The sequence below is a fragment of the Lissotriton vulgaris genome, chromosome 2_1 (genome assembly GCF_964263255.1).
Source record: "Lissotriton vulgaris chromosome 2_1, aLisVul1.2, whole genome shotgun sequence".
NCBI lineage: Eukaryota > Metazoa > Chordata > Amphibia > Caudata > Salamandridae > Lissotriton > Lissotriton vulgaris.
This window is the reverse complement of record NC_141687.1, coordinates 1,553,299,160-1,553,584,621: the sequence shown is the minus strand read 5'-3', so window position 1 is coordinate 1,553,584,621 and position 285,462 is coordinate 1,553,299,160. Positions and strand designations below refer to the sequence as shown.

The 285,462-nt window shown below is 44.7% G+C and overlaps 1 protein-coding gene and 1 pseudogene across 1 annotated transcript; both read right to left on the bottom strand.

The window, feature by feature from the left end:
* Positions 1-78,229: 78,229 nt before the first annotated feature.
* On the bottom strand, positions 78,230-283,458 carry ZNF148 (zinc finger protein 148). Its single transcript, XM_086957436.1, has 7 exons — positions 283,312-283,458; positions 262,391-262,742; positions 218,580-218,708; positions 167,349-167,472; positions 114,690-114,773; positions 112,425-112,543; positions 78,230-82,493 (listed from the first exon to the last, which is right to left on the bottom strand). Exons 2-7 carry the CDS (start codon positions 262,724-262,726, stop codon positions 80,904-80,906), a joined length of 2,382 nt encoding a protein of 793 aa, XP_086813562.1. The 5' UTR covers positions 262,727-262,742; positions 283,312-283,458; the 3' UTR covers positions 78,230-80,903.
* LOC147732893 (uncharacterized) lies at positions 102,082-103,174 on the bottom strand (annotated as a pseudogene).
* Positions 283,459-285,462: the final 2,004 nt, after the last annotated feature.

Below are 285,462 nucleotides of genomic sequence, written 5' to 3'. Positions count from 1 at the left end.
TGAATTGGAATATGCATTTGATTGAAATGACATTGTTTACATCAAAACGCTATTAACATATGAAGAAATATGCTAAGATGAGACTGTTTTGATCACCAATTTGGAGTATACCAATAAACATATCATTGATAACACTTGAAAGAACATTTACCTATTTATGCACTGGCGTGCATCAAGAGTGCCCAGCGATAGTCCTTACCTCTCGTAAGGCTCTCTATGTTTTGACATTATTTTGCACATTTCTTGAACCAAAAGGTGATCTCCCGGAGCACCTACAAAATTGTCAACCTCTGACCCTGTGATCTACAGCTTTACTTTTGGAGTGCAGCGGTTATTATAACATTGATATATCCTTTTTCTCGACATGTTGGGGGTGGGGGAGGGAGGTGGAAGAACTGATATTGGCCACGCGACCGCCCGATAGACTTCCTCCCTGTTCATCCCGGGATGACGGACTATGTTTGAACATTGATTCATTTCTGGTGCCTGTTGCGCCTAGTGGGGTTCTTATCTTTTTGTTTGATTTTTTCCTTTTGCAATTGGGGTTTCTTATCATTTTAGACACTCTTCACCTTCTTTCTTCTCCCCTCGCAAGAGATTTTCCCTGGCTCGCAATGCGCCTGGGCCTTATGGCTCTTTTTAACTGGCTCGAAGTTCTGGCCACGCCAATACTCCTGGGAGACGCTCACACTTCCTCCAGACCTGAATGCCGCCTTCTTCTAATAAGAACGTACTCTCAATGTGAAGGGCCTTAATAACCCGATCAAGAGGAGAGCTCTCCTCTTATCTTGAAAGTACGGGCGGACATTTTCTCCCTAAGGATTGTCACAGGCTCCGGTCCCGCTCCTTCCTGACCCAATTTCACTCCACCGGACCAGCGAAGAAAGCTGGGGTGGCCATATTGGTCTCAAAACATATCTGGGGGCGGGTGGTACAAAAGGAGGCTGAAATACGGGGCAGGCTCCTCATCTACCAATTCACCACAGAGGGACGTACATTTACAGTAGGGTATATTTACGCCCCCAATGACGGCCAGGAACGTTTCCTGAGTGAGGCACTGATAGAAGCGGTGATCTTAACAAGCAGGTTTTATACCGCAACGCCAAACGAGCGATAACACTAAGCGAGTTACGCACCTGATCGAAAAGGCCTCCTGCACCCCCGGAGAATACATGCTCCTGACGGTGGACGCAGAGAAGGCCTTTGACCGCGTACACTGGCCATATCTCGAACAAGTCCTGATACGTGCTGGCATCCGAGACAAGATGCGGACGCACATCCTGAACAGTTATCGCTTTCCCGTCGGTCCGAGAGAATGGCCATACCTCTGCATCATTCCCTATCTGTAGAGGTACAAGGCAGGGTTGCCCTCTATCGCCCCTGCTTTTTGCTCTATACATGGAACCCTTGGCTCAGAGAGTTCGGGATCACCCCCAGATCACCGGTAAAAGCTTCGGAGAGGACACTCACATTATTAGACTTTACGCGGGTGACGTGCTGGCCACGCTCACGAATCCCGCGACCAACTTGGGGCACTTCTTGGAGGAAGGAACTAGAGACCTTTGGGAGAGCCTCCGGGTTTGGGAATGACCTAGCAAAATCTCCGGCACTGAAGCTGTTGTTGCCGCCGAATGTCTCAACAGACTTGTTTCCCTCTTCACTGGTTGGAGGAGGCAGTCCCCTACTTAGGCATACAGCTGGCCCCGAATCAACCGGCAATGAGACAGATTAATTACTCCCTCCTGCAGGCACACGTTTGTGCTGTGTTGCTAAAATGGAAACACTACCCAATATCGTGGCTGGGGCGTATCGCAGTCGTTAAAATGACCATTTTCCCCAAGATCTTGTACCTCTTCCAAACCCTGCCTCTCCTGCCTCCCATCGGATGGCTACAAAGTCCAGTCTGACGTCTCCTCCTTCATTTGGCAGGGACATAGGCTGAGAATGAAGTAGTCGGTGAGCTTTCTTCTACCACATGAGAGGGGCCTTGGGGTTCCAGACCATGCACTCTATTACAATGCCACTCAACTCTGGTACCTGGTCGAATGGAGTAAAGCAGAATCCGAGAAGCACTGGCTTTTCCAGGATCGGGCTGTTGCTGGCACGTCTCTCATGAAGGTCCCCTTCCTGCCCAAACCCCATTGCCCACCAACCTGTACGCTTCTCTTGTGATGCGTTCCATCCTTAAGGTTTGGGATCGGACTAATTTGCGGCATGCCCTCACCACATTCTCCTCCCCGCTCACCCCCATATGGGAGAATCCGGATTTTAGGTATTCCCATTGTGGAGAGAAGTGGGTTTCCGTACTCTATGTCAGTTGTTCCGCAAAGGTGACATCATCCCATTTTCGCAACTTAGTGCCGATCACAGCTTCCCTGAATCGGAACGCATGCACTATCTGCAAGTCTGCCACTGGGCTAGGCATCCTGATATTCGGGTGCAAGGTTCGCGGTACTTCACTAAATATGAATACTGGCTCATTACGCGCTCCTCAGATAAAAAACTAATCTCGGACCTTTACAAACTCCTCCTGTCCAAATTCATTCACACTTATCACGCGGGACGGGCACGATGGGAGAGGGATTTAGGGCAGGACCTTAAGACTTGGGAGTGGGACAGCGTGTGTTACAGGGCACGCCACACAGCAACACAAGCAGGCCTGACTGAAACCTTTTTCTAAACTTGTATACCACTGGTACTACACTCCAGAGAGATTGCACTAGGCTGACACTACACATAGCCCTGATTGCTGGAGGGGCTGGGGACAGAGGGTCTTGTTGGTCCACCTCTTGTGGGACTGTCCACACATCCAGGCGTACTGGACACATGTACTAGATGAGATTGACAAGCACCTAGACACGTAACTTCCCAGATTCCCCGCATACGTGTTACTGGGTGTCCCAAACCTCATCACTTACCCTCTGAAATCCAGGAGGGGGAAACAGATAGCCATTGCCCTTGGCACAGCCACCCAGAGCATACTCATGCACTTGAAGTCCGCCCGGGTTCCCACACACATGGGGTGGTACCAGCGTCTATGGCACGTGCTAGGCATGGAGAAGATCTTTCTCACACTGGCTGGCTAAGGCTTTTCCTTTTGTGAGCTTTGGCAACCCTTTCTGGCACTATTAGCCCCTGAATTCAGAGAACTCTATTGTCATAAATATTTACACCTCCTACATATTACCACACCGGACACACACATGATACATCTGTGCCTTTTTCAGATCAGCCGCTCCATTCAGGGCCATTTAAGGACTTCCAAGGGTGGGAAGAGTGCTCTTCTTCTCCTTTTTTCCTCTCCTTTCTTCATTTGTTTCTTTCCTTTTTATTTAGGTGGGTGGTGGGATAGTGTTTTTTCTTTGGAGCCTACATATCTTAAAGCGTTTCACTTTGAAGCTGCCGAGCCCTGTATTGCACTTTTCATTTGTGTTGCTCCATAACGATAATAATAATGATGATAAAAAGATTTAAACCTAAAATACACTCAGAGGGCATCTTAGAGATGCCCCTGAAAAATGATCGACCTCTAGTGTATTGGCTGACTGGTCCCCGCCAGCCAGCCACCACCAGACAGATTTCTGCCCTCTTGGGGTGAGAACCTTTGAGCTCTCAGAGGTCAGACAAAGCCTGCTTGGGGTGGTGATGCTTCACACCCCCCCTGACAGGAACAGCAACACTTGGTGGTGAGCTTCAAAGTCTCTGCCGTTGTGATGTGCTGATTTGGGCAGCTCCAACTAGTTGAGATGCCCGCCCCTTCCAGTCCAGACCCCTCTTTTGGAAGCAGGACAGATAGGAAAATTAGCAAGCAGAGTAGGAGTGCACACCTTAGCCTGGCACACCTCTAGGGTCGCCAGGAGCTGAGTTGAACCCCTCTCTTAGAAATTCTCTATCTTGAATTGGAGAATTAGACCCAATAGGTACAAGGATGTGCCCTTGTCCCAAGGGTGGGGGTACCCAAAGGGTGTAGTCACCCTAGGGGACAGTCCCCCACCTTAGTAATGCCCTTATTTATAGTATTTAAGGGATCCACTGAACCTTGTTCCTCAGATTCGTCAGGACAAAGAAGAAGACAGAAGAAGACTGCTGCTGGACCTGGAACTGAACTGCTGCAGACAGAACTCTGCAAGAACCCCACCACCTGTAGCCGGTTTGACAACTGGACCTGCTGCACTTCTAGAAACATTGCAAGGCCTTGACGAAACCCTGCAGACTTTCCAGCCATCAACCAATCTCCAAGAACCTCCATTTGGGCTAGAAGCTCTAGTCTCCGGCACCCGCCAGCACACAAACTGTAGTATTTGAGGTTCGACCCTAGTTTTGACATGACTCACTACTGTAAACAAACCACAAGACCACAGCGGAAGAGGACCGACACTTGTGTTGACGCAACTCCATCTCCCTCTAACAGAAGAAAGCACTGCACTCCACGACCCAGACGGATAATTTCAGTTCAACACTCCAAGCTGTTTCTAGCCCCATTATCGAGAGCCTGAACCCTCCTTCAAGTGGCCCTGCCGGCCCCCTCCTGCCCCGCCTGCTCAACCGCTGCCTCTCAGAGACAGCCCAGCATTGGCGGAACTTCTCTATCCCCACAACTGCTACTGCTGGGCTGGTAGTGCCTTCGTTCAATCTACAGTGGCACACTGATGACAAAACTGCAATGGTCTCCTTAATCTCATTCACCTTCACTGCTCTCCGCTGACTGCAAGTGTGACCATCATTGCCAGTCTCCATTGACTCGAGCTCAGCGTACAAGTTACTACATCCACTCTGGATCCCCTTCAGACCCCTGCCCACACCACGTTTTCAACAAAGCAGATGCAACCATCGCAGCCCAACTACAGACCGTCATCAACATCTCCTTCGACTCAGCAACATTCCCGGAAAAGCTGGAATCACGCCGAAATCAACGCCCTCCTCAAAAATCCCAAGGCGGACCCCAAAGACCTCAAGAACTTCCGGCCCATCTTCCTGCTCTCCTTCCCGGGGAAGGTCATCGAGAAAATCGCCAACATGCAGCTGACCCGCCACCTCGAGGACAACAACATCCTAGACCCACCCCAGTCAGGATTCAGATGTACCCACAGCCCCGAGACAGCCCTCATCGCAGCCACAGACGACATCAGGCGCCAATTAGACAACAGCGCCCTCATCCTCCTGGACCTGTCAGCCGCCTTCGACACGGTCTGCCACCACACACTTAGAACACGCTTCCAAGAAGCCGGAATCCAGAAGAAGGCCCTGGACTGGACCACGTACTTCCTCTCCGGCAGAACCCAGAGAGTCAGCCTCCCACCCTTCCGATCCGATGCCACTGAAATAATCTGTGGCGTACCCCAGGGCTCTTTCCTCAGCCCAACCCTTTTCAACTTCTACATGGCCCCCCTCGCACAAGTGGCCTGCCAGCACGACCTGAACATCATCTCTTACGCCAACGACACCCAGCTCATTCTCTCCCTGACCAAAGACCCACATTCCGCCACAACCGACCTCCACGAGGGAATGAAAGCAGTCGCCGACTGGATGACGAACAGCTGCCTGAAGCTAAACTTGGACAAGACGGAAGTCCTCATCCTCGGCCCCAACCCCTCCGCATGGGACGACTCCTGGTGGACGACCACACTGGGAACAGCTCCAACACCCATGCACGCAACCTAGGATTCATCTTTGACTCCTCCCTCTCCATGTCTAAACAGGTCAACGCCGTCTCCTCCTCCTGCTACAACACCCTCCGCATCCTCTGCAGGATATACAAGTGGATCCCGACCGAAACCAGAAGAACAGAGACCCAAGCACTCGTCAGCAGCAGACTGGACTACGGAAACTCCCTCTACGCATGAATCCCGGCCAAACACCAGCAACGATTACAACGCATCCAAAACCCCTCCCCACGACTGATCCTCAATGTCCCCAACCGCAGCCACATCATCCCCCACCTCAGAGATCTGCACTGGCTCCCCGTCAACAAGAGGATCACCTTCAAGCTCCTCACCCACGCACATAAAGCACTTCACAACACTGGTCCAGCCTACCTGAACAGCAGACTCAACTTCTACACCCCCGCCCACCAGCTACGCTCCGCCAGCCTCGCCCCTGTCCCACGCATCCAACGAACATCCCCCGGCGGCAGATCCTTCACCTTCCTTGCCGCCAAGACCTGGAAACCCCTCCCCACCCACCTGCAACTGACCCAAGACCTGCTCACCTTCAGAATGCTCCTCAAGACCTGGCTCTTCGAGCAGTAGCAGCACCCCCCCACAGCACCTTGAGACCCTCACGGGTAAGTATTGCGCTTTACAAATGCAATGATTGATTGATTACCTCCGGTAATGATGTATCTGGTAGAGATGACTCTAGCCGCAGATTCCTTAATGAAGAATTATCCCCAGGCCTGAGACTGGATCAGGATTTTATTTTTGCTACAGCATCTCCACGGGCCAGCACCACGTGCCTCTGCCCTGACGTCCGCGTACGTGATGTCAGCGAGGTAAAATAAGTCCCACCTCGGTGCCAACATCAGTTTTCTTTGGAGAACTTTTCCACGTCACAACGCAGCACCATCACAAACAAAACTGTGAGAGTATGGGAACAGTGTGCGAAAATCAGTGAAACAGAAAGGAAAGAAACAAATGGGGAGGAACAGCACCGTTAGGGGCAGTGCCAAGAACTGTGTCACTTAAAGTCATAGAAGGAAAAGAGCAGAGCACCGCTCCGAGGAGCAACCCAGCAAGCGAAGGCGATATCCTTCCTGGAAGCAGAACAACCATGTGAAAAATGTCATGGCAGACGACAGAAAGTCTGCAACCACAATTTATAACAGAAAAGGATTCACAAGCCCGGAACAGATGAGTAACGACAGGGTACTTCAAGACAACACCCTCAAGGAGTGTCGTACCCCCTATAAAGAGCTAAGAGGCTGAAGCACAGCCAAGAGACCCAAATCCAGAGGACCACAGAGGAGTCAGAAACCCCAAGCAATGAAAAAGATTACGAGTAGGCCCCACACTGGAATAACCAGGGTGTAGGGAAGCAGAAGTACACATGAACCTATCATCCAAGTACCAGAAAGGAAAGAGTGTAACAAATAAACAGAACAAAGCCCCCTGCCAGGAAGGAAGTGAAAGAGGGCACTCGCAGAAGACAAGCCACCCGTAGGGAGGCGAGTGCAGAAGAACAAGCTGAGGGTCCTCGCAGAACGGGGAGGAAGGGCGGGCCGTAAAGGAATCTGCGGCTAGAATTGTCTCTACCAGATACATCGTTACAAGAGGGAAGAAACTTGTACATCTGATAGAAACTACTAGCTGAAGATTCCTTAACGTAGAATAGATACCCTAGCCATACCCAGAGGGGGGTGGAGCTGCAAGAGAACATCACCACTTGGAAGAACACAGGTCCCGAACAGGGAATGTGTCATAGGGACAGGAAGGACGGCCCAGTCCCCACCAAGCAGAGATAAGCAAGAACAAGAAGAAGGGAAGGCCAGGATACCACAGGCCTACCCAAGGGGCAAAGGGCAGCCATCTGAACCTCGGAGGGACCGACGGCACCAAGAGAGTACCAAAGGAAGAAAAGAACCACCCGCAAAATCCAAGGAGCAGAGGTGGAAACGGAGGCAAAGCCCGCCGCAGGAGAACACACACAAAGCGAAAGAGACAGCGGAACTGGCATCAGCCCCGAGGCAGTAGACAAGACAGGAATGGCCCCACAGCCTAGAAGCGCAGACGTGAGGAGGAAGACCCAGTCGGCAAATCTGCAGCAGAGCAAGGAACAAAAGCACATGGGTACACGCCGAGGCCCATAATGACCAGGCGTGCGCAGCCGGCAGCTGGTAAATACCATGAAGTAGTGTGCCCAGAACAAGCCAAGCGCAAGACAAAGGCAGGGGCAAGCCCTGAACAAGCCCAAGATAAGGACCAATCGAGAGGCACTACCCGACCCACGCAAAGAAGTGGGACCGGCCAGCAGAGAAAGAGTAGAATATGTAGAACAGACCTAAAGCCGTCAACCAGAACACAGGAGAACACCAGGACTATCCTAGCCCCCCTGGAACACAAGACAGAGGACCAGGCCGAAACATCAGAAAACAAGGCGGAAACACAAAAGTCGGTCTGGCCATCCACAGGCTGAAGAGGGAAGGCAAAACGCACCAAAGCAGATATCCAGCAGGAACAAAGGCCAAAATGCACGACAGGCAAGTCCTGAAGATGAAGGATAGAAATACCATTGGATACTAAGCAGGACATAACCTGGAGCAGTGCGAGCTGCGCTAAGACGGAAGAAAAAAGACTGCACCAAGCCAGGAAAGGCGAGGAACCCGAGAGGTATTCACACCCACCCAGTTTAGGGAAGAGCTAAACAATAGCTACAAGTACCCCACCTAGGGTATGACACGTCCCAAAACAAAACATGGGAACACCTCTTAAGGAAAAAACCTGCAGCAGAGGCAATAACATAAAGGACCTGTGGTTAGCACCACAGACGGCTTACCAATCAGCCAAAAAATACACCGATGATCCAATCTGAGGACCTATACGGCTTCCCTAACAGCCAAAAAACACACACCCACACCAAAGATAAAGGGCTGTACCAGCAGCCAACAGTACAGAGGGGCCCACCTAAGAACCCTGAAGACATTCCACACAGAACACACAGACGGGCCAACTGAAACACTATGCCCAAAGAGAAAGGTGGGATAAACGCCTCCCAGAAGGCACCTGAGGACCAACAAGCCGAAGCTTATGGAGGAGGAGGACGGAGCCCCGCAAGGAGTCGTTGAATGGCAGAGTCCGCGTGGGTGCTAAATAAAAGAATCCCATCAAAAGGCATGTCAACAAGACGCTCCCTAACATTCTCCGGAAAAAAGCCATCCCGCAACCAAGCATGGTGGCGGAGAGGCACAGAACTCGCCATGGCTCGGCTGGGAGAATCAGAAACAGAGTCTTGTTGGTCCACCTCTTGTGGGACTGTCCACACATCCAGGCGTACTGGACACATGTACTAGATGAGATTGACAAGCACCTAGACACATAACTTCCCAGATTCCCCGCATACGTGTTACTGGGTGTCCCAAACCTCATCACTTACCCTCTGAAATCCAGGAGGGGGAAACAGATAGCCATTGCCCTTGGCACAGCCACCCAGAGCATACTCATGCACTTGAAGTCCGCCCGGGTTCCCACACACATGGGGTGGTACCAGCGTCTGTGGCACGTGCTAGGCATGGAGAAGATCTTTCTCACACTGGCTGGCTAAGGCTTTTCCTTTTGTGAGCTTTGGCAACCCTTTCTGGCACTATTAGCCCCTGAATTCAGAGAACTCTATTGTCATAAATATTTACACCTCCTACATATTACCACACCGGACACACACATGATACATCTGTGCCTTTTTCAGATCAGCCGCTCCATTCAGGGCCATTTAAGGACTTCCAAGGGTGGGAAGAGTGCTCTTCTTCTCCTTTTTTCCTCTCCTTTCTTCATTTGTTTCTTTCCTTTTTATTTAGGTGGGTGGTGGGATAGTGTTTTTTCTTTGGAGCCTACATATCTTAAAGCGTTTCACTTTGAAGCTGCCGAGCCCTGTATTGCACTTTTCATTTGTGTTGCTCCATAACGATAATAATAATGATGATAAAAAGATTTAAACCTAAAATACACTCAGAGGGCATCTTAGAGATGCCCCTGAAAAATGATCGACCTCTAGTGTATTGGCTGACTGGTCCCCGCCAGCCAGCCACCACCAGACAGATTTCTGCCCTCTTGGGGTGAGAACCTTTGAGCTCTCAGAGGTCAGACAAAGCCTGCTTGGGGTGGTGATGCTTCACACACCCCCTGACAGGAACAGCAACACTTGGTGGTGAGCTTCAAAGTCTCTGCCGTTGTGATGTGCTGATTTGGGCAGCTCCAACTAGTTGAGATGCCCGCCCCTTCCAGTCCAGACCCCTCTTTTGGAAGCAGGACAGATAGGAAAATTAGCAAGCAGAGTAGGAGTGCACACCTTAGCCTGGCACACCTCTAGGGTCGCCAGGAGCTGAGTTGAACCCCTCTCTTAGAAATTCTCTATCTTGAATTGGAGAATTAGACCCAATAGGTACAAGGATGTGCCCTTGTCCCAAGGGTGGGGGTACCCAAAGGGTGTAGTCACCCTAGGGGACAGTCCCCCACCTTAGTAATGCCCTTAATTATAGTATTTAAGGGATCCACTGAACCTTGTTCCTCAGATTCGTCAGGACAAAGAAGAAGACAGAAGAAGACTGCTGCTGGACCTGGAACTGAACTGCTGCAGACAGAACTCTGCAAGAACCCCACCACCTGTAGCCGGTTTGACAACTGGACCTGCTGCACTTCTAGAAACATTGCAAGGCCTTGACGAAACCCTGCAGACTTTCCAGCCATCAACCAATCTCCAAGAACCTCCATTTGGGCTAGAAGCTCTAGTCTCCGGCACCCGCCAGCACACAAACTGTAGTATTTGAGGTTCGACCCTAGTTTTGACATGACTCACTACTGTAAACAAACCACAAGACCACAGCGGAAGAGGACCGACACTTGTGTTGACGCAACTCCATCTCCCTCTGACAGAAGAAAGCACTGCACTCCACGACCCAGACGGATAATTTCAGTTCAACACTCCAAGCTGTTTCTAGCCCCATTATCGAGAGCCTGAACCCTCCTTCAAGTGGCCCTGCCGGCCCCCTCCTGCCCCGCCTGCTCAACCGCTGCCTCTCAGAGACAGCCCAGCATTGGCGGAACTTCTCTATCCCCACAACTGCTACTGCTGGGCTGGTAGTGCCTTCGTTCAATCTACAGTGACACACTGATGACAAAACTGCAATGGTCTCCTTAATCTCATTCACCTTCACTGCTCTCCGCTGACTGCAAGTGTGACCATCATTGCCAGTCTCCATTGACTCGAGCTCAGCGTACAAGTTACTACATCCACTCTGGATCCCCTTCAGACCCCTGCCCACACCACGTTTTCAACAAAGCAGATGCAACCATCGCAGCCCAACTACAGACCGTCATCAACATCTCCTTCGACTCAGCAACATTCCCGGAAAAGCTGGAATCACGCCGAAATCAACGCCCTCCTCAAAAATCCCAAGGCGGACCCCAAAGACCTCAAGAACTTCCGGCCCATCTTCCTGCTCTCCTTCCCGGGGAAGGTCATCGAGAAAATCGCCAACATGCAGCTGACCCGCCACCTCGAGGACAACAACATCCTAGACCCACCCCAGTCAGGATTCAGATGTACCCACAGCCCCGAGACAGCCCTCATCGCAGCCACAGACGACATCAGGCGCCAATTAGACAACAGCACCCTCATCCTCCTGGACCTGTCAGCCGCCTTCGACACGGTCTGCCACCACACACTTAGAACACGCTTCCAAGAAGCCGGAATCCAGAAGAAGGCCCTGGACTGGACCACGTACTTCCTCTCCGGCAGAACCCAGAGAGTCAGCCTCCCACCCTTCCGATCCGATGCCACTGAAATAATCTGTGGCGTACCCCAGGGCTCTTTCCTCAGCCCAACCCTTTTCAACTTCTACATGGCCCCCCTCGCACAAGTGGCCTGCCAGCACGACCTGAACATCATCTCTTACGCCAACGACACCCAGCTCATTCTCTCCCTGACCAAAGACCCACATTCCGCCACAACCGACCTCCACGAGGGAATGAAAGCAGTCGCCGACTGGATGACGAACAGCTGCCTGAAGCTAAACTTGGACAAGACGGAAGTCCTCATCCTCGGCCCCAACCCCTCCGCATGGGACGACTCCTGGTGGACGACCACACTGGGAACAGCTCCAACACCCATGCACGCAACCTAGGATTCATCTTTGACTCCTCCCTCTCCATGTCTAAACAGGTCAACGCCGTCTCCTCCTCCTGCTACAACACCCTCCGCATCCTCTGCAGGATATACAAGTGGATCCCGACCGAAACCAGAAGAACAGAGACCCACGCACTCGTCAGCAGCAGACTGGACTACGGAAACTCCCTCTACGCATGAATCCCGGCCAAACACCAGCAACGATTACAACGCATCCAAAACCCCTCCCCACGACTGATCCTCAATGTCCCCAACCGCAGCCACATCATCCCCCACCTCAGAGATCTGCACTGGCTCCCCGTCAACAAGAGGATCACCTTCAAGCTCCTCACCCACGCACATAAAGCACTTCACAACACTGGTCCAGCCTACCTGAACAGCAGACTCAACTTCTACACCCCCGCCCACCAGCTACGCTCCGCCAGCCTCGCCCCTGTCCCACGCATCCAACGAACATCCCCCGGCGGCAGATCCTTCACCTTCCTTGCCGCCAAGACCTGGAAACCCCTCCCCACCCACCTGCAACTGACCCAAGACCTGCTCACCTTCAGAATGCTCCTCAAGACCTGGCTCTTCGAGCAGTAGCAGCACCCCCCCACAGCACCTTGAGACCCTCACGGGTAAGTATTGCGCTTTACAAATGCAATGATTGATTGATTACCTCCGGTAATGATGTATCTGGTAGAGATGACTCTAGCCGCAGATTCCTTAATGAAGAATTATCCCCAGGCCTGAGACTGGATCAGGATTTTATTTTTGCTACAGCATCTCCACGGGCCAGCACCACGTGCCTCTGCCCTGACGTCCGCGTACGTGATGTCAGCGAGGTAAAATAAGTCCCACCTCGGTGCCAACATCAGTTTTCTTTGGAGAACTTTTCCACGTCACAACGCAGCACCATCACAAACAAAACTGTGAGAGTATGGGAACAGTGTGCGAAAATCAGTGAAACAGAAAGGAAAGAAACAAATGGGGAGGAACAGCACCGTTAGGGGCAGTGCCAAGAACTGTGTCACTTAAAGTCATAGAAGGAAAAGAGCAGAGCACCGCTCCGAGGAGCAACCCTGCAAGCGAAGGCGATATCCTTCCTGGAAGCAGAACAACCATGTGAAAAATGTCATGGCAGACGACAGAAAGTCTGCAACCACAATTTATAACAGAAAAGGATTCACAAGCCCGGAACAGATGAGTAACGACAGGGTACTTCAAGACAACACCCTCAAGGAGTGTCGTACCCCCTATAAAGAGCTAAGAGGCTGAAGCACAGCCAAGAGACCCAAATCCAGAGGACCACAGAGGAGTCAGAAACCCCAAGCAATGAAAAAGATTACGAGTAGGCCCCACACTGGAATAACCAGGGTGTAGGGAAGCAAAAGTACACATGAACCTATCATCCAAGTACCAGAAAGGAAAGAGTGTAACAAATAAACAGAACAAGGCCCCCTGCCAGGAAGGAAGTGAAAGAGGGCACTCGCAGAAGACAAGCCACCCGTAGGGAGGCGAGTGCAGAAGAACAAGCTGAGGGTCCTCGCAGAACGGGGAGGAAGGGCGGGCCGTGAAGGAATCTGCGGCTAGAATTGTCTCTACCAGATACATCGTTACGAGAGGGAAGAAACTTGTACATCTGATAGAAACTACTAGCTGAAGATTCCTTAACGTAGAATAGATACCCTAGCCATACCCAGAGGGGGGTGGAGCTGCGAGAGAACATCACCACTTGGAAGAACACAGGTCCCGAACAGGGAATGTGTCATAGGGACAGGAAGGACGGCCCAGTCCCCACCAAGCAGAGATAAGCAAGAACAAGAAGAAGGGAAGGCCAGGATACCACAGGCCTACCCAAGGGGCAAAGGGCAGCCATCTGAACCTCGGAGGGACCGACGGCACCAAGAGAGTACCAAAGGAAGAAAAGAACCACCCGCAAAATCCAAGGAGCAGAGGTGGAAACGGAGGCAAAGCCCGCCGCAGGAGAACACACACAAAGCGAAAGAGACAGCGGAACTGGCATCAGCCCCGAGGCAGTAGACAAGACAGGAATGGCCCCACAGCCTAGAAGCGCAGACGTGAGGAGGAAGACCCAGTCGGCAAATCTGCAGCAGAGCAAGGAACAAAAGCACATGGGTACACGCCGAGGCCCATAATGACCAGGCGTGCGCAGCCGGCAGCTGGTAAATACCATGAAGTAGTGTGCCCAGAACAAGCCAAGCGCAAGACAAAGGCAGGGGCAAGCCCTGAACAAGCCCAAGATAAGGACCAATCGAGAGGCACTACCCGACCCACGCAAAGAAGTGGGACCGGCCAGCAGAGAAAGAGTAGAATATGTAGAACAGACCTAAAGCCGTCAACCAGAACACAGGAGAACACCAGGACTATCCTAGCCCCCCTGGAACACAAGACAGAGGACCAGGCCGAAACATCAGAAAACAAGGCGGAAACACAAAAGTCGGTCTGGCCATCCACAGGCTGAAGAGGGAAGGCAAAACGCACCAAAGCAGATATCCAGCAGGAACAAAGGCCAAAATGCACGACAGGCAAGTCCTGAAGATGAAGGATAGAAATACCATTGGATACTAAGCAGGACATAACCTGGAGCAGTGCGAGCTGCGCTAAGACGGAAGAAAAAAGACTGCACCAAGCCAGGAAAGGCGAGGAACCCGAGAGGTATTCACACCCACCCAGTTTAGGGAAGAGCTAAACAATAGCTACAAGTACCCCACCTAGGGTATGACACGTCCCAAAACAAAACATGGGAACACCTCTTAAGGAAAAAACCTGCAGCAGAGGCAATAACATAAAGGACCTGTGGTTAGCACCACAGATGGCTTACCAATCAGCCAAAAAATACACAGATGATCCAATCTGAGGACCTATACGGCTTCCCTAACAGCCAAAAAACACACACCCACACCAAAGATAAAGGGCTGTACCAGCAGCCAACAGTACAGAGGGGCCCACCTAAGAACCCTGAAGACATTCCACACAGAACACACAGACGGGCCAACTGAAACACTATGCCCAAAGAGAAAGGTGGGATAAACGCCTCCCATAAGGCACCTGAGGACCGACAAGCCGAAGCTTATGGAGGAGGAGGACGGAGCCCCGCAAGGAGTCGTTGAATGGCAGAGTCCGCGTGGGTGCTAAATAAAAGAATCCCATCAAAAGGCATGTCAACAAGACGCTCCCTAACATTCTCCGGAAAAAAGCCATCCCGCAACCAAGCATGGTGGCGGAGAGGCACAGAACTCGCCATGGCTCGGCTGGGAGAATCAGAAACATCAAGGCCGAATGGAGAATAAATGCAGCTAGCTCCCGTCCATCCAGCACATGGTGCCGCAGATCAGCGCAGACACCTCCATGTGAGGGGCGAAACAGAAGGGACTCCGTGGAATCCCATAGGGCGGAGGTAGACCTGGCCAACACACAAAGTGTGTTGTGCACGCGCAAAGCAGCACTTGTGGAAGTGAAGATGTTACGACCCCAGGAGTCCAACCACCGGGCCTCACGTGACGGAGGGAGCAACACTGAAGGCTAGGAAGGAAAAGCAGTCTGTAGGACAAGGCCCGGTCCTGGGCAGAAGGGTGGGAAGAAAGACAGACTGGATCGTGCGGAGCAGGACGATGGCGGTTGAGGAGCGGCTGAGGCACCAGATCTCCCGGACACCCCCAGGTCCCCAGAGGAGAGTAGTGGAGCGAAGCTGCAAATTGAAGAAGGAGTGAACCGGGTGCCCATTTGCAAAATGCCAGCTGCCGTAGAAATGGCCCAGACAAAGGCTACACTCGCCTCTCAAGGGCGCCGCTGGGGAGAGAGCAACTCTTTGGTGGGTGAAGGTTGCAAACTAAGCTGCCGTCCCAGAGCCCAGCTGGAGGAGGAAACGGGCAGGCCCCGTAGGATGAAAGACCCATGGACGAGTGAGGGGCCTGAGGGGTCTCTAGAGAAGGCGGAGAAGCCTGCGATGCAACCAACAGCGAGGTGCGGAAGAGAGGGTCTGGGAGCTGCGGCCTCAGAGACCCCATAGAGCCCGCCCTGGAAGACGCTGGGGAAAAAGCAACGTCATGGCTTCCAATCTACGGTGAAGAGGAGACAAGGAGATGACAAACCTCCGGAGGGGAAGGGACATCCGAGACGAGTCAACGACCCGATGCCGTGGAGTCCGCCATGGGCACCCGTGTGTCCTCGATCGACGCCGAAGTGGCCCCCAGGGGCACCAAGTTGACCTCTGCCACCACGTGCTGCACAGGAGAAAGGGGCGAGGCAGAGCCAGAGCGGCGGGGCTCGACCTCCCACGAGGCAGCCGCCTGCGTTGAAGGCCGAGAGGGACTCGGTGAGGTGCCCCGGGTCCCGGCCGCTACCCATGGAGCTGTCTGCGCCGGGGAGGAAAGCTGTCAGCGCCGGAAAGTAGTCTGCTTGGCCTCCTGTAAGACAGGCACCTGCCCAAAGGACCGAGGCGGACTCGGGCTGAACCGTGAGTCCCGGCGACCTCCTGCGACTCCACAGGGAACCCAGCGGGGTTTTGCGCGAGGCAGGGACACCATGCGTTGAAGAGGGGAACCCCGTAGGGCCGCACCTCGACAACACCACACCCCCAAAACCTGAAGCCGAACTTGTCGGTACCGGGGTCGAATCTGCTGGCGAGTCCGTGGAAGGCCCAGCGCATGGTGAGGGATCCGAAGACGACTCAGGGAGTGGAGGAGAGCCTAAAGAAGCCTGCAGAGCCCTAGCCATGCCTCCATTTGGGCCCTAGTCGCCCCAAAGCCAGGAAACAGTGGATAGGGTGGCAATGGGGGAGGGCGAACTTCCCGGGAGGAACCCGCACCCTCTGCAGAACGAGGACAAGGCCTCGGTGACAGACAGTAGGACTTACCAGCGGGCGAGCGACGTCCATGAGGCCTCGGTGAAGGACGATGCCGCATCCGGAATCGGCGGCTTCTGGACCCTTCCGAGGTAGGGGACAGACGCGGGGACGAGACCGTTCTGGCAAGCGGGCCGAAAGCAATTTCATACGGCGCTCCTGCCGGGACTTCGGCTTGAGATGCTGACAAGCGTCACAGTCTGTAGAATCATGATGCTCGCCCAAACACCACATACAAATAGGGTGAGGGTCCATCGCAGACATCTTGAAACCCGAAGGCATATGAACACTGTTCTCAACGCAAAGGCGTCAAAAGAAGGCCCGAAAACAGGTCAAGGAAACACAATCTTGATCCGCGTTGCACGCGGAAAAGAAGGAAACTGATGTCGGCTCTGGGGTGGGACTTATGTGACCTCACTGACAACATGTACTCGGACGTCAGGGCTGAGACACGTGGTGCCGTCCCCCGGCACGCGGAGATGCTGTGGCAACATTTTTACAGGCTCCAGTCTCATGCCTGGGGATAATTCTACATTAGGAATCTGCGACTAGTAGTCTCTATCAGATAAACCCTGCACCCAGCCGCCTCAGTGAAGCTGGAGTGCAGTACCTACATTAAACTAACCCTTGTCCAGTGCTAGTCTAAACCCCTGAAGACTGGCAAAGTAAGTTGTGTACTTACTTGCTGATGCATAACACTGTTTTTCCTTCCATAGGATTTCATTGCATTCTATTTATTGCATCCGACTGCCCACCTTTTCAAATACCCAGTATTATTGTTTCTGATTGACAAGCACAAAAGTATTTGAGACTATAAATCATTTCTACTAAATGTTGAAAGTATTGCATAAAAGTCTACTTATCTATAACTGAGTTTAACTTGGTTCCTAGAAATAAAAATAACTGAAATAATATTTTTCTACAAACATTGACCTGAAGTCACTCATTAACTGTGTGTTCCCGTATGTATGCCAAATGCATTCACACTACCCTTTAATATGCCTAACTGCTCAGCCCAGCTACCTCCAAATTGAGAGTTAGGTATTATCTACTTTAACCTCGGCATACCTTTGGGGACTCACTGGACTCTGTGCACAGTATACCTCCTTTTGGTGTAGTATATACCGAGACAGCTTCCTACACAAACCACATCAAAAACACTGGCAAATTAGAAATAAAAGAAATACATTATATATGTGTACACTGGTCCTTCTACATACTACTCACAAACTGGCACATGTGTTACTACACATTCCAAAGGCAAGATGCAACTGGAGCAGGATGAGATGTTTCTTGTGTGTAAGTAGGAAGGGCAAAATTAGACCACTGCGAGACAAACTTTAATAAGGACTTCCTCGGAGTGATCTCCAGAAATTGTGCAAAGACAATTCATGTTATATGTGCATTAGAACATAACTTTTGTTCAAAAACATCACAAGTATAAAAGTGAGAACATTTGTATAACCCACTGCTAATTCACAAAGCATGTTCATTTGTAATCTTATAGAGCAAAGTGAGTTAATGCAGCCACTGCAGGGATGTGTCCCTAATTTAACAGTTTCAATGCTGTTGGGTATACTCAGCCCACCATAGTACTCACGTTCATAAAATATATATTTAGCTGAGCTCTAGAGTAACAAGCATTAATAGGATTTTGAGTATTTGTTCTACAGCCGAGTCTTCCAGCAGTAAACAAACCCACCCTTCTGAAAGGCAAAATGCATCACCTAAAAAATTAGCACTGGCCCAGCCAGTAAGTACGGTCTTTTCAAGCTGGTGTGAGTGTTAAAGCAATGTTTTGTTTTAAATATAAGCATGTTCCACAAATAAAACATACCACTGCCTAAAGACGATGGTCATATGCTTGCAATAAAAAGTTAAATTTAACCATTGTATTTCATTTTAATAGAACAGAGCAGACAGGTGTATGTAGCTAGAAAAATAAACAACTATTTCTAATAGTCATGAAAAATCGGACCCAATACTGAAGTTGGATTTTTGATAAATATAAAAGGAACATGTACTTTTTATAAGTTACCATTTCCCTGCCTAAAGCCTCTGAAAGCCCATTTGCTTCTACACTTCTGCCAGCCAGTAATGAGCGTTTAAATAGGTATAAAAACTGTTCCCAAAGGAGAGAACAAAGGCATGGGTGTGGGTGTCGCTGTTCCCTTAACAAGATGACTGGTGGGGTGGGCTTCGGCTGAGGAGCTGGGTTACCTTAAAAGAGGCATTCCCTGTTCTGGGCAAATGCAAGATGACACCTGAGCAGGGCATTTCCTTTGTCCACCAGCCATGCAGGCAGTCTCTAAATATAGTCAGCTGCTATTTGACATTACAGTGTCCAATCCTGCTGGTCTGCCAAATCTTGCTTGACAAATCTGATGGAGTTTTATATGTAACACTTTAGACACACTTAAGAACACAATACCAAATAATTCTTGTGCATCCACTGTCTGGAACAAAACCCTTCTTTGTTCTACCAGACTTCTGTCTGAGTTTACTGTGGGTACATTGCCCCAGAAACTAGATTTTAGTGTTAGATGTGGGAGGACACGAGAATTAACATAGTACTTTGTCCATACATTCGTAGCCCTCAGAAGCCGGTGGCTGAAGGATTCCATCTTTTTGAAGAGCCCAAATGTGGGTTGAGATTGCTGTAGGAACTTTTACCCCATTGGTTAGGGCCTTCCCGTAAACCATTCATACCCACTAGCTTGTGCAAGGCATAAATGTGGCATTTTCAAGCACTCACTTCAGAACACTCCTGGACCCGAGGAAGTTGAAACCAGGACAGAATTTGCTGTCTGATGCCTAAGAATATCCTAGAAGATTGGATGTGCTCTCCTTCTGCTGCCCAGGACAACGATGTAGACTCCAATAGTCAAACGCCCACCTGCTAAAGCTTTAGTGTTAATATTTGTTTACTAATCAATAAAAACCATAAACATTATTAAAACCTTATATGCGTTGGACAAGCGGGAGTCATCTGACGCAAAAGTGCTCACGAGCGCAAGACCTCATGGCACTGGAGATTCCTGTGATTCAGGAATTTCCTTTGCATCAAAACAGCCTCTGGAGCTGGGAGAGTGCTTCCCCAGCTCCCGAGGCTGTTCTGATGTGTTCAGTTAAATGATGATCAGTGCGCACGTCGCGCTGACATCATTTCACTGAAACCGAAACTGAAATGAGCCGATTGGCTCATTTCAGTTTCACTGCCTATGTGCTTGCGGGGCTATCTCAGCCCCTCATGCATGTAGGCAGACGGGAGAGGTATCATTGGAAATGTGAGAATCTTCTCTTTTTAATGGTACCCCCCAGTTGGTCCTTTCTTGGGGAACGCCGCAGGAGGATGATCCCCTAGCAGGTATCCACCATTAGACACCAAATTCAGCTAAACAAATAACATTTTCTATTTATTTTTGTGTGGGAGATCTGTGGGATCACCGGGCCCAAACAAATGTCTTACCACTCAGCTTTCCTCATGTCTGCTAATAAAAATTCTACCTCACTTGCATGGTTGGGCCACGTGCCTGCTACAGGAAAGGACCAAAAACAAATTATGGAGACATCAACATTATCAATCACAAAACGACCTGGTTTTGAAAGGGGGGTCACCTGCGTTTTTGGTCCTGGGCTCACAACCATCTAGGGAAACTTGCCAAACACAGACATTTCTAAAAACTAGATACCCAGGAGGTGTGGCTTACATTGATCCCCAAACATTTTCCTACCCAGAATCCCATGCAAATCTCAAATTTATCTGAGCAAAAATCAAAATGTTCTCACATTTCTGTGTTGTTGGATCACCAGCCTGACACAGGTTTCCTACTACCCAGCATTTCCGCAGGTCCGCTGATAAAATTGGCACCTCACTTGTGTGGGTGGGCCAAGTACCCACAGTAGGGAAGGACCCAAAATGTATTGTGGAGACATCAAAATTATCCATCACAGAGCAACCTGGTTTTGCAAGGGGAGAACCAACCTTTTTGGTCCTGGGTTCAGCGGCCATATCGGGAAACCTACCACACTCACAACATTTCTGAAAATTAGACACATCGGTGAGTCCAGGGAAGTATGGCTTGCATGGATCCCACAATGTTTTCGTACCTACATTCCCACTGCAAACCTCAAATTTAGCTAAACAAAATCACATTTTCCTCACATTTCTGTCTGAAATCACTGTTATTTGGGTGGGCCAAGGGCTTGTGACTGGGAGAACCAAAAACATAGGGATTGAAGGGGGAGCACAGCGAACTCTAAGTGATATATTTTTTTAAATATGTTTTTAGGTGATTCTGCATTGGACACCCACAAAAGTGAGGTATTATTTTTATTGGGAGACCAAGTGGAATGCTGAGTGGTAGGATATTTGTGCCGGCGCGGTGAGCCCACACAGAAATGAAAGGAAAATGTCATTTTTTTATCAAGATTTGAGGTTTGCAGAGGATTCTGGGTATGAAAACCTTGGGGGTCCACACAAGCCACACTTTCCTGGACTCCCCCTGGTGTCTAGCTTTCAGAAATGTGTGAGTTTGGTTGGTTTTACTAGATGGCGGCCGACCCCTGGACCAAAAACACAGGTGCCTCCCTTGCAAAACCAGGTAGTTTTGCGATAGATCATTTTTAGGCCTCCACAATACGTTTTGGGCCCTTGCCTGTTGCAGGTAGTTGGCCCACCAAGATATGATTCTTATGCCTTTATAAGGATACTATTTATTATAACCACATAAGGGCATGAATCGGGAATATCGAATTAGGGTCCTAGATAGAAATACAACACCCACTCCACGTATTAATGTCCATCATTACTAAAAATAAGCAATTTTAAACATACGATGCATGTGTGTTTTCCAACCCATCCCAAAATACATAATTGCATTTGAAATGGTGTATGGTTTATACACGAAAATGAGTATTGGTACTGAACGTTTTTCAAGCAGTGTTATCATTCAGTTAAATGCATATAAATCAGCTGAACGAATTGCGAAAATTACACATGAAATGGCTCTGTATACAGAAGAGAAGGTCGAGACCATATCATCACATATTATTTATACGATAATGTGCATGTGCTAGAGGCTGAGGTAAAAAATTGTCTCTAAAAATAGAAGCTCTGTTCTCTAAGAATAGTTCTACTTTAAGCAAAGTACCATGTGCTGGAAAAAATGGTAAATATTTAGATTTGAAAAGAAAAATTATTTCGCTTTCAAGTGAAAAATAGTTCCAAATGTTTTCAGTTGCTTTGTTTAACAGAACTGAAGGCCAAATTCAGAGTTCAGGGAACGCTGTGTGCTTGTTAGTTTTAAAAGTTATTCCCGTTGTTCAGGGGAGAACATTATATCAGACAGGCTTGCAAAAAATTGGTCTACAACATCAGGTGAAAGTTCGACCAAGTTTGAAAATACTGAAACTGTGCAGTTCTGTGCATGATTGCTATCATCGATGTTAGGATCAGCAATGCTCACAGAAGGTTGTACCTGTTTGGTGCTGCTTTCCTCTCGTACTTCACCGCCACCTACTCGTAGTGGTGAAGTCTCAACGAAGGCAGTCATCAGGATAGGTAGCCGCTGGGGACAACACGTTGCATGAGTCGTTACAGGACAAAGCAAAGTATCGATATCCATTGGTTCTGCTGATGGTAATGTAAGACAGACGTCTAACACGCATTCTTCTCCGCATAGCAGACATCGAAGCACAGGTAAGATGCAATCCTGCCAGATTGGTCTGAATGAAAGAAACCAAGTTGTACTCAGATCTCTTAGCCGTGCCAATCTCAGGACCTTAGTGATACGGTCTCGGTATCGTATTGCTAGGATTGTTTCTTCCATTGTTGCTGGAGTCTTGTCTGTGGATTGGCTTGCCATATCGGAGCAGAAGGAACAAAAATAAAATCCCTGCTATGAGTCCCAAAATTAAAGGTAGGCCGTCAAAGACCGAATGGACAAAATTCGGGAAGATGCCCAGAACTGTTTCAAATGGTGTTAACAGTCCCGAAAAAATTGTCTTAAATACATGCGCGATGCCACTGGTATCATACATGTTTAAAATTTGACTTAACATTTCTGCGAAATGCACAGGTCAATTTGTCGATAAAAGGGAATGTATCTCTGATGTTGTCCTTGCAACTTGCAGATCATACATTTCTTTGGACGAGGTCAGCGGCACAGTTGTCTGTAAAATAGACTTCATTCTGCTTAAAGTATCAATTCGAATAGAAGAGATATTCACATATTGCCGCCTCCATGTCTGGATTGCTGTTTGGATACAATACTTGTATACAGCAAACGACCCTGGAAGTAACAGTTACGAGATAGCATTCTCCTGGCACCATTCCACAACAGCTGTGGTCAGTTATTATAACATAGCTACTGTTGGAGAGTTGTCTAAAGAATAGTTCTATCTGTGTTGCAGGAGTGCCTAGCAGGAGACATGAAAGGTTATTTGAAGACCCTTCGCAGGCTCCATGCAAGTTAATACCTTGACACAGAAGTGTACAGCTTAGTGATTTTTTACAATTATTGCCAGTAAGGAATACCTCCTTTTTCCCTTCACCATAACATTTGTGTGTGTAAGGTAAATCCCAGGTTGATTAGATTTATCCTTTACCCAACCTTTCATACTGGCCTGCTGGTATATATTCTTGGCAATATTTAAACTGGAAAGTTGTTATCGGAATTGTAATTGTTCCGTGTATTATCCATTCAATGACAGGTCTCTCTGACATTGTCAATGGTAATCTTTCTAGTTTTTCAATGCTCAGAATCGTATAATCTGCCCCTTATTGTGCCCAACTGATTTGTTTATCAGTAAGGTTAAAGATAGAAAATAATGACGTTATGTTGATTAGACGCCATGGCACGTAGCCTGAACGTAGGTTTTGCAACGTCCAGCCAAGCTGTACAATAGAACGCAATTGGGACTGACCATGTTGTAACATTAGCAAGTCTTGCTCTATTATATCAAAGGCAGATGATACAATACTGTCCAGTGAATATATTCTGGAAGACAGAGTCGTTAACCCATTGTCCACAACAGAAAGTGATTTTTCCAAATTTATACGATCAATTTCTCGTATTTTTTCTGCTGTTTCAATTTTCATTACTTTCCAAGCTTTGTTGTATGCAGCGTATATACCGGCCGCTATGAAACGTTTTTGACGCTGTTTGCGAGGTCCCATTATGAAATCTCGCAAGTCAGCACCTTCTTTAAGTAAAGTCAAGTGTTGCTTAATTTCAACCAGTGTGGATTTCTGTAGCCATTCAAGGCATACTTTCCCTACACTGTATGTTGTATCTATCCCTCGATGTTGTCTCTGGGAATATCTTGGGTCTGGCCTGGTCATTTTGAACCCCTGTCTTTTGTTCAGGAATCTATCTTGACAGTTGTTTGTGTCTGTGGGCCATATCAACCATTTTTCCAATCAGGATTTGTTCTGTTTTGGTGAAAAATATGGGATGCGTCTCTTCCACATCCTTAGTGCTATTGCTATCAGGTATGGGCTTCGGAATAGACGGTTTATTTAAGTCTTTTATCTTAGCTAAACCAAGACAAGTAGTTTGTTGAATAGTATCATTCAGTAATATTATTTGTTCTGGGATCATGCAGGCTCTAAATAATGATTCTAGACCTTGTACCTGCCAGTCTTTTGTTCCCCAGATGGTTTTTTTTCAATGTTATTTTTCCAAAATTCAAAACCAAATGTTGACATTTTGTCATAACATTTTTCAGAATAAATCAGTTTAGTATTTGTCAACATTATTTTCATTTCTGTCTTATTTAACATTTTGAAATAAAACGTTTCTGGATCACTGTTGTTAAACCCTGAAAAGTATGGAAATTTCTCAAAAAATGTCTTCGAACTTCCTTTTGGTGGAGTTGGACAATGTTCCCATTGATTATAAGTAAAAACATTTCTAGGTTGTGCAGATTTAGGCAAATAGTGATGACCATAGTGATTGTAACAGTATAATTCTTCATAATTTGATGAGTCCTGTAAATAATCATGTTCTGTACATTTAGCTGACATTACTAAATCTGACATCATATTATTAATATTTTCAAAGCCCCAATCATCAGAAAAAGAACTTGGTATCACAAAGTCACTTAAGGAAACCTTAAACTGGTGTAGATGCTTTAAGAGCTCAATCGGGCCATAAATATCATAGTCAGTTCTGTCCCATGCAATACCCCCAGGTATTGGATTGGATGTGATGTTCACTGATGATAGTTCTCTTATCTCGATGTGAGAGGATCTGTGAGACTTTAGGTCCAAGTAGATGTTCTGACTTGCTGTGTCCATTGTACTATATTTTCCATCAATGAATATACCCAAACATAAAACCATGATGAGCCAAAGCAGGAGGAAAAGTACACCTAACACAGTCCAAAATTCAATCCATGGTGAAATCAGATATGTTTCTTTTATTTGGTGAAAAGGCTCGTTCATTTTTTCTTTGAAAGTTTTTGTTGCTGGCTTGTCTCCCTGTTCACATGGATCATCGGAAAAGTCATCGAAGTTGATAAAATAGCCAGATGCAGTTCTGTCAATTGGTGGGATTGCTTCCGGATTTCCATTGATCTTTGCATTTTCTTTTGTTACATTTGTACATTCTGATGCTACATCGTTGTAGATTGGTGTATCATCACGAATTGTTGTAATTTGGGTTTCAAGAGGCACAAGTTCCATGGCTTTGTTGCATAGTCCCTTTTTATTTACTGCAGGTTTATCGAATGTGATTAGTCTTTCAGTTTGAACCTCTTGGATTGTAGCGAAGTTTGGTCTTCTGCTATTGCTTGGTAGTCCACTGGGCCTGCTATTTATTATCGGCCACATGTTTGTGGTTTCACCAGACGATGGAAACAATTCTGTTTTCCTTTTTACCAGCAAGTGGCGGTAGTACTACTGACCTTGTTCCAATGACAGCTAAGACAGGTACTGCTTTTCTGTAAGAAGGCCCAAATTCCTTCTTCACCGCGATCTTTTCTCTGACCAGATCCCCAATCTTTGGAATCCAGACAGGTCTTGCTGGGACAGGTGGTTCTTCAGTGGTTGTTGGCTTACTCCTCATGTTACTTAGACTCTTTCTTGTTTCATTCAAGTCCTGTAAAACAGCCAAACGGTCTTTGATATCAAAAGTTTTTTCTTCTACAACTGAAGTCTGACGATCCAGATCCTGGATAATCATTCTAGTACCAAACAAAAGTTTGTACGGACTAATACCTCGTAGAGAATTTCTTGGCATGTTATTAAGACTACGTTGGACACTTATTAGATGTTTGACCCACCCATCACCCGAACCTAATACCCTCGCCGTTATAGATTGCTTTATGTCACGGTTTTTTCTTTTCACTACTGCATTTCCCTCAGGATGGAAGGGAGAAGAGTAAAGCAATGCAATGCCCATGCTGGTCATGGCCTCTTTGTAAGCTCGAGAGCTAAACGCAGGACCCTTGTCAGAATGTAGCATGCCAATTGCGTATGTGCCGATAAAGACTCGCAAATCTTTTATAACAGTTCTGGCGTCAGCCGAGTGCTGGGGTCTACATTTTTAAGTGAATTCAGTCTTAATAATTATTGCGACGCATTTCTCCGGCTGGATTTCTGCGTATAGATCGCCTGATGCTTTCTAATAAAGGTGTCCTGGCAATAGTCTGGTCCTGTTCACAACTGCGATCTCTGTTGCAGTCTGGACAATCCATTGCAAATTTGTAAATTTGCAAGCTCATCCCCAGCCACCAGTATTCTGATTGTAATTCTATTAGAGATTTCAAGATCTCTTGGTGCCTCGGGCCCAGTCCCATGTGTGCGTCTGCGTCTTCAATCAAGAAAACCCTCCGGTTCGTGTTTGGAATTACTCTATCCCCCACTCTAGGGATTTGAGCAAAAGGAACGGAGTTTGCATCAATTATGTATGTATTACTGAGCGGATAGTTGAGAGGTAATGCTGCATAATCGCCTTTTAACGATGCTTTTACTTCCAGCATGGTTTCTCCATCTATTTGTTTTTCTGAACGCTTTTTAGTGGCTACGGAAGCCGGTTGACCAGCCGCCGCTGTGGCTCTATCAGCCAATGAATTCCCTGCAATGTGAACGCCATCACGTCGATGACTCAGTGCGTGTATCACGTGAGTCTTTTGTAGTTCTTTCTGCAAAAGAACTACTTGCTCCCAAAGTTTTTTATGCTTTATTGTGGCACCTGTGTCATCTTTGTAACCGTTTTTGCTCCATGTCTGCATGTCACTGTTGTATGACTTGACGCAGTAATGCGAATCGCACACTATTAGTGTGGGGAATTCGCGATCGGCATTTTCAAGTGCCATCTTTAAAGATCTTATTTCAGCTCGCTGAGCTGAACAGTTTGAGTGATTCAGTTTTGGTAATCATCGGTTTGAATTTACCAGAGCGCCAGCGACCTTTAACAATCGCGCACGCTGCACTGTACGATTTTTTCTCTACATGGTAATGGTGTGCAAATCTGTCCATATAGATCATACTGGTATACTGTTTGAGAGGCAGAATTTCGATTGGCAGAGGATATTCCTGTTCGTATTCTAGATCATCTAGTTTTTCATTTTCGGGTCAAAATAGTATTTCACGTCTTCTGTAGCAAGAGAATTTTCCCATTGTATCCATTCTGGATCTAATGCCACTGTATTCAGATTGCTTGGACTTGTTAATACCTCAAGGGCTGATTCTGCTTTATAGACAGTTATTCTTTTGCCTTGGGCTAGGGTTCTTTCTTTTGCTACAGCAGTTTGAACCGCTGTCAGAATTTTTTCTGTAGAACTGAATCTCATTTCAGCCTGACTGTACAAATGTGATTTGTAAGCTATAGGTACCATTTCTCCCTCATTAGAGGTCAGGTACGTGAATCCACATCTTCCTGGGATGACTCGGATTACAAGGTTGCGTAACAAGGTTGCGTCCGTTTTCGCGAGTTTGCAGTTTTGTTTTAGCTAACATCTCTGTCTGTAATGATCTCAACATTTCTGTGTTTTTTTAGTCCAATGTATTGGTTTGAAATCAGGTTTTATTAATTCATAGAGAGGTTTAACCCTCTCTGCATAATTTAGAATGTATGTTCTACCGAAATTCAGGAAGCTTAGTATTGATTGTAAATTTTTCAGCGTTTTTGGTGCTTGGAGTACTGCACACTTCTCTAAGAAGTTGTCTGCCAGGCTTTTGCCTTCACTTGATAATTCATATCCTAAAAATAGGACTGTTAGATGGGCAATTCTTGACTTTTTAAAGTTGAATTTGTAACCCTCTGATGCGAACCCAAGAATTATGGTGTTCACTCTTTTTAAGTGATTCTCCAGGTCTTCGTCTGTAAGATATATGTCATCGACATAGGATAATGCCTCATCATCATATATTTGTAGTAACTCTGTTACCCTTGCTGAGAATAATCCTGAGCTATTCTTGAATCCCTGTGGGAGTCGACAAAATTGTTTTGGCGACCCCATTATTGAAAAAGCGGTCAAATACCTGCTTTCAGGTGCAATGTTTTGACAGAAGAATCCATTAGAGCTATCTAATGTTGTTTTATATTTTTTGCGCACAATGTTGTTCATTAGTGCTGCACTGTGTGAATTTTGTACTGCAAATGTTTTGAAGCAGGAGTTTAAATGTCTGTAGTCCAAAACTAGACAATATGAATCGTCTGGCTTGGAGGCAGGAAACAAAGGATTGTTCATTTGTGAGGTGCATCTTTCAATCACCCCTTGATATTCAAGTTGATCTAAGATCTCCCTGACTTGCTTTTTAGCTTCTTGTTTAACTGGGTACTACCTTTGTACAGTTGGTTGATTTTTTTTAACTGGATTTTGTGGTGAGGAGAGTCCTCATCCCATCCTACATGATTTTTGTATAATGCAGGGCTTGGGCCACTGCCCACTTTCTTGCGAATGTGTATTTTTTATGAATCGGAATATGATTCGAGAAGGCAGGCATAGTTATTTCTTCGCCATGAGGGCACTACCTGACAAACTCTGGTGGCCAGTCTTTTTCAGCTAACAGGATGTCATAGCCTTTAGAAAGATTCTCCCAAAAGAGACCTTTTATTTTCCTCGTTTTATCTCCCTCTACACGTAATGTTATTTCATATAGTTTATGGGGCACGCTAACTCGCGTGTCTGCAGTTTCCACCTGAATGTATTCATTTGTGTCCACTGTCTCCAGAAGATTCATCAGGATCTTGCGAGCTATGGTCACTTCTGCTGCGCTGTCTAGCATTGCCTGGGCCCACTCTCCGTTTTTCAGTTGTGTCCTCAGAATCCTCGGCATGTTTAATTTTAATACTTGCTACCTTCTTTCTGGGAAATTGTGTTTTTTTACTTGAGCAGGTTCTTTGTCTTTGGACTTGACGTTCTCTTCCTTGTGTTCTGACCGTCCTCTTCTTTCCGATTTCTGTGAGGAAGTCTGAAAAGATCGAGAGGGACGTGTATCAATATCTTGATATCTATCAGGTTTTCTCAATTTATCCCTATCTCTAACATTATATCTTTTTTCAGAGGGTTCCCTTTGGGGAGACCTGCCTCCTCGGCAACGTGAACGCCATCATGTCGATGACTCAGTGCGTGTATCACATGAGTCTTTTGTAGTTCTTTCTGCAGAAGAACTACTTGTTCCCAAAGTTTTTTATGCTTTATTGTGGCACATGTGTCATCTTTGTAACCGTTTTTGCTCCATGTCTGCATGTCACTCTTGTATGACTTGACGCAGTAATGCGAATCGCACACTATTAGTGTGGGGAATTCGCGATCGGCATTTTCAAGCGCCATCTTTAAAGATCTTATTTCAGCTTGCTGAGCTGAACAGTTTCTGAGTGATTCAGTTTTGGTAATCATCGGTTTGAATTTACCAGAGAACCAGCGACCTTTAACAATCGCGCATGCTGCATTGTAGGATTTTTTCTCTACATCGTATTGGTGAGCAAATCTGTCCATATAGATTACACTGTTATACTGTTTGAGAGGCAGAATTTCGATTGGCAGAGGATATTCCTGTTCGTATTCTAGAACATCTAGTTTTTAATTTTCGGGTCAAAATAGTATTTCACGTCTTCTGTAGCAAGAGAATTTTCCCATTGTATCCATTCTGGATCTAATGCCACTGTATTTAGATTGCGTGGACTTGTATATTTTGGGCTGTTTCCTGTCACGGGCACTAGGCCTACCCACACAAGTGAGGTACCATTTTTATTGAGAGAGGCTTGGGGGAATACCGAGTTGGTGGAAGTTTGTAGCTCCCTTTAGATTGCAGAACTTTCTATCACAGAAATGTATGTAAAATGTATTTTGTTTGAGAAAGTTTGAGGTTTGCAAGGGATTCTGGGTTACAGAACCTGGAGAGAGAACCATCCTGGATTCCCCTGGGTGTCTAGTTTTCAAACATGTACAGGTTTGCTAGGTATCCCTATGTGCTGCTGGCTGAGCTAGGACACAAAATCCACAGCTAGGCACTTTGCTAAAAAAAAGGGTCAGTTTTCAGTGGAAAAATGTGATATGTCCATGTTGCGTTTTGGGCCATTTCCTGTTGCAGGTACTAGGCCTAGTCACAAAAGTGAGGTACCATTTTTATCAGGCGACTTGGGGGAATGCTGTGTATATGGAAGTTTGTGGTTACAGAACTTTCCATCACTCAAACGTGAGGAAAATGTGGTTTTATTTGACAAAGTTTGGAATTTGCAAGGGATTCTGGGTAACAGAACCTAGCGAGAGCCACACTAGTCACCCCATCTTGGATTCCCCTGGATGTCTAGTTTAAAAAAATATATAGGTTTGCTAGGTTCCTAAGGTGCCAGCAGAGCTAGGGTCCAAATTCCACAGCTAGTCGAATTGCGAAAAAAGAGTCAGATTTCACTGGAAAAAATATGTGTCCACATTGTGCTTTGGGCTGTTTTCCTGTTGTGAGTACTAGGCCTACCCACACAAGTGAGGTACCGTTTATATCAGGAGACTTGGGGAAAAACTGGGCGGGTGGATGTTTGTGGCTCGCTGCAGATTCCAGAATTTTCCATCACAGAAATGTGAGGAAAACGTGTTTCTTTGGACAAAGTTTGAGGTTTGCAGGGGATTCTGTGCAACAGAACCTATCTGGTGAGAGGCACAAAAGTCACCCAATCCTGGATCCCCCTGGGTGTTTAGTTTTCAAAACTGTACAGGTTTGCTAGGTTTCCCTGGGTGCTGGCTGAGCTAGGGTCCCAAATCCAAAGCTAGGCTCGTTGCAAAAAAATGAGTTTTCTATGGAAAATATGATGTGTCCATGTTGCGTTTTTGGCCGTTTCCTGTGACATGCACTAGGGCTACCAACAAAAGTGAGTTACCGTTTTTATTGGGAGAGGTTTGGGAATAGTGGGTAGTTGGAAGTTTGTGGTTCCCCGCAGATTCCAGAACTTTCCATTACAGAAATATGAGGAAAATGTACTTGTTTTTACAGTGTTTAGGATTTGCAAGGGATTCTGGGTAACAGAACCTGGTGAGAGCAATACAAGGCACCCCATCATGGATTGCCATGGATGTCTAGTTTTAGAAAATGTATAGGTTTGCTAGGTTTCCCAAAGTGCCAGTAGAGCTAGGATCCACAATTCACAGCTAGGCACATTGCGAAAAAAGGGTCACTTTCACTTGACAAATGTGATGTGCCCATGTTGCGTTTTGGGCCGTTTCCTGTCATGGGTATTGGGCCTACCCACACAAGTGAGGTACCATTTTTATCGGGAAACTTAGGGGAATGTTGAGTGGGTGGAAGAGTATGGCTCCCTCCTGATTCCAGAACTTTCCATCACAGAAATGTGAGGAAAATGTGTTTTTCTTTTACAAATTTTGAGGTTTGCAAGGGATTCTGGGTAGCAGAACCTGGAGAAAGGCACACAGTCACCCCATCCTGGATTCCCCTGGGTGTCTAGTTTTAAAAAATGTACAGGTTCGCCTGATTTCCCAAGATGCCGGCTGAGCTAGGGTCCCAAATCCACAGCTAGGCACATTTTTTTTAAAAAAGGGTCCGTTTTCTGTGGAAAAATGTGATGTGTCCATGTTGCGTTTTGGGCCTAAGTGAGGTACCAGTTTTATTGGGAGCCTTGGGGTAATGCTGGGTGGGTGGAAGTTTGTGGCTCCCCACGGATTCCAGAACTTTCTATCACAGAAATGTGAGGCAAATTTGATTTGTTTGAGGTTTGCAAGGGATTCTGGGCAACACCTAGAGAGGCACACAAGTCACCCCATCCTGGATTCCACTGGGTATCTAAGTTTAAAAAATTTACTGGTTTGCCAGGTTTACCTAGGTGCCGGCTGAGCGAAGGTTCAAAATCGACAGCTAAGCACATTGGGAAAAATTGTCCGATTTCACTGCAAAAATGTGATGTGTCAACGTTGCGTTTTGGGCCGTTTGCTGTCGCAGGCACTAGGCTTACCCACACAAGTGAGGTACCATTTCTATCAGGAGACTTAGGGGAACACAGAATAGTAGGACAAGTGTTATTGTCAATTGACTTTCTTTGCATTTCTGCCTTCCACATGCATGACAATGTGTAAAAAGTAATTTGGAAAAACGTCCTCTAATTCACATGCTTGTATGGGTACCCACAGGTTCGGAGATGTGCAAATACTCAGTGCTTTTAAACTCTATATTTGGTTCCCATTTTGGAAATGTAAAGGACTTTTTATACCTATTTATAACTATTTATATTTTACCAAATGAATTGCTATATGTCCGGTACACAATGAAAATTGCTAGATGCAGCTCAATTATTGGCTCTAGGTTCCTTGGTTTCAGACCTAATGGTATATTGCTTTAGAAAATGTGCAATACGTAGGAGAAGTTACAGGTGAAAACGTAGGCACAAATGGATGTTTTTTTCAACTCAAATCAATATTTTTTATTTTCAACTATTGGTTTCTATAAACAAAACCTTGAAGAATCTACACAAATGACCCCTTGCTGAATTTATAATTGTGTCTACATTTCAGAAATGTATAATTTTCCAGGATTCATTATTGCTTTCCCACCCATTTCTACCACTAACTGGTAGGAGGTTGAAAGAACAAAAATAGGAAAAATAGGCTATGTCCCAGTAAAATGCCAAAAGTGTGTAGAAAAGTTTGGTTTTCTGACAAACCTCTGCCTGTATCTGAAAGCTGGGAATATGGTGGTTTTAGCACCACTCACACTTTCTTGATACCTTTTGCAGGGAAAAAAACATATTCTTTCTTCTGCAGCACTTAAGTACCATTTTTCTGAGAAAATGAAAAAACCCTAGATGTATTTTGGCCAATTTCTTGGTCTCCTCCAGGGGAATTCACAGCCCTGGGTACCTTTAGAATCCTCAAGATGCTGGAAGAAAAGGATGCACATTTGGCATGGATACCTTATGTGGACAAAAAGTTACAGGGGCCTAAGCGCAAACTACTTCAAGTAGCCAAAAAAAAGGCTTAGCGTAGGGCGGAAAAGGCCTAGCAGCGTTGCCATCACAAATAGATGAATAAGATTAGAAGGAGAACAACTAGTCATATAGGATCAATGTGCACAAGTGTAACTTAGCTGGTAAACTGATAATACCAGTGCGTGCAAAATCGCTCAAAAAGTGCAACAGTACAGGTCTTCTCTCTTGTTTAATCAGTAGCCAATATAAAAATGAAAACCAATAAGACCTGGTTCTACCTGGCATCCCATAATGCCAGGCAGAATCAGGCTAGTACCCATGTTGTGTGCAGCACTATGTGTAAAGTGCAGCAGCACTGGTCGGGGGGTTGTTTGGATGAATAGGGGGGCAGATATCCAACCTGATGTATAGGGATTGGACAAGCACAGGTTGCCCAAAGCAGCCCACCATGATGAGTTTGAGTTTCAAGGATTCTTAGCTAGGCCTTTCTTAACCATCCACCTTGACCCCACCAAGGTCTGAGGGTTAACTTGGAAAGGGGATTTTAAAACGGCCAGGAATTGTGACAATCTAATATTAAGCAGTGTGTTCCTTGGATCTAAGGGGCTCAATTCATGCTAATTTACAAGACCTGATGCCTAATGCTTTAATTAATTTTTCAACAAGATTCTTTGCTGGTGGTCTAGGGCAGGGTAAATGCAGGTGAAATGCTGCAGGGTTTCCTCTGCCTGATGACATAATCTGCATTTTTCGTCTGCCCTGTGGCCTTCTTCCCTCCACTTCGGCAAAAGGTCTGGAGTTGGAATGTCACAAGACTCAGTGCCAATAATTTCTGTTTGATCTTCAGGAATACATAGCTTCCACGACGTGAAGCTTTTTTTGGGATATCACAAGATATCAGCACCACCTAACCATGTGACTGCTTAGCCACTTTATCTTTATCGTCCAACTAATTTTGCAGGTTAATGGATTGGTTTACCACTCTTCTGAAAATTTGGCCAGATATATTTAAGTGACAGCTTGTCCAATTCAAGCTTTTCAATGCTTTTTGCAAGGTACTTTTTATATTCACCATTCCTGCTTTGAAGATTGATTTCAGACCAGGCTAGTTTAGCTAATGAGCCCTTGGCGGGGAACCGAAGTTTGTGGCAGCATTTAACAAATGCCGCAGGCCTAGCAAGGGACTGCTTTATCAGTGAAAGCTCCAGCCTAACTTGGACGGGTGATGCAGATCCCAGTAGCCGGAAGATTTGTTTATAGGATCTTATCACGATTTTGTCCAGAAGGTTGGCCTCTGCACTCGTCATTATTTTCTCTCCATATGAGAGTGTACGTATTAATTTCATTACTGCGGTCAAAGGCTGAAGATTGTGCCCCTGGATGGCACAGTTGAGGACTTGTGCCTTTTTTTTTTATCGCCTCCCTTTGTGTTGCCAACGTAGCCCTTGAGTCTATCTTGACACCTAGATTTACTGACATAGGGACACAACAAGCTACAAGACGCTTTTTCCTGCAACTGCCCGGCTGACCAGTGGCAACTGGACCTGGAGTAGACTGAGCTGTCTGGCTTTCACTGAAGGACTGACAGGCTTCAAAAGTGTATTACTGTAGTGTATTCAGACTTAAAAGACTACAGTCAGAAGGTAAAACTTTAACCAGGACGAACCCGGTTGGTTTAGTCACCCACACACGATTATGGTCTGCATCAAATTGCACCTAGGCAACAGTCTGCCACAATTTACTATCATTCATTATGTTTTTTTATTGTATGGTTAATAAAATTCTTTATAGTGTATAAAAAAAAGAAGGAAGAATTTACAGTAAATAATCTAAATAAAAAACATACATTGAAATCCGCCGTTTGTAAGTATCTTGATCCCTACATACAATAGGCCTCTCTTTTGGATGGCACTGGGACCATAATGGCGGATTAACAGGCGGACTTTAAATCGATCAATGCACATCTTGTTCCATTACCAGTTTGACTGGAGGGAATGCATGGCCATATTGAGCAACATGAGACCTGCATTGGTGCCGCCAAGCAGTGTCCGACCTGGAAGACGCCCACCTTGCTACTACTAAGAGGCTTGAAAGGGCTGAACAACTCCTCAAGGTGGTTGCTGCCAAGGCAGTAGATTTGGAGGCGCTGTCACGCGGAATAACATCTGTATTGCAGTAGTGGCGGAAACCACCAGCACAAGCCCCACGAGTACCTATTTGGCAGAGAGGTATTTTCATCGACATTTGTGGTGGAAAAAGTCCTGAGGTCGCTAGCCCCGAGAACGGCACTTGGAATGCCTCTCCGATTGATAACTGCCAAGCTTCTCAGCTACTGTAACCGGGACACAACTTTTAGACTTGCAGGCAAAAGGGGAGCTGTCCAACTCCAGGGCATGACTCTTGCATTCTTTCCAGACTTTACCCCTCTAGTGCAGGAGGCCCGTTGTAAATTCATGCATGTTAAATGCACACTACAGAAAGCAAACGTCGATAATGCTATGCTATACCCAGTGCAGCTTCGCATTCAGATAAATGGCAAATCCAATGTCTTTCATTCACCTGAGGAGGCCACCAATTTTTGGAAGCAACATTGAGTCGGAACTGAATCCCCTACTAGTGGAGGAGTGGCAACCTCCTCTTGCTTAGTCTCAGCAGACCTGTGAAGATTTCTTGGTGCATTATCCCCTTTAGCCAAACCGGCTGTATGTCGCCTCTTCTATTAAATTTCTCCAGGCTGGTCGCATGCTCTCAAAATGCCTTACGCCAGAACTTTAGCAACATACTCCTAGTTTTGCGATTCAACTGGTTGTACATGATTTTGTCAAGACAATGGACTTATTGACCGTTTCAATTGAGTGTTGCCTGCCCCTAAAATGTTCTCCTACTGTTTGAACCAGCAGTTTGTTGTTTGGGTAAAGAAGGGACTCACCGGATACTGGTTGTTTGCTGTCCGCTGTGGGTTTATGGGTTCTTCTCGGTTTTGTATTTTGATGTTATCCATACAAGCCATTGATTATGCTGCCAGCTAGGCATATGTATTTTCTACACCACCCTGCATGTTCAGACATTTATCTGTTGTTTAGATGACACCGCCAGTTAAGGGGTCTGTGGCACTAACGTTGAAATGTATGATGTGGAATATCAGTGGGCTCTCCAATCCACGGAAAGGTCCTATCTCGCCAGACATGCTATGCAAGTGGCATTTTTACAGGAGACCCATTATGCTCCGGACTTTACGACTCGATTCGCATTGCACTGGGGAGGGGGGGGGTGGGGGGGGGGACTATCAATTCTTTGCAAATTACAGTACCCTTTCTAGGTGGTATGCATCCTGATTTACAAAGCGGTCCCGTTTTGTGTGCTGGAGGTGATAGCTGATCCTGAAGGTCACTATATCTTGGTGGCCAGGGTTTTGGGGACTGAAACCCTTCTTCTGATCAATGTGCTTGCCCCAAATGTGGATTTGCCAAAGTTCTTTCCTAACATCTGCCAACTATCAGTGGGCACTATACTAATAGGAGGGGATTTTAACCTTACCCTTGATTCACAATTAGACACTACAGGCACTGGACAGATCACTAAACCCCATTCACCGCAGGCACTTACATCCCTTTTGCAAACTTGTCTCCTCACGGAAGCTTGTGGTGCTCAACATTCTAACAATAAGGGTTATTTTTTCTATTTTGCCCAGCATGGGACCTGGTCACGAATAGATCATTGCTATCTTTCCCCAAGGTTATCCTGGCTGTTACTGCGGTCGCGCATCTCCCTTGTGTGGTATCAGACCATTCACTGGTACTGATGTCCCTTTACATGCCCAATATGGTGCAATTACATGCACCCTGGCATTTCCCAGTAGATGCGCTGCTAGACGATGTGTTCCAAAATGTGGTCAGAGATGCCATGGTGGAGTACTTCCAGGTCAATACCGGTAGAGTGTCGCATCATGCTACACTTTGGGAGGCTTTCAAAGTTTATATCAGAGGGATATGTATTGCCAAACCGGCTGGACTGCTTCGCTCCATATGCTAGAAACTCAAGACTATTGAAAATACACTGAAGGAACTTGATGCACAAGTTCTGACCGAGGACCCCTCCCTTTGATGCACTGGCAAATGACACTCTTCTCAGATATTCAGGAGCTCACAACAAGTGAGGTAAACTATATCGGCAAGTACACATGAGCTCGGGTATATGACGAGGGTGAAAGACCTGGTAGGACACTGGCTAGGCTACTTCGCCCCCAATACCAATTCTCTTTATTCCACATCTTTAGGTGGACGATGGCAGGCACAATTAGGACATTACTGCTCCTTTTCTCCCCTGATATACTCGCTTATATCCCACTCAATGCCCCCTTCCAATGACAAACTTGCCAATTACCTTGTCAAGGTGTTTATGGTCTGGGTTGATGGGGGGATAGCAGCAGTTTCTGGCCTCACACATTACTGCTGATGAAATCTCGCAGTACATTGCTGACCTGTGATACCCGAGCCCGGGCGCAGACGGGTTATCTGGCATATTTTATAATGCTTATAAGACCTTATTGATTGCCTATATATTGGAGGTATACGCAGAATCCTTGGAGGGTGGATCTCTCCCTCCTACGATGCGCAAAGCTGTAATGACACTTTTACTTAAGCCAGACAAGAATACTTCCCGCTATGCCTCCTACAGGACCTTATGCTTGTTGAATCAAGACTATAAAATGTTGGCTAAGGTCCGTGCAACTCACCTTTCCCTACTTGTAGACAAGATAATTTCCCCATTCCAGGCTGGTTTTGTCCTGAATCGATCCTCGTCGGTTAACCTTTGCGCAGTGTTTGCGATCCGTACCCAGATAATCCAGATCTTCCAGCAGCAGCAATATTGTTGGACACTGAAAAAGCATTTGATTTGCTGGAGTGGTAGTTTTTATATGCCGCATTGCGCAAACTGGGAGTTCCAACAAGCTTTTCTGATTTTATTTACCTACTCTATGCAAGTCCATTGGCTCGACTCAGAGTGAATGGTGACATAACCGATCAATTTACACTTTTGAGGGGTACCAGGGCGGTGTGCCCTTTGTCCGCACTGCTGTTCATTATTGCCATGGACCCCCTTGTGCAACATCTCCAGGAGCTCATCTACAGCGCGGACTAAGGTTTCACAGCAGACCTCTGATGGCTTTGTTATAAGCAGATGAAGTGATGTTGTTCGTTAGGGACCCCAACACCAATCTCTCTCCTTTCTTTCGGGGTGTTCTCCGGACTCGGCATAAACTGGACTAAATTGGAAATATTTTCATTGTATGATGCCATTGTCCCCTTCACTTTAGACTTCCCTCTGCTTTGGTGTGTGGACCCCTCTAGCATCTAAGCGTTTTGTTTCACCGGAGCACTGTGGAAGTTATTCCGCTTAATTACGAACCCGTAATTGATAAACTGTCAACACAAATTGATCATTGGATTAAACTCCCTCTGTTGATTGCTGGCAGAATGCTATCATCAAAATGGTTTGTTATATAAATTTCTCAATTTTCCCATTGCCCTCACGGCTAAATTCTTTGACACATTTCGCAGTATGCTCATTAGACTAGTTTGGGCCGATGGGCAGTCACAGATTAACTGGCAAACATTGACTATGCAATATAAGCGCGGGGGCTTTGGCGTCCCGGACTTTCATTCGTACGATTTAGTTGCACAGACACATTTTGCGTACTATTGGTACCATCCCAGCGCTCGGCTGCAATAGTTGAAGCAGGAATGGTTGCAGGACGGTTGGAACGCAAGTTTCCAGTTCAAGATCATTGAGGTTAAAAACTCCAGTAAGTTGCATAGTTTTTTGACTATTAGATGGCAAGCACAAGCTGTTTTATGTTTTTCAACTGGACTTTGCTCCCTTTGCCTCAAGGTGTAAATTTTGGCCAACATCTTGGAAACCAATGTCACTTCTTTCTGGCTTCAGCTGGTATCCTTAGGGAGGCTTGGGGAGGCTGAGATAACTAAGCTACTGCAAAACTTTTCAGCTCACAACCCACTTTTGCTGGAAATAACAAGTAAGGGTTTGGAAAGGGAACTCCGCTCCGGGTCTTTCGATAGGAAATTGTTAGTAGATGAGGATTTTATAAAATATATTAAAAATTGGTCTAAAGAATTTTTTGAAATTAATCGATATAGCGCCTCCCATACGATTGTTTGGGATACGTATAAAGGGTGTTTAAGAGGGGAAATAACAAGCTATGTAGGCAAGCAGCGGAAGCTACGGAGGCATCAGATTACTTCCCTCATGAACCGGCTGGCGCAGCTAAAGACAGAACACACCAATTTGCTATATCAGGGGGTACCAGACAGATTAACTCAGGTTAAGAACCAGATAATCATTGTTAAAACAGAGCTAAATAGTTTTTTTCAGACTCAAGTTGCTCAGGCTTATCAAATACATTGCAGATAGCTATATGAATATGGGGAAACAACGGGTAGACTCTTGTCCCTTAGGATTAGACAAAAGGCTTCTCACAATAAAATAGCGGAAATTAAAAACTCAGAGGAGATTGGAAACTACTTCTGTCAAGATTATGGGGGTTTTTGAAAAGTTTTATAATGGGTTGTACCAATTGGATCCCAGTGATATTCAACCAGTTACTGTAGGGGAGTATCCACAGCATAGCAGACTAGATCCTGTCATTTGCTCGGAGCTAGAAGAAGAGTATATGTTGGAAGAAACTGTGTCGGCTTTAAACTCCCTTTCCTCTGTTTCGAGTGGAGATATACAAAGTACTTCAAGCCGATGTGGCTGTACTACTCCATGATCTTTTTTTAGATGTCCGAATTTCATGGAATCCCTCCCAAATCTTGTTAGGAAACAGACATAATAATATTTCATAAGAAGTGGAAACCATCAACACTGCCTGGCTCATATCTCCCCATTTCATTGATCAATTCGGATGCGAAGGTGTACTCCAAAAGTTTTGCGACTCAGCTTTTAAGGGTCATAGCCAGATTGGTATTGCCATGGCAACATAGCTTCGTACCCGGCAGGAGACCCATGGACCATATACAACGGGCAATTTCTCTGTTGGATATAGCCGGGGCTAGGGGGGGATGGACTGGCTGTGACCCTCTTGGACGCCGAGAAGGTTTTTGATAGGGTACCATGGCAGTATTTGTGGAGAGCCTTAGTGGAGAGAGGGTTTGGCCCTAAAACGATTACAGCTATTCAGGCGATGTACCATAAACCACATGCCAAGTTACAGGTGATGGGGAATACATCAGACCCAATAGTGGTGGCAAGGGGTACTAGTCAGGGATGCCTGTGCTCCCAAATTCTCTTTGCCATATATCTAGAGCCATTGATTAACCAGATAATTCCGAACTCTGCGATTGAACCCTTCAAAACAAATGGCTATGGTTACATTGAATCCAGCAACAGAAATATTAGAAATTGAGAGTATGGCGGAGACATTTGGGAGCAGGTCAGTTTACTGTCTGAACAAGGGAAAGACGCAGATAATCTGTACAAGACAGTGCAATCTACAAGATCTACAGATTATTGGGGGTAAGGATAGGACCTGATTTATAATACTGTGGGCAAACATTCTTGATCCAGTGTTGGAGGAGGTTACCTACGAGCTCCGACGGCTGGATAAGCTGCAGCTAACGATAGTGGGTAGAGTAAATGTTTTAAAAATGAAGATCTTTCCCAGAATAATATACCTATTCCGCTCTATCCCCTTAGAACTGTCTGGTAATACATTCCAGAAAATGAACTCAAATTTTATTTGGAACTATCAAAAAACAAGACGTGCTTTGAGAACACTAACCCTTCCGATGGGAGAGAGGTGGTTGGGCAGCTCCAAACTTACTTTTTTATTATTGGACAGCTTTTCTGCAACAAATGGTCGCCCTGCTGGGAGCAGATAGCTCTGCGCGGGAGGATTGATTACCATCTATATATCATCTAGCTATTGGGGACGAAGCAATAGGACTTTTTCTTAGACAGCTGGAGCCCAACTATTATAAAAAGGTCCGCTTCAAGTGCTTGAAAGCAGCCAGAATGGTATGGATAAAAGTAAGTAAGATTATTAAAATCTCCAAGTGCAATAGATATACCCCTTTATGGGATCCTCGCTTTTTCCAGCTGAGCTATCGGATGGGATGTCTAGAAAAGTGTGCACAGACAGGTATCCATCGGGTCGCGTGCTTACTTAGTGATAAATTAGAAATACTATCCTTTCCAGAATAAGTTCTAAAATTTGGGATGAACAGCAGATCATTTTTTAAATATATTCAAATAAGGGGGTGTTTAAAAAATTCAGCTGGTAGATTTGATAACCTTCAAGCAATACCCCTAATGGAAAATTTATACGGGGGGATGGACGGATCGGGGACTTTTATAATATACTGATGGAAACAATACACAATGATTTATGTAAAACTGAGACAATGTGGGAGTCAAAAATAGTGGAAGGTGATATCAATTTGGATATGTCATTAGAATTGGGGAAGAATATATTTTTGGCGGCAAACCTCAAAGCGCAACACTATAAAACCCTGTTTAACTTATATTATACTCCAGCAAAACTTTTCAGTTGGGGGAACGAGAGACAGATCAATGCCCTAGATGTCAGCATAACCCTGCTGATACTGTACATATGTTTTATGCATGTAAGTCTTTGACACCGCTAAACAAGCATTGGCATAGCCAATAGGTCTCGCCTTTGGGAGCTTATAAGTGTTTAGCTATGCAAAAGTTGATGTTGTTGCACCAAGGATATTGTGCAGGATAACTAAATACATAAGGTCCCAAAGGCGAGACCTATTGGCTATGCCAATGCTTGTTCACACTAGCAGACAGTGCCTCTGGGGGCTGATACCATCACTTGTTGTTTCCGAGACAGATTTCTATCAGATTCCTCCGGTATGCCCGGCCTACCACCTGTACCTGGCGTTTTATATCCATGTTTCTTGAAGTCTTTGACTCTACAATCTGACCCACCTTGTGCCCTAACAGGTTTCTTTGAGTTGCCAGCTTTATGGTAATATTGCAGTTCTTTAATGCGCCGGGAGCCCTCGCCTTAATAGAAGGCCACACCGGAGTCAAGTCATAGGGTTAAACGATTAACCGATTGCCTTTATGGGCTGTGAAAACTGACGATGGATTTTTGTACGAGCAGTTCGGCTAGCTGCACACGTTATGTTGCGTGTTTATTTATTTACCCAAAACAATATTGGTTCTGCAAGAGCTAAACTTTGCAGCACAAATTTAGTTGACTACTCTTGTGCAGCCCGTGTGCACTGTAAAGCAATGCTAAAAAGTGAAACTGCAGAAAATCGAAGTGTCAGACCGGCCTGGGGTTCAACCCAGCTGAAAACTATCTCGCAAGGTTGAATGAAATATTTGACGCTGCAGGTACACAGAGCCGGAAACGAGTTTTGTAGAGATCCAAACCCGGAAGCTTTATGACACTGTGTGAAAAATCAAAACTTGCACACCCCACTCGACACCCATAGGGTTCCATTGGTAAAAACTCCATACAGTAGCCGTGCTTGTGTTACCCCTGCAATCTGTGTGCTCAACTTAATTAACTTCTTCACCTTTTGGGTGTTTGTGTGACCAGCTGCAAAGGCTGAACTTACCACTGTCATGGCGAACATTTCCAAGGCTGATGCAGGGACCAGTGGATGCGACTTCTAGAAACTGTCCTAACGCTTGCGTCAAAATGTTTATTTAAAACAAACACTGGCAAAGCCAGCAGGTCAAGCTTTAATGTTTGAGCACCTTCCAACACAGGCATTCACAATAGTGCTCACACGCATTGCATGTACAAATGCTACTGAGCGCGTTATTAAAGCCTGTCCCATTGACTTTTCCAATGCTGAAAAAACAAGCGTGAGGCAGCAGGGGGAGGGGGCCTGCGCGATTCCCTTGCGGGAGCGTGCAGCAAGGTGCGATGATTGCGATCATATTGCGCAGCGCGTTCCCGCAAGGGAATCGGCAGACACGCACGCGTTACCATTGCAAGCAATGCAGTGCGTGCACGTTTTTGCTCTTAAAGCTGTGCCGATGGCTAAAGGTCTCTCTCCTATGCAGCCATTGGGAAAATAACTTCCACCCAGATGAGAATGGGTTTATTTGCTTGCTTGGACATTTGGTTGGCCTTTCTGTCAGTCAGCTTCCTGCAAAGGGCTGTGGTGCTGCTGAAGACATCTGTACGCGAATGTAAATGTATGTAGAGGCCTTCTAAGGTGCTTGCGTTGCCTTTTAATGTTGTGTTATCCTTTTTGTGTTGTTAACTTTTTGCCTTTTTAAAATGTATTTATTTTGTTTATTGATTTTCACCAGGTGCAAGTACATAACACGTAACAGTGCCCCCCAACATAGTAATTTGTGGTGAGTTTGCCAGTGGCGTAGCACGATCACCCAGTGAGGAAAATTTCTGGTCACCCTGTGCTTGACAAAATGGCAAAAATGTATGTTTAAAACACATAGTTTTGCCATCTTGTCTCCCCTCTCAGTGATGACACCCAGGGCAGCCTGCACCCACCTTCCTCCGCAAATGGAGTTTGCACATTGTCCAGATTCTCATCACATGCAGTACAATATGTAGCGTACCTATGAATCCGGAAGCACATAAAGCATTAATAAGTGACCATCTCGTCTTCCAGTGCCCCCTTCCGCCTATGGTACCGTGTTTGATCATTCAATGCCAAACACACCTCCATCAGCTATAGCCCAGCACAGCTGTACAGGCAAATTTCAATGACTCATCTAAACTGGTCATTAAGTTACCTACCACCTGCCCAACTCAAACACAGCTAACACTGCCAGAAAGGGAAATGCAAGGAAGGGGTGACAGATTACCAAAGTCTGTCTATATCTGACCTAACTTTAATTTATTAATTTTTCAATGTGTTTATTAGGTTTACACCAAAAAAAAGAATATACAGCAAGCAGTGCCTCATATATGTGGTAGCAAAAAATTCAGCCCCAGTCAAGAGACTGTTGTTCTTTTGCTCACCAAGCCACCCCAGTTTAGACCAACCATATGCAAATCAGTCTCGACCCTGCTTCTCAAGGTAACAGTCCAGCCCGAACTACCAAGCCAGGTTTTGCCTGGACCAGAAAGAAGCATCCTGGGGCCGGATTCAGGGTTACCCCTCATCAGCCTGGCTAGCTTTACTCCAGTGGCACAATGCGCCCGGGACTCACGTCTGGGCATACCTGGTGCACTTAGGACAAGCAAATAAGACACACAAATGATGGACAGAAAGAGGAATAAATCAAACATTCAGCCCCAGACAAGAGATCTGTGTTAAATCCATCATTCTTGAGTTGAGACCCAGCCATATTCAAATCCGTCTCAACCCTGCTTCTCATGGGAACAGTCAAGTCCAAACTGCCAAGCCAGGTCCTTCCTGGACCAGAAACAATCATCCTAGGACTGGTGTCTGGGTATCACCCGTCATCAGCCAGGCTAGTGTTAAAATGTAAATGTTATGCATTTGTTTTGCTTGCATATTGCTCTATGTAAACTTAGCATTCGTGGCACCATTTCAGGTTGAGCCGCCATTTTGAGCCATAATGGAAATAACTTCTGTCTCACTTGTATGTCTGTCTCTGCAGCTGCTATATTATTTTTTTCTCCAAGGCTGAGCTTTGCTGTGCTAATGAATAGATTGTTTTTGTCATCACAGACCTTTCTCACTAGATAGGCCTGCTCCCACCCTTAGAGCAGCCAGCGCAAGCAGAGTAACCTTGACGCTGAGATTGCATGTACCCGGTCCCAGGATTGCCATTCATCCTTCTGGATCTCCTTTGTTCACCAGCTACCAACTTGGAATTTCCAGTCTGGGCGTCTCTTTAGTGGTTCTGAAGATGTACATTATGTGTTACCAGGTTGGCAGAAGTCAGTCCCTCTGCAGCAATCTAAGCAGGGTAGTCAGACCGGTCTCCACTCGAGCGTACCATTAATAAATATCTTTAGTTTGTATTCTCTGTCTGACCGACTCTTCATTTATATGGAAGGCTGAGAGGTGGTCGTGAGTGACCCGAGTGACCCTAAACAAAACGGGCCACTTCATTCATTTGGCGCCTGAACAGGAACTCCATCGGGTGACCCATCCTTGCCCGCAGACTGTTGAGGCGGTCGGACGGGTGGACCGGGGATCCCTGCACGAGAAAGTCTAGAACTCACAGCTGCCCAGTCTGTCTGACCGGGCTGTGCCTCACCCAGCGATCATACTGACCGGGGTCGGAATGGTAAAACCCTTGGATCTTACTATGTGGGCTGAAGGGTCCGCAGTGGAGAATACATTTGTTTGACTTGTGTGCACCAGGTGAGTTTGCTTTGGTTCTTTGTGGATATGGCGCCATTTTGATTTGTATTTGACACGGTCCGAGGACCGTCTTTGGACAAGCGCTTGAATTCTTTATGAACATGGTACCATTTTTGATTTGTATTTGATGAGATTTGAGAACGGATTTTGGTAAGGATATTTGCAAATATCTGCTAGACAAATGGTGAAATCGCTTTCTTTTTAAAAATGCTGTGTCTTAGTAAAGTGTTTTGTTTAGGCTGTCATTGTTCTTATGATGCTTGATTGGAAGAAACTCAGCCAGCGCCTCCAGAAGGCACTCCAAATTTCAATATGTACGTAAAACGTGGACTTGGCCCTATTATGTTTAGTATGTTATGGCACAAATATATGAGGCACAATGCTGAGTTACAGTGGCCGCTGATGGGCACTTTTGATGAACAGAAAATTTCTTTTCTACTGGAGAAATTGCTTGTGAAAAGGAGTGGGCAGTCGATGTTTGATTCCTTCAGAACATGGCAAAAAGAGGCTAAACAGAGACGAATGAAAGCAGAAAGAGGCCCGGAAGAGGAGCATGCAGACATTGACTCAGAAAGCTGTAGTGCAGGAAGAAGAGAACATAGAAAAAGGAATAGAGTGTGCTGATAGGCGATTTCGATTACAATGTGAAAAGTTGTATGTTGCTCGAGAAGAAAATGATACATTTGTGGAGGAATTGTTAGATACTACACCTCCACCTCCATACGCCCGCAGAAGATATACTCTGCCATGCCACAGCCTCAGTCATTAGTTTCTTCGGTCTCTGCTGCTTCTGTTTCTTCTGCTATTGATCCAGCTGTTTCGGCCACAGCGCCTCCTGCCCTTTCTTTGACTTTGCCTTCTGCGGCTACAAGGACTGCCAGTCTCCCTAATACACCTATTGTTTTGGCATCTCTCTCACCAGCCCTCACACCTGCATCGCAGCCGGCAGCGACATTGGCGCTTGTCACTTCTGTTGCTACTCTCACCCTGTTCTTCCATCCTCCAACATTATTGAGTAGTGGAACACATGTACGTGGACTAGGGGATGGAGACTGGGCGGTAGCCAGGGAGCGACAGGGGCAGACATTGATACAATCGGATGTGGGAGATGAAGAGAAAAGGTTAGTAGCCAATCAGGCTGCTCAGTGGTCTCGTAACCCTATTTACAGTGTGGAAGATGTGTGGAGTGTGATGAAAGATCATTAGCCATTTGTGCAGCAGAGTGCCTTTAAGCACAAGTCAGCTACTGATTGGACTGTGGAACAGTGTTTCAATGATTTAGCACCCCAGATTATTTATGATATTAGGGATCATGTGTATGCTGCGGATATGGCACCTGGTGAGGTTTTTAGTAATGTTGCAACGCTGGTCGCCTATCAACAAAGGCTGCTTGAGAAGAGCCCAAAGACGGTATCCCAGTTGCCAATCAGGGAAGTCCATCCTATACACCACCCTGAAATACCAGAGCTATTGGATCAGCATAATGTTGTTACTAGACCATGGGTAGAGGCCCGGTTCCAAGAACAGTGGGTTTACACTCCATGGAAAAGTAGTGAAGTTTTATCCCTTAAGACTCAGTTGCCTGATCCTAGGAAAAACCCGACATCATATTATAAAGGATTGACTGAGACTGCATCCTCAACGGTTATGACTCTTGTCGGTTTTAAGATGTTCTTTGGCTTGCTGGCTAAGGTTTTTGGAGACATGTGCACACGCAAGATCGTGTTACAGAATTGGGGGCTACCTGGGATCAAATAAAGGCATGGGATCAGGAGAGGAAGCCTGTTGAGAATCCTAGAGCAGAGATACTTGTCTTGCCAGGCTGTATTATAAATTATATACCTTCTCTCATCCAGCCCAGAAAGGTAGATTGGGACAAGCTCTCAGCCTGTCGTCAGAAGAAAGACGAGAGTGTGTCAGATTTTTTCACTCGGTTTGAAGGTGTATTTCTGGACTGCAGTGGGCAGGATTTATCTGTTGATGGAGGTGTCCGATTGTTTGTTAATAGGTTTGCGTCGAATTTACTTCCAGAGATCACAACTTTGTTGCAGGCTTTTGAAAGTACTTGGTTCACTTCTTCCCCCGCTGTTATTTTGAACATGGCGCAGTGTCATGAGCATAGGGAAAATGAGGACAAGGAGAAGATGGAGAAAAAGCATAAAAACTTGAAGACAAAGGTGTTGTTGTAGAAGGCTTCTAGGGGGGTGGGGGGTGGTAGAGGAGTTGGTGGTTCGGACCGGAATACTACGCCTGTGAGGCCAAATCAGTGTGCATATTGTAAAGAGGAGGGACATTGGCATAGTGTGTGTCCGGTGTTGTGCCAGAAAGTCGCAGCCCCTTGGAGCATGAGGTGCTCGGATCTAGTGGACTGGACTGAGCTCAGCATGGCACAGCCTCACAGGATCGTCCAGATAGTAAAAACTTCAATGACAATAGGGGGAGGACAGTATTACCACAATGACTATGACATGGATGAGGTGACAGGGATGTCTCCCAGCTAGGACAGCCAGGGACAGAGTGAGGGACCAGTTCAGATACCTGTAGATCAGTACGGTCCTTATGTTACTGCTGATTTGCATTGCTCAGCTAAGGAATTTTTGGTGGATACAGGTGCAATGAATAGCTCTATTTCTTGTTCATTGGTCCCCGGAGCATCTCTGTCTGGCCATAATAATGTTTCGGTAAGATATTCTGGTGTACCAGTTGTGAGCCCCATTTCCAAACCTTTTACATTGACTATAGGTCCTTTTACTGTGGATTCACCATTTTTGTTGACATTTAATGGAGGAGAAAATTTGATGGGCTTAGATTTATTAAAGAAGTTACATGCTACAATTTATTGTTCCCCGGAATGTGTTTACATGACAATGGGCCCGAATGTGGTCAGCAATAAGCAGTGTCTGTCCAAAGATGGGCCCCTCCCTGTTGAATTTAAGGACGTGCTGCCCACGTTGAGGTGACACAGATGTAGGACTATTGCAGATACCCACAGTTTCAATAAAAATTAAAGAGAATGCCATTTTGCCTCTATTCCTCAATACAAGATACCGCAAGCAGGTGAGCGAGCCTTGTTGCAAATTATACAGGACTTGATTAAGTCCGGGGTCGTGAAACAGATGACTGCGAATGTGAGTAATAGCCCTATTCTTCCCATTCTTAAGAGGGCACCTTCAGGCTCCTCTGATGATAATCCAGATGTCTATCATTTTGTGATTGACTTGCGCGAAATTAATAAAATAGTAGTTCCTCAGTTCCCGTGGTCCCAGACATTACTGTCCTTCTGACAATGATTCCTTCTACTGCTAAATTCTTCTGTCATTGATGTAAAAAATGCATTCTTTAGTATTCCGATCGATCCAGATAGCAGGTACTTGTTCGGTTTTACACTTGCTGGCAGAAGCTTTGGATTCGGTTGAGATCCTCAGGGCTATACTGAGAGCCCTCGTATATATAGTTGAGCTTTAAAAGCCCAATTGGACTACCTTGCGTTTCCCTCAGGTTATGTTTTGCTCCTATATGTAGATGACCTTCTCATCGCTTCTGACACTGAAAAGGGTTGCAAAGACAGTACGGTTACATTGTTGTTGCATTTGGCACAACACGGACATAAAGTGTCCCTTTCCAAATTTCAATATTGTCGACAGGCGGTCACCTACTGTCGAAGGAGAGTAGAAGATTGACTCCTGAGCCCATCAGTACCATTGTTAAAATGCCTATTGCTTAAACTCAGAGGGATTTATTTATAGGTTTTATATAGTGCCTGAATCACTCCCGAAGGGATATCGTTGCGCTTCGAACAGTGCTGCAAGAAGGCTGATGGAGCAGTTTTTAGAACAGGGTGGTCTTGAGAAGCTTTTTAAATTGGAGATAGTTAGAACATTATCTTAGATGGATTGGGAGCTGGTTCCAATAAAGGGGAGCGAGATGGGAAAAAGCACGCTTTTATTGGCATTATTTCCTATTGTCGCCAATGGATCCCTAACTACATGTTACTAAAAAAAAACAGCTTGCACTAACCACTAAAGATGTGCATGAACCCTTGCCTTGGACGTCTGAATGTCAGCAGTCTTTCGATCAATTAAAAGTTGCGCTTTGCTCTGCGCCTGTGCTTTGTACTCCTGAGTATGCAAAGCTGTTTGTGCTGTACGTACACGAGACGGCTGGCTGTGCGCTTTCTGTCTTAACACAGGCCTTTGGAGGTAAGCAACAGCCGTGTGCTTATTTTTCTGCTCTTCTTGACCCTGTCTCAAGAGCCATCCCAAGCTATCTAAGAGCAGTTGTGACCATCTCCATAAGGCAATCGTCTGGGCTCGTACTTGATACTGACCTCACAGTCATGGTCCCCGTGCTGTGGATACCCCATTCAGCCTCGGCGCATTTCTTTGCAGCGCTCTGTTATTGTGTAGCTGGTTGCTCATTTTTAATCTCCCGTTTTGTCTTTCAGGTTAATTTTGGTTACCACCACCTTTCCCCTGCTTTTAATATTGCCGGCCACACTTACCTGCACGCTGTCATCTTTACTTGCACGATAAATTGGAACAAACACCGCATTTCGCGGGTCCCTCGCCACTGTCCCGTTTGCCGCCATATTGGGTGAGGGGTGAGCCACATCGCGGTCTAGTCCTCATTTAGGAGGCTCGACCGGCATAAATTGCAGGCAAATCTTAGGCGAGCTCCCATTTAGCCTCAGCGCATTTCTTTGCAGCGCTCTGTTATTGTGTAGCTGGTTGCTCATTTTTAATTTTCCGTTTTGTCTTTTGGGTTAATTTTGGTTACCACCACCTTTCCCCTGCTTTTAATATTGCCGGCCACACTTACCTGCACGCTGTCATCTTTACTTGCACGGTAAATTGGAACAAACACCGCATTTCGCGGTCCCTCGCCACTGTCTCGTTGGCGGCCATATTGGGTGAGGGGTGAGCCACATCGCGGTCTAGTCCTCATTTAGGAGGCTCGACCGGCATAAATTGCAGCCATGCCTACGCGCAGCGTCATCGCCCAGCGGGATCGCCGGATTTCCGCCGGAGTTATGCCTGAGTTCAGCCCGTCTGCGCTGAGGATGTGCTGCAGGGCGGGCTGGACTCGGCTGGCACCTCCCTTCCACTCTATGAGGCACCTAGCCAATACTCTATGTCGGAACTCATGGCTTTTAGACCATAAGAGCAGCGATGCTCTCACCGCTTCTCACCTGAAGGAATCTTGCATTCTCATCGATGCATGACATGTAAGGTTTCCTTCCGCTGCCCCGCTCCCAGTCCTATTCGACCCCATTCTCGCTCGGGATGCCTTTCTGTCTTGCAGCCAAAAACTGGTTTCCTAATCAATGCGCGATCACTGATAAAGCATAATGTTGCCTTCCACGAATTTGTTGAAGAAAGACAGCCGGACTGGGTTTTTGTTACGGAGACCTGGGCCTCGGATTCCTCCGGTCATGATTTACTATTGGCCATCCCTGATGGCTATTCTCTCCATAGGCAGGATAGACCGTTGCGTAGAGGTGGAGGAATCGCCGTTCTTTTTAAATCTTCTATTCCTTGCACTGTCAAATCTTTATCAATGCCTGGAGATCGCTTCGAGGCACTTTATTTTTGTATTTTGTGTACGCCATCTATCTCTTTCACTGGGATACTCATATACAGGCCACCTGGCTCTAGGGCTAGTTTCTCTTCAAATCTACTCAGAATCCTAGAACCCTATTTCGGAAAATCCAATCTTTCCGTCTTGGGTGATTTCAATTTCCATCTTGATGAAATCAACTCAAAGGATACCCTGACATTAATGGAGTCACTCCGAGCTTGTGACCTTGTTCAGTTGGTTAGCAGCCCAACACACAAGGCTGGCCATATTCTCGATGGGGTATTCTCTAGTGATTCTAGGCTATCTACTGGCCCGCCTTTGCCGTTGGTCTGGACAGATCATTTTGCAGTACCGCTGGAATTTGCTCTTCCTGCCCTGCCCTTCGCTAATCATGTCGCTACTTCATTTACCCTCAGGAGAAACTTTAGAAATTTTACCGATGACGCTATCGCTTCTCATATCCGGATCCTGGAGTCTCTCTCCCTAAAGGATGCGGATGAGGCAGCTCGAGAACTTATGGACTCTATTACTAGTACAGTGGAAAAACTTGCCCCTGCCTCCCTTCGATATGTAGCCCGGCAGAAACCCACTGCACCCTGGTTCTCTGAACATTTGAGACTTTTAAGACAAGGGTGTAGGAGCAGCGAGAGAAGATGGAGGAAATCCTGGGATCCGAAAGATCGAGAGGCTCATAAGTCCACCTTACGGTACTACAAACAGAGTTATAGTGGAAAAGCAGGAGTATTTTTCCAATCTTACTGGTTCCCTAACTTCATCTAGGGAACTCTTTAAAATTGCTGATTCACTATGCTCTCTCCAACTCCCTGATCCTGTAGTCAGTTCTCAGGATCTATGCAATAACATCTCCGACTTCTTTCACAGCAAAATCTCGGACATTCACATCGCCTTAGAAGCCCAATGCCACTCCTTGGATAAGGATATTCCTGCTGCCATAGCCAGTTTGGACACTCTGGGTGAAGGCCCTTCCAAACTACTCATGCAATTTCCCTTATTGTCTTTGGAAGGACTGAACCTCCTACTCGATAGGACTAAATCTTCCTCCCCTATGGATCCCTTAAAAGTACTCAAGGAGTGTAGAAACAGCTTTCTTCCGCCCATGTTGGAAGTTATGAATAGGGCTATTGTCCAGGGTTCCTTTCCACCAGTGTGGAAGAAGGCTATTGTGAAGCCTCTCCTTAAGAAACCGTCCTTGGATCCTGGCCTTCTTAAAAACTTTAGGCCAATCTCTCTGCTCCCGGCTCCTGCAAAAATACTGGAGGCACACCTCATTTCTCACCTCTCCACTTTTCTTGAGACCAGTGAGTATCTTGATAACACACAGCACGGATTCAGAAAGCACCACAGTACTGAATCCGCACTCACTGTTGTAGTAGACAACATCCGACGCAAAGTGGATAGTGGCCAAACTACAGTACTGGTCCTATTAGATCTCACAGCCGCGTTTGATACCCTGTCTCCCGCCATTTTAACATCTCGGCTCAGGGAGGAGGGGGCACTGGAACGTCTTTGAATCTCCTTAACTCCTTTCTCCTTGGGAGAGAACAGAGAGTAAAGCTTGGAAATTTCCTCTCCCCTGCTAAGTCATTGCAATGTGGGGTGCCACAGGGGTCGGCCCTTAGTCCGACCCTGTTCAACATCTATGTGGCCCCCCTTGCTAGACTAGTAAGATCGCAGGGGATGGAGGTGGTATCCTACGCCGACGACACCCAGATCATGGTGTCACTGGCTCACTCCTCTGTCCATACATCCGCCATTAGCTTTAGGTCATGCATGCAGCATGTGGCAGACTGGATGATCATCAATTCCCTAAAGCTAATTGGCGACAAGACAGAGGTCTTGGTCTTTGGGAGAAGCCAAGATGTTTGGTCGAGCAAGTGGTGGCCTTCGTCTCTTGGCACCTGCCCCACTCCCTCCCAATCAGCCAGAAATCTCGGCGTGGTTTTTGATACCTCACTGTCTATGACGCTCCAAGTAAATAGGACCGTGGCCACATACTGGGGTGTTATCAGGATTTTAAATAGGATCCGTAACTATCTTTCTCTCCAGGCTCGGAAGAAGATTGCAGTCGCTCTTGTTGGCTCCAGGCTTGATTATTGCAACTCCCTCTATGTGGAGTCCAACAAGGGCCTTATCCATCGACTGCAAATCGTGCAGAATGCTGCAGCACGTTTTGTTCTGGCCCTTCCTTTGGCATCTTCAGCCACGTCTGCCAGGAGAGATCTACATTGGCTCCCTGTTCAGCATAGAGTCTTTTTTAAGATTCTATGCCTTACATACAGAGCTCTTGCGGCTGGCACGGACGACGCACTTGGGTCCCTGCTTACCCGTTATATCCCAACCAGATCTCTTCGATCTGCTGGGTTACTTCAACTGGTAGTGCCCCGCACAAGGCTAGCCAGATGGGGAGCGAGAGCTTTTTCTGTCGCCGCTCCTAAGCTCTGGAACTCTCTCCCAATTGAGGTTAAAACCCTACCCTCAATTAATTTGCTTAAAAAGGCCCTTAAGACGTGGTGCTTTACCAAAGCCTACCAATAAGAGAATGCTGGTCTGATCTGCGAGCTGTACCATTTGAATTAGGTGCCTTGACGCCCATTGGGCAAAGTATGCGCATGATAAAACTAATTTCATTCAATAAGACCAAGACGCAGCACCTCACCAGTGCATGTCTGACTGGTTATGAGCTAACTCGTTTCGCACCACATGTCACGGTCAAAAGATGTGCCACTCTGAACACAGCCATGTTACTACCCCTCCCTTCTGAGAGTGAGGAAATTGACATACATGATTGTATCTTCCGGACGGAGGAAGAGACAAAGACAGGTAGACCTGACTGATGTTCCCTTATATGACCCTCAAGGGGAACTATATGTTGATCACTCTTGTTTTAAGTTACCAGATCGCACTAGAACAGCTGCATACGCAATCACAAAACTGTATACAGTAGTTGAGATGTCACGAGTTCCCTATCAGTCGGCCCAAGCTGCAGAGCTTGTTGCCCTTAATCGAGCCTGTGAGTTGAGTGAGGGACAGGCTGCCAATATCTATACTGACAGTCAGTATGAATTTGGAGTCGCCCATAATTTTGGACGGCTCTGGGCAGAGAGGGGGTTTCTCACTTCCCATGGGATGAAGATCCAGCATGGGCCCCTTATACATAGGCTCTTGTCAGCTTTGACACTCTCCAAGAAATTAACAATAGTAAAGTGTAGCGCCCACAAGAAAAGTTCTGAAGATGTGGGTAAGGGGAATGCCTTTGCAGATCAGACAGCTAAGGAGCCAGCCAGAATGTAGCAGGTCCCGCTAGGTGGGTGCCCGAGGTCACCATGTTTGAGGATACGCTGGAGAATGTCAAAGAGATACAGAGTGAGGCAACAATTAAGTAATTAGCAATATGGCAGGAAAGCACAGCACATTTGGATGAGGTGGGGTGTTGGTCTGATAAGTCAGGGAAACAGAGATGGACACTACCCAATGCATATGGTCTTCCCGTAGTCACCATGGCACACGGGCCAGCTCATATCGGTGCTAAAGGCATTTGTAAGTTGTTAGACACTGTATGGCAAAATTATAATATCCCGAAGATTGCTGCTCATTTGGTCAAATATTGTATGGTGTGTATGATGCACAATTCTGGAAAAAGCACCCCTAAGCCACCTGGTAATTTTGCACCTCCCACTTTCCCTTTTGAGATCCGTTGGATAGTTTTTTTAGAGATGGATCGAGTCAACAATTATTTAAAGTATGTGCTAGTGGTGGTTTGTGCATTCAATAAATGGGTTGAGGCCTATCACACGAAAGAAAATACAGCAAGAGCGACTGAAAAAGTACTCCTGGAGGAGTTATTTTCTCGCTTTAGCTTGCTCCGTTTGATAATGAAGTGATAATGGAAGTCACTTTAATGCAAAAGTAATTCAATTAGTTTGTGAGGGACTACATATCAGACAGTAGTTTCATGCTGCAAATCACCCGTCCAGTCCGCTGGTTTGGTTGAGAAGGACAATGGTACTCTCAATCAGAAATTGGCAATGATTCAGGAGACCACAGGGTTGCAGTTGCCAATGCTTTACCGTTCACCTTTTTGTCCACAAGAACTACAGCGCAATCTAGAACAGGACGGTCACCATACGAGGTCGTGTTTGAGCGCCCAGCCAATGTCTGTGGTGTCCAGTGTCCTCATAGATTCTCCAAAATAGAATATCCTCTGTTAGTGGACTATCCGTATGAGTTAACTAAAAGTCTGCGTTCTACTCCCCAACAGATCCAAGACTCTCTTCCCCCAGTACCCAAGGGGCCAGGGGATGATATTGGGCTAGGGGATGATATTGGGCCAGGGGATGATACTCGGCCTGGTGATTTTATACTAATCCGGAATTTCCAGAGAAAGAAGAACTTGAAGCTGAGGTGGAAGGGGTCAGTCTAGGTCCTCCTTGCCACCCGCACTGCAGTGAAGGTCACCAGACAAAAGAACTGGATTCGCAGTGCCTCTAACCTTGCCCTATGATCAGTGGGTCAAGGAGGGAATAGGGGACTTGGAGTGGGATCAAGTCTCACAATTTGTCCCCTTTTCAGATGCCAAGCTCACGTGGACCCAAACAGAGGCCGAGAACAATGAGGGACTAAATGCAGCAGTGCCCCTGGAGATTAAGGTAATTCAAGAGCCCCTTTCCACTGGCCCCTCTGTCTCTGAGCCGCTTTTTACTGACCCTTCTGTGCTTGGAGTAGCCAGATACAATTTGAACCCCCGACGGAGGAACAGTCAGATTAGCAGGGATGGACAGCGCAAGTCAGGCTGTAGAACCAACAGTAGTTTAGGGAAAGGCGAGATTGGTGCATTGTGGGCAGGATAGATCGAACGTGCTCCCCTGGAGGGGGTACATTATTCTGTGCAAGGTGGGATTTCTTCAAGAGCTAGGATCGAACAGCTCCACTGCCGGTGCTCAAGAGCGCCAACGTTGATGAACAATAGGAGTTAACCAGTGAGGTTCTGACACTGGGAACTCTTGTCTTTGCCATCAGTTTTATTGCATTCCTTTTTCCCTGGTTTCACAATGTATCTATTTGGTCAGCTCATTTCTGAAGAGGAACAGCCGTTTGCACACCTCCCCGTCCCGAGCGGAGTTGGTCCACAAAAAGTTAAATAGTGTTTGCATCCATAATTGCAATTGCATTGACATTTGTATTAGGGATATCTTGGTTCTTGGAGGAAAAGTATCCTGTACGTTCTTTGATTGGGACAACACCTGTTCACCTGGAACACGTTTGTTACTTTGGTTCCGCATAAAGGGGAACACTGAAAGACTTACACTGATGTACGAGTTACTTTCCTTCGGTAACAATGTATCTGGTTGCGACGATTCTAGCCACAGATTCCTTATCGTAGCATGAGACTGGATCCGGAAAACTTTTCTGCCACAGCATCCTTGTGCGCTGGGGGGACGGCACCACGTGACTCCGCCCTAACGTCGTCCGGGTTCGTGACATCAGTGAGGATACATAAGTCCCACCCCGGCGCGCCTTAGTCAGTTTTCTTCTGAGAACTTTTCCATGCCACAACGCGGAGCCATCACAGACGAAACTGTGAGAATACTGGAACAGTGTGCAAAAACCCAACTATACAGGAGGGAAAGAAATGAAAGGTGAGGAACAGCACCATCCAGAATAGTGCCAGGCACAAGGCACCAAGTCATGGAATGAAAGAATAGAGCGCAGCTACTGCAAGCAAGCCTGCAACCAACATAACAGCCTCCCTGGAGGCAGAAAGCATGTGAAAAAGGGCACAGCAGAAAAAGAAGTCTGCAACCACCGCCCGGAGCCAAGAAGGGGCCCAAGGCCAGAATGGAAGAGCGATGACAAGTCATCCCCCAACAACACCAGCAGGGGGGATCCCCTAAAATAACCAAGAGTCAACACCCAGCCAGGGGATCTCAACCCCAAGGACTGTAAGAGTCAGAAGTGCAAGCAACACAAGGAAGCAGGGCACAAACAAACTCTACATTGGAGACTTGTACATCTGATAGACTACTAGCCGCAGATTCCTTAACGTAGAATAGATACTCTAGCTATACCCAAAGGGGAGGAGGGTCTGCGAGAAGACCTCTCCAGCTCAAACGAGCACAAGACCCCCAGCAGGGGAGCAGTCACAGGGGCAGGGAAAAATAGCCCCGTCCACCGCAACAGGGGATGAGTCACAGGCCCTAAGCTGAAGAGAACCTCAACATTGTGGAGGAACACCTGCCCCACAGGGGATATATTAGAACGACAAATAAGGGCAACCCAGCCTTCACCAACAGGAGAAGCTAGGGTAATACGAAGTATGCCAAAACACTTCAAGCCCAGTCAACGTACCAGGGACCCTCACCGGAAGCCCCAAGGTACCGACAACACAGAGGAAGAAGAGCCACCTACAGACTGCAAGGAGAAGGGGCAGAAGCACGGCAAAGCCCTCCACCGGGAGCATACCCAGTGACTAGGGCAGCCGAGCCCATCACAGCCTGAAGATAAGACAGAACGGCGCCTCGTCAATAAGGCAGGTGGAAGAATAAGACCGTAATCTCACAATGGCCCCGCAGGACAGAAGCAGGAGCGCCAGGGCCCACGCCAAGGCCTCCGGCCACAGAACAGAAAAGCAGGCGGGGGCAGCCAGCCTCTGAACACACTACGAAACTAAACACCCGGACCACGTCGGGCTCAGAACAAGGACAAGGCCAGTAAACCGCCCGAACGACCCCTAAAGGGGACTGCCCCGGACAGAACCTATCCACGAAGCAGTGTGATCAACTAGAAGAGAAGAGAAGAAACAAGTAGGACGGACCAGGCCAACAACACAGGAAACGGCAGGCAAAGGGCAAAACACCGCCATGCCCCAGTAAGGGCCAAAGACCGCACCATCTTAATACAGCCCCACTGGGAAGGGCGGAGCCACGCAAGAAGACGCTGAATGTCGGAGTCTGCATGAGTATTAAACAGCCGGACCCCGTCAAAAGGGAGGTCGACCAGACGCTCTCTAATATTTTTAGGAAAAACAGCATCGCGTAGCCAAGCATGGCGACGGAGAGCCACAGAAGTGGCCATAGCACAGCCGATAGCATCGGCAACATCCAAAGCCGCACGAAGAATAAACGCGACCAACTCTCTACCATCCAACACATGGCCCGGCAGATCAGCACGGGCACCTCATGAGAAAGAAGGGACTTCACAGAATCCGACAGGCTAGAAGTAGCCCTGGTCAACACACACAAAGTGTTAAGCGCTCTCAAGGCAGCACTGGAAGAAGCGAAGACATTAAGTCCCCATGAATCTAACAACCGGGGCACCCTAGACGGAGGGAACAACACCACAAACAAACACGGAAAGGCATTTCGCAGTATTGCGCCTTGAGCGGAAGGGTCGAAAGAAAGACAGACAAGGTCGTGCGGAGCAGGACGATGGCGGTGTAGTAGTGCCTGAGGCACCGGATCGCCCGTGGCAGGGCGCCCCCAAGCTCCCATAAGAGAATTATGGAGTGACACTTCAAAAGGAAGGAAAAACTCCATCCACCAGAGCCCTGGTGGAGAATCCCCAAGAGGTAGTATGTAGGAAATGGAGTGACAGGTTCACCCATCCTCAGAATACCAGCAGCCGTGGAAATAGCCCGAACAAAGGCAACATTGGCCTCAGTAGGGCGCCACGGAGGTAAAAGCAATTCCTCCGTGGGTGATGGCTGCCGACTGACCCGCCCATGCCCATGTCCAGGGGGAAGCGGCCAGTCCCGGCATAGGGGAGGATCCACAGAGGAATGTGGGACCTGAGGGGCCTCAGGGGAAGGTGGAGAGGCAGGTGGAGAAGCCAGCCTCTAGCCACGGAAAGAAGGGTTTGCGGATTTTGGCCGTGGGGACGGCGAAGAGCGTTCCCTGGAAGATGCCGGTGAAAAGCTACACAGCGCCCTGTCTCCGGGGAGGAACACACCAACAGATGACGGACCTCAGGAGACAAAGAGACCTCAGGAGACGAATCTAGAACCTGGCGCGGCTCCGTGGAGTCCGCCATCGGCGCGTGATCAGTGTCGACCGGAATGGGCCTCCGTGGCGCCGGGTTGACTCCTGCCACCACGTGCTCTTCAGGAGAATAAGCGCTGCCCATGCCGGACCGGCGAAGCGCCGAAAAGGCGCCGGCTCTGCATCGGATGGGGCAGCCACCCACGCCGAGGACCAGGAGGGACTCTGGAAGGCGCTCCAGGCCCCGGCCTCCACTCCACTGAAGCCAGGAGGAAGGCTCCAGGCTCCAGGCGCCGGCTCGACCTCTGGTGAGGCAGCCTGCTCAGAGGACCGAGGGGTGCTCGGGGGCAAGCCCGGAGTCCCGGCGATCACCTGCGACGCCACAGGGAACCTCGTAGGGATTTGCGGCGAGGCATGGACGCCAGGTGCCGAAGAGGGGAGCCCCGCAGGACCACACCAGACACCACTCTCCTACGACCTGGAGCCGAAACCTTTCGGCGCCGGAGCCGTCGGCGACACCGTGGAAGTCCCCGCGCGAAGCAAGGGATCCGGGGACGTCTCAGGAGGTGGAGGAAGGGCCAAAGAAGCCTATAGAGCTGCAGCTTAGGCTGTCATTTGGGCCCTAGTCGCCTCCGCGCCAGGAAACGGCGGGTAGGGAGGCGGCAGGCAGGGGCACACGTCCCAGGGGGATACGGCGCCCGCCACGGTAGGAGGACAGGGCCTCGGAGACAAATTGAAGGACCTACCAGCCGGTGAGCCATGCCCAAGGGGCCATGGCAAAAGACTGTCGCAGATGAAACGGCGACTCCTTGCCTCCGATGCTGTGTGATGACACCGACCTGGACAAGCGCGCCAACAGCAACTTCATCCAACGCTCTCGCCGTGATTTAGGTTTAAGGTGCTGGCAGGCGTCGCAACTCTCCAAGTCGTGGTTCTCACCCAGGCACCACATGCAAATCGGGTGAAGGTTCATCGCTTGGACGTGCACAAGAGGTACACGTCTTGAAGCCCGAAAGCGTTCGCACACTGTTCCACTGAACGCCAAGCCTGAAAGGCATAGAAGGCCTGAAAACAGGCCAGGACACAATCTGGATCTGCGTTGCACGCGGAAAAGAGAAAAAACTGACGTAGGCGCGCCGGGGTGGGACTTAGGTATCCTCGCTGACGTCACGAACGCGGACGTCAGGGCGGAGTCACCTGGTGCCATCCCCCCGGCGCGCAGGGATGCTGTGGCAGAAAAGTTTTCCGGATCCAGTCTCACGCTTGGGGATAATTCTATGTTAAGGAATCTGCGGCTAGTAGTCTCTATCAGACAATGTTTTTTTTATACAAATGTTGCATCAAGCTCATGATGTGTCTAACACAACAAAATGCTGGGTCTGTGGCCTGCCCCCCCCCCCCCCCCCCGACCCCCCAAGTTACTCACAGAAGCGATAACTTGTTGTCCATGCCTTTGTCGTACTTGGGAACTTGTGAGGGATGGTTTCAACTGTTTGTCATGGTTAACTACCATTTTCACCAGTCCACTCAGGTTATGACATCTGCTGATTCTCGCACTGTCGTTGATTATTTACATTTTCATCATGGGTTTACTCCTATAGGCAAGGACGGTCAAAACATCTCTGGTACTTTGTCCCCAGACTCCTGTATGAGCAAATATTATAAGGTGAAGAATAATCCATGTCTTCAAATGGAAATGGCAGATTTTGAGAAGTTTAATACCTCTGAGTATTTATAATCAGTTCACAACTGTAATGTCACTAATGACAAACCAATACAGCTATCCGTGGTCAGCTTTACAGCTGCTTTTTGTGTCCAAGGGAAGGGGGGGACAGAGGTAGGGGAAAGCAGATGCAATTTCACTTACCCACTCAGTACGATCAATAGTCCCCCGCTGGTCTTACCCCAAACGTCTATTTTGTCTGTAGAGCCAAGGCATATGTTTGGCTCCCTAGGGGAAGAGCTGGCAGATGTACCCTCTCTTTTCTTCTTCCTCCGGTGTATGTTGCCCCGCCCAGTTACCATAAAGATCACCAATTGCAGCATCGGAGTGTACACTTGTCTCGAGTTAGAAGGGTTATTAACACTGAAGATATAGATCAGACAGATACCACTTTGCAACAGTTTGAGGATGCCATGAAGGGAATAGTACCTTTTTGGGGCCCCATGTCTAACAGCCTTAACATTGGCTGGTTGACAAGGGTTGTTGAAGGAGTTATTAACACAACAGCTGGTATACTGACAAATATCACTGCTGAGCTCCAGGCCACAAGGCTAGTTACCTTACAAAACCGGATGGTGTTAGACGTAACCTTGCTGATTGAGGTGGGGCAGTAGCTGCTGCTTTTACATTCCATACCACGCCCCCAATGTATATGCCGCTATACAGAAGTTGCACGGGCTTTCATCTGACATACTTCAAGAAAATGGTACTTGGACCCTATCTGGGTGGTTTTGGGATCTGTTTACATCCTGGGGTTGGAGATCCTTGCTTTTCTAGCTGTAGTCGCTAGTATTTTCTTCGCATGTTGCCTCTGTATACAAGGTCTTTCGGCCTGCCTTTTGTGTCACACTCCTCACCCAAAAGCAGTGGACGTCCATCCATACGACTAATGCTGTGATTATGACTCAGAAGGAAATAGATAGCTTTATGCAGATAGACGAGGGTATATTTGAGGACACCCCTTCCCTTGATGCAAAATACATGGATTGCTCTGAATTCTGAAGACTATTTGTTGTATACATGCTATGCTACACTCCCTAATTTCTCAACTTTAAATAGTTAGCTTCTGCTTGAATATAGCTCTATGTAAAGTCAGCATTCGCAGCACCATTTTAAGTTGAGCTGCCATTTTGAGCCATGATTGAAACTAACTTCTGTCTCACTTGCAAGTCTGCCTCAGCAAAAAGCAGCTGCTATATGATTTTTTTCTCCTTGTATTTCTCCAAGGTTGAGCTTTGCTGTGCTAAAGAATAGATTGTTTTTGTAATCACATATCTTTCTCACTAGATAGGCATTTTCCCACCCTTAGAGCAGCGGGCGCAGGCAGAGTAACCTTGATGCTGAGATAGCATGTACCCAGTCCTACGGATTGCAACTCATCCTTCTGTATCTCCTTTGTTCACCAGCTACCAACTGGAAATTTCCAGTCTGGGCGTGTCTTTAGTGGTTCTGAAGATGTACATTATGTGTTCAACAATGTTGGCAGAAGTCAGTCCCTCTGCCACAATCTAAGGAGGCTGGTCAGACCGGACTCCACTCGAGTGTACCATTAATAAAAATCTTTGGTTTGTATGCTCAACAGTCTGACAAACTCTTCATTTGTATGGAAGGCTGAGAGGTGGTCGCGAGTGACCCAGGTGACCCTAAACGGGCCACTTCCTTCACTAGCTTGAATCCAGTTGTGGGACCTGTGATCTCCATGCTACTGGAGTCAAGCTAGCATGGCTGATGAGGGGTGATACCCCAGAACCGGTCCCATGATGCTTGTTTCTGGTGCAGGGAGGACCTGGCCTGGCATTTCCGGCTGGACTGTTCCCATGGGGAGCAGGGTCAAAACTGATTTGCATATGGGTGGGTTTACACTTGAATGGCTTGGGGAGCAAAAGAACTATGGATTTAGGCCCACATTTCTGTACTGAGGTGAATGTTTGACATTGTTCAGCATTCTGTCGCAATTGTTCTTTTTGCATTTGTCACCCCGAGTGGGACGGGTATTACCAGATGTGGGTCTCGTTCTCTCCATGCCACTGAAGTCAAGCTAGCCTGGCTGATGTGGGTTGATATCCTCTTCAAGTATAGCGATTGGTCAGTAAGACGACAGGTTGGTGGGGTTCCTATAAGGTTTGACAATGGAGACCAAGAAGGATTCACAGAGAGACTGAGGTAGTTCTCCAGTTTTCAGAGAGTCATTGAGCGCCACTGCAAGGTGAGGTGCCAGATTGTTGGAAAAGGTTCTATAGTGTTCTACTGGCAGCCTGTCAAGACATCAGGTTTTATTTCTAGCAAGGTCCCAAAGAGTCTGTTCAGAAGTTGAGATCATGGCATCCAAGGAATCTCTGGAAGCGTCAGGAATTCGGGGCAGATAGAAATGCTTCTACCATGTCTGCAGACGTGGAGGGGGGAGCCTCGTATACAGTTGAGTAGAACCTGAGAAATGCCTGGAGGATGTCGCTTTGTGGTTAGAGGATAGCGCCAGAGTGAGAGGTGATTTCTAAAATAGGATTTGTGCAGGAGTCATGTTGGATCAGCTAAACGAGGAGGCGGCACGATTTGCCACTTTCTCTATGCTGCCAAGTTGAAGCGTTGCAGCGCTCCAGGATGGCAGCGTGTTTTGTCTTTGCCTCTAAGAGAGGGGACCCCTTGCGATGTTGTGGTCTGCAGCTGCCTCCAGTCGTGGCAGGTACTTTATGAATGACAGGGGGAACCCATTAAACCAAACGGTACCTGGGTAAAGAAGACTCAATTTATAAGAAATTGGTACCTTGGTTCTACGGTTTATATTCTTAGTTGTAGTAATAGGGAATAAAGACAAAGTATTCCCTATTTAGTATTCATAATACTATGACCACACTTTATCTATTTTTTTTCTTACAATCTCATGTCTCGTCATGAACCGCACCACGCCTTAGAATTTTACTAAATGCTTTTTTATTTTATCAAATGAAGAGATTTTTTTACTTTATATATTTCATTTTCAATTTCAAACACATTTGCATATACATGTATTTTTTATATATATACAAGAGAAGCCCTTCGTTTCAAAACTAGGATGTCTCACTGAAAAAATAAACAAGACATTCCTATAGAGATCTAACAGACTAATGTGAGGGAAAAAAACAGGTATATATTATTCAAACCCAGTATCTTTTAAATCCCCCAACAAATTATTTAAATTAATCAAGTTTTTTTAATCTGGTGTCTCTTTAAAGTCGACGAGTTTCAGCCAATCGATTCTGGCCTCTTCAGGACTAGGGCTATTCGTAATCCATCTGTACAAGTAAGAATTAAAAAAGGGGGCAGTCGTGGCAGGAGCAGCACCATCTCTGTAATTTCTCTTTCTAGCATCCTACATAACCCTACGATCTTCTGCAGGCAAGCCACTTACGTGGTCACCTTAAAGGAACCCCATTCAATTGACCTGGTGGATGCTCTGTTGTGGCTTTCAGCAAAATATTGCTGAATGTGGGATTTCTGTGCTTATAATTGCAAGACTAATTAGAACATGTAAAAGATTATGATAAGAGAATCATTTTACTTGCCGATATCTTCTTTTTCTGCAGTACAGCAATGCCACCATTTCATCTCCGGTCACATGAATAATAAAGATGCATTCCAAAGGGTGTCTACGACATCATTTAGGTGACAAATTACGTTTTTCTCTTACTTGTTTTTTTTATCTATCCTGCTTGAGCCACTATTATGTTGTTGGTTCATATTTGAGCAGTCTAGACTTCAGAGAGTTATGCAGGCTCTCGTCCTTTTTTCGTTAGCAGTTTGAGAAGTCACTAGCGGTGGGGTTTGGGAACCCTGTTGAGAATAGGACAAGCCAGATTACTCACTGGGGTGAAGGTATGCAGACACCTCTCTTCATCTGAGACCCTAGTGCTGGACCCCAGAGATGCTACCGCCCAGAGGGCCTAACGGCGATCCTCTATGATGTGTTCCAGGGCGGGGGAATGTAGCTGCGGGGGTCTTGGGGAAGTCCCTCAACCTGATCGATTCTGGCGCTTCACCTGCATTAGCGGGAGGGTAGGTTGGGGTGAGAGGGGGGCAGGGAGGAGTTCTGAATCCCCTGTAGAGGATGTGTGTTGGTGCTTGTCTGTTTAGTCCCAGGCACCCTTCGAGTTGGCGAAGAGGGATTCACCATCTGAATGATTTTTAGACGGGCAGGAAATAACAAGGAATATTGGACACCCAGCTGAGCCGTTGTTTGAACTCCAGAAAGGAGAAGCACAGTCATTACACTGCTTGGGTGGAATCCAGGTATAACTTGATGGACTTGTCCTCAAGCTTTAAGGGTCCAGAAACTCTGGAAGTCCTCAAGATGGCATCGCGATCCTTGAAATAAATAAGTTTAGCCAACACCGGGCATGTGGGTGTTCCCGGGGGAGGATGACGCACCGGCACCTGGTGGGCTGGTGCTGGAACAAGTGACCTGAACCAGGTTTCCAGATATGTCAGTGGATCTCGTCACTGAACCCCTTTAGCAAACTCAGGATTCATATGTTACTCCTACATGAGCATCCCTAAGCGTCCTCCGCCCTTCCTTTAAGTAGGCGCACTTGGTCTTGAAGATCCTGAATCGCACGTTGGTTATCTGACCTAACTTTAAACTGACAAACTAAAACCTTATAGAAACTATAAGGCTGGCGAATGCCTGAAGATGTCGCTAAGTGAGACCTAAGGGGAAATAAATAAGCCTTGGCAAACCCAACTGGTCTGCCCTTGGCAAGCTAGTAGGATGGTTAATTTTTGCACTGCAAAAAAAAAAAAGTGCCACAAAAAGAAAAAATAAATAAATATGGCAACCTGTATTATAAATGTAAACTTTAAAAAACATTCATTGATGTGGAACTTTTTTCTATAAAGACCTTTTAGTTGAGCCATGCATTTTGGTATTATCTGTGAAGGAGATTAGTAAAAAATCACCCGCTAAGCCATCACTCAAATCGCAGGCAACTAGAATATTACCTAAACATTTTTATAACAAACAGAAAGTAAATCACAATCTAAGTGGGCACCTAAAGTGCAGACAAAATAAGTTATCGTGTTATGTAATATATCAAAAAGAAAGAAAAGCACACTTTAGACCAGGTTCATCAAAGGAACTACTTTTAGGTAGGAGTGAACAATAGGCACAGGCTTTCTGCCCCCACTCAAAGTGAAGGAAGCCAATAGGTCAACTGGGCTGATCCACTGCCCCATGCTTTATATTATGGTCAGTGGAAGCAGATGTGAATGATAAGTTAACATGCCAATGGATGAGGCCTACTGGCAAAAAAAACCCCAGTCTATGTGTAACAGGGAAGCGGTTTCAAATGCCAGATCTAAAATGTTTAGCCAAGGGAGGGATTAAGCTGGAGAACTACTAGCTCTCAGCAGTCAAGGACCTCATTATTTTCTAACATAAGTGCAACCAGGAAGCTGTAATTGGTGTGATTCACTATATCTTACTCCTAGGAAGCGGAATATAAAAGTGACTGCCAAAAATTTCAAAGTAGAACATTTACTGCAAGGTAATACAGAATAGAATGCAGATTTGCAACCAACAGTCTCAACCCTTTCCATTAGAAAATCAACACATTTTTAATTTTACATTTATAACAATATTTTTACTTCACATTCTTTGACACCATTACAGTTGATTTTATTTACACATCTTTTTAAAACCATGACATGTATATTTCAGACTGAATCCAACACTGCACGGTATGTGTTCACAATGTGTTCACATGCTGTTTTCCAACTGCAAGTTACCTAGTGCGCAGTGAAACTAAAGAGAAGCACACCCACGAAATCCAGTATAAATAGATTAGGCAATTACATCCTTTCTGCAAAGTCTACAAAAAGATTTTAAAGGAAAAATGTTGCTGCTAATGTAAAAAGTCGAAATTTTAAAAAAATACCAGCGTACTAAAAGATGAATGAACTAGCAAACCACTCAAAAAACACCTTCTAAATGGCAAGCATTTACACACATTTTCCTTATAAAATATAGGTCATGTCCCACACATGTTCAAATTAAGAGGTGATTGTATATTTCCAAATTCTATGTTTTCCATTAAAAATGTAGGCTACTCTGTACAATAAAACATTTTCGGTGTAAGCTTCCATGCTGCTCGTTTCATGAAAATAATCTCATGTCTTACATTGATGAGGTAAACTCGGGTCTTTAAAATCAAATGCATTGGAAAAAACTGAGCACTGAATGAAAAGTTTTAATAGTCACACTGAATCGATATTTAAAGTATTAAAAGTGATGAAAGGACCAGTAATGTGACCCTATACTTACACCTGGCTTCAGATATATATTTTTTTACTATTAAACACACAAGACTGCATCTTTTCAGAAATGCACCAAGGCAACTCCATACATACAAGAATACAGTACTTGAAAATCCATGAAATCTACGACCATCCATTATGAGCTGAATCGTGCTGAGTAAATAATATATGATCTACAAATAAATAAAGTTTTAAACATACGCAACAAATCAATCCCCAGTTATTTTCTTAGAGCATCCTATCCATATAGCACAACTAAGAATTATTGCTCACAACTGATACATCATACAGCTTTTAAAATCAAGCAGTACTGTTATTGGAGATATTTACAATTTTCATATAACAAGTTCTGTAAACATTACAAATTTACAGGTGGTACATATTTCTACATCGGTATTCTCTTTAAACAAATGGAATGTACATTGAGACACATACAAAAGGAAGACTGACATTGAAGTCATTGATTGTCAAAACACTAACTGTACAAAATTAAAGATTACATCTTAGGTACATTTCTTTGATAAAAGTCATTTATTTACAACACATTCTATTCATAGAAAAATATAATGTTTGTATAGGTTTACTTTTATATCCAGTGAATTAGAGGAAGGAAACCAAACATTGTTTGCCTTACAAGTTAGACTTAAATTTTCTTTTCATATACACATATTTTTACACCAAATAATGAAAAAGTATTTCTAAATGTCATGCTTCAAAAATCCAAGCTTAAAGGGTCTTACAAAACAGATGTCAGTGGCAAAAGTAGTTTTTTTCCTACTATTGGTGTACTTACTACCTAAGTAAATTAGGCAAAGCCATAGTTGTTCTTGGAGAACCCATAGTCTAATGGAGAAGTGCCATTTTGAAAAACCTGATAGTAAGATGGGTAGATTCAAAACAAAATCAAAACTGACCTGTGCCCAATATATGCAGCCCTGAAGACTATTGCAATACAATCATCCTATTACCCCTACTAATATCAAACTGATTGCTACACCTGTTAATGTGTTTACGCAAGGTTTTCATTATTGCAAAAAAGATCATCTGTCAGTTATACAAATAAGCAATTGGGAAGTCATCTAAGTGTTCAATCATCCCGCAAAGTTTTCAAAATAGTGATGGAATGGTGATTCTGTTATAAAAACAATAACAAATTAAGTATTCATCACAGCACTTAACCAAAACGTGGACTCCAATTTCCAGTCACAAATTACTGTAAAATGCTTGACAAACTATGTAGTAACAGGCAATGATATTCACAGTTGCAGTCAAGCAAAAGGGTTAAAAGCCGAGCAAAAGCAGAGGGAGCCCTATTTTAGCTGGGAGTTTAAGTCCTGATTAACCCAAGAAGGGCTGTAAAGGCGTAAAAGACAAGCTAGAGCAAGATGTATTTCGCACCTGCTGTACTCCATAGCAGACAGTTGCTGAAGCAATTACACATTTTTTAGATTAAAATACAAATATTCTGTTTCCACCTTATATTGCTTTTTGTATTCAAGCTAGAATTATGTGTGAGTGAACTATAACCAAAAAAGATGCTTATTTATTGGACTAGGAAAAAGATTAGGGGGTTGCAACTAGATTCTACTCGGAGCATATGAACTTGCTAGTTCTGGTAATATATGTAAGAGTGCCACCAGTACTTCATGGAAAACAATGTTTTTTCAGAGAAGTTACTTCAAAAATAAACTGTCAAATACATTTCTAACTGAGGATATTCACTAATTTGAGAAAACTTATTATAGACAATCTTTAAGCTCAACTAAAAGCAGAGACAAAATGCCTTTTCTTATAATATTTCTCAGGATTAAACAGAAAGAGTATTGCTTTTGAAAGGAAACACTTGATACCAACGAATAACATGTCAAATTACTTTAAAGGTGGGCAACAAATATATCTAAAAGCTTCAGTCTAGAAAATATACACTATAAAAGAACATCGTTCATATATTTAACTTTGAGCGTTTCAAATAATATTACATTTCTGAACTTTATATTTGTCATCAATCAAGATTCACAGATGGTACACTTCCATAGGAAGAGCTATCTAATAGTCACCCTGTCTTAAATCAACATTCTACTCCAGGGGATGCTTTGATGGTGAATTTTATGGTTGTTTCCTCTTGCATTGCAGAGGTGTGCTTGTTGCAAAGAACTACCAGGCTCGTTCTTCTAACTCTATTTTTGATTCGATTCAATTCACAAATACTATCTAGCTATTTTCAGTGTTTGTAAATTCTTAGCTACAGGTCAGCTGGTTGCTTGTGTAATGTGAGGGAGAAACCTTGGGAACATAATTTGCTATTAGTGGCATTAAAAAACCCAGGCACAGGGACAAGGTAAATGTGTCCAATTTAGCACAATCTCTTGCACAACTGCATATTGCCTCACACTCCAAATCACTTAATTCCTCTGAACAGCGATGTACACCGTACTATGCTTAGAACAGGTCTCTGAACTTCACCCAATATTGCCCAGAGAAATCATAAGATTATGTACTTCACGGCCACATCAGGGATATGAAGCACTATCCAAATGTTGCCATGCAATACAATGCATAAATCTTGATAACCTTGGACAATGGATGGTTACAATCCCTCCCACATTTTTAATACAAGCAAAGCAAAGATTGTGTCCTCCGAATGAGTGCTGATATAGAGGCTGCACTCTAAATACCTGCTGTAGCAGAATACATATGTTATTGTGATTGTATAAAGTTTAATGTACCCCAGATGCAGACTCAAAGCACCAAACTCTACAAGAGGAAAAGACAGACCGGGGACGAAATGTAGAGGGATCAGCCTTAAGAAGAACAATCTCCACCCAAAATCCTTGGATCACATGACCTGGTTGGTTTGACCAGATCTTCAGAGCAGCAAAGGTTAAGAGGGGGGGGGGGGGGGGGGGGGGGACTCAAAGTCAAAAAGTAGGAAATGTGAGAAGGTGAGAGATGGAGATGATGGGTGATTTAGAGCTTGTAAAAAGAGCACGCTTATGCCCCAACCTCTTGGATTGCATTTCCTGTGGAGATTTTATTCTTTTAGAAAGTAAATCAGAGGTGATATAATATAAACTATAATTTACATTTTAATCAGAGAGCTTTCCGATGTCCAAATACTAGTCTATGTACCACTCAGATGTTCTGCTTTTCTGTGTTATCGTCCAGGAGTTTATAAAGAGTAATGTTAGTAGGAACAGCTAAATCACCTTAGAATTTAAAAACTCAGAAATAAGTGCAAAAAGGCAAACTAAATGATCTCTGGCTCCAGACCGCAAAACTGCCTTAATCTTTACACTGCCCCTGATAGTAGTAATCACAATCACACCATTTGACATGTGACAACAAACACCAGCACTTACCCAAATTTGGATTCAAGCCAAAATCTATCTTGACCAGAAATTCTTGTGACACTAAGTGGTCATTAACCACAAACACATTTTTATTACTCTGAGTTCCTGCTGAACACTAAGCTCTACGTGGAGATATTTAGTGAGAACTAGCCAGCAAAGCCTCCCCAATACCAAAGAATGTACAGCATTCTCAGGTACAACTACAATGGTCTTATAGGCGGGTGCAATGCTACAATATGAGGAGAAGTTACACATCAAACGTATTCTGCTTTCATATCAAGTAGGAATCGGCGGGCCAAATACATCAGAGAATTCAAAATACATTGGTACATATACACAGGTAACTCTAGTTTGAGAGCAACAATAGAATCATAGCATTGGTTTATGGTGCTATAAAGGTAGGATTTTGTCACTGTAGCAGTTATCAGCTGTCAAGATCTATGTATTCACTACAGCTTCTGACTACCTCAACAATTAGGGGTGGACACATCATATTCAAGGCGTTCACCATTGGCTCAGTGGTCATGTACTTTTCTGCACAATGGGAAGTTACAGGGATTGTTGACAATGTGAGTTACTTACATTACTTGCAAAATGCAATTAAATGGTTTTTGTATGTGGGAATTGAAGGGAAAGAAATTAGGACCTACTTTCAAACTTGTGTTCTGGTGGAGGTCAATAATCCAGTATTTTTTGATCATAAATTAATTCCTGTGTTGAGACTTCATATTATGCATTTCTTAATGGACAAGAGTAATTAATCAGAATTCAAAAGTATTTTTTCCTACTCTCTTATTATTTGTCCATCACTTAAAAGATTCTACAGATGTGCTGTCTCGAAACCCTCGGTCTCAACCCTCTTGTTTCATTGAATATACACTTTAAAAAAATCAGATTTCCAAGGTATTAGTCATTCCTAGTATTATCAAAGTGAGTATCCGATTTAACAGTATAATATGAAATAGTATCAACACTTAAGTGAATAAAGAATTAGAACCTCTCCGGTAAGGTCTTCTGTTGTAAGTGAATGTCATCCAAACTTTTTGTTGAGTGTTTTAACACTTAAGACCTCTTTAGTAATGCAGAAACTTGTTTTGCTCACGTGATACAAGTATAAACAAACTTTCTCAGGGGACTATTATTTGTGTTTTAAAAAGGGCTGTATTTGAATCACGTCCAAGATACTGCAACTGATAAACAGCATGAGCATCTTGTGGATATGTGGAATGGACAATGGAGAATGTAGTGAAATGTGGGAAATAAGGAAGTCAATGAGCCTGAATTAGGGGCAAGTACATACTAAAACATGTCAAGAAGAAGATTCAGGAAGATTAATAATGTGTTAGATAAAATGCTAAATGGGCAACAATATCACATTAGTGGTTATAATCGTGGATATGTGGAATGGACAATGGAGAATGTAGTGAAATGTGGGAAATAAGGAAGTCAATGAGCCTGAATTAGGGGCAAGTACATACTAAAACATGTCAAGAAGAAGATTCAGGAAGATTAATAATGTGTTAGATAAAATGCTAAATGGGCAACAATATCACATTAGTGGTTATGATCGGAACCACACACAACTCAACAGGGTAACATCAAAAAACGACATGTTACTCATATTTTATCTTTGCATATTTTGCACTTGTGCAATAATTACAGGAGATCTAACATGTTTTTATTTACTGTTTCAGCATCAAATTTGAAATATTGACACTGATTTACCCACCAGTAATTTTTTTGTTCATACAACAAAAAACAAAAACAGGACTACGCATACCAGAATGTTAAAAGCAGGACCAGATACATTAGTCATACATGATATGGGACAACTTGAGAGCAGGGAATTCTTGAGAAACACAATGTTTTATAATTTTGTAGAAGGCAAGTCTGTGGCACTGAAACAAGGAGGAGGGATTCTTTCAAAGCCATGGCAAGCGGATAAGATATTCTCTGTGAGCGTAATATCAGTTAAGCAGAGTCACTGGTTAAGAAATATTCATGTCCCACTTATGTACAAGCCTTGGTAATGGACATACAATCACCAGAATTACAAGTCTACCTGAACCTACCAAGGGATAGAAGTGTTCAAAGGTACAGGCATCCTACACAGTTACATCTGGAAGAATGTGGGCTTAGCCAATAACAAGGGACTCCAGTGTATACAAATGAATACCTTCCATGGTTAAGTTCAGATCATCAAACCCATAATAATCATGGGGAAATCTCCGACCTTCTGCTTTCTGTGTAGCATAGGGTAATGCGTTTAGATATTAAAAACACAATTAAGGGTATGAGCCTTTACAACAACAGCTTCTTTCTCACAGTATCACCTAACATGAGGCCTTTTAATCCTGTATTTTTTAAATGCCTCTCATCCAGGTTATAAGGGAAAAGTTTAGTTTGTATTTTATTCCTTTTGCTGGCCTGGAAATTAGATTTGCAGGCCTCTGTAATACTGTCCTCATATGTGACAACCAGGGCATATTTAGGTTATTCACCCCATGGTTTACTTGTCGGGCTTCAGCACAAACCTCAGTTTCAATACCCTTTTCAAGCATCTGAAAATAAGTTCATATTTGACCACAGTTTAGCAACTGCAGCTGTGAACTCTTCATTTATATAGTTTCATTATTTGACATGTTTCTGTTATCATCCGGGACTGAACAGCTACTTACCGTAGATAAGTGATCCTTATTTGATTGGCTGTACGCTACTGCCCTCTTCTCCCAAAGTGAACAGCTTATTTGAAGTTGTAAGCTAGAAAAAATCCTCATCAAGTTTTAGTACATTTATCAGTACGTTCCTGCAATTGGGGGTAACTACTGACACTTTAAAAGTTAATTTGGAGGCTGGTTCCTTATTGGTCCAATCCTCTTCTCTTGGTGTTAATGAAGCGAGTTTGGCATGAAGTGGGGGGAATACACCCTGAACAAATGTTAAGTCATAATTCTACTGAGGACTTCTGTTGTTCTCACATGACCATTGCCCATGTTCCATCTTACATTTATGGGTCAGGATAACATTTACCAGCCTTTCTTAGTGTGTTACAGGAGGTGAAATGAAATAGATTCATAGAGCGCAAACAAATGCCCAAATGCATCAAGGCGCTGATAGCAGTAAGTCCCAAAGAAGGAAAAGATGGAAATAGACATTCCATGATGTCAAGCACCAAAGGATCCATTACAGAATAAAAAGCCTGGTGTTTAAGGCCTTACGGAATGGGGTGTGAGCCTGAAGACTCGAGAACCAGGAAGGGTGTTCCATAGCTTGGATGTGGCCACCAAAAAGGCTCTGCCTTCCCACCTTGCCTTTCGGTAATTAGGAACAATTAAAAGATTTTGAGTTGAAGATCAAAGTTGTCTGGAGGGACTATACCATTAAATTAGGTTGAATTCCTCCAGGCACGATGCTATTCAGTGCCCTGTGAACGATACATCTTTGAAAATAATAATTTAGTTGACAGGTAGCCAATGGAGCTTCAGAATTCAAGCCGAAACGGATTGAGATTTAGAAACATCAAGAATCAATTTTGCCACTGTTGATATCCAGATAGAGGGCATTGCCGTAGTCTACACTAAATGAAATCAGGGCCAAGGCCACTTGCTTAAGCGCTAGGAGAGAAACTTAAGGAAACTCTTTCCTAAGAATCCGGACCATCCAAAAACAGGTCGAAATGGTCAGATTGACCTTAAGGTCAAATGATAGGTTTTTGTCAACCAGTACTCCAAGGTTATTTTTTCAGAATCTGTTTGCATGGAAACAGCAAGTCTTGCTATATACCAACCCTAAGATATTTATATTACTTGACCAAACAAAGATGAACAAATAGATTAATAACTGGAGATTTGAACATGTAGATTGTACATTGCACGCAGATCTACTCAACTGATGAACCCAAACATCCACATGAGGGGGGAGGATGCCTTCAGTTACCAAACAGCCCAATTTAAGGTAAAAGCACAGTTGAGTCTAACTTTACAGGCAGAGAGTCGTGCAATCCACTAAAAAGAAGGGGATTTTTAAACTACGAAATAAAATCTCTGAGGAGTACAAAGCTCACTCCAGGTCCCTCTACCATGTTATCTTATATGAATGCTTGAGGCAGAGTTGTTACAAGATTTTAATTAGTTCACTGGCCCAATGTACACAGAGCTTTTGTTAGAGGAAGTACTGTGTCACCTCCGTTAGATGAAATGGTCTTTTAGAGTGAGGATTGCAACCATGTTCTTTTTATTCACCTTTTTTTGCGCAAAAGGAATTGATCTACCCATTATTTGCATGGGTGGGCATAGACTTGCTCACTGTAGTAGAAAAGGTCTGGTCAGTAGTTCACAAATTAAGGTTTTCTATGTCTTAAAATAAATATTGCTGCATCTACTTTCAAATTTTGTCAGCAGTTTGACTTTCTTCCAGGCCACATATTTAACAATGTAAGTTGAGTCCTTTGGCAATATTTAAGTTTTTGGAATCAGAGATGCATTATTTACGGTTTTAATTTCCCCCTGCTGTGAATGAAAGTATGTTTTAAGATAAGATGTCCTATGGTTAAGTCACTTAATCAAGAGACATTAAGGCTGTAATCTCCATAAACGGACAATCATGAGAATTTGCAGAGCCAAGACATTTTCTTTGCACAAACAGGGCTTTCTGACTTAAAGCAATTCAATGAAGGAGTGAAAAGAGTGAGAGGCAGAATAACAGCCATCTCAGGAAAGGCTTATTGAGGATACCTCTGTTCAGAATTAGAAATTGGACCACCTGACAAGAGTAATATCCTTACTCATGGATTAGCTCGGCAGATCCAACCATTCCCTCTAACAACAGGAACAGTTTCCTACTAGTTTGCAGATGAACAATTCTGCAACAGCTTTTCCTCAAGCTTCCTCTACAGATTTTTGATCTTTACTTTTCAGTTTTCAGCGGGGTGTAACAGTAAACATGCAGTAAAAGAGCTCAGGTTCTTCTAAACAGTCTATACTTGCAAATGATAGAATTCTTAAACCCTTCCAAGTTTTAAAGCATAAATTAAAAACATATAGAACTGCTCTAAGGGCCTACTGGAGATGAGAGAAAAGCTACTAAAGACGGATGAACATAAAGTATTAACATTTAAGCCAAAATGGCAATACATTTCCTCATTTCTATAATAAATGAGAATGCTGTTTCTGGATGTAAGCCTCAACATAGAATTCCTGCGTGAGCTCCGATGCATACCCCACATGTCCTGCTTTAAATATATTGCTAACACCTGCCTGTGTTTGCCTGGTAGTAGATTTGCCTATAGAGGTAGAAGTCCTAGAGGAAAGCGAGCATAGCTTGGTAAGGCCTGCCCTATTCTCATCCTCTTATTTCATCAGAATGGTGTGCACCAAGAGTGCATCTGCGGGCGGATCACCTGCCAAGGAATTTGCGCAGGGCCCATGGAGATGAGATGAGATGAGAGATAGAGAGAGGCAGTGACCCTCCCAGGAGGCCCATGGGTGAGGTGAAAAGTGTGCCCTTGGGAATGAGGAATACTGTAAGCTGGTGCTGCTGCTGAGGCAGTAACACAGCGAGGCATGGGTATGAAGTAAAGTGGAGGCCTGGTGATCTGCAATGGACTCACAGCCTGCCTATGTGAAGTACTGGACTGTCAGTAAATGTGAAAGCTATGAAATCACGTGTGATGCACTACAATTCAATGAATTCAATGAATCAAGATCTGACCTCGATTTGGTCTACGCTGAAGGACGCTGTGTGCACATTAAAGGCAAACAATATGAGACAGGTTGGGAACCGGACAGGCAGAGGGAGCTAGTACTAAACTGTGCAAGTGTGGACAACAGAGTGTGTAAAAAGTGTGCTGGTTCTCCCGTTGTAACCAGAGGCACTGCCAACAGACATCTTTACTCACCTCTTGAACTATTGTGAATGAGATGTGATTCTGCAGTAGGCCAAAATATAGTGGTCAGGTTGTTACCAGATTTTGCAGTAATGGCACCGAAACAACAGTTAATAAAGAGATCTCGAAGGGACAAAGGTCAATATTACATGTTCCCTCTGGAACTCAAATTAGTTAGGAAGAAAAGACATGTCACCTTTCTACACTAAAGGAAGAATAGACTGGGAGGCTGGTGTTTTGTACATTAACATAATACCATTAATAGACCACAGATGTGGAATACATGGTACAGTGATATGGTTGGGACGTGGGCAGAATCTGGAGGAGTCATCCATGAGCACTCACTCTGCAACTGTTCACAAGAGAAAAGGGCAAAGTGAGGGGGTGATGGTGGTGATGATTAACACGCCAACATAATCACTGCAGAAAGTAGTGGATACTGAGAGGATAGAGTTGCATCAGAATATGAAGCGAATGCTGATATGCAGGCAGATCTACAACACCACTACGGGTAATGTAAATGATCCCAGACTCAATATAACCTGTCATGTCAAGAAACAAAACTATTACAATAACTGAATGGATCAGGTAATATGCATACCAATAATAGGTAAACTGTGAAGGGACCACAACACTGAAGTGACTTAGATGGTGTATCCTATACTCAAATGAATAACTTAGCACATTTGAGTTCGACAACATAATTACTCAGATAGAGGGGCGATAGGGAAAAGGACCAGAAACTCATGGGTCCTGTGGGCTTGTCCCCACACGTTTAGCATGATTGAAAAAATACTCAAAGGCTTAGTTTAACCTTGATGTCGGGGGGACAGGCGCAATGTGCATTGGGGCGTGTGCATTTTTTAGGACCAGGGTGGGATTATGTGGGGTGGCGAATAAGCAGACAAGTTTCAATTCTTTATTTGAACAAAGAACAAATGTCCTATGATTGCATTTGCAAAGCTCAGCCATCCACATGTTACACAGCCAAATAGTAGTATGTTTCAGTTATTCTGAAATATACATCATCATATGATACTGCATATTATTAAAGTAGGTCTTGTGAAATATTAGTCTCGGGACAATCATGACAGCCTATTTCCAAGGAAAAATACAAAAACTCAGCACTAATGTTTGTCATTTAATTGGGAACTCTTGAGGGGATATATGTGGAGAGTGTCTTGTGGAGAATAGCTTGCAGTTATTCAGTGACAGTTAACAAGGAGGAGCCCCTAGGGTTTTTGTTTTATTTCAAAAGAGCTGCTAGGCCTGAGGTCTCCATGGGTCAATGGGTCCAATGCTTTGAATGGGTATGAACATGTATAACAAATCTAATTTTCACAGATTCTTACACTGAATAAGATGGATCTTGGAGTCAGTTGAACTTCTGAAGAGAAATGCGAATGTGCCTCAATTCAAGTGTCCTTTTTGAAGGCAGAGGAATAGAGAAGGCAAGAGCAGGTTGAAATGTTTATTTGGTATGACTACTATCACAAGACCAAAGTGATTATTGTCAGTATCTATTTACTTTTTAAATCAAGGGTCTAGAAGGAAAAACCAGAAATGTTTGTCTCTAACAGTTATGCTTCACAGTAACTTCCATACAGCCAATGAATGGTTAATAGCAGATATTATGTCTATACTATATGTAAGTATATGAGCCAGGCAAAGGGCTTTGTAAAACTTTGAAATTCCAAAGAAAAGATTCACTTAGAGGCAGCTGTGGACAAATGGAGCAATATAAATTACCCTTTTTAAAAAAGAATGTATCCGCATGCCCCAAGTGAGTATTAAGGCACAAAATGGACATGTTTTCGATGTACACGAGAAGTGCAGCTAAATCCTTTACATGTCTTGAAGGTTATCCCAGAACTTCTAAAATTACTCCAAACACTATATACATAATTTTGTTTTACAAAAATACATTTCTCTCTTTAAACAAAGAAATAGTATACATCCATAGTTTTAAATAAGTCCATCAGATTTGTTTGGATATATTCTTCCTCGCTGCTTTTTTTCAGGGCACTGGCGAATGCACATCTGAATCTTATTTATTTTTTCTGGCCTACTACAAAACATTCGAAATTAACAAAAACTGGGATTTAAAAACACAATTCATCAGATAAGTCATCTATTTAGACACATGCAACGTGTGGTCCAGAAAGTTACCTATTTCTTCAATGCTTATTTCTGCATGACTACCAATAAATACATTTTGGTTAGGCAGTGACAAGTCCCAAAAGACAGTTTACTGGATAATTATAAAACTAATACACAATGCACAGTTTTTGTTCAAATATGCATTAATATATTAATTTAAAAATGTATATAGGTCTTAACTTGGATTCATTATATTAAGACCAAAAACAACCACAATAAAAGGACAGATAATATTGAAGTTTTTGATAATGTAACAATTAGTTGTTTATGTTGAAAACTGCAAGCAGTTGCTACGTTAAACAGGAATTTCCTCTCAGTCTGACTTTTTACTATTTATCAGTATATTTTCAGGAATCAAGTACTACCCTATTCTGAAGCGCTGTGGATAAAATGGCTTCACCCATTGATAATGAAGGTTCTGTTGCTCAGCTGTCTCGAGCAGGCCAGCAGTGAACTTACTAACCTTAGGAGGGAAGCAACAATTTACCTACTGTTGAATTTCATACAAGAGAAACAAGCAGAGATTGACTTTAGCAGTTATAAAAATTAATTTGCATTAAAAAAAATATAGGTAACAAAAGGACACCTTAACCTTTAAAACACAGTTTGTAAGACATTTTTCCCAACTATTTAAAAAGATGCAAACTTTGAAATTATCACCCAGCTAAATGGATTTACACTTCATCTGATTGTTTTTGGAGTGTTTGGGATGACTTGCACACAAACAGCTTAGTAACTATCCAATTTCAAAGTAATCTAAACTTATTAGTGGATTATTTAAATCAAAGTATTGATCATTATCATCTGGACAAATGGTGAGCTGATTGAGACGATTCAAATGTTGCCTTAGTGCATTTGCCAGTATATATTTGAAAGGCAAAGTAAATATAGCCCAGAATTAACCTGAAACTTTAAAAAGATGTGTTATGCAGCTTACATTTTCAACTGTGCTTTCAATCTTTTTATACTGCAGACTTAAGTCAACAAACTTTCTAGGATTACTATAAGAGCATTTTCGTGGTCCCATTTTGAGTGATTCAAGAATGCTTTCCATGGGTTTGTTGCATCGAAGTAGTTTTACATCGCACAGATACATAGACTTCCATTATAGCAGAAAAACGCTAACCCTTGCAAAAACATATTTGATATTTCGTACAATTATTAGGCAAAATGTACATTAATTAGAGAAAGACACCCCCAGCATTGCAATATCAGATGAAAATCATTTAAGACTTCAATTTGTAAAAAAAATTGCTGCTGTACTTTAACGACTTGTCAGAGTGGAAACATTCATTTATAATTTAAAATAAAGAAGCAGTAAAAGAAATATTTTCATACTATTCGAAACAGTGGTGTCTGATTTGTCTGGTTCAGGGGAGCCTTTTCTACTTCCACCTTTTAATATGGTGTATAGTAGAGCAGATCCAGCTTGCGCTGAAAAATACAGACAGTACTGTTACAGGTCAGCATTTACACTACCTTATTACCAATGTGTTAATCTCAGTGAAGGGTAATCACTACATTCATAAATGCTCAATTAGGAATTTGAATGTTTTGAATAATCACAAACCAAAAGTTCTATTTAAACAGCCATGTTGTTTTATGTGCATAAAATAAACTCACAATTCAGCTCACCTGATGATATAACGACATCTATAGAAAATGTCCACCGATACAGAAGTAAGGATAACAACCATTTAATTCTGTATTAGCTGTCGTATGCATGTATGATACAAACATAACCGACCGTCTTAAAAAAGAAAGCACATTCAATAAAACATTCGGGAGGAGGGGTACCAACTGATTATTAAAGTAACCTTTACCAACATGTCTGCAAATAAATCTATATAATAAAATGTGTTTTAAGTGCTGTAATATATAGAAATTGATGCTTTTGAATACTTCAGAATAGAAGTAAACCTACTAAAAGTAATGCTTTCGGTTACAAATTACCATTGGCAATAAATCTTTTTAAATCAGTCTATATAAGGGAACACTATTTTTTTTAAACTTTGTATTAAAGAGGCAAAGGCTCAGAATAAATACAAAGGACACATACATTTATTTCTTTTAGAAAGAGTGAATAAATAGTATTTGTATCAAATACATAAATATTTTATAGCCAAACTTAGCTTATTCTGTCCAATATTTAACCACCTTTGCTGAAATACGGGGGCAAAACTGCCATTCTTTAAAAGACTGGCAGATTCGACACAATTACCTATTTACCAAGGAGATATAACTTTGCCATTAGAACACACAATTATTCCTTAAAGTTATTACACACTTTTTTATGTATTATTAAATTTGCAAGTTCCTGGTCTTTGCCAAAAGGATAATACATTGTCCACTAAGTGCCTGATAAAATAAAATACAGAGCAATGATTATCAACTTCAAAACAAGATCTCAGAATTTTCCCACTATCTTTTTAGCTTACTTTTGCAAGGACATGATGCGCTTAAAACTGTACAACCCTCCACTCTATACATAAGAACGTCTCTTGAGATCCTTATGCTTTAAAGTGCCTTATAATATTCACAAGTGGGTTAGCCAAATGTCTGGCTTGTTGTTGCGTCAGGGGAAGAAGTAATTTGACCTCTATTCTCATTTACATTCATTAAGGGAAAATCTGGGAAGTCAGCACTTGTCCCCGGTCCTCGCAGATTCATCTGTCCATTTGTAGTACTAAAGTGGGAAGATAGTCCAGCTCTAGCTCCATACTGAGGTCGGAAGGGCTGATCAAAAGTGCTTATCTGAAACGTTTGGTGTACAGGTTGTGTCTCAGCTTTCTTTTGATTAGTCACCTGATCCAAAAAGTCCTGTGCTGCTGAGGAAGAGGAATGACTTCCCTCATCACCTGAAAAAGAAAAAGAGTGCTGGGAATCACTAACTAGGAGTCCAAAATGTGACTTATCTGTATTTGTTCTCAAGGGAGAATTCATTCCTGAACGGAAGCTACTGAGAGCAATTGTTGAGTAGACCTGTTTGTCCAAAGGAGGAAAGGATGATTGGGTTGTGAGAGCCTGGTTATCTGTCACAAAATTAAGGCTTGAATTGTAAGCATCATTTTGACTAGTTCTGTCCAACGCTTGCTGCAGAAACTTAGAATATTCTTGGAACAAATTGGCTTTATCTGATGTCGAAGCCTGGGAACTTGTTCCAATGTTGTCATTCTGGGGAACCTCAGTGACCTCTGCAGAACTGATAGATATGCTGGAAGTTACTTCAGTATCTGCCACACTAAAAGACATTTCATGTTGTCCATTGGCTTTGTGCGAGTAGTGGTCTAATATAGTCTGCAATACCTCATCTGGAATGACATTTTTATCATGATTATTCTTAATATCCACATTCAGAGCCTGTGATTCTAATATGGATCCATTGCCTTCATCAATAACACTAGCCACAGCTGCCTGTGTTGCAGAAGGTTGAGATGCAAGATTACCAACACTCAAAGCATATTCACGATTACCAGACGATTGCAAATATCGTTTTTTCTTCAAGAACTGCATGGCATCATCATAATTAGTGCTGCTGTGTACAGGCTTACTGGGGCCATCTTGTAAGCTGTCAACTTGGTCAAGATCCGCATTACCTTCTGGGTCCATCAAATTTTGTTTATCCACAAGTTCATAGGCATATTTTGCAACTTTACTTTCTTCAAAGACAGATAATGGTGATACAGTCTGGTTTTGCTCTTGTGGCTGTTTTAGACTTCGTTTACTGTTGACCTTTTTGAGTACCAACTTAGGCGGATGTATCTCACCTGAAACTGCTTGATGCAAATGAATACCGCTGACAGATGTATGTGGCATTTCAACAGCATATTCGGCAACCATGTACTCATCTTTCACTTTAGCATTAGCAGGGAACAGAGACAAAAAGTCATTCTTAGCTTTTTGGTCAGGTTTCTCTAAAGAACTCTCTTTTTCTACCAGCCCCATGGATTTAGCCTTCTCTGGAGTCTTTTGTTTTTTCTTCTTTAACAAAGGGCTCTCTTTTGAGGTAAAAATAAAGCCAGGGTCTTCCTCGGATGCCACAAGACCAATTTTTGTAGCACATCTGCTGGGCTTCTTATCCCGGTTTTCATGGCACATACGTTTATGCTTCAATACACGGTCAGTCCGAGAGAAAAACTGTAGTTTTGTACAGAAAACAAAACGTTACTGCAGTGAAAATGTATGTCTCACAATGTTACAGTGCATTAATATTTAAATACTACAGTTTGTCAAACCATCATAAACTAGAGTCACCTAGGTTCACTTTTGTCAACATTGATAAAATGTGTGTGTGTGTTTACCTTTGGAATGGATGTCCATAGTGTGTGTATGTTTACCTTTGGAATGTATGTCCATAGCTCTTGATGTTCCTCTTCAGATGAAACAAAAATAAAATGCTGAGACCTAGCACTGGGTATGCTTTCTTTTTTTCACATTTGTTTTGCTCGCTTGCCCTCTGTGCCTCTGCTTTTGTATTAATTAGTGGTTTGCAGACTTGGGAGTATAGGAAAAGCAGTAGAGTGAAATGTTGAATGATAACGAGCAGACACAGAAAGAGAACCACACTTTCAAATTATAAGAATTTATGCTCCGATTCCTTCAAAATAATAGCAATTGTGCCCATTAATTTAAGTGACTTTTGGTACTAATAAAAAGAGGTTTCAAAGCTCTGTGCAAAACAATGTATGTCAAAGTCAAAACACTGGTGATCATAATGTGGAACTGTTTAAATGACCATGATATGAAGCTGCAACAAGTTCTGACCAATGTTAAAGGACCACTACCTAAATATCAACATTCCCTTTGTTGTGGTCAGTGACTGGCCAGAATGCCTACAAGCATGGTAAGTTGGTGATCTGTTGACAAATCTATTATAATAATAAGAAAACAAGCTACTTATCTGTAGCAATAGCTTTGCAGTTTGAAACCATACTAGAATCATATGCTTTGCTGTATTTGTGTGGTTTAAATGGGCTGGATTGTTCCCATGTGGAGCAGGGTCAAGCCTGATTTGCATATGGCTGGATCTAAACAGAAATGGTGTGGCATGCAAAAAAACTATGGATTTAACACAGATCTGTGACTGGGGGTGAATGTCTGATTGGTTCAGCATTCGGTCCATCATCTGTTCTTTTTGCATTTGTCGCCCCAAGTGGGAAGGGTATGCCTAGATGTGAGTTCTGTGCTCGCTACGCCACCAGATTCAAGCTAGCCTGGCGATTGGGGTGGAATCCCAAAACCGGCCCCAAGATTCTTGTTTCTGGCCCAGGGAGGACCAGGCTTGGTTGTTTGGGCTGGACTGTCCCCATGTGGAGCAGGTTCAAGACTGATTTGATTATGGCTGGGTCTAAACTGGAATGGAGTTGCGTGCAAAAAAAACAATGGATTTAATCCTGATCTGTGACTGGGGATGAATGTTCGATTGGTTCAGCATTCCATCCATCATCTGTTCATTTTGCATTTACATTTTGGACATTGACCATAATGGCAAGTCATTGTGATCCATGATGAGCCTGACCTTAAACCCACTACATCACTGTGAATGACTTCCATCTCAAGATTCTATTCTCCCTCGATGATGAGGGAGCATGGTATATTAATTATATTTAATACACAACTATTTACGTCATAATTTGTTTATTTACATTATTCCTCTTTCCAGTGAGTCATGTGCATCTAGAATAGTCTCAGGTTACAAAATTACTATTACAGCTAAATAACTTTTTCTTTTGCCAAGTGAATCTTTTCTAAATCTAGGTGTTGGGCATCAATTTTTAGCAATAGCCGAAGACCGTACATCTACAAATTAATGTTTGACAAATGTGTACATTATTCAATTAAGAAAAAGTTACCAACCAAAGACAAAGAAGCTCCCTTTCTTCTCAGAGGAATGTGCTCTCAACATTGCCTGCAATGTATTTCATTCTGGAGACTAATACAAAAGAACAGTTTGCACTATCCATTCTACAATACGTCCATGTAATACATTATTGCTCCTCTGAGATTTAGCTGATAAATTGCTCTGATACACATGTATGACTATGAAAAAAAAACTAGCAGTTGGATAGTTCCATATTTATAAACCTGGGGTGTGTATGCATAACCATATTGGAATGATGGACATATGGTGTTTAGCAGTAAAGTGGCTATATAACTATAGCTCAGTGTAATGATTGGCAATGGAGACATTTTAAAGTAACTGTGAACCCTAGATGGTATAGTGTTTGTACTACTCTGTTCTTACTGTTCTGGCATGTTGAAACAAATTCCGCCCTACTTGCCAAGCATCCAGTTATGGATAAACATCTATGGCCTATTGTCTTAGATGTACTGCTGCCAGAGATACACACTATGTGAACATTTTTGCTGCTGACCTTACCCTAAATATGGTGGAGTATCCCTGGTTTATTATTCGCATGACCCACTTACTTAAGGTGATTTGAGTCCACTGTTATGGGAGACCACTCCCAGGGAGGTATAGTCAGGGCAGTGAAAATATTTCACTTTGTAGAGGAGACCAGCCCTCCCCTCTTAGGCTTTGGTGCCATCCCTTGCCTCTTTCTGGGAAAGACTTCTTGTGTAGTTGTGGCTACTGTTGCCACGAAAGGCTTATTGGCGGCCATAGTGTTGTTGCTGCATACATCGTTTCTGGGTAAGCTGCTGCATCCCATGTATAATAGTGTAGTGATGCTTCCTCGCAGAAAGAGCACCCTGTATGCAAATCACCCACTGTCTTGAATATTTGATTAACTAGGGCACCCAAAAGGTGCTCCACATTTAATTGAATGTTACTCATATGTTCCTGGACCATGTATTTTAGGTGAGATCCTGGTTTTGTCTCTCAGGATCGTTTGCATGATTACTATGCTTGTTGTTAAGCTCCGCTTTTAAAATTATTGAAACACTTTTTAAAACTTGAATACTGTTTCTCTGGCGCATGATTGCTATGTTGCCTTAGCTTTGCTGCTACGTTTGTATTTTAAAACTGACCCTCACTGTGTTTCTTTGCACATTTCCCCGCAGCCCTTACCGTACTCACACCGCTTCTGCCAGCGCCCCGGTTCACCACGAGTTTTCCCGTTTGTTGTGGAGGGCGCCGGCAAACATTTGGGGTCCCGCACTGATTGGCTCAAGAAGGTCACGCGGAGCTCGACACGCAGGCTCCACCCTATTTAGTACGGATGGCTTTCTCCGCGCACAGCGGACGCGTGCCGAAGTCGCGCCAAAGTTAAGCCCGTCTGCGCCCGTCCGCACCACGGGCCAGGCCTTGTTACTCTCCCCAGCTGATAGTGAGCTGTATACTCTTTCTACCTTGCTCTCTTTGAAGCCTCCTTTTAAATTGTGCCATCATACCTTATCCCCCGATGACTTCCATAGCACGCATTGTTGTAGTCGTGATTTAAGACATATCAGGATTCGACACCCCAGGAAAGACCGGGTTCACCCTGGGGCATCTAAGCCTACTGCAAATCCTATAAAGGATGTGGGATTTCTCATTAATGCAAGATCTCTAGTTAAAAATAATGTGGCATTTAGTGATTTTGTCTCGCTGAGGAAACCCCCTTGGGTTTTCATTACTGAAACCTGGGGATCGGACACCTCAGGCCCCGATCTGGTTGATGCTATCCCTAAGGGCTATGTCCTGACCAGGATGGATAGAACAGGTCGCAGAGGCGGTGGGCTAGGAATTCTGTTTAGAGATTCCTTTACTTGCCGCACTGACCCCCTCTCTTCTCCTTTGGATAACTTTGAGGCAATGTACTTTTCTATAAACTTTACCCCCACAGCCTCTTTTTCTGGTATTTTATGTTATAGGCCTCCAGGCCCCAGAGCTACGTTTTCCCAAGATCTGTTGAAACTTTTAGAGCCCTTCATCAACAGGCCTAATCTTACCCTTCTTGGTGATTTTAATTTTTATCTAGAAAACGCATACTCTAGAGACACGTCGTCCTTAGTAGAAGGCCTAGCCGCATGTGGCCTGATCCAACTTGTAGAAGGTGCTACTCATCTAGCTGGCCACACGCTCGATGGCGTCTTTTCAAACGACACCAGATTAACGATCGGAATGTCTATTCCTTTAGCCTGGTCAGACCATCTGGCGGTGTCCTTTGAGCTCAAAACTACTTTTACTGCCCCCTACCATTCTAAATGTAAGAAATGGGAACTGAGAAGTATTTATAGGGAGATTAATACTGAAACCCTTGCTCCGTTTATGGATGAATTTAGCTCCCTCTCCTGGAAAACAGCAGTTGTTAAACCACTGCTTAAGAAGGCCTCTTTGGATCCAGGAGTCCTTAAAAAAACTTTCGCCCCATCTCCCTTTTACCAGCCCCGGCCAAGATTCTCGAGGCTCATCATAACCGCTATCTATCCACCTTTTTGGAGGGCTCAAATCTGTTAGATATTTCTCAACATGGTTTTCGTAATGCCCACAGTACAGAGTCTGCCCTTACTGTTGTTATTAACAACATCCGTTCCAAGGTCAACAGGGACCATACCACTCTTCTGGTCCTACTCGACCTTACGGCAGCCTTAGACACCCTGTCCCCCTCAGTCCTGGTCTCTAGGCTTGAGGAGATTGGGGTTGGAGGCTCTGCACTCAGCTTATTGGCTTCCTTCCTCCATCAAAGGGAACAGAGAGTTAAGATGGGCAATTTTCTGTCTCCCTCCCAGTCAGTGCAATGTGGGGTCCCGCAGAGCTCATTGTTAAGTCCCCTACTATTTAACATCTAAGTGACCCCACTTGCCAAAGTGGTGAGATCCTTTGGATTTGAGGTGCTGTCGTACGCCGACGACACTCAGATCATGGTCTCTATCACACAGTCGGTCAATGACTCAGCCCTCATGTTCAGATCCTGTATGGAGGCAGTATCCCAGTGGATGATTCGGAACTTTTTAAAATTAAATGGGGAAAAGACGGCGGTCCTGGTTTTTGGAGGAAACCAGGAGATCTGGTCTGATGACTGGTGGCCGGCCTCCCTTGGGGACTGCCCCCACCCGGTCCACTCTGCCTGGAACCTTGGAGTCTTGATAGATTCTGCACTTTCCTTTGACCTTCAGGTCAATAGGACTGTATCCACCTGTTGTGGCATCATCAGGACCCTGAGAAAGATTGCTTCCTACCTGTCTCCTGCTGCCCGGAAACAATCTATAGTTGCCCTGCTTTCCTCAAGGCTCGATTACTGTAATGCCCTGTACAGTGGCATAAATAAGAGCTCTGTCCATCGTCTTCAGATGGTACAAGATGCTGCAGCCAGGATGGTTTTGAACCTCCCGAGGCTTGCCTCAGTAACCCAGGCTAGGAAGAGTCTCCACTGGCTTCCGGTTCATTCCAGGATCTCCTTCAAACTTCTTTGTTTTGCCCACAGGGCTGTCTATGGCTCTGGCTCGGAAGGCATTAGGTCTCTTGTCTGTGCATACACTCCCAGCAGAACACTTCGCTCTGCCTCTAAAAATCTTCTTTCTGTCCCCAGATTTTCTAGAACTAAGTGGGGAGGTAGAGCCTTTTCCACCTTGGTCCCCAAGTAATGGAATTCCCTCCCTCCAGAAATGATCAGTCAACCTTCACTGTTGATCTTCCGCAGACATCCTAAAACTTGGCTTTTCACCAAGGCGTATCAGTAATTCCTGTTTTCGATGTCCTGAGACTATGTGTCTGTCCGTTGTCTGCGCCTTGATGCCCTTGGGCTAAGTCGCGCGATACAAATCCCCATTCATTCGAGTCATGTTTTCTCATCACTACGCCAGTCCTAATCTGATGATTAAGCATAATGACTATATTCAAACAAGATTTTAAACAAGCAGTAGAGATTGTTTTAACTTCCAGTACAATAAAATGTTGTGTATTTGCTCTTAACGTTTTGTTTATCAGTCTTGTCCTTGTTGGTAGTAGGTGACAATGGGGGTTGAAGGGGAGCTTCCATAAATTCCAAATCTCACCTCCTCCTATTTTTATACATTGTCATAATGTGAATACTTAAAGCAAAAGTTACTACTTGTGTAAAAATATATCTGTAAGAGACATTAGTTAGTGATAGGTTCCTTACCTTAGAATATTCCCAGGCGTCAGACTGGATCCGGAATTTTTTTTTCGGCAGCAGTACCCCTGCGCACTGGTAGGTGGCGTCGTGTGGCTCCGAGATGACATCACAGAGACTACTTAGGCGCCACCCATGCGCGCTGACGTCAGTTCTGTACACTACTTTCTGCACCAGGAACTCAGAGCCATGCAAGAAACTGACCACTGGAGCCATGAATGAAACTAGGGCCCTGAAAGGGATGACCTTAGCCCTAGAAATCAGTTCGCAGAAAAGGGGAGATGGGTGGGGCGGTAAGGAATCTATTACTAACTAATGTCTCTTACAGATATATCGTTACACAAGTAGTAAGAAATGCGTTACTTACCTGTAACTGCAGTTATCCAGTATTGGTGTCTTTCATAGATTCACATGCCTGAATCATTCCCCGTCGTCGAGACGGGAGTCTCCGGTACATAGAAAAGTAATGTCCTATAGACATACATAGAGAATAGTAGGCCTAGAGACCTCACCTTAGTAACATATCAATGTCCTTTTGTAAAAAGGACCAAACTATAGAGAAGAGCCAATCAGCTGCCACCTCCCTCTAGAACCTTCCTGTCAGGAGCCTCAGTCCCTCAGATTTTTGTACGCACTAAGCTAAGTAGGCGTGGTACTGAGACAATCAGGTGAGTCCTTCCAGGGAAGGCAGGAGGGTTGCATATGAATCTATGAAAGACACCAATACTGGATAACTGCACTTACAGGTAAGTAACGCATTTCTTATCCAGTATTATGGGTGTCTTTCATAGATTCACATGCCTGAATCAGAGTAGCAAGCAATGCAGAGTGCACATTTCTGATGGAACAGCATATACAAGTCCTTAGATAATACACATCATATGAGCATGAACCATCATTAGACATCCACAATAAGTATTAGTAAAGAAATGTGCATATCAGAGTAGGATGGAGGGACGGAGGAAGGCTCACCTTACTGAAATAGATGGTGTAATACTGTTTGTCCCACTGCTGCATCATGCATCAGCTCTGTATCCAGGCAGTAGTGCCTAGTCAAGGTATGCAGCGACTTCCATGTTGCCGCCCTACAAATGTCAATGACTAGCGCCCCTGCAAAGAGAGCCATAGAAGTGGACATAGCTCTCGTGGAGTGCGCTCTCACTTTGGAATGCAATGGCTGTCCAGCTTGGTCATGACAGAAAGCAATGGCTGCAGAAATCCATCTGGAGATGCTCTGCTTGCTGGTTAGATTTCCTGAATGTTTTCGTTTTGTCAATGTAAAACTTCAAGCATCGTTCGAGATCCAAAGAATGCAGCGATCTCTCAGCTGCCGTGCTTGGGTTTGGAAAGAAGGAACGCTGAACCACAGGTTCATTTAGGTGGAAGTCCGACTGGACTTTTGGGATAAACCTAGGATTGGCTCTCAGGATTACTCTGTCGTTTTTAAAACTGTAGAAAAGGATCCTGGATTGAAAACGCCTGTAGCTCACTGACCCTCCTTGCAGATGTGAGCGCCAGGAGGAGTGCTGTTTTCCACGAGACATACTTTGGGTTAGCTCTGTGTACTGGTTCGAACGGATGCTTCATGAGCTGGTTAAGAACCACATTGAGATGCCAGGTAGGTGGCAACATCCTTACTGGCGGGAAAGATCTGCATAATCCTTTTAGAAATTGCTTAATAAACCTGTTTGACCAGAGAGATTGACTCGTTGTAGTTCTTTTATAACGAGATATTGCTGATAAGAGTACTTTAATGGAGGAGTGGGCTAGGCCCGACTGTGCCAGATGTAATAGATAAGGTAAGATTTGCTCCGGTGAGGAGGAGAAAGGCCGAACGCCTTGGTCTGTGCACCAAACACAAAAGCCCTTCCATTTCAGGAAATACGTTTTGGTCGTGCTATCCGCCCTTGCTCTGGCAAGAATGTGTGTACACAGTCTTGTGGAATATTTAGATTGTGGAACTCTCGGAACTCAGGAGCCCGGCAGCTAACCTGAGAGACTTCAGATCCGGATGCTGAACTTGATTGTTGTTCATTGTGAGCAGGGATGGATACTGCCGCAGGTGGATCGGCGGCTCCAGGGATAGACGGTGGAGCTTTGTGAACCAATGTTGCCCCGGCCAAGTTGGGGCTATTAAAATTAGAGTACAAGGCTCCACCTAAATTTTCCTGAAGACTCTTGGAAGCATCGGGAATGGCGGAAAGGCGTACGCAAAGACGTTGCGCCATGCAATGGAAAATGCATTCCCTAGAGACCCTACCTGGGGATGCCAACTTGCGAAGTGTGGGCATTTGGCGTTCATTCTCGCCACAAATAGATGGATTTGCGGCGTGCCCCATCTGGAGAAGATCTGCTCGATAATTTGTTGATCTAGCTCCCACTCGTGTGACAATGTTTTCTGCCTGCCCAACGCGTCGGCGAGCACATTGTCCGTGTCTGGGACATATTCCGCCTTTAGGGTTACATTGTGAAGTATGAATCAATTCCAGATTTTTTGCGACTCGCGAGAGAGCGCCAGCGAGTGTGTCCCTCCCTGTTTGTTGAGGTAGTGCATAGTCGTGGTGTTGTCTGTCAGGACGAGCACCAGGAAATGTTTGATTCTTGGCAGGAAAGCTTGAAGGGCCAGGAAAACTGCCCGCAGTTCGAGCAGATTGATGTGTAGTGTCTTCTCCATAGGAGACAACTTCCCGCTTAACTGTAGCTCTTGCAGAAAAACTCCCCAGCCTTCCAATGAGGCGCCTGTTGTGACAACATGAGGAGCAGCCGGAAGCAGGAATGACAAGCTTTGAGACAGGTTTTGAGATAACATCCACATTGCAGGGCTCCGACCATCTGAGGATTCACTTTTATGTGGTCGTCGAATGACCCTGTGCATTAGACCCACTGCTTCGAGAGCACCTCCTGTAGAAGTCTCATTCGTAGTCAACAGTGAGGAATCAGGAGGATACCCAATGACATCATCCCAAGGAGGGATTTGAAGAGGCGGACTGTCAAGACTTTCTTCGAAGCTACTATAGCAGCTAGTGCAAGGAGCTTGTTCATCCTCTCTCTGGATGGTAAAGCTTTTGCTGACCGTGTGTCCAGGGTTGCACCTAGGAAACTGATGCACTGAGAAGCTTGTATGACCGATTTTTCCTGATTGAGGGTGAGACCCAAGCAATCGAAAAGCTTTAAACAGGCATTGGAAGACCTGGACGAGTCTTCTAAGGATGGAGCCTTGATCAGCCAGTCATTCAGATACGGAAAGACTTGTGATGGCACTGTCTGAGATATGCCGCCACCGGGGTACGACATTTCATGAATATGCACGGTGCAGACTTGAGCCCGAAGGGCAGAACGCGAAATTGCAAGTGTCTGCCCGCTATTGCAAATCGCAAGTACGTTTTTTGTGATTCCTGTGAATTGGGATATGGAAGTAAGCGTCCTGTAGGTCTAGGGACGCCCTAAAATCTTGCTCTTACAGTAGTTGCAAGACCTCCTGGATCGTTACCATGCAAAACGACTGCTTCTTAGGAATTTGTTGAAGGCCCTGAGGTCCAAGATTGGTTTCCACTACTTGTCTTTTATTTTTTGGATCAAAAAGAAGCGGGGATAAAACCCTTTTCCCTTCTGAGATGGAGGTACTCTCTCTATTGCTCCTTTTTGCAGCATAATCGAGATCTCTCGTAGAAAGGACGACTTCCCAAAAAAGGATTGCTTGTTTTGCTGTTGGTATTGCGGTCTACTCTGGCCTGAAGAGCAGGAAGACTTGTTTTGATAATTTCTTCTGTAGGAAGACTGTCCTCTTCCTCTATTTCTACTAAAGGACTGGTTCTTATACTGAAGAGTGTCCAAAGCTCTCGCAGTGTCTGCTTCGTCAATTTTCTGTGCCAAATAGTAACTGGCTATCATATGGCCTGTCCAAAATCTTTGTCTGCACCTCAGGACGGAAAGGTGTTACCTTTAGCTATCCTTGGAGCCGCAAGACTGCTGCTCCAGCCAACTGGCGGAACCCTGTCATAGCGATATCCATCGCGCAGTCTATAGTTTCTGACGCCGATGCTTCACTATCTAGCAGAATCTTCTTTACTTCCTCTTTGGATGAATCTGGCAATTCCGGCAGGTAAGGGGCTATGGGTGCCCACAATTGTCTATTATAGCGTCCCAAGAACGCTAGGGCATTTGCGGCCTCTACATTGAGGAAAACCTGTTCCCAATGTTGTCTACTCTTGTTCCCTTCTTATCAGGAGGAAGCGACAAAGGGGACGAAGGATTCCTGGAGGTCTTCTGGGCCGCCTTTGTCACCACGGAATCCGGCTTAGGATTCCTGTTAAACACGCCGGTGCTGTATCTGGCGCCCTATACTTCTTATCCAACTGAGGGATCACTGGTGATACAAAGGAGGGGTTCTGCATGACCTTTACCCCTTCTGAATATAGGTAATCGATAATCGGTATTGACCTTACTGCCTTCTTGGGAGGTTCTTTGAACTCATACAAGAAGCAGACCTGTTCTTGAGAGATCATTGAGATCTTAAAACATTGAGCAGATCTCTCTACCACATTATAAGAGATTCCAGAATTGTCGGAATTTCCCTCGTCGATCACCGTCATAGACTAAGCCGTCGTAGACGAGCAGTCATACATGAGGCCGTCGTAGGCGACGCCATAGACGATCCGTCGTAGACTAGTCCGTCGTTGACAACGCCATCATAGAGGAGCCATCATAGAGGAGCCATCGTAGATGAGGCCATCGTAGACGAGGCCATCATAGCTGAGGCCATGGTAGATGAGACCATGGTAGACGAGGCCATTGTAGAAGAGATCATCGTAGACGAGGCCATTGTAGACGTGGTAGACAGGCCGTCGTAGACGAGCAGTCATAGATGAGGCCATCGTAGACTAGGCCATAAAAGACGAGGCCATCGTAGACGAGGCCATCGTCGACACCGTAGACAGGCCGTCGTAGACGAGCAGTCAGACGAGGCCGTCGTTGACGACGCAGTCGTAGACGAGGCCATCGTCGACGCCTTACACAGGCCGTCGTAGACGAGCAGTGGTAGACCACGCCGTCGTAGACGAGCCGTCGTAGTCAAGGCAATCGTAGACGAGGCCATCGTAGACGAGGCCATCATAGACTAGGCCATCGTAGACAAGGCCATCGTCGACGCCTTACACAGGCCGTCGTAGACTAGCAGCCATAGACGAGGCCTTCGTCGTTGACGACGCTGTCGTCGATGAGCAGTCGTAGACAAGCCGTCGTAGACGAGCCATTGTAGATGAGCCATTGTAGACGAGCCATCGTAGACAAACCATCGTAGATGATCCATCGTAGACGAGGCCATTGTAGACGAGGCCATCGTAGACGAGGCCATCGTAGACTAGGCCATCGTCTACGCTGTAAACAGGCCGTCGTAGACGAGCAGCCATAGACGAGGCCGTCGTCGACGAACCGTCGGCGTCGAGCCATCATAGACGAGCCGTCGTAGATGAGCCGTCGTAGACGAGCAATCGTAACGAGGCCATCGTAGAGGAGGCCATCGTAGATGAGGCCATCGTAGATGAGGCCATCGTAGACGAAGAGGCTATAATAGGCAATGATGATGGTTTCTTCGTCGACGATCCTGTTGACGATGTTGGCTTTTTAGTCTTTACCTCAGGAGTTATAGAAAACGCCTTCCTGAAGGGTCCTATGACCAGAGGAGGTGACTTTGACGGCTCAGAAGTCATCTTTTTTACATGATTTTTCTCCAAAAGCAAGTCCTTTACTCTCCTTTTCCACAGAGTGAGGAGATTTTGAAGAACTGCGCCCAGAAGACCCATGAGTGGTCTTTTTGAGGGCCTTCTCAGGACGTTCGCCTGAGGAATGACTTTGAGGAGATTTTCTTCTCTTTTGAGATCTCCTAGATGTTGAGGTCAATGCCTCATCACTTTCACTGGAGAAAATAAAAAACCTCCTTTCTGGTCTTAGTGTTTGACACCATATTAAAAGTCGCCCTTCACGACCTCTCAAAAAACTTACTTGAGAAAGAGCGACATACCTTGCAGTCTTTCCTTACCAGACCTTCATTAAAGAATGTATTTGAAGATTATCCATAGTAGAAAAGAATCTTTGACAACAAAGTTATTTATTAAAGTGCAAAAACACAGAATCTGAGCAGAGCTCAGAGGAGACTTCCTTAGCACAACGTGCGGTAGAAAATCTGAGGGACTGAGGCTCCTGACAGGAAGGTTCTAGAGGGAGGTGGCAGCTGATTGGCTCTTCTCTATAGTTTGGTCCTTTTTACAAAAGGACATGGATATGTTACTAAGGTGAGGCCTCTAGGCCTACTATTCTCTATGTAGGTCTATAGGACATTACTTTTCTATGTACCGGAGACTCCCGTCTCGACGACGGGGAATGATTCAGGCATGTGAATCTCTGAAAGACACCCATAATACTGGATAACTTGTGCATCTGAAAGAGACATGTTAGTGATAGATTCCTTACCTTAGAATAGATACCACAGCAATACCAACCCCGGAGGTGGGTCTGCGAACAAGATTACACCAGAAAGTCACAGAGAACAGAACAGCCAAAGAAGCCGTCTCTCAGGACTTGACTGTCAAGGCAGTAATGCTTGGTAAACGTGCATGCAGCCCAATAGGAGGCTCCTTCTTAGCCAATGAGTAACACACTTTAATGCACAGAACAACCCACCGAGAGATGGTCCGCTTGTGCACGGCCCGACCTTTGTTGGTACCCACGTAGCCAACAAAGAGTTGGTCACCCACCCAGAACTGTTGTGTGCGCTTCAGATAGAATGAGTGCGCACGTGTGGGGTCCAGACAGTGGAGCCTCTCTTCCTCTTTTGAAGGATGCAGAGGCGGAAAGAAGGTGGGCAAAGTGATGGTCTGCCGGTTGTGGAAGGGCGTGACAACCTTGGCAAGAAAGAAGGACGGGCCCTGAAAACCACCTTGTCCAGACGAACAGAAAGGAAGGAGGTTTGGAAGAAAGAGCCCGGAGCTCACTCACTCTCCTGGCAGGGGTGATAGCTACCAGGAAAGCCGTCTTGAGAGTGAGAAGACACAACTGACAGTTATGAAGGGGCTCGAAGAGAGTGCACATCAGATACGTCAAGACAAGATTTAAGTCCCATTGAGGCATTATGAACGGCACCGGAGGAAATGTGAGTGTAATGCCTTAAGGAACCGGTTAACAACTGGGGACTTAAAAAGAGCAGGCTGATCTGGAAGCCGTAGAAAGGCAGAGATGGCCGAAAGATAACCTTTAATAGTGCCCAGAACAGAGCCCTGCGGGGCCAAGGCAAGAGGGAACAGAAGGCCCTCAGAATGAGGGGCAAAAAGGGGATCCACAGCCTTCGCTGTGCACCATGTCACAAATTTGTTCCACCTGCAGGCGTATACCGTCTTAGTGGAGGGATGCCTGGCTGCCAGACTGACAGCACAGACTTCGGGAGTCAGATCGAAAGCTGTCAACTGTCGCCGCTCAATCACCAGTAAGGGAGGTGCCGCCCACTGGCGAGTGGAGGGCCTGATACTGTGGACTCAAACAGCAGACTAGGAAGGCATTGAGGCAGCGGTGGTAAGGGTGGCGGTGGACTGATCTGCCCGCAAGCCCTGGGACACACCCACTGTCATACAAATTGCTCTGCTTATGGAGGATGCGGGGTCAAGACCACAAGGGATGGTGAATCCCACCGCATCTTTGCTCTCTGCAAGTGCTTGGGAGAGCACCTTCAAAGCCTACGCTAGACACTGTGGGAGCACTGCGCCACTGTGTACCACACAGAGTTGGATTAGAAGGCCAAAAGGCCCATGGAGAAGCAGAGCCCAGGACCACTAGACACCGTGGCGGAAGGTGCTGTGCGATGAAACTGGGGTTGCCTCGTATGCACATATCACAGAGTGAACACACCACCACCTTAGCTACAGAGGAGGGGGACAGTATCAGGGCATGGAGATAAGCCCAGTGTGCCGGGATCTCTATATGGTCAATCTAGTTTAGACCATCCTCACAGCGAGCAGGTCCTCAGATCGCTCCTAGTACCCTGTTCCAGTCAGGAACAGGAATTGGAGGCAGGACAAGGCAGGCTCTATATAATCTGGCCCTGGAGGAAACGACGCAACGGCGTCGGCGATGCGGATCCGAAGGCGACGCTGAAGCCGGAGCTGATGCCGCGCCGAGCCCAACGGCAGTACCACGGCCAGAGCCAACGGCTGCGCCGATGCCGGAACCTTCACCGAGGCCAGAGCCAACTGCAGCGCCGCGGCCGGAGCCAACGGCCGCCCCGAGGACGGGGCCAACGGCAGCGCCGAGACCGGAGCCAACGGAAGCCGAGACCGGAGCCAACGGCAGCGCCGAGGCCGGAGTCAACGGCAGCGCCGAGGCCGGAGCCAATAGAAGCGCCGAGGCTGGAGCCAACGGAAGCTCCGAGGTCAGAGCCAACCGTAGCGCCGAGGCCGGGGCCAACGGCGGTGGCAATGTGGCCGAAGCCAACAACGCCACTGGGTATCTTGCCAGCATAACCGGGGCCAAAGGCAGCGGCACGGGGGCAGAACAACCCAAGGGGTCCGCAGGGCCCAAAGGTGCTCCGGAGGGACCCGATGAGACAAAGAAACGGCCCATGGCCAATAGAAGTACCTGTACTTTTTCAGGAGAGACGTACGGTCCCCAAAAACGCGGGTAGATGCAGGCCACAACGGAGCCGCGGGGAGAGACTACTGCCCCTGAACTCCCACTTGTGCTATTGCATCACGGAGACCTGCTCAATTACTTCAGGGCGGGACAGATGAACAGCTGGCTGAGGTGGGAATCATAACAGAGAGTGACTGATACCAGCTGAACGCTCTTATACCACTGCCAGAACTTATGGAGCAGACGACGTTGCTGGCGGGCCAATTCCTCAGCTGTGAGGGACTTATGCCAGCATTCTGAGACTTCGAGTAAAGAATGGAACCTAGATACCACACACAAATGCTGAACAAATCTGTGACTGCCATCTGCTTCTTGCATTTGTGGCACAGCTGAAAGCCAGTACTTTTGGGGGGTTAAGTAGGAGACATGTCTCTGAGACACTTACATATTTAATTTTTGGACATTTTGGGGTCAGTAAAAACCAAAATAAGTAGGGAGACGAGTTCCCATCAGAGCCCAATGGCATGTAAATAAAAGAACTAATATAAGCATGGAGGCACAGCACCTATAAGCGTCTCTGTGCTGTCACTTTAAGAGGCGGGGTGAGCTGCAGCAGACTCTGATAGCGTCATCTACTTGCATGTGGGAGCAATCGCTTAAAAATCCAGTCTAGTGCCTGGGGATAGTCAAAAGGTAAGAAATCTGCTGTAAGAAGTATCAATTAAAATATTTCTTACGACAACACCTGAAAAGTGAGGTGTCAACTTCATACCAGAGTCAATCATGGCCATCAAGTCTACAATCACAAACATGATAGATAATCTGAAAGCCTGCTTATCTGAGCTGACAATGGACTGCAAGAAGGTTCTCACCAACAAGAATTAGGAGCAGGCATAAGCAAAGAAATATTAAAGCTGAAAGTTAATACACATGACAAGAGCAGGAGCCTAAAGACAGCAGAAGGCCAAATTCTAATTCACTCAAGAATAAGAACAGCTAATTACCATGTCGATGGCACACCTGGAAACCAAGTAATAGAACTGTGAGAGAAATCTAAGGACCCAGAAAACGGAGCACAGAGACCATTTCTGCATAAGAAATCCTAAAGACACAGATGTAGAAGCCATCCATATTGGCTTAAAACTCTTCAGCTGTATTTTTAAGGCTGGCTGGAACAACAGATCAGAAGTGAAAAAAACAATGAGTTACTAGCGAAATGCCCAAATAAATCACAGCCGGCATGATAGGTTAGTGAAAATTAGGTTGCTGTTATCTCTGTGCACTCCCAATTTTAAACACAAATTTCAGAAGATACGTGAGGCGCGATCCTTGTCGCACTGTGCCTGGCAGTGCCTTAAGTCATTCAGAGAGTGTGTGATTTGGAAATCACTAAAGACGCGCATATTTAACATGAAACCATGAGGTTTCTTCACTCATTCAGCGTTGCTTGGTTGTCTTTATCAAATAGAACCAGTCATGTCATTCTTGACATCATCATATGTTTTTATTCATTGTTAGATAACTTTTCTTGTCGATAGTGTTTGTAGAAGTTCATTCCAAACATAAACAATTAATTGCATTACTTCATGACCAATGCATTTCGGGTTAAACAGGGTAACCCTTCGTCAGGGGCCTGGAAAATGAAAACATACAGGACCTTAGCGATCAGCAAACGAACCATAAACAGCTGAAATAACATTACACTTTCGTTAAATAAATTAAATTAGATGCATTGAATTGCTTACATGTATTAAATCCTAACGAGTTATCCATAATCAAAAAGGAATTCATACATAACGACATTACTTGATTGATCAAACTGAGTTTACACGAACAAGTATTACAAAATATCATCAACGTTCTAGACTGTGGGGAATGTAGCATAGAAACAGCGTGAAGCAAGGTAGTGGTGAAATATCATGCTGGGAAAAGTATATCGGATAAAATAAGGAAAATCGAAGGACAAACTTACTCGAAAAAGTAACGCGCTGAGCTCTCGGCGTTTCAAAGACGGAAACGGTCAGTATGGCAAAGAACCAATCAGAAGAGGTATTGTAGCCCTGTGGTGTAGCCACATGATCTAGGGAGCTCGTGGAAGTATATTGAAAAACCTGTCCGGAGTAAAAACGGTATTTGCACACTACAGTGGTTAAATAACCTGTTGCGTTCAGCGAATGGAGTAATATCATGGCATAATATAAAGATATAAGGAGCGGTTCGAAAACCATGTGAAATAAAAGACCCGCGTGGTGATAGGCTAGTGATGTGAATCACTTGATTGTCAACCAGGAAGTAAACAAACAGTAATTTGTTTACTTCTTACAAACGATGCATCTATCCTTATCTAAACCTATTGAGAGTAAATGTTAGTCTTGGCTGTCTCTAGTTGGCAGAGGTATACACTTCTGACAAATAGGGACTCACCTCCTCTAGTCAGGGCAAGGGGATCACACACTTAGATAACCCCAGCTCACCCCCTTGGTAGCTTGGCAAAGCAGACAGGCTTATCTCAGAGGCAGTACGTTAAGCATTTATGACCACATACAGTAATAAAGTGAATACACTACAAATGGACACAACACAGTAGTATTATAAAAATAAGGATTTTTATATAAGGCTTAGCACAAGACCCAATAACGACAAACATATACCACAATCTTAATAAATACTCTTGGAAGGAAAAATAATAGTTCAAAAGTAGTTTCTTCTTAGCACAAAAGTCTTTAGTAACAAAAGCAACTCTTCTTTAAATCACAGTTCTTGGCAACAATGTAACCCACACTGGAGTCACACGACGTTGAGGCAAAGTTAATCCAAAGGTTCGGCGTCGACCGCGAGGAGCGCTACGTCGAGCCCGGAGTCGCACAGACCCCCACAACACAGTACCTTGGAAAAGCGAAGCACACGATGATCATTGGCGTCGAGATGTCCGGCGCCGCGTCTTCGGCGTCGATCGGGCCTCGGAGTCGGGACGACCTGCAGTGGCGTCGACAGATGTCAGGCAGGAGCAGCGCTCACGAGGCGAGGCAGGATACGGCGTCGTCGTCGTCGATGATGTGGTTGCAAGAGTGAGCAGCGCTCACGGCGTCGAGAGGGCTCGAAGTCTATGCGAGCAGCACCGGTGCAGACACGGGGTCACTTGGAGCTGGAGCCGAACTCGCTACTCACTGTCGTTGCTGCTGGCGTCGATCGGGCCCGGCGGCCGGCATCGAGGAAGCGGGACACTGGAGCCGTTACTCACGATGTCGAGCTGGATTCGGCGGCGTCCATCGGCGTCGAGATTGCTGATTTCTTTCAGAGGTGCTGGACTCTCAGGTCCCAGCAACAAGCACTTTTAGCAGATGAAGTCCTTTAGCCCTGTGACTTCAACAGGAGGCTGGCACTCTTCCAGCCCTTGGAGATTTTCTTTAGCAAAGTTTGAGAGTACACACACAGTTCCTCTCTCCTGGTTCCTTGGCAAAAATAAAGAAGCACTGCAGGATTCCCCCCAGTAAACAGCACACTGGCAGAAGGGGTAGGCAAGTCCTTGGATCAGCAGGCTTCTTGTCCTTGGTTCAGGGTTCCTTGTCAGAAGTGATCTAAAGTCTTGGTTCAAGGGTCCTTCTCTTATACCCCTTTTTGGCTTTGATCCCTTTGTCCATGCAGGGGAATTTCCCCACATCCTGGGTTTGTTGTGGGTGCAGCCAGGCAGAGGCACCTGGCCTATTCACTGTGCAGGGCTGGGTCCTCAGACGCCCAGCAGGAGGTGGAGCCAGCATTGTCACTGGCAGGAGCAGAGCTATCAGCCTCCTGGTAGGAGGTGGGGCCAGGATCGTCCCTGGCAGGCACAGAGCCATCAGTCGCCTGGCAGGAGGTGAAGCCAGCATTGTTTCAGGCAGGGCAGGCTATCAGGAACTACTCTCCCCCTTCTTTCAATGCAAATGTCCCATTCATCCCACACTGACTCATTCAGACCTCTGGAGCCACCCAGCTCCTGTCACACACACACCAAACCAGCAGAAATCAGAAATAGTTAGACAAGAAAATAGCCACTTTCTAAAAGTGCTATTTTCAAACCCAGAGTCCAAAAACCATCCACACAAACGGATGCGTTATTAAACCCCGAGTTCAGGGATACCAAACTCGACATTGCACCATGCTCCCCGAGCCAGCTAGGATTATAGCATTAATAATCCTGGCAGCCCATTCTAACTAATGGAGAGCAGGTTACCTTACAATAGTGAGAAACGAATATGGCTGTAATTCACTATTAGGACATGCCAACTTGGTCAGGCTTGTCCTACCTTATGCTTACAATGCACCCTCCCCTCGGGCCCACCATAGGGGTGACTAACATGAAGTTAAGGGAAGGTTTAGGGACTGGCAAGTAGGTGTACTTGCGCGGTCAGCGTGACAGTACCAGATTGCACATAGGTCTAGCAATGGCAGACCTTCAGACATACTTTTACTAGGCCGCTCTTGTGGGTGGCACAACATGTGCTGCAAGCCCACGAGCAGCATTTGCATTTACAAGCCCTGGCACTCCTGGTGCACTAGACTAGGGACTGACAGTAAACCAAATAAGCCAAACATAGAATTCAATCAATACAGTAATTTTACATAGGGAGCACTTGCACTGTGCACTGATCAGCAGTGGCACAGTGCCCAAAGCGATATATACCAGCAAAAACATCGTAAACAGAGGAGTCAAACAGCAAAAAAAATGGAGGAGAGACTCAAGCCAATGATGTCAGGTCTAACAGTAAACAATAAGCGTTCCTGAATGTAGAGCTTGGTATCTCAATGAAAAAGAAGGAAATGTGACTGAAAGAAACGAACTGTGTGAACATGTCTATTATGAAAGGGTTACATGTGTAACATAAGTATTCATATAATACAGGCTGCTATGTCAAAATTACGAACAAAATAACATTGAATAAAATACAATGAAATTCTTAGGCCTGCTTCATCACTATGTACTGGAGTGGTAAATAATCATCACAGTGGGTAAACAGATGACATTCAATTAAGAGTCTCAAGTGGATGTGGTGAGGGAGCGAAGGGACATCGGGGTTCCAAGTTGTGCTAAAATATCATAGAAAACATGAAAATTCAATTCTGTCATTTATCCCTGCTGGTTGGAGGGAATTGAGTTTTTTAATCCAGAAGAATTCTGCCTGTAACCGCTGTTTCACTGGATCCATATCGTAGCGTTGTGGGAGTATCTCCAGCATGGTGAATTTGAGTTGTGCTATTTGGTGGTTGCTTTCTAGCCAGTGAGTTACCACAGCTGATTTCATATTCTTAGTGCGAATGTTACTTTTGTGTTCTGACGTTCTTATTTTTATCTTCCTTTCTGTTTCGCCGACATATATTTTGCCGCATGGGCATTTGATGGCATATATTACATTCTTGAAATCGCAGGTGCCAGTGTATTGTAAATTTATTTTGTGGCCTTTCGTAGGGTGCATAAATGTGTTTCCGGTTATTACGTTATTGCAATGTATGCAATTTAAGCATTTGGACATACCTTTATGTTGAATTTTAATGACTTTTTTGGTAGTGGGAACCTCCTTCAGGTTTCTTGATCTTTTGAATGCGAAAGTTAATTGGTCACTATACAAATTTTGCAAATCTGGTTCATCTTTGATCAGCGCCCAATGATGGTTGAGGATTCTCTTGATTTTTTTGTCAGCTGTCGAAAATTTTAGGACACATACTGTTTTTTGTTCCTTGGTTTGTACTGCGGGTGTCAATAGGCCCTCTCTTGAGTATTTAGCCACTTTTTTGAGTGTTTGCTCAAGGATCTCTTTAGGATACCCACAAGAGAGATATTGATGTTGTTGCTCTTCAATGGTTTGTTCCAGAATGCGTATGTCAGAGGTGATTCTTTTTAGTCTAATGAATTGGGATGTCGGAAGATGTTTCTTAAGAGTTTCAGGATGGAAACTTTGAAAAAGTAAAACAGGAGTTGCGGTCTGTGGTCTTTTTGTATACTTGAGTTTGTAGCTGTTGGTTGGTGACGGTGATTTGTACATCTAGAAACGAAATTGTTTCTTTGTCCATGGTGTGGGTGAATTTGAAACTTGGGTTCAATTGATTAAGTTCAGTGATGTTGGTAAGTAGCTTTTCCTTTTCTCCTCTCCAGATCAAGAATAGATCGTCAATGTATCTCTTGAATATCATTAGATGGTCAGTCCAATTACTGTTGTTTAAGATGTTGTCGTATTCAAATTTTGACATAAATAAATTAGCATATGAGGGGGCCCCCCCAAATCCCATTGAAGTGCCATTGCATTGGTTGTAATATTTGTTGTTCCATTCGAAATAACTGTGATATAGCGCGAAGTGCATCAATTCAATAAGGAAAACTTTATTGGCTTCGCATTCTTCGCCTCGTTCTCAACATGCTCAAAACTATTCAACTAGATGAAAACACTGAATATTGGTTGTGTACAGTTGACGTTGTGTCACTATGCACATCAATTCCTCACAACGAAGGCCTTGAAGCATTTGAATGGAACTTACTTCGAGACGAAGAATGCGAAGTCAATAAAGTTTTCCTTATCGAATTGATGCACTTCGCGCTATATCACAGTTATTTCGAATGGAACAACAAATATTGCAACCAATGCAAATGCACTTCAATGGGCTTTGGGCGGGGGGGGGGGGGGGGGGGGGGTTGGGGGGGCCCCTCATATGCTAATTTGTTTATGTCAAAATTTGAATACGACAACATCTTAAACAACAGTAATTGGACAGATCATCTAGTGATATTCAAGAGATACATTGATAATCTATACTTGATCTGGAGAGGAGAAAAGGAAAAGCTACTTACCAATATCACTGAACTTAATCAATTGAACCCAAGAATCAAATTCACCCACACCATGGACAAAGAAACAATTTTGTTTCTAGATGTACAAATCACCATCACCAACCAACAGCTACAAACTCAAGTATACAAAAAGACCACAGACCGCAACTCCTGTTTACTTTTTCAAAGTAAAGTGCGGCTCAATGGTTAGAGCGGCAGACCCTGATGCAGAGGTCTAGCCCGGGACCAGGGTTCAATTCCCCGCCTCGGCGAGTCTTGGGCTCAAAAATTCCACGGACCTGATAATTCTCGCCTCGGTGCCTATTCCAATCATGGAGTCCCACTCTGCAACTCTGGGCAATAGCTTGCTTAATCTCCACAACGGCCCCCACAATGCTAAGGATGCCTGGACTCCACCTTGGGGGTGCCCAGGAGTGGATGCTCACAGGGAAAGCCAGGATGGGTTCCACAGCGGTATTCGTACAAGCGCCTGGAGACCCTTGCGGGTGAGTAGTGCGCTATACAAGTATCAATTTACAATTTACATCCTGAAACTCTTAAGAAACATCTTCCGACATCCCAATTCATTAGACTAAAAAGACCACCTCTGACATACGCATTCTGGAACAAACCTTTGAAGAGCAACAACATCAATATCTCTCTCGTGGATATCCTAAAGAGATCCTTGAGCAATCACTCAAAAAAGTGGCTAAATACTCAAGAGAGGGCCTATTGACACCCGCAGTACAAACCAAGGAACAAAAAACAGTATGTGTCCTAAAATTTTCGACAGCTGCCAAAAAAATCAAGAGAATCATCAACCACCATTGGGCGCTGATCAAAGATGAACCAGATTTGCAAAATTTGTATAGTGACCAATTAACTTTCGCATTCAAAAGATCAAGAAACCTGAAGGAGGTTCTCACTACCAAAAAAGTCATTAAAACTCAACATAAAGGTATGTCCAAATGCTTAAATTGCATACATTGCAATAACGTAATAACCGGAAACACATTTATGCACCCTACGAAAGGCCACAAAATAAATTTACAATACACTGGCACCTGCGATTCCAAGAATGTAATATATGCCATCAAATGCCCATGCGGCAAAATATAGGTCGGCCAAACAGAAAGAAAGATAAAAATAAGAATGTCAGAACACAAAAGTAACATTCGCACTAAGAATATGAAATCAGCTGTGGCAACTCATTGGCTAGAAAGCAACCACCAAATAGCACAACTCAAATTCACCATACTGGAGATACTCCCACAACGCTGCGACATGGATCAAGTGAAACAGCGGTTACAGGCAGAATTCTTCTGGATTAAAAAACTCAATTCCCTCCAACCAGCAGGGATAAATGACAGAATTGAATTTTCATGTTTTCTCTGATATTTTAGCACAACTTGGAACCCCGAGGTCCCTTCGCTCCCTCACCACATCCACTTGAGACTCTTAATTGAATGTCATCTGTTTACCCACTGTGATGATTATTTACCACTCCGTAATTTTGACATAGCAGACTATTATATGAATACTTATGACTGAATATGTTACACATGTAACCCTTTCATAATAGACATGTTCACACAGTACGTTTCTTTCAGTCACATTTCCTTCTTTTTCATTGAGATACCAAGCTCTACATTCAGGAACGCTTATTGTTTTCTCTCAATAGGTTTAGATAAGGATAGATGCATCGTTTGTAAGAAGTAAACAAATTACTGTTTGTTTACTTCCTGGTTGACAATCACGTGATTAACATCACTAGCCTATCACCACGCGGGTCTTTTATTTCACACGTTTTTCGAACCGCTCCTTATATCTTTATATTATGCCACGATATTACTTCATTCGCTGAAAGCAACAGGTTATTTAACCACTGTAGTGTGCAAATACCGTTTTTACTCCGGACAGGTTTTTTAATATACTTCCACAAGCTCCCTAGATCACGTGGCTACACCACAGGGCTACAATACCTCTTCTGATTGGTTCTTTGCCATACTGACCGTTTCCGTGTTTGAAACGCCGAGAGCTCCGCGCGTTACTTTTTCGAGTAAGTTTGTCCTTCGATTTTCCTTATTTTATCCGATATACTTTTCCCAGCTTGATATTTCACCACTACCTTGCTTCACGCTGTTTCTATGCTACATTCCCCACAGTCTAGAACGTTGATGATATTTTGTAATACTTGTTCGTGTAAACTCAGTTTGATCAATCAAGTAATGTCGTTATGTATGAATTCCTTTTTGATGATGGATAACTCGTTAGGATTTAATACATGTAAGCAATACAATGCATCTAATTTAATTTATTTAACGAAAGTGTAATGTTATTTCAGCTGTTTATGGTTCGTTTGCTGATCGCTAAGGTCCTGTATGTTTTCATTTTCCAGGCCCCTGTTGAAGGGTTACCCTGTTTAACCCGAAATGCATTGGGCATGAAGTAATGCAATTAATTGTTTATGTTTGGAATGAACTTCTACAAACACTATCGACAAGAAAAGTTATCTAACAATGAATAAAAACATATGATGATGTCAAGAATGACATGACTGGTTCTATTTGATAAAGACAACCAAGCAACGCTGAATGAGTGAAGAAACCTCATGGTTTCATGTTAAATACGCGCGTCCTTAGTGATTTCCAATTCACACACTCTCTGAAGGTTGGTGAAAATTGCCAGTTTTTGGCTGAATTAAACAGAGGATTATGAAACAAAGAAAGGTAATTGAAATCATCACGTTTTGTGACAGTCAAGGAGCTCTCTAACAGCAGCTCTCACCTGTCATCTGCCAGTCTTCAGAAAAGAAGGGAATTTTGTCTGGTGGTGCAGGAACTCAATAAAGACTTATCAGACGCCACTGGGTATTTATTTCCAAGTGGACTGCAATTCAAATGGAAACACAAGGACCGAATTGTGAACCTACCTAAAGATGGAAAGCAAATGTTGAACTCTGAGGAAGAGGACATTCTAAAGGAATCAGCACAGCAAGTGACAATCCATTTTTGAAAAGGGCACTGAACCCCTCCCCCCACCCCCAAAAAATGCCAAGGAAGAGGACAGCAGGTAAAAAAAGATGAACTGAAGGCTCATCACTAATGTATGCTGAAGAAGATTATGAGTAGAAAAACATGGAAAGGGGGTAGCGGGTGGAGGGGTGAGCGGTGAAGAATGGCAAACCTATTTAGGGACGGGGTTTTCCACAGGCAGCACCGCGCTCCTCCAATGTCTCCTAATAGTTATCTCAACAGGAATAAGTAAAGAAAGGTGGGCCTAGGCTTCTACTATAGCAGAGTTGGTTAATTATTGCAGATTATGATGTCATGCCATGACTTGCACTTCAATGGAGATGCGGCAGGATTGATCACACTAATAACAGACATAAATATTTTCCCACATCTATGTTAATGGGGGTGGGGGCGCGATTGGCCCAAGTAATGGTATTTAATATGGATGTAAAGTTGTAGAGGAGGGGGTGACTCTTTATATCCATGCTCAGGAGCTATAAAACACATGTATAAGTACTACTGTGAGTTAGGTTAGTCATTCTCAAAGTGAAGAACCTGAATATCCTTGAACAAAAGCCATAAAATACAGTCATATTTCCTAAAGTTACAAACAACACATTTCCTGGTGGAAACCCAGCTCTTGATGAAAGACCAGTTCAGAATAAAACTCAAAGTTTCTCCAACATGTTTTGCAGAATCCAAGACTGCAGTGGTCTTCAACCTTTTTAATGCTTTGCTCCCCCCTTGTGTAAAAAAAAGAAACAAAAATCATTGGGTCCTCCAGTATGAGAATGACAAATTCACAATTATACTATAAAATTGGCAGCTCAAAACCTATTTGACAATTCAAACACGTTTGATCAATATATTCCAATTCCTATTGCGACCTATCACACTGGCAGAACTCTTGGTTATGCAGCAACTCCTGTTTAACTGTCTGGGTTGGAGGAAGAGCTAGAGTAAGTAAATGAATATTTATGTCGGCAAGAGACTTTGTGAAGTGTACCTGGCACCACACATGTGGATGTTAACTAATGGACATCTAAGGAATTTGTAAAGAGATGGCTTGTGCTGATTCAAACACTATAAGGAAAGATCTGCCTTGGTCATCAAAGAACTGATGCCCCCACACACTTATACAAAGGTATTCCTACAAAAAGCTGGATCTAGTGGCTCAGCACACCAATGCATCTACTCCAGGAATCCATGCTTGAACTTATTGTCAATTGTTCAAATGCCAACAGGCCCACTCATGCTTTCGTGCGTTCGAGGTCAATAAAAGATGTAGCCTTGAGTTGGTTAACAATACATATCTGTTAACTGCATCATATTGCCCTAGGCGCTCATTGGGAGCCTTAAAAATAAATGTTAGGTGTGGGACCAGGTGGCAATTAAGAGGGGGTCTCATTACTTAACTGGCTCCCAACATATCCATTTGCTACAATATACAATTTCACATGTGATGGCAGAGACGGGTTTTGAAACGGGGGAAATGGGGACTGCAGGCTTCTCACAAACATGTTTGTAAAAGGGCACATCAAGTCATTTGATGTCTGTACAACAGATTTCACTGCAACAGAGACTGAAAGACCACATTGCCTGCAGATACAACAGAGTGTCCTCTAACCCACAAAGTAACAGACATAAAACTGCTTACGATATACAAGAAATTAGACAAGGGGTTTGAATCGTTCACAGCATGTTTCACTTCTATAATGTCTAGCTGAGGAAAAAAGGGTATATAATGGATGTACAAAGAAAATGGTCCAACTTACAGAACAGAAAAAAAACCAGAGGGGGAATTCAGCAGACATCCCAAAACAAAGGAACATAACACAGAATCAACATATGTGTTGATAGTATATGATTCCCTAGTGTCTTTGTCAAATGTCTCCAACTGTCACTGAAACTTGCTGGAGATACAATGAGGGTTTGGGGACGATACTGCACATGTGCGGTTGTGCGAAGGTGAAACATCTTTGGAAGAATATTCTTGGTAATGTAAAAAAGGTAGTGGGTTTTTCCACAGCACACAATATGGGAGACCTATTATTAGGACTAAAGATACAAGATCTGAAGTCCTGAGTAAAGAGACCAAGCAATACCACATCTACCAAAGACAGCAAGAGTGCTTAGAGCTTTACAAAGGAATAATGGGGATAATTCAATGGATTCATAAACTATGGTACATATAAGGGATCATCTTAACAAAACTGTAACCTGTTGCATCTGTTAGGCCTAGAAAATTTGAGATACTACCCCCATAGCAATTTAAGACAAGCATTGGCATAGCCAATAGGTCTCGCCTTTGGGACCCTATAGGTTTTTAGCCAGGCAACAGTTGATGTTTTTGCACCAAGGATATTGTGCGCATAACTAAATACTTGGTCCCAAAAGCGAGACCTATTTGCTAAAGTTGAAGAAATGTGACTATTACAAATCGACTTGATGTAAAAGCCATTATAATATACATGTAATATTTATTTGAAAAAGAAAGCAAATGAAATCGACTACATGAGTTTTGTAATTAGATGGAATGACAGATTTGTCTTTTAAGGTCCATCACGACATGTTACTGGTGATTAGACTTACTGAGGTCGCTCTCCATCTCTTGTCCTTTGACCTCCATAACAGGTCTACCGTGGTGTCCTTCGGGAATTCACTGTGACATTAATGGGGTCTAACTTGTGGTAAATCCAAGTGGAAAGTAGCAGTTGAAGTTCGTTGTAACAAGCGCGTTGTAATAGTTGATTCCCGGTCTCGCATTTGCGAGAGTTAAAGCTCTTGGCATTGTAAATGACAATGCCTTTTATTTATGTTTTAAAAACCAAACATAAAATAAAGGCATTGTCATATACAAAGCCAATAGCTCAAACTTGCGTAAATGTGAGATCTAATGCATTGCAAATGCTTGTTGTGATGATTGTGCTTTATCTTTATTTTTGCCACCTATATGCCTGAATGTTTTGTATTGTAGTCTCGATTTTCAATGTAATTTTACAAATTACGGTGAATCTGTAAAAATTCGATTTTGTGCAATTTGGAGATCTTGGGTTTTCTGCTGGTTCAGGAACGATAATTTACCTTCCCATCAATGGAGATCAATGGAAGGGCAAAATGAAACGACACACTGGAGCACATCCTGCTGTTTCACTTAATCGCCATAAATTGGCGGGCTCCAACTTCTCATTTTCACCATGTAATCTTTGACAGCTAAAACAGGATTGAAGCGTAAAAAAGAAAAACTGTTTTAAAAAAAACGAATCCGGATACAAGAGCAACTTTACTTCAACATATTTTTAATAGTTATTGTTTTCTGGGGCAAATAAAATGTTACCACTGAAAAAATCTATTAAAGGCAGAGGGCTTACATATTCTAGAAACAGGTTCTTGTTAGGAGGAACCGGAATGTAAAGCTACGGGGGTGGAAGGGGGGGCTGTAATGTATCAGGCTGCTCTGACTAGAGTAGACAGATGAATAAAGCCTAACAGTTGCAGCTGTTTTAAAAATAATGACACGGCAACGCCGAATAGGTAATGACTGCGAGGGGCCTTCAAAGGTTTGCTTATTCATTGATTTATTTAAGGTGAACAAAAATACGTAATTTGTGATTTTGCTACAAGCCAGGCATACATCCTTCATTGCCTGCAAACAGATCATAACATAACGACTCCCATAAAACGCTGACTTCTGGCAGCCTCCATGACCATGGCACAAGCGCGGAGAGATCACAAGCGCTATGTATGCCCTCGCTGGTCAGTAAATCTTTGTGATAGAAGGAAAGGAAGATTAAGGGAGTGGAGGGGCATGGTAGAGGGAGGACAGGGGAGGGTTTGGATGCGAGGGGTAGAAAAGGCACACGGAAAGACGACAGATAAGAAATTTTAGTTCATATGTATTGCTGATTAATTTTAATCGCAATATACATGAGTTCATGGTAAAAACAGATTACAAAAAATAAAAAAAATTGAAAAACGATAGTTCAGAGTGATTTAAAGTACTTATAACCTCATATCACTCAGAGCAAAAACGAAGGGATTTAAAATATGACTAAACCAGTCAGGAAACAAATCAATTAGCCCTAAATCAATCAGCCTATTTCCAATTACCATAGTCAGAAAACGGAGTGAAAGCGGGCGTCAGGTGAGCCGAAGGGAGTTTGGTGCAGGGCAGAGATGGGTGAAATTATCAAGACTGAGCATGGTGCTGCTATTATAAGCATGCCTCGGGCCAGCTATGCTGCAGTACCTGCCATCGGGTGGCTTTTAGGCTTCAACTTAAGTCGCGGAGTTCCCTGTGTAGCTGCTCCCTCTGCTCGGTGCCATCTGGTAGCGGAACAAGCGCAGGAGAATTCACAGACAAAAGTGGAAAGAGTCTGCAAAGCTGAAGCAGCAAAAGAACAGGGATTTGTTTATACGCTCACAGCTTTAAAGTTAAAAAAGAAATGAAAGAAGGCACAAGCAAAAGTGGGCGGAGTCTATGGGTGAGCATGTGTCCTGCTCAACTTTAAAGTTAAGAAGAAACAAGACGGAAATGTATGTTTAAGTACGAAACAATTGTTAAATTATCAGACTAGGATAGGATCAATGTCCAATTTAAAATAAGCCTTGTAGAGTCTGCCATGAAGCTGACGAGGAGGGAGGGGGAGAAGGGAGGGGATAGTGAGAGCAGACAGAAAGGGGGTGGAGGAGCATGATTCACGTGCTGGAAGACTTAATGAGCCATGACAGAAAGGCAGATGGCGGCTGCGCACGTGCGAGCAATTGCAAGCTTGAAGCCAGCAAAAGCGTGTGGTAGCATTTTGAAAACCCACTTACTAAATGTCTTGCAGCGCATGCGCTGGCTCAGTCGAGATCTAAAAAAGGGGGAGCAGGAAATCGAAATAAAATGAAGGTCCAAAAGGGGATCGCAGCAAGACCCCTTCACGAAACTCAGCATTAGATGCTATGAGTGTGTGTACTGGGAAGGCAGGGAGGGGCCTGGAGTTGTGGTTCACCTTTATGTTAATGGTTATTTAAGTTAAACCGTACCAATACTCATGTACCTACTGGATGACAGGAGCCCCACACCAAGAAGGCATTGTGGAGTGCAAAATGTGTGGATTAATGTTATTAATGTATTCAGCTAATTAAAGTTTAAAAAAATACATCTTATAAAAAAGGTGTTCCTGGATATATCACACAGGCAAAAACATTCAGAATTCAGAATGGCCCTCAAAACTTGGTTGTTTGAATAAGCCTCTGGGACTTGCAAGCACCTGAATACCCCATCGAGTGATTAGCAGTGGTTTATAAATCCTGATTGATTCTGGATTTATGAATATCAATGAAGATACCATGACAGAGAAAATCAGGGTACTTCCTGCATTACAAGAGTGCTGGGACCCGTTGTACAACTTGACATCTCACTTAAAAAAAAATATCTGAAGCTGAACAATGTTAAATGAATAGAACTGTAAAAATTACATGCATAAAGAAATAAGCTTCACATAAAAACTTAACACCCTGTCTATTCCAGACAACCCATGATCAAGCACACTTAGACTATTCTATCGCTATAACCAAATCACAGTCTTTGCTCTTGTCCCAGCATCTGTGCAATTACCTGCAAACAGTATTCACACTGATAAGGTTTTTCTCCACTATGCGTTCTCTTATGTCTTTCCATATGGTACTTCTGTATGAACCGCATACCACACTCATCACAGCGAAATGGCTTTTCACCTGAATGTAAAGGCAGAAAGACATTAGACAACAGTTCGATTAAACAAAGTTGGATGCTTTCAAGAAGTCAGAAAATGGGATTCTAGGTGTACATAAGATGTTCTGTACAGCGTGCACGTGCAAATGCAGAATTAAAGCGACCGCTTAACATAACATCCCTTTTATATAACAGGCAGCAGCTGAAGTATAAGACTTTATTTGTCTCACAAAATTCTTTCACTTTCCATTCCCTCAAACAAACCTAGCTCAGCCCAATCTCATTCATTAGCTGATTAATAAGCTACTGAAAACGAATAGGTGCAACATTTCAAAGACATTAGGATGCTTTAAAGAGCAACAAATGGCAAAGACCAATTTCATAGAAACTGAATCAACTTTCTTTCAGTAATAAATAACACTTGAATTAAAAAATGTCTATGATACTTTCAACTGCCGCTTTAATACTATTGTTAGTTTTCTCGATCTTGGTATTCATAGAACTGATCTATGTGGAGAGGTGAGAGTATTGCTGTTAGTTACTTGCCGTGCTGCAACAGTGATAAAAGAAATCTTTGACAGTGAATTCTATGGTATTTGTCCTAAAAAACTGCTAACTCACCATTAACATTCACAGCCAGGTTATATACACAAGAAATAAGTTTGCCTTCTACTTCAATGCGATTTCAGATATATGCAGCGAATATGCGAACTCCACTGATTTTAAGCAGAAGAGGCAGAAAATGTGGCATCTAATACAAGAATAGTATTTCTACATGCCTATGAATGATACCAAATATATAATGCACCAAAATGACAAAAATCCAATGTGCATCGTAGTAGATTAGAAATGAAAATGTCTACCCACAAATGACCAAGGGGATGGAATGCTGCACAGTATGTTGATGTGATCTCCATATTGTTGATGGGTTGACTCTAACCATCTCCCCAAAAGCTCAAACGTTAAACATTTAGTGTACTAGAGCTGCTAACTGAACTGTGATACTGGGTGGCTGCTTCCCCTTATTCAGTCTCACGATGTACACACAGACTTGAAGGGTGAAAACTTTCCATCACTGAATTATCTTTTTTTTAATGAAGACTTCACATGTTTAGTTCACCTGCACCCATTTCTCCAAAAAGACTGTATTCTAGTATCAAGTGTTAACTTCGAATTCCGTTGTTCACATCAAATCTTTTCAAGAAGTAAAAGAAAAACAATGAACAAGATTCTCTTAAAGTTCTACAAACAAAATCTACCTGACTAATCTCAAATTCTTTTATTGTAACTTGAAACACTTTATGGTAAAAGCCTAAATAGAATAAAGTCCTTCAAGTGCTCATTGATTTAGTCAGAGGTACCAGGTATGTACCTCTAAAGCCTGCTGCAACCACACCCCCCTTTCTGCCATCTCTCCCTATACCGGTTGACATTTGTCCAAATGGAGAAAGATGCTAAGTAATTTCAAAGGCAGACATGGCCAGGCAAGCAAGTGTGTGTGTATGTGTGGGAGGGGAGGGGGGGGGGGAGGTCATTGAGTAGGAATAAATGAAGAGCAGAGTTTGGGGCAGAAAGAGGAAGAAGAAAACACTCTTCAGCTTGTGACACTAACTGGACCTACCTTCGTGTGACCTGAAACCTGAGAGGATACAGGAAGAGATGATGACCAGATCCTACACAGCCTCCCTAGAACATCTTGATACAGTATGGGAAGTGAAATAAACCTTTGAATACTAATTTTCACAGAGCATGGATACATGCCAGTAGCCAGGGCAACAACAATACACCAGTTTAACCTAAAACAAAGGTGCCAGTAGGCTCATGGGCAAAAATATTTTCCAGGGTTATCCAAGGTTTCTTTCCCCCCCCCCCCCCCTTCGAACCGAAAGCAAAATTCATAAGGTTCACTCAGACAACGATCCGTCAAATACTGTATTTACCAAGTCGAATACTCGCACTCGTTCAGCTTCATAATAGCTAGAAGAGAAAAAATGAAGCCGGCCTAACTGAATAGGATTCTAAGCTTCTTGCACCACCCACTAGCATCATCAAAAACTGGAGGCAATAAAGGATTTAGCTTCACACACTTGAAAACAACTTCTAACGCATAGGAAGCACACTCAAAGCAGATCAGGAAACCAATAAAGATAATTAAGGTACTGTACTCACCAGTATGAATTTTCTCATGTCTTTGTAGCAGGTACTTCTGTATGAAACGCATTTCGCATTGACAGCACTGAAAGGGTTTTTCACCTTGAACAATAAAATTCCACATCCATAAGTTAATAACCAAACAAATGTGAAGGACTCAACTTCTACACCCCATCCCCTCTTTGTTATATTAGGCAGTGATAGCTTATCATATTACTCAGTGATTGCATAAAACGTTAATATTAATGATTTTATTTTTCACTGTTAGCAACATGGATGCCAATAGTAAAATACCTATATCCCATGCAGATACAGTGGCAATAGTAACACACGCTCTGCCACAAAACACTGTGCTGGCAGTTACTTCTGCTAGACAAAATGGCTTAAAATTACAATGATTTTAAAAGGTAAGAAAGCATAACAGAACACATAATAGTAGAGAGACTGACATGTTATATTCCCCCAAATAAAGACCCTTTCCAAGATGCTTTGTGCATTTCGATGTACAACTTTGTGTCGTATTTAAAAAACAACATGAACCCGAACTTAAAAGTAAGAAAAATGTATAATTTAAATCACGGTTTCTTAAAAAGTCAAACGTTTCATTTGTGAAATAAAAATAATCGCCCCTTACCAACTTTCTGATCTCGGTAGATTTTGGAATTTTGGATAAAATTCTAGTAACCTTTTTCTTTCCCTGATGTTTCTTACAGCCGATCACTTTCTACTATCATTCATCTACTTCCTGGTTTTCTTTTGACAGAATGCTTAAAACAAATGTCCTTTTATGTATTATTTACACTTGACAGTACCATGCCACAATTAGACAAAAGAAGTTTCTCACTTACTTTCCCTGTCAAGGACAGGGAGATTGTCGGCAAACACATGTAATATGCAAAGCACAGAACTGTAACGTATAGAGAAACGATGGAGCACTACACAGTGTCATAGTGCCATTATCCCTACATATTATTCCCAGTCATTACTTGTGAGATGATCTCACTTCTGACAAGAGAAAGAACGGAAAGAAAGCTAAGAAAAAATCCTTGTCCTCCATGTAGGTTTATACCCACCATGGGCGCTGCCTGTTTTTTTCTCATCTCTCATACCTAACAGAAGGATAAGAGCTATGAAATTCAGGCCGTGCTTGAGCTCCTGACATTGCGATTCAGATGCCGAGGTCCTGGTTTACTGTGCCGGGCACAGTACTTGTATGATGCCAGGTGTCCAGCATTACTGTGAAGGTCGAGGGTGGACGGTGCCAATGTTTCAAGCATTAACCAGCCTGTTATTGGAACGCAGACTGACTACTACGGTGTCGACATCGCAACAGGTAAAACATGTTTGCTGGATTTCAGGTAGGTTAAGTGAACATACTAACAATGTTCAAAGCTTTCTGCTTGATTTGAGGCGATTAAAATCTTCATGAGTAGAGTTAAATGAGACCATCAAAAAAGGTGAGTTTTGGTGGTCCAACACTGTTTTCATCTGCATTGGGGTCTTCTCTACGAATGCGTGTTGTTAATTTCAGGGGCTTACTCAGTCATATCCCTTTTCAGGGAGCCACAGGGCAAGCAGGACCTACTGAGCCCAACCGTGGTAGTTAAGGTCTTTTACTCCTGATGTCCCGGGGCCAGACTTACTATGGGTCCTGAGCAAGTGGGCCAAGTACTCATTCAACGGGAAACAACCTTTACAACGCAACTTTTACAACGCACTACCATTACAACAAAACTTTTACAACGCAACATCCATTACAACGCATGCATTTACAACGCAACCATTACAACGCATGACACTACAACGCACACCACTACAACGCATGTCATTACAACGCAGTCATTACAACGCATACCATGTCATTACAACGCAGTCATGACAACGTATACTATTACAACGCATAGCATTACAACGCATAGCATTACAACGCATAGTACCCCTACACTATCCAACACTTACCCTACTGTTGCACCCCCTGGAGTTAGAATAGTATTTTTTACCCCTACACTATCCAACACTTACCCTACTGTTGCAACCCCTGGAGTTCGAATAGTCATTTTTACCCCTACACTATCCAACACTTACCCTACTGTTGCACCGCCCTGGAGTTAAAATAGTAATTTTTACCCCTACACTATCCAATACTTACCTTATATGCAATGTAATGTTATGCGTTGTTATGGTATGCGTTGTAAAAGTAGTATGCAATGTAATGGAATGCGTTGTAAAGGTGGTTTTTGAAAATTTGTTGTAAATGCATGCGTTGTAATGGAATGCGTTGTAATGAATGTTGCGTTGTAAAAAATATGTTGTAACGGTAGGCGTTGTAAAAGTATGCGTTGTAACATCATACATCCCTCATTCAACACTTGACTCTTAGTGGTAATGCAGATGAGCAGTTCGCACCTTCTTGGCGGAGGAGGTGGACACAGAGGGGTGTACACAGGCTCACACTTCAAAATAAAGTTAATAGCAGAAATAAATGAGTGTGCAGTCAAGTACACTTTTATGAATAAAAGTAATATTTATTTACAATCCCAAAGTGGAATACGGCACATAAACAATACACAGTTTCCAGAGGTCAGGGTTCTAGAGTTTCATAGGCAGTCCCCCGAGTCCCACTTTCATCTCACTAGTGGTAATTTGCCATTCACTACAGGCGACATTGAGATTAGGCCTCACTAGCAGTCCGCATCTCAGAGCCTCACTCTGACTCTGATCGAATAGTCAAAAACTGTTTCTGTGCAGAGCGCAATCTGGCAGTCAAGGTCCCTAATGGACTTCTGGCCCTTCACTCTGTCTTAACTGCACCAGCAGGGATTATTTAACTGGAGGCTCCGAAAGCGCCTCTCTCATGGGAGTGGTGGTAGCAGCAGCTGCCTCTGGTGACTTTCACACATGCAGCTCTGCAGGGGCCGCGGATGGGTGTCCTGGGCACTCTTCGGATAAGACCGTAAGTTTCCTTTGGTCTTACCCACAGATGGGTAAATGGGGGTGCTTGGGGTCTTCTGGCTCGGATCCTCAATGAGACTCTGCCCACACGGGTCAACATGGCAGACAGACTTTGCAACAAGGGCGTCAATCAGGCTACGATCCTTGTCTTGTTCTAGTGACCCCTTCAACCTGCGTCTCAATCGTTCAACGGACAGATTGCCTCATCGGCAGGTTCCTCTTCACACCCCCCCTGCGTCATATGGGGTCATCAGCTTGCACACAGGTGACAGCCCGATTAACATGGCAAACTTTGCAAAGGCACCCTCCGGCATATAGGGTCACCAACTTAAATCTGCACACAGGCAATGACCCCATCGGTGCAGCAGCAGTCTTTTCACACCTTGCTAAAGGGATCCACTCGCCAGGATCCCCCACAGGACTGAACTCCCTTCAGCAAGTTCCTCTTCCTCACAGGTCACACTGGTCTTGGCAAGCAGGCAGGTACTGGTGCACCAGGGGCCCAGGGGCAGGTAGTCTTGGATGTCCCTAGGTGAAATCCCCTTCCCCAGCTAAGAGACTTGAAGGCCTTAGCCTCCAGACCTGGCCACAGGCAAAAGTCTTGCAAAGCTTCTTCACGAACACGTTGCCCTGCTCTTCCTCCAGAAAGCTGTCTGTCACAGCAGAAGCGACTTCAAATTTGATAGTCCCACAACACAGGCCATGGGAGTGTCAGCCACATAATATGTGCATCAGAATGTTACTCCAGGGCCTTGGCCCTTCTCTTTACGATTCCCTCGTCAGCCCATCTCAATCCTGAGATGTGTCCAGGCCCTCTTTCAGTGACATCTCTCGGAATCAAAGAGCACCCTTCGAAGTGTCTGGCTCTCCTTCTAGTCTGTGTCCCACTCAGTTCACAGGAATGCAGCAATCCACAAATCTTTTTGGGGTGATGCCTCTACCTCCTCATGCTTCTCCTGTTAGCCTTGGGTCTCCCAAAATGAAACTCAGAATCTTCCATGTATTGTATCATTCAGAGGCACACAAACACCCAGCAAATGCATGCATCACACACACACTACACAGCACTATGTTCTAACTTGACGGAGGCCAAGGGTGAGTTAAGCATATAGCAGCAGAACTTTACAAGAGTGAGCATGTAGGCCTCACTCCAGTGACACAGGTACAAAGGGGCTGGTTCACCTCTACTGAGGACTACACGTTATGCTGCCACTGCTGCGCCCAGGCTGCTTAACTTCTGGCAAAGGTCCAACAAGATAGATATCCGTGAGACAGGCCTATGTCATGGCACACACGATTAGGTTTTGCCCATGACAACAAAAATCAGCACCAAGGACTCCAGACATTTTTGCAGCTTGGTCACTCATGGCAGCGGTACACGTAAGTCACCATGCAAGAGACTTCTCAGTCCTAACACACCATAATTATTATTTAAACTGAGCTGTGTTTGTATCGGCTGTTACTTTGTTGCTGATACATACGCACTAGGCTACCTTGTGAGACTGTTTGGCTATCATTACGGAAAAATACTTCAAAAAGAGGCATTTTGTAGAAATGCATTCCTCTTCTGGTTCTTGCTCTCGCCCTAAAATATTCTGTGTAAAGGGAAAGAGGATACTTTTGAGGAGAGGATAAGAAAATAACTTTTGCATACCATGGCAAATTTCCATGTTCCTTTAAAATCTCAAAATCAACAGGATTCTTCCTCTTCTGATTGCAACACCGAAGAAGAAGCAGAAAAACATGTAATATAGCAACAGGGGATATATGCGCATAAAGAGGTTCTGAAGGAGATTCTTGATATAATAGGGCATAACCTGCAGGTTCTCAGAAGAGGACGTGCTTTCTATGTCTTCAGACACAGTCTTGCGACAATTCCTAAAGACCCCTTTTTCTGGGATTCCCGTTCATCAACATATGGTCGGGTTGAGAGAATGGAAGGATCCAGACTAAAATCCCTGTACCTAGATTCATGCCTAGTATGAGCATGCTGGAAGACATGGAGAAGAAGATTCTTGCAACGGTCATGGTGGATTCAATGGTGGCTAGCTTGGTGCAGCACACTATCTATTGCTGAAGAAAGTATCCTCAAAGATCAGATCAACAGGAAGATTGAGACAGACTTAAAAGGTGTTATGCTTTTGGTCAAACAATTGCTTCCAAATTTCATTAAGAAATGTAGTTACCAACCTTTTTTTCCTAAAGTTAGGTCCAAGGAGGAAGAACTTTAGCATCTCCTGGACGTCAAACGTGCAGTGTTGGTATATATAGAAAACACTAAAGATTTTATAAAAATGAATCTCGTTTGTAACTTTTGGTGCTAATGGTTAGGGTCACAAGCCATCTAACATATTTATTAGCAGATGGTTTTTCACACATTACTTTGGTGGCCTATTCCTTGGCTCCTTAAGGTGTTAAAAGAAGATCCACTAGTGGAGTTTCTGCTTTCTAGGTGGAAACTCAGGGAGTTGCTTTGAGTGAAATGTGCCAAGCAGCAATATGGGCTTCGAGTTAGCCTTCTGTTAAACATTACAGAATTGACGGTGTGGGTTTCGTAGAAAGTTAATTTTCATACAAAATGTTGGCTGAGGTGAAGAACTGAATTTACAATAAAGAGGTTTTGTTTTGTTTGGCAGTAAACAAGAGTAATCTTAATTCTCTTTCTCCAGAAAGCCAGTTGGAGGCTTTGGTATACCTCGCAGGTAATCACTGGGACAAGGATGTAGGGATAAAGTTCCGGTTACTTAACAGTAATCTTTTTTTTGTTGATAATCAAGTTCATTGAGTTTAGAACAAACCACAAATTTATATTGGCACCAAAATCAAGCATAATATCTGAATAGTGTACATCTGTATGGGAGACGACAGACGTGAGAATCAGTCTTTAGGGTAAAATCATATATGAGGTTATCACGAATCATAAAAGGAAATTCACACCCACCCCTCAGGACAACAGGTTGAACCATTTACACCATATCTTTTCGAAGAGTTCAGGACAGCCCGGGCTTCAAACAGGGGCTCCTCTTGAGTTCTGCACCAGGCCACCTCCGTCTCCACCTCCCCATAGTTGGGGGTCTGGCCTGGGACAATAGTGCCGCTATATCTCGCTTCGCCACCGCCAGTGCTGTCCCAAGGAAGCGCTTGTTGCCCCGAGAGCCGCCCAGGCCATCAAATACGCCTAGAATCAGACGCAATGGGTCAGGGGGAACCGTCCACCCCAGGGTCTGTGTGAGTTCTAGTTCCACAACTGTCCAGAATGGTACAAGGACGGGGCATTGCCAGATCATATGATAAAAATCCGCTAGGTCGTGGTTGCAGCGTGTGCAGGTCGGGGAGGGCTGCTGGCGGGCCTTGTATAGGCGTGCAGGAGTGAGGTATGCCACGTCAGGGTAATAGAGCTGGACTAGATGCAATTTGGATGAGGTCGTCAGGGTCTTAGGGGCCATGAGAGCATCCCTCCAATCTGCATCCTCCAGGGGGCCCAACCAACCTTCCTAGCGAGCCCGCAGCGAATCTAGTGTTGCAGGGCCATTGTTCACGAGGGAGCGATAAATCAGAGACAACCCCCTCCACCCAGGTTCCCCATCATCACTTGGGCCTCGAGGGGACTAAACTCAGGGAAGGAGGTGGGAGACGGAATGTGCACCCCGAGGGCATGCCTAAGTTGTAGATATTTGTCAATTGGGAGGAGTGGAGGGAATAGCACTGCTGCAGGTCTGCAAAGGTTCTGACATGGTCCCCCACCCAAATGCCCCAAAAAGCGAGATCCCGATGTGGTCCCATCAACGGAAGTCCCGGAGAGACGAGGCCTCTCGCAGCCAAGTGCCACACCACAGGGGCTTCTGCCTGGTAAGATTCTGATCCCATCTTGTGTGGGGCAGAGCAGTGCGCTAAGCCAAGCAGACCGACCTAGTGATGGGGGGGAGGGGCGGGGGGGGAGGGAGGAGTTGGGGGGGAGGGAGTGGTGGGGGGGTCCTGGGGTATGGGAGCTCCATGCAAGTAGACCTGAAGCAAGTCCATAGTTCGGAGTTCAACCTGATACGCCGGGTCAGACCAGCCGCCTGCAAACCAGTCATGGACCACGATGAGTCTCGTGGGTAGATAGTAGTACAGGTGGAGCTTAGTTACACCCATGCCCCTGTCATATGGAGGAATGCGGCAGTGTGCCAAGGACACTAGCGCCCCCCCCCCCATAAAAAGTGGGCGAGGAAACCATCAAATTCACGAAACCAGCTTCCTGGGAGGTGAAAGGAAATATTTTGCAGAATATATACGAATAGGGGGAGAACCATCATTTTAAAAAGGGCGCTTCTGCCAAGGGGGTTAAGAGGAAGGGATTGCCTTCTCCTAAGGTCCGCCTTGGCCTTGGTGACCAGGGGAGTAATATTCAGGGCCTATTCGAGTTCTGGAAGCAGGGCAACCCAAACCCACAGATACTTGATAGAGAGCCTCCGCAGGGGTATGGTCGTTTGCCAATCGAAGCAGGCACGAGACGGGTGGAGGGGAACCAGAGTGCACTTCGCCGAGTTGAGCCAAAGGCCCGAAACCCGTTCAAAGGCGGAGAGGACGTCCAAGCATCATGGGCCCGAGTTCTTGGGGTCCGTCAGGAAGAGGAGAACGTCGGCGGCGCAAAGTGCGACCTTATCGACCTGGAAGGGATCCCAAGTCCAACCTCGGATGCAGGTATCTTGACGTATAAGAGAGGCCCAGGGCTTCATCGCTAGCGCAAATAAAAGCAGCAAGGGCGGGCAGCCTTGGCGAGTGCCTCTGTGAATGGCGAATACCTCCGACAGCACACCGTTGACTAAGACCCTCACTATGGGGCAGGAATATAGAACATGGATGAGGCGCCGAAACGGAAGGCTGACCCCATCACCTCTAACACGTCCTTCAGATAGCTCCAGTCCACTGTATCAAAGGCTTTTTCAAAGTCAATGAAAAACAGGGCCAAACACGGAGTGAGACGGTGGCGATGTGCGAGGTAGAATCGGCGTATGCAGTGCTGTGTACCCTGGGCAGGCATAAAATCGCATTGGTTGGTTTGGATGGACCAAATCATGCAAGAGGAGGCGGAGATGTTGGGCCAAAGCAGTGGCAAAGATTTTCACCTAGGTGTTAATGAGGGAAATAGGGCGATAGTCCGCACAGGCAAGAGAAGGTGGCTGTGTCTTTGGGAGGACCACAACAGTGGCCAAGTCTGTCTCCGGGGGAAAGGACTCCGAGTCCACCACATGATGAAAGAATTCCACCAAGTGTGGGACCAGCAAGGCGCAGTAGGTCGCATAATACTCTTGAGGATAGCCATCCGGTCCTGGTGTCTTGCCGGAATTCAAGTGAGAAATGGCCTCATGAATTTCCTCCTGAGTGAGGGGGAGATCCAGAGTCTCCGAGACCTCTTGGGGAAGACGGGGGAGTTAGGCTCCTGTCTCCGACAACAATGCAGCTAGGGAGGCTGCGGGAGGTTGGCCCGCATAAAGATCAGCATAGTAATCCTCAAAAGCTTGGGAGATAGCCCAAGAGGTGAGGTGGTGGGTAACGGCCCCATTTCGGGGATGATGCGAGCAGCTTTGGGGTAAGAGACTAGGTTATGAAGTAATTTGCCATTTTTATCACCCCAGCCATAGACACGCGCCACTGAGGAGTGCCAGTGCATACTAGCGGAGTCCAGGGAGATCTGGCAGATCTCCTCATGGAGCAGTGCGAGCTGTCAGGCGAAATCAGCACCGTCAGTAGACACCTGGGCTGACTACAATCGAGCAGCGCGGCCGCCAGCTGTACAAGGCGGACGTCCTGAGCTGAGCGCTTTGCGTGTACTAAGCCTCTAGCCACTCCCCCTATGGTGGACTTGCGGGCCTCCCACAATGTACCCGGCGAGAGGGCCGACTCTGTATTGATCACAAAATACTGCTTCAGTTCCCACTCAAGAGATTCAACGAATTCCGCATCTTGCAAAAACCAAGCGTTCATTTGCCAAGTCGTGCGAACGCCATCAGGAGAATTCCAGAGATGGAGGGAGACAGAGGAATGGTCAGAGATACCTCTGGTCAGAATAGTTGCCCCGGACACCAACTGACAATCGGGGGCTGGAACTAGGAGCAGGTCAATACGGGAGTGAGTGAGATAGGCCGCTGAAGTGTGAGTGTACTGCTCCAGGCGTGGATTCCACACCCTCCAAGCGTCGCAGAGACTCAGGGCGGAGGACCATCAGAAAGGCACTTATCAGAGGCACGTCGGGACGTAGAGAGAGCACCTGTTGCGTCGTGAGGGGGATGCATGACAGTGTTAAAGTGCCTCTGATGACCATCTGGCCCGGAGGAAAGGTGGAGATTACGAGCATGAGTCGCAGGAGGGCTTTGAAGCAGGGGGAATATAGATAGACAAGAGGTTGAGAGGATACTCTCGATCTTGCCGGTCATGGCCACATAGCGGCTTTGTGTGTGAGCCTCAGCCTGTATCAAAGTGAAGGGAAGACCCCTACGGAGCAGTATGGCCAGCCCCCCGGTTTCCCGCGTGAAACCAGAGTGCCAGACCCCGTCAAACTGATAACGGGCAAAGAAAGTGCACTGAGTTCCTAAAAGGTGCGTTTCCTGTATAAAGAGGATGTCTGGTGCATGACGTTGGGCGCTGCAGAGAAATGTGGTTCGTTTTATGCGGTCTAGCAGGCCATTGACGATCCATGACACAATGTGGAGGGGTCTATTTAAGGTGGACATCATCATGGCGGGTATTGTGAGTGGGGGACAGTGCAAAAAGACCTGGATTCCAGAGGAGATAACATCTCTTAGACTGGGCACTGGGGTGAGGTTTGTGTGTCCTGAGAAGTCTCATGCCTTCATCGGTGACGCGAGTGCATTGACGGCTGCGAAGTAAAACAAAGAACGGCGGCCCGTAGGCGGCCAAAAACAATAAACAATCAGGAGACAAAAGTCTGCCCACCCTCCCTCACCCCCCAACACCCCCCACCCTACACTTCTGAACTTGAAGCATTTATCGCATTGAAAAGTAAAACAACAAAACAGTAACACAAATAAATCTGAGTGCTAAGCTAAAACGGTTAGCAGGACATGAACATGGCAGAGATGGACCCCTCCATGTAGACAGATCAGATAATCGTTAGCAGCTATAGAAACAAATAAGACCAATAAGAACTTGGAGGACTAAAAATAAGTCTGGGTGCTCAGGTTATACAGGTAGTAGAGCTTGGTGCGGCGGTGATGGGCCCCTCCGTGTGTATGGATGTGGAGAAGGGCACCGCTGCATGAACAGCAGAGAGAGCAGAGTGTGGATGTCATGCAGTTTGGCCCCCTAGTTCAGATCCTCCTTCCTCCCCGGTTCCTCGAAGTGCGGGCTCCTTGACAAGTCAGAGTCAGATATGGCCCGGCACAGTGACCCGGAGGGGTCCGGGATGCGGCTCAGATCAATCAGGGAACCAGTTGAGTTGGGAGTTGCAGATCTCCTTGGTGATGCGTGGGTAAGGAACAGTTGAGACACAACACCCGGTGAGCGGGAGGCTTCTCAGCGACGGGTCACCCTTCTTGCAGGACCTAGTATGGCGCCTCTGGGGCTTGGGTAGGGTTGCGTGAGGCTGCGTAGGCTCCCTTCGGGCAGGGGAGGAGACCAATCGGGTCTGGAGAGGGTGCTCCTCTGTAAGCCAGGTCCAAAGCCGCTTGGGGGTTACCAAATAAGACCGCCTTGTTCTGAAAGATAACTCGAAGCCGGGCAGGGAAGAGGAGGCCATAGCGAAGTCCGAGGTTATGGAGCTTCTGCTTAACCTCGTCGCAAGTTCGACATTGGGCTTGCACCTCCCTGGTGTAGTCTGGGAAGATCATAATCTTGTTGTTTTGGAAAGTCAGGGGACCCTGCGTTTGTGCCGCCCTAAGGATGGCATCTCTGTCCCTGAAAGTGAGGATCCGCACGATAATGGTCCTGGCAGGAGCTCCTGGTGGAGGTCGGCGAGCCAGGGAGCGGTGGGCACGCTCGATGGCAAACCAGGGGGAGAGGGATTCTTTGGGCATCCAGGAGTGCACCAAAGTCTCTACGAACGTGTCTGTGTGGCCCAGCTCCGCCCCTTCGGGAAATCCTATGAGGCGCAGGTTGTTCCTCCTTGACCTGTTTTAGGCGTCTTCGGCCTGACAGTGGAGTTCCGAGGTCTGAATCTGGAGACGGGCCACTTGAGTCATGAGTTGGCCAATATCATCCTCAGCCGTGGAGGTACGCGATTCCGCTTCAGAAATCCAGGCCGTGGCGTTACGCAGGTCCTGCCGAATAAGGGCCATGTCTAACCGCACCTCGCCAATCTTATTTTCCACCAAGGCATGCGATGCGCCAATTGCTTGGAGGATAGCGGATAGGTCACCCCCAATGGGGGCAGGAGTATTGGACGCTCCCCTCCGGGATCCCGGTCGGTCGAGGTATATTGGTCCATTTTGTTTGGGTTTGAGAGGCAGGGGTCTGCAGGGTGCGGTTTCTACCCATCGCCACTGAGGGGGAGGACCAGTCGCTGCATGGGCAGGGGAGGTGACCAGCAAAATCCATGATACTCTGGCCCAGGCGTCTCGGCCAGCCCCCTGAGGTCTTCGCTACTTCCCTCTGTCCCGGTCCATGAAGGGTAGCGCCACCCCACAGACCCAGGAGCAGCGTCAATTAGCCGTTAACGAGGGGGGGGCCCTGGGAGGCAAACAGTCAATCCGACCCACAGCGGGAGAGAGGCAGTCTAATGCAGGTGTCCAGCTCCAGTCGATGGTGGGGCCGGTGATGAACAAGAGACTCCCCTGGGGTGCAGACAGGTCCAGGCGAACAAGCAGCGTCAGAGGGAGCCAGCAGCACACCCCCACCGCCAGACAACGATGGCAGAAGACGATCCCGCAGCAGTTAGGGATCCTCATCCAGTGGATGGGGCCGTGGGGAGGAGAGGAGGGGTCCGACCCCACAGGGGTACGCCACCTGCGGGGGGACGATTCCAGGCAAGGATGGTCAAGCGTCTCTCCCCCCACACCTGGGCCAGCACTCCCTTGAGGGCATCTTCAGATATTATGCCGGACCAATGTCCCCTATGCCGCTACCCGACATTGGTAGCCGTAGCCAGCAAGTCCTGTTTTCGCACGTACATGGGGTGGGGGGGCCTCTCGGGCAGAGACCCTCTAGCAATCGCAGTGAGGCACAGAGGTGCTAAGTAAAGCAGTGAGGGGGGCCGCAGCAGTTACATCGCCGCCCGCACCACCCCGCAGCCCTCCAGCCGGCCACCGGCTCACACCCCACTCACCGGAGGCCCGCCATTGGAGAGCGGACAGGGATTCACTTCCTCCCCGAGGATTGGCAGCCCCGAGGGCCAATACAAGGACGCAGCACTGCCGTGGTTCAGGGCAGGCAGGAAGGTTCAGGCCTGGCCAACACAGGAGGCTGTGCAGCAATAGGTGATGAAATGGGTCCTTCAGGGACGCGGAGCCTCAGGTGGTCCATGGTGGCCCCGAGTAGAGGGTGCCGGAGCGCAATCCTCAGCAGGCCCGGTCAAACCCCCTGCTCAGAGGGGACGGGAAAGGCCGGGGCCACAAGGGGAAAGAAAGCCCAGACTTGTCTCGCCGCTGCCCGACAACGGCAGCCGATCCCGGTGGGTCAGGTCAGGCAGGAGAGGTCAGATCAGGCAGGAGAGGTCAGGTCACGCTGAAGCAGGTGGATGCACAGCGGTGATAGAAGACCCTCAGGGGTGCGGAGCCCTCTATGGTCCTCGTCGGGCCCCAGCAGGTCAGAGCGCAGTCTTCAGCTTGCCCAGGTGAACCCCAACTTCTATCGCTCACAAGGGTGGAGAAGGTCGGTACCGTAGGGTGAGGAAGTAGGCTCCGGTTCTTCAAGCCACACCACCGCCCGACAACAGCAGCTGAGCCTGGCGGCACCCCCGGCCACCGCAGATGCAATACCAGGGATGATCGGGCCCACCTCAGAAAACAGCAGGCAGAAGTAGGCAGCTGGGCGGAAACTCCTGCGCGGCCAGGCCGCGCCCGCTCCCAGGCCTCCGCCGCTCCTTGTGAGAAGTTGGCCTGATATATGATGTTTCCAATTCTGGAACCACCTTGTATCAGTCCAAACAACCCTTATGGTGTCTGGTTGTAAATCAACCTTATTAGACAAGCTATCTTAATGGTAGCATAGACTAAGCAGCCTTAAAGGCTAAACTCAAGAGGTCGTGTTAAGCGAGCTGTTTTACCAATCACAGTCCTGTAATATCAAATGAAAGGACACCACAGAAGTATATATTATAAAAATATATGTATTTATTTCTAAAATAATCCCCAGTACTCTTTATGAGCAAAGGGGCACAAGCGATAAATCAAAAGCACAGTATAACATACAAAGTTGCACAATTATGGATGAGGGCGGGTGGCCACTCAAACCATATATTAAAAAAGTGGTATAAGAGATACCAAAAGAACAGTGGTTAGGCCTAGGGCCTAGGGAATCGCTGGGAGCAGTCGGGACAAGCAATGCTGAAGTCGGGAAAAGCCCGCGGGATTCGGGTGCAGCGCTTAAAGCACACGCATGCACCAATGTTAAGTCAATGGTGCGTAAAAGTTACACAGATAGAGTGTTAGGAAACTTCCGCTGAACCTAGATGGACAAAACTTTAGACACAGACTCTAGAGGTGTGTACCAGTGTGGGAACACCGGCGTTGCAATGTTACCTCACCCACAGGAAGCGGGTGCATAGGGTCAAAGTGGCGTCGGGTTTCGTCACGCAGGTTCTTGGTGCTTGAAGCTGAAGATGCTGCAGGCGATGTGAAGGAGAAGTGTCCGGTGTGATCCAAGGGTGGATCAGAGTAGAAAAGTACCTGAAAGCAGAGGGGACAGAGTCTGGGTCACTCAGCAGTGACCAGGGTGGAACCAGGACGGAACCAGGCAATGTCCGGTGCAATCAGGTTGTTGTCGAGGAGCTTCTCTCCGCTGCCACGTGGGCTCTGGGGCATCTGCGACGTCCAGGAGCGGGTTACGAGCTGTCCCACGCAGGCTCTCACCGTCGGCGCTGTCGGCTTCAAGATCGGAGCAAACAACACTTGGCAAGGGCAATCCACGCAGGACTGGAAGATTGCTTCTCACTCGGACCAGGAGGGTCAGAGCGGGTGCTCCTTTTCAGAGGAGCTGGTGCAAGTCTGGAGCAACCAGAATTACAAGTCGTATTTAGGTTTTCGCCGGCACAGGGGCCACAAGCCAGCTGGCAAGTGACTGGGCCAACGCGTCGAGCCAAAGAAAGCAGAAGGGCTCCACGCAGCACTTGTCGAGTGTAGAGGGGTGAGCTTCGGTGCAAGAGTGGCTCAGGGTTGGGGCTTCTCAAACCCCGGTGTACAGCTTCGAGGGTCACTCGTGGGCTGCACGGTCAGCGTCTCGTGGTCTTTTCAAGATGGTGTGCCCCACGCTTCCGGTCGCCTCCACGGGTCTCAGCTCTGCAGGGACTGTCGATCGGGCTGTAAGAAGGCAGGCAAGCTTGAGCTCGTCGATCTCTGTCGCTCGAGTTCCGGCGGGAGCTGAAACAAAGCAAACGTCGAGGTGCTGGATGGTGCCTGTTTGCACAGGGTGGTCACTCCTTGACCACAAGGGAGATCCTGCAGTCTTCTACGTTGAGTAGGATGTCGAAGGGTCCAGAGTTTTGTTTCAAATGTTTCATCAGGATAATCTGAGTGCGTTGGCACTGCTCCCATTCTTATACCAATCTAGGGGGCTGGATTACGTGCTAGGTCCCCTCCTATGGGTGGGACCCAGGAAGAGGGTGGATACATCCCCTTTCCTTTGATCCAGGCCGTGCTGGGACAGGGGCTGGTGTGCCCCAGAACCGGTTTGGCCGGATTATGCAAGGGGAAGCCATGTGCTCCCCAGGCAGTGTCTGGTTTCTTTCAAACCTCCCTGCTACAATCCACTATCTCCTGTCTGGGGTGGTGTGACACCTCCCTGTGACCGGAAAGCCTTTGTCCAGGCCTCCTCTGCAGAGTTTCGGTCAGCAGCAGGAGGTCAGACTTGTGTCTGTGGCAGAAGCATCCATTTTGTTGATCTGATGCTCTTTTAAAAATCAACCGCGTTTCAGTAAAGTAACATGTCTTCTCCCTCTAGAGGGGTGGAATGCTATCCCCGTCGACAGAACTGTCGAGGGGATAGTATTCCAATGCGTATGACACCTTACACGACATGTTTTGATAAAGCCAAACCAAAGTTGCTATATAACCGCAAGGATTATAATGCACTTAATAGTATATGGTTTGGCATTATCCCGGAACAGCTTAGGGAGTTGTTCCCGACAGCTGCAGACAGGCTCAGCTCATGCCAGAGCTCCATCTCACATTAAACCACGCACTCTGCCGCCAGGATTGATGAGGCCTTCCATAGGAGTGGCTCACAGGTTTATATGTGTCCAGATATAGGTTTAGATATAGATATACTATATCTAAGCAAGGGGTGATTACACCAACATGCCCCAGCTGAGTGATCAGCCAGTTGTGTCAATTTAAGAACCAGCCAGGGGTGGCAAAAGCTATGCTTCAGCCCCTGGTAGGCCTTGGTGGCACCTATGCCCTGAGCGCCTAAGGTGCATGGTACAGGGGCTGACAAGGAGTCCATTTCCAATTGTGGTATGTACCTATAGCACATGTATTACGGATTTAGAGAGAGAACAGCAGGCTGGGGGTCTGATTAGCAGGCCCAGAGCCTCAGTAAGTCGAAAACCAGTGAAGCAAAAAGCAAAAATTGGGGTGACCATAGGATAGCAGACCCTACTCTCCTACACTCCTCCCCACATGGAAGACGGGCCTCACATCGCAGCCCCGGGTGCCACCACACTCTCGCCTCGCGTGGACCCGCAGCCAGGCACTGGGCAGCACGGAGAGCAGGTGGGTACAGCCACCACCCCGGAGCGGCAAGGGGGGCCCAGAGACGGATCGTCAGGGCCCAGGTTGCTCAGCTCAGAGTTGGGCCGCCGCAGAGGCTGCCATTCTGCAGATCACGGCCTCAGAGAGAAGGGGGCAAAAACAAGGCGGCAGGAGCTCCAATCCACCAGGAACGGGACTGGAGCACAGCTAGAGGGACAGGGGACCTCAGCAGACGGCTGGAAGGGTCCGATGGCAGCTACTAACGGGCGGATGCAAGGCGGATGACGGAGGGGGTCCGGGCACTAGAGTGCAACCGCTATTTTGACGCCTCAGGCCACGCCCCCACCAGTAATCTTTATTATCCTTAATCTGTTGAGTCCTCATCACAGTCATTATCATTAATTACTGTACTGTAAGCCCTACAGCCACAGAATGGCAGGTATAACATGGTTCCAGTGACATAGTGTGCATGGGACTCACATCTGGGCATACCAGTCCCCATTACGGTGACACACTGAAGTTTACAAAAAGAGATGGATGGAATACTTGAATTAATCTCAGCCACTGGTAAATTATCCAGGGGCATATCCCAGTCCATCGTTATTTTGCACACCCTGTCACCTTAGTTTGCACATGGCCATATTCAAATCAGTCTTAACCCTGCACCAATTTAATATTTTGGTGGTCTGACCCTATGACAGAGCGAGTAGGTCAGCCTTACTTAAATGAAACACCTTTATATTTTTACTTTACATAAATAAAATTTAAAAATCACTGTCCGCCGCTGGTATTGACAACGGACAGTAAGGGGAGCTACGCCGCCTGGACACTGCTAGACGGGAGCGGGATCTACAGCTTATCTATCGAATTGTTGTTAAAACGTTTTTCAAATAGCCTGGAGTCGTCCAATGTTAGTTATCTGGAATTATTAAATACATTACAATTCTGCTGGTCTAGGAAATATAGTACTTGACCAAACATAAGGGTCAACCATTAACCTTTTATTCATCGTCCTGAAGATGGTCTAACGAACTTTTAAGCCATTGAGACCGAAACGTCGACTAGTTCATCTATTTCCACAATTATTTGGTCTTCTTGGAATTGTTTTCTGTTACTTCAGATTCGTTTTCTATTATAAACACTCTGGAATAGATGTTTACATACTGGACCCTGAGGTCACAGCTTCTGTACAATATTGATTTACCTAGGTCTTTGTATGCGGTTACACTTTTTTGTACCCGGTCCGTTTATTTGTATTAAATATTTTTGATCTGTTAAAATACACACAGCCGTATCTAAATTATTTTCTGGACGATTCATCCAAATATAAATATTTAATTTTGATTGTTCACTAGTCAGTCACCATTGTTGGGCTTGACAGTAGATCTATTCATGCAATTGGTGTTCATTTAATTTCTTTACAAATAAATCCCTTGCTGGCTTCTTTAATTATTATTAGCTCTATTTTACAGCATTATCAATCACAATACTGGGGTATATATTCTGAGATTTAGACTACCACAATCGATTTGAGGTGGGACATTTGTAGGCCTAGAGTAGCATTAGCCACACAGTGTGTGCACACAAATGAAGGTGGGTTAGAAGTTCCTGGCTTTGAGTTATACTATCTAGTAGCCCAACTAAAGCGGGTCACAAGGTGGCGAGATGAGTAAAAGACTACTATCACAAGGTGAACTTCTGAAATCCTCACATTAATATAACTACAAGATATATTGCTTAAAGGAGGAAGAGGGGAAACACCAATATCGGTATGGGTTAGATATTGCTTGGCACGAAGTTGGCAAAGGACACACACAGGTACCATATTTATTTATTTAAAATGTTTTCTATAGCACGAACATGAACACCAAGGGTATCAGAACGCTTTACTGTTTATACATCAAGAAGGATACAAGAGGTAAAAACGGAAAAAACAAACGAAAAACAAAGTTAAGTCTTGTAGAGCTGGGCACCCTGGGGAGCCTTGGAAGCTAGGAATCGAAGGCAGAAGTTTCTTCATCCGTATCGTTGGCTTCCTTGAAAAGGATGTGGAGGGATACAGACTATGTCGAGAACAAGGCCGTAGGAGTGTCATGGCACAGAACAGTATAACATTTGCAAACAGAAGAAACAGAGGTCACAAATGACATCAGATCAACAAAACAGAGTTCACAAGACTCAAACCAGCTAGGGTGTCCTCTAGCTCCTTAGAAGCTCCCTTTCTATGGCAAAAATGTCTTCATCAGTAACAATTTAACTTCATTTTTTAAAAGGAAAGTGGAGGGTTTCAACCCGACTTCAGGGAGCAAGGAGTTCCATATCCTTGGGGCGATACCAGAGAAGGCTCGATTTAAAAAAATGTTTAATTCAATTTTTGTGGTTTGGGCAGTAAAGCGCTGGCAATCCACAAGCGAGCTCCAGTGTTTGAGCGGGGGTACATTGGGGTGTTGAAATGAATGGCTTTATGTGCCACAAATGCGATTTTTAGTTGTATCCTACCTTCATATGAGAGCCAGTTCAGGGATATCAGATCTGGCATGATATGATTGCATCTTTTAGCGCCTGTTAAGAGCATTGCAGCAGAGTTGAGGGTAGCCCTGAGAGGAGCTATCTTCGATCTTGGAAGGCCTCAAAGGGTTGCGCTATCATAATCCAGCTTCGAGATGTTATGTTATGTTAAGATAGTTTATAAAGCGCACAGCTGCCCCAGCAACGTGGCGTCCCGGCGCTGATCAATAATAACAAATACTGCAAGAAAATCCCAGCAAAGTTAAAAGAGACAAGGGGCAGGAACGCAAGAAAAACATAGAAACGGAAAGCTTACTGTGAGAACAGATGGGTTTTTATCGCTTTCCGGAAGATCAAATATTTATCCATGCTCCGGACATGAAAACGAAGGTCATTTCAGAGCTTGGAAGCCAGTACACGAAATGAGCGACCACCAGCACCGGCCCTCTGCACACGTGGTATTGAAACCAAGTTTTTACCAGCAGAGCACAGATATCGCTGAGGAATATAGAACGAAAGCCGGCCCGACACTATGCCAGAGGAGGGAGTTTTCAAGATCTTAAACGCGAAACAAAGAGATTTAAACTCCATCCTTCTCTCCACTGGTAGCCAATGTAGCCGCCGAATAGTACTAGAGGTGGAGCAACGACTGGGCATGGCAAGAAGCGTTCTTACGGCGACATGCTGGAGCCTCTGAAGTCTTGAAATCTCTGTCTTATTGACCCCAAGGTAGAGCACATTGGCATAATCCAATCTGGAAAGGACAGATGCTTGCGCAATGGTCTGCCGAATAGAGGGATAAAAAAAAAAAACAGCATGGGTCTAAAGAAACGTAAAATGCCAAGACAGGTGGCCGCCACCCTCTTAGTTTGGGTTTGAAAACCCAATGCTGAGTCAACCTAAACACCCAGGTTTTTCACCACCTTTTTTGGAATAGGAGGGGGTCCCAGAGAGGAGGGCCACCAGTGCCCGCTCCATAGCTAAGGCTTGCACCGCAACCTTTAAGTCATGTGAAAGCATATGCCCCTTAACTTCTGTTATCTGGCCAGCAGATCCTACAGTATGTGTGAGTCTGGAGAGGAGTGTTAACATGGATGGGTAAAGGGACAAAAATGATTGAGGACCTATTTGAGGGATGGACCTTCAAAGATTTCAATTAATTATTAAGAGACTATCCGATGCCTGATGGACATTTCTTATTACAAGGTGAAGTCGGTGCTCCAATAAGAAAGACACAGAAGGAGGGACAAAATTAATCTCTTGTATATAGTACACTCAAAATGATATAGTAACCAATGGGAGATGTAAAGCAGAAACAATTATGTATTGCACACTCGCTGACTAGACCAAATGTTTATTTAAGAGTCTGAAAGACAGATGGGCAATGGGCACAATTATGCATATTAATAATGATGAATGGGGATGTGTATTGAGTAACTCCTAGAGTGTTTATTGAAAAACCACACTTTGATTAATAAACTACAATTATATCCAGGGTTTCTATCACAATCAAGAGTATTAATAGATATTACCAACGCACCCAGCAAAATATCCTAGATGGGGAGAGAATACTGTAGACCCTATCACATGGCCTGGAGCTGTCCTGAACTAACTTTACTCTGGGAGAGTGTCATAAGATTTATCAATGACAATACCAATAGAAAATCACAATATACACCTGAAACTTGAATAGTGGCCCTCTATAAGTGTCTGAAAGAGGAAAAACGTCAGCGACAGATTTGTACACCTGACACATAATTGGCAAAATGGAAAACTGCATTGCATTGGAAAGCGAAGGAAGGACCTTGTCTTGTTAAGCTAGAAGTATAAAAATGGTATGAATAGGAGAGCACACTTTTACACATGAAGGTCAAAAGAAAAAGTAGAATACCTGAATATGACAAACCAAAAATGTCTACAGTTAGTGGTAATGAAACAGAGTGAGGCCTGTCCACCCCTAAACACTACAATCCGGCATTAATATACAACACTACAACTCTAGTGATGAGGCATGTACAACCGGTCAATGGGAAAAATATTGACGGATGGCCCCCTGCAGCAAGCCTACTATGATGTAAACAAGAGAAATGAATAGAACCTTAAGATTACTTTACAGGCAACTCTCCAGAGATCCAGAATGTATAGAATGCTGACTTATCACCAACTCAAAATTATTTGTATACCCAAAAATGAATAGGTATCAGATGTACGGTCCACTTTGATATCATAACACAAAATACTAAAATATATTTATATAAAAACCACCTGCAGCCAGGGAGTCTATTTTCCACAAGGTGTGTGAATACATAGCCAAAAAGCTGTTGGAATTTGTTGATCTAATGGCAAAATGCCACAAGCAAAACCTTTCTTCCAATGGCATCCAGCCACCACAATTCCCTGCTGGGGCTTATGGTTGGGACAGTATTACCCTTTGGCTGCACAAAGAATTCCTAGGACTTGCATTCTCTCAAAAGAGAGTTCCTTTGAGAGGATAGCATGCTCTAAATAAACAGGTCTACATTTTCTGGACACTGTCCATACAACCGCTGCAATGGAAGGTTTCTCCAAAGCTCCTTCAGTGTGCATAATAAAGCATCATTAAACTGTAAAGTACCTTCAGATGTTTTGCTTAGCTGAGAGGACCTCTGTAAAGAAATTGGACTGAGGCTTCTCAGTATGAAGAGGGATTTTCAACGTCTCAGCAGCTATGTTCACGATTGAGATATTGGACTTATCAGCAGACAATGGTTGCAAAAGACAAAGGACATTTTTAGGCAAAGTGTGTAACCGCTGCCATTCTGAAGGTCAATTAGAATGAAAGATTGTGTTAAGCAGAGGCAGGGAGTTACCAACATTGATATCATCAACCGCATCACCAGGTGGTAGGCTCTCAAAATATGTGGAGCCCATCAAAGGCGTCTACTTTAGCCATTTTTACCAATTGACACATCTTAGTCTCGTATAATTATTAATACACAAGGAGATGACGGATGGAGCGCTGAAACTTTGCAGACAACTCGCCCCCAGTCACAGATCTGGTTTGAATCCATCATCATTCTTTAGCTTACTGCGCCACCCCAGTTCAGACCCAGCCATATGCAAATCAACCATGACCTTGTTCCTCACGGGAACAGTCCAGCCCGAACTGCCAAACCAAGTCTTCCATGGACTGGAAACAAGCATCCAAGCCAGGTCTCCCCTGGACCGGAAACAAGCCTCCTGGGACCGGTTTAGGGGAAACACCCCTCATCGGCCAGGCTAGCTTGAATCCAGTGGCAATGAGAGCAAGGGACCCACATCTGGACATACCCTGCCAACTTAGGGCAAAGAAACCAAACACAAGGAGATGATGAACGGAGCGCTGAAACTTTTCAGACACTAACCCCCAGTCACAGATCTGGGTTGAATCCATCATCGTTCTTTAGCTCCCTTCGCCACCCCAGTTCAGACCCCAGCCTTACGCAAATCAGTCTTGACCCTGTTCCTCATGGCAATAGTCCAGCCTGAACTGCCAAACTAGGTCTTCCCTGGACCGGAAACAAGCATCCTGGGTCTAGTTTCCGGGTAACACCTCTTATTAACCAGGCTAGCTTGAATCCAATTGCAAAGTTAGCAAACTTCTCCTTGTGTTTGCTTTGTTCGCCCCAAATTGACAGGGTATGGCGAGAAGTGGGTCCCTTGTGCACATTTAGGTTTTTTTCTTCTGATGGATACATATTTCTGCAGATTCCCCACCTTATGAATTAGAGCCAAAGCAATATCTTTCTTGGTGGAGGGATTCTCCAGTGCTGATTAATGAAAGTAATGTAACAGAGCCCTGTTGAAATACCCATCACTTTGTGCTTGGACTGTGATGCAAGATTGCTTGGCAAAAGTATGCAGGGATGACCATCTGACCCTCTGGCAGATGCCAGCCACCTGAAAGCCTCTGGAGATAGCCATGGAAGCTGCAATGGCCATAGTGGATTGGGCATGAATTCCCTTGGGAGGATCTTTTTCGCTAACGCATTAAAAAGCTTAATAGAAAGGATGACCCAAACATGAAATGATGTTTTGGCCACCACCTTGCTCTTTTCAGCATTGGGCAGCCCAGAAAAATCTGATCATCCACTCTGTCCTGTAGAGTGTGATCAATGTAATAGAACACAGAATGTTTGGGTCTAATCAATTCACCTGCTCCTCCCCTTTGGTGGGCCGATTAGGGAAGAATGTTGGAATGGTTATGGACTAGGTCATTCAAAAGGACATACCACCATGGTGGAGGCAGAACGGGCAAATCATATGAGCAGAAACCTTTGAAAGGTGAATGATCTGACAAGGCCTGGATTTCTACAACCCTACAGGCTGCAGTTATTGCCACTAATAGTACAGTTTTCAGAGTAAGAAGTCAAACAAGAAACTGCATTGGCTTGAATAGGGATGCCATGACGAAAGTAAACACAAGATTCAAATTGCATCAAGGAACAATGAATAGAGTGGGAGGAAGCAAGTTAAGTAATCTCTTTAGAAAAAGTGCCACTACTGGTAATCTAAACAAGGTCAGCTAATTAGGGAGGCACATAAAGGTGGACAGTGCAACCAAGCAGCCCTTAACTGTAGATACTGCCAGATTCTACTGGGTAACAGAGTGAATAGGAGGGCATCCGAAAGACAGGATTGAAAAGAATCCAGGCATTCTGCAACTTCAGCAGGAAGGAAAAAGGACACTATCTGGCACATCTCAATTGCCACACTTGTAGATGCAATATTTAGTAATTGGGTTTGCGGACCTGTCCAACCTGTGTGAAAAGGAAGAGGAGGACAAATAAGGACTGCGAACGGAATAGCAAACCATACTGACTTTGTCTAATCAGGGGTAATCAGGATCAGCTAGGTTTCATTCTTTCGCAATTTCCGCAGGACGTTTGACAGAATTGTGATCGGTGGAAACATGTACAGACAACCCAGAGACAAGCTGAACCTGAAGGCATCCTCCCGAAAATCATTCAGTAAGAAGTGTGAGATACGAAACAGAGAACAAATCCTGTTCAGGGACTTGGTTGAGAGATTCAGCTATAGACACCTAAATCTGGAGATCATCAGATTGGGATTTACTTCCCACTAGTGGTTTTCCAGCGAAAGATGAATGAAACTACTGAGCGCATCAGCTCTCACACTGAGGGCACCAGTCAGGTGCGCTGCTACTGAGAAAATTCCCAGTCAATGCACCCAGTGCCACAGACGACTCTCCTTTCAACACAGGGTCAACGACTAAAGGCTGTGCTGTCTGTTGATATAATGGACAGTGGTAATTTTGTCTGGAAGAATGTGAAAGGTGCTCCTTGGGATGTAAGTGAGAAATACCTTCATGTCAAGATAGACCAAATGCAGCCCCTCCACACTGAAGTACAGACACTGCTCTGATTCAGACTACAGGTCTCCACCGTCATGTCTTCCAGAGGGGTACATCAATCGAGGAGGTGTCCTTGACCACCATAGCCAATGCCTGCACAGAATTTTTTGGATGCCCCTTCAGAAGGTAGAAGGGTTCCATCCACCAGCACTGATCTGGACAAACAGACATGAAGATCTGCAAAAAATCCAAAAGACACCCCTGATGATGGAGTCACTGTTTTCTCAGTCACTAATGAAAAGGCACACATCCACTATCTGGCATGTGGCACCAACAACATGCACAAACTCATGAGACCAAGAAAAGTAACACATTCAGATACGGGATACTTGCGAGTCAGAAACATCAGAATGATCTCGTGAATATTTGCAATCCTCTGAGGAAGAAAAGACTTGATGCTGTTTGTGCCAGCACCAATCCTATGAAGGAGTTAAGAGTGAGGGGGGCTGTGGGTACCGATAGAAAAGCCCAAGACCAGCTAGCCATTCAAGCATGGGAATAAATGGAAGCTTGACTGTGGCAGAGAAGCAGCCACAACTTCCAGCATTTTACAAAGATGAACACTGCAGCCATCCATCCAGCATGACTCTAAACAGATAGTACTGGGACCCTACAATGAATCTCAGTGAAAGCTTGAGGACAGGGAGGACTGAGAGATTAAAGTAGCTGTCCCGGGATGTCAATCAATTACTCACATTAAGGTCCTGCAGAACTTTGCTCAGAGATAGTACCTTAGACCCATCCGTCCTTCATGGGAACCAGGAACTAAAATGAGTAAAATCTGGTGCCCTTTTCTTCCCATTTATTCAGTAAAACAATGTAATCTGCCTCTAAAGTTGAGATGTGCCTGAACGCACATCCTGGTGTGAGGAGGACTTTCCCAAGGGGAGGTAAAAAAAAGGGTAGGCCAAAGCCTTTGAGGTTTAGCAGAATGGCCCAACAATCTGGCACAATCATCTCTCAACTGGTGGAAAAGTGGAACACCTTTGGATACACTGGAGTACAGTGGATACACTGGAGAATGATTGGGTAAGGGGGAGTCAGAGAGGTTCTGAGGCAGTGGAACTAGGAGAGGATTGCATGGACTAGATCTACTACAGAAGCAGATATTTGCGTCCCTGCCTGGAAAGGAGCAGTACATCTGTTTGGGTACTTGGATTGGCTGCAAAGATTAGCACTGCCACAAGGGTTGTGCCCTAGAGCTGCCTTGAAAATGTTGGTGAAATTACCTCGTTGAGGAGAGCAAGCTGTGCAAACGAGCCATAGCTTAGCTCTTTTCTGAAGCATGCATGAAAGGAGTTGGCTTTCTTTTCAAACAGCACACTATAGAAGGGCACATCCATAATAGTTGCCTAGATATCTCCAGGCAACTAAGAAGTCAGTGAAAGCATGCAAGTGTGGAGGAGCAGTGCAGCAGCTGTGTCCTTTAACCAAGCAACTACCTTCAGAATTAAAGTTCCACTTTAGGAACTGGGTGGTGACCCCCAAAGAGTTGATGATCGGAAAGGATTAGGTTACTTACACTGTAGGGATCTGTTCTAGTCATATAGCGCTGTAAATTCACATGCTTTGCATACTCCTACTATCTAGTGTTGGGCCTGGAAGTGTGCATTTTGTTTTTCCACGCAGAAGTCTTTTGAGTCACAAGGTAGAGTGTTGGTGATAATGGGCATGGCCATTGACTCCATTATTTTCATAGCCGGTGGGTGAGAATGGAGTGTAATGCAAGTGTAAGTACAGAGATGTCCATGTGTATGAAAAAAGTAAAGGCGCTACAACGGCCACAGGTGTCCAGAGAGGAGGGCCGTGCATACGAATCTACAACACTCCGTGCCAAGAACAGATGCTTAGAGGGTAAGTAACATAATACGTTCAAGGCATGTATGGCTGTAGATACACATGCTTGGCATCGACTTGTATAGCAGTGCCCTCCAAAGCAGTGTTTTAAAGAGTGTACGTAGCACTGCCTGACCTACATTAGTTTGTTGGCGTGCTAGACATCCATACGATAAGGTTTAGTGAAAGTGTGTGGTGCAGACCAAGTAGATGCTATGCATATGTTAGCTAGTGGGAAGTTGTCCAGGAAAGCCATAGAAGCCCATATTTTACGTCTAGTGTGTGCTTTAGGGGGTGTAGGTAAAGTCCTTTAGGCTTTAAGATAACATGTCTGAATCCATTTAACTATCCACCTGGCAATGCCTAATTTGCATACGGACTTTCCATTATGAGGGGGTGAACAAAGAGCTGTTTAGTTTTGAGAAAGTCTTTAGCTCTTTCTATTTAGTACACAGGAGCTCTCTTAACTTCTAAACTTAAGAGAGCCCTCTTCGCAACTGAGTCTGGTTGAGGACGAACACAGGTTACTCAATTGATTAAGGTGAAAATGAGAGATCACCTTTGGAAGGAATTTAGGGAGCTACCCTATCTCTGCGGAGCTGGAAGAAAGGCTCTTCTAAGGTTAGTTCCTGGAGCTAACTAACGCCTCGGAGTGAAGTAATGGCAATTAAAAAAGCTATCTTACAAGATAAAGATTGAAGGAAGCAGTTACGCAGTGGTTCAAATGGTGGACCCATACGTCTTGTGAGAACAATGTTAAGATTCCAGGTAGGTGCATGAGGAACCCGGGGTGCAATCACTCTTTTAAGACCTGCCATAAAGGCTTTGATGACTGGTACCTTGAATAAAGACCGGTGTTGTCTATTTTCTAAATAGGCAGCCACTGTAGCCAGATGTGCCCGTATGGATGGGATTGCAAGGCCAGGAAGCTGTAAATGCAACAAGTAATCAATGTTTTGTATTGTAGCGTTAAATGGATTGATACTTTTATTAGAAGAGTATCAGACAAATCTTTTCCATTTAGCTGAATAGCATGCTCCATTAGTATGTCGCGAGTTGCTTTGAGAATGGTCATACATTCAGAGGGCAGATTGAGATAACCGAATTCTATGACCTCATGAGCCAAATTGCTAGGTTGATTTCCTTGGGATTTGGGTGCCCGATTTCTCCATGGTCCTGAGTGAGAAGGTCTGGATTCAGGGAAAACTTCTCATGGGGAACTACTGATAGTTCTAGTAGCGTTGCAAAACCAGGGCTGCCGGACCAATGTGGAAGCCACTAGTATGAGTGTGAGAGATGTTTGCCTGAGCTTCCAAACCAGAAACTGAAGAAGAGGGAGAGGCGGAAAAGCGTGAGCAAACATTCATGACTAGTTCATACACAAAGCACAAACTTTAGATAGTGGGTCTGGGAACCTGGAGGCGAAGTTTAGGAAATTTGTGTTGTCCGCAGTTACAAACAGATCTATTTGTGGAAATCATCACTTGAGGAAGACTTGGGGTTGAGTTCACAATTGTGGACTTGTTTCTGCATCCTGCAGAGGAGGTTGTAAATATTGTGTCTGTTCCCGGGAGGTGTTCTGCTAACAGATGAATGCTGTGATGTAGAGCCCAACGCCAAATGGTCTGAGATCGGAGTGGTTACTGTGGAGAATGCCCCTCCCCCCCCCCATTTTTGCACATAGTACATGGTTGTCATATTGTCTGTCCGCACTAAGACAAGCATGCTGATGAGGTGAGGTGTGAACAATTTCCACACTAGGTGTACAGCTTGAAGCTCTAGGTAGTTGATGTGAAGACCCTGGTGTATGGTGTCCGAGAGACCCTGGAATCTGATATTGTGTAGGTGAACACCCCAGCCAATCAGTGGTGCGTCCATTGTCAGGATAAATTTCGGAACAGTGGCGAGGAAAGGCTGCTCTTTTAATAGGTAGTTTGTGTTCCACCACTGAAGAAAACGATGAGCGAAGCGATCTATCAACACTCGATCCTCTAATTGACCGTGTGACTGAGACCACTGTTGTGCTAGACACTCCTGATGCGGCTGCATGTGTAGCAGTGTATGTGGTACTATGGTGATGCATGAGGCCATCATACCCAGTACGCGGATGATAGTTCTGACTGCCAACTGTGGTTTGGAAGTGTGGTATTAGCATTTGGAAATTTTGCATTGGGATAGGCTAATCCCACCTGTGTGTTTTGGATAGTCCCCAGATATGGTTGAATCTGTAGAAGTTGAAGATGAGCTTTTTGGACATTGATGGTGAAGTCTAATTGATGGAACAGGTCTATAGTATTTTGAGTTACTATTGTTGGCAGAGAGGAAGAGTGCCGACTTTGATAAGTCAGTCGTTGAGATACGGAAAGAGATGTATGTTTTGTCTGTATAAATGTGCTGCTACCCCTGCTAGGCATTTGGTTAATACTCGAGGTGCAGTGGTCACCCCGAATGGGTGAACTTTGAATTGGTAATGTTTGCCTGCTATCACATATCTGAGGTATTTGCAATGTGCTGGATGTATGGGAATGAGGAAGTAGGCGTCCTTTAAGTCTAGGGCTGACAGAAAGTAGCCTTGCTGGAGAATAGGATCACGTTGGATCACGTCTTGGAGAGTGCCCATATGGAAATGCTCTGACAGGATGTAATGATTTAAGGGCCATAAATCTATGATTGGCCGTAAAGATCCGTCCTTTTTGGGGAATAGGAAGTACAGGGATTATACTCCTAACCCTGGATGTTGTAGAGAGATGGGTTATTTAGCTCCTTTGTGCAAGAGAGCTTTAACTTCCTGTTTGAGTAGTATTTGGTGCTTCAGCGAGAGCCTTGGTGTGCTAGGTGGAATGTTTGGAAGTATGGTAATGAGCTCCAGACAGTAACCATATTGGATAAGGTCCAACATCCACTATTGATTGCCATGTGGGCAGAAAATCTTGTAATCGTCCCTAGACCGGTGGTAATGTTCGGGGGAAGGGGAAGGAGAACAAATTAACTTTTTGGTTTTGGGTGCGACACCACGTAGGGACACACCTTTTCCTCTACCATTGGCATTGTTGCCCCTGTAGAAGCTTCTATTTGCCAGCCCCTTAGGAATACAGGACCTGTCTCTCCTCTGCCATATCCCAGGCATTAGCTGGTTTGAGACGGATGTACCCGCCCGTCTCGGAGTGCACAGTAACTCACTATCGCTGATTCTTCAACCCAGACCCCAGACGCCGGGTCGGAAATATCACCGGCTATACGGACCGTTACCCCATTTGTGCTTACAGCCCTGAAGAGTCACGTGCTCCTTGCCCACTTGACGAAACACGTGTCGGCTAGTCATTTGCTTTTGAAGTTACCTTTCAACAAAGGAAGGTTAAATACAATCCTTTGAAGAACAAAAAGACTTTCGATCGTGTCCATTTTGTTCCATTTACTATCTATTGTGTTCTTTTGATTAAGCATGATACATGTATACACCTCGCTTAACGTATGCACAGGATTCTAGTCATAGAAGCTTCTATTGTGACCTCGGGGAGTAGAGTAGTGACCTTGGCCACATTGGTATGAGGTAGAGGCATCTGAGGAGGGTCGAAAGTAGCCATGAGGACTAGGTGTTTGAAGTGCACCCATAGACATGGCAGTCTCAGTATCCTTTTTCATTCTTTCTAGAGCCAGGTCAATCTGGGGACTGAAAAGGTGTTCTTTGTTGAAAGAGACATTTAGTAGACTTTGTTGTACTTCCAGCTTAAAGCCAGATATGCGGAGTCAGGCATGGCGCTGCAGCAAGATACTGGCACTAATTCCTCTTACAGAGGCATCTGCTGAATCGAAGGCAAAGTGGATAGATGTGTTGAGGGATGAGCTTTCCTTTAAATACAAGCTCCTGTCCCCTTTTCTTGTGCTCCTCTGGAAGATATTGGAGGAGTTCTCCATTTCATCCCAGTGAGCACGGTCATACCTTGCAAGCAAGCCCATCAAATTGGCAATACGCAAATGGTTGGCAGATTAAGCTGTGACCTTTTTACCTGAGGCGTCACGGAGTTTACTTTCCTTGTCAGGAGGTGGTGTATCATTGGCAGCTTGGGAATTAGCTTTCCTACGAGCATTGGTAACAACAAGAGAGTCAGGATTAATCCGTCCCCTGATGTAAATCAGGTCGGAATGGGAGAGGCTTTATATTTTTTAATCAACTCTGGGTGTGATGATTCTGGTTCTATCAGGGGCTTTAAATGTGTTATCTGCATGATGCAACTTACCATTTAGCATAGGGAGTTATTGAGTGGCCCTATGTGTGGCAGAGAGAATTTCAAAAAGCAAGTCCTCTTCCAGAGGTTCCTTGTGTAGCTCAACCTCATGAGCTCCTGGTATGACGTGGAATCATCAGGAGGAAATAGAAGAGTGGAGGGTCTATATCATATGCTTTCCAGGTGTAGGTTTGGGGGTTGGTGAATCAAACATACCATGTCCACCTGTGTAAGAGTGTGGAGTCCCTTGAATGTTATACCTAAGGGATCTCAATCGGGAGTGTGTTGGAGATAGCGAATGTGGTGGGGGGTGGAGGTGGTGGTGGAGATGGTGGTGTAAGTGGCAAAGGACTGGTAGCTTTGTGCACTGCCTTCTTCTGTTTGGCCAGGACGGTGTAACAAAAGCCACTTCTAAAGTGAGTTGTCTCTTCGACTGGGGCAGAGTCGGAACCAAAAGGTTGGCAAGAGCACACCCTGTATGAGACTGGCTGTGTATTTGCTTATGACAAGCATCCAATTTTTCTTGCAACTTGTGGAGAATCGGTTCCACAGGCTTGCCAGGATCAGATTCCGGGCCAGTTTCGGGGGTTTCGGAGCAGAGGTGTGTTTCAGTTTCAGCACTGAAGGTCCGGTTGGAGCTGAAGATGGGGCTGGTTGGCCCGGTACCAAAGGTCGACTCGGCACCGAGGTGGACGATGTCGATGGCCTTGGCTGGTGTTTAGGTGCCGGGTCCAGGGGCAGGCATCCGAATCAGTCTTTCGGTACCAACGATGGCCCAAAGGCAGTGGTGGTCCGAGGGCCTTTTGTTCGGTAGGGATTGAATGTCTCTACGGTTGTTCAAGATGGGGCTGAGGAACAGGAACTATAGTACTCATAGATTGTTGCACCGGCAAAATGTCCTGCATTTTTATTTCGAGCTGGAGGAAGGAGCTGGAACTGCCCTCAATGGAGTACGCCTCTTCCTCTGCCACAGATAGTCCAGGGAGTTCTTCGACATCTTGATGTCTGAAGATATCAGTTAGTGTCTTTGATCCTGCTCCACTGCACCTTGGGTCGACGTGCCAGAAGGTCTCGAAGAGTCTTTTTGGAGTGGAAAGATTGCCAGGCCTCGCAACCCTCCTCCCCGTGTTACGGGGATAAACGCAGGGTACAGACCCCATGGATGTCGTTCCGGGGGTATTTTGTGCAACAGTTCGGGCAGAAACGGAAAGGCCTACATTCCATCACTAAGAGGGCATACTCTGGTGAACCTGGAATGGATCCAAAATAGAGGCGAGGGCCAAAGAGGAAGCGCGTCAATTTGACAAGCGATAACGTTTTCTGTAGTTCAATATACAAGATGGAATACGCGATCGAAAACAATACCGGTGAGGGTGAGCACGAACCAAACAGAGCACTGTAACAGTCTCGACCCCTGAGTGCAGATAAACACGTCCCAACCAGACGGCAGAAGGAAAACAATCTAAAAATGGAGTTGATGCCTATACACATTATCACCACAGGAGACGTTTCTCTACCTCGTGACTCGGAAGACTTATTCGAAGAAATGAGCGACCACCAGCACCGGCCCTCTGCACACGTGGTATTGAAACCAAGTTTTTACCAGCAGAGCACAGATATCGCTGAGGAATATAGAACGAAAGCCGGCCCGACACTATGCCAGAGGAGGGAGTTTTCAAGATCTTAAACGCGAAACAAAGAGTTTTAAACTCCATCCTTCTCTCCACTGGTAGCCAATGTAGCCGCCGAATAGTACTAGAGGTGGAGCAACGACTGGGCATGGCAAGAAGCGTTCTTACGGCGACATGCTGGAGCCTCTGAAGTCTTGAAATCTCTGTCTTATTGACCCCAAGGTAGAGCACATTGGCATAATCCAATCTGGAAAGGACAGATGCTTGCGCAATGGTCTGCCGAATAGAGGGATAAAAAAAAAAAAACAGCATGGGTCTAAAGAAACGTAAAATGCCAAGACAGGTGGCCGCCACCCTCTTAGTTTGGGTTTGAAAACCCAATGCTGAGTCAACCTAAACACCCAGGTTTTTCACCACCTTTTTTGGAATAGGAGGGGGTCCCAGAGAGGAGGGCCACCAGTGCCCGCTCCATAGCTAAGGCTTGCACCGCAACCTTTAAGTCATGTGAAAGCATATGCCCCTTAACTTCTGTTATCTGGCCAGCAGATCCTACAGTATGTGTGAGTCTGGAGAGGAGTGTTAACATGGATGGGTAAAGGGACAAAAATGATTGAGGACCTATTTGAGGGATGGACCTTCAAAGATTTCAATTAATTATTAAGAGACTATCCGATGCCTGATGGACATTTCTTATTACAAGGTGAAGTCGGTGCTCCAATAAGAAAGACACAGAAGGAGGGACAAAATTAATCTCTTGTATATAGTACACTCAAAATGATATAGTAACCAATGGGAGATGTAAAGCAGAAACAATTATGTATTGCACACTCGCTGACTAGACCAAATGTTTATTTAAGAGTCTGAAAGACAGATGGGCAATGGGCACAATTATGCATATTAATAATGATGAATGGGGATGTGTATTGAGTAACTCCTAGAGTGTTTATTGAAAAACCACACTTTGATTAATAAACTACAATTATATCCAGGGTTTCTATCACAATCAAGAGTATTAATAGATATTACCAACGCACCCAGCAAAATATCCTAGATGGGGAGAGAATACTGTAGACCCTATCACATGGCCTGGAGCTGTCCTGAACTAACTTTACTCTGGGAGAGTGTCATAAGATTTATCAATGACAATACCAATAGAAAATCACAATATACACCTGAAACTTGAATAGTGGCCCTCTATAAGTGTCTGAAAGAGGAAAAACGTCAGCGACAGATTTGTACACCTGACACATAATTGGCAAAATGGAAAACTGCATTGCATTGGAAAGCGAAGGAAGGACCTTGTCTTGTTAAGCTAGAAGTATAAAAATGGTATGAATAGGAGAGCACACTTTTACACATGAAGGTCAAAAGAAAAAGTAGAATACCTGAATATGACAAACCAAAAATGTCTACAGTTAGTGGTAATGAAACAGAGTGAGGCCTGTCCACCCCTAAACATTACAATCCGGCATTAATATACAACACTACAACTCTAGTGATGAGGCATGTACAACCGGTCAATGGGAAAAATATTGACGGATGGCCCCCTGCAGCAAGCCTACTATGATGTAAACAAGAGAAATGAATAGAACCTTAAGATTACTTTACAGGCAACTCTCCAGAGATCCAGAATGTATAGAATGCTGACTTATCACCAACTCAAAATTATTTGTATACCCAAAAATGAATAGGTATCAGATGTACGGTCCACTTTGATATCATAACACAAAATACTAAAATATATTTATATAAAAACCACCTGCAGCCAGGGAGTCTATTTTCCACAAGGTGTGTGAATACATAGCCAAAAAGCTGTTGGAATTTGTTGATCTAATGGCAAAATGCCACAAGCAAAACCTTTCTTCCAATGGCATCCAGCCACCACAATTCCCTGCTGGGGCTTATGGTTGGGACAGTATTACCCTTTGGCTGCACAAAGAATTCCTAGGACTTGCATTCTCTCAAAAGAGAGTTCCTTTGAGAGGATAGCATGCTCTAAATAAACAGGTCTACATTTTCTGGACACTGTCCATACAACCGCTGCAATGGAAGGTTTCTCCAAAGCTCCTTCAGTGTGCATAATAAAGCATCATTAAACTGTAAAGTACCTTCAGATGTTTTGCTTAGCTGAGAGGACCTCTGTAAAGAAATTGGACTGAGGCTTCTCAGTATGAAGAGGGATTTTCAACGTCTCAGCAGCTATGTTCACGATTGAGATATTGGACTTATCAGCAGACAATGGTTGCAAAAGACAAAGGACATTTTTAGGCAAAGTGTGTAACCGCTGCCATTCTGAAGGTCAATTAGAATGAAAGATTGTGTTAAGCAGAGGCAGGGAGTTACCAACATTGATATCATCAACCGCATCACCAGGTGGTAGGCTCTCAAAATATGTGGAGCCCATCAAAGGCGTCTACTTTAGCCATTTTTACCAATTGACACATCTTAGTCTCGTATAATTATTAATACACAAGGAGATGACGGATGGAGCGCTGAAACTTTGCAGACAACTCGCCCCCAGTCACAGATCTGGTTTGAATCCATCATCATTCTTTAGCTCACTGCGCCACCCCAGTTCAGACCCAGCCATATGCAAATCAACCATGACCTTGTTCCTCACGGGAACAGTCCAGCCCGAACTGCCAAACCAAGTCTTCCATGGACTGGAAACAAGCATCCAAGCCAGGTCTCCCCTGGACCGGAAACAAGCCTCCTGGGACCGGTTTAGGGGAAACACCCCTCATCGGCCAGGCTAGCTTGAATCCAGTGGCAATGAGAGCAAGGGACCCACATCTGGACATACCCTGCCAACTTAGGGCAAAGAAACCAAACACAAGGAGATGATGAACGGAGCGCTGAAACTTTTCAGACACTAACCCCCAGTCACAGATCTGGGTTGAATCCATCATCGTTCTTTAGCTCCCTTCGCCACCCCAGTTCAGACCCCAGCCTTACGCAAATCAGTCTTGACCCTGTTCCTCATGGCAATAGTCCAGCCTGAACTGCCAAACTAGGTCTTCCCTGGACCGGAAACAAGCATCCTGGGTCTAGTTTCCGGGTAACACCTCTTATTAACCAGGCTAGCTTGAATCCAATTGCAAAGTTAGCAAACTTCTCCTTGTGTTTGCTTTGTTCGCCCCAAATTGACAGGGTATGGCGAGAAGTGGGTCCCTTGTGCACATTTAGGTTTTTTTCTTCTGATGGATACATATTTCTGCAGATTCCCCACCTTATGAATTAGAGCCAAAGCAATATCTTTCTTGGTGGAGGGATTCTCCAGTGCTGATTAATGAAAGTAATGTAACAGAGCCCTGTTGAAATACCCATCACTTTGTGCTTGGACTGTGATGCAAGATTGCTTGGCAAAAGTATGCAGGGATGACCATCTGACCCTCTGGCAGATGCCAGCCACCTGAAAGCCTCTGGAGATAGCCATGGAAGCTGCAATGGCCATAGTGGATTGGGCATGAATTCCCTTGGGAGGATCTTTTTCGCTAACGCATTAAAAAGCTTAATAGAAAGGATGACCCAAACATGAAATGATGTTTTGGCCACCACCTTGCTCTTTTCAGCATTGGGCAGCCCAGAAAAATCTGATCATCCACTCTGTCCTGTAGAGTGTGATCAATGTAATAGAACACAGAATGTTTGGGTCTAATCAATTCACCTGCTCCTCCCCTTTGGTGGGCCGATTAGGGAAGAATGTTGGAATGGTTATGGACTAATTCTAATTTCTAATTTAAAACATTTGTAGAGCGCGGCGTGCACCTGACGGTTTCTTGGCGCTGGTGGAGGGTATTGGCTACAGAGACAAAAGTGAGACCGGTAATAGAGCCGGGAAGGGAGGGTTACACAGGGAAAGCCTGTTTAAAAAGAAACGTTTTCAATTCCTTGCGGAAGGATACGTAATGGGTGGAAGCACGAAGGTGGTCAGGAAGGGAGTTCCAGAAAGTGGGGGCCAAGGTGGAAAAGTTGGACCCACCCCACTTTTTGCGTCTGAAGCGTGGGATTTGAAGAAGGGACTTGGTGGAGGATCGAAGTTCTCTTGGGGGAACGTATTCTTTTATAAGTGAAGAAATGAAGGCAGGGGCGGTGCCTTGACGGGCCTGGAAAACCATACAGGCGGTTTTGAACAGAGAACGTTCCTTGACAGGTAGCCAATGAAGCTCCCTGAGGAGGGGTGTGGAATGGTGAAAGCGTGGGAGACCAAAAACCAGCCGAGCAGCTTGGTTTTGAACCAGCTGTAGCCTTCTTAGGCTGTATGCTGGTATGCCATTATAGACGGCGTTGGCATGGTCCAGCCGTGATATCACGAGAGCGGCCATGATCATTTTGAGTGCCTGGGGGGTGAAGAAACGGGCGACAGTGCGGATAGTTCGAAGGGTAAGGAAGCAGGAAGAAACTACAGAGCTGATTTGAGAGTGAAGGGTGAGCTGATTATTCATTTTAACCCCCAGTGTTTTCACCGTGGTTGAGGGGGTGGGGGCGGGGCCAAGGGTTTGGGGCCAGAAGAGGGAGTTCCAGGGACTGGAAGAACCACCGGTAAGAACCAACTCGGTCTTGTCCGGGTTCAACTTGAGATGGTTGTGGTTCATCCAGTCCCTGATGAATGTCATGGTGTGCTGAAAACTGGAGACAGAGAGGGGGGAAGAGGATAGATCGAAGATGAGCTGGAGGTCATCCGCGTAGTTAAACACGGTGACCTCCAGCTGCTGAAGAGCGAAGATGAGGGGAAAGATATAAAGATTAAATAGTAGGGGAGACACGGAAGAACCCTGGGGGACACCGCACGTGACGGGGAGTGGGGTGGTTGTGAATTCACCTAGCCGGACCGCCTGGGTGCGGTCCCTCAGGAAGGAGGAAAGCCACACCAGGGCGGAACCCTCAATTCCAGCCGCCTTGACACGGGACAATAGGATGGTATGGTCTACCGTGTCAAATGCGGCGGAGAGATCGAGGAGTACCAGCGCCTGGTGTTTGTTGTGATCCATACCCTTCCTGAGGTTGTCCAGGACTGATACCACAACTGATTCTGTCGAGTGCCTCGGTCGAAAGCCTGCCTGGCGGGAAGCCAGTCCCCCATTTGCCTCTACGTGGGTGCTGAGAACTGCGGTAACGTGGCGCTCCAGCACCTTGCCCAGGTAGGGCAGCAAGGAAATGGGGCGGTAGTTGGCTGAGATAGATGGGTCAGCGCCAGGCTTCTTTAGGATGGGCACTATGGTGGCTGATTTGAGCGTAGGGGTCACTACTCCCTGCGCTAGGGAGCTGTTAAGGAAGGCAATAGGAGGTTCAGGACAAGAGGAGTAAATTTGTTGGAGGATACGCGCCGGACAGATATCTGCCGGAGAACCTGATTTCACTCTGGGGAGTATCTCCAGAAATGCCTCTTTAGTGAGGAGAGGGATGGCGGTGAGAAGGTTTTGAATAGCAGGAGGGGAAGGGTCAACAAAGGCAGACGAGGGGGGTGGGATGTTGGCCTTGATGGTAGTGATCTTGTCAAGAAAGTAGGTATTTAGTTGGTTGCAAAGAGGCTGAGATGGGGGGATCTGAGGTGAGGCCCTGTCGGAGTAGGCCAAGTCCTGCACTATGCCGAAGATCTCCCTGGGTTTATTTTCAGCAGACATTATTTTTGTTGAGAAGTAAGAGGATTTGGCGGCGAGGATTGCGGTCTTGTAGTCGGCGAGTGATGACAGATAGAGAGTTTTTAGTGAGGGACAGTAATTTTTCCTCCAGTGCCTTTCTGCCTGTCGGGTGGCCAATTTTAGTTCTTTTAGGTGGTCATTAAACCACCTATTAGATTCCTTGGGTCGCCGAACGGAGATGCGACGCAGGGGAGCCACTGAGTCGCAACCTCTAGCCAGCCAGGTGTTAATAATGTTGGCTTGATAGTCGGACGGAAGACCGGAAAGGGACGGGGAGGAGTTCCGCAGGTAAGATGACTAGGTCATTCAAAAGGACATACCACCATGGTGGAGGCAGAACGGGCAAATCATATGAGCAGAAACCTTTGAAAGGTGAATGATCTGACAAGGCCTGGATTTCTACAACCCTACAGGCTGCAGTTATTGCCACTAATAGTACAGTTTTCAGAGTAAGAAGTCAAACAAGAAACTGCATTGGCTTGAATAGGGATGCCATGACGAAAGTAAACACAAGATTCAAATTGCATCAAGGAACAATGAATAGAGTGGGAGGAAGCAAGTTAAGTAATCTCTTTAGAAAAAGTGCCACTACTGGTAATCTAAACAAGGTCAGCTAATTAGGGAGGCACATAAAGGTGGACAGTGCAACCAAGCAGCCCTTAACTGTAGATACTGCCAGATTCTACTGGGTAACAGAGTGAATAGCAGGGCATCCGAAAGACAGGATTGAAAAGAATCCAGGCATTCTGCAACTTCAGCAGGAAGGAAAAAGGACACTATCTGGCACATCTCAATTGCCACACTTGTAGATGCAATATTTAGTAATTGGGTTTGCGGACCTGTCCAACCTGTGTGAAAAGGAAGAGGAGGACAAATAAGGACTGCGAACGGAATAGCAAACCATACTGACTTTGTCTAATCAGGGGTAATCAGGATCAGCTAGGTTTCATTCTTTCGCAATTTCCGCAGGACGTTTGACAGAATTGTGATCGGTGGAAACATGTACAGACAACCCAGAGACAAGCTGAACCTGAAGGCATCCTCCCGAAAATCATTCAGTAAGAAGTGTGAGATACGAAACAGAGAACAAATCCTGTTCAGGGACTTGGTTGAGAGATTCAGCTATAGACACCTAAATCTGGAGATCATCAGATTGGGATTTACTTCCCACTAGTGGTTTTCCAGCGAAAGATGAATGAAACTACTGAGCGCATCAGCTCTCACACTGAGGGCACCAGTCAGGTGCGCTGCTACTGAGAAAATTCCCAGTCAATGCAACCAGTGCCACAGACGACTCTCCTTTCAACACAGGGTCAACGACTAAAGGCTGTGCTGTCTGTTGATATAATGGACAGTGGTAATTTTGTCTGGAAGAATGTGAAAGGTGCTCCTTGGGATGTAAGTGAGAAATACCTTCATGTCAAGATAGACCAAATGCAGCCCCTCCACACTGAAGTACAGACACTGCTCTGATGCAGACTAAAGGTCTCCACCGTCATGTCTTCCAGAGGGGTACATCAATCGAGGAGGTGTCCTTGACCACCATAGCCAATGCCTGCACAGAATTTTTTGGATGCCCCTTCAGAAGGTAGAAGGGTTCCATCCACCAGCACTGATCTGGACAAACAGACATGAAGATCTGCAAAAAATCCAAAAGACACCCCTGATGATGGAGTCACTGTTTTCTCAGTCACTAATGAAAAGGCACACATCCACTATCTGGCATGTGGCACCAACAACATGCACAAACTCATGAGACCAAGAAAAGTAACACATTCAGATACGGGATACTTGCGAGTCAGAAACATCAGAATGAACTCGTGAATATTTGCAATCCTCTGAGGAAGAAAAGACTTGATGCTGTTTGTGCCAGCACCAATCCTATGAAGGAGTTAAGAGTGAGGGGGGCTGTGGGTACCGATAGAAAAGCCCAAGACCAGCTAGCCATTCAAGCATGGGAATAAATGGAAGCTTGACTGTGGCAGAGAAGCAGCCACAACTTCCAGCATTTTACAAAGATGAACACTGCAGCCATCCATCCAGCATGACTCTAAACAGATAGTACTGGGACCCTACAATGAATCTCAGTGAAAGCTTGAGGACAGGGAGGACTGAGAGATTAAAGTAGCTGTCCCGGGATGTCAATCAATTACTCACATTAAGGTCCTGCAGAACTTTGCTCAGAGATAGTACCTTAGACCCATCCGTCCTTCATGGGAACCAGGAACTAAAATGAGTAAAATCTGGTGCCCTTTTCTTCCCATTTATTCAGTAAAACAATGTAATCTGCCTCTAAAGTTGAGATGTGCCTGAACGCACATCCTGGTGTAAGGAGGACTTTCCCAAGGGGAGGTAAAAAAAAGGGTAGGCCAAAGCCTTTGAGGTTTAGCAGAATGGCCCAACAATCTGGCACAATCATCTCTCAACTGGTGGAAAAGTGGAACACCTTTGGATACACTGGAGTACAGTGGATACACTGGAGAATGATTGGGTAAGGGGGAGTCAGAGAGGTTCTGAGGCAGTGGAACTAGGAGAGGATTGCATGGACTAGATCTACTACAGAAGCAGATATTTGCGTCCCTGCCTGGAAAGGAGCAGTACATCTGTTTGGGTACTTGGATTGGCTGCAAAGATTAGCACTGCCACAAGGGTTGTGCCCTAGAGCTGCCTTGAAAATGTTGGTGAAATTACCTCGTTGAGGAGAGCAAGCTGTGCAAACGAGCCATAGCTTAGCTCTTTTCTGAAGCATGCATGAAAGGAGTTGGCTTTCTTTTCAAACAGCACACTATAGAAGGGCACATCCATAATAGTTGCCTAGATATCTCCAGGCAACTAAGAAGTCAGTGAAAGCATGCAAGTGTGGAGGAGCAGTGCAGCAGCTGTGTCCTTCAACCAAGCAACTACCTTCAGAATTAAAGTTCCACTTTAGGAACTGGGTGGTGACCCCCAAAGAGTTGATGATCGGAAAGGATTAGGTTACTTACACTGTAGGGATCTGTTCTAGTCATATAGCGCTGTAAATTCACATGTTTTGCATACTCCTACTATCTAGTGTTGGGCCTGGAAGTGTGCATTTTGTTTTTCCACGCAGAAGTCTTTTGAGTCACAAGGTAGAGTGTTGGTGATAATGGGCATGGCCATTGACTCCATTATTTTCATAGCCGGTGGGTGAGAATGGAGTGTAATGCAAGTGTAAGTACAGAGATGTCCATGTGTATGAAAAAAGTAAAGGCGCTACAACGGCCACAGGTGTCCAGAGAGGAGGGCCGTGCATACGAATCTACAACACTCCGTGCCAAGAACAGATGCTTAGAGGGTAAGTAACATAATACGTTCAAGGCATGTATGGCTGTAGATACACATGCTTGGCATCGACTTGTATAGCAGTGCCCTCCAAAGCAGTGTTTTAAAGAGTGTACGTAGCACTGCCTGACCTACATTAGTTTGTTGGCGTGCTAGACATCCATACGATAAGGTTTAGTGAAAGTGTGTGGTGCAGACCAAGTAGATGCTATGCATATGTTAGCTAGTGGGAAGTTGTCCAGGAAAGCCATAGAAGCCCATATTTTACGTCTAGTGTGTGCTTTAGGGGGTGTAGGTAAAGTCCTTTAGGCTTTAAGATAACATGTCTGAATCCATTTAACTATCCACCTGGCAATGCCTAATTTGCATACGGACTTTCCATTATGAGGGGGTGAACAAAGAGCTGTTTAGTTTTGAGAAAGTCTTTAGCTCTTTCTATTTAGTACACAGGAGCTCTCTTAACTTCTAAACTTAAGAGAGCCCTCTTCGCAACTGAGTCTGGTTGAGGACGAACACAGGTTACTCAATTGATTAAGGTGGAAATGAGAGATCACCTTTGGAAGGAATTTAGGGAGCTACCCTATCTCTGCGGAGCTGGAAGAAAGGCTCTTCTAAGGTTAGTTCCTGGAGCTAACTAACGCCTCGGAGTGAAGTAATGGCAATTAAAAAAGCTATCTTACAAGATAAAGATTGAAGGAAGCAGTTACGCAGTGGTTCAAATGGTGGACCCATACGTCTTGTGAGAACAATGTTAAGATTCCAGGTAGGTGCATGAGGAACCCGGGGTGCAATCACTCTTTTAAGACCTGCCATAAAGGCTTTGATGACTGGTACCTTGAATAAAGACCGGTGTTGTCTATTTTCTAAATAGGCAGCCACTGTAGCCAGATGTGCCCGTATGGATGGGATTGCAAGGCCAGGAAGCTGTAAATGCAACAAGTAATCAATGTTTTGTATTGTAGCGTTAAATGGATTGATACTTTTATTAGAAGAGTATCAGACAAATCTTTTCCATTTAGCTGAATAGCATGCTCCATTAGTATGTCTGCGAGTTGCTTTGAGAATGGTCATACATTCAGAGGGCAGATTGAGATAACCGAATTCTATGACCTCATGAGCCAAATTGCTAGGTTGATTTCCTTGGGATTTGGGTGCCCGATTTCTCCATGGTCCTGAGTGAGAAGGTCTGGATTCAGGGAAAACTTCTCATGGGGAACTACTGATAGTTCTAGTAGCGTTGCAAAACCAGGGCTGCCGGACCAATGTGGAAGCCACTAGTATGAGTGTGAGAGATGTTTGCCTGAGCTTCCAAACCAGAAACTGAAGAAGAGGGAGAGGCGGAAAAGCGTGAGCAAACATTCATGACTAGTTCATACACAAAGCACAAACTTTAGATAGTGGGTCTGGGAACCTGGAGGCGAAGTTTAGGAAATTTGTGTTGTCCGCAGTTACAAACAGATCTATTTGTGGAAATCATCACTTGAGGAAGACTTGGGGTTGAGTTCACAATTGTGGACTTGTTTCTGCATCCTGCAGAGGAGGTTGTAAATATTGTGTCTGTTCCCGGGAGGTGTTCTGCTAACAGATGAATGCTGTGATGTAGAGCCCAACGCCAAATGGTCTGAGATCGGAGTGGTTACTGTGGAGAATGCCCCTCCCCGCCCCCATTTTTGCACATAGTACATGGTTGTCATATTGTCTGTCCGCACTAAGACAAGCATGCTGATGAGGTGAGGTGTGAACAATTTCCACACTAGGTGTACAGCTTGAAGCTCTAGGTAGTTGATGTGAAGACCCTGGTGTATGGTGTCCGAGAGACCCTGGAATCTGATATTGTGTCGGTGAACACCCCAGCCAATCAGTGGTGCGTCCATTGTCAGGATAAATTTCGGAACAGTGGCGAGGAAAGGCTGCTCTTTTAATAGGTAGTTTGTGTTCCACCACTGAAGAAAACGATGAGCGAAGCGATCTATCAACACTCGATCCTCTAATTGACCGTGTGACTGAGACCACTGTTGTGCTAGACACTCCTGATGCGGCTGCATGTGTAGCAGTGTATGTGGTACTATGGTGATGCATGAGGCCATCATACCCAGTACGCGGATGATAGTTCTGACTGCCAACTGTGGTTTGGAAGTGTGGTATTAGCATTTGGAAATTTTGCATTGGGATAGGCTAATCCCACCTGTGTGTTTTGGATAGTCCCCAGATATGGTTGAATCTGTAGAAGTTGAAGATGAGCTTTTTGGACATTGATGGTGAAGTCTAATTGATGGAACAGGTCTATAGTATTTTGAGTTACTATTGTTGGCAGAGAGGAAGAGTGCCGACTTTGATAAGTCAGTCGTTGAGATACGGAAAGAGATGTATGTTTTGTCTGTATAAATGTGCTGCTACCCCTGCTAGGCATTTGGTTAATACTCGAGGTGCAGTGGTCACCCCGAATGGGTGAACTTTGAATTGGTAATGTTTGCCTGCTATCACATATCTGAGGTATTTGCAATGTGCTGGATGTATGGGAATGAGGAAGTAGGCGTCCTTTAAGTCTAGGGCTGACAGAAAGTAGCCTTGCTGGAGAATAGGATCACGTTGGATCACGTCTTGGAGAGTGCCCATATGGAAATGCTCTGACAGGATGTAATGATTTAAGGGCCATAAATCTATGATTGGCCGTAAAGATCCGTCCTTTTTGGGGAATAGGAAGTACAGGGATTATACTCCTAACCCTGGATGTTGTAGAGAGATGGGTTATTTAGCTCCTTTGTGCAAGAGAGCTTTAACTTCCTGTTTGAGTAGTATTTGGTGCTTCAGCGAGAGCCTTGGTGTGCTAGGTGGAATGTTTGGAAGTGTGGTAATGAGCTCCAGACAGTAACCATATTGGATAAGGTCCAACATCCACTATTGATTGCCATGTGGGCAGAAAATCTTGTAATCGTCCCTAGACCGGTGGTAATGTTCGGGGGAAGGGGAAGGAGAACAAATTAACTTTTTGGTTTTGGGTGCGACACCACGTAGGGACACACCTTTTCCTCTACCATTGGCATTGTTGCCCCTGTAGAAGCTTCTATTTGCCAGCCCCTTAGGAATACAGGACCTGTCTCTCCGCTGCCATATCCCAGGCATTAGCTGGTTTGAGACGGATGTACCCGCCCGTCTCGGAGTGCACAGTAACTCACTATCGCTGATTCTTCAACCCAGACCCCAGACGCCGGGTCGGAAATATCACCGGCTATACGGACCGTTACCCCATTTGTGCTTACAGCCCTGAAGAGTCACGTGCTCCTTGCCCACTTGACGAAACACGTGTCGGCTAGTCATTTGCTTTTGAAGTTACCTTTCAACAAAGGAAGGTTAAATACAACCCTTTGAAGAACAAAAAGACTTTCGATCGTGTCCATTTTGTTCCATTTACTATCTATTGTGTTCTTTTGATTAAGCATGATACATGTATACACCTCGCTTAACGTATGCACAGGATTCTTGTCATAGAAGCTTCTATTGTGACCTCGGGGAGTAGAGTAGTGACCTTGGCCACATTGGTATGAGGTAGAGGCATCTGAGGAGGGTCGAAAGTAGCCATGAGGACTAGGTGTTTGAAGTGCACCCATAGACATGGCAGTCTCAGTATCCTTTTTCATTCTTTCTAGAGCCAGGTCAATCTGGGGACTGAAAAGGTGTTCTTTGTTGAAAGAGACATTTAGTAGACTTTGTTGTACTTCCAGCTTAAAGCCAGATATGCGGAGTCAGGCATGGCGCTGCAGCAAGATACTGGCACTAATTCCTCTTACAGAGGCATCTGCTGAATCGAAGGCAAAGTGGATAGATGTGTTGAGGGATGAGCTTTCCTTTAAATACAAGCTCCTGTCCCCTTTTCTTGTGCTCCTCTGGAAGATATTGGAGGAGTTCTCCATTTCATCCCAGTGAGCACGGTCATACCTTGCAAGCAAGCCCATCAAATTGGCAATACGCAAATGGTTGGCAGATTAAGCTGTGACCTTTTTACCTGAGGCGTCACGGAGTTTACTTTCCTTGTCAGGAGGTGGTGTATCATTGGCAGCTTGGGAATTAGCTTTCCTACGAGCATTGGTAACAACAAGAGAGTCAGGATTAATCCGTCCCCTGATGTAAATCAGGTCGGAATGGGAGAGGCTTTATATTTTTTAATCAACTCTGGGTGTGATGATTCTGGTTCTATCAGGGGCTTTAAATGTGTTATCTGCATGATGCAACTTACCATTTAGCATAGGGAGTTATTGAGTGGCCCTATGTGTGGCAGAGAGAATTTCAAAAAGCAAGTCCTCTTCCAGAGGTTCCTTGTGTAGCTCAACCTCATGAGCTCCTGGTATGACGTGGAATCATCAGGAGGAAATAGAAGAGTGGAGGGTCTATATCATATGCTTTCCAGGTGTAGGTTTGGGGGGTTGGTGAATCAAACATACCATGTCCACCTGTGTAAGAGTGTGGAGTCCCTTGAATGTTATACCTAAGGGATCTCAATCGGGAGTGTGTTGGAGATAGCGAATGTGGTGGGGGGTGGAGGTGGTGGTGGAGATGGTGGTGTAAGTGGCAAAGGACTGGTAGCTTTGTGCACTGCCTTCTTCTGTTTGGCCAGGACGGTGTAACAAAAGCCACTTCTAAAGTGAGTTGTCTCTTCGACTGGGGCAGAGTCGGAACCAAAAGGTTGGCAAGAGCACACCCTGTATGAGACTGGCTGTGTATTTGCTTATGACAAGCATCCAATTTTTCTTGCAACTTGTGGAGAATCGGTTCCACAGGCTTGCCAGGATCAGATTCCGGGCCAGTTTCGGAGGTTTCGGAGCAGAGGTGTGTTTCAGTTTCAGCACTGAAGGTCCGGTTGGAGCTGAAGATGGGGCTGGTTGGCCCGGTACCAAAGGTCGACTCGGCACCGAGGTGGACGATGTCGATGGCCTTGGCTGGTGTTTAGGTGCCGGGTCCAGGGGCAGGCATCCGAATCAGTCTTTCGGTACCAACGATGGCCCAAAGGCAGTGGTGGTCCGAGGGCCTTTTGTTCGATAGGGATTGAATGTCTCTACGGTTGTTCAAGATGGGGCTGAGGAACAGGAACTATAGTACTCATAGATTGTTGCACCGGCAAAATGTCCTGCATTTTTATTTCGAGCTGGAGGAAGGAGCTGGAACTGCCCTCAATGGAGTACGCCTCTTCCTCTGCCACAGATAGTCCAGGGAGTTCTTCGACATCTTGATGTCTGAAGATATCAGTTAGTGTCTTTGATCCTGCTCCACTGCACCTTGGGTCGACGTGCCAGAAGGTCTCGAAGAGTCTTTTTGGAGTGGAAAGATTGCCAGGCCTCGCAACCCTCCTCCCCGTGTTACGGGGATAAACGCAGGGTACAGACCCCATGGATGTCGTTCCGGGGGTATTTTGTGCAACAGTTCGGGCAGAAACGGAAAGGCCTACATTCCATCACTAAGAGGGCATACTCTGGTGAACCTGGAATGGATCCAAAATAGAGGCGAGGGCCAAAGAGGAAGCGCGTCAATTTGACAAGCGATAACGTTTTCTGTAGTTCAATATACAAGATGGAATACGCGATCGAAAACAATACCGGTGAGGGTGAGCACGAACCAAACAGAGCACTGTAACAGTCTCGACCCCTGAGTGCAGATAAACACGTCCCAACCAGACGGCAGAAGGAAAACAATCTAAAAATGGAGTTGATGCCTATACACATTATCACCACAGGAGACGTTTCTCTACCTCGTGACTCGGAAGACTTATTCGAAGAAAAACAGATTGAACACGTCCGGACCCAACACTAGATGCAAAGAATGTGTATGCACAGTCACACATGTCTCGAACAGAACTTTCTTCATGTGATCTAGTAGGCTGATGTCTAAGTTTTGCTAGTTCCACCTGTATTTTGTAAAACAAAATGTAAAGCAATATCAGTTGTGGTTATAAGTCTTTAAGCCATCATCTCATCTTCTGGGCATCCATAATCCTTATCAGGCAAGGACCTCCGAGGTTGCCCCAATTAGTTCTTCATCCAGACAAATCTTTGGACCCTAGGAAAATGTTCTGCCAAAGGCATACCATCAAGACGTGCCATTTTTCTGCCATTTTTCAGCACTCCAATGATTTCAGCAAACTTAGAAACAGTAGTGTTATCTGCTTGGGAGGGCAGTGTCTGTGGCAAGGGTGGCCCAAACCAAACTGGTAACACATTTTGGCAGGTTTCAACTTCTTAGGCACCAGAAGCCATAAAGGCGCTGAGTTAGGAGGAGGTGTTGGGGTGGGAGAAGAAGTCACCAAATCCCAAGTTCATGCCAACTCTTGGGGAGTGGCTTAGAGGATAGAAGAGCTATCTTGACTAAACCAGCACTGGTAGTTGGAAGGCCTCGACCTGTACTTAATCAGCTGATGAAGCTGTAAATTTCAGCTTCAACTTGATCAACGTTAGGAGTTTCTCTGGCAAGAACATCTCCAGATTGGGGACCAGCACCAAGACTACACACACACTCCAAAAGGTTCAGGTACGTAAACGTTTCCTCGAGGAAGAAGAGGATTTCAATATATAAGGTGCATTTCGCCCATCTCGGCAGGATACCCGTCACTTAATAATGATGTGGTTGGGGAACATCCCCTTGTGTGCAAGCTTCTCCGAGGCATTAGACTTTCCTTACCTCCAGAACCTCAGTATTCCGCCTTATGGGATGTGAACCAGGTTCTTAACTTGTTTTTGTCGTGGGAGATTAACAGTTTTTTGTCACAAAAGGAATTGTTGGCTAAGCTGGCTATGCTACTCTGCCTAATTTCTTGTAGGCGCGTGCCGGATGTTAGAGCTCTGGATATCACCTCCAGGATGTTTACTCCGTCTGGAGTGACTTTCACTTTGCATAGAAGGACTAAGTGTCACACAAGAGTAATCTCATATCTGGAGTTCCCGGATTCCCCTAAGCTATTTGTAGTCCATTGCTTGAAAGCCTATGAGGAGATTACGGACGAGTTGCGACTGTCAGGAAGCACCAACTTCTTATTGCCCTTCGCAAACCTTTTAGAGCTGTGTCTTCCCCCACCATAGCCAGATGGGTTAGGTGGGTTATGCAAGAGACAGGCATAAGCCTCGAGCTATAGCCTCAAAGGCATGGCTTGGGTGCCCATTTAGAGGATACCATCAACGCGGCAGATTGGTCTTCGGACTCTACCTTTAACAGGTTCTAATTCAAGCCAGTGTTGGACATGGCTCACCTCGTGGTGAGCAAGCTTTGAAATAGCATAATCCTAGCCTCCAGGGGTGACAAAGAATACTAAATGTCCTAGCTGTCATAACAGAAAGTTTCAATTTTACTAAGGACTCAGAGGCGAGGATTATCCACCCTCACCCCCTGCCCCTGGGCGGAAAACTATTTCCAGGATTTTTGTGGGGTGGCCTGCATCTGCCCATTACTTAACTGGGATAGTGGCATGGTAGAACCACTTGGAATTGCATGGATTGACGTTTTTATTTCTAGAATAGTTTACTCTACTGTAGATATAGCTACTAGTGTTGGACTATGCTTTACATTCAACACTATGTTTGGTTGGTCAGCCTGAAATTGTCTAAGGCGAGCCACTCCCAGAGGAAAATTATAAAAAGGAAGGCAGCACAATCACAGAAGGAATGATAAGGAAAGCAAAGCTTTGTCGTTTTGCTTTTGAGAGTCTGGACCACAGTGAAACCGCCTTTGGTTAGATGATCCTGCGACGTGAACATAAACTGGTATTTTGCAGAATGGCACTTGGTACTTGCTGAAGTGACAATACCCCTGCGATAATAGCTGGGCAAACTGACCTCCTGGCTTGAATACTGGTCATGCATACTGTGAATCTGGTGAAGCTTACAGAAGAACTGAAGAAAAAAGGGCAAAGCAAGCTAAAGATCGAGTGCACTATTAATGACAAGGGAGCCAGTCACTATTGCGAAACTTAGAGAACCCAAAGTCATAGAAGCACAAAAGCAGGGCACCACAGCCATATAAGGAGTATTGCTTTGATTCGGACAGCTGCTGGGTAGTGAAAACCATTAAAGTACATGCCATATACAACAAATAAAAATGCAGTCTAAAGTTATTTAGCGTTGTTCAAGGCAAAGATATTTCAGTCCAAGCTCCACAGAAACAAGGTTGTAGAGGCATGTAGCATAGGCTCTTTGAAAGGATGCTCCCTCATAAAAGGTGACATGCTAAGTTGTTTAGCTGATTTTAAAAAGGACTTTGATCACTCTAATCCAGAGCTGCTCCTTACTCCACTGAAATCTCACTAGCAACATCAACCTTTTTAAAAGATATGCAGGATGGTAGCCAAATCCATTGCCTCACCGGAATCCCAAGGAAAGGCCATCTCTGATGAAGGCAAAGACTTAGAAAATTAACCTGGAAGGGATAATATTAGGATTAGAATCTTGAGAGAAAGGTATAAGATACACGAGAATACATTCAATGGCTCTTCAAAAAAGTCTTAGGAATCCTTCAGTGTTAGCATGCAGAGGGTGCAGGGTGTAGATGTCAAACACAAAAAGTGACTGCCCAGAAGAAACAGTGGCAAAGCTTTGCTATTAATCATTGAAGTTGCAACTACTAAAAGTAGGTAGATTAGAACCTCACATACTGTACAGTGGCTGCCAGATGGCGCAGTTGGAGGATCAAGCAGATGCAGCATTTGATAAGAGGTGGCAATATCAGCTGGTTGTAAAGGACCTCAAAGCAAGACAGATACAATACGGATGGTCTTTCACAGCAGGCCTCAAATTTAGCTGACTGGATAAAGTAATACTAGTAGATTCTGTGGCTGAAGCTATAAAACTACTGGCCATTGCAGGTTATTGAGAAAAATATCAAGAGCCAGACTTCAGAAAAGCACCAAAGAGACCAACAACATGGGGCGAAGGGACAATCTGGGTCTCAACGATTCAAAGAAGCTCATGCAAAGTAGTGTCATCAAGCGAGGGATTTATGCAAAGAGATGTTGCAGATGATCAGATCTTAGAGGTGCATGATGGTCAAAGCCTTTTCCAGAGGGGAGTAAAGATTTGATTTCAGGTAATGATAAGGGGTCTACCTTTGTCATGTTACAATATTAATAACGGTAATGAGATTAAGTTGAAAAGGTAGTCTCAGAGTCAGACCCCGACTCTCAGCTTGTATCCTTAGTTTTCAGTTTTCTCCAGTGCTCTTTTATACACTTCTCCCCCTAAATGGCATTAGAAGTGTGCCAAGGCAGTTGTGCCTCCAGGGGAATAAGTGAACCCATTACCACCTGAAAGAGAGAGGGAGGACACAGTCTGAAGGGCAAGGATTTTACTTGCTTTATATACATTGTGTTGCACTGTGTTAGAAATGTACTGGTTCTAGGCTGTATTTTAGAGTGTTGGGGGAGAGAGGGGCATAGGCATCTCACACGCTCAGTGGGACATTTTTAGATTCAGCTTGGCTTCTCTGGGGTCCAAATATCTATTGAGAAACTTGTGAGCTAATCTGCTTGATCATATGGGACACCACTCGCCTAATTAGTGCAAAGGCTATAGCACTACTTGAGAGGAAACTTAGACCAGACGTTTGCCAGAAGCCGAGCTTAGGATGGAGGCGAGTTGGTAACACACTAAAGAAGAGATTCTACCCTATACACATTTTCAACTCACACTCCACTAGTACAATAGAAATTGACATTTTACTTAAACAGACCCCTCTACTGAAGCCTATACTACAAAAAAGGGACACCCCCAGGGCTCTGCTACTAGAGCGGCAAATAAGAAATGAAATCACTAATTAAGGACCTCTGGCAAACAATGCCTGGAGACATTTTAATGACTGAGGGGAACTATTCTTAGTTCTATTTGGTGCGCAGAACGTATACATGAATCAATCATCTCTTTGTAAGAGAACAGATGCTAGATGAGGTACAATAGATTGTAGGCATATCTCTGTCAGTCAACGTCCACATATTGCTGAAATGGAAGGAATCTTAACCTGAAAGGAAGTCCTATAAGTGGTTCTTGAAGGAGCACTTAAGCAACCAACATAAAGACAGGAAGTAGCATGCCAAATACAGGGATTTTCAGAGTTGTATAAAAATAGTGACACCTTCCTGGCCATAAATTGGGAGGGTCTGAAGGTCACAATCAAAGGAACCTGCATTTTTGTAGGGGGGTCTAGGGGTACAGAGTAACAGCTGTAAGCCTGACAGTGCACCAGAGCAAATTATACATTTAAGCAAAACGTTTCGTGGTGTACCCAGTGCATTGCAGACTAGATAAAGCCCCTTTCTCAGGGGACAAAATGCCAAAATTCATATGTAGATAACAAGGTCTGAAAGATGGAGCAGGCAGTAGGGCTCCAGGCTGACAGTTCTCAGTATCTGCTCCATCCTTAAGGCTCGGACGAATGATTATAAATTATATTTTGGAGGCATGCTGTTGTTTTGACAAGTTTTTTTTAAATGAAGGGGAACGAAAACAGCTGAAAAATATGGATATACACCATCAAGTGCTTAAAACACCGTACACATGGACACACACACACACACACCAGAGAATGGAAAGCGCAATGGGCAATTTAGGATAAGAGGGCTCAGAGATCAGCTACGTGCACTGAAAGTTGCATGTTAAACATTAAAAACAAGGTCAAGAAAAGTTCAATACTACAGAAACACATAGGTGCACATTCAAAAGCTGTTCTTCACCAACATGCAATAAGCACTAAAAAACGTAAACTGGATTTGCCTTCCCATTGAGCACACCAAAAGCCATACCATGTAGCCCAATGTGCACACCAAAAAGACAAACTTTTTATCTGTTATTGAAAAATTTGAACAAGGAAGTGGTGGGCTATCAATACTTTGGTTACCTCATTATGCCCACATTTGTCTGGCTAAAACACTAAGGGGCACATTACGATCGCGGACGGACGCAATGCGAGCCCTGAGTAGGAGGGCACGTCCGCATGGGCTGCGGCGTTCCCTCCTGTGCAATTAGGATGTGATCGCCACCCTAGCGGTCACATCCTCTATGTTTAACATTGAGGCGGGTGCGGCTTCAAGCTGCACCCACTGCAATGTTAAAAATGCATACATTGCATTTGTATGCAGAAAGCGGCAGGCACCGCGCGCTGCCAGCCGATTTCTGCATACAAATGCAGGGGGGTACCATAGGTACCCCCCATGTGCATCCCCCAACCCCCTTCACCCAGGGAGCCCGCTACGGGCCCCCGAGGTGAAGATCTGTAAGCTTTTCCACGGCTGAGAACCCGCCACGGAAAAGCAATTTTTGACAGCCATCCTAATATGTCTGGCGGTGTCTGAGAGACACCGCCAACATATTAGGCGGCGGACTGAAACCAAGACCCACCAGCCATCCTAATGTGGCGGTGGGTCCGCAGAGTATTTTCCGCATCCTCCGGGCCGGCGGTGGCTTCCGCCGGCCTGGAGGATGCGGAAAATCCTTCCTCCATCATACTCGGCCCCTTAGCTTGTGCCCAGTTCACAACAAAAGTCACAGGGTAAGCTGGATGCCTTTTGAGGCAGAGATCTTATTCTATAAATTGGAGAGAGAAGGAGGTGGGTTAAAAAAATAGAGTAACTTAAGAAATGGGGTTGAAGTAGAGAGGAATATGAAAGGACCAACATATACCACCTTTTATTTTTTACTAAGCAGTAAATTTGTATTTTAAGCTAAAAGCTCAATTGTTAGATTCTTAGTCCATCACTTTGCAAACACACAAATAGATACTTAAATGCATCTGCCAAGGTCGGACCATGAATTTCTTCAAACCTTGGAGTAGAGTATTACCTCACCCTTTCCGTAGCCGTTATCAAGTGAAACTAACCTGGAATTTACTTACTTTTTAGATCATTAATAGGGCAAATTACATTCACAATCCCATTGAGTAATGTTTAATTTCTACATCTCCACAGGAGTTACTTGATTAACATTTCACTTACAAAAACACGGATATTGTCTATTTATAGCCAGCTGGTTTAAAGAGATCCTTTTCAAATTAATCCTTAGCTTAAGAGGAATATAACCTAGAAGCATGTGTTCGCTCAAACGCCACCCAACCAGGTTTTAAAGTGCTGGACAATACATATTGATTTGAACAGAGGACAAGCCTAGCTAATAATTAAAGAATGCGGACATGAAAACATATACATTTGCGTGCTGTAGCTGGCTTTGTTTGTGTTCTTTGACAGTTTGGTGCAAATTTTTATTAAGCTTAGATGCCAAGTTGCCTACCGTCTTAGCAATGTAATACACACACATTATAACAAGTTATTCAATAAATAACGTGCCTTACAGAGCAATGCACAGTTGTACACGTCAGCAGTACCTGTGTGAATGAAGACATGTCTCTGCAAATGGTAGTTGGTTCTAAAGGCAGCGTTGCAGTGCTCACAGATATGACACTTGGGGATTTTCATACCAAGTGACCCATCCTCGTTTATAGTTAAGATCTATCAAAGAGAAACCACATAGTTATATTTTGCAGCATTTTAATTTTGCACAACCAGACGAATATGATACTGCACAAAATTATACACACCAGTTAGAAAGCGAGAGACAGAGAGGAGAAAGTACAGTGTGAGAGTATGTGAAAATGTGGCAAAGTGAAGTGGGAGAGTAACAGTGGGTCTGTTTTCTCAGCTCGTGTCCTGCATTTCATGTTTAGAGATGCGTTTTTATCCGGATACGTACTTCAGGTTGGAACACAACATTAATTAGTACAGTTAGCTCACAGCAGAGACTCTTGTAGACTTAGTCTTACAACCATCATATACCATGTGGTTAGAATGGCTACTCGTACCTAAAGAGTAGCTACACTTATGCACAGGATTAACTTTACCAGAGCCAGGAAAGGTGCATGCTTTCCCAGACTTCATTTGTTTTTCTCTGCACCTATGATGAGGTAATAGAAAGGGCAAGAATGTGCGGGTCCCTAGTGACACGAGGAGGGCAGAACTAGTACTAGAGACAGTATGCCCAGTAACTTGCACTTACTCCAAAATCCAGACTCCACTCCTTTCAAAGTGACATTAAGATTTAAACTTGCAGGAGGCAGAAAAGAAGGTGCTATATGGGTCAAGCAGAAAATATTTCTCATCATGCCTTGACCAAACCAAGGGTCTGATTTGCAGCCAATATCCAGCCCACAAACAATGCAATTAGTTTCCCCTTTGGGGCCTACTGGCTTTGCCAATGATGTACAATGATATTGTAGAGCATCCTCGATGAGGTGCAGCATGGTTGAAGAATCTTTTTTATTCTTTTTTTTTTTAAACCCATGATGCAAATTTGTTTTAAAGTGGGTAGGGGGGAGAAACACAAAGGGCATGAGTGTGTGTGTGTGTGTGTGTGGGGGGGGGGGGGGGGTGGTTGGGGGGGGGGTAAAGGGGGTGGAGAAAAGCAAAGTGGAGCATGGGGAGGAAGCTAACTGATGACCCAAAGAGAGAGTAACATGGACCTGGGTGAAGCACACGGAATAGAAAGCACTACAGAGGGGAGAAGCACACAAGGGTGAATGCATCATATCATCGAAAGGGATGGGAGAGAAGCACACAGGCGAGAGACAGCAATACGGAGTGGGGAGTGGGAAGAAGCACGCAAGAGAGACAGCTGGAAAACAATCCACTCTTGTGGAGTGCTTCGGACACAAAGTGAGCTGTCGAAAAAATACAAGTAAATTGGTATGGCTTCACAGGATGGACAGACATGATGGACAAGACAAGCCATCAAATAAGAAGTAGGGCAGATGAGTGACAGTAAAGCCAACCAGTAATAAGCCATGGTGGGCTACAAGCTCCTCTGTATTGCTGGTAATCACACAATATCTCTTTCTTAACCAGACAGCTGCGTTGCCGGTTAGGTTTGGTCAAAATTGCACAAGCATGAATACAAACAGGCCTTAGGAAATTTCTGAAAGAGTGACAATTTAGAAAAAAAATTAAGAAGGAAGAGATGAAAGCTCAGGAGACATGATTGCCAGGCTAGGCCCATCATCTGTAACAAAGATAATACCAGAGAATTAACTTAAAGAGAATATTGCTCCCCATCTTATGTTCAAAATGCACGATGTGAGACATCCACCAGCAACTACCACTCAAGTCAAATCTATTGAGCAGCTTTCCCCATTTTGTATCAATCACGGCATCTCCAATTATGCCTGCCAAATGCTATAACCCCCCACTCCCTGACCACCATATTGAGTTCTCCTCTGCTCAAACCTAACCAAAAGCTCTTGTATGTCTTCGGTATTGAGTATTATGTGCATCATGTTCTAGTACTCAAGGAAAAAGAAAAAAGTTGAGAATCTGGACAATTGTTCGGAGTTACCTAAAAACCTCCAGCCTTTGCTTCAAATCCCACTGCCTATTCTCCTTCACCCTGCGTAGATCCAAGGACAAGAAGTAGCCATAGCCGCTGACCTAGACTATTTTCAATTTAAGTAACTGTTAGTATCTTCTGTATAACAGAGTAAATAAAGAAGTCAACAACAACCAGATCTCCCTAGGTCTTTGTTGCTGGGGATTGAGACTGAAAGAATCACTATCTGAGTAATATATTTCAACATCAAGAGGAATTAAAGTATATATTTTAAGTGACATTTCTTTAAGGAGATTAATAAAACACCTCTACATCCTGGTCTACCTAAGACTATTCTTTTATTTTCAGAAACATTATTCCTCCCTGGTATGTTTTCTAAACTTACTAAGCTTCTTTGGCTTTTGAATCTGTGAAATTGCCCTAAGGTTACGTTCCAAGTAAACCTGTGCTGCCAGGTGGCTGAATTCCTGTCCTTTTATCCAAACAGAAAGTTCTTCCATCTTTTTTGGACGATACATCATAGGACTGTTGAATTTTTCTCTGCTTCACTTCCTGGAAGTCAAATAATTGCAACATCTCTAGCCTGAGTGACATATAGGCACTAAGTAAGCCCAGTCTACTCTTTTATAGAAGTTCTTCTATGGCCAATTAAACTGAGATTTTTTTCTTGTGCCTTTGCTTTCTATCAGGTTCAGATGTGGTTGTGTACTCACTACCTATGGGAGGGTCTCAACCGAACTAAGCTCTCGCTGATAGCATTAGTAGCATCATCTTATTCTTGTTGGTTAATCACACTAATTCACGGAAATAGTAAGGGTACTGGGAAATATTTACAGTGGTACTGGGATAGATTCGATTAAGGCAGACGAGGTTAGTCTGTAATTGGAGCTGCAGCGGATGTAGTGTACAAAGGATAGGAATATGCAGGCTCCCTCACGCTTACTCCTCTCATAATTAAGCAGAAGCTTTGCCCAAAGAAGTAATCCCAACTTTGCTTTCTTTCAGATCAGCTTCAGTTATGGGCGCAGGTGGTACTGTTTTACTAAATAAAAAAAGAATAATAACGTTTTGAGGTGGGAGATTGTCAGTGGCCAGGCTGAAAAGGATTAGCTATCAAGTGCATGGCTTTTTAATTGAAAGATACAATACATTTACCATCCACAATCCAGCTTACTTTTTTAATACTTGTTGACTTTATGCTTGTATGTTACCAAGTACAGTGCTACGCTGCCTTTTGGCTGGGTTTGAGGTGTAGAAAAAAAATACATACAAACATAAATACATACATAATTTCATTCCTTGGGGGCCCGTGGCACTGAGTAACAGGTGTTTATTGTTAACCAACTTCAAGACGATGACATGCATAGTGGACCCGACCCACCGAGATTTTGAACATGTGACCATGAGATCATTCTGGAGTGAATGCAATAGTCAATTGGGCAACAAGATTCGGGAAGGTTGATGCTTTCCAAAGGCCCTATTCTGGACTATTTTTCCTTCTTAAATGAGGTTGTGAACACTGCATATTGATGTTTAGTATGATCTCTAGTTAGCACAGACGACCATGAGTCTTTGAATGACTCTGTACGAAATATCAACCATTCCCTCTTTTTCTAATGAGTTATCTGTTGTCTTTAGACAATAAAGGGGCTGCTATTGAGTATTACAAATGTATTTGATCCAATGTGCCCCCCTCTTACTTTTGAGCATTTATGAAATAAATCCCTTTCTCTACAGATGGACTGTCCTGTGCTTGGTGTGAGATTGCACAAGGGCAGAGTGCTGTAAGCCTCACTATCACAAGTAGCATGGGCCAGGGACAAACACAGAGCTAAGTGAACAATGGGTAAACCACACAATGGTGCCTAACAGTCTACAACAAAGAAAGGACCACACCTGCTTGGAATCTTACTTTTCAGCCCCTTGCTCCTGAAAATACAAGAGTGGGAGTTTGTGACCAAAGTAATTATTTCGCGGTTTGGTCTATAAGGAAGAAGGTGTGTTACCCTCATTGGGAAGAATGCGTTATAATAGTGCAGATTGAAATATCACCAAGTTTGAAGGGATCTCTGCTACCAAAGTAGCACTGCAGAAGATGGAAGTGGACGTGGATAATGTGGAAACAGCAGCCGGCCACTAACAAAAGGTGAATTTCAACAATGAGCTGGAAAACCTAAAGATGACTCACATCAGAATCTGGTTGGCATGTTTTAGAGGAACATGGAGACTTGAAAGATGAATGGGTAGTGTACTGTGCTCCGTGGGGAAGATGCATGCTTAACAGCAGCAAGAAGTCGTTATTATCTGCCGTAACTGAAAAAAGTAATTTGTTCAATTGGGGGATCAAACCAATGTTCTATTCCCGGCAAAACTGCAGGTGACTGCTGGGGGAGGAAAATCTCATTTTACTCAGGAGCAAGGCTGGCAAAACCTTTCCTGATAAATCTTCCAAACAAAAGCTGAAAATAGTGAAAAGCCTGTTGTGTTGATACGTTATCACAGATTCTTTTTAACAGTATGATCAGGACAGACCTCATTTGCTTTTCTGGGATATTACTTCTCATTTTCCTGAAGGAAGGTAGCATTGTTTGAGACGTTTCGAATATCAGCATTAAATGTGGTATGATTATGCATTCAGGTTTGTGGGCTAAGGAGTTTCTCCCAGAGGATTCTTTTCATTTTCTACCTATAACACTCCTTGTGGCAATTTGTGGATGCATGTTTTCTAATACTAACAAAAAGTTTAGCTTTTTTTATTACAAAAAAACCCACTATAAATACCGGCAACAGGGACAAGCACAAATACAGTATGTCAAGGGTGAAGAAAAAAGCAAACCTGTACATCTTTAGGCAACGCCACTATCTGTACTGCTCGAGGGGCTCATCGGAATCCTTTCTTAAATGATGCATGGCGCTCTAATGCGGAGACTGTACCTTATTTAATGCTGCCAGCACTCCATACATCATAATCTTTTCAATCAACCTCCGGGTCCGTGTACTGTGCTTTTTACTGGGAAACAATCAGGTCACGCTGAGCAGCAACATTGTAGCCACACAGTCTATTTGTGGGAGTACGGGGGAAGGGTTTGGTTGAATCCAAAAAGCAGCTTAGGAGAGATGGAAACCCAGGACTCAAAGTACGAGGAGAGGGAGTACAAGGAAAAGGGATCAACTATTTGGAGTCCCCATAGGTGGCAAAGCTCCATTCACCTTGTAAGGAAGGCCAACCGAAACACACTGTGCAATTATTACAAATGGGTAATAAACTCAAACATTTCATTGAATCTTTACAGTTTACTTAATTCTTCATGGACCAAACGTGTACTTATTACAAGAGGAATGTCTACGCGCCAAGAAGATTGAGAAAGACTGTTAGAAATAGGATTTCTGGCTAGCTGAGACTTGCGCTAAAGCGAGGCAGAAACCACCACTCTAGTCAGGATAAGGGACTTACACTTCTAAAATAACCCCTACTCACCCCCTTGGTAGCTTGGCACGAGCACCCAGGCTTATCTTAGATCAAATAGAAATTACCTGGCCTCCAATTCTCATCACTGCTTATTTATTCAGCAGATTTCAAATACAATACATACAGTTATTGTACCTCACTTTAACATTTGTGTATATTACAATTTCCTTTCTGCAACAGTTATCCATTTTAAGTGCATTCAGGGATACTCATCTCATTCTTCAGAACAATTTGTGCAAACAATAATGAAAAAACCATTAAAAAATGGTTAATGGTTTTTTCATTATTGTTTGCACAAATTGTTCTGAAGAATGAGAGGAGTATCCCTGAATGCACTTAAAATGTATAACTGTTGCCGAAAGGAAATTGTAATATACACAAATGTTAAAGTGAGGTACAATAACTATGTATTGTATTTGAAATCTGCTGAATAAATAAGCAGTAATGAGAATTGGAGGCCAGGTAATTTCTATTTGATACAAGTTTAGTACGTCCTACCAGGCCCCCGAAACGGACGTGGCCCCTAAGGCTTATCTTAGAGGCAGTGTGTAAACATTTGCACATAACCAACAGTAATACAGTGTATGCACTACAGAAAGACACCACACCAGTTTGGAAAAATATCCAATTTTTATATACTGAAGACAAGACCACATATGATAAAAATCCACAACACTATACTCCAAAACCTTCACTTATCAAAATATGCTTTTAAAAATAGTTCCTTGATGTCGATAGCTCCGTCCGGGGATATCACGGCGTTGTGAACAACAAATCCAAAAACTGATCTGGCTGACCGCGGGGTCGCAGACCAACTACGGTTTCGGGAACACCCGCAAACAGTACCTTTCAGAGATGTAGGGCGATGGGGCCCTTGAAGTGCAGGTCGAGCTCCTTTCTGATGGGATCCGGAGCGGTGCTCTGGTGTGATGCGCAGCGGTGCGGCATGCGATGCCCCTAGGTCGCGGTGGTCACAGCGTTTCGGTGGCGGCATCAGATGGCCTCGTCGGTGAGACCAGGGTCGCAGTGCAAGATGGAGGCGGGGCTCGTCATGGTAGTAGCAGGTCACAGTGCAAGCAGCTGCATTTTTGTTGCTGAAGTGCTGTCGTCGGCTGACGAACTGGAGTCGATGGTGCCGGCGTCGTTCGGACAAGGCTGCGGTGCGGGATGAGGGTGGTGCGTCGGGTAACTTATGAGCGGTGCCCTCGAACCATGGTGCAAGCAGCAGTGTTGATTCCGGCGGGAAGTGGTGGCGTCAAGCTAGCCAAGGCATCCTCGTGAAGCAAGGCGGTGCGGAGTGCGGTGCCCACAGGTCGCGGTGCAGCAGCGGCTCGGTGGCGGCGTCAACAGGCATCGCCGGTGAAACCAGGGTTGCGGTGCGGCGGTGCCCTCTGCGGTGCCTTCAGGACATGGAGTCGGTAGAGCTGTAGTAGATTCTGAGTGCAGGCATACTAAATTCTATTTTCCTACCGAATTCTCAGGGCCAGTTATGCTTATAAGATGTTATAAACAAACATCCAATTCTATCCTATGTAGAACTGGTAGCTTTGTAATAGTAAAAACAAACTTGGCTGTAATACACTATTAGGACATGCCACACACATAAGGGCATGTCCTACCTTTCACATACACTGCACCCTGCCCACCTGGGCCTACCTGAGGGGTGTCTAACATGTAAGAAAAGGGAAGGTCAGGAACTGGCCAGTGTGTGCACTGGCCACGTCGACATGGCAGTTACCAACTGCGCGCAAAATCTGCAATGGCAGGTCTGAGTTACCGTTTTCAGGGCTACTCACGGGGGTGGCACCACCAGTGCTGCATGCCCCCAAGTAGCATTCGATTCACTGGCCCTGGCACACGCAGTGCACTTTACTAGGGGATAACAGGTAAATCAAATGGAAAATGCTACTTACCAGTATGCATCTGTTCTTGGCATGTAGAGATGCAGAGTTGTACACTATGCATTAAATTGCCACATGGTGTTGGGCTCGGATGATTGCAGGTTGTTGTCTTCTTGGAGCGTGTGTATCTAAGTAAGATGAGAACTGGAATGGATACAAGTCCGGGAAGGCGTTTACGACTCTGCAGCTCTACATGCCAAGAACAGATGCATACTGGTAAGTAGCATTTTCCGTTCAAGGCATATGAGGCATATGAGCTGCAGATCGTACACTTTGCATCGATTGTGCAGCAGTGTCTCCCCTAGCGGTGGTCGCTTGCATCCATTGCAGAAGTCTGAAATAGTGTTCTAAGGACAGCCTGGCCTACTGCAGCTTGCTGCTTGGCTTGCACATCAACACAATAGTGTTTAGTGAAGGTGTGTGGTGTAGACCATTATGCTGCCTTGCATACGTCCTCTAATGGTATATTTCCTAAGAAAGCCATAGAGGCTCCTAGTTTGCGAGTGAAGTGTGCTTTAGGAGGAACTGTTAGTGTACGTTTAGCTTTTTGATAGCATAGTTGTATACACTTTACAATCCACCTGGCAATCCCACCTTTGGAGATAGGGGTTCCTTTGTGTGGAGGAGAGAAAGATACAAACAATTGTTTTGTCCTTCTAAAGGATTTAGTTCTATCTATGTAGTATAGCAGAACTCTTTTAACATCTAATGTGTGTAAGGCCCTTTCTGCTACAGAGTCTGGGTTTTGGAAGAACACAGGTAACTCTACAGATTAGTTTAGGTGAAAAGGTGTGATAACCTTTGGAAGAAATTTTGGATTAGACCTAAGAACTACTTTATTAGGATGTATTTGAAAAAATGGTTCTTGTATAGTGAACACTTGTATTTCACTTACTCGTCTGAGAGAGATGATGGCAACAAGGAAAGACGTTTTCCATGTTAGAAATTGCAGTTCACATTTCTGTAGAGGCTCAAAAGGGGTCCCATGAGTCTCGTAAGGACAAGATTCAGGTTCCATACTGGAGAAGGTGGCAACCTGGGAGGGATTATTCTTTTTAATCCGTCCATAAATGCTTTGATTACAGGTACCCTAAAAAGAGACAGGTTTTGACGGTTTTGTAAATAGGCTGCAATTGCTGCAAGATGTAGGCATATGGAATAGAATGCCAAATTAGACCTTTGTAGATGTAAAAGGTAACAAGTGATATTTTGGATGGAAGCATCCAGTGGATCAATGTGATTATTTTTGCAATATATTGCAAATCTTTTCCATATGGCGGCATAACACGCTCTAGTAGTGGGTTTCCTAGCCTCTTTAATGATATGCATACAGTCTGGTGGTAGGTTAAGATAACCAAACTCAAAGACTTCAGGAGCCAGATCGCCAAATTCAGTTGGTTTGTGTCTGGGTGTCTGATTTCTCCATGGTTCTGTGTTAACAGCGAGGGTGTGAGCTGTAACTTTTGATGTGGAACCAGAGAGAGATCTAGTAGTGTGGTGAACCTCAGTTGGCGTGCCCATGTGGGAGTGACTAGTATGAGCTTAAGAGACTGTTGTTTGAGCTTGCGCACTACTAGTGGAATGAGGGGAGAGGCGGAAAAGCGTACGCAAATCTGCCTGACCAGTTCATCCATATTGCATTGCCCTCGGACCGTGGGTGGGGGAACCTGGCGGCGAAGGTTGGGCATTTTGCATTTTCGTGAGTGGCAAACAGGTCTATGTGTGGATGCCCCTACCGTTGGAAGAATAGCTGAAGAACTTGTGGATGTAGTTCCCATTCGTGAATCTGTTGTGACCTCCGACTTAACAGATCCGCTATATGATTGTGAACTCCTGGAAGGTGTTCCGCTAACAGATATATGTTTTGAGGAATGGCCCATCTTCAAATGTTCTGTGCGAGCTGGGACAGTTGCAGAGAGTGTCCCCCTCCCCCTGTTTTTGTATATAGTACATTGCTGTCATATTGTCCGTCCGGATTAAGCAGCTTTGTTCTGTACTTGAAGTTGAAAAGTCTTGAGTGCTAAGGATATCGTTAGCAGCTCTAGATGGTTGATATGGAACAGTTTTTGTTGGTTGTTCCATTGACCTTGAGTAGTATGGTGTAAGAGATGGGCTCCCCATCCTGTGAGGGTTGTGTCTGTTGTGAGTCCTATTTGTGGAACAGGCTCGAGGAACGGCCGACCTCTTGTCAAGTTTTTGGTGTTCCACCATTGCAGAGAGCGATGCGTACGGCTGTCTACCAACACCAGGTCTGTGAGCTGACCTTGAGCCCGATTCCACTGTTGTGCCAGACATTCAAGTAATGGACGCATTTGCAGTCTTGCATGTGGTACTATGAAGATGCAAGATGACATCCTGCCTATTAATCTCATGAACACTCTTGCTTGGAGAGACTGTTGGTGTTGAAAAGTGGAGACTAAGGCTTGAATGCTCTGTATTCTGGCTGGACTAGGATACGCTAGAGCTGTAGATTTGTTCATGGTAGCTCCTAGATACTGATGCACGTGCGAAGGCTCTAGGTGCGACTTTGTGTAGTTGATCGTGAACCCTAAGTTGTGCAACAGCTGAATTGTCTGCTGTGTGTTTTGTACACATTGGTGGAATGATTTGGCTTTTATTAGCCAATCGTCCAGATAAGGGAAGACATGTATCTGTTGTCTTCTGAGATGTGCTGCTACTACTGCTAAGCACTTTGTGAACACCCGTGGTGCTGTTGTGACACCAAACGGAAGGACTTTGAACTGATAGTGTTGTCCTTGTATTACAAACCTTAGGTACTTCCTGTGAGCAGGATGTATTGGAATGTGAAAATAGGCGTCCTTCAGGTCTAGCGTTGAAAGGAAATTGCCTTGTTGCAGTAGTGGGAGCATTTGTTGCAGAGTGATCATATGAAAATGATCTGATTGTATGTAATGGTTGAGGGGCCTGAGGTCGAGAATTGGTTTTAGTGTCCCGTCCATTTTGGGAATTAGAAAAAACAGCGAGTAACCCCCTGTTCCTTGTTCTTCTAATGGGACTAGTTGAATAGCATCTTTTTGTAATATTGCTAGGACTTCTTGTTGAAGCAAAGTTAGGTGATCTGTAGACATAGGGCGCTGGCTGGGTGGTATGTTTGGGGGGGGTTGCTGTAAGTTCTAGGCAGTAGCCATGTTGGATAATCTGTCTCATCCATCTGTCTGTTGTGATGGAGTTCCAGACAGTCAAGAACTGTGTTAATCTGCCGCCCACAGGAGTGGAATGCTGTTGGGGGAGCAGAGGGAAGTCACTGTTTAGTTGTGGAAGAGGAGCAATTGTTGTCGTTAACGCGACCTCTTCCCTTGTTATTATTGCTTTTGTATCCTCCTCTAAAATACCCTTTGTTAGAGGATGTTTGTGTTTGCGTGTTGAAAGATGTTGTTGTATCTGCTCCAGTTTGTTAGGAGCCTCTTCTATAAAAGGAGCGACAAAAAGAACCTCTAGTCTGTGTGGACTGTAGAGCTCCCATAGACTTTGCGGTGTCTGTGTCTTTTTTCATTTTCTCCACTATAGTGTCTACTTCTGGGCCAAATAATTGGTTTTGATTAAAAGGCTGGTTTAAAATTGTGGTTTGCATCTCTTGTTTGAGCCCTGAAATGTGCAACCACGCATGTCTTCTGAGTAGGACACTAGTATTTACGGCTCTAGCTGCTGTGTCTACGACATCTAGTGCACATTTTATTGAGGCATTTGAAATTAATTTGCCTTCTTGTATGAGCTCTGTTGCCTGATCTTTAGATTGATCTGGGAGGTGTTGTAGTAGTGTCTCTTAATTGGTCGTAATGAGCTCTGTCATAACGTGAGAGAAGGGCTTGTGTATTTGCTATGCGCCATATATTTGTAGCTTGTGCAGCTATTCTTTTACCTGACGCATCAATAACTTTGGATTCTTTTTCAGGTGGGGGCGTTTCACCAGAAGTCTGTAATTCGCACTTTTTCTTGCATTGGACATTACTAAAGAGTCTAGTGGAGGATGTCCTTTAATATAGGTTGGATCAAAGGGTGCAGGCCTATATTTCTTTTCTATTCTTGGATTTAATACCCTAGTGCGTACAGGATCTTTGAATATCTCTGGAGCATGCTTAATGACTCCTTTAATCATGGAAAGAATTTGAGTAGATCTGTGTGATGGCTCAAATGTATCTAACAGAAAATCTTCCTCAATGTCCTCAGAATGCATTGTGACTTTGTGGTAGAGAGCAGCTCTGTTTAAGAGGTGATTAAAACCAATGCGGTCTTATGGAGGAGAAGGTTTTGACGGGTATAACTGTGGGTCAGGGACATCAGGCACATTGTGTGGTGGAAAAATATAGATATCCTCAGGTATAGGATATGTATTTGGGTCTGCATGTGGATCCTCTCCACCACCTAAGACATACTCCTCATCAGTTTGTGGTGAATGTGATGATGCAGGAGAAGGGGAAGGAGAGTTTTGAAGTGATATGTAAGGAGGGACAGGCGAGGAAGAAGATACAGGAGATGGAGGGTGCATAGGAGAAGTTGCACAGTCCATTTTGGAAGGAACCACAGGTGAAGGTGGTGTTTCTGCTGGTCTCTTTTTATGAGGTAAAACACCTACATGTCCAGTCCTTGGGTTTATGTAGATCTTCCTTTGTTTAGGATCTGGTTTAAACAGTTCTTCTTCCTCTACAACCTTCTTCGGCGTCGATTTTTACGGTTCCGACAGAGGTTGTTCTGAGAGTTTTGCCTTGGGAGGTGTTACAGCGTCCTGTGGCAAAGTTCTTGGTGCCGAAGGTGTTGTTTGAGGCTTGGCAGGCGTGTCCGAGGACTTAGGAACCTCGGAATCAGGCTTTGTGGGTTTTGGCACTGAAGCGGGAGTCTTCGGAGTGGAAGCTGGCCTTGTCGGCTTTGTGGCACCGGACGCTGGCTTTCCCTCTCTAGTTTTGGAAGTCGACGGCTTCGGAGCCGGAGCTTCTTTTGGTGCCTGTACCTCTTTAGGCTTCGGTGTCGAAGGATCTTTCGCTTTCGGTGCAGAACGATCTTTCGCTTTCGGTGCCGAAGGATCTTTTGGCCTCGGTGTCGAAGGATCTTTGGGCTTCGGTGCGGATGGAGGTGGTGGAATCGGCACGTGTGGTTTGCTCGGTGCTGAAGCACCTGAAGGCGTAGTTGTTTTCCTCGGAGCCGAGCTCGAAGGCTGGGCTTTAGGAGGAAGTACTTGGTCTCGACTGAGCCCCTTGGGCTGAGTGCTGACATTTGCCTTTGGCTTGGGCAGTGTATGTGGTGCAGGGGCAGGAGTACTCGCCATCCAAGACTATATCGAGAAACAGGACACGGCAATCAGCTCCCTGGTTCACGGAAGAGCTAAGAACACAAAAGCAAGTCTGCCGGAAACACGAACGATACTGGCGTAAATCCGACAACTTGGATAGTAAATCGTGATTTAGGGATACACTGGTCAGTTATAAAAAGATGATCCTCGAGGCAAAAAAGAAGTTCTTTAGTGAACAAATTAACAACGCTAAGAACTCCAGTAAACAACTGTACGAGGTGGTGAAACTACTGGCTGGGAAATCGCCAGATTTAGCCCCCGTATCCTCTCAGGCCCTCTGTGACTAGTTAGCCAATTTCTTTTTTGATAAAGTGCAAGACATTTATTCAGATTTCTCCGCCAAGAAAAAGTCTGCTACCCCCACAACCAATTTCACACCCCCAGACAGTTCATTTATCCAATTTACAGAAATGAAGGAGGAACAGATAACGGACATTATGAATCTCATTAAAACAGGGTCGCAGCTCGCCCCTGTCCGCCTAAAGTTTTTCCTCCGGTAATGGACCTCATAAGTGAAGTCATTACACAAATCTGTAATGTGATGTTTAAAACAGGAATCTATCCGGACATGTTGAAGAACACCCTTTTGAAACCACTCCTCAAAAAACCATGTCTGGATAAAGACCTGTTGAAGAACTATCGACCAATAGCAAGCCTGCTGTTCCTAGCGAAGGTGGTGGAGAGGGCTATGAATTGTCAACTTTCTGAATACATCGAACAGAATAATCTGTTGGATGATTCACAGTTTGGGTTTCGCAAGTTACATGGTACAGAGACTGCCCTTATTAAAGCCGCCGATGATATAAGAACCATCAGGGACCAGGGGGGGGACAGCAGTGTTAATACTGCTGGACTTATCTGCGGCTTTCGACAGGGTCAATCATTCTACTCTGATTGACCGTGTCGGAAATTTGGGCATCCATTCCAAAGCGAAGGACCTGCTTGCTTCCTTTCTATCAGATAGGACACAGGCGGTAACGCTAGGGCCATTCAAATCGGCCGATTTGGCGCTACCCTGTGGAGTCCCCCAAGGCTCATCCCTACGTCCGACACTTTTTAACATCTATGTGTCGGACTTAGCAAGAGTAATTAAAACCTACCGGATGAGCCTTACCTCATACGCTGACGACACCCAACTGGTGTTGGCTGTAAATAATGATGGAACAGAGGTAGCTGCTCGCTTTCAAGAAGGTATGTCAGCAATTAAAGACTGGATGAGTAATAACTGCCTCAGGCTCAATACTGAGAAGACGGAGGTGGTCATCTTCGGAAAAATCTCTCCATTATGGTCGTCAGTTTGGTGGCCTCCGTCACTGGGAGCTCTACCAATTCCCGTCAGAAAGGTTAGGAACTTGGGAGTCAATTTTGACGAAAAGTTCAATTTTGTCACCCATGCAAATCAAACTGTATCCTCTGCATTCCACAAACTTAGGTTCATAAGGAAAATAGTCCCGTTTCTCCCTGAGAGTGCAAAAAAATCTGTGGTGAGTTCATTGGTGCTCTCCTCATTGGACTATTGTAACAGCCTTTTTGCCAATGCTCAAGCCCGGGTAGTTGCCAAACTACAAACAATTCAGAATGCGGCGGCAAGATTGCTCTCTGGCACCCCCAAATTTAACCCGATCAGCCAAACCTTCAGGAATTACCATTGGTTGACAATCAGAAATCGGATTAAATTTATAACTGTCTAACTTTTAAAGCATTTCATAAACAAGGGCCAGAATTCCTCAGAGAGCAGCTCATTGCCTACCATCCAACTAGACAGCTAAGATCTTTGACACTGCTTCAACTCGTGGTACCGCGTACTAGGACTGTTACGTGGGGAGACAGAAGTTTTACAGTTACGGCAGCAAGACTTTGGAACTCGCTTCCATTATCGATTAGATCATGTCAATCGTTGTTCCAATTCAGGAAACTGCTGAAGACATGGTTGTTTGACCAGTAACCTGTTCTATCCCTGTTACTCCCGATAGTTGCTCCATCTTTCCCTGCTGAGACTTAAACTGAAATCACAGCGCCAAGACGCCCACAGGCATTCGTTTGCGCTTTATAAATTGTAAAAATAAATAAATAAATACTCACGGGTTGACGTGATGGAATCGAGTCATCTGAGTCTTCTGCCTCTGATATGATCTGGAGAACAGGCAAATCCTTCTGGAACGAGCGGAACCTCGTCATCGAAGATATTCTCTGGTGCTGATCTCCTCATCTCGTGTCGACGGGCCCTCCGATCCCAGATGGTCTTTTTCGATCGGAAGAATGCACAAGCTGTGCAGGTCGACTCGTCGTGTTCTGGCGATAGACAGAGGTTGCAGACCTCGTGATGATCGCTATGTGGAAATTTTGTTCGACATACCAGGCATTTTTTGAACGGAGTTCTTTCCATGTGGTGTAGGCCGCACGGCGTAGATTCGCCCAACGGCCCGCTCGATGAACCGGAATAGAGTTGATGGCGTCGAAAGTTGTATATTCGATGTCGATATTAGTTGTAGGAAGTTTTTGCACTTCGAAGTTGCTGAAAAAGTTTTTCTAGCCGGAGCGGAGAAACTTTCATCCGAATCCAGTGGCGGAAAAAAAACAATCTAAGGATGGAGCCGATGCCCATGCACAGTATTGTCCAAGGGAGGAGTCACCTATATCGTGACTACAAAGACTTCTCCAAGAAGACAACAACCTACAATCATCCGAGCCCAACACCAGGTGGCGATCTAATGCATCGTGTAAGATCTGCAGCCCATATGCCTCGAACATCCAATCATGGAAACACCAATCCATAACATAATTTACACAAGAGCATATGCACTTTAGCACTGATTAGCAGTGGTAAAGTGCCCAGAGTCCTAAAACCAACACACACAGGTCAGGGAAAAATATGAGGAAAAAGCAAAATGTTTGGGGATAACCCTGCAAAAAGGGACCATTTTCAACACAACCCCCTTCCAGCCTAAAGCCAGAGGAGACCAATCCATATCTCGATGGGCTTCCCTGCTTGGGGCAATAGAATACGGAACCTGGCCCGCAACAGCAGGGTTTCCTTCTCTTTCTACGCCTTCCTGAACCTAGTTAGATCCCTCTATCCATACTCTCAGGGCATACTAAGCTGACCCATGGGGAATCCTTCTCCTCACCTGTGTACCCCATCTGTGCAGCACCTAAACTTACTTATTTATTTATTATTGCTATTTATTAAGCGCGAACGAATACCTGTGGGCGTCTCAGCGCTAAAACTATCTGCAGTCTTTGAAGAGTGACACTGTAGATTTATTGGTCAAAGAGCCAAGTCTTTAACCGCTTCCGAAAAAGCAGAAGTGAGGGGCTTGTCCTGATAGATTGTGGAAGAGTGTTCCACAGCTTGGGGGCTGAAACAACAAATCGACGATCACCCCAAGTAACAGTTTTTGTCCGTGGCACCACTAGTTGGTTCAAGGTGGTGGAACGAAGATGTCTAGAGGGAGTATATGGAATTAGCTGGTCCCTGAGAACCTGCGGGCCTTGGTTATGTAGTGCTTTATATACTAGACATAAAGTCTTGAACTTGATTCGGTTACGAATCGGCAGCCAGTGGTAGTTTCTTATCGTATCTGAAACAGATTTAAATCTGGGTGTTCCAGAGAGAAGTCTGGCCGCCGCGTTCTGAATAGTTTGCATTTTATTGGTCACCCGAATCTGGACATTTGCAAATAGGCCGTTACAGTAATCCAGGGAAGATAAAACTAGGACAACCACCAAGGTTTTTCCAGCTGTGTCAGGTAGAAAAGGAATAATTTTCCTTATCAATTTTAGTTTATGACAAGCTGTAGCTGCTGTTTTCTTGGCGTGGGCCATAAAATTAAGGCCATCATCGAATGTCACTCCCAAATTCCTCACCTTGGAAACTGGCTTAGGCGGAACTCCAAAAGATGCAGGCCACCAAGCCGGGGACCATCCTGGCGAGAGAGGTCCAAAGATGACCACCTCCGTTTTCTCGGAGTTTAGCTTTAAACAATTGGAGGCCATACACTCTCCAATTGCTAGCATACCTCCTTGAAAACGTTTTGCCATCTTGTCTCCGTCACTGTTTATAGCCAGCACCAGCTGCGTGTCATCTGCGTATGAGGTTAGGCTCATCCCATGGGCTTTAATGAGTTTAGCCAGGTCCGACACATAGATGTTAAACAGTGTCGGACTTAGGGATGAGCCTTGAGGAACCCCACACAGCAGAGCCTTGAGGAACCCCACACAGCAGAGACAGTTGAGCTGATTGAAAAGATCCCAGAGTAACCATCTGGGTCCTCCCAGCCAGAAATGAAGCCAACAATCTTTAGCCATCAGTTGGATGCCCATTTTTCTGACACGGTCGATCAAGATCTTATGATTGACTGTGTCGAAGGCTGCAGATAGATCAAGCAGCACCAGGACAGCTGTTCCTCCTTGGTCCCGGATGACTCTAATGTCATCGGCTGCCTTAATTAGTGCAGTTTCCGTCCCATGGTATTTACGGAAGCCAAATTGGGTACTATCCAGCTGGTGATGTTCCTCAATAAAGTATGAAAGCTGTTGGTTCATAGCTTTTTCAGCTACCTTTACTACAAAAGGGAGGCTAGCTATGGGTCGGTAATTTTTCAGCTCTTCCCTATCCAAATTTGATTTTTTTAACAAAGGTTTTAAAAGGGTCTTTTTCAGTATGTCAGGGTAAATCCCTGATCTGAACATGGAATTACATACTTGTGTGACCACTGTAACAAGAGAATCCATTACCGAAGGCAGGACTTTGAAGGGGCATGGGTCAAGAGCTGAACCCGTTTTAATGGATGAGATGATGTCCTTTGTCTGATCGTCTGTAAGATCAGTAAATTGCAGTAGGGGGGAATGAGGCACCGTACTGCAAATAGAATTAAGGGGGATATCCATTTTAGAGCGGAAAGCCAAATATATATCATTTACTTTCGTAAAAAGAGAAGTGTGCAAGCGCATCACAAAATGATTGAGAGGGCGTTGGAGCTAGGTCAGGAGCGCTTCCCGCAAGCTGCTTTGTAATCTCATAAAGTTGCCTGCTAGAGTTTTTAGCCTTGTCTATTTGTTTGGTGAAGAACTTCTTCTTTGCCGCGGCAATCATAGATTTATAGAGAGAGAGCATTTCCTTATAACTAATTTTGCTCTCTGGGCTGTAGGATTTCCGCCAATGCCTTTCTCTGTTCCTACAGAGTTGTTTTTGTTTCCTTAAATCATCAGTAAACCATGGTGCTGTTAGGGTGGCTCTGTTTCTGGACACGGTTTTTATAGGTACTAGTGAATGGGTGGCATGCCCTAACCATTCGTGGTATTGAAGAGCAGCAATATTAGGATCCATGGATAGAGTGGGGCGAGTGCTGTCCAGTAGGTCTTTTAGGGCTGTTTTATTTAAATCTTTCCAGACCTTAAATGATGCAGGTTTAATGATAGTGGCCCTTTGAGTTATGCTCTCCATAACAGCTAGTTTGCCTAAAATGGCGTGATGGTCCGACCATGGCAAAGGGAGGATGCCAGTTATACACAAACCTTTCAAATTAGAAAAAATGCCATCCAGTATATGGCCCGCCTCATGAGTGGGGGAGGTAACTAATTGCTCACAGAGGTGTCCCAACAGGCAGACAATACCCACAAGGCCAACACAAGGGTGTGGCCCAGTCCACCCCCGGGGGGGGTGACTCCTTTTCCGCTCCCAGGGGCAACTCTGTCCCTCAGGACAGCCAGCCACAGTGGTCACTGACAACTGTCAGTGATGAGAGCCAGGCCTTATGCCTTTGGGGCAACTTCGACTGCTGTGGCGTCAGAGTGGGATATGGTAGCCCCAGGTACCTGGCACCATTTCTCTACTCTCCCCTGCCAAGTCAGGTATGGCATCCTGACACTGGCCCACCAGCCCAGGGTCTGTACCCTGCGGCTGGACAGGAGGCGGGGGTGGGCTCCCCCACACCCTCTACTTCTCACTGGGGCTCTGTACCCTCCCACCTGGAGCGGTACCCCTTTCCAGGATTGCCAGGGCACCTGTGGCAGGTGGCCTGCACAATTCACCAACCAGTTCATGGGGGCTATCCTGCAACTGGCACCTTAGTCCAGGGTCTGTACCCTGAGGCTGAACAAGGGACTGGGGTGGGCTCTCCCACACCCGGTCCTCCTCCATGGGGCTCTGTACCCTCCCGCCTGGAGCGGCACCCCCAGAAGAAATATTGGTAGGGGCACTTTTAGCAGCCGCCACTTCCCTCAGGTCAGGGGGGGCACTCTGAATCTGGTCCTCCAACCTAGGGTCTGTACCCTCAGGCTGACCAGAGGTCTTGGGCGAGGCTCTCCCTCCCCTTACCTCCCCCTCCTGGGTTCTGCCCTCTCCTACCAGGAGAAGCACCCTAAAAAAAAAACTGTCAGGACGCTGGAATCGTCCCTCCCCAACAATTCTTCCACCAGCTCAGGGCCTTGATCCTGCAACTGATCCACCACCCAAGGATCTAAACCCTCAGGTTGAACCGGGGTCAGAGGCGAGGACTCCCTCCCTCTGCACCCCCTTGCAGAGTTCTGCACCCTCCCATCTGGAGTGGTACCCCTAGAAGACAAACCAGTCAGGACACTGCTTACAGTCGTCCTTCCCTCCAGGTCAGGCTGGACCTGAACCTGGCCTCCCAACCCAGGGACTAAACCCTGCGGTTGAGCATCTGCCTGGTGCACCAGGACTTCCTTGGGAGCACGCATGCCCCCCTGAGGGTAACACATGACTCAGGTGGTGTGTGACAGCCTGCCTGGCGCAGATCTCTCGACCTCTGTCCCTTTGACAGTGCGCGAAGATCTCCCAGGTCAGAAGTGGTGTCACCATGGTCACTCCTAGGAGGCTCAGCCCTTCTGGCAGCCCCTGACCCATTGGTTCTCCCACTGCGGCACGCATTCCCCTCTCACCCCTCCGTCCGGACTTCTGCAACCTCCACTTAGGAATGGCACCGCCAGACACCAGGACCGCTGGAGCTCCATTTACAGACACTCCACGTCCTCCTGCCACTAGGAGATCCCCTCGACAGACGGCCTACCAGTACATCCTAGGCTCCCCACCTGATGTTCCCTCCTGGAACCACCCAGGCTCTGGGACCGGGTTTCGGGCACCTTGGGCCGCAGCCCATTCCCACTCCCACTCCCACTCCTTCTCCTTCTCCACAGAGATAGGACGTGGGTCCCTACACCCTTCCCAAGACCCCGGGACCTATCTGGGCTACCACCAACCTTTCTATCCACCCTTGGTTGGGAAATACCTAAGCCACTTCCTTCCGGGTCACCCCAGACGCTTCTCCAGACCCTCTGGAATCCATCAAAAGGTCCACCTCCAGTGCAAGATCCCTGGGGTCAGAGAATCCACTGGGTGTAGGCATAGCTCTAGAAAACAAGTACTTAAAATATGTTCTCCAAACAATTGAATCACACGGCCCCACACAGGTGTTAACCAAACTACCCTTCACACAACCCTCCAGTGCCTCAGAACAGTACCCCACATCATTTTCACAAGACCCACTTACTAGGGCTTCTATCATGGGAACCCCTCTCCATGCACCTCTCATCTTGAGTCAGTAGAGTGTCCCTCCCACTACCAGGAAAAGAATTCCCTGTGCCTGTTCCCCAATCCACCTCAGGGACACTGCGCACCACTGGAGTAATCTCATAATCCTGAACCCCCAGGTGTATGATAACCAACTCCTTGAAGCAGGGCCCCAATGGGTGTGTGTGTACCTCATCCTCCGTACTGGACCTAACACTTTCGCTGCCACCATCTGAGCTGGGCCTAGCCTTACTGGCTTCCCAGTCCAGCTCTCTCATTCTAAACTCATAGTTTATCATCATCCTCCTTTCCTCTATGGCTATTGTTTTGTCTTCCCTCTCACTTTCCATCCTGAGTTTCTCCAATTCGAACTTCCTCGCTTCCCGCCTTTCCTCCAGCTCTGCTGGGGACAAACGGCTGCGGCCTAGTTTAGAGGGTGCCCCGCTCCCAAAAGCACATCCACCCTTGGAATAGGCTCCTCTGCCTCCATGCCAAGATCCCCAGACAGCTCACTAGCATGTCTGGCTGCTACCCAGGCACTCAGCGCCTTTTGTAGCTCCTCTTTTCTGGTGAGGCCCCTGATTTGGATTTTGAGGTTCTTGCAGATCGCCTTCAATTCCTTCACATTGTAGGTTTTAACCTCTCTTCCTCAAAAGCCACTTCCAAGGATGCAAAAGATAATGCAATTGATTCAAGCATGATGATGTAGCAAGTAGAAAAACTGGCAAGTTAAAAAAAAAATAGGCCAAAAAGAAAAAGAAACCGTATGTGGCACGTAATGGTCTGCGATGTGGTAGTAGTGCACACCAATCACTGTAAGTCAAGTGCAAACGCAAGTCCTATCCTCACCACTGACAACCAATGTTAGGAATGGGATTTCAGGCTAGCTGAGACTTGCGCCAAAGCGAGGCAGAAACCGACACTCTAGTCAGGATAAGGGAGTTACACTTCTAAAATAACCCCTGCTCACCCCCTTGGTAGCTTGGCACGAGCAGCCAGGCTTATCTTACAGGCAGTGTGTAAAGCATTTGCATATAACTAACAGTAAAACAGTGTACGCACTACAGAAGGACACCACACGAGTTTATAAAAATATCCATTTTTTATATACTTAAGACAAGACCACATACAATAAAAGTCCACAATACTATACTCCAAAATCTTCACTTAGCAAAATATGCTTTTAAAAATAGTTCCTTGATGTCGATAGCGAAGTCCGAGGCTATCACAGCGTCGTGAACAACAAATCCAAAAACACTTCTGGCTGAACGTGGGGTCGCAGGCCAACTACGGTGTCGGGAAGACCTGCAAACAGTACCTTTCAGAGATGCAGGGCGAGGGGGCCCTTGAAGTCACTCGTGTTGCAGGACAAGCTCCTTTCTGATGGGATCCGGAGCCCTGGCGCCAACAGGCGTAGGGTGCTGTGGTGTGAAGCGCAGCGATGCAGTATGCAGTGCCCCCAGGTCGCGGTGTGAGCAGCAGCTCGGTTGAGTCTTCGGTGAGACCAAGGTTGCGGTGCGAGATGGAGGCGGGGTGTGTCACAGGGCTAGCCGGTCACATGCAAGCAGCGGCATTTTCGTTGCTGTAGCACTGTCGTCGGCTGACGAACTGGAGTCGATGGTGCTGGCGTCGGTAGGCCAAGGCTGCGGTGCGGGGTGAGGGCGGTGCGTCGTGTAACTTATGAGCAGTGCCCTCGAACCACGGTGCTAGCAGCGGCGTTGATTTCAGTTGGAAGTGGCGGTGTCAGGCCAGCCAAGGCATCCTCGTGAAGCAAGGCGGTGCGGAGTGTTGTGCACACAGATCGCAGTGCAAGCAGGGGCTCAATGGCGGCGTCAACAGGCGGCGGCGGTGAGACCAGGGTTGTGGTGCGGCGGTGCCCTCTGCGGTGCCAAAGCTTCGGTGTGAAGCAAGGCAATGCGGAGCCCACAAGTCGTGGTGCAAGCAGCGGCTTGGTGGCGGCATCAACGGGCGTCGTCAGCGAGACCAGGGTTGCAGTGCGGCATTGCGGCTGTGCCCTCTGCGATGCCTTCAGTACACGGAGTCGGCAGTGGAGTCGCAGACGTCGTTGAGTTGGTATTCCTCGGTTTGCAGCATGAAACACAGTCCCCAGAGCTGCGGATAGAAGAACTTGAAGTCTTTGCTGTTCTCGAGACTTCGTGAATAGGGGGCAAGCCCTTGGAGAGACTCACAAATTAGGTTGCAGAAAGTCCAATCAAGGCCTTTCACTGCCCAAGACAGAAGCAGCCACTGCAGGTTAGCCCAGCAAAGCACCCAGCAAAGCAGTTATTCCTTTTCACAGTTTCTCCGGCTCTCCTTTTTGGCTGCCTTCATGATCCAGATGAGTTCTAAAATTCAGGGGTCTGGGACCCAGCATTTGTATCTAAAAATTCTTTGATCTTCCAGACAGAGGGTGTCTGTGCCCGGCCAGAACCAGTTCTGCCTTCTCTGGTGAAATTTCCTGGCAGGAGGTGGAGAAGGCATTGTCAGAGGCAGACCAGGCCCTTTGAGATGCAAGGAAATCTCTCCCACCTTACCCCCATCGCAGCCCAGGTCTAATCAGCCCTTTCCTGACCTACCTAGGCCATCTGGAGCCCCTCCAGCCCCCCAGCCTTCTGTCATCCAAAACCCAGACAGGCAATCCACATTCCAGCAGAGGCATACGGGATGACTGAGCAAGAAAATACCCACTAACTAAAAGTGGTATTTTCAAACACAGAATGTAAAAATCACCTTCACTGAAAGATGCATCTTTAGATTCTGAGTTCAGGCATACTAAATTCTATTTTCTTACCGAATTCCCGGGGCCAGTTATGTTTATAAGATGTTATAAACAAACCTCCCTTTTTATCCTATGGGGAACTGGTAGCCTTGCAATAGTGAAAACGAAATTGGCTGTAATTCACTATTAGGACATGCCACACACACCAGGGCACGTCCTACCTTTCACATACACTGCCCCCTGCCCACAGGGGTACCTTGGGCCTACCTGTTGGGTGTCTAACATGTAAGAAAAGGGAAGGTCAGGGACTGGCCAGTGTGTGCACTGGCCACGTCGACATGGCCGTTAACTGCACATAAACTCTGTAATGGCAGGTCTGAGTTACCGTTTTCAGGGCTACTCATGGGGGTGGCACAACCAGTGCTGCAGGCTCCCGAGTAGCATTCGATTCACCGGCCCTGGCACACGCAGTGCACTTTAGTAGGGGCTAACAGGTAAATCAAATATCCAATCATGGAAACACCAATCCATAACACAATTTACAGAGAGCATGTGCACGTTAGCACTGATTAGCAGTGGTAAAGTGCCCAGAGTCCCAAAACCAACACACACAGGTCAGGGAAAAATAGAAGGGAAAAGCAAAAACTTTGGGGATAACCCTGCAAAAAGGGCCATTTCCAACAAAGACTTAAATACCCATTAGGTGGTAAAAGGGGCAGTCTTTCATTTTCAGGAGAAAATAATCGCGGCAGTAGCTACTGCGGCCATAGGGAGCACAGGGACAACACTATCAACAGTCTGCTCGAATATCTTGCGAAGACGATTAGCTGCTAGACTGTTAGTGGGGGAGCCAATTTCGATTCTAGAAGTGCATTACGACCCAATTACTTAAGACACTAAACCACTAGAAACAATGGAAAGTGCTTTAGTGGACTCTAATCGACCAATCACATTGATGATGGACTTTAATGGAGCATGAAACCCAGATAGGGCCTACAAATAGGCATACAATAAGAAACATAACCCTAAATTGGCAATAAGAGGCATTTTGTTCAATTTTAAATTAACAGTTATTCAGAGGTGGAAGAATAAGAAAGTCTCCTAGCTTTATTGTGGTAAATATGGCCAGCATTTCCACACAGACTTTAGTGTGGTGGGTTCATTATTAAAGGAGCAAACTGATTGATCTCACAGATATGAGACTTGAGCTGCTGAAAGGTCAACTCAGTAGTGCTTGGAACTGGTCAATAAATCGGAAAAATAAATGAGAAGAAGCAGTTTTAGAGCTTAAGGCCAAATCAGGTGAATTTGGGGAGGAAATTAATTTGGAATCCGCTCCTCCCTCCCAAACTGTCTTGGACATATTTAAGCCCTACACAAAAGAAATGCAGAAAAACTGGAACTTGTCTCCCTCTAAAGAAAAAGAATGCACAATTGACTCAACTAAAATTAGAACTCTGGATCTTGGAGCCCTTATTACTAGCAACTGCCTCATATCCACTCACAAAGAGAAGAGTGGGGAAGCAGTTAAAATACTACAAGGAAAATGGGATGCTAAATTAAAAGAGTTGGTCACCAAGAGGTGGGAAGCCGCCGCTGTGCTGAAAGAATTTGACAAGGCAAGAAAAAAAAGCAGGAAAATATTGCCATGGAAAATAAGTTAAACTAAGAGTCACATTGAAAAGATAATCTGTCTAGATAGTTGTACCCACCCAAATAATACAACATAGATTAAATAGACTTTCTACCAGTTTGAAGTCCGAGTGAGACATAAGCGTCGATATTACTCCTCAGTACATCAAAAGTATATCCAAAGTAGCTCAAAAAAGTATTTTTATTTGCACAATTAATTAAAATTGTTGCAATTCATACAAAACACGGTTAAAAACACTGTCCATATTATGTTTATTTTTTAAAGGTATTTATGAGAGCAAGATGGTTCATAGCTGGTAGGGCAAAGGTTCTTAGTAAAAAAAAATAGTAAAAAAAAAAAAATGGTAATGTAGTTTCTTATATAGCGCACGTATCACCACAAAGGGTATCTCGGCGCTTGCTTTGGGAACCCGTCCTGGTTTTTCCCTGTGGGATAGCCCAGCTGGGTACCCCCAAGGTGAAAGCCAGGCATCCCGCCGCGGGGGCCGTAGTGGAGATTGAGCAAGCTATTGCCCAGAGTTGCAGAGCGTGAACCCCTGATTCAAGTAGGCACTGAAGCGAGAATTATCAGGTCTGTGGACATTTGGGCTCCAAACCCTGCCGCGTCGGAAATTGAACCCTGGTCCCGGGCCGACCTCTGCTTCTGGGTCTGCCTCCTCTAACCGGTGAGCCACACTTCTCCACTTAGTGATTGTCTTCTATTAACAGGAAATTAATCTCAGTCATGAATTCTACAAAGCGGGCGGTCATCTTAGCTGAGTCGCCCCTCATACACTCCTCTAGAGCTTCTAGGCATGTCCGGACATTCAGGGTCCGCCAAATTGGACGCAACAAAAAAGTTCGTAAAGGGAGTAAGGTTCTGCAGATGCACAGGACGTGGATTAAGTTTTCTTCCCCACTCTTACAGAAACGGCACTGTGTGGATACATCTTTCTTGAATCTCCGGCCATACTTATAAGCCCTCAGCGGAATTAGGCCAAAACGTATTCTCATTAGATGATGTTTCACTTGTGGTTTCATGGATGACGACAAATAGTGTGGTGGAGTTTTAGGGCCATATAGTTTTGAGGCCCAGATGCCATGGGAGAGATTCTTCACGGTTAGGGCATCATGTTTGAGTGAAAAGATCTTTGCTTGTTTGGTCAAGATTGTTGTGATTGGCCCTATGGGCAACAAACTTGTCCATATGTCTTAGGCCTCTAGTGCATCCAGGCAGAATGTTAAAAATTGGTTCCATGGAGTGCTAGGTTTATTTAACAGAGACCATATGCAGCTCTTTAGTGTAAGCCTTTTTGGTTTTTAAACAATAGGCAATGAATCTTGCTTTTATTACCCAATGTTGGGATGACAAAGAGACCTCCATGCGGATCTGGGCATGAGAGGTCGAGTTGGGTAGATGGAACACTCTGCGAAAGCACATTGACTGGGCTCTGTCAAGCCACGTGAACATTTTGTCTTTAAAGGTTATGGCACCAAAGGCTATTGTCGGCAAACATTTGGCGCCTATCACCCTAATTAGCGGTGAAAAGTCTGGAGAATGAAGGGCTTTCTTGGTTCTTACAAAAGCCCCCTCCAAGCTGCGGGCCACTCCCTGCATTGCAGTGATATGCTGCACTGGTCTCCCTTTGTGATCTATTCAAATTCCCAGATACGTGTATGCAGTCACTATCTCTATTGGCTTCCCTTCAATGTACCAGAAGTGCTTTCCGGGTTGTGAGTGCAAAACTATCATTGCCTTAGTTTTGGTGATGTTGATCTCCTAAAGCGTTTGTTTTGCAATACTGGGCCCGAGAATCAAAAAGCCTTTGAAGTCCCACCTGGGTTTGATTGAGGATGATCATGTCTTCAGCATATTGCATCGATTGAATTTTAGTAGATTCAATTTGTGGTGGAAATGCTCTGGAGAGGGCAAGACACTCGGGCAGGTTCGCTAAATATAGATTGAAAAGTGAAGGAGCCAATATGCATCCCTGCTTTAAGCCTCTATTAGTCATGATTTTATTGGTGGTTGACCATCTCGATGAAACTCTTATTTTTACCCAGGTGTCGGTATACAGGGCTAAGGGAGCTTTCAGAAGGGGCTGCGGGATGCCCCATTTTGTTAACTTTTCCCAAAGGTTGGGGCGAACTACACTGTCAAAGGCTTTTTGGAAATCAATGAAACCCAGATATAACGATTTTCATTTGGTAGCGAGTGTGCTTTCAATCATGTGAACTAGACAGATCAAATTATCTTCAATGTGGCAGCCCTTTTGGAATCCGGTTTGTGTGAAAAGTATTAATTTACGATCTTCCACCCAGGTTGTCAGTTCTTGCAGTAGGACACTTGCATATGCCTTCCCTTCCACGTCAAAAAGGACTATCATCCGATAATTTTTGGGGTCAGCCCACGAGCCTTTTTTGTGGATGGGGACGAGAAGCGATCCTCGCCAAGAATCCGGAATGAACCCACCCATTCTGGTTGCCTCAAATAAATTGGCCAGCAGAGTGGCCCACTTATGTGTGGATACTTTGTATATCTGTGTTGGTATGCCATTTGGGCCTGGTGCTCCTCCTGGGCGCATTACTTTATTATAAGTGCAACTTGGTTTGAGGTGATCTTAATAGTGGGTTCCACTTCAAGATTGGAGTTAGTGTGATTGAAACTAAGGAGGTTTGGCCGTTTGGGACTTGCTGGTTCTACATAGAGTGCCTATCACTGATACTCCCCCTATGAAACAGGCCTATAAGACTCAGGAGCCTTTTAGAGTATGGAAAGATATAGACAATGTAGCCTTTGCTGAGCTGCTGAATAAGTCCCGCCCTATTATATCTATGGACCCCAACCTAGCTGCCAAACAATTCACTGAGTGGATAGGGAATGCTACTAATCTACTAGTTCCATTTAAGACCATATCCAGCAATAGAAAGACACCATCCTCTCCTTGGTTTACAGAAGAACACAAGAATGTCGAAGGCATGAAAGGCTCTGGCGAAGGTCTTATGATCAAAACAGTAAACTACGATATAAAGATACCCAACTTATCTACAAATAACTGATCATTGAAACTAAGAAGAAGTTTTTCGAGGATCAAATTGATTCCTCTAAAAACTCCAGCAAACAGCTATTTGAAGTAGTGAAGCAACTAGCTGGGAAGCTTACAGATACAGCCCCTTTTCCTTCACAGGCCCTTTGTGACTCCTTGGCCAACTTCTTTTTCACCAAAGTTAACGACATCTATTCTGAGTTCTCAATTAAAGACACTCACGTTCCTCCAGCTACTCAAATCAACCCTCCCACTTGCTTATTGGCCCAATTTGAAGGATTAGAGGAGGATCAAATCAGGGACATTATGATGTCCATAAAAACAGGTTCGGCTCTAGACCCATGTCCTCCTAAAGTCTACCAACCTGTGATTGATGTTATCAGTACCACCATCCCACAAGTCTGTAATATGATCCTCAGATCAGGGATATACCCGAACATGCTAAGGAATACTCTGCTAAAACCGCTCCTAAAAAAACCATCTTTAGATAAGGAGTTTTTGAAAAACTATACACCTATCGCCAGCCTCCCATTTCTTGCCAAAGTGCTCGAAAAGGTAATGAACACTCAGCTGGCTGATTATCTCGAGCAAAACAAACTGCTGGATGATACGCAGTTCGGGTTTCGAAAGCTCCATGGCACTGAGACGGCTCTCATTAAAGCCGCAGACGACATTAGAACAATCAGAGATCATGGAGGGACAGCAGTTCTTATTATGCTGGATTTATCGGCCGCCTTCGACACGGTCAATCACTCCATCTTGATTGATCGTGTCGGAAATTTGGGCATCCGATCCAGCGCTAAAGAACTGCTCACCTCGTTTCTTTCCAGCAGAACTCAAGCAGTCACGCTAGGACCTTTCAAATCACCAGAGCTTGCCTTACCTTGTGGAGTTCCTCAGGGCTCATCGCTAAGTCCAACACTGTTTAATATCTATGTGTTGGATTTGGCGAGAGTGATTAAAACCTACCATATGAGCCTTACCTCCTATGCTGATGACACCCAGCTGGTGCTCGCTATCAATAATGACGGGGAGCAGGTAGCGGCACCGTTTCAAGAGGGTATGCTGGCTATTAAAGACTGGATGCAGGCCAACTGCTTAAGGTTGAACTCCGAAAAGATGGAGGTAGTTATCTTTGGTAACATCGTCCCACAATGGTCTCCTGAGTGGTGGCCTCCGTCTTTGGGAACTCTACCAACACCGTCAGTTAAGGTCAGAAACTTGGGTATAGTTTTTGATGAGAAACTTAATTTTGCAGCACATGCCAACCAGACAGTAGCAAATGCTCATCACAAACTTAAACTGATAAGGAAAATTCTCCCATTTCTCTCTGACAGCGCGGGTAAAACAGTGGTGAGCACACTTGTGCTCTCCTCCTTGGACTACTGTAATGGCTTATTTGCCAATGCACAATCCCGGGTAATCTCCAAACTTCAAATGATCCAAAATGCGGCAGCCAGATTATTATCCAGAACTCCAAAATTCAAATCAGTCAGTCACATAATTAAGAGTTACCACTGGCTAACAATTAAAAACCGCATTAAATTCAAATCACTTTGTCTAACTTTCAAAGCTACTCAAAACCAAGGCCAAAGGTTTCTGCAAGAGCAGCTTTCCATCTACTGCCCATCAAGACAACTGAGATCGATGCAGTTACATCAGTTAGCAGTACCCCGTACCAGAACGGTTACTTGGGGAGACAGGCGCTTTACAGTGTCTGCAGCCAGACTCTGGAATTCGCTTCCGCTGACTATCAGATCGGCACAGTCTCTCCTCCAGTTTAGGAAACTGGTGAAGACTTGGTTATTCAACCAGTAATGAATCTTCTGCCTAAACGCTGCCATTACTCAGAGATCCTTTTTAGTAATCTTAGCGCCAAGACGCCCAAGGGCAAACGTATGCACTCTACAAATAAATAAATAAATAAATAAATAAATAAATGTGGGCCTCCCATTCAGCAGAAGAGATATTAGTCACTGTTGGGGGTTGGGCAGAACTAACACCTTTGTTTACCCAACTCCAGAACCGTCTTTGATCCTTTGATTTTATAATTTCATGGGCAGTTGCCCAGTGATTTTCTTCTTTCATTCTCTGAGAAATGAACCTTGCTTTCCTATATTCCTTTCGAGTGATCGATATTTTATCTCGCAAGGATTTGTAATCTGTGTCATTATAGGCACGCCTGCGCAGCAAGTTGTTTAATTTGCGCTTAAAGCTTGTTGTAAATTGCTTATGTTCAGAAAGACAAGATGAGACTGGGGTGCAATTATTTGGTCTTTCGATTATCTTCGTGGATAGGTTTTCTCTGAGGTCCAACACTGCTGTTTCCCACGACAACGCGGTCAGTTGATCACTGTGCTCCTGTTTCAATTTGACCAAAAATTCATCCACCTTCTCTTCCATTGTTTCCTGGTTATCCACAGTCCACCGTAGCTTTCTTACGATCTCGAGATTAGATTCTTTCCCGAGCAGATTATGTGTTGGGCAATGACCGTGCCGGGATGAAAATGTGCACGTTAAAACAGTGTGATCACTTTCCGTTGAAGGAATTACCTCAAATTCCTGGACAAGATGGAAGTGGGTAACTGAAATCCATATGTAATCCACAGTGGCCATTCTAGCAAAAGATACATTGTATTGTATTGAATTGCATTTATATAGCGCTTACTACCCCATACGAGGCGTCGAAGCGCTTTTTCGGCGGGTAGCACGCTACTCCGGGACCCACAAAGGATTAATGTTGAATTAGTATAGTGAAACATGCAAGAACATTTTAAGTGGTGGATAGGTTAGTCAGTTATTTGGATATGGAATGATAGCAGAAGGATAGAGGAGGACAAATGTTTGTATTTATTTATCACTTGTTGACGCACGCTATTCAGGAAGCCTATAAAGGATTAGTGGTGAATTAATATGGTGAAATATGAGGTAATGTCAGTGGTGGATATTAGTCTGTTACTTGGAGTGAAAAGGATAGCGGAGGGATAAAAAGGGAAGAAAGATTAGCATTCCAATAGCACTCGTTACCCCGGATGGGTGTTGAAGCGCTTTTCTGGCGAGTAGCACGCCACTCCGGAACCCATAAAGGATTAGTGTTGGAAATTAGTATAGTATAAATATGAAGTAATTTGAGTAGTAGATATGTTATTCAGTTATTTGGGCAGTATATTAGTATAGTTGAATATGGAATTTGAGAAGTGAAAATGTTTATCTGTTAATTTTGATTGAAAAGGATAGTGGAAGGATAAAAGAGTGAAGGATTTATTTATTTATATTTTTTAGGTCTTAGCAGTAGAAAGAGGCTTTTGGATGAGTAAAACAGAGTATTTGGAGGGAAGGAGTCAGAGGGGAGAGTTTAGAAAGGTTTTTTTAGGGGATCGGTTTACTAAAAAGAGGTGTCAGATGATGCAAGGAGGGGTAGAGCAGGAAAGAGTCTAGAAAGGGTTATTTTGGCGATCATAGTAGTGGTATGGCGTTTGGGAAAAATGGAGAGAGTGGATGTAGAGGATATATTGATAGATGTATAAGATGAGAGATAGGGTAGTGCATTGGAAGGAGTAGTAGAAAGAAGTTTGAGGAGTCAGAAGGTTGGGCTAAAAGATATATTGAGCGAAGTATAGGCTGAGAAATAGGCTAGTGCATTGGAAATGCTAAATTGGAAGAAACAGAGAAAAATGGCAGCATTTCTGGCCCTAGTCCCGACCAGTCTCGAACAGGCTCAAACAGGCAACTACCCTTGTCCTCTCCGCCCATAACAGGCTCAAACAGGCAACTACCCTTGTCCTCTCTGCCCATAACAGGCTCAAACAGGCAACTACCCTTGTCCTCTCCGCCCATAACAGCCTCAAACAGGCAACTACCCTTGTCCTATCCGCCCTTAGCCTCGACGCCCGGGCTGAGACGCCCAAAGTCTGGGCTTTTTTATAGCCCTAGTAATCAGGTGACCCCTTCAGCCAATGGGAACCCTAGCCTTAACACTATCCAATCACAACACTAGCCCTAAAATCTATAACCAATAGGAGACAAGGACCTTACTGCCAATCTTAGCCCTAGTCCAAGCACCCAATCATTTCAAAAACCCTGATCTCTACGTCCAATAAAGGCCTTCGCCCTACCAGTAGTCCCAATCCAAGTCCAAGCAGCCAATGGTACAGGTAGCCCTAGTCTCTACTTCCAATAGAAAGCCTAACCCTACTCTTAGTCCCACAACTAGTCCAACAACCAATCACACCATAAGCCCTAAATAGCTACTTCCAATAAAAGGTCTAACCCTAGTCCCACCCTACTCCCAACAACCAATAACATAGGATGCCCTAGTGCCTACTTCCAATAGAAATCCTAACCCTAGCCCCAACCCTACAATGATTGAATCACAGACCCAGAAACCAATCAGATCCCTCAAATACCCAACCAATGAGGACATTAACCCTAACCCAATAAGAACGCCAGATATAACCACCAATCAGAGTACACATGTGCCAACCACTAGCAGACCATATAAAGTCCCAGCGACCTCAGACAAGGTTTGCTGGCCAGAGAGTTGGAAGCTGCTTCTCCTGTTCAGAATCTCATAGGAGACAGACAGGCTCAATCCACACTTTGGACTTCTGCAGGTAAAGGCTTCACTAACTCGAAATCTAAAAATAATGTTTGGATAAAACTTTACTCCCCCTGCTGGCCAAAAACGAAGTGCACAGGCCCCAGTAAATACAGTTTAAACAGCTCACAGAAGCACCCTCTGATGTACAATATCCCTGTTGCTGGAGGAGGGAGGCAGGGGGTCTGGCCTCACTGGCTTGTGAACAGAAAATGGTGGCTGTGGGTGCACTGTTTTAACACACAGGTCTTAGCACAGAGCAAAGGAGAAATTTGGAGGGAAAACAGATTCGTCACCAAAGAATGAGAGGGACAAACTACAGAGGTTGGACTGCAAATCCCACAATTCAACACGTTAAATGCAAGCAATCATGGGCAGGGAAAACCACAAGTTTAAAACACAAAACAGGTGATAAAATATGCAATCACAGGTAGGTCAAAACTGCAATTTTAAACTGTAACAATCACATGCAAAGACAGTAATCACAGAAAGGGAAAATCGTTTTTTAAACAACTTTTGTTTTGGGAAGAGACAGCACTAGTCTGTCTCCTTACCACTTCCTGGACTCTGCTCACTGCAATGTGGGGCACAGGTAGGCTGCAATTCACAAGATGGAGGAGAATGATTTGGGTTGCACCCAGCAAGACCTTAAGGGGCCTGGGTAGGTGTGAGAGAAGGGCTCAGACTTGCCTGGTAGCTGATTAGCCAAGGGTCTGCTGGCCTAAGGGTGGGGGCTGGGGAGCTGCTTCTCCTGTTCAGATTCTCCTAGGAGACAGACAGGCTCAATCCACATGTTGGACTTCTGCAGGTAAAGGCTTCACTAACTCGAATTATAACAATACTGTTTGAGTTAAACTTTACTCCCCCTGCTGGCCAAAAAACGAAGTGCACAAGCCCCAGTAAGGAATATGCTACTTACCAGTATGCATCTATTCTTGGCATAGAGGGCTGCAGAGTGGTACATTATGAATGGATCACCATCTGGTGTTGGGCTCGGATGATTGCACTTGTTTTTCTCTTGGAGAGTCTTTTGTATCTTGGTGACTCCTCCTTTGGTTGCTAGTGCGCATGGGCATCGGCTCCATCCTTAGATTGTTTTGCCATAGTAGGGTTAGATGGAGTAGTATGATAGAATACAGATAGAAATGCCCATGTAAGTGTATCTAAATAAGATATTGTTGGAACAGACACAGGTTTCCGGGGAGGCTGGGAGGGCATGTACCACTCTGCAGCCCTCTATGCCAAGAACAGATGCATACTGGTAAGTAGCATATTCCGTTCGAGGCATATGGGCTGCAGATGGTACATTATGAATGGACTATACAGCAGTTCTCTCCCTAGCGGTGGTCGCCCGTGTCTGTTGCAACAGTCTAAAATAAAGTCCTTAGTACAGCTTGTCCCACTCTAGCTTGTTGTTTTGTGTGCACATCTACACAATAGTGTTTTGTTAAGGTATGCGGTGTAACCCAGGTAGCTGCTTTGCATATGTCATCTAGTGGAATGTTTCCCAAGAATGCCATAGATGCTCCTAGTTTACGTGTAGAGTGAGCTCTAGGAGGAACAGTTAATGTCCTCTTTGCCTTTAAGTAGCATATTTGTATACATTTTACAATCCATCTGGCAATGCCTGCTTTAGAGATGGGAGTGCCCTTATGTGTAGGAGAAAAAGCTACAAATAGCTGTTTCGTCTTTCTGAAAGTTTGTGTTCTTTCTATATAATATAATATTGCCCTTCTGACATCTAATGTATGTAGGGCCATTTCCTCTACCGTCTGTGGTTTTGGAAAGAAGACCGGTAGCTCCACTGACTGATTGATGTGGAATGCTGAAATTACTTTAGGCAAGAATTTTGGGTTTGTTCCAAGAACCACCTTGTTTTGGTGTAACTGCATGAATGGTTCTTGAATTGTAAACGCTTGTAACTCACTTACTCTTCTGAGTGAAGTGATAGCTATGAGGAAGGCCACCTTCCATGTGAGGAATTGTATTTCACACCTATGCATAGGTTCAAAGGGTGGTCCCATTAGTCTGGTAAGTACTATGTTGAGATTCCAGACTGGGGAAGGTGGCAGTCTTGGTGGAACGACTCTTTTGAGTCCTTCCATGAAAGCTTTATTTGCTGGTACTTTAAACAGGGAAAGATGTTGCCTGTTTTGCAGGTACGCTGTTATAGCTGCGAGATGAACTCTGATAGAGGTATATGCTAAGTTACATTGCTGCAAGTGTAGTAAATAGCAAATAATCTGCTTAGTAGATGATTCCAGAGGGTTGATGTGATTACTGTTACAGTGTACAGCAAACCTTTTCCATTTTGCTGCATAGCATGCTCTGGTGGTAGGACGTCTTGCTTGTTTGGATCTGGGTGCATTATTTCTCCATGGTTCTGTGTAAGGTGCATGGGTAATAGTCTTAGCTTTTGATGTGGCACCTGTGAGAGTTGTAGTAGCGTGGTGAACTATGGCTGTCTTGCCCACGTGGGTGCTACTAGTATCATTGTCATTGAGTGCTGTTGCAGTTTCCGAACCACTAATGGAATTAGTGGGAGAGGGGGAAAAGCGTAAGCAAATTTGTTGGACCAATTTATCCATAGTGCATTGCCCTGGGACCGGTGGTGTGGGTACCTGGATGCGAAGTTTTGGCATTTTGCGTTCTGATGATTGGCAAACAGATCTATCTCTGGTTGTCCCCATCTTTGGAAGAATGGTTGCAGTATCTGGTTGTGCAGTTCCCATTTGTGTACTTGTTCTGACTCTCTGCTTAGGATGTCTGCTATCTGATTTTGAACTCCTGGTAGGTGTTCTGCTAACAGATAGATCTTTTGAGGAAAGGCCCATCTCCAAATGTCCTGTGCTAGTCTGGATAGTTGGAGAGAGTGTGTCCCCCCTGTTTTTGAATATAATACATTGCAGTCATGTTGTCTGTTCTGATCAGGACTGCCTTGTTGGTTATTTGCATTTGGAAAGCTTTTAGTGCTAAAAATACTGCCAGTAGTTCCAAGTAGTTGATGTGCAGTTTCTTTTGCTGCACACTCCATTTCCCCTGCACTGTGTATTTGTCCATGTGCGCTCCCCATCCGGAGAGCGATGCGTCCGCTGTCAGTATCGCTTGTGGAATCGGTTCTAGGAACGACCGTCCCTTGGAAATGTTTGTTGTGTTCCACCACTTCAGAGAGCGATGCGTACGGTCGTCTACCAACACCTGATCTGTAATCTGACCTTGAGCCTGATTCCACTGTGTCGCTAGACACTCCTGTAGTGGGCGCATTTGTAGTCTGGCATGTGGTATTAGTAGTATGCAGGAGGACATCATGCCTAACAGCTGCATAAACACTTGTGCTGGTAGTGAGTGTTGAGGTTGAATTCTTTGTATTAACTTGACCATTATCTGTATCCTGATTGGATTGGGGTATGCTCTGGCTCTTTCTGTGTCTACAGTAGCCCCCAGGTATTATTGAATTTTGTTTGGTTGTAGGTGGGATTTTTTGTAGTTCACCGTAAACCCTAGGTGGTGTAGCAATTGAATGGTCTTCTGTGTGTTGTGAAGGCATTCTTCTTGTGACTTGGCCTTTATTAACCAATCGTCCAAGTAAGGGAAGACATGTATTTGTTGTCTTCTTAGGTGTGCTGCCACCACAGCTAGGCATTTTGTGAACACTCTCGGTGCTGTTGTGACCCCGAACGGAAGGACTTTGAATTGATAATGTTGTCCTTCCACTACAAACCTTAGGTATTTTCTGTGGGCTTTGTGAATTGGGATGTGAAAGTAAGCGTCTTTTAGATCCAGTGTAGAAAGAAAGTCCCCTTTCTTCAGTAAAGGAAGTACTTGTTGGAGCGTGACCATGTGGAAATGTTCTGAATTTATGTATGCATTGAGAGGTCTGAGGTCCAAGATTGGTCTTAGAGACCCGTCTTTTTTGGGGATTAGGAAGTATAGAGAGTATACTCCTGTCCCTTGTTGATGTTTTGGAACCTTCTCTATGGCATGCTTTTGTAGCAGTGATAGTACTTCTTCTTTTAACAATGTCAGATGGTCTTGACTCATTGGACGCTGTTTGGGGGGGATGTTTGGTGGGGTAGCAGTGAGTTCTAGGCAATAACCATGTTGGATAATTTGTCTCACCCACTTGTCTGATGTGACGTTTTCCCAGACAGGTAGGAACTGTGCTAGACGTCCCCCGACCGGTGTTATGTGGTCTGGGGGAAAGTTGTATTAAGTCACTGTTTTGGGGTTGGGGAGTTGCGGTTGCTATTATTTCCGCGACCTCTACCCTTGTTGTTGTTGCCTCTGTAACTGCCTCTTGAATTACCCCTTTGTGTTGGCTATTGTAATGCTCCCATTGACTTCGCCGTTTCTGTGTCCTTTTTCATCTTTTCTAAAGTCTCATCTGTGCTTGCGCCGAAAAGTGTCTTCTGATCAAAGGGTTGGTTCAATAAAGATGTTTGTACCTCTTGTTTGAACCCTGAGACTCTAAGCCATGCATGTCTCCTTAACATGATACTGGTGTTGATGGATCTTGCTGCAGTGTCTGCCGCGTCTAGGGCGCACTTAATGGAAGTGTTAGTTATTATCTTTCCTTCCTGTATTAGCTGATCTGCTCTCTTCTGATGTTCTTTAGGGAGATGTGTGATGAGTTTTTCTAACTCATCATAATGTGCCCTGTCATATCGTGCAAGAAGCGCTTGTGTATTGGCTATGCGCCAGCTATTTGCCGCTTGTGATGCTACTCTTTTGCCTGATGCATCTATTAATTGTGACTCCTTATCAGGTGGAGGGGCTTCTCCTGTAGATAATGAGTTCGCTCTTTTGCGAGCGTTTGAAACTACAAGAGAGTCCAGAGGTACCTGCCCCTTGATAAATATTGGGTCCTTTGGAGCTGCCTTATATTTTTTATCAACTCTTGGGTTTAACACCCTAGCCCTCACTGGGTCTTTGAATATGTCTGCTGTGTGACTGAGAAGACCCTTTAGCATAGGTAGAGTACCTGATGTTCTTTGTGCAGTAGGTTGTGTCTCTAATAGGAAATCCTCTACTTGAGGTTCTGTATGTAGATCTACCTTATGATATTTTGCTGCCCTATTAATGAGCTATACATACCCTGTATTATCATCAGGTGGTGAAGGCTTTGAGGGATATAACTCTGGGTCGTTATCATCTGACCCTGCGTCATAATGTTCCCATGGGTCATCCTCATCTGGGATAGTGTCATCATCCCCATGAGGTTCTCCCTCCCCTGTATCACTGTGTACATCTGACTGAGGTGTAGATGGTCTTGGTGTAGAAGGTGGAGGAATAGTTGGCATAGTGTGAGGAATAGGAGAAGAGGGTGTGACTCTAGGTCGAGGAGAAGTAGGAGGAGTTGTATTTGTTCCCATTGTTCTCTTTTTAGAAGGAAGAGGTTTGTCTTCTAGCTGTTCATTCTTCCTCTTCTTCATCACTACTTTGCCAGTTTGTGGATCGATAAACAAAATCTTTTGTTTCGGATCTGTTTGCTGCTCCTGTGTCGGTACCGAAGCTTTTGGTTCCGAAAGGTGCCTTTGCTTCCGATCGTCAATGTTCGGTGTTTTCGGCACCGAGGATTTGCTCGATTCCGATTTTTTCGTTGTCGAGTGAGTCTTCGACGTCGAAGCAAGTTTCGGTTTCGACATGGAATGTTTCGATGCCGAGCTTTCCCTTGCATGAAGCTTCGGTGTCGAAGTCGCTGTCGACCGCTTCTCGGATCCGACATGGTGGGAGACCGAGAGTTTCGGTTTCAGTTTAGTTTCGTTGCCGGGCCCGAAGTTTTTCTTCAATGTTGGAGTCGAAACGCGACGGAATGGAAATGAAATCGCGTTCGATAACAATACCGTTGAATTGGAAAGGGAATACGCGCCGAAACGTTACTTCTTTCCGAAGTCGATCTGGAGCGCTTCAATCCTCATCCGAACCCGATGGCGGAAAAAAACAATCTAAGGATGGAGCCGATGCCCATGCGCACAAGCAACCAAAGGAGGAGTCACCAAGATACAAAAGACTCTCCAAGAGAAAAACAAGTGCAATCATCCGAGCCCAACACCAGATGGCGATCTATTCATAATGTACCATCTGCAGCCCATATGCCTCGAACATACAGTTTAAACAGCTCACAAAGCACCCTGTGATGTAGAATATCCCTGTTTCAAGGGGGCTGGCCTCACTGGATTTTACGACCCGCTTGTTCTGCACGGCGATCAACACTACTCCCGAGGCATTTGAGATGCTGTTGCGTGGGATTCAAACACGGTGAAGTCCTCCCAGGCAATTTCCTCCAAGGACCATGCTTCTTGCAAGGCAATGATATCTTGATTCTTCATGAAATTAGTGGTTGGGCGTTCTACTTTTTCCTTTGTTAGCCTGCGGATGTTCCAGGAACATATTCTAATGTGGTGCATGACATCCATGTTGGGGTTCTGTTCGACCGAGATGCTCTGTGTGTTACCCTAAGGCCTGGGATAGCCAAGACCAGTCTTTGGAGTTCTGCAGTTTGAGAGCATATTGACGAGGACCTCCCACTCTGGATGTCGTTATTTGTAACAGGTTCTCTTTCTAGGATGCTGTTAAGGTTCCTGCTAGGGAGCCACACAAAAGTGAAATAGGTTGCTGAGTAATTATGTTGTTGTTAGACACATTTTTATTATTATGAGTCGTTGGTGATGAAACTAATCTGGATGCCCCAATCGTTCAATCGATTTTTGCTGTTCATTAGTACAGAAGCCATGCCTTTATTTTTTTTAAGGTCACTACCGTTCGTCTGACCCTGTTCTGGGGCGACAAAACCCACACTTTCGATATCTGTAGTTTTAGGTTTCGCCTCGGGCACGGAGCGTTAGCTCCGCCCCCAGGAGAAATCTCTAGACTTCAGTATGGGGTGCCTTAAATACGCCCTCTGTTCTATTGGCTAGCTCCATAAATGGAGGCTAGCCATTGGAACAGAGATCTGTCCGTCAATCACGGACCAGATTCGTGGGCGTTCCTGACATTTTTTCCCTCTCCGCCTCTTTCACGTCGTCATTGCGGCGGTGGGCGGTTCCTATTTTATTTTTTTTGGTCGCCTTGTTTTGGTCAGTTTCGAAGTGTTCCCGACCCCCCTCCCACTGTCCGTTCCCGCCCTCCCCCTCCCCCCTGTCCGTGTGCTTCATGATTACCGCGGCCGTGGGCGGGGTTGCCGAAATGCCGCTGCTGGTTTTTGGACTGAGCACGGCGTGTGGTACCCTCTATCCGGATGTCGAGCGGGGCAATTTTCTGATCTGGGGACAGTATCTTTCCCTGCCCGGGTGATTATTTCGCTGGATGCTTCCGAAGTATGGGGGTTGGGGTTCCGACATTCCCACCGTCACGGGCATCAGCATCTTTCTGGGCTGGGTGTAGGAGAGGAGTTTTAAGGCGGGCGTTTTCTTTTGAGGTGTCGCCCCCCCCTCCCGTTGTTCCCGCCGGGCAGCAGGGACCACGTGGAGGCCGGAGCTGGTGTTTTGCTATTACAGGCGGTTTTACGGTGGTTCGCTTATAGCTGCTGGCAATTCTGTGAGAGGACGGTCTTACCGGTGTGCTTTTCAAGCGCTACAAGTACCTTGGGGAGTTTGCACTGTAATATTTGTGAATTGCTAATTATAGGACCAGAAAACTGCTCCGTGCGAAGGAGTTAGACTTTTGACCCATTAGTTCCCGGTTCTATCCTGGGATGGGGCAGAAGCCGTTGGGGGACTAAATATTTCCTTAACACGCTCAGAAGGCGTGTATCGTGTATAATAAACAACTTGCCCTTTTCCCCGGTGCCTGAATGTGTAGGCAACCGGTGCTCTTGTAAGCGCTCCAAGGACTTCCGGTCTAGTTCGAGCCTTCCATCTGGCAATTTCTCTATCGACCCCCCTCCCGCTGTCCGTTCCCGCCCCCCTCCCGCCAACAGAGGAAGCCTTCCCGACCCCCCTCCCGCTGCCTGTTCCCGCCCTCCCCCTTCCCCCCTGTCCGTGTGCTTTTAATGTATTTTTTCGGTTTCCCGACCCCCCTCCCGCTGTCCGTGTGCTTCATGATTACCGCAGCCGTGGGCGGGGTTGCCGAAATGCCAGCTGGGCCTCCGTTGTTCCCCAGGTGAGTGCTTGTTCATAATGGAGACAATTCCAGAGTCTAATAGGGACCCGGCTCAGCACCTGCTTTTAGGAAGTGTCCATGCTGAGCACGGGCGGACCCGGCCCACTTAAACACATACACCTGCTACTGCCGCCCTCTTGTCTCCCTAAGGAGACTTCTTCTCCTTGACCCATAACAATATCTGGTTTCTTCTTCCCACCCCAATCTCTCCCCTACTCTCAACCTACGCACCTTGGGCAAGGTCCGAATGGAAAGAGGGCCACCCGGTGCCAGCATGCCCCGACCCTCTTGCCTAACTGTGGGCTTCTCCAACCCTCCCGAATACCCATGGGGCAAGGTCATTTATTCCATCCCCTCTCCCTGGCGGCACATTGACTCTAAATACCATCCACAAGCCCTGACCTTGGGTTTAAAGCTTTGATTTTGCGCACATTTGTTTTTAGAAAAACGAACTATACCCGCAGGCTTCACATGAGCACTGGTTACATTACACAAGGTCACATTTTTGGATTGGGGAAGGTAGAGTGATTTTCCCAAAATCACAGGCTGCCTGGTTAGGAAGTCGGCACCAAACCCCCTCCCAGTAGCCGATATGGATGGGGTGTCCTAGGGATTTATTTTGTGCTGCGGGGATTTATGTTTTAATCCCGGCGTCATCATTAATAAATCGTGTAATCTGTCTGTTACGAATGGTGAATGAATGTGATATGAAATATATCAATGCTGTCTAGTGCTGTTCCCTGCCCATTGCTCGTCATATCCTGGTCTCGACAATACTGTACATAAAATTAGAATAGACAAGGTCTCCGAGGAAGAAGGAGGTGGATATATGCTGTCAGACTCGCCTAGAGGCGAGCTGACGCCTGGGGATGCCAGCCGGTCCCATGAGACCACTGACTCATGCCCACATGCAGCGTTGCTTCAGATAAGCCGGGGGCGCAGGGTGGCATGCCCGGGCTTGTGTATATGACACCCCTCCCTCCTCAATGGGCCAGAGCAAACTAAAACAAGCCTTTGCCGATTTCACTCACGCGCTTTGCTTAGCTAATAGAACCATATTTCTCCTTTCCTAAAAGTGCAGACTTGCCAACACTCATCTGGGAAGGCTGCTCTGTAGGTTAATGCACTTACTGCAAAGACTTGTGTGTGTAACGCTGGGATGCAGTTTGAGGAAGAGAGCCGTTGAGAGAGAGAAATAATACTAGCTATCAAGCATCTAGAGAAAATTCAGGATGCTGTGTTCGCCACATATGCATTAAGAAGCAGGTGAATTATCTTTATTTCCTGTGTTTAGGCATGTAATTTATGTTGACGTTGCATCCTATATTCCGCCAAGAGAATTTTTACCGTATGACCTAGGTCACTTTGTTTTCTACAGGAGTCATCAGCTATGCCTTCAGGTAACAAATGAGTGCATTCTGGAAGTTGTAGTCTTCCCTCAGTGGAATTCGATTAATTGGACCAGCACGCCTGAAAAAATAATCTGTAAAAGGAAAAGCCCAGGACTGGAAAGGGTTGTCATTGTGAAATGAAGTCCTCTGTTCACCCTTATTTCTGGCAACTAGTTTTCCTATGTGTGGGTTTGATTGTTTTAGGGATGTGTATTGCATTAATCGTTTCCCCATGATGTGTAGTTGATATCCTACAAGTGTTATTCATTTCCCATGTGTGAATTCATTGATTTCCCATGTGCTTGATTACCTGTTCGATTTTATCGGTGTATGATGATTAGTTTGCTTGGTGTCTGGTTGACTGATCAGTTTCCCTTGGGTGGCTTTGATTGGTTTTCCAGGCGTGTGTATTGGATTGATTGGTTTCTTTGGTATGCCATTGGTTCTCTAGGATTACTGTTTATTGAGCTGTGTGGTCTGTGTGGTCTGTGTGGTCTGTGAGAGCTGTTGGCAATGTAAATAACAATGTCATTTATTTATAAGTAAAAAAAAAAAAAAAGAAATGTCATGAGCAATGCCAATAGCTTTAACTTTTCCAAAGGCGAAACCATTGCATTGTAAATGCTTGTTATATTTTCTAATCCCGGAAGATGCTGACACAGCTTTAGAATATTTCCTCTATTGAGGATGTCCCATTTCCCTTGAGATACGCACACTGGGTACAGTAATAATTTGGTGCTTTCTTGAGTCAACTTAGTTACTCCAGTGTTGAAGGAGATTTTATTCTGCTGTTGGTTAAGATTTACCAATAAGGTTTTGTAGGGCATCTTTTACTTGGCTGGTTGGTTTAAGCCTTCTGATCTATTTACTTTAGAGATGTGTGGGCGGGCATTAAAAGAGAGGTCTTCCCCTCTTGCACTGTCTTGATCGGGCTGCAGCCTATGTACGGCTAGCTCGAGAGCGGTCAACGCCTTCCCTTTTTGTTTTTTTTCCAACTCGTCCCTCAAGTTAATTTGTGTTGGTCTCTCCTCTGCGTATGTTTTTGGTTTGATACCTTCCTCCTTGGATTCGAGTGGTTGTGCTAGGTCATGGTTACGTATGACTTTGTTCGTAGAACCCTAGCACATGGGCTTTTCTATGCCTTGTTTGAGCAAGGGGCAATTGCTGGGAGGTTTTATTGATTTATCCGGGGTGTTAAAAGATTTTCCACTGCATTTTTTGGTTTCTTTTTTTCCCCATTCGGTTTCTCAAGGATCTCCTCCTGGTCTTGCACTGTGCATCGGTCGGTGTCAACCTGAATTTGGCCCATGCCTTGTGTTTCAATGGTATTTTCCAGAGAGTAAATGGTTAAAGTTCCTTTTCCATGGGTGTTGTCGATAGGAACCTCAGTTAAGTTAGCTGTTTCACGATCTTCTGTTCAAAGCCAACGTAGAAATGCGCTGTCCTTTCTCCTGGCTTTATTTAGTTTCTTTAATTTCTTCTTATTTTTCCTGGACAGGAGTTGTCCTTCTGTGGAAGGTAGGCTGGTCATATTTGCTGGCACTGTGGAGTTCAACACGTGGCCTGTCTCTTTTACGAGGTTAGGTTAGATGGTGTTATCTGGGTCTCTTATTATTTGTGTTTTGTTAAAAGTACATACGTGGTCATGGTTACCAGCGCCTTTCGGAATTCTGGCTAGATGCTCTTGTGTGATGGTGGGCTGCTTATGAGCATCAAAGGGTTCACAATATTGCATCTGGTGGCTAGACCTGTTATCAGTCATGTTATCTCTTATGTGATTTTGAAGTGATGGAAGAGGGATGATTTTCTGTGTCCATCTTTGTGCCTCGTTCTTCAGGTCTTTAATTAAAGAGGACATTACTTCCCGGAGTGTTTCGAATTTTTTTTAATATCGGGTTACAGGTACACCCACTATAGCATTGGTTTTGACTTTGATTTCTGTTTATTTCTACGTTGTTTGGGGCTCTGATTATCAAGGAGTTTAGTTGGTCAAGTTTTGTGTGAATTCTGGTTATTGAATCTGCTACCAAGTGTAAAAAGTTTATCTGAACATCTAATTTATCTGTGTGCATGAAGGCAGCACTGGCCACTGAGTTCAAGGCTTGATTGGTAGCTTAAAGCAGTACCTCAAACTTGTGCGTGGTTGAAGTGTCGAGTGACCCCTAGGCCAGAGTTCTATTTTTGAGAGGTTGTTGTCCTGAATTTGAGTATGTAGTAGAGGTGATATTACATCTGAATAGTTACTAATTGACAAGGGTTGTTTCTTTAGAAGACTTTTGTTTAGATCTTTTTGTGTGTTAGGGGCTTTATTGCCGGCACGGCTGTTGTTGGTGTCCATCAAAGAGGCATTAACTTTTGTCTCAAGCTGGTGTAGGACCCTAGGAGCAAGTGTGGCAAGAGTGCATATGAGGGGCGAGAAATGGAGTAGAGGCAAGCGAAGGAAAGTCAAATCTCAGTGTTTGAGTATGAGGCTCCAATGCTCCTTTTGATTGATTTACTTCTGTTTCAACTGACAGCGGGCTTTGCAGGTGCAAAAGTTGCAATGCTGGGCACGCTGAACTAGCGGACGAGATCCATATTGTTGATTCTGGCAAATTATGGCCTGAGTGCTCGGGTGAAACAGAGTCTTTGCCTTCCTCAAGATCCTTAGCTTCCAACCACTGTGATGACTCTTGGTGGGCCTCGCTGGGTTTCGCGCTACTGAAGTGACTGATTATGGCCGGGTTAGGATTTTTATTCTGTAAAACATCCCGGCTACTGTTTGGTAGTAATTCTTAGGAGGGAAGTAGGGCTAATTGTGGAGAAGGTGGTTCTGAAGTGACCGGATCCCTTCCAAGGCTGATTATCTCAGGGTAAAGAGGTGCCAGTTGGATTTTCCTCGAATGGGTTGTGAGAGCTCGAGCTCTCGTACCTCATGGGGTGGGCTACTTCCTTGAGCTTTTCAGTCAGCCGATTGAGATAATCTCGGATGTCGCAACATTTCCATTTGGCTGACGACAGAGCATAATTTGATTGGGCTTCCTCCTGAACTTCTTGCCTACTTTTGACCGGGGATGTCCGGCAACTACTTTGGCTGTCCAGTTTAATCACAATCAAACAACAAGAGAGTAAGGGTATAAGTATTCACTCTCTTACCCATAGTCTTAATATTGATAAACAACAGGAGAGTGAAACAACTGAAAAGTAGGAAACCTCGCAAGAATCATGTGAGGGACAGACAAGAAACAACCAAAGAAGAAGTGGTGAAGCAAACACACAGAATGATAGTTAGAAAGAACCCTCACTCACCAACCTAGTGGTGACATGCTTCATCATTGGGTTCCCACTGGATTCCACTCATCACTTGTCTTTAACCGGTGCTCTTTGGACTATTAATAAAATAGTTGACGGTCACAACCAAGCATTTTGTATTCTTTCCCCCCCCCCTTTTTTGCATCTCACCGAGCACAATTGGGTTATTCTTATCACCTCAACACACACAAGAACCAGCTCCGCTGTACACAGGCGTTGTAGCACACTGGGAGGACGCTAGGTCCTTCCAGTGGGAACCCAATGATGAAGCATGTCACCACTAGGTTGGTGAGTGAGGGTTCTTTCTAACTATCATTCTGTGTGTTTGCTTCACCACTTCTTCTTTGGTTGTTTGTCTGTCCCTCACATGATTTTTGCGAGGTTTCCTACTTTTCAGTTGTTTTACTCTCCTGTTGTTTATCAATGTCCAGTTTAATCCCCTTATGCACATCCAGGGTTCCTTCAGGTCGAGTTCCCTTGATTCGGGGAGATATCCGACTCCCCCGCCTTCCCGGTAGAGGGTACAACATCTTAGCCTTCTGTCGTTTAGCGGTCTTGTGAGGGCGATGGGAGCTTTGCAGCTGCGTAGAGTTCAATGTTCGTATTTTGCTCTCTTAGTTGTGAATAAGGACAATTTTCTTTCTCTTTCACTGCGGGTGCTTTGTTTATTTACTTAATAATTTTTTTTCTTGCTCCACTTTATTCCACCTTGTTCCTCTTTCACCCAAATAGGGTGGTGGCTGAGCTCTGTTTAGGATATTTTAGGTAGGTGCGCGAGGAGTGATAAAACTCATATTTTCAACAAATATGGCATTCAGCAGGTACACCGGCATGTGGATCGAACATCCTCGAAGCCTCACTGAGAGTAAAGTAAATATGCGGAAATATGGTGCGGGCTGACTGGATATGCAGGGAACAGTAATTAGATCCTGGCAAGTGCCATGACTCTGTTGGCATAAAAGGCTTGTGGACTTGATTTTTTCCAATTAGACCCAGCTCCTGGAGGAAGGTTATACAATCTTTTGTAGATCTCAGCACATCCGGTCAGGAATTTGCCTTGATTAGCCAGTAGTCCAAATAAGTAAAGATTTGGTGTTTGTCTTCTTAAGATTGCTCTACTGGTTTTTGACACTTTGTGAAAATTCTGGGGGCTGATTTTAGACCAAAGGGTAAGACACGAAATTGGTAGTGGCTGCCGGCTACCAAGAACCGGAGGAATTTCCTGTGGGAAGGATGGATTGGGATATGAAAAAACGCATCTTGGAGATCGAGGGTTGACATTAAATCTCGGTGTTGAGATGTAGGAGAATATCCTGTAAAGTAATTGTGAAAAATGATTGCTTTTTAGATAGATGCTTAGATCTCGGAGGTCGAGGACATTTCTTGCGAATTCGGAAGAAACGGAAATAAAATTCTGTTACTTGTTGCGATAGAGGGACTTTCTTTATTGCCCCTTTTAGCAACATGTTTCTGACTTCTAATTTCAGTTGCTGTATATGCCTGGGCACGGAGGGTTAATGAGAAGGAATCTGGACGAATTCTAGGGTGTGGCCGAATTGTACAAGGTCTAGGACCCAGTGATCGGATGTTATGCCCCTTTAACGAAATAGGAATTTGGATATCGTGCCCCCTAGTCTGCGAGAGGACAGGATCCGGGCAGCTGGAGCCTGGGACCAGTTATTGGTAGCAATTAGCTTCTCTTCCTTGGCCGGCAGCTCTTCTTCTGGGAAGAGGTGCTATACGCCACTTGAGGGTGGTTGCCTTTGGGTGAACTGCAGACGATATTTGTGGTAGGCCGAGGAGTAGGAGGATCCCTTTGTTGTTCATTTCCTCCACTATATGCAGGCATACCCCCACCTCTGTGTCCACTAAAGGAAGTTTTCAAGAATGACAGTGTTCCGAATGACTTTTCAGTGTCTGTATAATTTTTTATGGTTTGCAGGGTCTCATCCAAATCTTTGCCAAATGAATCTTGCCCATCATTGGGGAGGTCTAAGATCTTATTCTGTACTTCAGGACGAAAGGAAGCACCCTTAAGCCAGCCTGGTCTTCGGAGTATTGCTGAACCTGCAAGTTGGCGAAATGTAGTGGTGGTAATATCCATGGTGCAATCAATTTCTGCTGACCCCCTTTGTCCCTCCGTAAAAAAACCTTTTTTTGCTTTTAGTTTGGCCTCTTCAGGAAGCTGGTCTTTGTATGGTGCGATGTCCGCCCATAACATTCTATCATATCTGCCCAATACAGCCAGGGAATTAGCCGCTCTCACTGTTAAGCCTGACATGGATGGAAACCTTTTCAAGATGTTGTCTAAACATCTCCCCTCCTTGTCAGGATGAGCAGAAATCAGCTGTGGAGAGGTTTTTGATTGCCTTTGAGCTGCCTGTGTGATCACTGAATCTGGCTTGGGATGTCCAGTCAGACAGGCGGGTGCATCCTCCAGGACCTTGTATTTTTTTACCACGATGCACAAGATCTGCTGTGCCTGTAGCCGGGTTTCTCATCACTTGTAGACGTTCTTCCCAGACGTAGTCCACCATAGGCATAGAGTGTACACTCTTTTGGAAAAGGTTCCTTGAAGTCATATAAAAACATTCTTTTTGTTTGGATGGCATGGAAAGCTAAAATCTTTTGGCTGATCTATCAAGTAAATTGTGAAAGCTTCCAATATCTTCTGGAAGTGACTGCCACCAAAAGAGAAGGCGATGATGGGGTTGGGATTATATAGTCATCCCATTCTGAATTGGGCTCTTCAAGTTCACCATCCTCTTGTTCTTGCATAGGAGGTATCTGGGCAGTGAGGTAGGGTAGTAGCTGGTGTACTGGATCCTGGAAGAGGCAAAGATGTAAGTCTTTGTAAAGGCGAAGATTGTTTTGGTTAAGGTGACCTGGTAGGTGCAGATGGATGGATAGCTGTTAATGTAGGAGGTTGAAACCTTTTCCTGCAATCCGATAGCATAGATTGCAAGTCGGAAATCAAAGAACTGGGCATACAGACTATGTCCTTGTGAAATGGTTGTCCCTGAGTGGCATAATACTGTCAAACATAGTCCAGATCATATTATTCATCTTCCCTCCTTCTGACACTTGACCTGTACCTGGGAGGGACTGCTTGCCACGCCAAAGGGACCATCATCACCAGAATCCCCTTCCTGTTCCAAAAGTTGAGTAGGTAAAAGAAGTGTCACTTCTCTAGGAGAGGTGTGCTGTGGGGTTACCAGTGGTGAATTTCTATTTTCCTGTCTTTTTACCTTAGTTGATGAGGTCTTCAACAAGGCTGTCAACGGCATCAAAGATTTAGCAATTGGCGGAGCCGCCTTCGGTGGAGGCGTGGGCAGAGGAGCCATCATAGGCGGAGCCTTTGTCGGTGGAGCCATCGTCAGCCCCGAGATGATTGTCGACGGAGGCGACCTCGTTGGCGCTGTCAACGAAGAGGTGATGCTCAACGATGATGGTCTACTGGCGGAGGCTATTGACAACAATGCCATGGTTGAGATGGAGGATAATGTAGACAGTGTAGAGACCGATTCGTTACCTTGGCAGTCGACAATCTGCCGGAGTGAGAAGTTGAGGGGGGCTTCTTAAACTCACAAGAGACTAGGAGGTGGTGTAGGCAGCTCTGAAGATGCATTTTTAGCCTTTTTAGAGGGGCTATGAGCTTCTTTTTGTCTTTAGAAAGAGACTTGGATCTCTGAATGATTTGGTGGGTCTGCAGCCTTTATATGTCCCGTGGGTGGACTTCCTTAGGCTGCTCCGAGAAGGATCGAGAAGATGGAGCTCTCGCTCTTTTGTGGGACCCCCCAAAAGGAGAATAGGTGGTTCTCACTGACTGAATCTGAGATGAGCTCATTTCTTGTTTTGAGCTTCTGGAGCCATATCTGCAGCCTGCCCTCTCTGTCCTTTAAAGTTTTCGAAGAAAAGGTACAACATACCTTATAGTATTTTGTGGGGTGATCTAGATACAAACAGTAAATATAATACTGGTGAGGGTCATCAGAATGTAATCTTTATGTGACACAAGAATTACAGGATCTAAAGAGACTTTTCTTCTCTTTGTCAGACATGGGGTTTTATCTGAGAAAAATAAAGATGAAAACCTTTGCAGTAATCAAGAAATAAAGATTGAGGCCTAGTATCTGAAAAGAAAACTGAGCAGATTAGAGAAGACTGCCTAGCATGAAGTGCAGTAGAAAATATGAGGTACTGGAGCTTATCTCAGTAGTGTTCTAAAGGGTGTTGGAGCCTGATTGGCTGGAAGAGAAGTTTGGCTGGAAGAGAAGTTTGAACTCTTTTTAAAGTGACGATAATGGACTAAAAAGTAAAAGGGCTACAGCCTTCTTGCTTTATAGTTATTATTCTACTACTATTATATGGTATTGGGGACTCCCAGCTCTACTACGGGGAATGATTCAAGCATTAGAATCTATGAAAGTTCAATACTGGACTAACTGAGATCTCCAAATTTTCTGCAAAACAAGAAGCAGCAGAAGCAAAATACTCTTTTACACAGAGACAGAGGTTTCTCACAACAAACAAGCTTTGCATGAATATTCTATGGAAACTTTCCCCTTACGTCTGGTACTCTGAATACTTACAATACCAGCAACATAGCTTCTACATTTTACACATTTTTCAAATATATGCAAACCCATACTCAGACACCTTTCAAGTATTTCACATGCCCAGCAATCTAACTGCTGCTGTTTCATGAACAAATTAATTGTTCCCATCTTTTAGCTGTGTAAAAACTGAGCTTGTAAAGCTCTCAGATACCCACTTGTGTGCAGTGCACACATAAAAAAACCAATAAAAAAGACTTATTGAATTGTAATTATGATACAGATCGATCCCATTGAAGTAGTAACTAGATCAGTAAAATATATAATTTTAGAATGTGTGGTATACTGGCAAAGCAAAAATATGCAGTGTGTGAACACGGATTACCATTATGATCAGACAAGGTCAACAGACTGAGGAGAACTGCAGTGCGAGTTGCTGAGTTGGTCTCGCCGCCATCATTTTCAAAACAGCTAAAATCAGGCCCCTGTCCATGAAGAAGTCCAGTTTCTTTTGTCACCCTTTTATCAGGGACATATTCCCCATATGCATACCTTTGGGGTGCTTGGTACAGAACCACGTGTTATACTAAACAATGTGTGTGCGCAACTATTGACTAGTAATCAGGCACTAATACACATCTCAAGGAAAACTTCAGTCCTACTAGGGAATCTTGAGTCTGACAATTGTTACGAATCTTCTATAACCTTGTTGAAAAGTAAAGTATTTGTAAATGTTTAATTGCGCTGGATTCATATAAGCCTCATGGTATTGGGAGCTTTCTTGGAGTAGACCAGGCTAGAAAAGAAAACAATGATCAGTGATCCACTCCCTATATTTAAAGGGGAATGGACTTTTGCTCATTACAAAGGAAGTCAAGAAAACAGAGGACGGAATATGTGAATCACTAAAGATTTTCTGTCACCGTAGCTTGGTTTGGAGATATTGGTTTAGCCACTATTGGGGTACTGATTAGGTTTCACCAAATAAGGTTAAAATCAGGATAACGTTACTATTTTGATGTGTAAAGAATGATGTTAATGTGAATTTCCACTTTTAATCAAGCTGATCAATAGCCCTTCTCAAAAGTCTAACATGGGGGAATTTGAGAGAAGACATCAGAACCTTTTTAAATTGTTGGTCCTTGAATCCATGCATGATGGCTTGGATTCAAGGCATAAACAGTAAGGGGGGGGAAGGAAAAAGACAAAACTTCATGTTCTGCAGTAGGAATATAGTACATTCAACTAGCAGTACATAATCCAAGGCCCGTTTTCCAGTGGCTGCTTTCAACAAATATATCTTGCTTTTCCTTCAACAATCTGTGCAACTGAATTTAGTAGAGAAGCATGTGTGGCCTCCAATCGTTTTTTGTGACAAATGGTCTGATGTGAGGACATTTCTTTTTACTTGAGCTATTCATAAGAAACACAAACATCTTGTGACTAGTATGTAAGGTCTTAGAAAGAATCATTCATGGTAAACTTCAAATGATTTTCAATAGCATAAATAGGTACTTAATAACTACCACATGTGTAAATCTGGGAAACATAAGAAGAAAACCGATGAAAACTCTTCTATTAAAATATAACTAAATATAGTATAGTCTATCAAAAGACAAGAAAGCACACAGAAGCCAAAGTTTTCTTAAGTAAAGACAAGATTCCATTTAAAAACTATTTTTGTATGCCTGCCACAATTACCTTAGCAGGTGAACGTTGTTTCCGTTTCTTCTTTTTCTGCAAATCAACTGGTTCAAGCAGCATTTGATTTCTCTCGGCTTCCTGTTGTTCAGCATCTTCCGAGAACTTAAACTCTTGTTTAACGCGTATCTAGGGCGACAAATGACAATTTAAAAAATGTTCAAACCATTTTTTTTGTGCAATTTCATAATTACTAAAATACAGTCAGTAAGTAAGTAAATTTATTATGTTTGATTAATTAAAACCTTGCATATAGCACATAACAATAAAATCAAGGTTACAATAAATGAGGAGTTTACAAGACTAAAATAACTATATTAAAAAAAATCAATTGTGCAATTAATACTCAGTCACTGAAAAGTCAGTTTGATAAAATATATCACTTTGAACTGATGAGAAGCATCTGTGCGGCATGAGACAGCTGTCTGATGGCCATGCTTGCAATTTGCAGTACCAATTTAGGAAGCCATGAGATACCTTTACTAGGCAAGATCTTGAAGAGCCAGGGCTGTTGAGCGGATCTAGTCAATGACAACTGAGGATGCATTTTTCAGCCTTTTTTCTGTTAGTTCGAAGAATTTTACACGACGGCAATTGAGCTGTACTAAAGTTGGATTAAAGCACAGCATCACCGCCTGCCTGCAAGACCTGACGCTGTGCAGATTAAAGAATGGTTTCAACAAGGAGATCTGTATGTCCTTTAAGTTCTTGCAAATACATATAATATGGATAAGATTCTCTGTGCCGCAGGTGCACAGACGACAAGACTGTTCGCCTCCCTTTCTTTCCCAAGGCGGTAGAAATGGGTTAATCAGGCCAACTCCCAGCCGAAGTCTTAAGAACATTTACTTGGTGGCATTCTTTGTATGTGCCATAAGGTAGGGTTGGGTTTGAGGACTTCATAGTTATTAAGCACAGCCCAACTGTGAGCACTTTTGGCAATGTTTTCTTGTCCTCTATTGATGATATTAACCTTGTTGTCTTTGTTACTAATTTAATAAAATACAGTCAGTAAGGTGAAAGATCTAATGTATTACGCCAGTTGCAGCCCTATGATCTGGCATGCTAAACCACAATTGATGCAAATGGTGAAGAAATGGTTATTCAGCATTTAGATTTTCCACAAATCACACCAGAATCAAAACAGAACTAGCTAAAAACTGACCTGCTTTATTTTGATCTGTATGACTACTTTACAACAACCTTCTTGCTCCTGCTTCCTCTGATATTTTGTGTAGTGTTTCACATTTTCACAATCCACCTATTACTTAACTTAAATTATAGTGGTGATGGGAAAGTTGCACAGCCTCGAAAGTACGTGTTCTTCCTTGTACGAGTTTGAGTGCAGAATGTTTATGTATGTTTGGGGGCTCCGACAGGTGACAGAGCCGTCCTACTCTGTTGACTCGTAAACTGAAAAGTTGTGTGCACGGTCACAGTAAGCGCATCCCTGCTTTTGGGCACACCATCGGTTCTAACAGATAGACTCCGTTAATAGTTGATGTTTGATGTTTCTTTATTTCATTTATATTTGATAGATATTCATTTCATATCCATTCTATCCTTGTTTAAATATATTCTTCCATGTTTATGTTCACAAATTCTTTTTAAACGCTCCAATGCATTTCGGGCCGACTAGCCCTTTATCCGGGAGCACTACAAACAGAAATAAACAAAATATCCCATGTAACATGTCACTTAAAGGTATACAGTCTAACATTTATACATAGCGGTTAGTTTATCAACTGTACATGCATTGTGTGCAACGTGTGATGTGTGGGTAGCATGCTTTAACCCCTTCAGCGCGGCGTGAATTTTCGCGCTGTGCTAAAGGTTCTAATGAGCCTATCGGCTCATGACGGAACGGTTCCGTCATGAGCACAGCTCAACCGACGCTCGTGACGGAACCGTTCCGTCATGAGCATGGAAGGGGTTAAAAAAAGTGTATCGCGTAAAAAGTGAGGCCGGCGTGATAGCGATAAAGTACACATAGACTTACTCAAGCTCAAACGTGATGGGTTGATGAGTCCTGAGTGGAAATAATAATGAACTGGTATAAATACAGGTGTACCCTCAATGCGGGGTTACACTCAGAGTTGTAATAGTCAACATGATATGACTTACTTGGCAAAAATGCTTCGTGTTTCGACAGCGTATCAAAAAATCAGTCTCCAGCGGGAATCGCGGTACGGGTGTTGGTGATGCCGGAAGTGTAAGTATAACTCATGTGATGCGGTCACGTGATCAGCGGTTCGAATCTCAAAAATAGAAATAATAGACGGACTATGGTTCCCAGGTGTCATATTGGGTGTGGGTGTGTATACTATGAACCTGCTATGCAAAACAACTCAACCTAACATACCTAAAACGTATAGTGTAGAATAAATAATGCTAATATAAACAGTTATAGACTGCAATAAAGCAGTAGGCAGCAAAGACATAATTAGTCAGAATACCATACATGTGGTTAAATAAAATACATGTGGTTAAATAAAACAACTAAACTCTGTCCGGTCATTTAGCCCGAAGGGCTTTATTGATTGTAAACAGTATATCCAAGCTATTTCACGTTGGAGTAAAGTTCTGTTATTGTCTCTTCCCTCACATTTTTCAATGATTTCAAGAACCAGGAATTTCAACTGTGCGATGTTGTGGTGTTGTTCTAGAAAATGTGCCGCAATGTTAGATTTCATATTTTTTGTGCGTATATTTGATTTATGTTCATTCAGACACGTTTTTATTTTTCTTTCTGTTTTTCCGATGTAAATTTTCGCACAAGGACATTTTAGAAGGTATATTAGATTGTCTGAATCGCATGTGGCATTTACATGAAGTTTGATGGTTTGGCCTCTCATCCGGTGTGTAATAGAATTACCTTTAATAACATTATTGCAGCTGTTGCAATTCAAACATGGAAGAGTTCCTCTTGTTTTTTCTTTGGTGGGATTTTTTTTATAGTATTTCTATGTTGTTGCTTCTTGTGTATGCAAAGATGGGTGGTTGACTGAAGATGTTGTTGAACTCTGTTTCAGAAGAAAGGATTGTCCAATGTCGCATGATGATTTTTCTGTATGTAGAGCTTGCTGTGGAGAATTTTGATACCAGGACAATTCTGTCATCTTTGGTTTTTGTGGTTCTTTAACTTAAATTATCACAGACGAAAACAAAAACTGCTACATTTCATTTTGGTAGTTTTCCTATTGAAGCTTTCATCTCATCAAGATGCAGACAGTTCAATAGAAAAACTCAGTGTTGCACAAAACAGACATTTTCAAATATGCTTTTCATTCAAATCTTTAATGGAGGTGAAAGAGAAAATCACATATTTTCTTCGGTATCAGCAGCCTGCTTTTAAAAAGTAAATTGCACTGGATATTCAGCCATTTTCAAAGTTGGTAGAACATTTCAACTGTCAAGGAAGCAATGCCCCAACTGTAGCCGAACTCTAGCATACCTTTTTTTCATGGATTCTCCATACCATTCATAGAGGAAGCCTGGTTGCCCAGTTGTGCACACAGAAGGCATGTGAAACTTACCCATTCAAGTGCCGAACCCTTTTAGCAGTTTTAATGTATTGATTCAGTCATTATGGCTCTACGTTCTCACAAATCAGCAAGAGTTCATGAGGTTTACTTTCCACATTTAATGTACATTTCTGCCCAAATTAATCTGCATTTTTTCTGCACCATCAAAGCAGGGATCTTTGAACTTACTTCGTATTCTTCATTTTACAAGGTCTTATTGAAAAGATCGCAGTATGGCTTTTTTATCTATGTAGAATTAGAAGCATTTATAAAGCAAGTGTAAATCTCCTTTTATATTGGCAATCAAATGAACCCATATTCCTTCTTTCACATGCTAGTTACAGTTTTTCTCTAATAAAACATCTGATGGAATAATCCATATTTTTTTTCTCTTTCAACAACCAAGTCAAACGTGTTACCTCTTGTGTGTTAAGCATGTGCTTGTCAAGTCCTTAGCACCGCTTTTCAGGTGCTAACCACGAGTTTAGCACGTCCTAGCACTCCACCTTAGGGAAAGCACTGGTGCTCCACTCTCAGTGCCCCACCCCCTCATGGGAATGACATCAGAAGGGTTTCAGCTGCCACCCCCTCCCTTGGCAAGGTCTTGATGTCAGTGCGAGTACAGAGCACCGACTTCACAAAACTGGTCGGAGAAGAGCTGGAAGCAATTTCGAATCTCCAAGTAGGATTTAAATCTAGTAAAATTTGCTAGGTCGTGAGACCACAAGAGAAGAGACACACTGGGGGGAAAGTAGACGCTTCTCATTCCCCAGTGTCTCTTTTGAGCATTCCTGCTATGGGATCATAGGTGGGACCACGATTCCTCAGTAGGAATGTCCCATTGGACCACAACTCTATTTTTGTTTGTGGCGGAAGTAGCCCTTTAGTTAAGGTTGCACTCCCCAAGGGGCATACATTTGTTTTGGTATCTAATCTAGAGGCAGATCATTGGTTTTTTTAGGCTGATCTACCCCCACGTAACCCCACTAGAACAATAGGGATATCTGTGTTTGTGGGGAGAGTGGCCCCCTGGCAAGGGAAATATGTTTCTTTTGGTTTCTCACCCCCACCTCCCCAGGAAAAGACAAGCCATTTCTTTCAGGTAGTTCAGCCCCTTTTGGAGTCAGAAGTAGGAGGGGGCAGAATGCCTACTAGACTATCAGGTCGTTTTTAGTGGCCAGGAGGAGCAGCATGTGTTTCCAACTCATGCGTATAATATCTAGGGGCATGGCTTTCAGGGCGGAATGCAGCTCTAGGTCTCAAGTGAGGGGCGGATATTATTATTAACTCACTAGGGATTGTGATGGGCAGTGTGTTTTCACAGCCTGATTCTTTGTGCTTGATTTGTTTATGATCTACTTGCTTTTCAAATGTAGTCGTTTTGACTGTTAATACACTGACACCATTCCCAGAATGGAAATTGAGCAGTGTAGAGTAGGTGGAGCACCTTTGAACAAAGGCAAAGGCTTGAGGCAGGTCATGTGTAACCCATGCTTAGCCAATCGGAGCTGCACTGCTGTTTTTTTCTCCAAAAAGTGGGAGGAAGGGTTGTGTATCTCAGCAGCTTCCAGGTTCATTTTCAACTTTCTTTCTGATGTGCGAGGTACTTCTTGCATAGCTGCCGAGTTTTCCAGCTCCATTTGTGATGTGCTGCTGAAGTCCTGGTTCACTATTTTTTGAGTATAGAATGTGTGAAGATCCTAAACGTTAAAGGTAAACTGGAGATGTTCCATCATGCAATACTCACAGAATGTGACAGGGCTAACTGCTCCACCCTCTAAAAATAGAACATATCAATCTTTTGATATTTTAAATGATACTTGAACTCGAATGTAAAAAACATTCTTTAAACTTAAAACACATTACCATTCCCCTTCCTTAACTGCTGAAGACAATATCATAACATCGCAATGATTGCTAAATTTACAGTGTGTAACTACAAGGACCATCCAACATAGACCACTATTGGGACAGAGAATGACCACATAATAGTAGGTTGGGCCAAACTAATGAGATATAAGTGACAATGATTCACAAGACATTAGCAACACTGAGTGCATTTTCATGAACCACTAATACAAGCATGTATGAGTTCTTTACAATGCACAATGTATTTGTAGATTGGAGAACAAAAGATCCGTCTGGTCTGCCTTTTTTAGGATGACTGAGACAGATTGCAATAATGATAACAAGTATTGTCAAGAGTGTTTGACAATGCACACTGAATGTGCTTTTGCAATGAATCAGAGTGATCACAGTGAAGCAACTACATGGAAATTCATATGCATTTATCATAATGTTGCATTTGTTTTCTATATCACAGTGACTGACATGGGAATTTTAGTGTGTTTTCTATATTTGCATGAATGTTTGTATGCATGAAAAAAGGAATCAATGAATAAGAAATAACCACAAATAGATGTTTTCACAACCATAGGCATCGGCTTGATCCGGAAGAATGCTGTATGACCCATACAGGTAGAAATGATGGGCCACAACTTGTAAACCTAAAGATGCAGGAGCACGAAGAGACTCAAGGAGTCCTATTATGGTTTAACATTGTAGATGGACCTAAACCCCTTCAGCGCTGCGCGAATTTTCGCGCTGTGCTGAAGGTTCTAATGAGCCTATCGGCTCATGACGGAACGGTTCCGTCATGAGCACAGCTCAACCGACGCTCATGACGGAACCGTTCCGTCATGAGCATGGAAGGGGTTAAAATTAAAAAGAAACAAGTGATAGGGCATTCCTAGAGTCAATTTTAACCTTTTTTTTATGTACAATCCCTGGGTAAAAAAACATGTCAAGAGCTCCCTGAGCAAAGGGTGTGCCCATCCGGATGTATTTACATTCTGGACCAGGACTCCATGATGAAGCATTCCACAATGATGATTTGGGTTAGAGTCCTTTTCCAAAAGATGACCCACTCTCTCGTGGGATATGGGCCCACGAAGTGGCGACAAAATCTAAAAACAGTGATAACCACTGGTTGTGACAAAATATCAGATTATTTTTCCCCCGCAGTAGGCTTCCGCTCTTATAACACAACATAAGTCTTTAAGGATCCCTAGTGAAACAAATGCAGAGTCAACTTCTTGAACCAGAAATAGGGCATTTGTGCTGCAGTATAAGGCTTGATTTGTGTAGAAGGCAGCACATCAGCGGAGCAAGATGGCGCCCGAGTGACACACCCCGTCTCCTGGCACTCCCCTTTCGCCTCTCTAGCCCGTTCTGATTGGGGTTTCGTCAGAGTATGTTCGGTAGAGCCAGCATTGGATGTAGGACGATGACAAAGGAAACGCGCTCAAAGACACAGTAGCCGGAGTGTGCTGAACGATTCTGTGCTCACTGCGGTGATCAAAGTGGTGCAGAGCTTTGCCCGGCTTGCTAGGCTTTTCTTGCCAACACTGGTGATATGCTGGTCATGTAAGATGCCAGGCCAGGGATTTAAAAGATCTGCGACTGCAAACCTGACTACCGCCCTACTCCGATTTCTACACGTCGCTAACCTGGTAAGGAGCAGGAGGGTGAGGGGACAAGACAATCATTAAGGCTAAAGCTGAGTTCAGGAGGCAAGCTCCAAAGAAAACATTACAACGGCCAGTCAGGGGCTCACTACACTGTGATCCAGGGCTTTCCAAGCCTCTGATCACAAATTCGTTTTCCACTACCAGTACAAGAGGGTCAAAGACTGAGGGTGCGGCAGTGAGCTCGGCTAGAATGGAGCCTGCAATAATGGGAGGACGGAGAGAAACAGACCATATCAGAGGTAAAGAGCTGGTGCTGTTCCTAGTTGTAGCGATTGGGGAAGGAATGGAGGCAGTTCTGAGTGAGAATATTAACGCTCCAGAAAACTATATGCTCGCAGGAGGGGCACAGACTGGTACCTTTAACAAAACACAGTATGTGGCTTCGGCAGTGGAATCAGCAGAGGAAGCGACCCCTTCCCTCATAGGGAATAAGGAACTAAAGAGTAATAGAAGTAACTAGGTTTCAAACGATCTGGGTTGTCCGATGGCTATAGTCCGGGCCAAAAGGGGGAGTAATGGGACAAATGACTTAGTTGCATCCCCTGAGGTAGAAGATAATTTTTTTCATTGACGGACGATTCGGATATATCTAACCTCTGCTGCACTTCACCATCATCTTTAGATGATCTAGCCTCTGACCCTTGTATTAGTAGTGTGCCGGACGAGGTAGCTGACTTTAGCCCAAAGCAGATTGTCAGTAAAAATAAGAAAAGAAAGAAGAACTCTAGCGAGGGCATGGACGGGAGCAGTGATGGAACTTCATGGAGAAACTGAGATGGGGTTACGCTACTACCCAGCAGGTATATACAGAGGAAAAAACGGAAAAGGAGCAAAATGTGGGTGATAAAGCCTCGGAGTCTGCAACCAGGCAGTTTGGCACAGTAAAGGAGACACTAGCAGTCATTTTTCATTCCATTAAGCAACTGCAGGAAGAATCCTGGAGTGAAAGCTGGCATACTTGTCTGGCTACAAAAAAACTGCAGGGAGAAGTAAGAAAGGAAAACAAAACCTGCTCAGACATCGCAGAAAGGATCACAATGGTGTAGGGACTGACAGATTCTGGAGACTGAGATTAATGCATTAAAAACTCGTAAGTCATCACAAGAAGCAATGATGTTGGATGTGTTATGGAAGATAGAACATCAAGAAAATAGACAACTCAGGCACAATTTAAGATTCTTGGGGATTCAGGAAAGGGTGGATGGGAAGGATACGAGAGCTTTTATGGTGACTCTCTTGAAAAGAGCATTTCCAGAACAGAGAAATTGGAATTGGGAGGTGGAGATGCAACATGCTCATCAATTTCCTCTAATGATGCAGAAACACCAGTCTAATGTACAAGGCAGGCTCCGTGCTATTCTTGTATATTTTGGGAACTTTTTGTTATGATAAGTAATCTCTGATTTGGCCTGTCCCAATGCAAAAAGAGAGCATGAGAGAGTAACCTTTTTTGCTAGGCCGCATTTTGCACATTGGTGCTGAAGTATATTTGCAAAGTCCTGCAAGGTTAAAAATTGTATTTAATGGGCGTACTTGAAGTTTTACTTCTTGCTTACAAGCCCAGGAATATTTAAAAGAGCTTGTGGGAGGGCCCGGCACTACCTCTGGTTAATAGAGTTGTAGGGTACACAAGGCTTTAGTCATACCCTTGTTCTCCTTCTCTCCTTGGGGTTGGCTGAATAACAAGGTTGTTTTAATAGGAGGTGGTGGGGTTTAGATGTCTGTGTATTGGGCAAAAGTTGTATTAATGTTTGTTTTCTCTTGTATAAAGAGGTTTGCATTTGGTGATTGGAGCTGGAGGGGGCCGGAGGCAGGGGTGTCTCTTTGGTGTCATCAATCGGGCATGGGGCCTGGCTGCTCATTTTATTGGGGGGGGAGGGGGGGGGGGGGGAGAGTTGCTTCACATAAAGGTGGACAAAAGCAGATGAGATTTGATCTAAAGGGGACAAGGCGGTCATTTGTAGGGCCTCCCTGTCATGTGTCTGTGAGATTCATGAAGAAAGAGTGTACCCTGTTGGGTTTGTTTAAAGTTGGTTATGTGTAAGCTAAGAATCGCAATGATTAATATTTGTGGTTTTATTGATGGTGGAAAAAGACAGAGTTGCATTGGTGCTTCACATTTTGCATGCTGGTATAACATGCCTTCAAGTGACTCACATTGAAGGGTCACGACGACAGTTGCTTTATTCCCGGAGGTTTAAGGTTATTGGGGAGGCAATTTTAGCTCGCCACTCATGTACTCAATTTAAACAAGTACAGGTAGACAATAATGGTAGGTAGGTTATTGCAGAATTCTAATCTGCTATGAAAAGGTTTACTATATGCTCTATTTATGGGCATATTGCAGACAAACCTAGGTTATTCGACTGGCTCTCTAAGTAGTTGGCACTGTGGCCTTTACTGATTATTCTGTGAGGGGGTCTGAACATTAACCTGCCTGGGAATTGGTCTTGGGAGGGCCATTACGTATATACTGGGAGGAAACCTAAAGTGCTTCAGCCTTTGAGGGGGGGATTGTCAAAATCACTGCCTCATGGATGTGTGGCAGGCAAGGGTAGGCGAAGCTCGCGGAGTTGCACTGTGCAAAATTCCGTGGAGTTGCATAAAAGCAGTGGAATTCCATGGAATTTCGCAAACTGGCAGAGTTTCTCCACTCTACGACACCCACTACTAAACATGCTTGAAATCTTACCCAGCGCATGACTTTCAAGCAGATAACTCAATCTTTAGAAGAGGAACACTATTGATTATTGAAAAGGAATGGAGAATATTACACCATGGTTCCAATCGCCACGTTTTTTTAACCAAAAGGTTGAAATCTTACTCCGCAGACAGCCTATAAAGTCTCCTTCAGTGTGTTCATGCATCAGCTCTCGGCCCCATGTTAGCGGAACAGTGCCTGGGGGTGGAGATGGGACAATGTTTCACTAATGAAGGATTTCCTATTGGTGCTTCGTCTTATCTGCTGCTGCTGCGTCTGTCAGCAAGCGTAGCCAGTTGGCGCCACTGGGGTGGTTAACTCTGCCCACTCACGTTCGGAGCACTCTAAGAGGAAGTGATTACGCAGCGTGTCAAGCCTCAATCTAGACAAGCATCGCCATGGTGATAGTTGTCTAGATCGAGGCTTGACACGCAGCGTTCAATTAGCGCTGCCATCTTCCGCCACAGCTGGAGGCCCCTGCCCTTCACTCATCCAACCTAACCACCCCTGCACACAGCAGGCCCCATCCACCCTCCCAACGTCGTGACACGACTTCGGCCTGGGAGTATCTGAAGTCTGAACCCGGCCCCAGGGGTGACAACACAGCCAGGTGCATTGGCTCGCAAAATTGTCCTGGGTTCAGGAGACTAGGTCACTTTGTTCAGTTACAAGTTTTTCTATCATCTAAAGGATTGGATTACAACTCTTCTTTTAAGATTCACAGACCTCTTTACATGCGGCCATAGCATACAGTGAAACGCTGTATTTCTTGACAGAAGATCGAACCCGGAAAAAAACAACAATTAACAAGCTGATTTTGTTTTCCTGTAGATGATCTATTCAGAAGTTCAGCAAAACCCAAGTCAATTTTATGATTTTTTTCCTGACTACTCTTTGCAGACAGTAATGGTGGGTGAAGGTAAACTCTGCTACGCTGCGTAGACAGAGTTTTTATCAAACGCCGCCCTCAAAGCGGAGTCCAAAGTGACAAAAACTCTGAACTCCGCGAGTGGAGTTTACCGCCCAGATTTAGTGGCAGGTCAGGAGACCTACTGAACACAGGTTTACTTATTATTCAGTTCCTCATTAATATCATGCCTGGTTGGACATTTCCACAGGTAATGTCTGAGTGGAGGATTAGACAGAAAAAGAGCCGAGTGGAGATTTGAAAGTGCTTTCTTAGTTAATGAAGAGTATCGTGTGCATATGAATAAGTGGATACCAACCTTTTTAAAAGAAAATGTAGGGGGCAACACATTAGGGGCAGTTTGGTACTCACGGGAGGCAGGGATACGTGGGGAGACTGCAATCTATGCTGAATGGAGGGAAGAAAGAGAAGCAAAGATGAGCGATCTGTAGGCAGTTTTAGCTTTGGAGGGAGAGAAATTAGTTATGGTTACTTGGCAGGGAGTTGAGGTAGAGGAAGTACAATTAGGGGTAGCCATTGCAAAAGCTGCAATCGTTGATAGCTGTAAAAAAGTTAGGGATATACTTATTGTTTGGAAGGAAAAAGCATATGAATGCAGCTAACAAGAACAAGAATAAAAACCGTAAAAAGAGAGGTACAGGAGATAAGAGAGCCAATGCTAGGGATGGTCGGATCCCGCTAGTATTAGGGCAGCATTTCAAAGGTACAATCAAGATCTTTATATGGATAGTGCCAAGAAAGATGAATCTGATATACTTTGATATTTGAATACAATTCCCCATGACAAATCAGGTGAAGTAGAGCAGGGAACTCTAGAGGGGCCCCGAATGTGGTAGGAAATTTTGTTGGCTTTTGCTTGTCTTCCATCGGGGAAAAAGTCTGGTACCAAAGATCTACTAAAAAATCTTGGAAACTGGTCTGTCTCAAGTAATAGTGAAGGTGGTTTCAGAAAGACAACACAGGTTTTTTTACCGGGAGGGGGACAACAGACCTCACCCGGTGGGTAATAACTCTTTTTGATGCTGCCCATGTGGCAGGGGACCCTATGGTTTTGATTCTGCTAGACGCAGAGAAAGCCTTCAATAAGGTCTCCTGGCAAGATTTGAGGGTAGCAATGCAGAGAGTAGGCATCAGACCAGGATATTGTATGGCCGCTAAGGCGTTGTATAATAATCCAGTGGCAGGAGATCTATCAGTCTTTCGGGATTTAGAGGGGGACAATGCAATTCTTCTGATGCAGTTTCAGGAATGGAATATAAAGGCCATGGAATACTCTGACAATATAGCAATAGTGACCCCTGACCCAATAGTGGCGCTTAAAATGGTAGAGGAGGAGGAGGATGCCAGATTTGGGAACATGTCAGGATATTTATTAAATCATGATAAGATAATAATTGTGAGTAATGATAATATCTCCATGTCGGATGTTTGGGTTGTAAAATGCATAGTATATTTATGATTTAGTATCTTGTCTGATATTGATGAAATAGTGAAGGATAATTTCGACCCCCTTGTTGGGAAGGTCAAAAAGGATCTGAGCAGGTTAAATAATCTGCATTTATCCATCGTGTTGAGATGCAATATTATGAAAATTACTATGTTCCTGAAGATTCTTTATCTTTTCAGAGCTACACCGTTAGAAATCAAGAGTCAGCGGCTTAAGAAATTAGAGGATATTATCTCTTGTTTCTTTAGGTCTATGTGAAACTTAGAAGAGCCCTGAAATTTCTTATGTGGCCACGGTAGAGAGGTGGGTGGGCTCGTCCTAATTTTAACCTGTATTATTGGCTACCACTCTGTAACATAGTTGTATTTTGCTACAGGAGATGAGGGTGGGGGATGTTGGGGACGCATTTCCACCTCCTTCAAATTGTAAAATCGGTGCTGAAGCCTAGGGGAAACTGTGGCGGCAGTTTGAGTTTAGCTATTTTAAAAGAGTGCATTTTAAGACTCTACAATGTTCTTTCAAGGTTGGTCAGCTGCTCGCCAGATGATGGCGATTGGTCGATTTAATTTTTATATGGCCATTTAGAAGAATAGGAATTTGCCAGATTTTTTTGGGGATCAATATATCTCTCATTGAAATACCATTGGGCTTAGCAGGTTGGGGCATTTTTCTTTCTTTTGTTGGGATTGTTTCTTTTGAAGAAGTTACAAAGTCGGTTTTAAGGTTGGCCAAAGAGACTTTAACTATCTTCAAGCTTGGGACTTTTGAGGCAGAAGGGTTAGGTCCAACGGGTTTTACAGAGTGGACTTGTTGGATTTACTTATTGGTAAACAAGATTGTGTAATTGTGGTAATTTATCGTTTTCCGATTCCTTTTATGAAAGACGACTTTGATAGACAAGCCCGGAGGTGGCAGGAGAAAATGACAGTACGAGAGAAGCCCTTTTTGAAATCTATCTCACTTGCACAAATTTTTAGCCTTGCCAACTTTTACTGACGGCAAGGCTACAAGTGCAACATTATAAAACCTGTTTTAATCTTTACTAACCCCCTAGCAGGATTGCTAAATGAGGTGATGATAAAGGGACAGGATGTCCTCAGTGTCAGTTGTTTGGTGCTGATGTAGTACATATGTTTGCCACATGTGACCCCTTGTCGATTGTGAAAGAGGATATATGGAGATTTTTTTTCTTATAATTTGAAGTTAAAGGTCACCCTAAGCCCGGCGTGGATTTTAATAGGGGTATAACAAGGGTGTGCTTATCTCAATGACTATTTTTCGACTATGTATCGTCTCTGCCAGCTTAGATTCAAATCCACCAGTAATTCATCAATGGCTGGCTGGGCTGTTGGCAGTACACAACTTGGAAAAGGCAGTATATTCAAGGAGAGGAGAGGTGGGCCCCTTTGACTAAAGGGCTTGAGGCAAGATGAGGGACTGGTTAGCGAGCAGGACTTTGCACCTTGTACTTTAGACTAAATGGGTGCACTTTTTGTCTTCAATGAAATGTAATAGTTTCAATTTAAATTACCCAGTTTTATTATTGTCCCCTTTGACGATCCGCTTGAGGCAATGTTGACTGCAATCTGATGAAAGTATTTGTGAGTGCCACCTTATGTGTAGGGAGGGTGGGAGTTGGTATGGTGGGGCTTGTTTTAATTTTTCTTTTTGAAAATTTTGCAATAAAAATAAAACAAAAAAGTATATCCATTGTGAAAAGTTGCGAGCGTCTGGACAGCTAGTCTGTATTTATATTTCAAAGCAAGTAGTTCATTGCACTGCTCTGCCCCTATGACATTTCTTACAACCATGCTCTTTTGGGTAACATTACGTTTAGAGTAAATTGTGTCACACGCTACAGTGACGACCGTGGACAATTCTTAAAACTACTGCACTCCTGTGCAGAAATCACTAGCGTACAATCGATGATCTTTGTGAAAAAGTGTTCCCGCAGGTTCCCACTACATATTTTCACTGATTTTAAAAGTGCAAGGGCAACCAGGGTGGGACAACCAATAACCTGATAACCACTGGCAGTGATAAAATATCAGTAACTTTTTTCCCCTCCATTGGCTACCTCCTTCATGATCACTTCTGCACTGTGCTAATCGCTTATCTATTAGCACAGTGCAGAAGTGGATTTAGCTCACAATCTTCGACATCCCTTGCCTGACGTAAAGTAGTTTTCAAATAGATTACTCCAGATACCAAGATTATGATTGCACAGTTTCAGCAGTCTGTGATAAACAGTCTTGGTGCTGTGGCGCAAGCTACTGTTCCAGTAAACGGAGTAGTTGAGAATGTGGCTAAAAGGAAAGATGGCCACTTTTCCTGAATACATCCTCCAAAACCCCCAAAATGATTTTCCTTGTGGGAGGTGCAGAGTCTGTGTCCAAAGAGAAATATGAAAAGAATATTGAATGTACTGCCCAGTGTCTCTTATTAATTATGGCCTATATGTGCACACACGTTTTAAACTATACCAAACTCAACTGAAATGTTGGGGGCAACCCGGAGAGTAAAAGGCACCTGAAGAATATGGTCTGTATTGCCATATATTTTATATTTTTACATGTTTTAGTAACAGTTCATGTGCATGCAAAAATAGTTGATTATTCTCATCTACCCAAAGATGGGTTATGAATTGGTAAAAACCTGACATTTTAATGTGCAGTCTGTAGTTGAAAGTTTAATATAATTTTTTTTTTAAAAACAGCAAGTTTTGTGTGTCTAATGTGTTAATTTTTTAAGTGTTTTAAAAATGAAAGTGGCCTGGATCTTAATTTTTTCTTTTTTTTGTAAGACGTTTATTAATGCTCGAAGGTACAGTACACATAGCAAAGCCTACAACCCTGCGGGCCGGCTGCAAATGAACGGTAAATCGTGGGGGTGTGGGCCAACATAAAAAGGGCATGTCACTGCGTCCCTTGTGTCCCCGGTGTGCTAGGACATGGAGAAAATAATCACATTTTCTTAAGCCAAGAAAGGAAATGTCCATAAATGACGCCTTATTTTTTATTTTTTTCTAGAACTGAGCCATGAAATCGGCAAACTAAACAAAACAGTTCGTATCGGTGTGTCCCAATGTTCCTATCGCGGCTTCCCCACTCGAAGTCTGTCCCACAGGCACGGTGTTAGTAGGTACCACCTCTGTACGGTGCGTTGTTTGCCTATGCTGTTACAGTGCAACTGGAGGTCAGAGGTGTGCGCGCGCAAGTGTGCCTGGACTTGGAGTGGGACTGCCCCTGCGGGCCATGGTGTGTCTGCGGTCGCCGGCCTTGTTAGTGGATCATGTGGCATTCAGGTGGAGGAGCCTTGCTGTCGGTGTGGCCATCAGCGTCCACGCCTGCAGTCGCCATCTGTAGTGCCGTCAGCGGCTTCTGCCCACTTCAACACGAGGGGGCAGAGAGGCCACCGTCCGTGAGCAGGGGTCCGATACTACAAACATGTATACATATATGTGATAGTGGGTGTGGGGGGGGGGGGTGGAGTGTGCTTGCGGGGGCGTTGTCAGCAGCTTTGTGCTTGGGGCGCGCTGCTGGGCAATGGCCGCTGATGGGCGCCTGCGCGGGTGTTAGGTCGTATCCGAGGTTTACGCGCTGGCTGTTTCTTGTCTGCGTCAGGGGGGGGGGGGGGGGCGCCGCTTGCGATGATTCCTGCAATACAGCATTAGCCCCTGGTGGCCTGGATCTTAATGGTGATGTCTGGCTGGCGGTGTGATTGTGTGGCAGTTTGCGGACAGTGTGTATATGGCAGTTTACTGGCAGTGTGTGTGGCTGATGGCCAGTAGTATGTGTGTAGTGATTTGCTTGAAGCCATAAATAAATGTTTATATGTAAGTTGGCCGAAGACTGTGTGAGTGGTAGTGTGATTGATGTATCTATCTTGTCTTGTAAGAGTATGAAAATGACGCACAGTTTATTGATGCGCTGGGCCTGCAGCTGGCGTTGTGAATTGGCTTTGTGTGCGTGGACCAGGAAAGACGTGTAAATGGACTATAAAGTGGTTAGTGCCTTGATGTGGCTTTACTTCTCATGAGCTGCGAGTCACAGTTTGAGTATTCTAATATTCAAATTATCTTATAAACAGTGATTTCTACATTTTGATTTATTTTAGATCATTTGTTAATAGCATATGCAATTTCAAAGTTTCAATTGCTCTTGTGCCACATCCAACCAGTGCGTGTCTGTTCTGGAGTAATAAATGGGTGTGCAATAGTAGTTTTGTTGTTTTCTGACCTTCCCTCCCAGCGTGAAATGTATCTTTAGCACTGTAAAAACAAGTATTGGCAAACCCAATAGGTCTGGCTTTGGCCGCCAGCCTTTTGGTAATTCCAGTTTTTGTCATGTTTTTTGCAAAACATTATTATTAGGGAAGCTGATGGGCCCTCAACAATCTAAACACAACCAATGGCTAAAAGCAGAAAATTTGTTATGGTCTCAAAAGTGCACAAATTGCCAAAGTACTCTCTTGAACTTAAGGGTGCTACATACACATAATTCTAGAAAAATCATAAGGTCTTGGCTTACACAGGCTTAAAAAAAGCCAACTGGTCTGCCATTGGCTGACAGTCTCTGGGAAAGAAGGTGAGAAAGAATGAATGAAAGAGGAAGGTGAGAACAAAAGAGGAAGGCAACACAAAAAAGCAAAAATAAATAGAAAAAGTCAAGAAAGAAAGAAGAGAAGCAAGAAGGAAAGGAGGGAGGAAAGAAAGAAAAAGAAAATGAGGAAAGAAAGGAAAGAAAGAAAGATGATGGTAAGAACAACAAGCATTGGCATAGCCAATATGTCTCGCCTTTGGGACCTAATTAATGTTTAGCCAGAGTTATTGATTTTGCCAATGTCTTTCAGCTACGTTGTAAGGCAGTGAGGCTGCTGTACAGCATGTTGAAAAGTTATAATAAAAAAGTGTTAAGCATTTTTATTATCTTATATATAACCAGGAAGACATTATGTACAACTGGACGACCCTATTAAACAAGCATTGGAAATGGAATAGGTTTCCCATTTGCTTGAGTTGCAGGTGTTGGCATTGTAAATGACATTGTTTTTTACCGGTGTATTATGGAGTGTATGTATGGGGTGTGCAGTGTTACTATGTGGGTTGTACTAGTTAGTTGTAACATTAAATGGTGTGGAGTGCATTTGTGTAGTGGAAATATGTGGCATGGTGTGCAGTGAAAATATGTGAATATAACTATGTGGTATTGAGTGTACTGGAATTAAGTGGAGTGGGATTGTGTGTTATGTAGTGTAATTATATGTAATGGTATTTTGTCTTCTGGAGTGGTATGTAGTGGAGTTTAATTATGTGGTGTGCTGTTGAATTTTGTGGTGTGGATTGAATGTATGTCGAGTGTTGTGCAATTGTGTTGTTGAGTTGAATATTGTGGTATGGTGTTGAATCATGTGGTTTGGATTGGAAATGTGTGGAGTTGAATTGTGTTGGGAGGAACTGTGGGGATAATCAACACTAACGTGTGTATGGTCAATGGTGTTTAATAAAAAGATTTATAAAAAAATTACTTGAAAAGCAGCACACCACAGCAGCAACCAGCTTTTAACATAGTGCAAGACCTAGTAACAAATCTTACTCACCCTGCTGCCCCAAACTATTATTTAAATTAACAGCAAGGGAATTCATGAGCCAAATCACTTGACAAGTACTGCACCTAGTGGTTTAACCATTTTACTACAGATTTGAAGGCATGGTACCATAATTGTCAAGTCAATACATGTCACACACCACATCTTCAATGTGCTAGGGCTCAACCAACCAAAATTTACCATGTTATGGTTTGTATACTGTATACATCACTATTAAAAGCAATACTACAAGTCCAGAGCTACCTGAGCGTGTTGCATATAGCATGAACTCTTGTCAGTTCAAAATGGATGTCTTTGGTTGGACAAGAAGCAATATGTTGGCATGTACATGTAATGTCTTGCCTGCCAGGGACCTATGAGTATGGGAGTAGCAGCTCCGATGCATGCCATGGCTTAAGCACAGTTCAGAGATGCATGAAAGCTGATGGTTCGGAGGTGAAGGGGACTCATTAAGGAGGTAAGTGAACTCACTCACCAATTGCAGTATCCACATGACTGTATAATGCTCGGTTTGAATCAGAAGCACCAGTTATCTGCTGGAATCAGTGTCGGCTTGTGGTACCTGTGGCATAAAGAGCACACTTGGAAGCAGCTAAGCAGCCATCCAACTCACAGGGAATCGCTGCTGTGTATACAAATACATAAATTGCCAGAGCCACATGCTCGCGTTGTTTAAAGGCGGGACATTAATTGGAAGTTAATTGCGAGAGGTTAGGAAACGCAAACAAAAATAAAGTACATTTCAGCACTTTTAGTAGCAGGCCACTAGAGGATGTGTAACCAGAAGGGGGCTACAATGCTACAATCTGAACAATGGTGTTTATTTTTCACCCAAAAATGTTCCTTTGATTGCGTGCTGATGAGCGCTCTGGCTGATGATTATTGCACACCCTATTGGTCTAGAATACAGTTAATAGATCTAGGGTAGAGGAGGTCGCACATGCCTTCTTTCTGGTTATTTAAAGCATAAATGTCACTTCTACATGGCGTTGCATTTCTACGGTTTTAGTTGATGCCAACTGTTCTCAGTTATTGGGAAACGGACGAAGAGGTATAACAAACCCACATCACTTCCTGAAAATGATACATTGATGAGGATGTGATTGCAATTACATTTATATAGCGCTTCGAGGAGTTGTTGGCACTAAAGTTGGGAGAGGTCACGAGGCCAAGAGGTGCAAAGGAAGGTTCTATACACATAGAAATTTACATGGGTCCAGGCAGCCCCCGGAGACTTGTGCTGGGTGTTTGTAAGAGAGCATTTTCTTGGAAGGTCCCTTTATACAGCAATACAATGGCCACAGAATACAGAAAGTTGCTATGGGAACTTGGGTGGTGCAGTACTGATGTAAGGATGCACTGCCCAAGACTCAAGATGAATACTTTGAATTTGCATGTAGCCTGTATGGAAACACAATAAAATCGCACCGAAGCGACATTAACATTAGACCAACTAGATGCTCAAGGAGGGGGTCGCACACCACCGGCTCAAGGGGTGCACCTTTGTAAGGCCGAAGCTGTCAAACCCTCAAAGCACGGGAGCCAACATTGCAGAGGGCGCTGCGCATAAATCTACCCCAGTGACACAGAGATGCTGCCCCCGTCCAGGTAACTCCCAGTTACCTGACACACAGCGGCTCAGACGTCCCGGTAACCGCTACCTCCCGCTACCACCAGCACCTGCTCCGCACTGTAGGTCCGTTCGAGGTGGCGGTCACACAGGAACACCCGACCGTCTCCAGAACCCCATCGTTCTCCTGCAGCCATGTTTATTAATAGTGGCGCCTGCAACGCAGGTGGGAGAACCGGCGCTACCTCCATACAGACAGATGGTGGATGGGCGGCACAAGCTGGGTGAGGAGAAGACAGGGCACTAGGTGTCAGACCCAGGGCTATCACAAGCCTGCGATGTCACGCCTTCTGCGCCCACTCACCACAGCCCCTGTCAAGTGACCCAGCGAAAGCGAACGTGCACGTTACCTAGACTCCCATGACTCACTGCACGCTACCTTGTGCTGAAGAGACCAGGGAAAGGATTCAAACGTGAAGTTGTCACGTCACTGGAACTGTTTACAATGCAAGTCAACGCAGGAATTTGGACAAGTAGCTTCTTAGGGCACAAGTCCTAAAACGAGGCTTCAGTGGGACACAAATTCCACGACTGGGCTGCAAAGCCCAGACTGGGAGGAAGGACCAGCACGCTGTGCTTCACAAGAAGAAAAACAAGCAAAAGCGAAAGTACGGCGTGATGCGTGTAACCTGACCCGCCAGGAATGCAGCTGCAACCTGCACGCCACTGCTCGCTCCCGAGATCCAAAGGCCATGGGAGTGAACGTTTACAGAAAAGGCGAGACATGCACCCGTCCTTGGCCATATGCGTGATTTCATTATTGAAAGCCACACGCAAAGGCCAATAGAATCCGTGGGAATTGCCAGACCCACACTGAGAAGTATCGGGGAAGTTTGGAGTGCTCACAAGAAGCCTCCAATAGAGCAGCATATGCGCGCTGCGCTAGGCTCAACCTAAAAAAGGACAGAAAAATTGAGAAAGAAGGAGGGAAATAAGAAAGATAGAGGAGGGAAAGAAATAAAGGACAGAAAGTAGGAATGGCAGAGAGACAGAGTTGCAAAGATAGAGAGCCCCTTCATGTGATTGTATTTAGAATTCATGTGAGCTGGTGGTATCGAGTGAAAAAGCAGAAGTCAGATAAACAAAGGCCACATGAAAAGGAATTCACAAATGCATTGGTAGGAGACAGGAAGAGATAAAGCTGAAAAGCGCCCTGTGCTCTCATGTGGTAGAAAGTGTCCTGCTATCATATCAGACTCTACAAAGGCTACCCTAAAGCAATAACAAAGTAACAACAAAAACACTGGCACAGAAAGAAACTATCTTGTGAGCGGATATGCTTCTGGTGAAAGGGCTAAATGCAATCACTCAAGGTGAAATTAGTTGGTGGCTGAAGTAAGCTGACCCACTGCCTCATGATGTATGCTGTAGAGGGCAGAAACAAAATGGGAATGACACAAGAACTGACAAATGGATGGAGAGGATGAAAGCTGCTTTGTGTAAGAGAATTTTACATGCATTTAGAAAAATCTAAAGGTCTCAGCTAACACCAAACCTAATCAACAAAGAGAAATGCATTCAACAGACCATCCTAAAACAGATAGATGGCAGTTCAGCTTGCGAACACTGTGCTATAGGTTGGTTCGCAACTGGGCTGAAAACAACCCCACGGTAAAGAAAATTCGGCATTTGCCAGAATACGTGCCAACGCTGCGGCCAGGCTGGTCACCGGAATAAAAATAAATAACTACATCACCCGGCCTTGAAGGCTCTGAACTGTCTACCCTAAGAGGCGAGAATACAACTAAATTAGCCTGCATGACACATAAAGCCCTACATAGCAACACCCCCAGCTATTTAGCACAAAAGCTGGAGCGGTCAGGAGGTTGCAGACATTTGCGAAGCTCAACTCACTACTACTAAAATCACAATCCTTCCACAAAAAGAGAAATGGGTGCAGAGCTTTCTCAGGTATCGCACCGAAGATTTGGAACACCCTTCCCCCTGATGTACGCAGAATCTCCTCCTCTACCGCCTTCAAAAAAGGAAGCGGAAATGTTTCTAATGAACAAATTAACATCTTAAAACTTTAACTCTCTGATGGCTTTTTGCCACCGATTATATCCAAACACCAATTTCTAACTCTTTTGTATTGTATGTGATTTCCGATTGTATGTATAATTGTGTGATAACAAGTGCTCTGATATCCAAGTTGGTCATGTTCGCCCTATATAAAACTTTATAAATAAAATAAATAAAATCTGCACTAAATTGCTTTCTGTGATAGCTACATTTTTTCATTTGTTTCTGCATTCTCCAAACAACACCTAGCCTTTCTGAAAACTAAACATTCAGTGAAGTACTGGGTGGTGTTACTTGTGTGAATTCTTTTTCTTACACACAGTGCTTGCAAACATCAAACTTTGGCTAAAACCATGCACTTTTCTCACATTTCTTGGAGAGAAAGCTCTGCAAGCTGCGGGAATCCACAATATTCCTACCATTTACAAGAAAGGCTCCAAAGTTCAACAATTGGACATCAAATTTAGTCTGTCAAAATCTACTATCCTGTGGAGGGCTGTTACCACAAGATTGTGCTCAACTTGGGCCAGCCTGACAAACTTCTTTGTGGAGGCAGATACATCTTTCTACACTGCGGACGCACTCTTGAGTGTTGCGGGGGAGCCGCTGTTGCGGTCAGCCGTAGCGGACCACAAGTCCCACATTACCTGCTGGAGCCCGCACCTGCATCCATTCCCAGCAATTCAAGCGCTTGAAAAGTGTTGCTGTCCCGCGTGGTTTGGGGCTGTTACCACAACATTGTGCTTAATGTGGGCCAGCCTGATGTAGTTCTTTGTGGGGACAGATTCCTTTTTCTACACTGTGGATGCACTCCAAGTGTTGCAGGAGAGCCAAAGCTGCTGACAGCCGCAGGGGACCACAAGTCCCACAATCCCCGCTGGAGCCGGCACCCACCTCCATTCACCGGCAATTCCAAATCTTGCGTCCCATAATTCATAAAAAAATTCAAAAAACGACTGATTATGAATAATTCTCTCTTGTAAAAAATAATGGTTTAAGAAAGGATTTCCTTGGGATCAGATAAAATTTACAAAAAAGTGCTATGTGCTGAGTGGACTGTATTGTTCTGTTATCACAAGGAAATTTTCTGGCAATTGTGCCCCAGGTCCCATTTTTGGGGAAGGCAGTAAAATAATGGAAAATGAGAAGATGGAAGCAAGTTAAAACATACCTCTGCTGTGAATTGTTAACTATTGTATGGTACAGTTTACATCCTAACACCTCATTCCATACTCAGTATCGCCCTACTGTGACCTTGGGAAGATCTACTTTTTTCCTCTTCCAACTGCAGGCTACCAGCATATGCTCTAAAGATTTCTTTTTTTAATACCTTAAGATATCCTCTGGATAGAACCACAGATTCCTCCCAGGCTGGTCCAGGCCGAACAGGGCCTTTCAAAGGTATTTTCTGTTATCTGTAGGATACTCTTCCGCCCTATGGCACAGATATACACTGCGGTTGAAATTGTTTTTGAGTTATAAAAGGTGAGCATCTGGGCAATAGATGTTATGCCTAACTTAGAGGCAAACCTCATCAATCCTTCTTTATTCCTGATCATGTTGGAGACACAAATCTCCCTTTGGTGCTGTCAGTCCAGTTTAGAGGAAAACTGTATCCCCAAATAGCTAAACGTGTTGGTTTTTTGTAGTTTACTCCCTTTAATAAACAAGCATTTGCAATGCAATAGGTATCCCATTCGGAAAGTGTGAGCTATTGGTATTGTAAATGACACATTTTTTTAGTATGTGTTGGCTTTGAAAAAATATAAATTAAAAGCAATGTTATTCACAAAGCCAATAGCTTACACTTTCCTAATGCGAGTCCTATTGGCTATGGCAATGTTTGTTGGTAGAAAGCAAGGACAGTGCTGTTGTGGTGCTGAGTGATGATGTGGTTGGGCTGAGTGATGTGGTTGGGCTGAGTGATGTGGTGGTGCCACCGAGTGATGTGGTGGTGCCCCCGAGTGAACATGGTGGTGCCCCCGAGTGAACATGGTGGTGCCCCCGAGTGATGTGGTGGTGTCCACCAAGTTTTGTGGTGTCCCCGAGTGATGTGGTGGTGTCCCCGAGTGGTGCCCTCGAGTGGTGCCCCCGAGTGATGTGGTGGTGTCCCTGAGTGATGTGGTGGTGTCCCCGAGTGGTGCCCCCGAGTGATGTGGTGGTGCCCCCGAGTGATGTGGTGGTGCCCCCGAGTGATGTGGTGGTGCCCCCGAGTGTTGTGGTGGTGTCCACCAAGTTTTGTGGTGGTGTCCCCGAGTGATGTGGTGGTGTCCCCGAGTGATGTGGTGGTGTCCCCGAGGGATGTGGTGGTGTCCCCGAGGGATGTGGTGGTGTCCCCGAGGGATGTGGTGGTGTCCCCGAGGGATGTGGTGGTGTCCCCGTGGTGGTGTCCCCGAGTGATGGTGGTGTCCCCGAGTGATGTGGTGGTGTCCCCCAAGTGATGTGGTGGTGTCCCCGAGTGATGTGGTGGTGTCCCCCGAGTGATGTGGTGGTGTCCCCCGAGTGATGTGGTGGTGTCCCCCGAGTGATGTGGTGGTGTCCCCCGAGTGATGTGGTGGTGTCCCCGAGTGATGTGGTGGTGCCCCCGAGTGATGTGGTGGTGTCCCTGAGTGATGTGGTGGTGTCCCCGAGTGAGGTCCCCGAGTGGTGTCCCCGAGTGGTGCTCTTGAGTGGTGCCCCTGAGTGATGTGGTGGTGCCCCTGAGTGATGTGGTGGTGTCCCTGAGTGATGTGGTGGTGTCCCTGAGTGATGTGGTGGTGTCCCTGAGTGATGTGGTGGTGTCCCTGAGTGATGTGGTGGTGTCCCTGAGTGATGTAGTGATGTCCCTGAGTGATGTGGTGGTGTCCCGGAGTGATGTGGTGGTGTCCCGGAGTGATGTGGTGGTGTCCCGGAGTGATGTGGTGGTGTCCCGGAGTGATGTGGTGGTGTCCCGGAGTGATGTGGTGGTGTCCCGGAGTGATGTGGTGGTGTCCCCGAGTGATGTGGTGGTGTCCCCGAGTGATGTGGTGTGTGAGGGTGAGGGTGTGTGAGGGTGAGGGTGTGTGAGGGTGAGGGTGTGTGGGGGTTTGAGGGGGTGAGTGAGAGTGAGAGGGTTGTGAGGGTGGGTGAGGGTGTGAGGGTGAGTGAGGGTGTGCCAGGGTGAGTGAGGGGGTGGGAGGGTGAGGGTGACGGGTGTGAGGGGGTGTGAGGGTGTGTGAGGGTGTGAGGGTGACGGGGTGAGGGTGTGTGAGGGTGAGGGGGTGTGAGGGTGAGGGGGTGTGAGGGTGAGGGTCTGAAGTAAATGGTGGCAGGGCAGACATCATAAAACAGAGAAGAGACTGCATGGTGACTGCGTTGGTCCCTTTCAGAATCAGGAGGGCCAGAGTCAGCACAGTCTGCGAGGGATCAACGTGTCTAGAGGCAAAGCATAGTGGATGTAGCAATGCAGCTAGCAAGTCGAGTGCTTTCAAGCTGAGTGTACCTAGAGAGATGACAACACAGCAACAGCATTTGAGGAGGAAGGCTACTGTAAACAAGCACGGTAGGCATTCACTTTCGTCCAGAAACAAGCTCTTGGAATTACTGTGGGGTGGCGGGGGAGCGGCACCCTTAGAAGTCTGATGCCAAGGCACAGACAAATGGTGGTGCGCGATGTGCACGCAGGGGCGGGGAGCGGCAGCCTTTGAAATCGGATGCCGAGGCACAGACAAATGGTGGTGTGTTATGTGGCTGGCTCTGTGCAACCGCATAGATCACATGAACTGTATGCGATCCGCAGCCGTTTTGGTAGACTTTTCTTTTCCACTTACTATAATCTCGCCGGAGCAATGCCCAAGCGCATTGGCTCAGTCGAGACCTAAAAAGGTATGTTGTTTTCCTCCTGCACGACCACAACTCATTGTGAAAGTTTTGGCAATGTTTTTCATACTCCTCTCTCCCATAAACCCTGTAAAATATATATATATTTTTTTAAGTTGAAGGCTTTTTGGAGTACATGGTAAAAAAGTTGTATCGTCGGGAAAAAGAAGTATTGGCACCTGCCGCTTACCAATCCTAGGGTATCTGCACCCAACGCTTGAAGCGTTTCTTCCACATCATTAATGTATAATGAAAAAAGGAGGGGCCCCAATACACCACCTGTCGAACCCCTCTCCATGTACAGAAATCTTCTGTTAGTTCGCCTTGTGTTCCAAATCTAACTTTTGCCTATAGATTTTTGTACAAATGGGCTAAGAATGAAATAATGTCCTTGGGGGCATCCTTTTTATCCAAACATTACCAGAGCTTCCTGTGATCAACTAAACCGAAGGCACAACTAAGATCAAGTAAACAAATATAGGGTGATCCGTCCATGGCTTGGGTATACTTCCCCATTAATATAGTCAAGTTGAGCAACTGCTCAAGAGACCCCAGGCCTTTCCTAAACCGATACTAGGCACTAGAGAGAATCTCGTTTTCTTCAGCCTGTACTTCCAATTTCTCTAGTAAGGCTCTTTCCAACAGTTTGCCGGAAGAGTCCAGCATTGAGATGGGCCAATAACATTTTGGATCGTTTCTAGGAACCATTCTTACAAGTTGGCATGATTAGGGAGGTTGGCCAGATAGGAGGTACATACCCGGCTCCTGCTGCATTGAGAATCTTGGTTAGAAAAGGGGCCTGTAAACTAGAATTAGATCTATACACATCCATTGGGACCCCATCTGATCCTACCGGCTACCCAATACAGGGGTCACCCACATCTGCGCCAGACTTAGAAAATATTGAACCAAAATGCTCTGCCCAATGGGCAGGAATAAACGCAGATTCTAGGTCAGGGTCTGTTCACATGGTAAACATGGGGGCATTAACGGTTCTCCAAAACAGAACCCAGTCTTCAGTTTCGGTGGCCTCCCCCTGTAGGTTTTTACTTCCTGGATTTATAACATTAGTATATAATTTATTCAAGGTGCGCGGACTGCCTCGATGTCCCTTGGGTATTGGTTTAGAATATATAGATCATCCTGTTCCAAGCCTTTCTGCATTCCCCATCAACCACCCATTCCTTTATTTCCCATAAGATTTAACAATCGTTGTCAGTGATTGGTTAATGAGGTTGGATATTATTATGTGGGCATCCTGTGGTTATTTTCAGGAGCCAGACCAATTAGCAATTGGTCCAGGTTGTTTGCCAACTGATTCTTTATTAAATCAGCTGCGTTAACACCTGCCCATTTAGTCCTAGCACTGTTCCTGCCTACAGGGGCAATGTTACAGATTTTCCCTGAATCCGGTATCTTTGTAAGGTTGGAGGTTGAGATTCAAGTTTAGAATCACTTAGTTGGCAATATTCCCAGAGAAGTTTGGCCTTTGTTTTCTAGTTTGTTACAGATGACACTGTATTCAAAGCAGTATGTCAGTGTATATTCGAAAAGCTCCAATTAGGGTCAAAATTACGAGATTACGAGTCAATGTGATTATTGAATAGATATATCACTATGATGCATGCAGTAAGTAAATAACTTGTGCTTTGTGAAATGAAATGAAATTAAATTAAATGAAAACCATTTTTATTAAGCGCTAACAGCTGCCCTGAGGCGTCCAGGCGCTAAAAACTACCATCAGTACTCTAAGAGGAAAAAGAAGTGCAGGGGGACCCTATTGATTGAAATGTAATGAAGTTTAAAAAAAAAATTCTTAAATAACCGAGTAAAGAGAAATATCTAATTAAAAGAACTCTGGAAAAACGCCTTGAAATCAGTCCGAAGAGTAAAGCAACAAGGCCAATACATCAGGCAGGCAATACGAAGTAAAATTAGTAACATGGACCTCGAGTCCTCCTTAACCGTATGGCTAGTTCCATAATTAAAGAAAAGTCAAAGAGGAATATATAGCAAACAGTTAACTGTCTGCAAACAACCACTGCTAAAGGAATATCAACTAAAAAACAATCATACATAAAATTTTGCATTGTAATATGGCTCCAATTATTATACATTCTTTAGGGTCGAGCAGCAAGTGCATGCGCTAGACGTGCGTCTCGCTAGTTTTCGAATGTGCACAGACCAGACGTGTTAAGGAGGGCTTGACCCATACCACATTTTATTAATGATGACAATATAAAAGAGCTCCATTTAGATGCAATTCAATGCATGTATAATTCTTTTAAAATGTATCGGAAAAATCTGGCAAAGACTTAGCCTGTTTGGACCCACATGCATCAATATTCAACTAATTGTCCCAACTCAGTGGTTAATCCAACAAAAACTGACCGAAAGGAGAATGTTTGCTTGCAGAGTTATTTTCTCTTTCTATATTTGACCTACCTAGTTTCTACTGTAAAGGGTAAGATTACATCCCCCTCTCAATATCTGGGGTTTCGCAGGTGGCCTGCCTGTTTTATGCAGGCGACATTGTAATCCTTGATCTAACCCCTAAAGTCTTAAATAGTCATCTTACTGTGTTACAGCAGTACGTGGATCACACTTTTTTAACTTAATTCTTTTAACTATTCTTGGCACCCTGGAATGAAAAAAATAGAAATAGTTCCATTTTATACATTCCTGGAGAAAATCATGTGTAGTACATTAAATGATTCAGAACACATATCTAATAGCATCAAGGGGCTGGGTGCATCTTACTATGTTGTGTGACGAAGGCACTTTCTCCATCTTCTGTCTGTGTATCAGGCCAAAATCACAACCACAATTACGTCAAGACCTTATCTTTAAAAGACGGCATAGAATTGGTGCTCTAGTTTTAGATTAACTTAGATTTTTCAAAACATCTCTAACTTCATAATCAATTTTATTAAATCTAAAGCGCTCTTGCTGCACCCTCTTGCGGTACAGACAAGGATTCTGCAATTTCTTATTCCCATTTCTTGGCGAGAAGATAAAGTAAAATATCTAAGAAGTTACATATGATGCACCATCACCGAAGTAATAATGCTAGACTCCTCTTTGCTGATGAACTAAATAAAATGAGACTTTCAGAAATAGTACAGAGCAATTTCTTTTGCTGTGAAGAATTGTTATGATAAAACTGAGAACCTTATCTCAGATTTTCTACTTGTTTTAAACTATTCCACTACAAACACCTCCAACCATACTCAAACAATTTCAGACTTTAATCAACTCCTACATTTGTCCAAATAAGACTGTATAGAGATAGTCCAAACCTATTTAACCAGTCACGCGAGTATGACTGCCAGTCCCTCATATTATATCATACTTCCAAGAAACAATTGCGATTTCTTGTGGAACGGGAGCAGTACGAAACGAAAAACAGTGGTGCTTTGTAGGCCACCTAATAGCAGACACCATTCAGGCAGGTCCTATTGTGGTTTTAATCGCAAAGAAGTTGGAATATATACTCCTCTTCTGTCGCTAGATTAACATTATCCATATGGGATTCGGTTGTCTGCAGGCCAGGCTTTACCTTATTTGCTTCACCTTCTACCACCATAATATATAATTGAGACTTTTCACCAGGCTCAGACCATTCGCAATCCAAAATCTGGCAAGAGCCAAAGTGCATAATGATAGGCTCTCTTTTTACAAATCAGCAAATAATCCCCTTTGAAGAACTGGAACGACAAATTGATTCCCAGAATCTGAACAATTAGTATATACTGAGCTCAGAAATTAGGTGCTGCACCCATCAATAAAAGGCGGCTAAAAGATAGCTCACACAATAAGGCTCTGATCTCCATCCTTTAATGATTCCTTATAGATTTCCATCAAGATGATAAATACCAGGCTAGGAAAAACAGGGGAAAAGAGATAGGCCATGGGATGATGCAAAAAGAAAGGGAGGAAATCTACGACATAGCACGCAAGTTCACCTCAGATGTTTGGGAAAGAGATACACAAAATAAAATTGGATCTGCTGATATAGAACTCCAAACAGTTGCTGGAGAGGACATGGGTCGATGGCCACCCTGATGCAGCACCAAGCTGGGCAGATAGTGGGACGAAGTCCTTATAGAGACTGACGAGGCATTTACAATTAAGATCCAGAGGGACCCCACAATCATATTACTAGGTCACCCATGCTTCCCACAGATCCCCAAAATCACTTAGAGGACAATAATTAAACGTGTTATTAATCCCGGAGATCCAGTACATGCTCATATTATGGGGGAAGGACAACCGATCTACGTTCTCTGCTTGGATAAGACCGCATATGGGGGACAGTGCCTATGGGAAAGAAAGCCTTACCACAAAATGACAAACTCTTAAGAGGTAAACTAAGATCACTTTATTCAAATTCTGGCACATAACTTTCGGAAGCTCACATGCCCTTGTTATCTGTAAGCAAATAGGCCTATCCCGTAAGTGGTGTTCAAACTCCTTCCCACACAGAGACCTTATGCATTCTTTACACTCTGGCTGCTACTTTTACTACTTAACTTAAGACCCAGAAATAGGGGTAAGACAAAGTATCATTGAAATTGATACCTATGAAAGAATGACAGTTTGGAGGGGGGTGGTGGGATATTAGAAGCTGGGTTTTTAAAATGGTATTGGTCTAGAGATTGCAAATTCTTTAGGTTGGTCCTCGCCTACTGGATAGTTGTAGGTGACTGTATGTTTATTGACCACAAAATAAAATCACAGCTTAGCCTAAAATCAGAACAGACACCAAATGACATAGTAAAGAACAGAGATGGGATAACTAAATGGTGCAAAGTAAATGGTAATGAAAATAATGACAGCTCTGACACTGATCGCCAGCTTGTGTGCATCAATTCATGAAGATGGCATCTCTTACTTCTCAGCTACCATATTCCACAAGGGGAGCCCAGGTTCCAAAGCCATCAGAGAAGATCTTGTATCACAATGCCAACATACAAGTATCCTTGACATTGTACAACCAAGCCACAGGAAGCAAAGGCCCTCTGAAGTTGATCATTAGAAAAGAATAAAAGCAATGCTTAATTTAAAAAAAAAAAAATGGCTGTCCTCTGCAAGACATCATTTGTAGATGGGTTCCACACCTTATCTGTATACTCTAATCCATTGATCTCATCATTTAATCTCACAACGCGTGCTCGATGGTATCGTGCCCAGCCCCAGTGGCACGTAATACATAACATCGCAACTATGGGACATAGGGTAGTGCCCCAAAACCATGGCACATTAACTGCTGCTTATGCAGTAATTATCATTCATAGTTCATCATTTTAAACCATTTCACTCTATATTCTCACATTTTCTGTTGATCAACAGTTTTTAGTCTGCATGCAAGGACATGCCATTTTCCTATGTTTCTCATATTTCATATGGGGACACTTTGGAGCCTTGCATCGTTTGTGGAGGAGGAGCTGGCCTTTGGACCCCCTTATTGCCGTTACCTTCCTTGGGTGCGTTGACTGCTCGCCGGACCCGCTTCGCGGGTCCCGCATCGCAGCCTGAGGAGGGTGTTGCTTGATCCCGGTGTGGAACGCAAGGGGCAAGAACTGCAGCAGGGCTGCGGGCAGCGTAGCAGGGACCCCGTATCCCAGGAGTCCCTGCATTGACCATTAGCACACCTGGTCCGCTCTCCCTGCTGCCACGCCCCCCGCCCTCTCCAAACTCCTTATAACAGGTTCAGCATACCGCTGCGCGGGAGAAGCCTGGGAGAAGCCGGGGACAAGGGCGGGCCGTCTGTGGCCCTCAGGGGCTGCAGGAGGCTGGGCTGGGCCCACTCTCTGTCATCTCTTATTTAGCGTCATTTACTGGACAAGTCCTTGCTAGCTGGAGCGAAATGTTACATCCTGTAGCCTTGTTGATGGACATTATTATTAAGTTATCTCCTGTATTTAGAGTGGTCTAATTGCGGTTTACAGTGTTCCAACCTATCCCTTGTGCCGCAAGGACCGCTAGCATGTCTCCAACCCCAACTACTCCCCCTTTGAATCACCTCCCGTCCTCGGTTGGGGTTGCAATCTTGGGCCCTCTAGACTAGTAATTCACTAGGGCCGCTCGCGACATTGATAGAGAGATTGCCCTAGCTGAGAGACGTGCTGAACGCAGGCAGTCTATCGAACTCCTTAAACACCCCCTAGAGAAACGGGCACCCCTTGGTTCTCTGGCATTGGTCCCTCCATCACTGTAAATAACAAGGACCCCCTGTTCAGAAACTTAATTCACGGTACAGGGAAATAAACAGTGTAAACAAATTGGCAGATTATAAACATAAATCAAGGTCGCGTGGATCTGGTTACGCGGGGATAGTCAATATCACCGTATAGTCGCGCAGACCAAGAAAATAGCAGATACAACATGTAAAGCATAACGCCGTGAGAAGGCAAGATGTTGTCTAGTCTAAACAGATGTATAACGAATAAATTAATATCGCTTTTATAGGCAACATTGATCCAGATACATACAAGGATGGAAAAACTTTCCATTTGATGTAACTGGGTGACTATGATAATCTATCAAAAATTAATTGTACGCAGACATAACATTTTATGTCCAAAGATCTCTGGGTGAACAATTTCCTACTTATTAAGGCACAGTAATAACTTATGCTGCTCAAAAAATACATTTGTACTTTGTTCCTTGTACAGTAATATTCTGCTGTATAAGTAGGGAGTTATAGTGAACTAGACACCGTAATTAATTTAGATATTTCTGTTTGTGTATGGACAAAACATGTATATTTTGATGTAAATTAAAAATAATCTGATCCTTTTTTTCCCATGCATTAATATGTTTTTCAGATAATATTGTGGTTCCTGAAGAAGGCGTTCTAAACAACGCAGAAACGCGCGTCGAACAATACCATCTGTTTGCCACAAATATATGTTATGTTATAGGAATTTTTTATGGGATATATTGTGTTCTGTATTATTTGGTTGTTTTCTTAACAGATTCATTGTGTATAATTTATGTATTTTATTAATTGTTTTTAAATATGAATATTTGTTTATTAATTAAATGAGACTTGATAATTTTTTAATTACTTAGTTTGGTGTCTTCCTTACTTTTCTCCCTTGATTTATGTTTATAATCTGCCAATTTGTTTACACTATTGGTCCCTCCATCTCCACCCTTAACCGTGCCAGACCCAGGGGAAAAGCCCCAGGATTCATCATGGCCGCCCAGTTTGGTCAGGGTGGTAGGTACGTTGGGTTTTGACTCCCAGACCGGGACCGAGCCACTGGTCGTAGTCTCATCCAACCTACCTCCCCCCATGCCTACAGCTTCAATTATCCCATCTACTGACGAGGAACATCCTGCCTTACAAGGCGTATCAACCCATGCAGCATCCAAAAATCACCATACTAAAAGAAAAAGGAATACCAGTCCCCGAAAAGGTTACCACCCTAAACACCCCAGGAAAGTTAGGAAACTTGGTTTAGTGACGGGAGCTTTCTATAAACCTAAAGGGGCTGGTCTAGGTGGTGCTCAAGCTGTTAAGGTTGGGGTGTCCACTGGCGATCCACCAAGTAACCCAAGTGACACTCTGGCGATGTCACCTGCTGATATTACACCCCCAGACTCACCCTTACTCGCACAGATAGAGAAACTGATGAAAGCCCTACTGACCCCCATTGTTGAACGAGTCAAAAGGTTAGCGGACAGTCTGGACAGTTTCGAACAAGCTACCTTGGACAACTTCTTTTCAACTAAATCCTTAATTAAAACACACTCTAGGACTGGGATCAGTAACATAGGCGGGGCCCATGCGACCACAACTACCTCTATCACTCTACAAGATTCTTCCAATACAAGGGGGTTGTCTAGTGGGGTACCTGCCCCAGAGCCCCTTCTTCTGCTGCTGTTACTGTTACTGCCGAAGGGGGGCCTGGATATTCAGGTCAATCCCAAAAGACTAACCCCGACCCCCCCCAGACCATTCCCGGGCAAACACATCCCAACCCAAGGAGCGCTTAGTTAGCGAGGCTATGGTCACCACTGTTAGATCTACACCTGGGAACCCTGGACCTAATAACCGTAACTCCTTAGCCCAATCCACACTGACTTGTCCTGTCGCTCTCCCCTCTAGCCAGTCCGACCCAGTTCCTCCCAAAGTACCCCGTAGAATTCCTCCTATGAATCTGCCTCCAGACTGTCATCCCTTTGTTGCCATCCTTACCAACGTACCACCATTGTTGGTTGGGCAGCAAGAATCCTTTCATATGCTAAAAAATAAAACCATGCACTGGTTAAGGAATACTAGACCACTGCCCAGGGAAGTCGATGGGTTGATTCTTGGTGTCAGAAGGGTAGGCTGGGTAAGCAGTAGTCACAAGTGCTTTGAGGGGGACTGCGTGGTTGTTAACTTTGAGGATCCCCGGGTAGCTCAGATGATTTTGAACCAGAATTTAGGCACTAGTAGTGCTGGCATTGGAGTAGTCGATCTGACCTTCTTCCCGAGAACAGTGGGCATTCATTTCTATACGACCCCAGAAGTAAGTTGTTATCACAATCTTCTCTTTCCTGGTTTCGACCCCTTTGCTGTGCCTTACCACCATACCCCATGGCCGGGGACTTATGGAAGAACTGCAGGTTACTGAAACGACATTCGCCCCGGGCCAGTTTTCTTATCCTTGGGTACGAGCCCACGGTTGGATTCCTGCCCCCTGGAGACTATCACCAACAGTGGGATTTCCACCTCCACTGAGAGTGGTACCCAGCCTCAGGGTGACAGTCCTGGTAGTGGGTCTGAGGGGGAAAGCAGACTAATTTGCTCACCCCCTGACGGAGGGCAGGGTACTAACCTCGTTATATACGCCGAGCCAACCACGGCTGATCCGGTCATAAAGATTCTTAGCTGGAATGTTGCTGGGATTGCGAGGAAGTTGGCTGTTCCGGAATGGAACACCTTAGTGGAAGGTTTCTCCATCTGTATCTTCCAAGAACCTTGGAGTACGGAACCATGCCACAAGGTAGGATACTCATCCTTTTATCTGCCAGCAGTCCCTTCCCCTTCCCCTTCTGGGAAAGGCCTTCCCTCTGGAGGTCTTATATGGGTCGCTATTTCGCTTGGTTGTCAGGTCACCCAGCGCGTGACCGACTCACTCGACCTTTTGAGTATATCGCTCACTGGACCCAAGAGAGGGCCAGCCCTTGACATTTTTAACATCTATGTTAGGGGATCAAAGGGAGGCTTATTGTCCCCCATTGTGTCAGAGTTAGAATCCCGGTTAAGAGGGGGCCCAGATAGTTCCCACGTTCTAGTCGCGTTCGAGCCTCTTGGGCTGGAGGATTCCCTAGGGACTGTTGAGGAAGACACCAGAAGAGGCATACCAGCTCTAACCTTACCCCCTATCAGAAGGTGGTCCCAAGTAGCAGTCCAAATCTATTCCCTAACCCTGGAATTCGATCATTGGGCAGTGAATGGCAGGACGTCTCTGGATCCCTCCGGAGCGCATACCTACAATAGGGTGGATCATACGTCTAGAATAGACTATATCCTTCTTGATGTTAATTCCTGGGACCACTTATTGGATATGGAGGTACTCCCATCGGTAGAAAGGGACCATAATCTGCTTTCCCTTGCTCTAGGTCCCTTATGGACGGAGTATTTAGGAGTATATGTGACCTCCCTAGCACTTGCGCATCAGGAGCTTTACCCTTCTAATTGTGGTAGGCGCCTAAAATGGGGTAATATCGTCATGGACCAAGAGAAAGTCCTATCCATCTCAACACTTTTGACTTCTGCCCAGTCCAGGTTAGCTGATTCCTCATTACATCCAGAGGAAGTAACGTCACTCTTTTGTGCAACCACTGAGGCTTTGAGCGAATTCTTTTATCTTCCTAATACGGGTCCTCGTGCTGGAAAGCCCAAACCTAGGCAGAACCCCTATGCCTGGTACACAAAAAAATGCAGGGAGATGAAAAGTTCTTTGATTTACGCTGTAAAGAGCAGGTCATTGGACAACATACGCTTGGCTAGGAAAAACTACTCACTGACTGTGATCGCAGCAAAGAAGGAATGGGAGGACTGCTTCTGGGAGGATCTGAGGAAAGCAAGTTTGAATAGGGATGCCAGAGGTTTCTGGACCCTTTTAAGATCCAGGGACAGGCCAGACAGCACATTGATGACGTGCAATATCCCCCCACAGAGCTGGGTTAACCACTTTTCATCCCTCTACACCGTAAGCGACCCACCTATTAACAATGTACCCCCCACAGGAATTATTATAACAGGATTAGAGATCGATCTTTTACCGAAAGAGAGGTGTTGGACGCAATTAAAACCCTGGTTCCGCTGAAAGCAGCGGGGCCAGATGGGTTGCCAGGTGATATAATACGGGCAAGCCCCAAGGAGTGGGGGACTCTCATATCCTCTCTGTTAAATGCCATCAACGATGGCGCGCCCATACCTGAATCCTGGAAGGGGGCAGAGGTTGTCTGGATATACAAGAAGGGGTGTCGGGATAACCCTGCCAACTACCGGCCAATAAGACTAATTGACTCCACCCAAAAACTGGCGGTGAAGGTGATATTGCGAAGGATGCTCGAATGGTTGGACAACAACAACATTCTGTTGGACCTCCAAGCTGGGTTCCGCTCTGGTACCGGGACCATCGAGCTGGCCTTCAGATTAACTCTTCTCCACTGGAAGGTGGTGGTGCTGGGAGGGGGTAGTCTATACCTGGCCTTTATAGACTTAAAAACTGCTTTCGATCTGGTTCCCAGAGAGAAACTATGGAAGGTCTTGGTGGACTTAGGGTTGCCCTCTTACATTCTCTCTTTGCTGGTAAAACTTCACGATGGCAACTTTGCACAGGTGCGTTGGGGCACGAAGGGTGAAAAAACAGAAAGAATTCCTGTAGGTAGGGGAGTAAATGTAAATGTGGCGTATTTGTATAGCGCGAACAGTGACCCGGAGGCATCCCGGCGCTTGTACTCCTACCACAAGGGAACCCCTCCTGGCTTTTCCTTGTGGGGTGTCCACTACTGGGCATCCCATGGTGAAACCAGGCATCCCTTGTGTATCAGGGGGCCTTTGTGGAGACTAAGCAAGCTATTGCCCAGAGTTGCAGCGTGGGACCCATGCTTAGAATCCAGATGTTTATAAGTACTGGCCCTATCGGGTTAGCACCCACATAGAGTGGAATAGAACGGATTAACGCTGAGGACGACACGCACGACATGCAAGGTGGAACACCCGATTTCATGCAGCAAGTTTATTTTTAAGGAGAGCCGGCAGTAATCTGGGATCGTATCGTCTAAAATGGGACAATGTTTGAATTTGTCCATCACATGTTGAAGTACTGAAACTTGGCGCGTGTTTTAAAATAACATGTATATCGAGATTTTAATTGTACTGACGAGTTTTCATCATTAGCATGTACTCTGGGAATTGTAGTACGATAGTTAACATGGAGTAATTAAAGCACTTCCGATGGCGATCACGTGGTGTGAATGGGAGGGTGAATATGGGAGGAGGGACGGTTGTTGTGTTTAAAAACAGGTGTGGGAGGTATACAGAGTGACATTTTCTTTGGAGATGGAGAGAGACGCACATTTATTTGTTAGCAGGTACGTGAGGAGTAATCGGAATGACACCGAAATTTACAGGTTGAGAGCACATGTGCGGTTTAACTTTGTTAGAATTATGCATCAACACGTTCTGAAATTCTCTGAGCAGGAGGATGTGAAGTTTAGGCAACACTGCAGAGCGTTTAAATAATGTCATACGTACGGTGTAACAAGGAAGGATAGAGGGCGGGAAGCCTGCTTGGAATCATTTTTATTCATTGAACGTCGAGGGATGAGTGTTACACCAGGAGGGTTGTACGGAACTTAGCAGACGTGCCCAAATTGCGAAAAGTAGGTGGAGAGCACAGCACTCGTATAGTTATGGGTTAAAAGGTTATTTGGTGAACGTATTTGCAAATTGATAAAATCTGACCAGGAGTAAGCTAATTATGATAGGAACAGTTAACATGTCCAGTTACAGCATCACGCATCATTGCATTGTTTTATTATTATATTGAATGAGTAAACGACCAATGAACATGTAGAATTGATATGTACAGTGACGCAGTGTATTACAATACTTGTTTCATTGATTTTCCAGTTACCCCTGACGAAGGGCCCAACGAGGCCCAAAATGCATTGGGTTGTTAATAAACTGCTTTTTGGATGAAATCTGCTTCAGTTCAAATTTTTGAAAGAAGAGGTTCGGATGGCCCATCAGAAATATGAGAAACATAGGAAATTGGCATGTCCTTGCATGCGGACTAAAAACTGTTGATCAACAAAAAGGATGAAAATGTGAGAATATGGAGTGAAAAGGTTTAAAATGATGAACTATGAATGATAATTACTGCATAAGCAGCAGCTAATGTGCCATGGTTTTGGGGCACTACCCTATGTCCTATAGTTGCGATGTCCTCTGCAAGAGTCATATACTGATGCACAACTTTTTAGGCAGAATAAGTAGCTAGGTTCGGCAGGAACAAAGAAGGCAACTATGCCTCTGGCTGTGCAGCCATCTTTAGAGGTCATGTTCCGAAGGCATGGTTCATTTTTTTGTGTGATCTTAAGACTGGTCCCTGATGTGTATTATACTAAATAGATAAGTCACTTAACTCCTTGATAGCCATGTCTTTTGGTAGAGTGGGCATTGGTATCATAGGGCTAAAGAACAGCTAAGCCATGGAGTGGAGCCTGGTAATCTAAAGGGCTTTGGGGAAATGCAGTCTGTCAGTCTATGGAATTCAAATGTATGAAACAATAGCAAAAAAGCCATGCAATTGTTCTAGTGGGGCATGCAGGAAAGACTTTGTTTTTTTTGTAATAGATCCTCTGATAAGATCTGCAATTGTGGTATAAGAATATCACTTTCTGCCCGAATGACATACACATTTATTGTCTCAAACCGGAATCTTTCAAGTTTGAAGGTACTCTTCAGACATTAACGGAACCCTTTCAACATCTAAAATACCTCTTGAGAGGTTGAGAATATCCGAAAAAGTTCAGGGTCTAAACCACATGCCTCTGATTCAGAAGGATTTTCTCAACATGAATGGGCTCAGACCGTGGCAGGAAAGCCTCTGAGGAACCTTGTCTTCTTTGCTCTTTTGGAATCTGCAAAGCATAGCTGAGGATAAGCAGGTCCTCAATCCTTCTTAGGACAGTTAATGTCCTTACATCTTGGCTGCATCTGGCTCTCTGTTTTAGGTGGACCAAAAGCAGTGAGGGAGAAGCATTTTGTTAAACAAAGTGAACAGACTTCATGAAGTTATATTTTGTCTTAGCATTTTCAATTTGACCATAACCATTCCAGGACTTGCCACCTTCTTTGTCAAGTGAGACATGGTGTGAAGTGGACAGCCCTCCACTAAGAGCTACATGGGCCACTTTCCCCTTTAGGGTGTGTCCTTATCCTTGAGTTTTCTGGCATTGCTTCTTTTCCAAAGAGGGTTCTATAAATGGACAGCTCAACACCCTAAAGAAACCACTCTCCCCACACATGCAGCCTAGACAGTATATATTTTTAGTTAAATGCAGAGACATAGATATGTGAGGCATGCAAACTATCCTTGGGATAGAGAGGATAGGTAAAGACCCAAGAGGTACACTGCATTCTTCACAACACTCGTTCTATCTTTTCCCAGAATGGACCTGAAAAATGTCAAGATATTTTTCACAAAACAAGTAAACAGCTCATCCTCCTCCTGTACACATATTACTCTTGAAGTGGTGCGACCCCTATCAACAAAGAGTACATATAGCCTTTAAGAGCCGCATATCTGGTCAGGCCCAAAGACATAAGACCAGTGCTTAGTTTTTGAAAGAAAGAGTGGCGGTGCCCAAAGCTCGGCTCAGAAGACAGCAGCCAGTACAATTAAACGTTGGTGGGTTGAATACCAAGGCTGGTAGCCCTTAATCCAGAACCAGACCTACCGGGTCTCTTTTTCACGCTCTTGCAGGTTCCTGCTTACTCCCTTTGTAACACTTTTGCTGTCCTTCTCTTCCTCAGTCTTTCTGAACTGTGTGATTTTTTCTTTCCCAGTAAATATCTGATGTGGGAAATAAGTGCTTGTCTCCAAAAAAAAAAAAAGTGCTGGTGGCCCCCACCGGCTCATATAAAGCACTGTATAGGGCTCCCTCCAGACAGTGCTCTTGTCTAAGGTGAGTTATACTTGAGAGGGCATACAGAGGGAAGAATAACATCAAATATAATTTTAAAACCAGTAGACAGGGTCACTGAAATTATATGGCAGTGAAGGAGCATTTTATATAGCGTGGTTCACTAAATTATGCAGTAAGAAAGGCATATTATGAAACAATGTGTGACATTGTCTATCTAGTTTGACATTTTAACACAGATAATACATCAACTTGTGGCAAAGCCAATGGGTCGCGTCTTTTGGCTGCCAAAGGAGACCTATTGGCTTTGTAGAAATTATTTAATTTAGCATTACTAAAAAGAAATGCTTTCTGCTGTTACTGTACATCAGTAAAAAATAAATGTAAAGAGTGTGATGATGTGTACGCATGCATGCATCCTCATAAGTGTGTTTATGCATCATGCACTAGGCACTTGCTAGTGGGCATATAGCAGAATGCCACCACCATTTTGTTTACATTTTTATTTGGCTTTAAATGATGAGGGATTCCAATCGTGGAGCGCTTAAAAAGTAAATAAATGAATGTGCAAAAAGGGTGTGACAAATTCTAACTGCCAGCCCTTCAAACACATTCTAAAAGAAATGGAACAAGAGTAGCGGGGGAGCGTCAGAGGAGCACGTGGGGGGGAATAACTCAACAAAACTGGAGAGAAACAAAGGAGCTTGAGGTGGGGGGATTAAAAGATAATAAAAGCAAACAATAAAATCAAGGGAGGACTGGTGGGAAGCAATGCACAAGCTAGGTGGGGTGGGGAGCAACAGAACATTGGGGAGGGTGGGAATTTGAAGGAGGAAAAAGCACACAAGGAAGAAAGCAAGAAAACACATGCACTCTCAAGAAATGGAAAAAAAAACAGTTTCCTGAATGTAAACAGTGAAAAGGATGGTAAAAAAAACTATGTTCTAGAGGAGGCACAAGAGGAAGGAAAGTGATTGACTAAGAAGCAAGCCTGGATATATGTATATGGAATTTCTACAGCATAAACCTAGCCAAAAGGCATCGGAGAGCCTTTTAAAAATGGAATCAAATTAAAACGACATGAAAGCGAACCAATGGTAAACAATGTGCTATCCCAAAGTCAACAGTAAGAATTGGTATGGTCGACAACAAAATTACAATAACATGTAGGCAAGAACTAAAAACGATTCCATGGCTATAAAAACGCACAGGAATATTAAGAATTAAAGGAATCCATATATTCGGTAGGTCCTAGTCCAAATTATATTTACCAAGAATTAAAAAAAATTCTTGCATGGCAGTGCATGTCACTATTTTATAAGCATGGTCTTTTATGCTACCCAGTGTACCTAATTTTTTTACAACTTAGATTAGATTAAAATTTCTAAAGCGCATGGATATCCGAGAGCATCGCAGCGCTGTTAGCGGCGAATCACAGACTCAGAGCAGTATTTAGGGGAACAGAAAAGTTTTAATTTGTCTTCGAACGATCAGATGATTCGGCTCAGTACGAATCAGGAAGGGAAGGTGATTCCAAAGTTTGGCAACAATATATGAGAAGAGACGCCCTCCACTACGTGATCTTCTGATTTTCGGTACTGCTACCAGGTATTTGTCATCTGACCTCAGGGCCCTATTTGAACGGTAGGGTTGAATGCTATAACGAATAATGGGCGATCCCTTGCCTGAAAGTGCTTTATGTGCTTTGCACAATGCCTTAAACTGGATCCTCTCCTGGATAGGAAACCAATGTAAAGTGGTGAGGGCAGACTTAGCCGAATTGCGCTTGGGGATATTTAGGAGCAGACGTGCTGCACAATTTTGCAGAATCTGTAATTTTTTAATAGAGGAACGTGGAGCTCCTAGGTAAAGGGCATTGGCATAATCTAGCCAAGACAGAATCAATGCTTGAACCAAGTGTTCTAGCTGGAAAACTTCTCTTCTATTTGAGGTTACCCTGAGTTCGCTTTATTGGGCATTTGGAAGAACATCTTTCCTTTAAGAAACAATGGTTTTAAGAACCATTGCTCTTTGAGTTACAAGCTATTTTTTTTAACAAGTCAGCATGTTATACAGCAGATGATTCATTATCCGGCGAGCTCTCTAAACCCGTATATCCACAGAAAATGCTACCAAACGTTACTATTTTTACGGCGCACTTGCCTACACGATTGAGAGGCTGTTTTCTATATTTTAAGGCAGTATTGCTCACTTTCTTCTCCATTTACCCATTATAAATCCAAAGAACGTGAAGCAGTGAGGAGAAACTCAGCCTTTGATCTCCTCGGCTTCTTCACTTTTCAAGAAGAGGAGGAAATACCTGAAAACTTTAGAAATAGATAGGTATATTAGTAGCACATTAGTGTTAGTGACTGGTTTTTAACATTTCAATGGGCTAATTGGTGGTTTGCATTTTATGTATATGATAGGCAAGTCATGCAATCTCAACGGGTGTACAACTGTTGGCCTTTTGTACACTACTCAATAGCTGGTAGCTAGGGTGATAAACCAACAAAAACCTGCAGATCTACATTACAATTATCTGATAAACTGATCTCAAAAACACTGTAAATTATGCTTCAAAAGTCAAATGAATCCAAAACGAAAACCTGTAAATTTTATTTCAGTGTACAGTATGTCATCACACTGGGTTTGCACATATCACATTATTAAACACCTTTCCTTTCCTTTCCTTTGTAGCAAAACAATCTCAGGAATTACTAGGGGCAAAGCCAAAGGTTGGCATCTTTGCCTTAATCAGTGAGGACACTTTTCAGCTTAGAAAATAGAGCAGCCTTGATCTTTTTTAAATTATAATTCCAACTAACTTGATGAAATTGAAGGTGCTGGAAAATCCTTTGTGCCTTTCGCAGTACCAGCATCCCACATTTATGGTTTTGAAGTAACCACGTAAGGGTGGGAAGAGCCCATGACAAGATGCACACTAAGATCATCGAGATTTTAGACTTATTCAATAATAGAGAACCTATGTCTTACATCAGCAGTTCTTAACCTGTGGTCGGGGACCCCTTGAGGTCCACGATGCTTACACAAGGGGTACACACCAGCTTAGAAATGTAAAAAATATTAACAGATTAATAAAGTGAATGTAAATCTAGAAGCAAAATTTAAATGCGAAGTAAATTTGTAGAAATTTGCAGCTGGGAGCTAAAAATTGAGTTGATGTTCTCAGGTTGATTTGTGGGAGCAGTGCAAATTAAGCAAACAGGATGTAGTATGGACGATGGGTGGCCTCAGTTGGATTTAGAAAAGCCTCAACCTTCCCATTAATCTTGAAAATTTAGATTTTTTTTATATTTGTCCATTGAATCAAATATGTTATTTTTGCATAATTGAGTATTTATTTGATGAATGCTTGTGTATTGTTTTGAGATTCAAATCATTCAAATTGCTAAAGCCAGGTTCCCTTGTTCCAGCAATGGTTCAATGGGGGCGCCCAGATTCCAATAATGATTAAATGAGGGTTCCCGCAATTCAATAATGATTAAGTTGAAGTCCACAGAAGTGAAAAGGTTAAGAACCATTGTTATAGATTAATTATTTTTTTCTTGCCGCCATCGTAAATCCACTGAGGTGCTCATTAGAATGTCAGTCGGAAAGCCTCCGACCGCAGTCTGACTGACATCCTTGGTTTAAAGTCCGACCGACAAATTACAATGTAGGCGGTCAGAGTTTAAACCGGCCAGTCGAACTGACTGGCTTCCGACGGGCTCAAGGACAGGCAGTCGGCAGGGCGCACATAATCCCCTAAAGAGGGAGTTTCCGCTGTCAGGATTATGATGCAACCACAAGGAGATGATGGACGGAGTACTGTAACTTTTCAAACACTCACCCCCGGGATTATGATGTCGGTTTCCAACAGGCTATTCATGTACTGCTTTCTGACATGAAAAGCCTGATGGAAAGCGACTTTGGGGGCCCCTAGCATGGCCCCCATGGCTCCGAGCCTCCGGTTGACTGCCACATAGGTGTGGTAGGCAGCATGAGGTGCCAGCCATGCAGTGCAGGGATTTACAGGAATTTCTCTACGGGAGCTTGTGCTGTGGCCGGTTTCCAACCTCTGCACAAGCTTCCATTGGGAAATGGGAGTTTGCGACCGCGCCATGTGCCGTCGCATTGTAATAGGGTGTTCGGAACCGTCGACCTGCGGTCGGTCGGTTCCCACACCGAAACAGTGTCGGGTGGACTCAGGTCTGCCCGACATCGTAATTTCAACCGAAGTGTTGATATTACAAAAAAGAAAATTTACTCTGCGCTTCAAACGTTTATAGACATTTGTCACCTATTGATAGCATGCTGACTCTAGATTCCCCACTCAAATGACCAAATGCCTGTAACTTTTTTTTGTAATAACAAAGAGGTTAAATGCAACGGTAAAATATTCACATCTAAACCACTTACAGGAAGATTCAGTGGAAACGGCAAGGATTGAGGGTGCTGCTCTTGTGTTTCAATTTCTTCATCATCATTTTTTACAGTCTCTTCTTGAACCATGAGTTCATCCTGCGATAGCATATCCTGGGGATGCCGAAGATCAGGGTCATGCAACAGCTGATTTGGAGCAAGGATGTCTTGTTGAGACAGTGGCCTTCCTCCGTGAATACCCTCTTGCCTCTCCTTGGGCACTGACGGATGGTCAGATACTCCTCCCATCACAATCAAAGCCCTCGAGGACTGCATTTCGTCTATGCCACCACATTTAAGAAATATGCTTTGTAGCTTGTCTTCTACGTTCATTCCTTTATGCAATAACCTAAAAATGAAACAGCAACTCAGTTTAGTCAAAATATTTGATTTAATTTATTGTTACTTTCAAGCATAAGTAGCTAAAACGAGGTATATAAATGCAGTTTCCTTCCCAGTCCTGCTCTGAAATATAACCATTGAGCAGTTGAGGAAAATATAAGTAAGCGTATAAGAAAGTTGCATGCAAAGTGTAACTTCCCTCCTTCAGCAACCATATAGAAATAGGAAATGCTAGCTTAACAATAACATTGTATGCCATGGAGGCCTGCTGCTAGGAATGGAGAGGTCAATCGCAATGATGCTTTACTGTAACCTTCGCTACTTCAACTATCAGCCTGACCTAGCCCTAATCATCTTGCCTATCTCCAGCGACTGCCAATTAGCAAGGGGACAGCTTTATTCAGACTAAGCAGGGTGCCCTCACCAGGGCATTTACTAAAGGGGAATTTATAAGGGGAGACTCATGCTTGGAAATTATATATCATTCTTTCTAATTGCACATGCACTCGACCTCGCATCTATAGGGATTACCTGGTCAACAACCTTGTTTTTTACTAATCTAACCAATTTGCCCAAATTTACTTGAAATCTAATTTTTCTCTAGTTTATTTTCCAGGGATGGTATGGCTACATTTGTATTGCTCTCCTTGGAATACTTTAGTCTGTGCAATGCTCAACTCTCCCCTGTCTTTCCTTTATTTCTACAGTTCATCTTGATCTGTTAACATCTGAATACATTTTGCATTGCACATATCTTTGTCACCCCAGTCATGCCTCTGTCATCGCTACACATTTTTTGTTAGCACATTTTTTACAACTCATTATTGTAATCGTGCAGGTTTACTCATGTTCATTAGCCTGGTGTTCAAAACTTACAATAAACCAAGAATTGTGTTTGGGTGAAACATAACTAGGGGCACATCTGGGAATATTTTGTTTGCATCCTGATGACATTTTAACATGGTACTTTGCGGACAAATGCATCTCCAAGACCCCCATGCTCTTCAGACTGCCTCCACATTGTACAAGAGGTTCAGGATCATGTGCCAATAACCTTGTTACGGTTCACATCCTTCCTTCTTTTCCCTCTACCAAAGTACTGAAGATACCATTAATCCCTTTTGGCTTTCTTTCAAAACATACCCATACGTTGGACATCCACGGGAACCATACCAAGGAAGGTAGCCCTTTTAGTTTTAGGGAATTTTATACTGGGTCACAGGGTACAGCTGGACAGATCCCTGGATGTTTAAGAAATTACTTTGCTTGGGGAAAGGGCACTGATTTAGCATTTTGTACGGAAAAACAATGTCTTACCCCTTCAACATATTGTTTCTATGAATTATTCAGAGAACGTTTTTCAAACCACCTTGTACAGCACGTGGTAAAACAAATTATAGTAACAGCGTGTTAGATTATCAAAACAGACTGCAGTAGGGTAGAAACAAATGGTGGGGATACATTATCTGCGCTAATATAATTCAATTTTTTCTGTCATAAATAATAATTTTTCACTATATTTTGTAAAACTATTAAAACATTTAAATTTGTACAAAAAGTTATCCATTAAAAACTGTTTCCACATCCGCCACAAAAAAATTCTTTTTGATACATTTTCATTAATTTGTGATTTCAGCATAGAATATTTAGGTTAAATTGAGAAAAAAAGTTTGTATAGAGTTTGCCTTTTCTTTTCGACATGAAAGGGCTACCAATTGATGTCCATATATCTAAATCTCTATACTTTCTCAAATACGGCCTAAGCCAACGCATGTCTTGCAGCAAAGTACTGCTTCGAAACACAAGTAGATAGGATTCTTGAATGTATTTAACTAAAGTCAGACTATGAAAAATGCTAAATTCAATACAGCACCTAGTTGAGGCGCATCTATTTACTAGTTACAGTTTACTAGTTACAGTTTCTACATTTGTTTTGCGGTCGTGGGTAGTCTCGTTGGCCTGAGGCTGTTGGGCGTCCAAAGGGTCAGTGGTAGCAGATGCTTCTAGAGTGGAAATCTAGCGATGTTAAGGAAGTGGGAGTTGGGGGGTGGGGAAACTCAATGTGAGATTATTTAATTGAAATATTTACATTTTCCTATACAGGGAGATTGAGCAAGAGGTCAGTGATCTAACGTTCATATTTTGCTAGTGAAATAGTGAAATCACATAGGCATCATGTACTAACATGAGTGCCAATGGCCTACATGATAAAATCCATTGAGGTACAGTTTTGTAATGCAGCAACATATACAGAGGACTGCCCCGGATGTGGCACTCTTACAAGAGGCCCATCTATTGACCTCCAAATCTGGATTTTAAGGCAGGGGGCTTCACAACAGCCTCTTGAAGAGTTTCCATTCATCTTAAAAAAACATTCCTATTTGCAATGAAAACACCCTACGCGAAAGACAAAAGAGGTATATACGGATTTAAAGGACCATGCATAGGAAACCATGAATTCTGATTAATTTAAAAGTCACCAACATTAATGAAAATGATGCTACAGTCCCAGTCCAAGCTACTTATCAAAACACCAATGGGAGTCACACAGATTAGTAGGGACTTGAAATCCTTTATCACTTATGAAGTAAATTGTTAGATACCATGAGCCCCAGGGAAATGCGGAAGATCACACACAGCAAATGAGGAGATACCTTTACTCTTTGCTCTATGCAGAGAGGCTCAGAAAGAACACATCACAACTGCTCACAAAATAAACAGGACCTCAAATGATCAAGATGAATACAAAATTTCCTCACAAGCAGACGAAGCCTGCTTGCACTAGGTAATCCCCGATGCCCATACCTACATTAATACAACAGCTCCAGAAATTTGAAGCCATCTCCGTTTGTAAGATAAATACAGATATCTCTCAAATTCTTTATCTGACATCCCCAGCTTCTGTAACCTAAGCCGCTAAAGGAGAAATACTTCTTCAGCAGGGTGAAAAGTCTGATGAAGTACTTGGGAATCAATTATATATATCTACTATATACATTTAATTTCCCACTCCTTACTGAGGCAATTAAGAAAAGACTTTACACATGGGCTGGCTTATTCTTCTTTTGGATGGACTGAATAAACATGATTCTTCCTATGGGTTTGGATTTTTTGCAGGCTCTCCCAATTCCACTCAAGATTTTCCAAAACGCATCGATCAGATTCTGCTAAGGTTTATGTGTCATGTAGAAGGGTCTTGGGCGTCCAAGCTCTGGATGTTACAGGTAGAGTACTTTCCCTAAAAGGGGCTTCTTTTACAGTCAGCAGACAAACTAAGTTTAACACTCAAATCATCTCATATCCGGCATTTGTCAATTCCTCCAAACTGTGTGTAGTGCAGTGCTTGAAAGCATACAAGGAGATGACAGAGGAACTCTCTCCGCCAGGCGAGCAACAACTCCAGATTGCCCTGCGGAAGCCATATAAAGCAGTCTTTTCACCCACAATCGCCCAGTGGTTGCATTCTGTCACGCAGGAGACAGGTATATATGTGGGAGTGTTCGGGCCCATTCAGCAAGAGGGGCAATGGCCTCAAACTCTTTTTAGCTGGATGCTCGTTTGGAGGACATCATGAATGCAGTGGACTGGTCCTCGGACTCCACTTTTAAAATGTTCTACTTCAAGCCGGTGGCGGCAGTAGCACACATTTTATTTATTTATAAAACTTTTCAAATAAAAATAGAGTGCAAACAAGACCCAAAAGGGTATCAGAGCGCTGCACAAAGTGGTGTAAGTATGAGTACAACAACAAAATGGATCAAAAGAGATAACTTAACAAGCAAAAGGTCAAGGGGGAGGACATGGTCAAAGGGGGGCAGGGGGAGTCATCCAATTCAGTGTGACCTGTAAGGTTTCAGCAGAGAAGAAACGAAACAAAAACACATTAAAAAGAGTATCCAGAACAGAGACAGAAGTAGATGGCGATAATATCCGGGTTAATGCTGTTGAAGGTCATTCAGGAGTAGCCATTTGACTTGTTTTTTTTAAAGAGGCAGTAGATGGGTTGGTTCAGATCTCAGGGGGAAGAGTGTTCCATATTCTTGGAGCAAGACCAGAAAAAGCACGATTGTAAGTTTTTTTCTTAGTGAATTTGGGAGGTTTCAATTCAAGGGTGTTAGAGCTTCTTAAGTGCCCGATAGCCCAGGTTTTTTTGCCAGGTAAGCAGGGGTGTTGTGATGAATAGCTTTGTGCATCAGGCAAGCTATCTTGAACCTGATCCTCGCTTCAATGGTCAGCCAGTTTAGTTGAATTAGGTCTGGCGTGATGTGGTCATGTTTTCTGAAGCCACTTGGTGGTAAGAAAGCTTTGAACTAGCATGATCCATTCCTTTAGTCCTGTCATTGAATGCAAAATTTCCTAGCTATCGTAACAGAAAGTTTAAATTCTATTAAGGACTCAGAGACAAGGATTACCCCACCTGGTAAGAAGTTCTCCATTTATTCCCTTTCTGTTACCAGTAAATAGCTGGCCATTCTGAAATGTCTCTACTGATTGACTATTGTTGTTTCTTGCTTATAATCATAGTGCTTGATATGAGGTTGATTGTTTCTCTTTAGAAAGACAGTTTCAATTACTTTCCTATTTTCTTTGGCTTCATAGGGAATGATGGTTCTAAATAGGATTCGTGAGCAACAGATGCTAGAGTGATTCGCACGAAGAAAATAGGCAACACAGACACTAACAACGGACTATATCTGGACTGCCTTGACCTGATTGGTAGTTAATGTTGAACTATCCCAAGGAATATTGGCAATGTTTGTTTTTTATAGTGAAGTTGATGTTCAAATGGCTGCTGTTCAAATTTATAACTAGTGAAGTAAAGATTATAAAGCATAATGCTTGCCTCCGAGTCCTTAATAGAATTGAAACTTTCTGTTACGATAGCTGGGACATTTTTCATTCTTACTTACTCAAATTCAGGAGTTTAACATGCAAAGGAATAGGTCAACAAGAGCTATACCGACCTCAACACATTTGAGACATTCAAACCACTGTACACATCCACCGACACAGGGTTGCGAGATGGATTATCTAAACATCTTTCACACTTTCCACTTTGTTCAACCTCCTGGAGTGCCTATGGCTCTCAATTTCTCTATCAACCAACCCCTCTCTTACAATCTTATAGTTCATTCGTACTCTCCATCCAGCTTGTCAGTTTGATAAACCTGCCCTTCTCTCATCCCATCTTCTTCGCTCACAATCCAGTCCCCTCTCCAGAGTTCACTCATTACACAGAGTTCTTTCGTTGTTTGTTGTCAGCTAATTTTAGCTAGATCGTATATACCAGTATTCCCCCTTTCCTTCATCTTCTGAGTTCTTTCATTGCATGAAGTTACCTTACTTTCATTTACTTAGAACCTGCGTGTTCATGCACTTTTATTGTTCAATGTAGGACAATTTTGTCATTGCTCATGTTATTTTGTAAAGCACCCTTAAACCTCACAGTGCATAAGAATCCTATGCACCTGTAAAAAAAACAAATGGATCATGCAGTATGAATAATTTAAGGACAGTGGGAAGCGTTTTCTTACCAGATAAGGTTTCATTATGAATGTTACCTAAACAAATGAATGTCTATGACTGCCAAGTTTGTGACTTTAAATGTGGAGGGCCAGAACTCTTCCGTTAAGAAGGTGCTCTAAAAGGTTATATACGGCAAAAGGACCAGTATAATTGTATTGCATTGTAATTGCATTTATATAGCGCTTACTACCGCCAACAAGGCGTCAAAGCGCTCTTTCTGCGAGTAGAATGCTACTCTGGAACCTATATAGGATTAGTGGTGAATTAGCATAGTGAAATATAAAGTAAATTGAGCTGTGGATATGTTAGGCTGTTATTTGGATTGAGGAGGCTAGTGGAAGGATAGAATAGGGGAAAGGTTTGCATTTATATAGTGCTTGCTACCCCCGATGAGGTATTGAAGCGCTTTTGGTGAGTAACATGCTACTACGGAACTCAAACAGGATTAGTGGGAATTAGTATAGGGACATATGCAATTCATTTGAGTGGTGGACATGTTAGTCCGTTATTTGGATTGAAAAGGAATAGTGGAGGGATAAAATATGGAAGGGGCTAGAAAATATATTTTTTTGTTTGTTTTTTGGAGTTTATAGCCGAAAGAGTGGGTTTGGGATGAGTAAAGGAGGGATGGAGGGGAGTTAGTATAGGGAAATATGAAATTAATTTGAGTGGTGGACATGAAAGGAATAGTGGAGAGATATAAGAGGGAAGGGTCTATAATTTTGTTTTTTTTGGAGTTCACGGTAGTAGGAGGGGGGATGCCTAAGGGGAGGGAGAACGGGAAAGGTAGGAGGGAAGTGTTTAGAAAGGCTTGTTTGGGAGATCTGAATAGTAAAAGAGGTATGAGATGATGCAAGGCGGAGTAGAGGAGGGAAGAGTCTAGAAAGGGTTATTTTGGGAATCATAGTAGTGGTATAGGTTTGGGATGAAAGAGAGGAGGTAGAGGATACACTGACAGAGGTATAGGGTGAGAAATAGGGTAGTGCATTAGATATGTTGAATTAGAAGCAAAGTAATAAATATATAGATATACAAGTACATATATGCATAAGCAAGGTAATATATGTAGATTAAAGATATATTCAATAAACTCCGGCATTGTTGTACTTTGAATTCATTTATTTTATTTTTTGTAATTCAATAGTGAAGCAATTGTAGGTCAATAGTTATGATTTAATATTTACTTATTTATGCAGTCACAAAAAACCCGGTCTTGACTCTACTGACTTGAACAATTTCAGACCGATATCTAACCTCCCTCTACTTGCCAAAACACTGGAACGATGCGTTCTCCTTCAACTGACTCATCATCTGGATAACATCAATCTCCTAGACCCCCTCCAATCCGGCTTCAGACAAGGCCGCAGCACAGAAACCGCGATGCTGAACATCATAGACGATATTCACGGTTCCCTTGACGCTGACAAATGCTGCCTCCTCATACTCCTTGATTTATCCGCAGCTTTCGACACGGTGGACCATAGGCTCCTCATCAAGACTCTGCAAGTAAGAGCTGGCCTCGGCGAGGTAGTTCTCGATTGGTTTTCCTTCTTTCTACACAACCGCTCGCAAATAATAAAAATGAAGAACTTCACCTCCGAATCCCAGCAAGTCAACAGGGGTGTCCCCCAAGGATCAGTACTTTCTCCTCAGCTCTTCAACATCTATATGGAACCGCTCGCCAAACTACTCAGGAATGCCAATATCCACTTCCACCTCTACGCGGATGACACACAGATCTACCTGGAAACCTCTTCTATTAACGACATCCACCGAGTAAATGCCGTCTTAAATGATGTTCAAGATTGGCTGACAAAGAATCACCTGAAACTCAATCCCGACAAGACCGAAACTCTTCTCATCTCAAACAAAGAAGACAACCCTCAAATCATCGAGTGGCTGAAGTCGATCGATGCTCTTAAAGGTTCTCTCACGCTAGCTGATTCCGTAAAATCTCTGGGCTTCACCTTAGACCCCAAACTAACCTTGACAAACCACATTAAGAACTCGGCAAAAAGCGCATTCTTTAACCTCAGACTGCTGAACAAAATCAAACCTTTCATTCCCAACAAGGACCTCAAACTAGCCACGCAATCACTAGTTTTATCTAGACTGGACTATGGGAACTCAATCCTAACAGGCATCCCCAAATCACACCTGGCCCCATTAAAAACAACATTGCATGCGGCAGCAAGAATGATCACAGGATGCAAAAAATCCGACCACATCTCCCCTGCACTCAAAGAACTTGAATGGCTCCCGGTGGATATGCGTAGCACCTTCAGAACGGCCTGTCTAACCCACAAGGCCCTCCACACCGGAAAACCAGAATACCTGGCAAACAAACTCACAAAAGCTGGCCAAAGTAGAATCTTGAGAAGCTCTAACTCCCTGCTGCTCATCCTACCAAAAACCAGAAAGAAGAAAACTGCGGACTGCTCCTTCTCAGGCAATGCCCCCAAAATATGGAACTCTATCCCCCCGCATATCAGAACCATACCGTCCTATGCGGAATTCAAGAGCCAACTCAAATCCTTGTTCCTCATCCGTTCCCTAGGTCCTGGGTAACTAGGATCAACATCCATCCCCAGAACTATGTGAGAACTCTGTATCCTATTGCCAAGAAGTCCTACTGTACGAACTGTCATTTGATGATCACCTTTATTTGTTACTTGTCTTTTTGTCCACCTTCTCATGCCTTTACTGTAAAGCGCTCTGCTACCTTCGGGTCTTGTTAGCGCTATAGAAAACTTCTAAATAAATAAATATACATGTTAAAAACATAGAATAATTTAACTATAAGTAATATATACATTTGTTAAGCAGAACTAATGAAAATCTATACTTTTTAAACAATTAATTTACATGTTTACACAAAGCAATACACACATGTAGGTACATAATAAATGCTTTTACACAGAGGGATTCCCTATATATTTATGTTTGCGTATGGTGGTTATGTGGGGAAGAGCCAATTCTTGAGTAGTTTTCTAAAGATAAGATGGTTATCTGTGTATCTTATGTTCGGGGGTAGAGAGTTCCATAGTTTGGCTGCTTGAACAGAGAAGGATGTGCCACCCATGGTTTTTTCTTGCACGTTGGGATTTTTGGCGAGATGCCACTCTAGAGCAGAGGTTCCTTTGTTGAATGTATTTGGTGATTTTATTCCTGATGAAGAGCGGTCCTGTTCCATGTATCCCTTCTGGCGGTGATACAAAGCAGCTTGAACGTGGATCTTCTGTAAACCGGTAACCAATGCAAGGCCTTCAAGGCAGGGGAGATGTGGGCTTTCGGCTTTATAAGTAAGAGTAGTCTGACAGCAGTGTTTGGAATATGGGGTAGTCTTTTCATAGTTATTAAAGGTGATCGGTGGTATAGGCTATTGACGTAATCAAGTTTGGACAGAACAAGAGAGATGGTAGCCTGGACCTTGTGTGGAAATCCCAGATGGGAGAAGATTAATCGCAGAGTTTTTAAAGTAACAAAGATTGATATTGCTAGTTTGTGCACTTAAGCATTCGTTGATAGCTTAGAGTCCCTGTTCATTCCGAGGTTTCTTACTTCCTTCAATACTTTAGGCGGTGTTCCCAGATCATCAGGCCAGGAGACAAGTGGGTCATGATTTTTCCAACTGCCACATGTGAGTTCTTCAGTTTTGGAAGCATTCAATTTGAGATGGCTCCACGTCATCCATTGATCCATGGCTCTGAGGCAACTGAAAATAGGTGAGTTTCCAATGTCTTTGGGGCATTCCAGCTGAAGGAGTATTTGTGAGTCATCAACATAGTTATAGCACGTGAGGTGAAATTGATTGATCACTGCTGGTAAGGACTTCATGTTGATGTTGAAAAGCATGGGCTAGATCAGTGTTTCCCAAACTGGGGACCGCGGACCCCCAGGGGTCCGTGACACATTTCCTGGGGGTCCGTAGGCAACAGTTTTAAAAGCACAGAAAAGTTTCGTTTATAATTAGCAGCTTTCCAGCAACAATAAAAGTGTCAAGATCATGCCAGTGATTAATGTACCTGCTGGAGCGTGAGGAGAGTGTTGTTCAGTGGCAGCTTTGACTTAACTAATGTAGCACAGAGGGTTAATGTGCCTACAGCAAAGAACGTGTAACATGCATTTTAAAACGCAGTATTTTATGTGTATAGGTTCGTGGTTACTGCTTTTGTCACAGAGATTCTTTCGTTACTTTGCACTTCACAATTGTAATGTAGCAGAGGGACCTTTAAACTGTCATCAAAGAGCTGATTGCAAACTGCATGGTACCAGTTAGTAACTTATGTTTTCCCCCAGTTTTTCATTATCCTGATACTGCTAAAAAGGTTTATTTGGGTGGAAATACATTTTTAATGTTAAAGTCAGTGCTAGCCATGCTTGTTACAGAGGGGCTATTACTTCAATATAAAATACTAAGGGCCAGATGTATGATCCGTTTTTATATGTGCGAACGGGTTCGCGAACCCGTTTGCGCATGCAAAAACCTATTGGGCCATGTAAATTGCCTATTTCGCAAGTCGCAATTTGTTTGCGACTCGCTAAATACGTTTTGCAACTTGCTATTTGGAAGGGGCATTTCCTTCCAAATAGCGAGTCTCAAAACCATGTACAAATGTTTTGCGGTCGCAAAACATTTGCAATTACCACCTACTTCAAGTAGATGGTAATGCACTTGCAAATTGGAAGGTGTCCTCAGGGGACCCCTTCCCCTTTGCAAATGCATGCAAAATTATTTTTTAAGGGCAGGCCATGGTCCCAGGGACCTCTGCCTGTCCTTAGAAAATTAAACGAAAATTTTTCATTTCCTTTTTCTTTCAATGCATGGTAAATGGGCTGCATTTTCTTTTTAAAACTGCTTTATTTAAAAGCAGTCCCAGACATGGTGGCCTGCAGAGCCCAGCAGGCCACCATACCTTGGAGGGCTGGCATTCCCAATGGGCTCGCAAATTGCGAGAGGCTCATTAATATTAATGAACCTCACAATTTGCGACCCCATTGGGAACCCCAAACAGTGTTAAACACACTGTAGTACATTTCATTTAGCGACTCACAATTTGCCACTTCTCATATGTCGCCAATTGCGAGGCGCTAATTGAAATGGTCGTACATCTGGCCCCAAAATCCTTAGTACTTTGAGTATTTGTTTTGTATGCACACGTGTGTATTTTTTTCGAATTACTGCTTTAATATTTGAAATTTAACTCATACAAATTGCTTGGGGGTCCCCGGCTTCCAGTGGTGACTTAATGGGGGTCCTCAGGAGTCAAAAGTTTAGGAACCACTGGGCTAGATGATACAGTCTTGATGGACCACCGCTTTTGTGAAGTACGGTTTGGATGAGAAAGGAGGGGTATGATGACATTAGTTCTGTTGTGAAGGTAGGATGTGATCCAGCCTAAAGCAGTCCCCTCTATGCCGGCTTCGTCGAGTCTTTGTATCAGAGTGTCATGGGTCAACAGTGTCGGAGGCAGCCAAGAGGTCCAAGAAAAGTAGTGCAGCAACCCCGTTGCGGTCAACTGCGTTCTTCAGATCATCCCAGATGGCAATGACAACAGATTCTGTGCCTCTTTCGGGATGGAATCCCTATGGAAATCTGAAATTATGGCACTATCTTCAATGAATTGCGACATCTAGGTGAATGCTGCTCTTTCTAACAATTTTCCCAGGACAGGTCCATTTGTAATCGGTCCGTAGTTGTCGGGGTTCAGTGGGTCCTGGTTTGTTTTCTTCAGTAATGGGCATATGAATTACTTTTTTAATTCTTCTGGAAATATTCCAGTAGCTGAGGAATTGTTGATGATTCTTATTCCTGGAGTGGCAGCAAAGGGTGTTAAAAGAATAGTCTTGTAAGTTTGTGGTGGACTGCTTGCTTTGACCAAGTCCATAAATGAATTGTGTGAAACTTGTCGGAAGGAGCGGAGAGGTTGAGTTAGAGTATTCTTGGATAGTTGTTTTGGAAAAGGGTTGATGCTGGTGCGTTGTCTTCGTTTCAAATATGAGCCCAACGTGTCTGCTTTGGCAGTGTAATAATTTGCCATTTTGTCTGTGAAATCTTGAGTAATGGGATGAGCACCTTCTAGGCAATTTGGTTTACGACATTCAGTGAGAATTTGATAGAATTCTTGATTTGCACTTTTTACATTTTGAATTCTGTCTGAATAGTACCTTTTCTGAGCTTTTTTGATAGCCGACTTGTATAATCTGTTACGTTTCTGCAGGAGAAGTTTGTCTTGATTGGTGTTTGTTTTGAGCCAGGCACGTTACGGCTTTCTGATTAGTTGTTTTATATCTTTTAGCTCTGTTTTTCTCCAAGATGCCTATTTTATTTTGTTCTGTTGTGTCTTTTTTGGGTGGTATTAGAATATCAAAAGCTTCCTGTAGCCACTCATCTAGTTTTTGAACAGATTTTATCGTGTCTAGATCTGTACTGGATGTTAGTTGTGTTTCAAAGTGTTCCAAAATGAGTTTGTTCACACAGTCAATAGGTGGATGCACACAAGGTGGTTTTAGGTGTGTCACTTTGTGTTGTTTAATGTTGGAAAGCAAGCAAATGGTGGTCTGATCATGTAACTGGAGTCATAGTTTGAAAGATAACTAGTTCTGTATTTGCAAAAATTACATCTAGAATATGTTCAGTGATGATGTGTGTGGGTTTGTGGACGATCTAACACAGGTTCAGTGCGTCTAGGCCAGTGATTATGGAATTCAGATGGGACATATTGGGTTTGTCAAAGCAAATGTTGATGTCACCCAGAATGCATAGGTTGGAAGGTAGTGCAGGTTTGAAACTGTTTCTAGAAGTGTGTCTGGGAATGTTGCATTGCTAGGTGGAGGTCTGAAAAGGAGCAGGAAGTTACAGGAGGAAGATGGAGTCGGATTTCATCTGGTGAAAAAGGCCTCACAACTATGTATGGAGACGTTGTCAGCTTTAGTCATATGTAATGTTTGCCTGAACACAATAGCTAGGCCACCTCCTCTTTTGCCTATACAATTTTGGCGATAGTTTGACTGGAGCCATATCATCTCCCAACCATGACTCAGTTATGAAGAGTATGTCAGGTCTTGTGTCAGTGAGAAGGTAGTAGATGTGATGCTTGTTTTTAGAGACTGAATGAGCATTTATTAGTAGACAGTTTAGAGAAAGTGTTTTGGTGATAGTGTGACTTTGTTTTGTAGAAGAGTGAGCAGTATTTTGTGGACTTGTGGCAGGTGCGTCCTAGGTGTATTAGCTGTATGAGGGTGGCAATCGTGTAGCTGTTCTGTATCGTGTTACTCACCCAGCAGGCTTAGAAGGCATTTTGATGGGTCTGCGTGTGTAGGTGGTGACGACGGTGTTTAAGAGAGAGTGGGTGAACTGTGTTATTTTAGTAGTGTGAGCGTATTGTGCAGTAGACATGGGGAAGTGAAGTTCTGAGGAGTGGCATGTTGCTTATTTTGTTTACTTCTGTTTAGGGTGAAAGGTGTATGAGTTAAGGGTGGTGGTGCAGCATGTAGGTCAAGCAGTAATGTTCTAAATTGTCCAATGAATGAGAGGTGGTTAAAAAAGTGTTGCTGTATGTGGTTTGGTGTGGTGGAAGAGAGAACACTGGAGTTTGTTCATTTGTGTAGTATGAAAGATAGGTGTGTTTGTAGTTTGTGATGGAAAGTATTAGGAGGTGTTGTGCAGGAGAGATTTTGTTGTGCTGGTGTCTGTGTTATGTTTGGTTTTTGAGAAGTAGTGAAGGAGGTGCTGATGTATTTCTTTCCTGAAGAGTATTTGTTTGTAGAGTATTACTTGCGGGTGTAAGCTGTAAGGTAAAGGGAGTGGTAATGTGTTTGTGAGTAGAGTGTATGTGGTGTGTATGAGGGGATGACCTAGAGTTCAGAGTGTGTTAGATTGGATTGCTGCAAGAGATAATATGTGTGGTGCAGTGAAGTGTAAGTGAAGTTTAAGTGTTGTGCAGATGTGTTATTGTGGTAGAAAGAAGAGGAGGGTGTTGGTGGCTGAAAAGATGGAAGAATAAGTATAGGTTTCGTGGTGACAGATAGGGGGCTGTTAGGAGTAATTAGAGTAGGGAGTGTGTGTCTGGATGAAATGTAGTTAAGTATGGTGTGGAATTTGGTTGTGTTAGTGATGAGTGGATTGGTTAGCTGTATGGGATAGAGTTGTGTATTGTTTGTAAGTGATGGTGTAAATGTGTGGGAGCTGGGAGCTGGGATAGAAGGGTGTAAATGTAAATGTAAATGTATTTGAGCTTATATAGCGCACAGCTACCCACAAAGGGTTTCCCGGCGCTTGCTTAGGGAACCCGTCCTGGTATTCCCCTGTGAGATAACCCCGGCAGGGTATCCACAAGGTGAAAGCCAGGCATCCCGCCGCGAGGGGCCGTTGTGGAGATTAAGCAAGCTATTGCCCAGAGTCGCAGAGTGTGAACCCGTGAGTTGAGAAGGCACCGGAGCGAGAATTATCGAGTCCGTGGAATATTTTGAGCCCAAGACTCGCCGAGGCGGGGAATTGAACCCTGGTCCAGGGCCGATCTCAGCTTCCGGGTCTGCCGCCTCTAACCCCTGAGCCACACTTCTCCACGGTGTACAGATGTGGTTTCTGGGGTTTTGTAGTGGGTGCTGAGACATTGAACTTTGTGTTGCTTTAGTTTGTAGTAAATGAGTAGATACATGTGCTGCGAGTGTGTTAATATGGTTGTGAACAGGGTAGGGTACTGGTGTATGTAATATTGGCAGCATTTATGGCCCTAGTACTGACCAGTCTCACACAGGCTAAACAGGCAGCTGCCCTTGTCCTCTCTGCCCTTAGCATTGACGACTAGGCTGAGACGTCCTGAATCCTGGCCTTAAATAGCCCTAGTAATCAGGTGACCCCTTCAGCCAGTGGGAACACTAGCTCGAAAACCAATCACAACCCTAGCCCTAAGCCTTAGAATCAATAGGACACCAGCCTCTAATAGTCAATCACAGCCCTAGTAGCCAATCGTCCAATAGAAACCCTAACCCCCAGGAACCAATTAGAAACCCTAAAACATATCCACCAATCAGATAACTAACCCTAAGCCCTACATCCAATAGAATCTCTGACCCAGGAACCAATCAGCACCCTAATATACTTAACCAATGAGAAAACTAACCCTAATCCATAGAAACACCTTATACGGCCACCAAAAGCCTATATTAGGTGCCTGAGACCTCAGGCAATGTTTGCCAGGCAGGGGGCTGGAAGCTGCTCCTCAGCTCAGAATCTCCTAGGAGACAGACAGGCTAAATCCACACTGTGGTGTTCTGCAGATAAGACCCTAAAATATTTGCCCTCTAACAATACTGCTTTTCCAACACTTACACTCACTCTCCTAGCCAAAATAACAGATGTTACAATCCCTTTCCAAACACTGCTTAAACAACTAACAGCAGATTAAACAGTCTCAGAGCACCCTCTGTTCTGTCTCTGATGTATACTATTTCTGTTTCTAAGGGAGATAGGGGGATTAATTTGGTTTCCCCCACTTGGTAAGACATACTGGTGCTCGAGGAAAACCATATGTTGACTGGAGATATTTTGAGACCGAGTTCTAGATTTTAATCTTTGCCATTCCACTTTACAACACGGTCAAGAACTAAGGGTGTGACTATACAACGTATGACGGGTACTCTCTTTACCCTTAAAATTATCTATCGGCAGTTTTGGGAGCAAGACATCGACTTCAGAAAAGACTGGCACACTGGTCTCCATGGACTGGCACACTGGTCGCCATGTACAACCACAATGAACACAGAGATGTATTCTACTCAATACTTCTCAACACAATAATTGAGTTTTTCGGGAGACGATTACAGTGGAGGAGATTTTAACACAGCGCTAGATTCGACCTAAGACAGGTGCTCATTTCCTAAGAATCAGCCTACAACACCGAACCCTTTGCTGGCCCATTTGACATACCTCAACCTTGTAGATACTTGGCACACATTGCATCCTGAATAAAGGAACTACCTGTTCTTCTCTAACGTACACAGGTCACATTCACGTATACAGTATTTACTAGTACCCTTGTCACTGATGCAATTGGCCGTATCAATAGAAATCATCATAGAAGTCCTTACGGAAATAACAATAAGTAAACTTTAACAAAATATCTTGCCGAAAACATGACTATGGGGATACCTTGTGCCATGATATAGGATGCAGCAAAAGTAGTACTAGTGGAGAAACTTGTAACTCGCACTGCCACTTATATTAGACTGGCAAAAAATAAACAGGCAGACTTAAAATCCAACATATCACATCTGGAGGGACATTAGCTCCAGGAGAATGTATTGAGAACCTCCTAAGACCATGTGCAAACTCAAACTACTTGATACCAAACAAAATAACTGGTGTTCATTTTTCCCCAATACATTACTCCCACTAGAGGACCCCAATATTGGAATTTGATATCATACGATCCATCTCTGTGCAGTAAAGCACCAAGACCCAAGTGCTTCACAACCTTCTATAAAGCATACTAGACCTTAACCAAGTTTATCTATTATTTGTACGAACCAGGAAATTCCTCATACAACTTAATGGAATCTACTCTTAGACTGCTACTAAAGCCTAAGAAGGATTTCCTGCTATGCAGCTCCTATAGGCTGTCTCATTAAACAGTGATATAAAACTTTTTTGCAAGATTCTCACAATGAGACTTAAAGACATTTAGCCAAACCTAACTTTCCAATACCAAGCAAGCTGATAAAACACCAAACTGGATACAATCCGAGACTTGCTCTTAATGTCTTAGATATTAGTTATTTGAGACAAAGTCCAAACAGTCCTTCTCTCGCTTGATGCGTGAAGGCATTTCATAGAGTGAATTGGACCTTTCTTCACAAGAACATAGTGATAACTGGACTTAGCTCACGAATGCTGTGATAAAGTTACATTTATCAAACCCTCCACCAAATTGAAGATCAGATCACATTTTTAGAACCCATTTTTTTAAAGTCCTGTTTAGGGTACGATGAAGTTTAAAAATAGGGAAGCTGTCATGGAACAAGAACCAAGAAAGAAGATTTTGAGGATCCATTGATTTTACTGGGAATCAAACAAATAAATTTTTAGTAATTGTTCCCTCTCCAAATATCCAACATCTATGGTAGCAACATTCTGCATCCGCTTGACCTCTTTACAAAAAGACTGTATCATAAGAGATAGAGATTTCTTTGATAGGTAGAACACAATACAAAGAAAGTGTCTACAAAGTTATAATGAGATGGTATCTAATGCCAGTGATGCTGAAGGCCATATTCACTGGGTCAGACTCATGTTCTGTGGGCTGTGGCGAGGGCACTGCAACATGGGTATGTACTATCATATGTGCTTGTCTTGCAATCAGATGAAAATATTCAGCACAGCGGCCCAGTTTCATATTATAGAAATTACAGGCATTGAGCTACCATCAGAGCCACTGGTTATGTTGATGGGGAATGCAGATGAGGGGTTACAACACCTGCTCTCATCGGCAAGCTAATTTCTCAGCTACTTCTAGCTGTCAGATTGAGGAATGCTCAGATATAAAAGGCCCACAATCTCCTGAGTATAGGACTATGATGGCTGAAAGTCTAACATCTGTATGCTATGCAAAGGTTGGCAACGACAGACAGACTACAATGATTCAAAACTTTTTGTCTCCCTCTTACATCAGGCCTTGAGAAACCTACTTGCCCACTTGCTATGGTAAATCAGATTTTATCAGGGCAAACTATTTTTAGTTGTACATAAAATAATCTATAATTTAGACCAGATATTATTTTTCTACGCACTGTGAATGTTTTCCACTGTGACATTATCTTATGTACAGCATTTTACCCAGGTCCGGTGGCCTATTGGATTACTCCATTATTACAGAACTATTTTAAGGCCTGCTTATCTTGTCTGGCAAAGGAGCTCGGCTGGCAAAGAACAGACAAACTGTTCATACAGAAATTAAATCTTGTTTTTATCTCAAGGGAGGCGAGTGGAAGCCATGCTCTGTAAGTGACGTCCTGGCTCTTGGCATAGTGATAGTCAAATTATCGCCGCCCTAAGCAGCATTGCCTCCTACTAAGACATCTATACCTTGATCTTCATCCAGAGTGCGTACCATAAATATCACAACTGGTCAATTGCCACCGAGGTGCCCAGAAACGGGGCCTGGTATGGTGTATAATCAGGGTGAGCAGGCGTCCCGTGTTTGCCAGGGCCGTCCCGTTCAGAGTGCAGATTCAGAGTGCAGATTCAGAGTGCAGATTCAGAGTGCAGAGTGCAGATTGAGAGTGCAGATTGAAAGTGCAGATTCAGAGTGCAGATTCAGAGTGCAGAGTGCAGATTCAGAGTGCAGATTCAGAGTGCAGATTCAGAGTGCAGATTCAGAGTGCAGATTCAGAGTGCAGAGTGCAGATTGAGAGTGCAGATTGAAAGTGCAGATTCAGAGTGCAGATTCAGAGTGCAGAGTGCAGATTCAGAGTGCAGATTCAGAGTGCAGATTCAGAGTGCAGAGTGCAGATTCAGAGTGCAGATTCAGAGTGCAGATTCAGAGTGCAGATTCAGAGTGCAGATTCAGAGTGCAGATTCAGAGTGCAGATTCAGAGTGCAGATTCAGAGTGCAGATTCAGAGTGCAGATTCAGAGTGCAGAGTGCAGATTCAGAGTGCAGATTCAGAGTGCAGAGTGCAGATTCAGAGTGCAGGTGCAGAGTGCAGATTCAGAGTGCAGATTGTGTGGGTGACTATGTGTGTGTGGGTGGCTTTGCGTGTGTGGCTCTGTGTGGGTGTAAAATGCAAGAGGTCATGCATTTGCGAGCGATTAAGCTATTGGCATTGTAAATGACAATGCAATTTATTTATGTTTTAAAAAAAACACATAAATAAAAATAATGTCAAGAGCAATGCCAATAGCTCTAACTTTAACAAAGGCAAAACCATTGCATTGTAAATGCTTGTTATTTTTTTGTTTGCTCGGGTGAGGAAGTGTCAGAGCTCTGAAAATGCTCTCAAAACGGGGCGGGGGAAGAGGGGGCTGATGGGTGGCCTGGAAAATGTTAATGGTGTTAAACAGGTGAAATCTAGGGGGGGGAATAAGACAATTGGTTAGCGTATTTCTTGTTCTGAAAGCATAAAAATAATATGATAGTGTATTGAGTATTAATCACACGGTGATAAAAATACTGGGAGAAGAAAAGTAAGTTAAAACTAAAATTAGTCATAATAGTACGTAGATGTCGCAACGTTTACATTACAAGCAAAGAAATACGTTGCTGCGTTTACCATTTGTGACAGGCAGAAAATATCTGTAGGAATCGAGAGGTTAAAAATAACAAAATGAGTAGGATGATTAAATGAACACATTCCAAGTGGAGGGGCAGACAATACTTAGGTAGGCTTACCTGGAACGTGCATACATATTTTAGCAAGTGCTAATAGTACTTGTGTAAAATAGAATGTGATGCAAATTTCTGATGGGTTACACTATCTGAAGGACTGCAAGTAAGGAATGTTTTAAATTGTACTAGGGTAGAAGTACCTAAAAGGTGCATAATAGAGCAACATGTTTAAAGGGTCATCAAAATACCAGAGCGAGAATGGAGCTGGATGGATAGAGTTCAAAATATTTTTGGTGAGGACTGAAAATGGCAAGACATGTTATACCTTGACCATTCTGAGTCCATCATTGAAAGGCATTGCTGAGATAACCTAAGGTACATGCAGGGCCACTAGAATTATGTAGCAGGATAGGGCCAAATTATATGGCAAGGTTGAGTAAAACATGCTGCAAAAAAAGACAAATTATGCAATATAATGCGGCACGTTTTATAATAGTATTACTTCATTATTCCATCATTTTTAAACTTGGTAACACTGTCTGGGCACTGGCTGCACCTCAGTAGTACCAGTTGAACATCCAAATATAGCAATAAGCAAAAGAAAGGTGACCAGTTCAGCTTTGCAAAGGGCCTTCCACTTGGAGGCAACACATATCACTGCTTTTTCAGTAACTTTCGAATCGCTTGAGCTAGAAACGAGTTCTTATTTTGGGGGTAATATCTGCAGATGATGGATTATGTAGCAAATCTGTAATTATACGAAAATGCCGTTGCCGTACAATCGCATAATTCCAGTTGCCCTGGGTACATGCACATTTGACTGAAAGGGAGTGAAGTGTTACATGTGACTGGATCGGGGGTGTTACTCAGGGGGACAGAAATGTATTTCCATATGTTTTTTAAATGTTTGATACAAATACCACAGAATGAAGTAGTTGTGTAAGTCTTTCTTTCCCTTGTCCCTTCCGTCATCCTAGAGCCCTCATCTTAAAGCTTTGAGATCTCAAAGGCTACTGGTCATTGTGAACAGAATGTGGTAAACATGTCCTTGTGGCTGAAATATCTTGAGAACGGTGAGTAAGAAATGTTTTAAAAAGTACTGAGGTAGTACCTTAAAAGCGCACAACAGGGGCGATATGATTAAAGGGCCAGCAACACACCAAAGAGAATGGAGCTGGGGCCATAGAGTTCACAATATGTTGGATGCAGGGGTGAAATTGACAAGACATTTTTACATATTATACTTTGAAAACTCTGAGTGCATCACAGAAAAAACACTACAGAGTGAACCAGAGGTGCACCCATATTCATAGACAGCTGGGGCGATTGTGTAATTAAAAGGTGACAGAACTTTATTTACATATCTTTCAGAGGGCTGCTACAAATACCAGAAAATTCCTCTGTCGACCTAAAGCCCTCGCCTCAAAGCCTTGAGACCGCTTGGCCCTAGCTCCACCCACCTGTCACCTTCTCTTCCTCGTACTGCGCGTTAGCTTTTCTGGCCCAGTCTCTACTAACTCAACCAGCCTTGTTTTATATGTTACCTATGTACCACCCTTGCCACACTGGTCTCCTCCTCCTTGTTTTTCTACACTTAACTGAAACCCCCGATTACCCACTCAGCTGGTAAGCAGGCCGCGGCCTGCTTGGCCCGATGTCACTCCTACCCTTCTCCTTTGAAACCTTCCTGAAGCCCTGTACAAGGCTGCCGCACAAACCTTACCAGCTCTCCCGGGGGTGTCACTGGCTGCCGCTGCCCCCGGGCATCTCTTCCCTGGGAAGTGCCTCCGTTTCAGCCTCTGCTGGAGAAGTCTGCGAGCCAGCGACATTCCGGCTAGAGCGCCGCCGCGTCGCACGGCATGCCGGGACCGACCAAGAAGCGGCGGAGGACTTAACACTAGCTCTTCGATAGGATAGCGTCTAGTTGACATTAGAGGAATAACTATTTGTCGTCCCTAGCTACCACGACCGTCACGTGACAGACTGAGATCTTTAAACTCCTGTTGTCAGCATGGACTTCTTCCGGTCCGTGGGTCTTCTGATACCAGAGGGGGCTCTGGCGGTGAGCGAGCTCGGTCTTGAGGCAGCGAACGACCACAGCAGAGTCTCCGGCCCCCTCCCAGGCACCAGCGGGCGCGCACCATTATAGGAAATTCTGTTCTACATGACTATAGAAGTGCCTTCCCAGTGTGTTCTTGTGGTTTGAGTGTCTGCCATTTATTGCAGTATTATACTTCCACTTGTATTGTGTACTCTTTTGTAACATGCACACGTCACTTTTCCTCTTGTAATGTATCGTTTGCTACCTCTTGTATTTTGTTTGTTTTTGATACATGCACAACTGCCACCATTGCCTCATGTAACTTAACGTGTGTTCTTGTGTTTTGAGTATCTGCCATTTAATGCAGTCTTATACCTCTACTTGTACTTTGTACGCTTTTGTAACATACACACGTCACTTTTTCCCCTCTAGTAACGTATCGTTTGCTACCTCTTGTATTTTGTTTGCTCGATACTTTCACAATTGTCACTATTGCCTCATGTAACATAACGTTTGCTTTTGTAACATGCTCACTTGTAATTTTTTTTCCTCATGTATTACTACTGTTCCTATTGTGAAGCGCTCTGACACCTTCGGGTAAAGTCAGCGCTATATAAAAACGCATAAAATAAATAAATAAAAGCACGTCCTTGCCTATCGCTGCGCGCTAAGCAGCAAAACAGGATGGTGTCGAGAATGAGACCACAGTCCTGCCGCACAGTGCTGGAATTGAAAGACCTTTACTCCGGGAACCCGTACATGTGGGGTCAAAGAGTGGCAACAAAAATACGGCGGAGTTAGGACTTAACCCTGCCAAAAATAAATTCGCAACCAGGAGAAAATTGATAGTAAATCTGTTCTGGTTTAATTGGTTGCAAAGGCGGCATTGTAAAATATCTTATCTGGTTAAGACACCTGCTGAAGAGCGCTTGGTGTTCCACTAAATCCCAGGGAGTAATATTTGTAAGATAACTCTGGTGGTTAATGCCCTTGCTGGAGAGATCTGCTTTTTGTCTGGTCACAGTTGTGACATAAAGTAGCATAGATGGTTAATGTGTCTTTTGTAAAGCATATTGTGTAACAGGCAGATGACAGATTTTTTATTTGCATATAGTGTAACATGCATATGACCGATTTTTTTTATTTGATATAGATAGGTAACTAGGTTTCTGCTTTTTACACGGATCCTTTTATTAATTACAATTCATAAATTGCAATCCTTCTATATCACAATGAGCTATGAACTGGCATCTAGGACCTACATGAAAATTGCAAGGGTTTAGAACTTCCTTGGTTAGTGATAGTCTTATTAGCACCAACATCACCAAGCACTGAGTTACACTGATGTGCGGCTCACAAGGAGGGCTCAGAATAAGTAAGCTTTCACATGTGTGGTATTATCATGTTGACAGTGTATGTTAAGTGAGAGATAGCCCTGATGTCTGTGAAAAATCATTTAGTATTTGAATTTCTTCCCTTCCAAGTATAATGCTTTAGTAAGGACCATTAAATTGTTCTGTGTTTTTAGAACTTTTTTGTGTTTACTTGGACTTGACGACTTGTCTCTGCTGAAGTTGCATTATGTGGACAGCAGTGCTTTCAGCTCTTTGCCTTTCTGGTACAGCAGTTACCTACCAACTAAGACTAGCATGAGTGTCCAAACCCCTTTCAGAGGGCCACAGGGCACACTTTGGCTCTGGTCCCAACCCCAGTGGTTAAGGCCTTTTACTCCTCATGTACTGAGCAATTTGTCCAAGTACCCCTTCTGCACTTGACTCTCAGTGATGGCTGTGGTGAGCAGTTAGGTCCATGGGGGTAAGTGTAGATGCAGGT

Excerpts from the sequence above, each read along its gene's own strand:
- ZNF148 (XM_086957436.1), bottom strand. The coding sequence starts at position 262,726 with ATGAACGTAGAAGACAAGCTACAAAGCATATTTCTTAAATGTGGTGGC. Across the intron at positions 167,473-218,579 it reads AACAACGTTCACCTGCTAAG|ATCTTAACTATAAACGAGGA; the intron begins GTAATTGTGGCA and ends TCTCTTTGATAG. Across the intron at positions 114,774-167,348 it reads ACATGTCTTCATTCACACAG|GTGAAAAACCCTTTCAGTGC; the intron begins GTACTGCTGACG and ends TTATTGTTCAAG.